Source organism: Girardinichthys multiradiatus, chromosome 13, assembly GCF_021462225.1.
Source record: "Girardinichthys multiradiatus isolate DD_20200921_A chromosome 13, DD_fGirMul_XY1, whole genome shotgun sequence".
NCBI classification, from domain to species: Eukaryota; Metazoa; Chordata; class Actinopteri; order Cyprinodontiformes; family Goodeidae; genus Girardinichthys; species Girardinichthys multiradiatus.
In genome coordinates this window covers 28,164,895-28,434,660 of record NC_061806.1, presented here as the reverse complement: position 1 = coordinate 28,434,660, position 269,766 = coordinate 28,164,895, and the positions used below count along the sequence as shown (strand labels likewise).

Sequence of the window (269,766 nt, the reverse complement as noted above, 5' to 3'; positions counted from 1 at the left end):
TCGAGCTGATAAAAATATTCTGCTCTATCTACTTAAACAAATTAAGGCAACTATTTGCATAATTTATTTATGTTGATCAAGCAAGACTGTTCTTTGTTTAAAGTACTTACATATTTCTCTACATTAAAAATAAAATCCAAGTAAAGTGAACTTAATTTTGTCAAGTAGATTAAGCAAAACTAAACTTTGTATAAATTACTCAACTGTTTTAATGGAGTAAATGAAATTTGCAAGTAAAAGGAACTTCATTTCATTTTGTAGATCAAACAAAAAACCTTTGTATAAATTACTTTTTTTTTTCAATGAAGTAAATGAAATTAACAAGCATAACCAACTTGGTTTTATAATGTAAATCAAAATTAAACTTTGTATGAACTACTTAATTTTTTTAAATGTATTTAATAATGTTTTAAAGAAGAATTAACTTATTTTTTCATGTACATGTAAAAGCACAACTATTTGTATTCATATATATTTTTTAGATATTTACAATTATTTCTGAAAGGGAAATGTATTGAATTTATAACACATTGAGCACAAATACCGATTCGATTCACTATTTTACTATTCCTAACATAAAATGAGAGTTGTTATTTTAAAATAGCATAATATATTGATCACGTATTGAATCTTATCTGAATTGCATGCCTGATAATAACAAAAACTTCATAAGCAAAAGAGTGATATTGGGGAAAAAAAGCATTCCTCATGTCAGAAATGATCACTTCTGTGTACCACTTGTTTTATTTTGAATTTGCAAAAATATACTACAGCAAATCAAAACAGCATGTCTAAGAAAAAGGCTTTTTCACAAACTTTCTCCTATCAAAAGGAGAACGAATCATTTGAATTTGAATTTGAATTGACATTTGACAAGTAAAACAGGCAACAGATCAAAGAACTGTTGACTCATGTGTTCAGTTCTGCTCCCTGGCTTCAACATGATTTCCATGAATCAAATAGCTCGCTCAAGCTATTATACAGAATACAAGCTAAATAAAAGCATTGAGATTAAAGTGGTTTCCACGGATAGAACAAAGGAAACATAAAATACAACCAATCAGGCTCAAAAACAAGTGTGAGCTCACTGAAACTAACTGTCAATTCACCAAAGAGTCAGATTTCTTAAATACACTTAGAACCTAAAAGAAAAACTGGTTCTAATAAAGGAGTGACAAGTTAATCCACTTGAGTTAACCGGAGCCATTTAAAGTGCAAAATAATGATAAATTCTGAAAAAACAAACACATAAATGCAATGTACACTAGCATCACAAAGTCACACTTAACAGTGTAACCTAAAAAAGTGCAGCATAAAAAAAAAAAGAGTTGACTCAAAGTCTCAACTTTTAATGAAGTATGTGTGGATTTTAGGCATGGAGACTGACCATAAGGTCATGAACCTTTGAGGACATTCTTTTGTTCCCATCTTCCTGCTCCAGGAAGATCTTTTGAAAGACTTCGAAGGTGTATTTCAGTTTCTTAGGGTAGCTTAGTTCCAAAGCATAGATGAGGCATAGGCATGCCCATAACATCACTTCGACGTAGTGAGAATGTTTTTGCCATCTTCTCAGTGATTAACTTGTTGTTATCTCTCTTCTTGAGCTCATAAAGAAGCTCCACTCTCTTTTTCAAGGGTTGTGTCAGTTTCATCTTGAGGATGAGGTGGGAGGTAGTTTACATCAGATTTCTTTGCCTTTTTTAGGTTTTTTGCTGGAGTTTTATCTGCGGTTGATTTTCTCTTAAGAAAGTTTACATTTAGTTCTGGTAGTCCAAGGTGTTTTACTTTTGCTCTGTAATTCCCAAGTTTGTACTTCAAGCTGTTATGCCAACTATATAAACCACTGAAGGTCACTGGGTCTCTCAAACATGGGTGCTTCATAACCAAGGCCTCTGCAACCTGCTCCCTTTGTGCCTGAGAAGGATAGGCAGTGTAGGTAAAGATGGTCTCTGCAAGTTTGTCCAGAATGTTGGATTTTACCGCTGGATTGTTGAGAAGGGTTCCATCCTTCTTATGAGCTTCATTAGAAACTTGTAGAATGAGCTCCATGTCAAGGGAGAAGGTAGGTAAGACTCAGAATGAAGGGAAGAGGCACTTTCTGGAGGACGTAGAATAATGGTATCACTGGATGCGACAGAACAAGAACCGGTATCCTCTGTTGAATCAGCACAACTGCTACTAAAGCTATCTTGGACTTTGACATTCAGAGAATCCTCAAGGGTTAAAATGATCTCTGGTTCCACAAAAACCACTTTAATGGTGTCTTTGTCCTGTATTTCGCTAGTTTGAAGGAGGGATTGTTCAAGAAACATTTGATTTTGAGCAAGATTTGAGTTTGCAGTTCCAGGACCAAGATTTTGATGGACAGTTTTTCAATAGTCTTTAATTTGGGGAATTTAAGATGGCAAGGAAAGTTTGCGAATGTTTTCTTTCAGTATGACACGAAGTCTAGCAGACATATTGAGTCTGTATAGGAGAGGAAAAGAGAAGACATCAAGTTACTGTTACATATTACAAAAACAAATAACTATTTCAAGATTTTTAATGTTAATCACAGCAAGATGAACTGACCATTAATGAATTAAGTATTGCAGAATTACTTCTGTTAAGTTTGATTCATTGCCATGTCATTAACTATTACATTTAACAAGATTGCCAAGAACTGAAACTTCACAAGTTTTAAAATAAGAACCACATATAGGTCACTTTTCAGGGAGACATTTAGATTTGGTGTTATTTCCTTTTTTTAGATCTTGGGAATTTTTACAATAATCAGAAAAACTAACCCATGACAGTGAATAGAGAAAAATGAACAGCTGTAGACATCAATATATACTGTACTTATTTAACTACCTATTCTTGAATAGGAATGTGACGCTTCAAGGTGACATATCGCTTTCCCTCGACAGTATATGCTGCAAGAGGGTAAGAGTCTGTTAAGTCTTGTAGCTGGAGGACTGTCGTGTGTCTTGTGGATTCCAGTTCAAAAGAACGAAGATGCTCACTGTACCATGACCCTACACACTTGACCGCAAAAAGAGGCTGGCCATGAACAATGAAGATCAGACTCAGTTCAACAAAACCTGGAAGCCCTCCATCGGATCCATAGGGCAAAATCATTCCCACTGAGTAACTGGTGCCATAGCAGGTCACAGTATTGGCCACCTCAATACATGTCTCCCCTGGAAACTGCCTTTGTAATGCTTACTTTAGGTTTTCCTTTAGGACATCTGCAGGAACTTTGGAAAGATTTGAGACATTCAGTGCAGGTTTCAATATGTCTGTGCAATGCAGGTGGTAAGCAAGCATTAACTGATGCTTAAGAGCAAGACACAGTAAAATGTTGCGAAAACAGCTGTTATGTCGAACGACTCTTGAAAAATTTATGTTTTGCCTTGAAGCGCATTGTCCAAAGAGCTACAAGTGGTCCAAAAGCCTTGATTAGATGTGGCTAATGCTCAAGGAAATGGTGGTTTGGTAGACGTTTTGCTTGAGGGAAAACCTGCATATACCTATGCCTGTGTTCTGAAATCTTGATGTCAAGGTATCTAATTGTGTCATTAGTGTGACGTGGAGAAACTACCACTTCAACAATGTCTTTGAGATCCATCAGAAAATGCCATGCTTGTTCCCTTTCTGGCACTTTAAATTCAATGATGAAAGGAAGAAGACGCAATAAGCTCCAATATTCGTGAGCGTTGCCAGCAAACCCTTTTTTTGCTGGAAATATTCAGTGGGACTGGCTGCGGCCTGTCAGTTTTGTCAGTCCACTTGAAGGGGAACTCTCTGATCCGGTCATTGAGTTGAGACAAAGTAAAGTACTTTTTCTTTATGAAAACATTGATGCACAAAGCTAGCTCAAGAGGAACTATTCCCTCAAACAGGTCATGGAGCAAGTCTGGTGGATACCCAGACAAAACATGAAAATATTTCAGTTTATTAGTTAAGGCACACTGCCTTTTCACACCGAAGCAGTGAGTGCCAGTGGGACCCTCCAATGCTGCTTGTACATGAAGGGAATGTTCCTGCTTTGTTCTTGCTTGGAAGGACCCAGTTCTGACTTCCTTATCCTGACACTCCTCCTAAACAAAACCTACAGACATAAGATCCAGAAAAGCTTTCCAAGAAGCCGCCAACTGAATGGGCACCTAAATTGTCTGCTATTAGGCTAACTATTATACCTCTGATATTCTTTCCAAAACCAGGAACAAAGAGCCCCTCCTCTTCCAACTGAACAAGATCTTTTAGTAGTGGCTGTAACACTGCCTCATAGCCATAGTTTTTTGCATCCACAGCCTTGCACAGCACAGCTAAATAAATTGACTTCAGTGTGGAGCGAAACTGTGTTGGGACATTTGCAAATACCCGGTAAACTGCTGTAATCTTGTGTTTTTTCCAGGATGTTCGTAGCGGGTTGCAAACCTCAAAATCATCAATATAGAGAAGGAGGGGCAGAGTTAGGTCTCCAGTGGACAAAAGTGCATTTTCTTAACAATAAGTTCCATCCTGAAACGACTCATGCTGTCCCTTCTGAGTAGTGAATGACGTGTTGAAAGCTTTCTCCTGCATGTCTTTCGGGCCCAATAACTGTGACAATAGCTGAAGAATAGGAACATACTGTAAAGTTCTACCTTCCTTCTTGTCCAAAATGTATTCAACAGGCTCAATCACGTTGAATATCTTCTTAAAAACTCTCGTCTTTTATAGGATGTGAAAAGAGGGCCGTCAGCTCTCAAAGCTGTGCTAATGGGGCTTGATTCACTCAACTTTGACTAATTCTGAGACGACGTTATCTTGAAGCACACAGTCATGTTTCCTCAAACATGAGTTTACAGTATTTCTTATGCCAGGACCTGACACTGTAGTGGATATAAACAGAAGCTCCAAGACTTCTTCAGTAATGCACTTGCTTGGCACATTATAAATGCTATCCAATTTTAATAAAAGGTGTCCTCGTTTAAATTCAACTTCTTCCTCTTTCAATTCTTCAGCTTCAAACTCACCTGAATATTCATATACCTCAGAACAATGTGCTTCAGCTATATCATCTGTAATGTTTGACTGATTCGCATACTTTTGTATAATATGTGCCCGAAAATCTCTTAAAGTATGTCCTGTGTGTTGTCGAGATCTGTGTGACGCAAAAGTCCCATAAACATTTGTGGAAAAGTCACACTCTCTAAACACACAGGTCACAGTTTGATTGTTTTTAAGATGAACTCCGAGATGCTTAAAATATTCATTTTCAGCAAAAAAAAAAAAAAAAAACAGGAACCGCAAAGTTTACATTTTAACTTGATTACTTCTGTTACTGATTTTTCAGTTGAATGTTTCCTTGATAGATGTGATTTAAGTGCAGTCCAGGTTTTGAAAGAGCAGGGGCAATCAACATGTAAACAGGGAAGAAATTTGCTGTAGTTATGCCTTAACCTGTAGTGCATCAAAAGTTCATTTGCTTCAGCGACAACAAACGTACAGATCCTGCAAATCTATCCCATTAAAAAGATTGTCTGATGCTTGATCAAACTGCACATAGAGGTATCGACTTTGGTGGTACATCTGGCAGACGTTCAGGTGGGACTTGGCTGACAGATATTCCATTTATGTGGCAATGCAGACCGCCGTCATGGGTTGGCTTCTGTTTAGCAGCACTGTCCAACCTCAATAGTGAAAAAATTATAATAAATTCTCAAAATGTGTTGATATAAATCTTTGACCATTTATAATATTAGTTAATGGCATGACAGATAAAGGGATGACCATAGCCAATATCTACTCTCAACATGCTATTTGCAGTGCTCTGTCAAAACTCAAATTGCAACCCAAAACAAACAAACAAAAGAAAAACCTTTTTAACCTTGAAAAGTAAATAAAAATGTGTTATTTCAGTTGTGAACTTCATAGAGCTTGTGTTAACACTGAGAGTAATTGCATCCATTAGGAAGGTATGTTTTGTTATCCATCAACACTGACTCTCTTTTCTGTTATGTGAAAGATATCAAACAAGAATCAAACCGTGTTATTTGACACATTTAAAAATATATGTATAAATGATCTGCAATTCAAAACAAATATACAATGTGATATTTTTGTTATTTGAACAGATGTCTATTTACAACAAAAATAATGAATAATTGAATAATTTTCAGGCACAAACTGTACAAGATAACCAGTTCTAATTGATATTTCTAACGCCCTTTCAACCGCAGCTAAAATATTCCTGTGAGGCATATCATTGTTCTGAAATATACGACTGACCATAAGAAGGGGCGAGTTCTAAGAAAAAAAAAGCTTCACTTTGGGACCATTTTTTAACTAGGGTAATGGTAATCTGGTATAACAGATCATATTGAACTAATTCCTCTCAAATCATCAGGGGATGAAAAGGTTCTGCTTTATGAGCTAAATGAATAAATCATACTTTTGCCCACTATAATTATTTCAGTTTTTGAACATACCTTAATCCAGTGTACTTGTGAAGGTCTCTGAATCACCTGGTAGAAATAAAACACATTAGTTCTCGTCTACAGGAAAAAAAGAGAGTCTAACAACAAATATTTTTTTTCCTTTTTAAATAGCCTATCATTCACAACATTCTCTAAACAAGATTAATTTTTTACTTCTAATTTATTTTTTGTAACTTTTAATGTATGGTGTTATACAAATTTAAACACAAAATGTCCCGTTTAAGAATTTATCTCTACAATGACAAAATAAATAAATATGATTCAGGATTTAATACTTTATTGCCATGTCGACTGGAACATGCACTCATACTACACAAGAATAATTCAAATAATTCAACAAATAAGAGGAGAAGAGGAGAGTAGTATTTGGTGTTTTGAAATACTGAATGAAACGCAGTAAAGATAAGATTATTTTTTGTTGTGTGGATGAACTTAAAAAGATTGGCTCTTTGTACTTAAATAATTTATTTTGTGAAACAAATTACAATGTCTTGTATCTTGAACAAATATTTTTGACCTTAATATTATGTATATTTGTGTAAAGATACTAACTTAAATTTGTATTGTTGATTTCACAGATTCAGTTATGTTAAATGTACTTCTCAGAGTTTCTCAGCTCCTTCCTAGATCTTCACAGAGTTCCTTGGACTTTCGTATTGTTCTGATTGTGGGTCAATCCAGTGATGCTGTGAAATAAATCATTTTTATTCTGCAAAGACAAACGACCAGCTGCCTTCAGTAATGATAAGCAGAAGTTAAAAACACAGTCCAGAACCTTCAGTAGAACATATTAACTTATTTAGCTGAATGTTTGGACATATTTGAGCCCAAATGACTCAGAGAAAATCCACAATAAATTTTAACTTGTTATTTCTGAACACTTTGAAGGATGAGGAGTAAAATAAAGTAAAAGTAACATAAAAAAATAATGTCTAGGTGACACGATGAGCTCAGGTGTTGCAGAGTTCATCCAGCCAGCATTAGGTCTGATGATTAAAAGCTTTCCTTCAGCTAAACCAGAACATCTAAAATGCGACATGAAGATTGTTAAAACATCCAACACAGGAATGTGCCTCTGAACATGCTTATGAGGGAAATGTTTTCATGCAACAGCCTCAGGTTGGGAAATTTGTGTGGATTTCTAATTCATCCGTAATCCGATGACAGATTTCTCATAGTTTGGCTACTGAGGTTCTGAAGAACGTCTGATGCAGCGTCCAGTTTCAAGGGATCCATTTCTGTTGCATCAGGTGATTAAAACTACAGATGATGATGCTAATCATATATAATAAGGCCTGTGTTTCTGGATCTTAGAGAACATTTTCCTGGAAGGTTCTTGCTCTCCGACCTGGAGTCAACCAAGCCGATTTTCACTGTAAATTTAGATCCACAGAGTCTGATTTGCTCCAGTTTGACCTCATAGAGATGGAGTTTTTATTGAATCCAAGGAGGCTTCTGTTGAAAATGCCATAATAATAACAGAGTGGGAATTTTCATCCTGAAATCACACTGCAATGTTTTACTGCAGAATGAATAAACTGGTTTCAGTGGTTTACTCCCAGTTGGCTCCAGTCAGTGTAAACATCCTGGTTGGTTTAATAATGATTAATTCTAATATCCATCTCCTCAAATCAGTCCTACATTTAAAACAGACAGTTTTCAGGCTCAACACTGGACGCTGAATCAGTTTTGTCTTAAGTTTTTGTGATTTCCTGCAGCTGCGTCTATGGCGACCTCTAGTGGTCATACTGCAGGATGACAGCTGGTCAGAACTCTTCTCTATCTGCATCAGGCCGCATGGACCTTCTCCTCCTCATGATGGCGCCACCTTCTCGTTCAGGGGCAGAGTTAACGCCTTCATGACTCATTCGCAGAACACACCAGATGTTAAATACTTGAACAGTTCATTATGAGATTGTTTCCTTTTCAGCAGCAATTAAATTAAAACTTGCTGGAACATGGTTCAGAATAAACACCCAGTGGGTTTGGTTCTTCGATGTCCTAAAACTCATAATGATGTTTATTTACAAAGCATAATTTTCAGGCCTGATTTTGGACAAGAGGCGGAATGGATGGAGATGATCTGTCTTTCTTTAATGGATGTAGTTTCAACCAGAACCTTCAGAGATCCCAGTAAAGTCAGATGGTTGATGATGATGATGATGGAGTTTTAGCTCTGAGCAGTTTCCACCAACAAGCTGAGACTTCAGGATGTTACAGCTCACAGCCCAAACCAGGAGAGCTTTTGCTCATGTCTTAGCACCGGTCCTGACCTCTTAATAGAACCTTCTGTGAGCTGTTTTCGACCTGTTTCAAAGCTTATTTATAGGTGTCTCTGACCCTTTTTTCTCATCTTTTTCTCACATGCGTTAGACATGGTTTTCAACAGGTTCTGACCTCTTTTTAAACCTGCTTTTTGACCTGTTTCTCCCGAGCTTTAAACCTTGTTTTGAACTGTTTCTGACCTTTTATGGATGTAGTTGTAAAACCGTTTGTGTGACTGCTTTGTGTACTTTGAAAACTGCTTTGGACCGGTTTCAGACCTGTTCACTTCTGGGATGTTTCTAACCCCTTTGTGGAACCTGTTATGTACCTAGTTTTGAACAGTTTGTGGCCTGTTTGACTGAATGGGGACTTCAGTGAACTCGTTAGGTTTTTTCCTGCAGATCGTGTTCAGGTGACTGAAACTTCGGCTGTGCTTTCCAATAAATGTGGTTAGAGAGTTTGAACTGTTTGCATCAGAACAAACTTTAATCTTCTGAGTTTTCAGAGGCAGTTTAATCATCTCTTGTTACAGGAACTCTTAAAACTGACATCAGCTGGCGGCTTTATGTTTACAGGGGAACCTTTGGACCCATTTATCTGATGGCTCCAGCCCCACGCCGCTCCACACCCACAGGTGACCGTAAATAACCTGCAGAAGGTGATGTGGACAGAAAGCAGCTGCAGTCAGAACAATCCTGAGCACCTGATGGATGATGGATCAAATGATTGTTGTGCTAACGTTGTCAGTCACAGTGAAGTTAAACTGAAAGAGAACACACACACACACACACACACGCCCAGGTTTATGTTATCTTTCAGATCTTTCTGCTGAAGTCAAACAGAAAGCAGTGTGAAGCTCAGAGCTCAAACAAATACTTGGTGATCTTCCAACAGAGTCCACTTCCAAGTAATCAGGAGGCGGGCCCATTGTTTACCTGTGGACAGGTACATCAAGGAGAATGCCTTGGGTCTGACATATCAAAAGATTTAATCAGACCGTCTGATGAGGAAATATTGTCCCCAAATCAGAGGTTTTTTAAATTTCCTAGTGTGCACACAGTGGAATAGAAGATGGCTGCAGGGTCAACTGTGCTTATCTTTTCATTTTACATTGCTTATACTTTCTCCAAAATTTGATGCATTAAAAAAAAAAAAATCCATCCATCCATTTTCTATTCCCACCTTTTCCATACTGGGTTGCAGGGAAGCTGGTGCCTATCTCCAGCTGTCTACTGGCGAGAGGCAGGGTACACCCTGAACAGGTCACCAGTTCATCACAGAGACATACAGGACAAACATGCACACCTAGGTGCAATGTAGAGAGACCAGTTAACCTAACAGTCATGTTTTTGGACTGTGGAAAGAAGCGGGAGAACCCAGAGAGATCAAACGCTTGCATGGGGAGAACATGCAAACTCCGAGGACCGAGGACCTTCTTGCTGCAAGGCAACAGTGCACGGTGGCACCAACTGTGCCACCGTGCAGGCCTAAGAACAAAAATAGTCATAATTTTAAAAAGATGAATAATACAAGTTTGACTGACTGGAGTAAACCCCATTGCTCCTGATACGTCCTGTGAAACTTGTTTTCTGTAACTGCTAAAAATCAGCTTCTCGCAGTGAATTTCCAAAGTATTAAGGACTTCTAATCTCTATGTTCCTCTTTATTTCATATTTTCCCCTCCCCCCTCTGCATCAGTGAGTCAGTTGGTGCTGTCATCCAGTCTAAGAATATCATGACAAGAAAAAGCAGCTTTAGACTGTGTCCAGCTGCAGGTTTCCTGTAGCTGCGGTGACACACTGAGCCAAACTCCTCTTGATGTCCTCGCTGTGAGCTGACCACTGTCACAAAAACCCCTGTGTGCACAGATCAGGGTTCAGCTCTGACTGCACACTGCAGCTCCAATGTGTTTCATGCTCCAACATCATAGAAGTGCTGCACAGCAGTTTTCCCTGTCGTGACTGCTCAGTTTCCAGAAGGTCTTATTTTCCGACATCCTCTGGAATATTTATGATTAAAATTCATAAAAAAAAAAAAGGAAATAAATCAGTCACTCCTGTCAGAACTCTACTAATTGGCCCTGTTTACATTTTTCGTTTCCAAAATAAAACTGGGTGAAGCAGCTTTTGGATGTAAAGGCTTGAAGCGTGATGCAGGAAAAAAGAAAATTCCCGTGAAGAAAAACAGAAGAAAACTTCCTTGTACAACATGAAGCGCAAAGAGCCATGACTGCAAACATTCCCAGTTCAGGAAGCTGCTGTACAGGTCCGTCTCAAAAAATTAGCATGTTGTGATAAAGTTCATTATTTTCCATAATGTCATGATGAAAATTTAACATTCCTATATTTTAGATTCATTGCACACTAACTGAAATATTTCAGGTCTTTTATTGTCTTCATACGGATGATTTTGGCATACAGCTCATGAAAACCCAAAATTCCTATCTCACAAAATTAGCATATTATTAAAAGGGTCTCTAAACGAGCTATGAACCTAATCATCTGAATCAACGAGTTAACTCTAAACACCTGCAAAAGATTCCTGAGGCCTTTAAAACTCCCAGCCTGGTTCATCACTCAAAACCCCAATCATGGGTAAGACTGCTGACCTGACTGCTGTCCAGAAGGCCACTATTGACACCCTCAAGCAAGAGGGTAAGACACAGAAATAAATTTCTGAACGAATAGGCTGTTCCCAGAGTGCTGTATCAAGGCACCTCAGTGGGAAGTCTGTGGGAAGGAAAAAGTGTGGCAGAAAACGCTGCACAACTGAGAAGAGGTGACCGGACCCTGAGGAAGATTGTAGAGAAGGGCCGATTCCAGACCTTGGGGGACCTGCGGAAGCAGTGGACTGAGTCTGGAGTAGAAACATCCAGAGCCACCGTGCACAGGCGTGTGCAGGAAATGGGCTACAGGTGCCGCATTCCCCAGGTCAAGCCACTTTTGAACCAGAAACAGCGGCAGAAGCGCCTGACCTGGGCTACAGAGAAGCAGCACTGGACTGTTGCTCAGTGGTCCAAAGTACTTTTTTCGAATGAAAGCAAATTCTGCATGTCATTTGGAAATCAAGGTGCCAGAGTCTGGAGGAAGACTGGGGAGAAGGAAATGCCAAAATGCCAGAAGTCCAGTGTCAAGTACCCACAGTCAGTGATGGTCTGGGGTGCCGTGTCAGCTGCTGGTGTTGGTCCACTGTGTTTTATCAAGGGCAGGGTCAATGCAGCTAGCTATCAGGAGATTTTGGAGCACTTCATGCTTCCATCTGCTGAAAAGCTTTATGGAGATGAAGATTTCATTTTTCAGCACGACCTGGCACCTGCTCACAGTGCCAAAACCACTGGTAAATGGTTTACTGACCATGGTATCACTGTGCTCAATTGGCCTGCCAACTCTCCTGACCTGAACCCCATAGAGAATCTGTGGGATATTGTGAAGAGAACGTTGAGAGACTCAAGACCCAACACTCTGGATGAGCTAAAGGCCGCTATCGAAGCATCCTGGGCCTCCATAAGACCTCAGCAGTGCCACAAGCTGATTGCCTCCATGCCACGCCGCATTGAAGCAGTCATTTCTGCAAAAGGATTCCCGACCAAGTATTGAGTGCATAACTGTACATGATTATTTGAAGGTTGACGTATTTGTATTAAAAACACTTTTTTTTTATTGGTCAGATGAAATATGCTAATTTTGTGAGATAGGAATTTTGGGTTTTCATGAGCTGTATGCCAAAATCATCCGTATTAAGACAATAAAAGACCTGAAATATTTCAGTTAGTGTGCAATGAATCTAAAATATATGAATGTTAAATTTTCATCATGACATTATGGAAAATAATGAACTTTATCACAATATGCTAATATTTTGAGAAGGACCTGTATATTATGGAAAGGTGACAAGCCTCATCACATTTCTGCGTGGGATTGGGTTTTAAAGCCCATGATTAATTTCACGGGCTCAGAGTGAAGTTCGAGGTTTTTGGGTTTGATAACTGAACATGTTTACCAGCCTGCAGGGTTTTAATAACCTGGACCAGTTAAACACAGGATTCAATGTTCCCACAGAATGGACCAGAGGCCGATGGAGAGCCGACAATCAAACTGTTCTGTGAGTTTTCGGTGTGCTAGTCTGAGCTCAGTTAGTTCTGATTGGGTCGTTATTTCATAGAACTGCAGTCTTTGTCCACCAGACCTCCCTGTGATATTTCATTGGGCTGCAGGAGCAAGTATGGATCAGAGGCAGCGCGGGGAGCTGTAAGCAAGTCTGAAGCTGATAGTTTCACATGCATGGTCTTGAGATTATTAAATGGACTTTTAAATGAGAGCAGGACCATGTGTGCAGACACGTAGAAATTCACCTCAAGTGTTTTAAAGGCTAAAATTCTAGGCTTACTTGGCAACATGTAAAAGGTTCTTGCCCAAAAAATAACAAAAAGGCTTTATTTCTCATAAAATATGCCCTAAAACAATAAACGTGATGAATGTTCTTCCTTTTAGTGGTCAGAATGATGTCAGTGAATAATAACAGTAGTTCACGCCACCATCTTTTCTTGGATTTAGATTTTTGCATCATTAAAATCAGCCTCAGAGAAAATTGGAAGCAAATATCTTTCAGTTTGTTTTAATTCCCTCATAAAACATTAAATCTGAAATTATTTCCAAGTTTTTGTGGTATCAGGACCTTTGTTGGGCTCATGTCTGAAAATGTCTCGCCAGAATGAAACATGTCAACATTAACAGGATATAACAGCTACTTTGCTGCAGACCCGCCATCTGGTCTCAACACATCTGATTTACTGATAGTTGGTCAGTAGATAAACATGACATCAAGTTTAATCAAACATAATTAATTATCAAGAAATTAATATTTAATTTCTTCACAATCTAATATCACAGAATGACAGGAAAACATGTGGGATTATATCTAGGTGGTTAATTTCCAGCTCTAGTTTCACTGGCTGGTTGGTGTCAAACACAGAGAAAAATAAGCCAGTCATTTTCTATACTGCTTCTTACATAGTGGGTCGCGGGGAAGCTGGTGCCTATCTCCAGCAGTCTATGACCCGGACAGGTCACCAGTCCATCACAGGGCAACAAACACACATTCACACCTAAGGGCAATTTAGCAAGACCAATTAACCTAACAATCATGTTTTTGGACTGTGGGAGGAAGTTGGAGTACCCAGAGAAAACCCACGCATGCACAGAGAGAACAGTCAAACTCCATGCAGTAAGCCGCCAGCCAGGAGTCAAACCCAGGACCTTCTTGCTATAAGGCAACAGTGCTACCAACTGCACTACTGTGCAGCCACAAAAAATATGAAAGTACAAACAATAAAAAGAAAGTAATACAAACATATAAGGCTTCACATGAAATGTGTGCAGCAACTTCTTTTTCATTTAATATTTGTGTTAATCTTGTGAAGGAGGCATTTAAGGAGGCTAGAAACAGCCTGTCACAGTCAAAGACGTTGGCAGTCCAGAAAAAAGTTCCTTCTCTTAGAAGTATATTAACTTACATTTGACATTTCCCTCTCAGTAACATTCTTTCTTGGTAAAATAATTTCTTTGAGAGTCGCTGAGACACTGACTATGAGTGCCATCAATCTGAGTGATGAATAAAGCTCAGAATTCAATTGACTTTAAACATATTCATCCAAACTTATGAGCAGCATGTATGACACCCACTGTCACATCAGCTCCAGTCTATTGAATCAGCTTTTTAACATGAAGTTTCTTCCCCATCGATAATAACATTGAGTCTGAAGAATCTGGAGTTTATAGAGGGACTTATTGGGGAGGCAAAAAAGAAGAGAGTTACAATAGTGGATCAGGGAAGTGATAAGGCTATAGTCAAGGATGGCAGCAGCATGGGGAGTAAGGAGACCGGGTGATATAATTAAAATGAGACTGAAATGAGAGAGTACTATCAAGTATGACACCCAGACTGTCTACCTGAGGGGAAGGATGAATGGGAGAATATCAATATTAATGGTGAAACTGTGAAGTTTGTTTAAATTGGAAGCTGTGGCAATGAGTAAAACTTATGTTTTCTTACTGTTAAGCTTGAGAAAATTAGAGGAGAATTTCCATAAAACAGTCTAAAAGGGAGGTAAGTGGAAGGGAGGAATTTGGTTTGGAGGAAATGTAGAGCTGGGTGTCATCTGTGTAACAATGAAAATGTATACTACTCGTACTCGTCGTCTTCCGCTTATCCGGGACCGGGTCGCGGGGGCAGCAGACTCAACAAAGACGCCCAGACGTCCCTCTCTCCAGACACCTCCTCCAATTCCTCCAGGGGGAGCCCAAGGCGTTCCCAGGCCAGCCGAGAGACATAGTCCCTCCAGCGTGTCCTGGGCCGTCCCCTGGGCCTCCACCCGGTGGGACGTGCCTGGAACACCTCCCGAGGAAGGCGTCCAGGAGGCATCCGGTATAGATGCCCGAGCCACCTCAACTGGCTCCTCTCGATGTGGAGGAGCAGCGGCTCTACTCCGAGCCCCTCCCGGATGGATGAGCTCCTCACCCTATCTCTAAGGGAGTGCCCGGCCACCCTACGGAGGAAGCTCATTTCAGCCGCTTGTATCCGGGATCTCGTTCTTTCGGTCATGACCCAAAGTTCATGGCCATAGGTGAGGGTAGGAACGTAGACCGACCAGTAAATTGAGAGCTTTGCTTTTCGGCTCAGCTCTCTCTTCACCACAACGGACCGGCACAGCGCCCCCATTACTGTGGCAGCCGCACCGATCCGTCTGTCGATCTCCCGCTCCATTCTACCCTCACTCGTGAACAAGACCCCGAGATACTTAAACTCCTCCACTTGAGGCAGGAACTCCCCTCCAACCTGAAGAGGACAAGCCACCCTTTTCCGGTCGAGTACCATGGCCTAGGACTTGGAGGAGCTGATCCTCATCCCAACCGCTTCACACTCGGCTGCAAACCGCCACAGCGCATGCTGTAGGTCTTGGCTAGAGGGGGCCAGCAGGACCACGTCATCTGCAAAAAGAAGAGACGAAATCCACTGGTCCCCAAACCCGACCCCCTCCGGCCCTTGGCTGCGTCTAGAAATCCTGTCCATAAAAGTTATGAACAAGACCGGTGACAAAGGGCAGCCCTGCCGGAGTCCAACATGCACTGGGAACAGGTCCGACTTAGTGCCGGCAATGCGGACCAAACTCCTGCTCCGCTCGTACAGGGACCGGATGGCCCCAAGTAAAGGGCCCCCGATTCCATACTCCTGGAGCACCCCCCACAGGGCATCACGAGGGACACAGTCGAATTCCTTCTCCAGGTCCACAAAACACATGTGAACCGGTTGGGCAAACTCCCATGAACCCTCGAGCACCCTGTAGAGGGTATAGAGCTGGTCCAGTGTTCCACAGCCGGGACGAAAACCACACTGCTCCTCCTGAAGCCGAGGTTCGACTATCGGTCGGACTCTCCTCTCCAATACCCTGGCGTAGGCCTTACCAGGGAGGCTGAGGCGTGTGATCCCCCTGTAGGTGGAACACACCCTCCGGTCACCCTTCTTATGAAGGGGGACCACCACCCCAATCTGCCAATCCAAAGGCACTGTCCCCGTCCGCCACGCAATGTTGAAGAGGCGTGTCAACCATGACAGCCCCACAACATCGAAAGACTTGAGGTACTCAGGGCGGATCTCATCCAACCCCGAAGCCCTGCCACCGCGGAGCTTTTTAACCACCTCGGTGACTTCAGCCTGGGTGATGAAAGAGTCCAACCCCGAGTCCCCAGCCTCTGTTTCCACCAGGGAATGCGTGATGACAGGATTGAGGAGATCCTCGAAGTACTCCTTCCACCGGCCGATAATGTCCCCAGTCGAGGTCAGCAGCTCCCCACCCCCACTGTAAACAGTGTTGGCGAAGCACTGCTTCCCCCTCCTGAGGCGCCGGACGGTTTGCCAGAATCGCTTCGGGGCCAACCGGTAGTCCTTCTCCATGGCCTCACCGAACTCCTCCCAGGCCCGAGTTTTTGCCTCTGCCACAGCCTGGGCCGCAGCACGCTTGGCCTCACAGTACCCGTCAGCCGCCTCAGGAGTCCCACAAGCCAACCACAGCCGATAGGACTCCTTCTGCAGCTTAACAGCATCCCTTACTGCCGGTGTCCACCACCGGGTTCTGGGATTGCCGCCGCGACAGGCACCGCAGACCTTATGGCCGCAGCTACGGGCAGCAGCATCGACAATAGATGCGGAGAACATGGTCCACTCGGACTCTATGTCTCCAACATCCCCCGGGATCTGGTTGAAGCTCTCCCGGAGGTGGGAGTTGAATACATCCCTGGCCGAGGGCTCTGCCAGGCATTCCCAGCAGACCCTCACTATGCGCTTGGGCCTGCCAAGTCTGTCCAGCTTTCTCCTCCTCCAGCGGATCCAACTCACCACCAGGTGATGATCAGTGGACAGCTCAGCCCCTCTCTTCACCCGAGTGTCCAAAACATGCGGCCGAAGGTCTGATGATACGACAACAAAGTCAATCATCGACCTCCTGCCTAGGGTGTCCTGGTGCCAAGTCCACTGATGAACACCCTTATGTTTGAACATGGTGTTCGTTATGGACAATCTGTGACTAGCACAGAAGTCCAATAACAAAACACCATTCGGATTCAGATCGGGGAGGCCATTCCTCCCGATCACGCCTCTCCAGGTGTCACTGTCGTTCCCCACGTGGGCGTTGAAGTCCCCCAGCAGAATAATGGAGTCCCCGGGAGGGGCACTATCCAGCACCCCTGACAGGGATGCCAAGAAGGCCGGGTACTCTGCACTGCCACCCGGCCCGTAGGCTGAAATGATAGTCAGAGACCTCTCCCCAACCTGAAGGCGCAGGGATACGACCCTCTCATCCACTGGGGTAAACCCCAACACGAGACGGCTGAGCTGGGGGGCAACAAGCAAACCCACACCAGCCCGCCGCCTCTCCCCGTGGGCCACTCCAGAGTAGAACAGAGTCCAACCCCTCTCAAGGAGATGGGTTCCAGAGCCCACGCTGTGCGTGGAGGCGAGCCCGACTATTTCTAGTCGATATCTCTCGACCTCCCGCACAAGCTCAGGCTCCTTCCCCCCCAGCGAGGTGACATTCCACATCCCTAGAGCCAGCCTAAGCATCCGGGGATCGGGCCGCTGAGGTCTCCACCTTTGTCCACCACCCAATCCTCTTTGCACCGGTCCCTCACGGTTCCCCCTGCAGGTGGTGGGCCCACTGGGGGAAAATGTATACTATTTGCAGAATATATGGCCAAGAGGGAGCATGTAAATAATGAACAGAGGGGGCCCTAATACGAAACCCGGGGGCACACCTGCAGAAACAGGAAACAAATTTGAAGAGTGGGATTCAAATTGGATGAACTGCTTTAATAACTCTGGATCCAAGGCTGTGAATGAGCTCTTCTGCCTCTCTGCTGGTGACGCACATGTGCAGCTAACCTCACACAGGGCACAGAGCAAGGGCAGCTTATCTGTCTGGTTCCTGGTCTAACCTGGTTGCATACCAAGCAGGTTATGTCTGTGCTGTGCACAACACGGCACATTTAAACCCTAAACGTATCAAGGCACACACACACACACACACACACACACACACACACAGAGAGAAATCAGTTACCTAACAGTCATATTTTTGAACTGTGGGGGGAAGCTGGAGTACCTGGAGAATCCAATATTCCAGTTGCTTCATGATCCTGGGGTGAAAAAGCAGACAGACTGGCTTGTTGACTCTTAAATCAAACATTTTGTTTTAAAATACTGTGTTTTATTTGCTTTGAAAACCAACTTGAAGGCGGATTTTATATATAATATTATACATATACAGTATTATAACATATTTAGGTGTTCTGGCTCTAACATACCATACATAATGTGTATGAAAGCTAAAACATACAGCTGCAATACCACCCTGCAGGGTTGCTGGGCTGTATCATGTCCTGATTTGTTCTTGATTTCATCCATTTCTGTCTGAAGGATCAGCTACTTGTAAGGGATCATTCTGACCTCTAGACTAATGAGAAGCAGATCAATCCCCTTTTCTTTATGATGTTCTGCAGCAGAGAATGAACTCAATGTACAAAGATCTGATTTATTGGTGATCAGATGTTATTAAGTCTTCTTCTCACTGACACATCAGATTATAACCTGAGATGAAATACAGGTACATCATTCTGCTGCTCCCAACAGCAGTGTTTGGTGAACTTGTAGCTGGCAGAGGCAGTGTCGCTGCCAGGAGCCAAAGGTTTCCTGTCACATTAAATCTCTGAAGTGTTTTTGATCTGGTCAGCAGTGCGTAGGTGTTTTCTGTGGGGGTTCTCCCCCGCAGCAGACAACACAAGAGGAAATACTACAGAAAGAGCCATCAGCGCACAGCTCGAAGAAAAAGAAAGTGGTTACGATTGAAAGATCGACTAAGGGCAAGGCAGAGAGGCTGAGAGAGAATTACTGTAAAAAGTGAACCATGATTACTGTAACTTTGCTTCAGATTTTTTTTGACTGAAAGTGTCTCACTGAAAAGGGGATCAAAGTGAAAAAGTTAGTCATTTTTCTGAGTTTCATGTTTGTTCAGGTGCAGAGATGAGAAATACGTCCTTTGGAAACAGAAAACCTTTTTAAAAACATGCACGGACCAATACACAAAGAACAGAAAGTGACACCAGTATGATGGGATGAAGGTTTAAATGCTGCAGACGGATCTGGGCTGTTTTCACTAAATCCGTTAAAAAGGGGTTTATTTAATCATTGGTCAGTGTGGTATATTGTGGCCAAAGTGGCTGAAGAAGGGCAGCAGACTGATGTTCTCCAGTGTAGCAGGTAGTTTATTTACAAAAAGAGCAACCACAAATATGTACAAAAATGACTTAAACTTGAAAGTGACAAAATAAACATAACTATACTCAAACCAACCAAAATTAACGTCACGTGCACACAGCTACACTGACCTGGTCCTCCCTCCTTAACTTCTTTCCTTATCTGCTTAAATACCTTCATGCCCTTCCAAACACAATTAACAGAAATGGAATCTTCCATCTTACAGGTATATTCCAACATGAGAAATAATGTCAAATCACTGAAGCCACTTCTATCTAGCAACAACCCTGTGTTTACGGTTTAACAATTATATCTTAACTCTAACACTTCAAAACTAATAAACAAAACCCCAAAGTTAACTTAACACTTTAACAGTTTCTTCTCCCCTCTTCACCTGGTACCTCCTATGACATCACTTCCCTGAAACCTCCAAATACAACAAGTTAGGCCACACCTCCTCCTTTAGTTCCTTGAACACAGGTAAGTGGTAAAATCACTAGCTGGAACTAGGCAAATGGAGTTCATCCATTTTACCACAGTCAGTTTATCTATTAATCATCAATTTACAACAAATATCATCTCAAGGCACCTTACAGACCTTACAGAAATATGAATGAAGTTTGATTTTAGTTAAGCAACTAAAAAATTAACAGTTTGGTACATTTTTGAATTTGTCGTCTATCTTTTGTCATAAAATAGTTCTACTGTTTTTTGTCCTACGATTGTTGTGTCTTTATTTTTAATAAAGAAGGACACTGTTATGATCGTTGAATGTTGGTGTTTGGGTTTTGGTTTTCATCTGTTTATGTATTTGATTATTTTGTTGTTGTTTATTATGTTCTTTGCCTTTTGTCATTTTAGTTCCCTGTGCTCATTATTGTTAGAAAGGTGTTTTCTAGTACATTTAGAATTATTCCTGTTAGATTTTTCCTCTGGGTTTCTTTGTATCTCAGTTCAGCTCTACTCCTGTTACTTAGTCTCCCTCCCTCAGCTCCCTGCTATTACTCTGCCTCAGCTGTTCCTCATCATCCTCTCATTAGTTTTCTCCACCTGCGAGTTCACAACATTTGTGTTATATGGCGACATATCATCATCATTTCTCAGACAGGCCCAGTACCTCTGCCTTTTTATGTGAGGAAGCACATTTTGCTCCAGAACTTCTCCAGTGCTGCTCCCCCTTGGGATGTGGCTGGACACCAGTACATGAAAGCAGGTCAACCCCAGTGGATTTGATTCATTGAATGTGTAGTGTGGATAGAAGTAAATGTTGGAATGTTAGAAGATTATACATCAGCTTCCCTTGCAAACAAATAAAATAAAAATCAGAGCAGGCCACCTTCTGTGGTTACCCTGTGGTCTTGTTCTGAAGGGCTTTTTATGTTAAAGCTTTGGGTGGTGGACAAGAAGAGACATGGACCTTAGGTCTCTCTGACCCCATTTCCAGTTGTCCACTTTTTCTTTTTGTGCCTCTTTTTGATAGATCCTGATCATTGCAGACCGGGAACAACCCACGGAGCTGCAGTTGTGGACATGTTCTGACCCAGCTATCATTCCATTTGGTTCATGGGAAATCATTGGGCTGCCATGTTTTGTTGGAACATTAAAGAGCTCCGAGATGCTTCACAAATCCGTGCTAAAAAACATGCGGTAAGCGTAGGAGGGGGCTCAGGATGAGTGACATGGAGCCAAATTAACAACTGTTATCCAGTAAATTAACTTAAAATCACTTCATTCAATCATCCTGAGCCCACTTTTCTTGGATCTGTAGTCACAAAGAACAGAGTAATGCTGGAAATATCATTGCGGCTCCAGGTAACTCAACTACTTATGCAACATTAGCATGCGTCATTATAAATGATCAGTGAAAATATTAATAAAGTCTTTAAACATAGACAACAAAGAAAAATTTTATTCTCTGCTAAAACCCTACAAAATTCTCATTTCGAGTTACACTAAACTAATCGCCCGATGATGGCTGCCCAGTCAGCTGCTCAGTCAGCTCAGTCTTCTGATTTGTGGCTGATTTACCCCTTCAGGCTCAGATAACAGCATTACAATCCTCTTAATCACTCTGAGTCTGCCTCTTCATTGCGTACTTTTGATCAGAAAGCTATTATGCTTTCAGCTGAGCTTTCTTCCTTCCACTACGTTGCTCTTTGTTGGAGACCTTAGGCAGGTTTTTGGCCACTAGTGCTGTAAAAAAAAAAGCACAGAACGTCCTTTTGATCACAGGTCTGTTTTATCCACTGGCTTGTGACCACTGTTTCAGAGTTATCGTTAAATAGGTTAAATGAGTAGATCATGTGAGGAGACCCACCAAGGGAGCAGATGCTTTAGCGAAGCAAATCGAAAGCTCTGACAGCAAGAACTGTCCAAGACGTATTGGAAATGTTAAGGTGCATTTGTTCCTGCACACAGAGTCCCAGCAGTTACTGAAATATTTACACGGGAAATGTTGTTACTCTGTGATTCTGTCACCTGAAATAGTCCTTATTCTGAGTTTCAGTGAGTATGTATTGGTTTCATTTCTTATATTTTCTAGGAAATAAAACGTGAAAAAATGAACTGGTTTAAAGAATAATTATGTAGAGTTAAAGGGAGATTTCAGAGGTGTGTTCACATTAACAGCAACAGGTGATTGACTAAACTGTTCACAAACTGACTGAACTTTGGACCCACCCTGCTTTGCTGAATGATTTATTTCAGACACATTGGAGGGTTTTCCAGCATTAAGGACCTGTTTACAGTTATACAACAATCTCGGTCAGATTGAAGACCTGACTTTGACTAGACCACTCCTAGGTCTTTAGTATTTTGAAGCCATTCATTGTCCTGCTGCAGTTTGAGTTTAAGGTCACTGATGGTCAGATATTGTCCTTTAGGATTTTCCTAGAAAGCAGAATCATGGTTCCATAAGTTGTCCAGGTCCTGCAGCAGCAAAGCAGCCCCAGACCATCACACTACCACCAACATGTTTGCCCAGGCTATCTTTCTTATTGTTGAACTCTGACCTTAAATAAAAAAGTGAGACCTGTAGAGCTTTGGATATTGTTCTGGGATCTTCTCCTACATGTGTCTTGTTAAACTTTCAGGGTGGGGGGGCTTTCTGTTTCAGGTCATCCCATGTTTGACGATTGGTCTGAAACACTCAAGTGGGACGACAAAACAAAGACAGAAGAGATCTGTAGGGGTGTAAATACTTATCGACAGAGGTGTAGGTCTATGTTGGGTTCCAGTTCAAATGAAGTAGTACTGAGTACTGGTCTGGTGGTGGTGGAAGCCATCTGAGACATCAGAGATCCCATCAGATCTTAGACCTTGTTTGGATATACTTGTTGTTTGGAGGGGATAGACTTCAGAGGTGTGTTCACTGAGAGCAATGGGAGACTCTGAGGTGAAAGATCTCTGATTCCAGTTATTACAGGATAGAGGTGATGGAACTGGACTGAAATTACTGTGAGACTGTCAGATGTTCACATGTTGTTTGGTTTCTGATTGTTGCCTTAGAGTTTATGTTGCTGTATACAGAGGTCATAAAATACCAGGAAAATACCAGCAGTCAAACGGCTAAAAGGCTCAAGGTTTATGTTGGTGCCTTCCCTATGAGGTCTGGGAATAAACAGCAATTAACATTTTGCACTAATAGGTGAGCCATATTTCCCAAATAGAACTGCAGAAGAAGAGTAGATGTTCCAGTTGTTCATCAAACAGCTCCAGATTTCTCATCGGATCATTTGTCAAGTTAATAAAAACTCAGAGCTGTTAATCATGTGATGTTATGACTTTTGTTAGCTGGTCTGAGGTGGAATATTTAATTGCTTTTTGGTTTTTTCCCAGCGCTCTCTGCCTAATAGTGCTTGTGATATCATGAGACAAAGGAAAGATGGTTAGATGGGTAGAAAATTGGATGGTTAGATCATCAGGACTCAGGGAAACTTAACAACGCTGCACTGAAAATCCTTCCACAGCTGGGATGAAACTGAAACTAGAAGCAATGTTCAACAGCAGGCAGAGTAGGTAAGAGTTTTACTCATGCAGACTTTATCTGCCTACATAACAGACGTAATTTAGGATCTAACGTGAAACAATACTAGAGTAAAAGTTAAACTGCTCTTCAACATTTTCACATGCGTCTACCTGCAGCTCAAAGTCCATACCTCAATCCTGATCAGGCAGCATTAACAAAGGTCTCTTGAAAATATGCAGCAATAATCTCCTTTCATAAAGGATGCTCCAAAGTCTCCTACAGGAAGTGTAGAAGGTCCTTTTCTTAGCAACCCTGATCATCACTCCTATTGAGAGACTTCTATGTGGTATCCCCCTGAAAGGAACCTCCCTGACCTCTCAGAAGAACATTCAACCAGACTAGGTAGAGTCCTGATCATTATCTGAAGACCAGGGAAATGTTACCTGCATTCACATTTCACACCGCTGGATAATAACTGGCTTGTAATAGACCTTCGAAATGCTAAAAGAAAGTATCCTCAGTGGGATCTTCTTGTCATGTCAGTGATGTTGAACACCATCAGGAAAGTCCAGATGAGTTATAAAGCTCTTTATGAAATGAAAATAATATCATTTGTTAAAACTAAAACAGGTTTTCATATAGATATACAGGGAAGCTCTCTGCCAACAAAATGAACTCTGCCCTATATTTTTTTAGCTTTAACACATGATATTCATAGAGTTCATTATGTCTCTTGGTGATACTAACTGTATGGGTTTAAAGTTGACTGTGTTACTGATAAATACTGATGACCACGCACGGGGATTTCACTGTAATCGTGTTTTATTGCTGTTGTTAACAAAACTAATATAAAGAACATGGTCTGGTTAATTTGAGCCACAGCTCCATGATGTTAGCGTCAGGTCCATTTCATTACTATTTTACTCAGCAGATTAAACTACATTGATGTATACATTTTAGCACATTTTTGTGGCAGTCAGTTTGCAGGAACTCAACAAAAAAATTACAGCACAGTGAGAAAACAAAAATCAGGCTTAGTAATGATGACTAATATATTAAGACCTTATTGTCATATAGTCACTTCCTCCATCACTGTTTTACCAATGCCTCTACTCACCAGGTCATCAAATAGTCTGCCTTCGCTCTGTCTCTCTTCTTCTCTACTTTATGTCGATGTTTAGCGCCTGTTGCTGCAGAAGTCAAAGAGACAATGAATATTTGTTTAACCTCTAAAGCCCCAGCCCCAGCCCCCAGTACTGGGGGAAGAATTTAACTCTTGTTTTCTTCTACTTTATTTACTGCAAGTTCCATTAGTTAAACATAAATATATGTGGTATCTACAGAAATAGAAAAATCTTGGCTAAAATCTGATATAAACCATTTCTACAAACACCAAAAACTGTTAAAACTAAAGGCAGTTGAATCAGAAAATAAACAAACTCCACAAAATGCCGAAACCCGGTCTCAGCTGTTCACCTCATGGCTTCTACACACACAAGCGGCATGTCTGCTCTAAGCAGAGAGCTCACAGACTCCAAAAAATAAATTTTGTTGCAGTCCACCCAGGTTTTACTCAACCAACAGCAAACAGGCCAGAATTATCACTCCCATTTAAAAAACATAATTATTAACACAATGATTGTTTAGATAGAGTATGTCAATTCTCAGAAAAATTCAGTTAGATTTGTGCATGTTATTTCGAGCTCAAACTTCACAAAACCCCTCTGGGCTTAAGAGGTTAACTTTTGCGCATTTGGCAGCATCTGACCGCAGATTTTCCTTTTTTGTGCAGTTTTTCTGCACCATCCTTTCTCTTTTGGCTTCCCATTCTGAGTCCTCCTGGAGTATTTTCTCCAGATATGTTCACAAGTCATTTTTTGCAAGTCAAGTCTCAAGTCTCTTACGACTAAAATAAACATTTTCTCATCAAATCCATAACATCTAGGTCACTTTTAACTCGCCCTGTTTGTAGGTCAGAAATCCAAACCTTTAATAATTGTGGTTTAGCCTATTAATTTTTATAAACAATTATGTCTTAATATTTTAAAATTCAATTCAGCATGCAATAACTAAAGGCTGCTTTATATTATTTTGAGAATCAACTAAATGTAACATGTACCCAAATGGAAATATAAACAAATAGAAATAAGAAAAAATAACTGAAAGATATTAAAACATTGCTGTTGAATTTCTGTTATTAGTCTTTGTAATGACTTAGTTAACAGCTATTTATCCCTGTCTTCACATTGTCCTCTCCTTCTCTTCACTCTGAGCTGGAGGAGATTTATTATCAGGAAATCATTTTCTAAATCCACATTAAAACCTTTGTTCTCAATATAAATAATAAAGATCTCCAGATTTAAGGATAAATTCCAACATAATGAAGGAGACAGAGAGTAGTAAGGAAATAAATGAGTTAAACCTCTGAATAAACGGAACAGGAAGTACCTTTATTTTGATAGTTCCAGCCGGATGTGTCCTTGTAATGTGCAGGTAGCTTAGCAACGAGAGAACGTCGGAGGTCAGTTACGTTTATTTTGTTCCTAAATGATCCAAAGTTATTTAACACAGTATTTAGTTTGAGAGACATTAATCTGGTCATTATTATGAAGCTAGAAATAACATTAACTGGTTGTTATGAGCCATGAACATCCCATAATAATCCACTAAAATGGCTAATAATCAAGCTCATCCTTTCATAGTAAAACATGCAGCAACTGCAGTCTTCACTTTGCATTACAGGAGACAAAAACTGGTTCTAAGACTCGAGTCTCAGACCACGAGTCCAAGTCAAGTCTCCAGACGTTAGGGCACAAGTCTAAGTCGAGCCTGAAATCTTAAATTTTTTATTTTAGGTGCGAGTTGAGTTGGAGTCTCAAACTCGAATCGCCATCTCTGATTTATACCGTCAGTTAGCAGTTGACATGAGAGTTTGGCCATGATGAAGGGCATATTGATGTTTAGACCTTCGTTTGAGCTGCAGCTGATGCGCTGTAGTTCCTCTTTTTCAGCAGTTGATGGCGATGCAGATAAAATCTGCCTGTGTTCAACAACTGGTAGGAGAAGAAGAATCTAAAGCGGAGTATATTCATAATACAGCACTAACTACAACGTCATCCCCATACAGTGGGGAGAACAAGTATTTGATACACTGTCAATGTTGCAGGTTTTTCTACTTTCAAAGCATGTAGACGTCTTTAATTTTTATCATAGATACTCTTCAATTTATTTTAAAGTAATTCATTTGCATTTTATTGCATGACATATGTATTTGATCCCCTAACAACCAGTAAGGCTCTCGCAGGCCTGTTAGTTCTTCTTTAAGTAACCCTCCTGTTCTCCGCTCATTATCTGTATTAACTGCACCTGTTTGAACTCATTATCTGTGACACCTGTCCGCACACTCAATCAAACAAACTCCAACCTTTCCACAATGGCCAAGACCAGAGAGCTGTGGAAGGACATCAGGGATAAAATAGAAGACCTGCACAAGGCTGGGATGGGCTAGAAGAAAATAGCTACGCAGCTTGGTGAGAAGGCAACAACTGTTTTGTGCAATTATAAGAAAATGGAAGTTCAAGATGATGCTCAATCTCCCTATGTCTGGGGCTCCATGCAAGATCTCACCTCGTGGGGCATCAATGATCATGAAGAAGGTAAAGGAGAAGCCCACGACAGGACCTAGTCAATGACCTTAGGAGAGCTGGGACCACAGTCTCAAAGACCATTAGTAACACACTTTGCCGCCATGGATTAAAATCCTGCAGCGCATACGAAGTCCCCCTGCTCAAGCCAGCGCATGTCCAGGCCCATCTGACGTTTGCCAATGACCATCTGGATGATCCAGAGGAGGAATGGGAGAAGGTCACGTGGTCTGATGAGACAAAAATAGAGCTTTTTGGTCTGAACTCCACTCGCTGTGTTTGGAGGAAGAAGAAGGATGAGTACAACCCCAAGAACACCATCCCCACCGTGGAGCTGGAAACCTCATTCTTTGGGGATGCTTTTCTTCAAAGGGGACAGGATGACTGCAGCGTATTGAGGGGAGGATGGATGGGGCCATGTATCTTAGCCAACAACCTCCTTCCCTCAGTAAGGGCATTGAAGATAGGTCGTGGATGGGCCGAAGCTCACAGCCAGGGTAACTGAGGAGTAGCTCCGTAAGAAGCCTTTCAAGGTCCTGGAGTGGCCTAGCCAGTCTCTAGACCTGAACCAAATCGAAAATCTTTGGAGGGAGCTGAAAGTCCATATTACCCAGTGACAACCCCCCACCTGAAGGGTCTGGAGAGGATCTGTGTGGAGGAGTGGTCCAGAATTCCTGCTGCAGTGTGAGAAACCTCGTCAAGAAATACAGGAAACATCTGATATCTGTAATTGCAAACAAAGGTTTCTGTACCATGTTTAAGTTTTGTTTTTCTGATGTATCAAATACTTATGTAATGCAATCAAATGGAAATGAATTACTTAAAAATCAAACAATTTGATTTTTCTAGATTTTTATTTCAGATTCCATCACTTACAGTTGAAGTGTACGTATGATAAAAATGAAAGACTTCTACATGCTTTACGAGTGGGAAAACCTGCAAAATCGGCAGAGTATCAAATACTTGTCCTCCCCACTGTAAGTGCAACCATGTAGTCATTTTTACAAGTCAATCAAACATTTAGTAATAATTATTTCCTCTGTGTTTCATATCGAAGCCTGCACCTGCTTGTAGAAATGGGGGTGTGCACAACAGGCCCCCCCTTCAACAAAATAGGTGTGGTCCTAATATTTTGATCAGTATCTATAGGGAGAAGGATACCTTATGGTGAAGCATATCGATGCCTGTTGTCAACACTTTCTGGTCTGAGGTCCTTTCCAGTGTGTGACAGATAAGCCTGGGCATGTTGGGGCCTGAGAACTTGGCTTACTGTTGGATATTTCTAGAACATTAATACAAGAACCAGTTAACCATGACTGGGAATGTTGTTTTCCATCAAAGACAGTTTCCTCAACATTGGGAAGATTCATGTTCTGCAGCAGGAATCAGAACCTGCAGGTTTGTGAACGTTCAAAAAGAGCTTAGGTCTTCCGCAGAAAATGCTTTTATCATGGCTTAAATAAGTGGCCTTTTGATATGAATTATTGCATTAATAACATAACTTCAAGAGTTATTATATTCAATCCAGGTTGCTTTTTCTGCAATAAAAACCAAACAGTAACACTTTGTTTTATAGAAACAATATCTTTAATGTGCTACATCAGGTAAATATATAAAAGTATCATCAAAATAGTCTCTCACATATAAATTCTTAACATCTCAAAACTGTTTAAAAAAAATAAACTACAAACCAGCCTGTACAAAAGTAAAAAACAAACAAACTACAGACTCAGCAGTGTTTTTACAGTAAAGTTCTGGAGGTTTATACCAGAAACCAAAAGCGTACAGAGATTTATTCCAGTGCTACAAGACAAGAATATTTTAAAAGCTAGAAAATGTGCTGCTGTTTGTCTTCTTTTCTTGCTGAATGTGAGGTACTACTGTCTGATGTCAAATTTGGATGAAGCTTCTGTTCCACACCTTTACAGTAAAATTGCAGTTTTACTCAAACATGCGATGATTTTCTCTTGGTCGTGTTCTGTTCAGGTAATTGCTGCGTGGTGAATAATGCTTTGTCTAAATCTCTGTCCTTCTGTGTGAAGCTGGATAGCTGATATGAATGATGATCACAGGGAAACACAGCATCACATATTCATGTTTTGGCAATAACTTTTCCATCTCAACTGAAATAAATAGATGATTGACTTTGTGTTATCAAGTTATCAAATCTCTCAACACTTGGAGGGAAAAAATGAACAAAAACAAACCGTAAGACATCTAAATAAATATCAACGCATCTATTCAACAAAAATAATAAGTTAAAGAAAAATAAAGCAAACAATTTCTACCTGAGTGAAAGTTTTTTAAATACTTCACAGTTTAATATCAGCTCTGGGACGAGGATCATCTCTTGCCCAGTCTTTGGAATGCTCTTATTTTGGTGCTGTGCTCATTGGATCAGAAGAAGTTCCCTTTGAGATTTCTCTTAGCAAATCAGGAACTAATTTTGGCCACTCCTGTCTTTTTTTTTTTTTTTTGGTGAATTTTGATGTCCCCACGCCTGGAACTCAACCTCACTGTACCTCTGTTTTCACTGTTGGTCGTTTGTGGAGATGGACCACGCTGGCCCGCTCCTGAAAGCCCGGAGGAGGGCTGTGGTGTGATACTGGTACCGCAGACAGAGGCATAGGGGTTACTGGTGCGGTGATGGCAGCTGTTAGGGCTTTCAGCAGAACCGTAGCCTCTTTCTGGTCCTCCTTCCCCTCTCCTTCTAGCGTACAGGCCAGCCAGTGCTCAACAGCTTCCGCTACCTGGGAGGGGGTGGCTGTTTCTGTCAGCGTGTCTGCCTCTTGGCTGGCATCAAATCGCTCAACCATCTCCTTCATGTCCACGTTGACAGGAACGGAGGAGTTAGTCAGGCAGCAGCTGCGCTGGTGGATGAAGAGGGAGAATCGGTGGAAGAAGGTCTGTGGGCAGAGCGCGCAGCGGTAGGGCCGGTCGCGGCTGGTGTGAAGGCGCCGGTGCAGCTTCAGGTGGATGTACTGGGTGAACTTGGTGTTGCACAGTTTGCACTGATAAGGTTTTTCTCCTGAGTGCAGCCGGAGGTGTGTTTTTAAGTTGCTGGTGCTGCTGAACCGTTTGTGACACACCTGGAAAACACAACATGAAAGCTTCAGGCTCACATGACAAATTACTGAACATGAAGAAAGATGAAAATTATTGGCAAATACTGCTTGATGCTTTTGATGTTACCACCACTAATACAATCTATTCCCAGTTTATTCCAGGTATTAAACAGAAGGAACTAGTTTTTGTGAATAACTCACACCCACAGAGACTCTTCTGCAAACAAAAGGGTGAGGATGTCATCACATGACAGAGTGGACCGTGGCTCAGTGAAATTCAAACAAACACCGAGTTACCTGACCGGTGTGTGAGTCAGAGTTTTGTATTTCTATTTAACTTACACTATGTGTTGTTCTGGCATCATTGGACTGTAAGCTCTGCTGTAACATACCAGGCATTCATGCGGTTTCTCTCCGGTGTGGACCAGGTGATGTTTCTGGAGGTGGGCCAGCTGAGTGAAGCTCTTCTTACACAAGTGACACTGGAATGGCCTCTCACCGCTGTGCACTCGGAGATGAACCTATGAAGACAGGAATGCAGCTGTGAGTTCAAGTGTTCATTGGTGTGTTTGGTGTCTGTTTTGTGGAGGAAGAGTCATCACCTTTAGGTTTGAGAGCTGTCCAAAGGTCTTGGAGCAGATGTTACATTCATATTTAATCTTTCCGTTCTGTTTCTTCAAGGGGTAAGGCAGGGATTTGTGTCCGGGTCCATTCCGCGGTGCGCTGCTGCTGTTGTTCATGGACAGGCTGAGGTTCATGGCCTCCTCACAGCCACTGGGAGACTGCTCAGAAGTGGAATGATGGCTTTCAGGCTTGGGAGGGGGAGACAGCTCCGGGGTGGCTGGAGCGCCTCTTGGTGGTGAAACGTTTGGAGTTAATTCTTTCAGCCCCCCTTCAGAAGATGGAGCGTAGGGGAGGGACACCGGGAGCTGGTTAGGTGGAGCAACAGGGGGGTACGGGACTCCATCAGTGCCTAGGTAGCTGCTGTATCGGAGGGATCCTCGTGAAGGAATGATGCTAGGAAAGGGGGGGGAGTAGGAAGGGAGGACGAACCGAGGATATTGAGGGCCGTAGGAAGGAAGGAACTGGTAAGGAGGCTGAAGATGTCTGGAGTGGGGATAAAGTGGGTAAGAGGAGACAAGACCCTCCCTGTGGCCGTATAGGCCATGGAGATGAAGGGGGAGGCCTCTGTGTGGAGCATGGAGAGAGGGGTGGTGATCTGACAGGTAATGATGATTCAGGCCCAGCAGGGGTTCCCTGTGGTCAGGTTGAGGGGAGGGAATGATGCTTACGCCTTCTGGATCTTCGTCCTTCTCCATCTTTTTGCTGAAGTCCACTATTTGCTCGTTAGGTGTGTCAGGAGGAGTGTCTCTCTCCAACATCTCCACGTCAATCTTCTCTTCACTGTCTTCTTCATTCTGCTGCTTCATCTCCTCCTTTGTTCTGTCCTGAAGAAATGTCTGTTGAGGTAGATGCTGTTTGGCTTGCTCTTCTTCGCTGTGTTCTACAACAAAAAAATGCAATCTATGCTCAGTTTGAGGAGAAAGAAGACTCATCCCTGAAACATAAAGTAAGGCACAGCCGCCTACACCAGGCACACCCTCTTATGGTAAATGATAGTAGTTTCAGTTTTCACATGACAAAGATTAGAGGTTTCTGTTGTATGAGCGATTTTATGTAGGAGGCAGAGTTGGTGATGAGATGTGTGGGAGTCCGTGTGTCATGTCACATATGTGCTGCAGCACAGAAACCCTCTGAGTTTCATTTGTGAAACGTTTTCTGGGTATATGGTGTCTTACTGTACTGACCACAAGAGAAAAAACACACATCTCCTTATTTTCCTCTTCTTGCCTCTGGTTTGAGAAAAGAAATCACTTGGTTTTTTCGCACTGTTGGGGTTAGGCTGACTCTAACCTTTAAAGGAGCAATAATCTTTCTATACCATCAACAGCTCTCTCTCTGTGTCTCACATCTCCAAAGAAAGGCAGCCATACTTTCTTCCTGTAGAGACCTGAACCTGACATTGATGCTTGAACAGAACAAACTGGGTTTCTGTGTCAAAGAGCAGAAGACCACAACGATGAAATAAACTGTTGACCTTTTGGAGATTACATTCACAGACTATCAGAAGATCACGGCTGCAGGACAAAGCTGGATCCAGTACTTGATAAAGAGAAGCAGTGATACTTTGCCCCAGTTGCTTGGATGAAAGCACACATGATTCATGAGTTTCATCCTCATCACTCCGGATGGGGAGGGCATGACTTCACCTAATGATGTTCTGCAAATAGCTGGAAACAAGTGACTCACACAGGTACTTTGAACGGACGTTATTACCCTCAGATTTCTCTAACTCTTTATCGTCCAACAACACATTTAATGATGTATCATCTACAAATATCTGATTGAATGCTGAATACCAGACAAGAATAAAAGTGCTGGTGCTGAATAAAATAACGTTGAAGAATATTGTGTCTTCTTTCACTTTGACGAGGAAGACGGGTTAATTCACTGCAAAGATACAAATCAGCTTCTTTATCAGCTCTTGTAAGAAAAAGCAAAAGGGATTTTGGTGAGTCATTCTGCCAAACAGCTGAAAATAACCGATAGTCATCAGTCTTTCACTTCTTCTCATTCAGTCATTCTTTAGGGAAATCAGAGGAGTTCAGCAGCACTGACTTATCTCACCCTGTTCTCTGTAATCAGGAGGTAACTGTACACCTTCAGACAGTCATAAACAGGTCACTGCAGTAACTGTACTGTGTTTGGAGGTGGAACTCACTGTGTTGGAGGTCCTCCTGCTGGCTGCAGAGCCTCTGAGCGAACTCCTGGCTGTACCACACCAGCAGCTCCTGCTTGGGCTCCACTGGCCGAAAGGTATAGAAGTAGATGTCCCGGCCGTTCTGGCAGGCCACCAGGTTCTGCTCGGCCAAACAGCGCGCCGGGTTCACGTAACGCATCCAGTTGCTCTTGTGGACATCGTAGCCATCGATGAAGTGTTGAAGCTGGCCGCCGCTGTAAATCTGCAGCAGGAGAAGGAGCATGAGAGGTTGGAAACATGGCCACACATGGGACACAAAGACATCTTAAACAGCTGACCTGTCATCTGACTGCTGGAATAAGAACAAAACCCACAAAAACTGCAAACAACCAAATGTAATGCCTTTTATTTAAAGTGAAATCAAATCTGTCCTGCAGATTGCTGAATTGATTAGAACCTGTTTAAAAGGTTGAGAATAATTACCTCTGCCATGTACAGTTAATATCCTGCTCAGCTGTCAGTGTGCTGTGAATCCTGACTGGTACTGCCTTGTTCTGTCACTTTTTGTCTCAGCGTCTCTGTTTTGTTGTGCCTTAAAGTTTATGGGTGTGGCTTAATTATTACGTAGCACAGTCACCGCCTCCTTTTGATTCCTTTCTCATTTCTCAAATACTCTGATTCATGGACTGCACGCCAGCTGTCATTAATGGTTGAAATGAAACACTAAAAGAGGGATATGTTGATTGTGAAACACAAAGCAGATGAAAGTGAAATGTCAGAGGAGCTGGCCAGGAGCCAGCCTGCTGCAGGGCATGCCTGTGGCAGCACGTCTACCAGTGATACACGCCTGATAACAAAATCTGTCCCGTGGGGTGCTGACTTTCACTATAGAGTCGAGGCAGGAACACCCCTGACAGGTTTACAGGAAGGAAAATGCACAGGATGGTGTCAGAAAGTCCTTTTTGGGAATTGACTCGACCAGAAAAGAAAAATTTCCTAGATGATTCAAGCACCATGGAGGTGAGAGAGAAAACCTTAAAGAGTGAAAGGGGCGGAGAGATGGGCGCTGTCAGAGCAAACAATAAGCCCTTCCTTTGTGAGATGTGAGGCCAGTGCCAGTAAGCGTCTGATGACTCTAAAACTGAATCCATCATTACGTGCCGCTAGAGCACACAACTTCCTCTAAAATTTACACTGAAAGCCCTGAGCACCACAACCATCTGTGAGAAAGCAATTTTGTTTCCTTACTGACGCACAGAACCAGACGTGATGTGAGAAAGAGAGGAAGATGAAAACCTGTGGCTCCTTAACTTTTCCCAGGGTCATCTTCCCTCTGAGACTTTCCCTGATCTGCTGGTATGTGTGAAGGTTGTACAGCTAGCACACATCCTGTCCTGTCTCATGTTCTTACCCTCCAGAAGTACTTCCGGTTGGCCTGTTTGGGTACGCTGTCTTTGGTGTAGAGGTCTCCATGCAGGGGTCCAAAGCGGGTCCCCTGAGGAATGTACTCCTTGCTGAACACACCTGTCACCTGGAAAGAAGAACAGACCATTATAATACTTGTTCTTTGTGTTTGTTGTGTAGTTTAAACCTAAAGGAGTTTTCCGTTACAGCACGGGACGGATGTTAATGTTCACTTTATGCCGCTGAGGTCAGCGACCCGCACTGCTCTTCTGTCAGCTTGGACCACTCCAATTAAAGCCTCAACATGACCCACTTTCCACTCTGACGAGCTAAACCAATAAGGAGACTTAACGCTTTCTCCGACCTACTCCACTGATCTCTGACCTGCTGCCTCTTGAGCACCAGGCAGGACACAGGTGCAGATGTTTCCTATGTTAAGGAAACAACAGAATAAACAGTTTAAGTGACTTAACTGCCTTTCAGGCAGGCTGCTTCAAGCCTGAAACCTGCAGTTTCAAAATGTCCCTGTCTTGTGGGAATGAGTCAGAACCTACAAACAGATTTCCCGGCACTTTGTTGTCAGGTCCTGTTGAGCGCCTACAGGATGCACCTAATTTCTCAGGAAGATACGGTAAGTTTTAGCTCCCTGATTCAAATAGACATCATTGGACCTCTGATGACAGAACATGGTGGTGATGACATTCCTAAAGTTCTGTTTATTTTTGCCATCCTTGTGGGTTTTTTTTTCTAAGAATGTGTGAAGGCGTGCGGTCAGAACCCACCCACCAAACACACCACCCTCCGACCACTAACACACACTGGTCACCTACAATTCAGGAATAAAATATAAAATATATCGTCCTTTCAAAGAAACAGACCAGAATCAACACAGCTGACAGATTTTTGGGCAGTTAGCTACGGACTTTGTGTGTTGGGCGGGGGATGTGCGTCATCATAAGGTGATTCGTTGAAATGATGAACCAGTTTGACAGGGACATTGTGATTTGCTGGTGTTGCGTGACTAATGAGTTGTTGCAGTTGCCGAACTGCCGCTACAGCTCGACCGCTTGCTCCAGCCATGTTTGTGGGTGGGGGTGAATGAATGGAAGAAAGGGGTGGTGGTGGTAGTGGGGGTCCCTACGTGGACCCTACGTTTCCTCTTCTCAGATGGCTTGTGAGCCCGCACGGTTGAAGGCTGCCGCCTGGCTGTCCTCCTTACCCCAACGAAAGTTAATCATCTGATTTTAACCTAAACCCCCCCCCCCCCCCCCCCAGATCCTCCCTCCACCTCCAGCTCCCCCGCTGCCCATCTTACAGCCACCCGTTGCTGATGCCCCATCTGCCACGTGCCTTTTACTTATTTCCTCATGCAAGCCCCTCTGAATCTTACTGGAGGTTTCCTACTGATCCTTTCTGATAACTCTACACACCTTTCCAAAGGAAACCTTCCATCCCACACTAAGGAGCACCTGCAACATATGCTCATCACAGGAATAGAAAGGGAAACTATTCAACTGAAAAAAGACAGTTTAGGCGATGCCACTGCTAGGTATTCAGTCTCCAGTTTAGGTTATAACATATTGCTGCTATATGCTGAAAGAGCAATCTGCAACATTTAGGGTTGCTGCATTAAACACTCATATTAAACATGAATAATTGCACCTCAGTAAAGAACCAAACAGGGCAAGGGACCTTCAGTGAGGCCTAAGTTAGCTTTTATCTGCAGTAGTGGGAGTAGCTGCAGGCGGAGGAGGAACAGATGAGAGTCTGAGAACTGCAGAAGAGGAACAAAGGCAGAAAATGTCGCCTTGGTGAGGATAAAAAAAGGAAGGGGACAGCAACCACAAACTGAGTGTTGACTACAAAACAAGTGAGTGTGACACTACTCCCTCTTCTTTTAGAGATATTGAATCTGTCTTCAGCCACAGCAATATATCCCCACACCCCATACACACACCCATCCAGACAGGCTGGAGGCCACAGTCAGGTTAAAGACATTCAGAAGAAACAAGTCCTCACCTGTAGGGAGAGAAGGCCTTTAGGAAAATTGCTGCTGGTTCTGATCATCTGAATGTTTTTGTGTCCAGTGTTAATGGCTGAGATCATGTGAACAAGGTGCAAACTAAAGGCGAACATCATAGAAACTGAGGAGCATTGGCCTCACGTTGAGAACTGCCTGCCTTCACAGACACACTGGTGCACAGATATGTGAAAACCTTGCTGCTCAGCAGATCTATTGTTCTACACACAGATGGACTAACAGAACTCTAATATTGTTTTACAGCTGAAAGCACGTTACCTCGTTGTCTGCGCTGTAGTCGAAGGTGAGGTTGCGTGGGATGGAGGTCATGGCTTTGGGCAGGCTGAAGCTCGGGTCCGACACCTGGTCTGGAACAATGTAGGTGCAGTTGCGAGCAAAGTCCACCTCTCTCCACGTACTCACGTCTGACTGTGTGCTCTCCAGCTTCATTTTGCAAAGTATTGTTAGACTTAAAGTGATAAAATCAGGCTTTGGCCTTTGAGTTTGGCTCTTGTTGCTTTGGTATGGGATTACTTTGGTTCTGTTGAGGAAGGTCCCTTCTTTCAGGTATGATGGTTAAAGCTCAAGATCTGGAGAAGCAAAACAGAAGGGAAGACAGAGTGAGATTATAGTAAAATCAACCTGAATGTGAAGAGAGGAAACATCTAAATAAACCTTTAAGAGCACAAAAGCATCTGTGTTCACCTTCCACAAAATGACACAGAAACAGATCCAGAACCAGCTGCTTCCACCCATCAGAAGCTCTGCATCCATAAATGCAATAAAACAAAGCATCTTCTGACGTACCGTCACACATTCGTTCAGCTGCTGGACCTGCATGTCTTTGGCTATGGCATCTCCTGACTACCCGGTCCTCTCCGTTCTCTTTTGGTTTCTTCTCCAGCCAATCTTCTCGCTTCCAGGTTTCCCTTCAGTCTGTGGTCACTGCATCACCCTAACCAGAAACTCCTGAGCCGGGTCAACGGCAACTGTTTAAGCTCCGTGTGCCGTCCAATCACCAGCCGCCGCGGTCACATGATTGAGCCATCTGACACGCTACTGCTGCTTTTGGACAACAACATGAGGTGACGTCGTGCGGCTGACCAGCAAGTGGCTGTTGTGATGAATGCTTCCACATGTACGCGCACACGCGCACACACAAAGAAGACGTCTTAATGAATGAATAAAGGAGGAGCAGATGGCTGGCCTGGTGCCACTGAAAAACACACTCAGAGACTTTTGCTTGGTTTGGCACTTAATGAGCAATCTGCTGCCACTGTATCGCCTTGACCTACATCCCTCACACACACACACAGCTCTCTAAGTCTGCTTTAATTCAGTCTGGAAATTGTGTGGGAGCTGGATCAGAACTGGCAGCTTTACCTGTGCAGGTACAGATGTTGGTCCAGTTCACAGAGCAGAGCCTGAAACACCCCCAGGTGAGCGCTAGGCTGGGAGAAGGTAACCTTCTTAGTGTGAACATGTGGATTGGCTATCCTGGTCCTGCTCGTTTCAGGAGAAGTGACTGAGTTCCTGTTGGAACATCATTCATCTCTGCTCCAGTTTATCAAACATTAACATTTAGAAGCAATACTGAAGATATATACAGGAAGCTCTCTGCTTTGACCACAGGATGTGTGAAACTTTACATTAGGTAATGGCTAATAAATTTATGTAATCATGTTTTGCTGATAGACTTAATTCTGACTATGTCTTATTGCAGTGAGCCCTCCTCACTCCCTTCTTTCTAAACCTGGCTGCTGAAATGGTAAATTGGCTGCCATATGGCGCGGCTGCCTTTCCACGGGTGGAGCTTTACTGCACGGTGTGGCGTGGGGGGTTAAACCTTTAGCTGTGTTTGTGTGTGCTAGGGCAAGGCGGGGGGAGATGAGGATTTAGGCTCTTTCACTGACCCGCGCCCGACTGGGCTAATTTCTCTAATTTGCAGACAGTCTGGGCTCAGGCTCAGGGGCTAAAGAGCCGTCGCTCCAGGACAGCAGGTTAGCCGACTCATCGCACTCCTGGACACACATCCAGGACAAGCGAAGGTTTCAGGGAGGGAATCCCCGATGCTGGCAGGCCAGAGCGAAGTGGACCCACAGTGCCGAGATGGAGGGAGGGAAGCAGATGACCCGAGTAGGATCAGAGAAGGAAAGACCTGAGGTCAGCTTACTGAAGCTGTCTGAGACCAAATGATGCCACCTGACACACCTGGTTGTTTTGTAACAGTCTGCTCTAAATCAATACCTGCTGCCATCCAAAAGTTCTGCTCCGATATCCGTTAGAGAGGAGAGAAAGCAGTCAGCTGCTCAACAACATTTCCATTTTGTCTAACAAGTGACAGATTTCACTAAATCATTAAAAAGCAGAACTGTTGCAGATTCAGGTTCTCAGAGACATAATGAATAGACCGATTTTTCTCTTAAGTCTAAAAACCGAATCTGCTCTTTGTTTATCACACACCTTGTTGTCATGATGACTAACAAGCCGAGTTTGCTGTGTTCAAACAAGTCATGATGTCACTGCATATTTAAAAAGTTTTCAAGGGACATCAAGGCCCGATTACCGCCACACCTGTATAATCAAGAAATCCTTTCAATGAAACCTGTCTGACAGCATGAAGTAAGGTAAAAGATCTAAAAAAGGAATTCAAGAATGGATAAGAAACAAAGACACGGTCATCTGTCAGCCTGGACTCCAGAGAACCATTATCCACACATGAAGAAAACATGGAAAAGTAGAAAATCTTCCTAGGAGATGCTAGCCTAACAAAATTACTCAATAACTCATCCTGAAGGTCAAAGAAGGACCTAAAACATCTAAAACTCTGCAGGCCTCACAGCAGTCAAATTGCACAGTTTAACCTGAGCAGGTTTTTCTCTCACCAGACTTTATTTTCAATGAAACTACGAAAACCTGCGGGAAACCATCATGTTCATACGAAAACACTCTGATTGTATTGCAGGTGCTCACCAGCATCTTATCTCCATTAGAATCTGCGCTGAAGGCATGCCTTATATGTGATACACCTTTACTAGAGTAATTAACAAGGCATGCACTTCCTGTTAGCCTGAGGGAGCATCATGTTGAACCAGGAAGAACAGTTCAAGATTGAGTACACTGGCAACAACATGTTCAGATTTGATGTGTATCTTCACGTGTCAGGAAGAGCACATCTTCAAACACCAGGCTGGATTTTCTGATTCAGTGTAAGTGGTCATGACCTGAACTGCGGGAGGCTTTAGAGCAATGGGGGTTTGTCATGGTGATAAAACACAGCAAGCTGACATATGGTGGAGAAATCATCTGAAAGTTTTATATTTGAAGACACTAATCTGACATCACAGTTTTGTAGAGATGGAAGGTGCTGCATTTTAGCTGATATTGTATCTAATTCTGACAGACAGATGCAACAAGTGCGCTCAAACTCCGCTGAAAAGATACCAGTCCACCCTCTCCTACCATGAATCATGCCTCAGACTTGGAGGTGCTGATTCTCATCCTGTGTTTCACTTTTAAAATGCAAAGACCTCTTGTTCCTGCTGCAGGGCCATGGTGGACCAACTCTGCAGGACTGCATCATCTGAAGAACGTATTTTTCCTTCTGACTAGAGGTTAGACATTATATTTACATTAGAAGTTTGGGTCTTCTCCCAGCTATAAACCTGATATTAGAGCAACCAGGCCAAATACAGCATTCTGTGCAGGCAACACATTTCAAGTCGTTTAAAGCAACATCATATCATAATACATCAAGTATTCACACCTCTTAAACTTTCTCAGATTTTGTCTCTTTCTAATCACAAATTGTAATCAATTTAATCGGGATTTTATGTGAAAAGTGGAAGAAAAATGATTAATAGCTTTAAAACTTGTCTTACAAAGAAATGTCTGAAAGGTGTAGAATTGTGTTCAGCCTACTTTACTCTGATACCCATAAATAAAATCCAGTGCAGCCAACTGCCTCCAGACGTCACCTGTGTGTAATTTAATCTGAGTCTAGGTGTTCTGTTTCTGGCCTGAGGTCTTTTAGAGAACGTTAGACAGCAAGCAGCATCATGAAGACCAATGAACACAGCAGACAGGTCAGGGAGAAAGTTCTGGTTCAGTTGAAAGCACGGTTAGATTCTACAACGATATCCCAAGCTTTGTACATCTCCCAGAACTCTGTTCAATCCGCCATCTGAACATGGAGAGAGAATGGACCAACTGTAGACCTACTAAGACATGGACGTCCACCTAGACTGCAGAAGATCTGAGACTGGGGTGGAGGTTCACCTTCCAGCAGAACAACAACAGCCAGAGTTACAAAGGAATGGTTTACAACAAAGGGTCTTCAAGTGTTAGAATGGCCTAGTCAAAGTCCAGACCCAAATCCAACTGACAATCTGTGGAAACACTTGAAAACTGATCTTTATAGATGTTCTCCATCCAATCTGACTGAGCTTGAGATGTTTTACAAAGAAGAATCTAGATATTCAAAGCTAGTAGAGACAAACCTCAAAAGACCTGCAGCTGGACCTGCAACCACAGGTGGTTCTACAGAGTATCAACTCAGGGGGCTGAATATAAATGCATGCCACACTTCTCAGATTTCATTTGTAAAAATTGTAGAAAACTTTGAATCACTGCCCTTTGATTAATTTGTGTTGCTCTGTCACATATAACCCATCAATGTTTGTGGTTGCAAGTTATAAAATGTGAAGGAAGTGTGAAAACTTTTGGCCCTGTAAAGAAAATGTAGCATTTCTAATTAAACTGAAGATGTTTTATAACCACTGCAATGTTGGAAAGTACCTCAGCAGATCCTGTGTGACATAAATGTTACAACCAGCATATAAAATGCTCATTCTGCTGTTGATCATACCCTAAATCCTAGAAGAGACAGTTTCAGTGGGACCAGAAGAACAGAGTCATCACATGGTGTTTTAATCTTTGTACACCTTTTAGTCATCTGAGGCTGTTTAAATGTGCCATATACTTGGACATGACTTGACTTTACTCTGAGTCATCCTGAGGGGATGCGGCCAGTCTGTGTAACGTTTCAGAGGGTCGGCGGCTAAATTCAGCTGAATCCAGATGTTCAGAGGGACGATTCTGTGGAAAGATATAAAGCTAATGAACCTTCCGGAGTTTCAGCAGCAGCAGCTGCCTTTTATGTTCACTTAGCTGCGATCAAACCGGCTCAACTAGTGTGTGACACACGCTAGGAACTATTTCAGTATTTTACTGCTGTTTTAAAAACAAATAGTTAATATATAAGATTTCTCCTCATAAAGAACATTTAACAGTAACCTGTTTTATCTTCTCTATTTTTAAATCTGCATTTAAAACCCACCTCTTATCTTTGGTGTTTGACTCAGTAAAAGTTATTTTATTTTATTTGTTCATGTCGTATTTTCTAGTTGTTGCTTTAACTTGGGTTTCATTTCTATAATTTTATTTGTTTCAAAATCTCATGTTTTTGTTCATTTATTTTATTCATTCTTGTTTAGCACTTTGTTCAGTACCTGCTGTTTTTGAAGTGCTTTATCATTAAAGTTGGCTTGCCTTGGCTTGGCTTAACAGGTGGATAATGTCCTCATAATCTTATTTTTATGTCCAAAATGTGCAGCTTTTTTTACTTTCTACATTGTACTGAACTATGAAGCAAAATATATAAAAAAGTATGTAGCAAACAAAATATTGTAAAATAACTCCAAACATCTATATTTTAGACAGTCTAATAAAGCCCTCCTTTGCTTTGATTACTGCTTTGCACACTTTTGGCCTTCTCTCGACGAGCTTCATGAAGTAGTCACCTGAAGTGGTTCCCAGAGGTAGGAATAAAAATAAAGTATTGAATGAGAGGGTGTCCACATTTTTGACTGTTAGTACATATGAAGAAATGTATTAAATTAGAGCCACGAGGAACTTTGTTTCAATCCAAACTGCAGTTACAGCAGAACTAAGCGAGGATTTGGTTTCCCTTCAGGTCAGATCACATGTGGACCCAACATGGAGATGAGCAACATCCCCCAAACAAACAAAACCTCCAGCTGGATCATTTGTTTCCCTGAGAACAAAAGTGTAAAAATCTAAGCCTGAAACGGGCTCCGCCCAGCAACCTGAAAGCACCGACTGTTTGTACGTCTTCCAAACGTTGAGGTGTCCCCAATCCTCGTCAGACCCGAGGCGCCCCTCCCTCTGTGTTTTCTGCTCCAGCAGCTGCTGCTGCGGTAGTGATGGTAAACAGCAAACAGCTTCAGATCTTTTGCTAAAAAGAGGATTATCTGCATCGTTAGTGACAAACACTCAAATCGTCAGGAAATCAGTGATCAATCAGATCAAGGCTACATGTTGTTTACTGAGTTTGACCGGCTTAATTTCCATTGGATCCATTTAACCCAGAGGATTATCTGTCCAGATGAAGCAGAGATATGTAAAATCACATCACTGATTGTTTTCCTGGAAATATCTGTTTTTTTTTTTTAATGGAGCTACACTGGAAAACTCTTCATTCCTCTCAGAGTTTCCCATATTTCGTCACATTACAGCCACAAATTTCAGCATAGTTTATTGGATTTTATCTTATGGACACACAAAGTAGCGCATTATTTTTCAAAATGATATTTCAACTTTATTTTACCAACAGATCAGAAAATGTGGCATGGATTTGGATTCAGCCGCAAAGTTATACGCTAAGGATGAAGGAAAGCTAACACTGCAGATCTCCCTGAACACATGATAGCCATGGTAAAACACGATGGTGGCAGCATCATGCTGTGGGGATGCTTTCCTTCAGCGGGGACAGGTAAGCTGCACAGAGCTGATGGGAAGATGGGTGGAGCTAAAACCTGTTAGAAGCTTGCTGGGGTGGAGGTTCACCTTCCAGTAGGACAACCACCCCGAACATACAGCCAGAGATACAATGGGATGGTTTACATCAAAGCATATTCAGATGTTCCCCATCCAGTCTGTCTGAGATTGTTCTGCTTTTTAAAGTATTTTTTAGGCACTAGAGGCCTTTATTTTTTTAATGTTTGACAGTAAGCAGACAGGAATTGAAGGAGAGAATGGGGGAAGGGTTCGCAGACAACATCGCTGGGCCCAGGATTCGATCCTGCGACGGCCTGCGTTGAGGATTTAGGCCTCCTCCGTACATGGGTCGCGCGCATAATCCCGAGTGCCAACAGCACTGCACCCCAGTTTGATCTGTTTTACAAAGAAAACTGTCAGCCCGTAGATGTTGATACCTGATTGGAGACAAACCCAGAAGACCTGCAGTGAAAGGTGGTTCTGAAGAGTACTGACAGAGCGCTGAATACAGATGCACACCGCATTTTTCATGTTTCATCTATCATCCTCCTTCCATATATCAATTTGTGGTTGGAACGAGAAAAACAGTAAGTGGGGTATTAATACTTTTTCAAAGTACTGTAAGTCTGTCTTCCTGAAACACGACGAGGTAACCTATAAGAAGAACTTCACCCCCAAGCTGGGGCCTGAAAGGAATAATTTCCACCTAAAACTCGGCCTGACTGTGTCTGAATCCTTCTGGACCCACCCGACCCTCTGGCATCTCAGTGGAGGTGAAGATGGCTTCTGCCCACTATGAGGATTATGAAAGCAATCCTGTTTCCATATGTGGTAAATCACATATAATCTATAAATCAAACATAATCCAGGTTAGATTGGAAAAAAACTGAAGCTAAATGTAATCTCCAACAAGCAGAACATGTGTGAATGTTTGTGAGCTGAGGGTTAAACAACAACAGCAGGCATAAATCCTCATCCTGTCTGCTTCTGCTATAAAATTCTGGTAGAACCAGCTAATGAGTTCTGTGACGCTGCTCGCTGGTCCATGAACACGTTTTGTCTGTGTGCACGAAGAAGGAAGGCCCTCCCAGCATGGTTTTACTCAAAGTTACACATTAATGGAGCTGACTTAATTTCTTAAAAACGTTCAGCACACGATATCTTCATGGTTTATGGACTCTGTGAGGAACTGAAGGTGTGCAGCACTTAACCAGAAAGAAACTATTTTTAAACTGACTACGCATTGCATCATTCAGTTCACATGGAACCTCTTCCACTGAGGATGAAGCTGTTTTACTAACAGGTGTCTCTGATATTTCATGGAAGCTTCATCTGCTCAGACTCCAGCCCTTTTCCGAGCATCTGGAAGCTTTTTGTGGATTTTTTGGCCGACAGAGACATCAAATCTGCAGAATTCATCAGAGCAGAAACAGTTTCCTGTTTCTGTGTCTGCCTTTTTTGCAGATGGGTTTATCAAGATTTCAGAGCTGCAATGAAAACTGGGACCACATTACACCTTTGCACACAAAAATGCTCCCTGCACGCCAAATCAGTACAGCTTTGGATGGCCCTTTCAGCAGGTTTAGAAGATCATCTCAGAACTTAGCCCGTTTCAGCCTCAATGCATGTCTGCTTATCCTGAGAAGGCTAAGATGAAATGAGAGCTCACAAATTCCCACAAGCAACAGTGTCGCAGGTCAGAGTTTCTCAGAGTCTGAGCGTGACAAACCAAAATAACCCGCCATTTTCACACCTCCTCTGAGTTGCATGCCATCATAGAAGAGGAAGGAAGGAGACGGACGAGGCAAAGCCTCAGCAACAACATCCTTATCGGCACCATCACCATCCGAGTACACTGACTCTGAAACATGTGAAGCTGCTGCAGGAGATGTGTTAGTCTTACTTCATCTGACTTCTCTGCTTAATGAGTTTGAATCATGATTGGACCCGCTGGCTGAGATCAGCTCTGTTAAAGTCAAAGGTCCGACAGATGTTCAGTACAGGCGGTTTCTTCATGTGGACTCTGTGAGCCCACAGACATACAGTCCTGACATCTTCACACGGTTACTGGTAGTGTTGGTCAGACGGCTCACTTTGATGCAGCTTCTGCTTCTTCTTCTGCGAACTCTGTCTAATAATTCAGAAGAATAATATCACCATTCGCAGCAGCAGCATATATGTGAAGTGAGACTGAGATTCTCTCAGCTCAGACTTGTGAACCTTCATGGAGCCGCTCAAAGCAGAAGCGGAACCTGCTACAGCATAGCAATAGTTGAACATTTGCATGTTATTTACAGTTTAAACACTTTTACTTACTGCTTGCTTTCACCATATTCAGCCTCTTTAATCAGGTGAGAGCACAGAGCAGTTTACCTCCATATTGCTAAAAAGCAGACAGTTTTATAGCCAAGCAGATAAAGTGCACCTCATGCTCTTCAGCCTCCTGCGGTACAACCAACTCTGGTTCAGTTTGCATCTGCTGTTCTTGGTTTGTGTCGTTCCTTTGGTTTTCTGTTCCCAGGAGCAACACCAGCTTTCAGATTACTGCTACTCTCTTGGCTTAAGTTTTCTATAAAACAGGAAATGTATGTTTTGTTTCTTTAGAAAGTTTCAGATTCATTTTGTGATGCTGGACTTCCATGTCTTGGCAGGTCTGCACGTTGGTCCATCCTCTCTCCATGTTCAGATGATGGATTGAACAGAACTCTGCGAGATGTTCAAAGCTTGGGGGATTGTTGTAGAACCTAACCTTGCTTTAAACTGAACCAGAACTTTCTCCCTGACCTGTCTGCTGTGTTCTTTGGCCTTTATGATGCTGTTTGTTCTCTAAGGTTCTCTAACAGACCTCTGAGGCCAGAAACAGAACATCTGCAGTTAGACTCAGATTAAATTACAAACAGCTGGAGACTCTGGTTACTATGAAAGGACTTCTGAAGGCAGGTGGCCGCAATGGATTTTATTTAGGGGTATCAGGGTAAAGGAGCTAAACACGAAAACAGACCAAACTTTTCAGGTTTATTTGTAAAAATATGTTGAAATCCAAGAGCCACTTCCCTTCCTCTTCTACTTTGTGTTGGCCTGTCACAGAAAATCCATAAACGTTTGATTTTGGACAAAATGTGGAAAATTTTAAAGCATAAGACCAATTTGGTAAGGGTCTGCATCATATCATACATGTCTGATTTTAATTTTCCTGATTGCCGTACTGGAGCTGAGCTGTTTGAAGGAAGAGCCGATGAGTTCTCTCTGCGATCTAAACTGAACAGGTTTTAGCTGCACAGACTGAGGTAAAGCATGAGAAGTGATGTCATTCAGACTAATTTCAAAACAAACCCCAAAGCTAAGCAACACCTCTAAATAAGGGATTTACAGTATGATGTAAGCATAATGAGCTTGTCTGCAACCTGCTGCTGATAGAGATCATATCTGGTATCCACCATCCATCCATCCATCCATCATTCGATCCATCCATCCATCCATCAGATGGGGGGTCCAGGGGCCATGTCTGCACACTATTCTGATGATATTAACAGGTGGGTTCACACCCCCACCCACCCCCAGACCCCCAGCTCAGGATGAGGACTTTACTCCAGATCTGTCTGGTAGACAGAGAAGGGGATTTCGGGACCAAATCCAGCAGATCAATAAAAATATCTGGTAATTAGGCTGTCCAGGACCAGGAGGAAGAGGAGGAGGGAGAGGAGGGTGAGGCGTGTCAGACCAGAAAGAAAATAAAAAACAACCACTCGTGCTGATTCAGGAGTCTAGACAGATCAGCAAAATCCCCAGACTGGAGCTCCTGGAATCAGGTGAGGAAGAGTAGGTGATGACCCAGCTAGCTCCTGCGTGGGTCCAGTTAGGGATCAGACTCTTCTCCTTTCCTCCCTCCTCCCATCACTCTCCTCCTCTACCTCAGTGATCGGTTTCTCTGACCCCAATCCTCCCCCTTCCGCCTCCAACCTTTTCTTTCCCTCCTCCTTTTTTCTGCCCCGCCTCCTTCCTTCCTTGGCACTTCATCACTTTGACCTAAATCTCTTCATTTAATCTTCTTCTGCTTCTACTCGTCTTCTGGATAACAATCAGACCCTAATTGTCTTAATCTCACTGGTCTTTTATTGTCTGCAGGACACCACGCGTGCTGTGGAACAATAACATCACCCTCAGATCAATACTGGGCGTCAGGCCACAGCGATGACTTTGATTGATTATCACTTGTTTCAGCTCAGGCTGCAGTTTAATTAATTTGAAACAGAGCATGGGACAGTTTCTGAGGCAGAGGAACAAAGAAGAGATAATCCACGTTCAGATTAATAGAGATAAATAACAGGTTCATATTCTACACACATAAGTACTGTAAAACAAAGTGATATCTGGAACATTTCTGGATTAAATCCAGCTTGATGTAAACACCTTTTTAAATCAGTTTTCATCTCTGAATCAAACAAATCTGCAGCACTTTCAGTTACAAACATATTAGCTTGGAGGAGGCTGTAAATCCAGGATCAGGCCGAGGTTAGAGGCTGATTTGTGTCTGATTCTGAAATGACAACCAGCAGCATGATGAAAATATTCAGAACAATAAAGGATTATGTGTCAGGCTGCACTCTGCACCATCTGTTGGAGGACAGCCGATACAATAAATAATGCTGCTCACTTCTCTTACACTCGCTCTGGGTGTTTTCCTCTAACAGCTACCAGTCTATGTGCGTGTGTGTGTGTGTGTGTGCGCGCTTGGTTCTGAAACTGAAACCTTTCAATGTAAAATCATTCTCTCTAGTTTCTCTCCTCAGCATGCTGCTTTTGTTTTCAGGTGGAACATCAGGTTTACAGTTTTCGGCCCCTCCTCAGCATCTCAGCGGGTGAGTCTGCAGTCAGATGACTCCGTCTGACTCTGCTCTGCTGTAATCTGACATGGCTAATCTCATATCAGCGCTGCCAAATTACCTGGGTGTCTCCTGCCAATTAGAGCCCATCTGCACGCCGCACCCTGCAGGCGGGGCTCTGTAGGGGCACGCTCGGTCCTGTGGGGCAGAGTTCAGTGGTGGCTCAGGCCGTCTGGGGCCCTGTAACAGTCCATCTGCCTGCAGCTTGGCCTGGTCCATTTTCATCCCCAACAGCTCTAAAGATTATGGACCAGTCACAGCACTTATTCTGTTGTTAGGTAATCATCAGCAGCAGTGAGTACAGAAGAAAGCACTGAATATATAACAGGAAAACATCGGTTTCATGGAAGCTGAGGTACAAGAAGAACCTGAGCAGAACTAATGAAGTAAACAAGAAATCTTCTTCTAACTCTTTAAAATTTACTTTTAATTAAATCCCCTCAGGCTTACAACAACCTCAGACATGTTACTCACAGGAGCAACAAGCTCAGCTCTTGGTGACATTTCTAACATAGAGTCAAGGAAAACAGTTTCCATGAATCAGCCACCAGCTGCTGATCAAATGCATTAACTGACTGATCATCAGCAGAGAGAGTGCCTCCATAAAAGCAGGTATTCAGTCAGTTTGCTGCTCAGTAGCATACAGGAGTGTCTAGCAAAATGCCAAGATTGAAAGACATCAGCAATGACCTCAGAGAAGCAACTGTTGCTGCCGATCAATCTGGGAAGGGTCACAAGGTCATCTACAAACTATCTGAAGTCCATCGTTCTACAGAGAGAAAGATTTTTCCTAAGGGGAAAACATCTCAGACAGCTGCCAATCTTCCCAGGAATGGACGTCCCAGCAGATTCAGCCAAAGGTCAGGTTAAAGGTGTAAATGTCGTGACAGTTAGAAAAACAGTGAACCGGTATGGCTACTTGGAAAGTTCAAGGAGAAAGCCTCTTCTCCTTAAAAACAAGATGCAATATGTTTGACCATGTCAGAACCACCTGAAGCTTAACCTGCTCAACACTGTGGAGATGATGCTGGACCACATAACAACCTCCCATAGTGGCTCCTCTCACCATCCTCAACAACACTGTCTACTATTCCTAGGAACCACCCTTTTTCCAGTCCTGAACTGGTCCTCACACATAGACACTGTTCTGAAAAAGGCCTTCTTCAGCAGAGACTGTACTTCCTGCAGCATCTAAAGAAGTCCAACCTTCCACAGGAGCTGCTGGTCATCTTCTACATTCAGTCTGTCCTGTGCTCATCTATCTCAGTGTAGTTTGGCTCATCCACAAAACAGGACCGGTCTAAAATGCAACGAACAATCAGGTCTGCAGAGAGAATCATCCAGGCTGACCTTGACTCCATGCAGGCCTAGAGTCAGGAGAAGGGCAGTTAACATCTCTGCAGATCCCACACACCCTGGACACAAACTGTTCAGACTTTTACCTTCAGGCGGCATTACAAGACAGTTTCTTCCTCCAGGCGGTCTCTCTGATGAACACTTGATCCACTCCATCCATGTTCCTACCAATTTAACCTTCTCTTCCTCTGTAGTAAAAACACTGCATATATACACATTTACAAGAAAACAAAAAACGTTTATTTTCCTTTTTATATATTTATATTTAAAATGTCTTCATTGAGCGCAAAGTGGAACCGAGGTCAAATTCCTTGTTTATGTCAGAAACTTGCCAACTAAAGCTGGTTCTGATTCTAATCCAATCTGACCGAGATAATGGACTCAGTAGTTTTTATGAGACTGAACTACCCGGCAACAGTTTGAGGATGACATCAATGTGGGCACTCAGAGGTAAATAAACTGGAACCAGGCCAGAGGCCTTCAACAGCTTGTTTTCTCATCAACCTAATCACCTTAGCTAAATTAGTTTGAAATTAGCCCTGCCCCCCCATCTATCCCTAGACCCCCTCCCAGGCGTTTTCACAGCTTTATGGATTAGACAGATTACTCGTCTGAAACTGTGTTTTTATTCTTTCTCTGCTGCACACCAAGAACTTCCTTAATGGAGCACACAGAAGCTGCTTCTCGAGGTGAGAAGAATTCACCTGAGGAACAAGTATGAACTCTGTGTTCTTGCTGAGTCATCCCTGATGAACTACCTGTTGTACAGCAGAGGTGTTCATTATGATATATGAGGTCATAATGTCGAACTGTTGTTTGAAAGTCCTATAGAAAAAAACGGAACAGGATGAAACATCAATAATGATCACAAGGCTGAACAATGATCCCAAACACAGTAGCTGATCTACAACAGAATGAATCAAGGTTCTGCAATGTTCTGGTCGGAGTTGCGGCCTCCACCTGACGGAGATACTGTGGCAAGATCTTTAGAGAGCTGTGCAGAATGGAAGCAACTTTAAAAACGAACAGTGGACCAGATTTCATCTTTAATGGCGTGACAGATTGTTGAAGGAGCTTCTAAAGACTGGTGGAGAAGGTTATACAGGTTGACAAAGGAAGTTCTACAGGCTGCTGAAGATGGTTCACAGCTTTACAACATTTTCCTCAACATTTCTACTTCACTCTGTGATGGAAAAGAAAAGATCCACCAAAACCATTCCTCCCTCCACCTGACCTTCGCACTCCTTCGTATATTTGCTTGTCCTCGTTCTGCGAAACAAAATGCGCCAGATACACTCGACGAACGGAACTGCGCAATATTCTGCACGTCACTTCCTGTGTGTTTTGTTTGGAAGTTTCACTTTCTGTTCAGGCCTCCGGAGGTTTAGAGTCAGCAGATTCAGAGCGATAAAAGCGCTGAAAGAGACTCCGCATCAGCTTTATGGCGTTCAAATACCCCGCAGCCCGGAGAGATACCACCCAGGTGAGTGTGGGTGCCTGCTGGGGTTCGGTGCAGCTCAGGTGTGGAGCGAGACCGGTTAAAGTGGTTCAGGTGGGGCCGTGAGGGAAGCTGTTGTTCAAGTGGAGATCATTCAGAAAGAAGCCGATCAAAGTGATGATTAATATTTCAATAATCAGTGTTTGAGGAGCTGCTGGGATCTTCTCTGAAGCACCTTCACTTCCCGTTCTTCTGGAGAAGTTCATGCTCACCATCTGATCCGTATTCGGTGGAAATCACGTCGGTGTGGGTCAATTAACTCCATGAGATCCAGTTCAGGACAAAGTTCAGACGTGAAGTTTCCTCAGCAGAACATTTCCAGTGAGGCACCCTGCTGCCAGGGCCGGATCCAGGACGCAGAGGGCCCCTGGGCTGGAGCCAGGCTCGGTGCCCTACTCACACAGTTCTAGTTTTAGATTCAGTTCAGTCAGTTACAAAATTAATTAATTCATGTTCATATTTCATCAACTCAGCATTCTGAACTAAGTTCACAGCTTCAACATAACTCATTCATTTATCAGATTAGATCTGAAATAAAGTTTAAAAATATAAATGTCGGCCATGACATCAACTGTTGACTATATTGATGATGTCATTATGCAGTACTTCCAACCTGGCTCTGGTTTAGCTTTTTGACATCTGTTTAATTCTTCTTTGCTCCCAAAAACTGCATGTTATTATGGCTGAACTTTGCTCCTATCCACATGTTTTCATACAAACAAAAAAAAAAAAAAAAACGAGTTACTCCGTTTAAACCAGGGGTGTCTAAAGTGTGGCTTGGGGGCCGTTTGTGGCCCTCAAAGTGACTTTGTGCAGCTCTCAACCGCAAAACAAAAATGGCACAAATTCGGCTTTCCAGCACAAGGTTGGAGGTTAATGCATTAAAAAAGGCTCTTAAAGTGAAATTATCTCTGGTGCAATTCCTTTTTAAATAGACAAATTAAAATCTCCTAAAAATAGTAATACAGTAATCATCTTTTATCAGCCCTGTTTTTTGCTTTTAATTTAGTTTCATAGTAAAAAGGGCTGCAAACATCCACTCAGGAGCGGACCTGGGTGCACCCATTTAGAAAACCTGACTAAATAAAGCAAGAGTTTTTTGGAAGATAAACGACCAATATCTCTTGATTTCGGTCACATTTTGGTCTCATTTGATCAGATATTCTTGAAGTATATTCCTGATTATGATGTCAAAATTCAACATACTTTAATTTCTTTTTCACTAGTGAAATAAAGGGACACATCAACAAATTCATATTCTTCAGATTTATTAACACCCTGCGATTTATTCCCTTAATTTTTATCATTTTGGCTTCCAGTTCACGGAAACCCAAATTTCAGTTTCAATTACAATACTACATAAGACCAATAAAAACAGATTTTTGTTAAGACCTACATAATCACTTCCAAAGGTATCAAGAACTGCTTTAATCACCATCGTAACACCAGCAAACTGGTCAGATCCAAATCTCTGAGAGAATCGCTTGTTTCCAGGATAAAAGTGAGAGACACCGAACCAACACTACAGCTGAAGGTCCTATCAAATCAGCCTGGGCTTGCTGAGCACCTCAGCAGAACCACAGGCTGATGTCCTCCATGCCACGGCGCATTAATGCAGTAATGCAAAAGGAGCCCTGCCTCAGTACTGAGAGCAGATACTGAACAGAACACGCGAATAGTGTTCTGTAGGTCCACATTTCTAGATTAAAATCATTTTAATTGGTCTGATGTAATATTCCAATGTTCTGACAAACTGAGTCCATTGGGCTAACCAACAGCGAATAAAATAAAACAAAACAAAACAGTAAAACATCATTAGGGTAAAAAAAAGACATAAAAATAGAAGAAACAATAGAAAAATACAAAGATGTAAAAAGTGTGACACTACTCTGTTTTAAAAGTACAGTACCAAGTAGGCATTGATAACACTGCTCTGGAGTGGCTTAGGTCCTATTTAACAGACGTTTTTGGTCAAAACTGCAGGGTGTGAATCTTCTGCTCCTCTCTCTTGTGGGGTCCCTCAGGGCTCAATTTTTGGCCTTTTGCTTTTTTCGCTGTATCTCCTGCCCCTAGGGTCTATTTTCAGAAGACATGGCATTCCCTGTTCCGATGATGGTCATATCTATGTGCCTTTTAAGGCGAGGCGATGTGGGGTCCATTACACCTCTTTTATTGTGTCTTCAGGATATTAAAGCTTGGATGGCCCTAAACTTCTTACATATTAGTGAGAATAAGACCGAGGTTCTTGTTTTTGGACCTGGTGGAAGATATCAGAGCCCTCCGGTTGACCTTGACTTTTGGAAGCGTATGTTAGGCCCACGGTAACAAATCTTGGTTTTAAGACAGACAACGATTTTAAACTTGACACTCAAAGAAGGGCCACATTGAAGTCTAGTTTCTAACAATTTAGGGTGTATTCACACCAGTGTTGTGGAATTTTCTTATCAAAGTGGAGAGAAGTTGACTCACAAGAAGAGAAAATCCGGACTTTGTCTTTATAAGTTTTATTCAAAGGCATTCAGCGTTTGAATGACTCTGTCACCGAGCAAGTCAGTTAAGCAGAGCCCCGAACGCCATTTACACACAGTATTTATACCAGAACATGACAGTGTTATCTCAACTTCAAAGAGTCTGTGTTTTATGACCCTAGACCCTCCTTGGGTTCAGAGGTGACAAAGTTATCTAGGAACAACCATCTGCTCTTCCCGAGACATCACCCTAACAAATGGGTTTTAACCATTAAACGTCTGATAATGGCTTTTACAGCTTCCTCCTCTAACACAGATGCTCAGAGGAGTGAGGTAACCTAAAGGTCATACACTTTGGAACACTTAATAAAAGAATTTCCATCACACCAGGAAAGTCCTTTGGTCTGCTTGTTTGGTCCGGACCAAAAGCGAACTTTATTTTTTTCATTAGGTGCAGTTTGTTTTCACATTGTACTTTTTACAAGTGAACTATTACTTGTAAACAAAGCCACGCGGGTGACGATCATTGTTCCCATTGGACAGAAATGACGGGGGCGGGACAGAGCACAGACCCGGACATTTAGGAAAACAGCTGTAGACGTGCTGCGTGCAGCTCCTCTGTTCTGCATAATTATGCCGTTATTACAGCTGCGATATTATTGTGAGAGTGAAGAGCAACTCATTCAACACAGATTTTCAGACGCTCCATTTATAATTCTGTAACCCCGTCGAAGAATACGTGCTGAACGCCGACGTTCTCTACGTTCCTTGTCCCACAACAAGCCAGTAGCGTTGCTAAGCAACACACATCTGATCAGGTATGATTACCTTACAACACACACCTTTGCTACCGGATATGGTGGCTTTTTATGTTCAAAGAGACGTACGCTTTTTGTAGTTGGTTCAGATCGGGGCCGGTTTGTATTCAGACCCTAAGGGTGTATTCACACCTCCGGTCAGAGATCAGTCTTAATTCTGCTGGGAGTTTATTCCAAAGTCAAGGAGCCGCCACAGAAAATCACCCCAGTGCTTACATGTAGACCTGGGCTCCTCCAGCAGGTGCTGATTTGACACCTGCTGGAGACCTAGACTTTTAACCAACAGTTAAAAGATCACACAAATTCAATGAAGCCAAGCCGTCTGGACCTTTAAAAACAAGCATTAAAAGTTTAAAATCAGTAATAATTTTTCGAAAGTAGGTTAACAGGAAACAGGGTGGAGAGAGCGGGGGAAACATCGTCGGGCTGGGATTTGATCCCGCGGCAGCCCGCGTCCAGGACTAAGGCCTCCGTACACGGGTCACGCTCTTAACTCCCCGCGCCCCCTAAACAAAGTTTTTGATGATGATCTGATTTGTTGAGATGCAGCTCTACGCTAGTATATGCATCAAATTTCACTTTTATTCTTATTACCGATTATTAACACGATGCTATTTTGTCTCTTTTGCTTGTTGAAATGGACTTAAAATGATTTCAAACAATTGATGGTCGATGTGGAAAAATATTTAAAATAAAAACAAAATACTTTTGGTATTTTTGTGATTTACAGTGATGGAAAATGTAATACACTAGACCAGTTCAGATTAGACATCATGGTGGTTACTGATCATCCCTCCCAACCCCCAGCCTCAGAAACCACTGTGGCCCCCCCTCCTCCTTAGAAACGGGGTACAGGGTTCGGAGGTGAGCTGGGGTTCAGCCTGGAGACCAGACCAGACCTTCACAGAGCTCAGCACCCCCACTGACAGGGTCAGAAAAACTCCAACTCCCCTGCCTACAGATGACCGCATGGGACAGATGGGTGCGTTTGGTTCCCCGCTCCTCCTGTTGCTGACTGAGTGGACCCAGAGAACAGAACTGTGATTCTGCAGGGATCCAGCAGCTCAGCTGAACTCCTCAGTTGGGTATTTTTCCAGGTGAAGTTTGCGGTCTCCCGCTCGGAATTTGCCTGAGGAATAATATGATTACATAAGTGCACTGTGGAGGAAAATCCACAGAATGTCGTGATAACGTGTTTAGTTTTGACCTCTGGCTACATTTGAGAGCTACAGTGAAATCCCAGAATCTTTCCTCAGTTTTCCTGTCCTAAAGAAGATGGACCGCTCAGTGCATGAGCGTGTGCACGGTGCTTCAAAAGTTCCAACAGTAGATGCGTGCATTCCAGAGATAATTGGCTCAATATTAAAGCTGCTGACAGTTACTACTTGGAGCTACTCAGTTCCACAGAAAACTTAATAAAGAAAATAACCGAGAAACCAGAAATTCCTGTTTGGGTGCCAAACTTTGATTGTTGTTTCTTTGTTGAACAGGTGGATGAGTATCATGGAACCAAGATCTCTGATCCGTATGCCTGGCTGGAGGACCCTGACAGCGCAGAAACCATGGTACCACATGTTTTCCTCCAAAAATGCCACCTCTTATTCCCAGATTTCATCCCGTCTCTTTTCTGTTTGCTGCTCAGGCGTTTGTTGAGGAGCAGAACGATTTGACCATGCCGTACCTGGAGAAGTGTGACATCCGCGCTCGGTTCCAGCAGCGCCTCACTGAGCTCTACGATTATCCCAAATACAGCTGTCCCTACAAACGAGGATCCAGGTATCCGTAAACACGCAGCATCTGCAGGAACACTGCTCCGATCCATCTGCTCAATCACGTCTCTTCTCAGGTACTTCTACTTTCACAACAAAGGCCTCCAGAACCAGGACGTGCTGTACGTTCAGGACTCCCTGGATGCTCCGGCTACTGTGTTCTTTGATCCAAACACGCTTTCTAAAGACGGGACCGTGGCTCTGAAGAGTGAGTCCAACTGCAGAACCTCTCCAGGATGGAGGACCAGATCTGCTGCTCTAACCTCTTTGTGTCTCTGTCTCCCTCAGTGGGTCGGTTGTCTGAGGAGTGTGAATACTTTGCGTACGGTCTGAGCAGCAGCGGGTCAGACTGGGTCACCCTGCGTTTCCTGAAGCCTGACGGCCTCACGGAGCTGCCGGATGTCCTGGAAAGGGTCAAATTCAGCTGCTTGGCCTGGACTCATGATGCCAAGGGCATCTTCTACAACTGCTACCCCCGTCAGGAAGGAAAAACTGATGGTGAGGAGCTCATGGACACCTCACTCATCCAGAAACACGTTTATCCGACCTTGTATCTGGTTCAGATTCTAAGCTAAAGTTGGTTTCATTAATTAAAAGAACATTTATGAAAATTAAGGCCTTTAACACTAGAACTCCCAGAATTCTAACTCTACTAGAACTCCCAAACTCGTCAATTTGACGGCGAGCATTCTGGATGCGAGGCGGTGATGAGTCATCGCATTACCTGGGGTCAGAGTCCTACAGGTTTTCTTGCACGCTATTAAATTATGGTTTTGACAAGAAATAATAATAGTATTTGATCAAAACCTATTATGTTTTATTATTATTTATAAATAGTACTGAAAAATAATACAGAGTAGTGGGTATATTTAAAAAAAAAGCTTTACTAATCTGACCAAAAGCTGGACAGCTACATGTTACGCCCCCCTTTCACTCCGCGGACATAAACTAGTGCTGAAAATGCCTTCAGCTCATCCACACTCATGTTCCAGGAGGAATCATCTCCTAAAACTCTGCGGGCCTCAGCCACCCTGCAGCCCTGAACGTGGATAAGCATTTCCACCAAGCTGTAAAGCGTAGAATAGATTGTTGTCACTGGGCTACTATATCTATGACCTAACTTATTGTTTATTTCTTTTTCCGTTATCAGTACCTTAGTTCTCTCCTGCCAGTGAGCTGGTTTGCTGGGTTTATAGCTGGGCATTGGGGACCTGGATCGTCTCCCTGTCTCTGCTGATTGTGGCACTGTTGCTGTAGTTTATATATTATTAGTTTACTAATCTGTAAACTATAGCCTAAAATGCTAAAATCGTTACATAGGCTAGTATTTTACTACCTTGAAATAATGCGCCACAACCTCCTGGTAACGGGACGACTCGTGTTTTTTAGCCGGGGGAGGCTCACTCTCTGACCCGCTGTCACTGGAACTGAATGCTGACCAAGACCCGTCAGAATACTCACATTTTTGAAGCATTTCCAATGTCTCTTGAGCAGAAAATATCCTTCTGGAAGCCATTTGTAGGATGCCAATAATCTCTTTCTCAGGCTACGTTCTAGAGTAGCGGTTGCCAGGCAACGCTCGCACGTACAGGTCCTTCTCAAAATATTAGCATATTGTGATAAAGTTCATTATTTTCCATAATGTCATGATGAAAATTTAATATTCATATATTTTAGATTCATTGCACACTAACTGAAATATTTCAGGTCTTTTATTGTCTTAATACGGATGATTGTGGCATACAGCTCATGAAAACCCAAAATTCCTATCTCACAAAATTAGCATATTTCATCCGACCAATAAAAGAAAAGTGTTTTTAATACAAAAAACGTCAACCTTCAAATAATCATGTACAGTTATGCACTCAATACTTGGTCGGGAATCCTTTTGCAGAAATGACTGCTTCAATGCGGCGTGGCATGGAGGCAATCAGCCTGTGGCACTGCTGAGGTCTTATGGAGGCCCAGGATGCTTCGATAGCGGCCTTTAGCTCATCCAGAGTGTTGGGTCTTGAGTCTCTCAACGTTCTCTTCACAATTTCCCACAGATTCTCTATGGGGTTCAGGTCAGGAGAGTTGGCAGGCCAATTGAGCACAGTGATACCATGGTCAGTAAACCATTTACCAGTGGTTTTGGCACTGTGAGCAGGTGCCAGGTCGTGCTGAAAAATGAAATCTTCATCTCCATAAAGCTTTTCAGCAGATGGAAGCATGAAGTGCTCCAAAATCTCCTGATAGCTAGCTGCATTGACCCTGCCCTTGATAAAACACAGTGGACCAACACCAGCAGCTGACACGGCACCCAGACCATCACTGACTGTGGGTACTTGACACTGGACTTCTGGCATTTTGGCATTTCCTTCTCCCCAGTCTTCCTCCAGACTCTGGCACCTTGATTTCCGAATGACATGCAGAACTTGCTTTCATCCGAAAAAAGTACTTTGGACCACTGAGCAACAGTCCAGTGCTGCTTCTCTGTAGCCCAGGTCAGGCGCTTTTGCCGCTGTTTCTGGTTCAAAAGTGGCTTGACCTGGGGAATGCGGCACCTGTAGCCCATTTCCTGCACACGCCTGTGCACGGTGGCTCTGGATGTTTCTACTCCAGACTCAGTCCACTGCTTCCGCAGGTCCCCCAAGGTCTGGAATCGGCCCTTCTCCACAATCTTCCTCAGGGTCCGGTCACCTCTTCTCGTTGTGCAGCGTTTTCTGCCACACTTTTTCCTTCCTACAGACTTCCCACTGAGGTGCCTTGATACAGCACTCTGGGAACAGCCTATTCGTTCAGAAATTTCTTTCTGTGTTTTACCCTCTTGCTTGAGGGTGTCAATAGTGGCCTTCTGGACAGCAGTCAGGTCGTCAGTCTTACCCATGATTGGGGTTTTGAGTGATGAACCAGGCTGGGAGTTTTAAAGGCCTCAGGAATCTTTTGCAGGTGTTTAGAGTTAACTCGTTGATTCAGATGATTAGGTTCATAGCTCGTTTAGAGACCCTTTTAATGATATGCTAATTTTGTGAGATAGGAATTTTGGGTTTTCATGAGCTGTATGCCAAAATCATCCGTATTAAGACAATAAAAGACCTGAAATATTTCAGTTAGTGTGCAATGAATCTAAAATATATGAATGTTAAATTTTCATCATGACATTATGGAAAATAATGAACTTTATCACAATATGCTAATATTTTGAGAAGGACCTGTATACTCAGCCACGGGAAAAAAATATCAATGTAAATAACAGGGCCGTCAAAATAACGGCTGTGGTAGTTGGAGGTAGAAATACTTAGATCTTATATTTACTTTGTTATTTTAAAAAAAAGAGACATAGGAACACACAAGACAAGTTTAGAAAAAGTCAGGATGCCAGGAAGATAAAGAGTTTTAATAAACCAGAGTTATGGCATGTCAAACTTTCAAAACCGTCAAACTGACGGCCCTGGTAGTTCTAGTGTTAAACACACAGTTCCCTCTTTGGAAGACCCACACTACAGAAAACCATAATAAAAGTGACTTGGATCAACCTGAGGTTCTTTAACTGGTTCTGGTTTAAATAGCTCGCAAAGCATTGACGTGAATAGTTTTTGGGACATTTTGCCAACAGAACAACGGAATCCAAGATGTCTGTCAGATTAAAAAAAGAACAGACTCTAGATCAGAACCAGAACAGAACTGAATCCTTGAACGAGACTAATGAGATTCTGTTTTCCATGCAGGCACAGAGACCACGTCCAATATCAACCAGAAGCTCTACTACCACGTGATCGGAACCCAGCAGTCCGAGGACATCCTGGTAGCAGAGTTTCCGGATCATCCCAGATGGCACAGTTCAGTTACGGTGAGTCCAATCCCAGGATGTTCAGATTTCATCAAAGTTCTGTCACAGAGCTGCAGCCTTTCAGATACACCCATCAGTCTATTAACAAGACAGGTTCTGTTAATCCAAACCTAATGAATTCACTTTAAGCTGTGATGGGAAGACTGGGCACAACATCATGTAAGGTGGAACACCAGAACCCCGCAGAACTGCTTAGAAAACTAATGATAATGAAGCCTCTGAGATTGTGTTCCTTAGTTAACGAGTATGATTCAATTTCATGTGATATTATTTTCTGAGCAATTTATATTGCACCATAATCCAATGTATTTTGGTTCTGATCCCAGTTTGGGGCGGGTAATTCTGCAGAAATTTCACCCCAGAACCAACCAGACCTTCCTTACTGGAGACCATGAGCAGAATATAGAAAATTGCATTAACCTTTAGCTGAAGGAGCAGGGAGAAACATCCCTCTGGTGGCTACAGATCCATGCCGGGTCGGTACCAAACGTCCAGTGGCAGTCTGGAATGAAGCAATGGTGTGAGTGACCAGCACCAGAGTTTTACTAAACTCAAGACAAACAGCATTCTGTGTTGATGTGTTTGGTTGTGTTTAATGACCTGAAAAAAATCAGATTTGTCTGTGTTTGACCTACTGATCAACCTGCTGACGGATTGGTGCCTCTAAATATTTTATAACCCGCTTGAAGCAAACAAAAAACAGGATTTTATTGTTGAACGTTCTGACCCAAATGAAATTTGGAATATCTTGGAGTCTGGAAAGAGCTTCTTCACTGGTGGGTTTGTTGGGTCATTACTGAATCTTTAAAGGTTGTTTACTAAGAACCAGAATCCCTGTTATTCTCTTGGATCCCAGCAATGACCCGGCTGATGTTAAACCTTCTCCTGCGTGTTGTGCCGTCCTCTCCGCAGATCTCAGATGACGGCAGGTATGCGGTTCTGTCCATCACTGAGGGCTGTGAGCCTGTGAACCAGCTGTGGTACTGCGACCTGCAGGAGCTTCCGGACGGGATCAAAGGTGTGTAAGGGAACCCTGCAATACCGCGCGGGGCCGCCGTTCTGCTTTGGTTCAGAGAAGTGGCTGCAGAGTTTAACCTGCAGCAGATGTACGTCTGAGAACTTCTGGGTCGAAGAACCACAAGAGCAGCAGGCGTTTTCAGCATCTGAATAAACCTCAGGATGTTGTAATGCCACCGATCTTGTGCTGAGAAAATGTGAACATCAGATGTCTTGTTTTAGCTGCTTTTTGCAGATTTTCCCCTCTGCTCTGAGAATCAGTTTTCTGTCAGAACCTCCAAACTGAGCTGAATGCTGGTCCCTGCTGCAGGATAGGAATGTTAAAGTCTGGAGCGTGGCAGAAAATGATAATGAAATGAGTCAGATCAGAAGATATTTCCTCCTGAGAAGTTTTCTAAAGAAATCCAAAGCCAGACTCGTTCTGTCACTTTTTCTGTTGTGTAATGTTGCTGAGGTGGAAACGTTGCTCCTAGCACAGTTAGATTAACTTTAGGAAAATATTCTCTGGGGATTTTTTAATTCACCTCCGCAGAATAATTTATTTCTGGAAAAGTCTGAACTCCAAGTTTCCTGGTTTCTAAAGTAGGTTCTTCTGAGGAACCTTCTGGTTGAAACCTCTGCAGTGGGTCTGCCATGGGTCCTGGGTGGGGTTGCAGTGGGTCAGGTCTGGAGCTGCACAGTATACCGGATCCCAGTGATCATCACAATATCAGTGGTTACCGCATTACAGCTGCAAAGGGCCAGTTGATAGGTTGACACATTTGAGGTATTATGCATTTATGCTCTGCATACCAATAATTTATTTAACCTGATGGGTGGAGGTTCACTTCTCCTTGTGTCAGATCTTCAGGGGCTGAGATGCTACAGCTCAGTGGCTGTCATGATGGAAAATAAAGAGAAAATAGAGGGAAATGTAGGTTAATCTTCATCAATATCTTCACTGTAATGATCAGCAATAGTTCCTTTCCATCACTGTTTATTCCGTACCGGTACCTAGTTTTTTGGTTGAAAGGCTGAAAGAAAAGAAAAAGGACACTTCATCTTTCTGAGCTACATTCAGGTAGGGGGCGCTGTATTTAATAACATCCTAAACCAGCTGATCACACATAACATCAGGTGTTCAGACTCACAAACATTTTCTCCAAAACAAAACCACCATGGACCAGTGTGTTTGGTTCTGGCATTTATTGACGGGCCTTAAGAGATCCAGTGTCTGCAGGAGGGGGGACCAGGCAGAGAGCAGCTGCCCGTAATCAGACTTCCTGCGTCGGATCAAATGGGAGGAAGATCCACTGAATCCGCGGAGCACGAACATCTAATATTTAGCAGTCCAGACGGCAGCGTCTCCTGCCAAATCCCCCTCACATCAGAACCCCTGAGCCTTACTCTGGTTCTGGCTGAGCTGTGGTCCAGATTATTATCCCACTGGATCATTGTATACATGAAAAAACATTTATAAGACATTCTTGCATGTCCAATAATACAAACATTATTAGTATTTAGTTTATGTTTTTATTTTCTATTTATTTTATTTTTTTTTTTTCATGCTGATTACTTTAATGAGGCAATGTCACACAGTAACGTTACTGGCAGCACAGCGACCTGACGGCTGGAGAAGGGGCTTCAAGCCATTACTCCAGCTGTCAGTGGATCAGTGGAAACACAACAGGTTCTGTGCCAAGTAGAGCAGGACCGAGTGGAGCAGGTTAGCAGCGCCTAAATAAAGCCAGTGGAAAAGGGGCGTATGTCCTTAACAGGTCTGCACCAAGTCGTTAATGGATGTGTAGCAGGTCTGCCAGCGGGTCCTCGGTGGGTATGACAGCGGGTCCTCGCTGGGTATGACAGCGGGTCCTCGCTGGGTCTGACAGCGGGTCCTCGGTGGTTCTGCCAGCAGGTCTTCAGTGGGTCTGCAGCAGGGCCTCAGGGGGTCCTCGTGATATGTTGCAGTCCTGGGCTGCATGGGTCAGGTCACACAGATTTGAGAGTTTTCATTAAAAAGAGTCACTGGTTCCATCCAGCTGCTCGGTCAGTGATGCGACACCAGCTTCAGTCTATTCAGTAAGAGTCCAGATTTCATAACTGTGGATTTTTTAGTTGTTGTGAGAACTTTTCAAACCGCGTGTCGACATTTTCAGACGCAGGCTGTTGTGAAAGTGTGTTTTTGGTTTCTCCAGGCTTCCGTAGTCAGCATTAATAAATTTGTTTGAGGAGCCATGTGACCCGTTTCCTTCTTCTTCAGGGCTGCTGCCGTGGGTCAAACTGGTGGACAACTTTGAAGCTCAGTACTCATATGTGACCAATGAAGGGAGCGTGTTCATGTTTCGCTCTAACCTGGACGCCCCTCGGTACCGCCTCATCAACATCGACATCCAGAACCCGGACAGGCAGAACTGGACCACGCTGATCCCCCAGCATGAGAAGGACGTCCTGGGTGAGTAGCGGCCCTCCCCTCCAGCAGGCTCGGTTGCTGGGAATGAATGAATCAGCGTTCTGTTGGGATGATCTCTGCGGCTTCTGCTGGAAAAACTCCAGTCAGCTTCAGAAATGCGTAAAGCGCTCATCCTCAGAACTGCACTTCCACGATTTCACTCCTCTGAGAGTTGCAACAGAGCTTTTCTGTGAATTTCCATCCAAATGTTTCGGTGACGGTCCGACCACAACAACAGGGAAGTTGTGTTTATGTGGCTGAAAGTCTTCCTAAGAGGGAACTCTTTAAAAAGTGAAACCTCATCCTGAAACACATTCACCTTTTAGTTTTTTAACTGCTGAGTCATTTCAGCGACGGGATTAAATGTGGTTAGAAATACAGAGACCAAAAGGGAAACAGAAAACATGCAGAAGTTACACAACATCATTAATTATGTGCCAGATTTTAATTTTTCGGTCTGTTTTGCAGCCGTTTTAGCTCTTCATCAATGATTCTTCGTGACTTTGAACACAGCTTCATGGTTGGCGTTATAAACAGTTACTTTACTGTTTTTATTATTAAACCAAACCAATGAATGGACCTCCTCCACCCTGTGTTCCGCTGCAGGGTTTGTCTCCTGTGTGAACCAGTGCCACCTGCTGGTCAACTACGTCCACGACGTGAAGGACATCCTGCAGTTGTTTGATCTGTCGAGCGGTCAACACGTCAGGGATCTGCCTCTGGATGTGGGGACCATTGCTGGAGTGAGCTGCAAGAAGAAGCACTCGGAGTTCTTCTACAAGTTCACCTCCTTTACCACTCCTGGTAATGCACCTCTGTTCTTATGATCTTCATCTGGTCTCCATCTGACCTTCTGTTAATCTGAGCTGCAGCAGCAATAGCTGATTGTTCTTGTAGGAGTTCACCTCCTTTCACCACTCCTTTGTTGAAACATCAGTGGAAAAGCATTCTGCTACCTTACTGGTTTCCAGTCTGAGTTACCTCAGATCATGTTCATCTGCTGGTTCTTGCTGTGTTGCCAGGTATCATTTATCACTGTGACCTGAGCCACTCCAGCCCAGAACCCCGGGTGTTCAGAGAGGTGGAAGTTAAAGGCATCAACCAGGAGGACTTCCAGACCAGCCAGGTGAGTTTGGACCTAGAGGTCCACCCTCATTCTTGGTCTGAAACATTTGTGTACTAAAGGTTCTACCTGAGCTTCACCTGAACTCCTCTGTTCAGACCTGCTGGGTTCTGTTAGGTCTCAGAAGCAGCTGAGAGGAGTATTACGCAGCTTCCACCTCAGGATGCATTCACCGAACCACAAAAATCAGGACTTCTCCTCTGCGGTGTATATTTCACTTCGGAAGGAAATCCCCTCTCAGCTCTCTGTCTCTATCAGATCCAGAGCGGGAAGTCTGATTTGTTGTAGTTTATGTGTTCCCAGAAGTTCTGTTAGTCACTGCAGCGGAACACAGGGTGGAGGAGGTCCATAAATCAGGGTGTTCTCAGTAGAAGAAATACAGAGTTCCGATTGTTTGTCCGACGGAATGGATCTTGGTTGTTCCTGCTTCTGTTGACTTTGGGCCTGATACATTCGTTGTTCCTTCTGTAAAATCTCCTTATAAACTGGTGGGCAGAGGTTATTTTCTGAAGACCAACAGAGTTTTCAGATGATACCAGGATCTGCTGGTGGTGGGTTAAAAGAAGACTGAACATTTAAACTGAATGAAAGGCTTTTCATTTAGGTGAAAACATGAGTCAGAACCTTGCTGCAGATGTTTCACGGGTTAGGAGGAACAGTTCTGGGTTCTTCTTTATTTTCAATCCATTAAAGATGTTTAACATACAGAACATCATCTGCTGCTGAGGAGTCTTGGACCTGCAGTATGGGATGTTCTGTTTAGTTCTCAGCCTCAGAACAATCCAGTTCCTCCAAACGTTCTGTTGGCTCTGTTGGTGATGTGTGAGGAAACGGCTCCACCTGTTGGAGAAATCACATCTGCAGAGCTCTGTGTGAAAACCAGCAGCTTCATCTCACAGAGCAGGAAATGGACCAGTATGAGGGGTCAAAGTAACAAAAATGTTCTTGACATGAAATAAAGGTGTGAAATACTGAACATGGTAAAACTGAGTGCTGTAAAAACCAACATGTGATTAATTTCGCCTCTATGAAAATTAGAATCAGGCAATTAAAATGAAAACATGGTAAATATTAATGTTATAAATATTAAGGTTATCAAATTTAACGTGTTTTAATTCAGTGCCTTGATTTTAGCCCCTCCATTTTTACCACTTCAGTTTTATCATTCATCGCGTTCACGGTGTAATTTTTGTTACTTCCCGAAGATCGGAATACGGCAGCAGCCCCGGTGCGACAGCGGAGTGCTTGTAGTCCAGAGCCATTCGCATGCATAGTACAGCAGTGATGTCGTTGGCCACGGTGTTGTTCGTGGGGAGCAGTGTTGCCAGGTGTACGATAATTATCGTATTTGTACGATAATTTTGCTCTCTGTACGATGTACAATCAATATTCCTAAAAAAAAGCCAAATGTACGATAATTTGACCATTCCGTGAATGTGTGGTTGTAATCCGTCGTCATCAGCCTATCGCCAAAGTCTGTCGGAGGTTTTTTGTGAACCCTGAAGGCATCTGTGTCCGGATTCGGAAACAAATGCTGGAAATTCCAGCCAATCATGCTTTTCTAAATGTGACCTACGTGTAACGTGATGCGTTGGCCTCAGAACAACGGCCATGATTGGCTGAATAGTCCACTGCGCCCCGCCCATGATTGAGGAATGAAAAAAAGAAAAGAAGAAGAAGCAGAGCCCGGGACTGTGGAGCTGCAGCTGTTGATAAATCCATTCCGTTCTGACGTCACAAAGCTGCGAGTTCCTGTTAGACGCTATTCAACACATCAACAGACTTGTTATTTTGGTTATGACAAATGTACGATAATTTCCCTCAAAATACAATAATTTTATGTCTCTAGTACGATAATCCTACATTTCTCACATGGTAACACTGGTGGTGTCACAAGCGAAGAGCGCCCAGATTGAGTTTCCAGACTCTCTACCTCAGTCTCTCTTTAACAGAATGAGCCGGGAATCAGGCGCCTTCTCTGGAAAAGGAGGTAAAACTGCTCGGTCTAATGACAGCTGCCGAAGCAAGCTGCCGCCGAGACAAACCGAACCTCTTTTTTATAAATTAAGTGGAATGTTAATAAACCAAGTAGATGTTTGAGTCCAAAAAACCTACACTTAGAAGCATCTTAAACGTTTATTGGGGGTCACAGAAAGCGTATTATTTACATTTTTATTCACAATTTTTTTTGCCACCATCCTCCGCCATTGCTGCCCGAGCTCAACCAATCCTATTCGACCCACAATGACTCATGGGAAATTGTGGGTCACGGACTACAAAACTCTGCTGTCGTGCCGGGGCTGCTGCCGTATTCCGATCTACCGGAAGGAACAAAAATGATGCTGTGAACGCGATGAATGAAACCATAAAGTGGTAAAAATGGAGGCGCTAAAATCAAGGCAGTGAATGAAAACAGGCAATTTTAAATTTGATAACCTTAATATTTACCATGTTATCATTTTAATGACCTCCAAATTCACGGATTCTAATTTTCACAGAGGCGAAATTAATCACATGTTGATTTTTACGGCACTCAATTTGACCACGTTCAGCATTTTACACCTTCAATTTATTTCAAGTTAATTTTTGTTACTTTGACCCCTCATAGACCAGAACCGTGAGTTTTTAAAAGCTGAAATTCTGGACTGAAATTCTGTGTCTCTCTGTTTACATGTTGCTATGAAGCTTTTAACAGGAAGGAATTCTGAAATTATTTCCCGGTTCTGATTGAATCTGGACCTAGTGTGGGCTCACAGATAGGATTAGTAGATTATTGGTTTATAGACTCATGAACAGACTGATGGGTCCGTTTAAAATTCACCTTCTCGGCTATGTTCTTACAGGGATGGATAACGGACAATAGGAACCAGGAACTAGACCCGCCTGATGTTTATCCACCAATCAAATGATTGGAGCTCCGACTGACAGTAACAGAACTACTATCAGAACCATGCTGAAAGGCCTCAGTGTGTCAGAACATCACAGGCTCAGAGGTTCAAATAAAAGATAAAGTCAGACACAATTAGACTCTGATGTCTGATGACAGCAGCCAGGCCGGTTCTGGACAGTTCTCTCTTCTGTTACCTTCTTATTACATTGTAGTAGCCGGGCCAGTTCTGAACGGTTTTCTCCAGTAAAGCAGTGTTGGGTCTAAACTGAACCAGATGTGTTCCGGTTCTGCAGGACTCTCTAAGCACTGATTATTATTGTTGTGTTCTTGGTATCTTAGCGGCTTCCCACCTCTCAGACCTTCATGGTTCTCCTCCTTCTTCCAGTTTCCCCCACAGCAGATCTCCTCACCATCCTCCTCTGTCCCATGACCCCTCAGTAGATCCTCCTCCACTGCATCCAGGAACTCTAAGATCTTCCTCTGTGTCCACCATCCTTGCTCTGCTCATATCCAAACCATCTGGCCTCTCTGACTGGATCTCCATGCTGCTGAGAGATGGTCTGAACTCTTTCTCACGTGTGGTTTTCAGGTTTTCTACCCCAGTAAGGATGGAACCAGGATTCCCATGTTCTTGGTTCACACCAAGGGTCTTCAGAGGGACGGGACCCATCCGGTGTTCCTGTACGGATACGGAGGCTTTGAGGCTTCTATCCAGCCTTATTACAAGTGAGTGACTACAGCTGGTTCTGAACGGGTTTTGAACTATTGGTACCTTAGTACCTGCATTATTTTTGTCAGGTCAATGTTGGTTCCTGACTCGGTTCTTGATCAGCTCAGTCCAGATTTTTCCTGCTTCTCAATGATTTAAATTTGAATGGATTGTTAGAGAAACAGATTTCAGTGTTCTGTTCCTGGTTCCCTGACCCAGTGTGGCCTACCTGTTGTTTGTGAGACACCTGGGGGGAATCCTGGCCGTGGCCAACATCAGAGGGGGCGGAGAGTACGGCCTCACCTGGCACAAAGGTAGCTGCGCTGACACTGGAACGGCAGTTTTCCCACGTTTCTCCTCTCTAAAGCTGTTCTCTGTCTGCAGCCGGGACGTTAGGGAAGAAGCAGAACTGCTTTGATGACTTCAAGAGCGCAGCAGAGTATCTGATCCAGGAACAGTACACCACGGCCAGCCGCATCGCCATCAACGGAGCTTCTAATGGAGGCCTGTTAGTCGGTGAGTCTGGCTCAACTTGTTCTGTGGGAAATATGGACAGTCTGCAGAACACCATCCATACCAGGATGTTCAGTATGTTGTTCTGCCAGATGTTCTGCAGAAGCATTTGTAGGATGTTTATCAGGATGTTCTGGAAGACATTTCTTTTGGACGTTCTGCAGGACGTTCCATCAAGAAGCTTTGCACAGGCTCCTGCATTATGGAAGCAAATCGTTACCATATTTCAAATGAAAAAGCATTTTCAGAAATGCTTTTTCATTTTAAGAATGTGGCTGCATTGTTGGACTCATAAATGAAATTAGTAATCAATCATCCTATTTGCATTTTAATTTTCGTCTTCAAGACTGCTCATTCTTTCACTTAATTAAAATGAAAAAGACATTTGAGATTTATTTTTTAAAATGTACCCCAGCATATAGATACCAGAATTCAATTTGAAATGTAAAATTTGAAAATGAAAAAGCATTTTCAGAAATGCTTTTTCATTTTAAGAATGTGGCTGCATTGTTTGACTCATAAATAAAATTAGTAATCAATCATCCTATTTGCATTTTCTTCTTCATGACTACACATTTTATGCCATAATCAAAAAGAAAACAAAGCAGATATTGCTTTTTCGTTTTCGTGGTCTGCCCGCAAAGTACTGCCCAGAACTCGAAAACGAAAAAGCATTCCGAGCTGCGGGCGCAGAAGAGTGACGTCAGCAGCCGCTCTTCCTCAGCTCCCTGCTGACCGAGCTACCCATCTTGTTCGGTAGGGGGCGCTGTGCACGTCTGCATTGCATTACATTGCAAACGTGCCAAGAAATTGATTGAATTGCAGCAGGACCGAGCTCAATTTGTGGCAGTGGCAGAACTGGTAGTTCCGCCACAGCTCCACAGTTCCGGTGGCAGCTTCGGTGGCAGGCTGTGGCAGTTCCGCCACAGCCTGCCACCGAAACCGAAGCTCCCACCGGAACTGCCACAGTCTGCCGCACGGCGGCACGGGATTCCGCGAGGATGCCAGAAGGTGCCAGACCGGCCGTAAAAGCTTGCCAATGCGGTTGCCGCTGTTTTTGTGGAAGTTGATGCTGATTATTGGCAAATGGGTTGTCATTATTGTTATAGCCTGTTACCTTTAAATAATGATTTCATTATTGATTATTATTTAATAAACAGCTTTAGAACCATAACATAAGGTGATTGTATTTACTTGACATGGAAAATAAATAGCACTATGTGTTTGTGTGACGTGTTGAAAGGATGACGATTTATTGCACAAACAGCCGGTTTATTATAGAGCATCAGCGGCTATTCTGAATCGTCACTCACAGAAAAATATAAATAAATGCTTAAAAACACGCTGGATGTCCCAGGCCATGAGGCTGCCACCGGAACTACCAGTTCTGCCACTGCCACAAATTGAGCTCGGTCCTGCTGCAATTCAATCAATTTCTCGGCACGTTTGCAATGTAATGCAATGCAGAAGTGCACAGCGCCCCCTACCGAACAAGATGGGTAGCTCGTTCAGCAGGGTGCTGAGGAAGAGCGGCTGCTGACGTCACTCTTCTGCGCCCGCAGTTCGGAATGCTTTTTCGTTTTCGAGTTCTGGGCAGTACTTTGCGGGCAGACCACGAAAACGAAAAAGCAATGTCTGCTTTGTTTTCTTTTTGATTATGGCATAAAATGTGCAGTCATGAAGAAGAATATGCAAATACAAATAGGATGATTGATTACTAATTTCATTCATGAGTCAAACAATGCAGCCACATTCATAAAATGAAAAAGCATTTCCGGAAATGCTTTTTCATTTTCAAATTTTACATTTCAAATTGAATTTTGGTATCTATTTGCTGGGGTACATTTTGAAAAATAAATCTCAAATGTCTTTTTCTTTTTCATTTTAATTAAGTGAAAGAATGAGCAGTCTTGAAGAAGAAAATTAAAATGCAAATAGGATGATTGATTACTAATTTCATTTATGAGTCAAACAATGCAGCCACATTCTTAAAATGAAAAAGCATTTCTGAAAATGCTTTTTCATTTGAAATATGGTAACGATTTGCTTCCATACCTGCAGGAGGTTCTGCAGGATGATCACTCTGTGTGTGGGTTAAATCTGGTGGACTAATGTTATTTGCGTTTACAGCGGCATGTATGATCCAGCGTCCGGAGCTGTTCGGCTGTGTGGTTGCAGAGGTCGGAGTCATGGACATGCTGAAGTTCCACAAGTTCACCATCGGCCACGCCTGGACCACCGACTACGGCTGCTCTGACGACCCAAAACAGTTCCAGTGGCTCATCAAGTACAGTAAACACTCTGCAGCAGTTTGATCTTTAGAACCAGCTGTACTTGATCAGGAAGGTCTGTATATGCAGAGAAGAACGCACATGTTTCAGCCTCTGAATCACTAGAACATCCGATTGAGAACCCAACTTCTTCACATTTAATCAGCACGTTCCTTCCTAAAAGCACAGAGAATTTATCTTCATCAGAACTAATTAAATCCAAGGGAGGACTTCCACCTTCACTGCTCCAGCAGAATTTAGTTTTATGTGTTAGACCAGAGCTTTTCTCCCAGTCATGTTCCTCTTAATCTCAGCAGTAGAGTTGGAGTTCCTTCATCTGACGTTTCCTCCCTTCTCCTTGTCTTCAGGTATTCTCCTCTCCAAAACCTGCCTGAGCCTCCGTACTCCGGCCCCTCGTACCCAGCCGTGCTGCTCCTGACTGCGGATCATGACGACCGCGTGGTGCCCCTGCACACGCTGAAGTTCTGCGCCACCCTGCAGCACGGCGTGGGCAGCAGCCCGCAGCAGCGGCAGCCCCTGATGGTCCGCGTGGACACCCGCAGTGGGCACGGAGCGGGAAAACCCACGGCCAAGGCCATCCTGGAGGACACACACATCTTCGCCTTCATCGCTGAGACGCTGGGAATCGGCTGGAAAGACTGAAGCAGAAGGAACCATGTGCTGTTTTTTACTTTAATGAAATAAAGATCCTGGTTTCTGAAGGCAAACTTTTCTTTTTGATTCTGTTGGAACCTTTTAATAAAATTTCAACTTGTCTAATTTGAGTCTGCTGCGTTTCTCAAGGTTAAAGTCATAGATAGAGCCAGAAATACATTTCTGAGTAATCCAGTAAAATTAAAAGTTTGAGAAAAGCAGAAGTCCAGGGTGGAATTAAGGAAACTTCTACAGAAGAATAAAAAAGTCAATTTAGACCAGAGAAGGGTTGCATCAGAATAGCACCACCCTGGTTGCCTGGTGAGCAAACTGGTGAATGGTGCTGCGGTGGTTGGTACTATTGCAGACGGTGGCACTGACAGGAGGCAGAGATGGATATGTTGAGGTTCTATTTGGACGTGATGAGGTTACGAGGATGGATAGGATCAGGAATGAGTCCATCAGAGGGACAGCTTATGTTAGATGTGATGAGATAAAGCCAGAAAAGCCAGATGAGATGTTTTGGATATGTAAAGAGGAGGGATGGTGAGGCAGGAACTGCCAGGCAGGAGGCCTACAGGAAGACCAAAGAAGAGATTTATGGATGGCATGAAAAAGGACATGGAGGTAGTAAGTGAGAGAGAAGACGATGGGTTTAGATGGAGAAGGATGACTTGCTGTGGCGACCTCTAAAAAGCAAAGGCTGAAAGAAAAAGAAGAAGAAACAGGGCAGAACACAAGGAGGCACCCTTGTCCCAGTTTTACCTAAGGAGTATTAGGGTAATCGTGCCTGAGATGTAAATCATTCTGTTGTTCTGAACCACGTTTTTGTTGCCATTTTAAGTCCTGACTAAATGTTCTTCTTCAAACTATGATCTGCTCAGAGGTTCCTCTTTGTTCCTCTGCAGAAACGAGTGTTTGATGTCTGACAAATGTTTGATACAAACACTCATGGATCCTGTAGGCCACATTATCACACTCCCACCGCTGAGGTGATCCAGGTCAGTCTCACACCAACTAGCACTTATCTGATTTATTGTGATGTTCTTCAGGGAATTGGAGGCTGCAGGTTTTAGCTGTGGAGGTGATGCCTGATGGTGCTGCTGGTTTTACTCCTGCATCCATCTCTGTCTCTCAGATGTGAACCATTTATTGGCTAATCTCTGAGGTAACACTCAGGTAGCAGAGCCAGTCAACATCTGCAGCATAAATCAGAACATACAAGTAGCTCAGAACATTAAGGTTCTATTGGGCTTGTTTAAAATGTAAGATCCAGAATAATTCAGGAAGATTTATTGTCTTAACATTGTTATCAGTGACACAAACTTTACTTTCTTCTGTTTCTGTTATTTAAGAACAATTAACGGCACTGGATCCGTTTCAGAGGCAGTTCTGATCAGATTTCTGCTCAGCTTGAATTTTCCCACTGTTGGTCCTTCTTCTCCTTAACTCCTGGGATTCTCTCTGACCTGCTGTATGTCAACTTGTGAACCTGATGGTGACCCATTCTTGTCTTAGTTCGTGGAGTTGATCCCAGTTTGTTGGCCTCTGTTTCTCCACCTGGCTCTAGAGAACTGACCAAATGTTCTCAGAGGTTCAGATCAGAGGAATTTCCTGACCACAGGTCCAACATTTAGGTGTTCTGATCATTGAGCCACTTTGTCATCACTTTATCCTTGTGACACAGTGCTCCCTCATCCAGGAAACTCAATTCCAGAGATCCTCTTCATACTGTTCCTGGATGGAGGGAAGAAGCTACTTTTTATCCACGTCAGAGTTCTAGGGCAGAGCTGGGAGGAAGCCCATCCCTCGGAACAGAAGCAACCTCATACATGGATTGGATCAGGATGCTTAACTGTGAACTCACACCCATCTGCTGCTGATGCCGAGCATCACTGAAGCTGAATGTTTATGAAACACATCTGTTAACATGCATGAACCTTTGGCCTGACTGGAAAACAAAGGAATCAAGTTTAAGGATGATCTGTGTTCGCATGGTGGTGCTAGCAGAACCTCACAACTAGAAGAACCTCACAGCTCGAGGAACCTCAGGAACCTTAGTGACTTAGGTTCAGAGAATTTTTGTTCATGCTGCAATTATGTTACGTCGCCACTAGGTGGCAGTGTGGGTCTGTTAAACATGATCCACCAACAGTCTTCTCACTCAGAGGTGAAGGGTCAGTGTGCTGTCATCAGGGAGTGGATCTGCTGGACGTTCCTGATCAGGAACCTAAATCCTAAATCCTGCCATGAAGATGTGAAGGAGTCAGGTGACCTGAAGGTGTGAGGACCTCTGAGATGTTTGCTGAAGCTTGTTCTGCAGCTCTGAGTCTGATAAGGAGCTGGAGGTTCAGTAATTGTCTGATGGGTCACTCATAGTTTAATCCGGGCTCTAAGGAAATTCTGATTTCGTCAGAAGGAAGATGTTCTTTCTCTGCTCCTCTCCATGGAGAGAGATGGTGGGAAAAGGAGGCAGGAGGGGGATTTGCAGGCAGAGCATGTGTGCCGCTGGGGCAGCAGGTTTGAATGAAGCAATGAAAGACAAAGGCAGTAATATTAAGCTGGACATATGAGAGAGAGTGAGCCGGGCTTTAAGATCAGGCTGCAGAAAGGCTCCCAGGAGCCTCCCAGAGGACCCCCAAGCCTTTAGCTTCTTCATTTCCTTCATTCAGCCGCTGTTTTCACCTCTGTGTTCCTCTGGAAGAACAAGCTTTTACCTCCTGAGCACACGTGTCCTCTCACAGGTCCCTTTCCTGTCCTCTGTTTGTTTACCTTCTCTTCATAATGCACGGATTAATTCTTCAAAGCCGATTTGGGCTGTGGTGCAGAGCAAAACTTTTGTGCAGGAGGAAGTTTCTCCTTCACAGTAGCTTAGAGGTGGACCTGCTATCCTTTATGGAGCTTTAATCTGCTCACAGAGCCCAGGGAGAGGGGAGTTACTAATGTCTTTACAGAGGTGTCATGAGCTCTCCCAGGAGCCTCTTCCTCCTCCTTTCATAACGCTCTGATTTCCATTTTCAGAGTCTGCTTTTGTTGCAGCTCTGTGTCGTGTTCCAGATGTAGCTCCAACAGGCTGCTGGGTTCTTCAGATTCACTTCAAATAAAGAATAACTCACACATAGACATGCATGACAATAAGACTAAACTGTAACTATATGCTGCTTCTAGTAGGTCCACAGATGATCCAAACATCACTCCACCATCAGTTTGGTGCTAAAAGATCCAGATTGCATAAATATATAAACTGGAGAAGAGTTGAAATGAGCAGCAGCCAGGTTTAGTCTGCTGCTCACCATAGCTGGTGCCTATCTCCAGTGGTCATTGACGAGTGTGTCTCTATGTTGGCCTGTACATCACAGGCCAACATAGAGACACACAACCATTCACGCACACACTTGTAACGAAGGGCAATTTAGAGAGACCGGAGAGAACCCAAGAATGCACAGGGAGAACATGGAAACTCCATGCAGAAAGGCACAAAACATGCTAAAAGGACACAGATTCCTCTAATTGGTTCAAAAGTCAAATAAAAGACTTGAAAATATCATTTAAATTAGAAATTTACACCAAAACACCCAACCTGGTCTAGTGGAAAGTTTTATTTAACCAAGTAAAAACCTCACTGAGAATAAAATCTCCTTTTTTAGGACTTCTTTTCCAAAAACCTCTGCATTTCGCTTCAAGATTAACCTGATAGTTCAATTCAACTGGTGATTCCTGGAAACAAGTCCAAATCTGAATCTGTTTTCACAAACTGAGTACACCACTTTACCTTTACTTAACATCTGATAGTTTAGCTCAAATCCGCCTCTGTTTGCTGGTGCAGAGACCGCTGGAGGACTCGACCAGGCAGACGCTGGAAATGAAACATAGAGGAAGGACATTTTCCACCAGAGTTAGAGTGTTTCTCTGTTGCTCACAGTTAGTCCAGTGCTTTCATACCAGGGATGGAGAAATCACAGTGAGAACGAGCTCCTGGGCAAGACAAGTTGTGAAGAGAATTGACTTTTTGATTATCTTTTTCCTCAGCCAGAATCTCACCCAGAGCCTGACAGGCATATTAAAATAAAGACATTACATAACCATAAGTTCACAGTCACACGATAATGAAAAGAAAAGTTCAACCCATGAGACTGAATGAGATTTAAGCGAGAAACACTGTTTTCAATCCCAGATGGATTTTTTTTGCCCCATATACTAGTTGTAGTAATTTAGATTATGCATCTGCTGTTACTGAGGCCCGGTCCAATAACTCATGTAAATCAGTGCCATTTATGCGAGTAAAAACTCAGTATTTAGAGGTGCAGTAAAATAAGACCCCGGATGGTCTGCATTAGAGGTCGACCCAGGGTTAGCTGATACCAATATCTGAAGCTCAGATAGCAGATATTTTATGTTAAGTTATTTCTGATCTCTGACCTCTTTCTGACCAAAACTTTGCTTTTTTCTTTCACATGAAACCTGTGAGCCAGCAGGCGTGAGAAGGTTGAAGCTGGAGCTTCTTTCTTTCTGTGATTAAGACATTTAAAGTAGCTGCAGATTATTGTTCTGGTTGTTCCACCTCCCATCCTTACAAGATGTTTCTTTGAGCCCAGAAAAAACCTGCTTTTTTTTCAGTCAAAGTAAATTTATATATAAATGTCACATTTTTCTCTCAGTATTGTTTTTTCTGTTAGAACCATTTTCTGAGACAGATTTAGGTCAGAAGGAGAAAATCACAGAGATGATGATCCAAACAGACAGGAAGCTCCAGCAGACAGGCTCTGTTTTACTGTGAACATCGGCGCAAACAGGAAAAATCACCCGAATTGTTGTGATCAACATAATAACGTCCGTGGCCTTTAATACAAACGAACCTAGGCTGGGATTTTTACACATCCTGTGTGTGGCTGACATAAATCAGGCAGCACAATGACAGGTATCATTTAAAAGCTGCATTTGGATCGGGACATGCCTATGAAATGTTTTGGTAAGGATGGGCAGTTTAGTTTTTTTAGTTTTCAAGTGATTTTTTGCTTGATAATATCGACAATAGTGTGATCCTGCTCTGCTGTACGTCTTTTTATAAATACCAGAAATAGAGTTTTCAGCTTTAATGCATTTAATGTGTGTGTGCCTGCTTCCAGCATTGGTTGGTCTCTGCATTCCTCCTGGGAAGGGGGGGCGCAGTTGGATTATGAAGTTTAAAATTAAACTGTAACTATAAAAGACATTAATTTCTTTGGGGAATGAACAAATGTTGATAGCATTTCTATTCAGAAGGACATTGGAAGGATATTTCCCAAACTGTTGGACAGAAAACTCTGAGGTTTGAGAGGATGGACGACTTTAAATTTTTCTCTTTGATAAGAAGCAGCAGCACAGCAGGTTTAAATGCTGCTGGACCGGACCTGCAGCGCTGCTCTGATGCTGGCAGACAGAACTGTCTTAGTTGTTCAGTTTGAAACCTACTGAGCACCAACCAGACTGACTGTTTTTCAGTGAGTAAACAATGAAAGGCTGATGAAACTTCAGGTAACCTGCTCTCATATACAAAGACATTACCCTGAAAAAGATGGAGGCATCTCTTCCATCTGAAAGGAACAGACAGACAGCGACCTTGCTCACATCTGTATTGCTTATATTTGGTGTTATGTGCAGGACAGCGATTCTCTGAATACTTGGAAGAAGTTACTTGTTTTTGCTTTGGCCTCAGACAGAATCCTGATGAGGAATGAGAGTTAAGTAGGAGTTAGGAATCTGTGCTAAACCTGCAGCAATGAATAAAACAAACAGAGGGTCGCTGAGTCGCTCCTCTGTGCAGTGTGTGGAGGAGCTGATGTTTGGGTGCGTGGGAGGCTCCAAAAGATTCACTACGAGATGAAACTCATTAAGTCTCAAACTCCAATCCTCAGCTCCAATAAGACTGTAATATAGAAAGTATGGATCGGTGCTGCAACTTTATGAGATAAATAAAAAGATCTCATTGTGTATGCATGCCATGAGCTCATTCACACTGACCTCAGTGAGCTGGCAGCCGCTCCAGAAATCCCACACAAACCTCATCTGCATTTCCAATCACTTCCTGCTGCTCTGGGGGCAGCTGCCATGTGATGAGGTGATGTAACCTTCGTCCCTGCAGCACGCAGGTAGCTGAGGAACACGTCCTGCTGAAGGAGCCTCAGGATGTAGGAATCATTGAGCTCTGAAGGCCTGCAGGTCTGATCACCTGAGGCAAAGTTAACAGATAATGGGCACAATTTAGCATTTAGACCCACTCAGTCCATGCAGCATCTGAGTTCCCTCAGGCTTCAGACTGATAACAAGCTCCAAGAAAGATACAAAAAATCACAATTTTTCTGCCGTAAAGTTGAGTCCAATTTTCTTTGGACTTTCCATAGTATTTTCTATGTAAATTTAACATTTTTTGTTGGAAACAAACATATAATAGAAAGAAAATGTGATAAAACAACATTCTGTTTTCATGTCTGTGCATCAGGTCTTTGTTACCACAATGATAGGCCCACCTGTCCAGAAACAAAGGTGAATGACAAGTGATGGAGGAATCACCTGGTGGAGGCTTTCTGGGAAAATGGATCAACCTGGATCAACAGCAGACTATCAACATTGCCTGAATGAAAGACATGAAGTGGAGACCCAGGACAGGTAAGAACAAGAATTGATATTCCTGATGCTTTTCTTATTTATGATTAGCTAAAAACCCATCTGAGGTGTCAAAAGGTGGCCTCTGTGTTTTTCATATGATTGTACTGTGTTACACTTAACACAAGGTTCTTAAGTGGTTCTGTAAAAACCCAGTGAGGAACCAGCGCAGATCTGCAATATTATGTCAGTAGAATCAGATCACAGATCACAGGCTTATTAACCCTGCAGAACATCAGCAGTTTGATTTATAAACCCTGTTTTAAACAACACTGTCTTATCAGGGTTTCTAGCTTGGGCTTCATGGTTTCAGTCAGGGTTTATAAGCTGTTTTAAACATCTGGAGGTGTTTGTGAATGCTCCTTTCTGATCTCCAATCTGTGGAGTTCAGGGTTTTATTCAGGGTTTAGAAACACCAGCTGCTGATCTTATAAGACCTAACAGAGTCTATAGATTCAGCTGAAAACAGTGACTGTGAACGCAGTTCTGTTTATGCATTTAGTGACAGTTATTCCCATCTTCCTGTTGCCTGTTTTAATATCAGTAGGGCTGCAACTAACTATTATTTTGCTAATCAATTAATCTGTCAAGTATTTGTTCGATTAATAATCGAATAGCCAAAGGTTCTTAATTGGAGATATTTTACAGAATTTGAACCAGGTGAAGCTACAAGTATGCCACTTGAGGAGTTGTGGATAGAGCATATTTACAGACAAAGCAGGTTTTTCATCTTAAATGCAAAATGTATATATATTTTGCTCAGTTTTGGCTTAATAACTGCTCTGAGTGGGGTGTTCTTTCAGCAGATGGCATGTTTTAGAGTCTCTACTCCAGTTAACGATTATTTGATTACTAAATTAGTTGGCGATTATTTCAGTGACAGATTAATTACGATTAATGGGATTAGTCATTAATTTGTAGAAGCACCTATGGGGTATGTCTCTAGCAGCTTCACATCTATAGACTGAAGCCCTGGCTTTTTTCCTAGGAAAATAACTCAGTCAGATTGGATGGAGAACATCTTTGATCTAAACCGTTCATTGTAGCTCTGACTGTATTTTTAGGTTGTTCTGCTGGAAGGTGAACCTCCACCCCAGTCTAAAGTCTTCTGCATCCTCCAACAGGTTCTCTTCCAGGATTGCCTTGGATTTACCTCCACACATTTTTCTTGTTCCTGCTGAAGAGAAGCATCTCCACAGCATGATGCTGCCACCACCATGTTTTACTGTGGAGACGGTGGGCTTAGTCTCCTCTGATCAGAACACCTTCTTCCACGCCTGCTGTGTCTCCTACATGGCTTGTAGAAAACTGCGAACAGGAGTTCTTCTGGATCTCTTTCATCAATATCTTTCTTCTTGCCACTCTTTCCTGAAGGTCAGATTTGTGAAGCTCACAATTAATAGTTCTCTTGTGGATCTGTTATTATAAACTAAGGTTTAAGGGTGTGAATACTTTTTGAAGGTGCTGTATGTCTGAACAAACCCCATTTTAGTGGATCAGAGTGGATCAGAGACTGTATGTGGTCTGATCTGAATCCGACTACATGATGATTCTATATAATTGGGATCTGAGCTGGTCCCATAGGAAAATTGGCTTCAGATGTAAAGAAGCAGAAATAAAGAGATGGAAACGTTTGTTAGTGTTGGAGTTTTTTAATAAGACGTTTAAATATTGCAACAGCCATCAGATTTCCTTCTAACGGGTAAAAATCATCAAAAACTAACAAAAAGAAACTTTTAAAATCTGTTTTATATTCCAAATCTGGAAACTATGGCCCTAAATGTAACCAGTAAGACCTTTACACTGTGAGCAGATATTAGATCAATCAACACATTGTTCAAACAAATTATAAAAATAGATTTGGCATTTTCAGATACATATTTACAGTATTAAACATTAGGAGCTTGGCTCAGTGTGGCGACCGGGTCAATCAGAACAAATCCAAACCAACCAGACCTTTAACTCACTGCACAGAGAGAAGAAGTGCAACAACATCATCTGATCGTAACATAAAATACTGGAGTCCATCACACATGCTGTCACAGAACCACCAAGTCCAGTTAAAGCAGAGATGTTCAGGAATACACAGATACTGTGTACCGACAGTTCAACCCCCCCACTGCGAGCTCCGAGTCCAAATCAAACAGAACAAGACATATAAAACCGTCCTCTGTGGACAGAATAAATATGGATAAATAGCTTTAAAACAGACCAACTTCCAGAGTCTGCCTCGCTGCCACGGATACATGTAAAATACTAGAATATCAGGAAAAACTTCAATATTCACGTCAGGAAGTAAAACACATATATAATATAGATTCATCACACATAGAGTGAAATATTTCAAGCCTTTATTTCTTGTAACTTTGAAGATTCTGGCTTACAGAAAATGAAAACTGGAATGTCAGACTTCTGAACATTATATTCATTTCTATAAACTCAATACTCAATGGTTGGGGCTCCTTTTGCATAAATTACTGCATTAATGCGACGTGGCATGGATGAGATCAGCCTGTGGTTCTGCTGAGGTGTTCGGGAAGCCCAGGTTGCTTTGCAGCCTTCAGGTAATCTGCATTGTTGGTTCTGGTGTCTCTCTTCTTCTTGACAGAACCCCACAGATTCTCTATGGGGTTCTGGTCTGACCAGTTTGCTGACCAATCAAGCACAGTACAACCACGGTCATTGGACCAGCTCTTGGTACCTTTAGCAGTGTGGGTTGCTTCCAAGTTCGGCTGCAAAATGAAATCAGCATCTCTATGAAGCTTGTCAGCAGAAGGAAGCATGAAGCACTATAAAATGTCCTGGTAGATGGCTGTGTTGACTGTGGACTTCAGAAAACCCAGTGGACCAGAACCAGCAGATGACATGGCATCCCATATCATCACTGACTGTGGAAACTTCCCTCTGGACTTTAAACAACATTCTGTTCCTCTCCACTCTTCCTCCAGACTCTGGGACCCAAATGAAATGCAAACTTTATTTTCATCTGAAAAGAAAACTTTGGACCACTGAGCAACAGTCCAGTTCTGTTTCTCCTCAGCCCAGGTAAGACGCTTGTAGCGCAGGTGTAGGATCTGTCTGTGCGTAGCGGTTCTTGATATGCTGACTACATCCTAGGTCCGGTGAAGCTCCCCCAAACTCTTCAATGGATTCTGCTTGACAAAGCTCTCAAGGCTGCAGTTATCCCTGTTCCTGGTGCACTTTTTCCTTTCACTCAATTTTCTGTGAATATGCTTGGATACAGAGCTGTGTGGGAATGACAGCTTCTTTGGGAATGACCTTTTGTGGTTTCCCTTCCTTGAAGAGGGTGTCAAGAACTGTCTTCTGGACATCTTTCTAGTCAGCAGCAATCCCCATGATTGTGTCTCCTACTGACCCACTTTGAGAGACCATCTAGAGGCTCAGGTGTTTGTAAGTAATTAGCTGATTAGGGTGAGACCCAATGAGTTTCCAATATTTAACTTTTTCACAGTGTTCTAATTATCTGGGACTTTTGGATTATCTTGAAGCTAGAATAATCAACATATGAAGATATGAAGGCTTGAAATACTTTGCTCTATGTGTTATGAATCTATATAATATGCCAATTTCACTTACTGAAATGAGTGACAACAAATAATGAACTTTTTCTCTGATTTACACATTTTTTGTGATGTACCCTGTGTTTGCAGAAACATGAGGAGGATTCTGTGACTGAGATGACATCCAGCACAAAGAAAACCAGGGAAAAGCACCAAGGAGAAGAGAAAAACCAAACCCACCAATGAAAGCAAAGTTTGAACCTTTTACATTGTTTGTTTCACCACCAGACTCTGATTGGGACAGAAGCAATATAAGAACGTTGTCACTGACTGAAGCTCGGTCTGCTTGGACAGCTCCAGCATCCTCAGCTGCTGCGGTGAGACCAGTTATTCATTCAATCGGATCAGCGCTGTTTGGTAACATGAGCTCCTGTCTCCCAGAAGGTTCGTCTTAAAGGGAAATTTCACCAAAATGAGCTGCAGGGCCAAACCTGTCGAACGCTCTGATCCAGAGTCAGCCAGAAGCAGCCGGTAGAAGTCACAATAAGTCACATGACATCCCTATTCTGCAGTTCTCAGGTCAGACCACTCATCTCCTCTTTGAAAACAGGAAGTAGGGATGAAGGAATGCAAGAGGAGTGAAACATCTGCTCGTCATTCCTTCAGTGTGGAAGAGCTCCTGCGTCCTCTCCACCTACACACCTATAGGTGTGCTGCAGCAACCGGAGCTAGGTGAGTCCACCAGTCAGACCTGCACCCCCCGGCCATGCATCTGGATCACCTGTGCCCGGAGTGTCTGGATGGCTGCCAGGATCAGCTTCTGATGATCCACGGAGGTGATGCCGAGGCTCAGGACGTCTCTGCAGACACAGAAACATTCAGAAGCTGTGTGTCACATGTGTTACTGAAGCACAAAGCTGGAGGAGCCACTCACTGTACGGTCATCCGAGCCACAGATTCCAGATAGCAGTATCCTGCAGCAGTGAAGTTGTCCTTGTATCGGCCCATATCCACAGCATCCAGCCACTCTCCCACAGAGTTAAAGGACGGGAAGGTGGGAAGTGGCCGCTCAGTCAGGGTGATGGATGAACTCAGCGTTCTGGAGGAGCACAAACGTTAGAACTTTGAATGCATGAAGCGTCGTGACATCAGATGACAGAGCCGGTGCTGCGTCAGTACCTGCGGGCCAGTGTGGACGAGCCGATCCCATCCGGAGATCGGATGCTTTTACTGAGCGCTGAGTGGATCTGGCTGAAACTGGGCCTCTCCGTCCTCTCCTTCTGCCAGCAGTCCAGCATCAGCTGGTGCAGATGTTGAGGACAGTTTACCGGAGCAGGCAGCCTGAAGCCGTCCTCGATGGCCTTTATTACCTGCACACACACACGCACACACACACACACACACACACACACACACACACACACACACACACACACACACACAGGAAATCAATAGCGTCAGATGAGATATTCTCCACTACTAACTCTATAATTAGATACATGCTTAAGGGACAGGAGAGCAGGGAGGTGGGTGAGTGTTGTCCTACTTAAACACGTTATTAAATTACCTCCAACCTCTGTTTACAGAGGAGGAGTTGGTTTCCATTAATAATTCCTGTGGAGCCCACGGCTGCATGGGACCGTGCACACAGCATCTCTCAGAACCAGCTGGAAACCAGACCTGACCAGATATCTGCTACCACTGTGCCAAGGATCAACCAGCAGCCTAAAAGCTGTGCTGCAAAGAGGAGCAGCATCCCTGCAGACATCCATCACCATGCTATAAAGACACGGAGGTCTTTCAGCAGGATATTCTGTGTCTTCAGGAACGATTCTCAGGATATTAGATGGAACATCACAATGCTCTGGTGTCTATTATCAGAACTGTTTAATTTCCTCTATCAGACAGTATCCTGTAGGCTGGTTAACAAAAAAAAAAAACCTTATCTTAGAAAATATGATTTGGATTTCTTCATTTATTAGTTTAGGTGGAAATGGAAAAGTTCCCACAGGACTGCTGGGTTTCAGGAGGAAAACAGTAGAGTTCAAACTTCCACCTCAGGTAGGAGAACCAAGAGGAACAGTTTGATCAACAAGGCGAAACCACAAAGTTCTGTTTAATCCTTGCTTTTAAAAATGACTGGATAGAAACATCTGACCAAAGCTGTTCAACCTCCCTCAGAAGATGCTGGAGCTAAATCCTTCAGAAACACCTTAACATTGAACTAAATGAAGTGGAATCATAAAGAATTTGTTTCCTCTTCATTGATAAAATCCTGTTTTCTCTGACAGGCTGTGGAGACTCTGTGATGTTCCTACAGAACCCAGACCTAACTTTGTGTTTAGGAAGCACTCCTGTAATTTCTGGGTTATTATAGCTTCATCAGACTAACGTTAGCTCTGCACCACCTCACAGGAGTCTTCCTCTCACACCAGCCACTTCAGCAAACACAAGTGAGCCAATAAAACCACAGCATATAATCAGCAGAACGACATCCATCAGCAGCATGATTTCATAAAGGCCTCTCCTCGGTGAGCCCTTTAAGCTTCTATCTGACTAAAGAGCATTCATAAAATGCTTCTTGGCATTTGACATTTTCCATTTAATCAGAGGCGTTAGGTAAAGGCCACGTCGGATCACAGGTGGACGGGCTGAGCAGAAATCCTGTTATGATATAATGTCTCAATTTAAAGTGGATTAAAATCCCTGCTGCTCTACAAGCTTCACCTCTGACCTCTCTATTGGAAAGTTTGATAATATAACAGCAGCTGAAAGGAAACTTCATGAAAGGGCATCAAAAAAAAATGAGAGGAGAAGTCTGTTGTTCCTGTTCCTGCTCAGAAACTCATGCATATTAAATCTAAACCTTCAGAAATGGAACAGAGGGATAATCTACACCTGTCTGCAGGAAGTGCAATTATTATTTTACAGTGTCAAAAGGAATTAAAGCTTTTCTGCTTAATGAAGCATAGGATTCCAGCAATATAACCATCTTCCATGATGTGGAGAACCTGCTGTGGTTCACTGTGCAGAATAACCTGCTGTCTGTTAAAGCAGACTGGTTCTGCAGCATGATCGTCTGAAGCAAAGAGGACAAAGAGGTGGGTGCAGCGTGGAAATAACTGGCTCCTGGCTCTGATCCGCTCTTCCAGGGAAAGCTGCAGGATTTTCAGCTCTTTAAAGAAAGAGATGGGGAGAAAGGGGGGGTCCGAGTGTCCTTAAGAGAAAACAGGATTGGTCACGGAGCTGAACTGCCTTATAGAAGGGGGCTTAGAGTCTACAGAAGCTCTGAGGTGCTGTGCTTTCTATAAATAAGGTCCTCGCGGGGCGGTTTGGGTCCACATCTCAGTGGTGGTGGGGTGTTACAGGTTCTAATTAAAAAGTAATAATCAACTCACATCCTGGGTTCCCATGTCCCAGTAGGGTCTCTCTCCGTAGGACATGACCTCCCACATGACGATGCCGAAGCTCCAGACGTCGGAGGCTGAAGAGAAGCGGTGGTACTGGATGGCCTCTGGTGCGGTCCACAGAACCACGCTCTTCCCTCCATGCTGCAGGGAGAAGAGACAGGGTGTTAAAGAGCTCACAAAGTGATGCTTTATTGTTTCCTCAGAACTTCTAAAAGAACAAGGGAAGCAGGAGGCGACTTGGTTCAGTTCAGATCAAACCCACAAGGTTCTATTTCCTTTTGTAAACCCGATCACATGACCTCAAACTAACTAATGTTCCCTCAGAACTCATTAAGGTCCAATAAAACCACTTTAAAACATCTAGTCATTACTGTACTGAACCCCAACTGCTCCAGAATCATCAGCAGTAAAACTCAATATTATAACTGCTTTAGAACCAGCAGAGTTAAAACCAACTTCAGAACTGTTTCAGAACCAGCTGCAGTAAACAGCAAAACATAGTACTCCGGGACATCCGCCGGGCATGTCCACGCAAACCTCAATTTTTACAACCGCGTATGCTGTACCACACATTAAACTGCTCGGCGGGAAAAAGGTCTATTCCTCTTCTTCGCCGTCCCTACTCTGGTTTAATTGCCTTTAACATCACCTTCATTTATTTTTGTTTTTCCGGAACAACGTGGCAAATTAGTTCTGCCTCCCCGTCCGATGACACCATGGCAGAAATCTGGTGAAATGTGAAGTGTTCTGCAGGTTGTTGCATGTTCACGTTGATAAAAAGAAGATGCTCATGAGCAGCTCAGATGTTCTCATCAAGAAGCAGCAGAGCAGAACAATAAATCCAGGAAATATCTGAGGTTGGTCTTACCAGAGTGGTGTAGATGACCTCTATCTTGTCCTCCTGAAGAGGTCTGAAGCCCGACACCTTGCAGGTCAGGTTAGAGTTCACCAGAACCTGAAAAGTGAAGATGACATTTTAAAGCTAATGTCTGTACCCTGAGTGCAGGTGAAACAAAGTCAAAGTCCTTGATTGTGTGCAGAACCTTGGCCATTGAGCTGGTTCGCATTCTCAACTTTCACTAGAGACCAAAGCTGCGTTCATGTTGGAAACATTTGGAGGCACCAAGCAATCAAGGTGTGAAATCCTCATCTCGCCTCACCTTGTGTGCTGCCAGCCGTTTGTGCACAAAGCCCATCTCAGTAAGGTACTTCATCCCTGAAGCCACTCCGGTCAGCATGTCCATCAGCTGCATGACGCTCAGCTGGCCGTCATGTTTCTGAGGAGACCACAGAAGGATGTTAGCTGAACCTTTCCAGCAGCTTTCAGCAGAATCTGTTTTATAATGACCATAATGAGCTGTGCCACCCTCACACTCCTCCATTTCACCAAGTTCAGGTCACCGGGGCACAAATCCTCATTTGTGAAAAACTCTACATGATTGTTAGTTAAACATGAAGGTTTAAGATGAGTGCAGAGAAAGCCCTACCCTGAGGAAGGAGTCTAAGGCTCCGTTGGCCATGCTCTCCACCACGATCATCATTGTGTTTCCTGCAGACACACAAAGAAGAGCGGAGGCAATCAGTCTGTGGGAATCACTGGGGGAGGAGAGCAGGGTCAGAATAATCCAGGTCCAGTCAGTTCTGCAAGATTTATCTGCAGCACGTTTATCTGAAACATCCACATCAGTCATCTTTATCCAATTAAAGCAAAACCTTTTTAGCCAGAATTAATCTGAAACTGGGAATGGTGGCAACAGGGTTGGTCTGCAGTCTGATCCAGCCTCTCGGAGGGAGGTGCTGCTTCTCAGGGGTCTTCTTCCAGGGGCCACAGACCAGCCCTAGACCCTGAACCAGTTGGTACTGGACCAACCCCTCTCCCTACTGGTTGTGTAAGTATAGGCAAGGCAGGTTTATGGTGCTTTATAAGTGCTTTACATGATGAAAAATAAGTGATGATGAAGCAAAGTTAAGAAACGTTGGACTACAGACTGAAATTAAAGCATTTTAATATGTATGTCTGGTGACCTCACTGCACACAGGGAGGTCCGTTTAGCTCAGTTCTAAGGTGGAAAATCCCAAATCACCTTTGTCCCCATTAGAAAATACACTAAACGTCTGAACGCAGCACTGCTCATATTCCGGTGAACATTGTTGGTTCTTTCAGTGGTGGACAGGGTCAGCATGAACCTTGACTGCTCTGCAGCCCCATGACCAGCAAACTGTGATGCACCTTTCTATCAGAACCAGCATTAACTTCTTTAGTAGTTTGTGTTACAGCAGCTCATCTGTTGGACCGGGCTGGACGGGCCAGGGTTCATTCCCCACATGCATCAATGGTCCTGCTGCTGCTGGTCCATCCTCAGCTCTTATTCTGCTCAGATTTCTGAAGCTGTTGTAGAGGGATGAACGGATTTGTCAGCATGAATAAACTGAGCTCGCTGTCATGTGTTAGCGGGTTTTCTCAGACAGAGTGGGCACAATAACATGTTCATCCCACTGTGGGTGCGAGCTGGCAGCTACTTATTTCCACCTTTATGTGCAGCTTTATGTCAGACATGCAGTCTGAGTCTTCCTGCTGGTTTCCCTGCAAATAAATCTGGGAGAAGGTGGAGTTCCTTCATGTATCCGTGTTTCAGTGTCAGCTGTAGTCCAGTCTTATTGGAGGGCTGGGCAGTGAACTGGGCCTGTCCAAACGGCAGAGATCCGAGCATTTATTTTCCATGTGAGGGAATGAGATCAGTAGAGGGATGTGGGGGAGGTGTTGGAGGGGAGGCTGTGGGGGGTAAGTGATGGAAAACAGGTGATTTGTAGTCTGACAGCATGTGGGTGTGGGCGGAGAGGAGAGTGAGCAGGTGTTTGGGTGAAGGCGGGAGGGGGCAGGTGGAGGGGCTCTGTGAATGTCTGTGTGTGTGTGTGTGTGTGTGTGTGTGAGTGTGTGTGTGTGTGTGTGTGTGGAAGAGATGGTGGGAGGTATTGGAGAGTATTTCATCCCCTGCTGGGTCTCAAGCACCAATTACTGTATCATGCGCATCTGTTGCCACGGAGCTGTGAGTGTTGAGGCTCAAACACACAAACCTCCATCAGGCTAGCAGCACCAACTGCTCCAACTATTTAAAGCTTCTCCATCCCCCTGCCAGCTCCATTAACCTCCACCTGTCTGTCCTCCTGCGTATGCTCCATGCACCTCTCCTCTGGACCTCAGTCTAAAGTTATTGAGCTATGACCCCCAACTCACCGGTGGTGATGACACCTTCCAGCCGGATGATGTTTCCATGGTCAAACTGTCCAAGGATGCCGGCCTCGCTCAGGAAGGAGCGTCGCTGTTTGTCGGAGCAGCCAGCCCGCAGCGTCTTGATGGCCACGGGCAGCTCTCTCTTACTGGGCAGCTTCAGGCAGCCACGGCAAACCTCTCCAAAGTCACCTGCAGGGGGAGACAGACAGCAGAGGTCAGGGTCACTGTCAGCAGACAGTGCGTGGATGGAGGTGCTGCAGCCGAGCAAGGTGGACACATTCTGAAGCTGGGATGATGTCGTGGGAGTGCAGGTGAAACAGGGAAGCATGGGGAAGAGACCGTCAGACTGACTCCAGCATCTGTCTGAGAGGAACAAGTCATCTGTGGACAGTTCTTTCCTTGAAACATCTCAGAAAATTTACCCAAATCTATCTGCTGTGAATGATAATCTCATTATTAATGTTTGCTTATGAATAAAGCAGGTTTTAACTCCTTTTTAAATTACAAGTTTTTCATGATTCCATCTTTGTTGGTTATAAATTGAGCATGATGAAAGTTTTATATTTGGAGATGGAGATGTCAGGATATCAGACCAACATTCTGGCCCAACATTTGGCCCAATCCGTTGACCATGAAGCCCTCAGCTTCAGGAATCTGCACCAACAACAGCTGGAACTAGGTACCTGTGTGCATGATCCTCTCTATCTTGATGCTCTGGTTGTCCAGCTCCTTGGCGAATGTGTGCACGGCCTGCAGCAGGTCTTCGCAGGTCTCTGGGTCGATGTAGGTTCTCCGTGTTGGGATTTTAACTGGAATCACAGAAAAATCCTCAGTCTTGGTTAAACACAACATGATCATAAGAACCCAGGTGTCTCTGAATAAAGTAACTGCAGATAAAAGTCGGAGATAGCAGGCAGGGAAACCCACACACCATTAGAGCCTGGCAGGAAGTAAGCACAGGCGGAGCTGTTTTTTAGCAGGAACAAACATCTGCAGCCACACAAAAGATCCCTGATGTCTGCCTTGCTCCATCATCAGAACACAAATTGGTGTCAACAAAGACCGGCTCTGATTGTTCAGCATGAAGCTCTTTGATCCACAGCCTCCAATCAGTCCCAGAGTTATTCTGCTCTGCTCCACCTCTTCCCAACCAGAACCAAACTCTAATTCTTACACTGATGGCTTTCATCTTACATCTCATTTCTCTGAGTTTGTAAACTCTGCAGAGAATCTAATCACCCACACAGAGACCAGTGGTCATTGTGAAGGTTGGATGAAGAGGGATCTTAATGTATGCCGCTGCTCCATGTGGAGCAGGACTAGTTTAAATGTTTTCTCCTCAGCAGTCTGACCTGCACAACCTAAACTGTGTGTTCTTCCAGTGGCGGTTCTCTTTTCCAAGTTCTTCTCACCTGGAACACAATGTTGCAGGTGATGAACATCAGAGAGTGGAGTTAGAAGAATTTATACTGTATAATAACTGATCTGGATGTATATGTATATGTTCTGCTGTAGTCCACGACACGTGTGCGTGTGTGTGTGTGTGATGGAGCAGGAGATCCATCAAACTATGAGCTAAAAGGCATTACTAATTATTTATTAAAATGTTACATTTTAAATTAAAGAAACATGCTTCGACTAAATCTGGTAAAAGTAAAGAACCAGAGCAAATAAACAGGAAGGTAAATCGTGTTGGAGTTGTTTCTGCTCCAGGAGGATCCCAGCAGGCAGAAATTACCTCCTGTCTCTCCATCCATCCAGCTCTTATGAGCTGCTTCCATTAAATATGTGATTAGCTGTGGAAACTAATCACTGATAAGTTTAGGTTCTGCTGCTTCCGCATTGAGCTTCATCTTCATAAGCTGCTGCCACTGACAACCAGCACAAAGCCAATCATCTTCAACCTGGGTCAGCTGACCTCTGTTCCTTGTTAGTGAACTCTACAGGACAATCTTTCAGGAAAGGGTCAGCAGCTTTCCCAAAAATCAGGAATGAGGTGTGAAATGTGATTACAGCTGCAGGATCCTGAGCATCTGTCCAGCAGATTATTGATCCCATGCATGTTATTGGTCACGCTCATGCTAACAGATACAGCGCTGAGGGAAGTTTTTACTTTTTCACCAGACAAATAACCTGAGTAAATACAGGAAGCAGTTTTCAAATGATGATTTCATTCATCAAAGGAGCAAAGTTCCAACCCAACCTGGTCCTATGTGAAAACAGAATTAAATCATCAAGTAACTGATTCATTACATTTATGGTTCAGTGCAACACCCAGGTCTGTGGAGTCAAGAAATCACTTAAACAGAACCTATTTGACAACATGAAGTAGGCTAGATATGTCTTAAACCAACCCATCTTTCAGGCTGGAAAGAGTTACAAAACCCTTTCTGAGGCTTTATGACTGCAGAGAACCACAGCGAGAACCATTATCCACGCATGGAGAAAACATGGAACAGTGGAGAACCTTCTCTGGTGAGGTTGACCTACCAAAATCCCTCCATGCGCTCAATGACTCATCCAGGAGGTCAAAGGTCATGAATCAACAATAGGAAAGAGAGACTGGGCAAAAACAGCCTCTATGGGGGAGTTCCAAGGCCAGAATCACTGCTAACCCTCATACCTACAGTCTTTCACGGTGGTGGTAGTGTGATGGTCTGGAGCTGCTGTGCTCTATGATCCAACGATCATCCTTGAATGGATCAAAAAACAAAATGAAGGTTTTACAATCACCTAGTCAAAGTCTGGTTTTAAATCTGATTGGAAAACCCTCCAATGTCTCTAAATTAAATCAATTCTGCAAAGCAGAGTGGGTCCCAATAACAGGATCAACCTTGGGTTTAGGGGATAAACACTTCTTCACACAGGGTCTGGTTGGTTTGGATGGATTATTTCCCTCATTTGAAACTGCCCACGTTCACACTTGTCAAAGAGGAAAAGTGGCAATTTAATATTGAAGTAAACAGTTATTTATAAAACTGACCTTCGATCAGTTTCATAAATAACTCTGGGAACTCTGGAGTTCATGTTCTGCAGAACAGTGAGAGGAAATAATTAAAGGTGTGAAGAATTAATCAGCAGTCTCTGTGTTCATGTCCACCTTCTTCCTCTCTGTAGCTTCACCTTCAGGTCATCCCTTCTGCTTCAGCTGATTAATAGAAACCAAGTTTCACTTCTTTGCGTCATGGCTGCTTTCAGAGTTTGTTGGAGACCTTTCTAACTGAAGATTTCTGAAGGCTGAAAATATCTACCTGGGACATCAGATGTCAGAATAAAACGCTGCTGATGGGAATATGAGTCATACACAAGCAGGAAGCTGGGATCTAACTTTGATTTCAAGTCAGTTTCTTCAACATCGCCATCTCACAAAACAACTGTGTGAAAGACGGTCCCGATCCAGTCCTCATTTCCGTCCTGTGACCCAGACCTGTAATTACTGAAAGGGATCTTACTGAGCAGTTCTTCTGATTTCCCGAAGGCCTTTCAGAGCTTTTCTTTAGCAGTTTTTCTCTGTGTTTCAGTCCAGTACCTGACCATGACTGCTTGGTCTGCTGTCTGTGAGGAAACTGATCCGGTATCAGAACTGAACCTCGTCCAGTAGATGAAAATCCTGTCTTTCAGAAACAGGAAAACAAATCCAGTAGACACCTCAAAAATTTTGTTTTAAAGACCTTCGGAAAGCCAGGACAACTGTTGATCCAGACCATGATCAGACCAACAGATGGAGCTAGAAGAACTGAAGAACCAGACTAGAGGTTTCTTACACATCCAGCCCTGCGGCACCATGATCAGGCGGCTTTGCTGGTGGACGGTGATGATCTAAATGTCTTCAGGTTGGAAAAAGGCTACTGTGTGCAGGTCAGATGATGGCGGGTCTCTGTGCAGATTTAATTACCAGCAACCAGCTCCGGCTTAAAATTCATCAGACTCCAAACCTCTCTAGAGAGCTAAGCATGCTGGGAGATTAAATAAGCACACTCACTGATTTTAGGAACTGCACAGGAACAAACAGAGTATCAGAAGCAATACTAAAGCAGCAGCAGAAACAGGAAAACCGGTTCCCCACAAGGAACATTTAGCCAGTGTTGAGGTATCAGCCTGCTGTGAGCAGAGCGACCCGACCCAACACTGAAACAGAAACTTCTATAACAGAGTGTAGAACATTAGAAAACCCTCTGCTGGATTCTGCAGCTTCCTCTCCTCCATCTGTGGTTCATTACACCTCTCATCCTGATTTCAAACAGTGGGTTAAAACCAGTCAAACACGCTCTCAAAATCAAGAATTAATGCCTCAGGTGTGCTCCAGTAAACCCATTCCTCCTCCAAATTGGGATGCTGTGGTACTGGAAAGAGTGTTGGGACTTACATTGGAAGTAAAGTTCCTCGTCTCCCTCCTGAGAAGCTTTGCTGTAGCCGCATTGTCTGCAAAGACAAAACACAAATGGCTGATTATCCTGCAGCACCAGAGATCGGATCTGAACTCCAGCAACACTCGGATTATTCACGGATCAAGAGAGGAACTGAGATGTTCAGATGAGCAAAAAAGATCAGTTCAAGTTGCGGTTTAATGACATTGAACCATCTCCCATCCATGCAGAGTGTATGTGCACAGCTCTTATCCTTCACATCACTGCAGAGAAGCATGCTCCCCATGATCCCTCCTCTGTTGGATTTAAAACTGAGAGGAAAACAGATTTCCCATCTGATCCGAGTCAACATGTTGGATTAAGAAAAACTGATGATGGTTCTGAGAGTAAAATCTGCCAAACCTCCAAAACACGTAATTTTAATGCACATATTTATGATGTGAATGGGAAATGAACCTCAGCTTACACACACACACACACACACACACACACACACACACACACACACACACACACACACACACACACACACACACACACACACACACACACACACACACACACACACACACACACACACACACACAGATGTACTCCAGCATGCAGCTCTGTGTTTAATTTCACACTCATGAACAACTGGGATTTTATGTATCCCAGTTGTATCCCAGCAGGATATAAACAGGTTTTATTCCAGTCTGTCCAGCTGATGGATAAACCCATCTGCTTGAGGTCGGCGTTCTGGAGAATCCTGGCCAGGATATATGTGGAAATATCGAGTCAGGACCCAACCAGAGATCCGGATCAGTTTTTCTCTTAATGGGCTCAATGAGTCTTATGCATCAAAACTAAGAACTTCCATCATCTTCAGTCTAAACAGTTTGTGATAATTTACCACAAAACAGATAAAATGTGTGAACAGATGATTTGGGGATAATCTTCAGTTTTTCAGCTGCTACCTTAAACAAAGAATCTTTTATCTGGTAAATCTGAGTCATTAAGTCAGAACTCTAAGGAAATTGCCGTCGCCAGGAAAAGCCCGATCGGTGCATCTCTAGCGAATCTGAAGTGGACCTTTTCTTTATGTTCCAGTTTCTCAAAAACTGTTCAAATTAATCATTAAAGTAAATCTAACATTCATGTCTATGATGGAAACCTCTGATTCAAAAACAGAAAATTAAATGTCATAAGCTCAAAAGTGTGAGATCAAATGAAACAGAACAAGAAACAGAACCTTTAGTTCCCTTTCTTAAATTAATAAAAAAGTATATTTGAATTTTTGCTTAGGATGGATCTGAGCTGCTGGAGGAAAAAACTGAGGAAAAAATTTTATTCAGGCTCCTCTCTACTGGCTCTCTGTCCATAATTCTCCTTTCAGGAGGTTAATGTGCTCCTCTTCTTTAGGAGACTGCTTCCCAACCTCCTCCATACCTTCCACCATCGTCCTCGTCACCTCCTCCTCATCACCTCCTGCTAATGTGATGCACTGCCAGGTCTTTATTCCTCCAAACCTTTGTCTCTCCATCTTTCATTTCCTGCCTCTCGTCTCTTTTTTTTGCCTCCATAACCAAGATAAAAAGAGGATCTCTGGACAACTTCTATTTACAGAACCTTCCACAGGTATTTCACTCTAACCTCTGATAAAAGATGAGTTTTAAAGCCTGGAAATTATTCATCTCTTATTGCAGCAGAATAATTTCACCCTGAAAAATGTAATAAAACCCAACCTTCAACTGGAGAACATTTATTTAAACAAATCAGCCAACACATTTTTCATTTCTCTTAAGTTGAACAGAGTTTGTAGGAACTTTGTTTAGTAACCCATGGCTTCCTGTTTTCCAGGATATGCATATAATGTAGCCACTCTTCTAAATGCCAAAAACAAGAGAACATAGAGGCAGATGGTGCAGACCTTCATGTCAGGAAATGGCTAGAATGAAGCAGCTCCAGGTCTACATCTAGTAAGTTGTGGCATTAATGTTTGTGCAGGTGTAAATAACCTGTTTATGAAGAGATAAAAAACATATTATGAATAGAATTGTGTGTTGCTGTAATATTATAAATAATTTACTATGGTTTGTGTTATTGCTGCTGAAATTAATGCTCTACCTGTTTGAATTCTTTTAATTAGTTTTCCAGATGTTAATTTTGACCGATTCAATACATCTATCAAACTTCTGACCACAGCAGTTCACTTCTGACTGGAAACCTTTACTGGTCTGGTTTCCATCACAGGGCCTCAACTTGAATATCCTGGATCTTTGTTTTTCCTTTAGCTACTCCTATCCAACTTATGCTGTAAACACACACACACACACACACACACACACACACACACACACACACACACACACACACACACACACACACACACCAGCACTCAGATCTGGCCAGTGAACAGAAAAACAATCCTTGCTCTGATCAGTCAAGCCTGAACTTCCTGAAGATGGACTGAGCACTGCTCCAAATCTCCGGGTCGATCCGACTCAGTCAGGCACCGGTGCTCTGTGTGTGTGTGTGTGTGAGTGAGTGAGTGGGAGAGACCTGCTGTGTGTCTCCTTTCTCATGAACTTCATCCAGTTTTCAGGAGTTCTGGATCATGCATAAGGCCTGGTTAACGTCTTTCTGTCAGGTTTCTTTCAGCATGTTGAGCGTTTCATGCAAACAAAGTGAGTAACATGTTTAAAATCCTTATGGCAGCTCTGGCGTTAATCTGGCTTCTGGCCCAGAAGTTGTTACTGAGCATGCATAAAGTAGGCCGGTCCAACATGGATCCTAAAGGGTCTGGTGGTCCGGGCAGCATGGATGCTCCATAAGCAGACCTTAATTGGACTGATGTGACATTCTCATTTTCTGTCAAACTGACTTATGGGTTTTAGCTCTAAACCAGAACCATCAAACTGAGCAGAAATGTTCTGTGAGCTACATTACTGTTTGGAATGGATCTATACCAGCCGTGAAAGATTCTGATTTACTGACATGCAGCTTTGAACTCAATAAGGAAACCGTTGGTGTTGAACTTTGGATCCTTCAGCTGAGTGACCGGACCTAACCGTTGAGCTTCTCTGTGTTTTTATAGTTCATGAGACCAACCAGACTGAATGGACCGCTCACAATCAGCAGAACACTGCCTCCATCATCAGATACTGTCAGGACATAAATGAAGGAATGTTCTTGTTTGTGATTCAGTTCTTCAGTTGGACTTCGTGTTCTGTTGTTTTATGTTTTATTTAACCTGTTCTATCTGGAAACCGTCCCCCTCAGTGTTCTGCCCACAGCATTGCATCATCAGTTGGTCCTCAGTGTGTCCACAGCTGTACTTCATGCTGTCCACCTGCATCAGCTGGGTCAGAACGTGGCCCTGGTTTGGTCACTTCCACCTGCTGTGAGCTCATTTAGATGCAGTTCTCCAACTCACAAAGAGACAAAAAAAGTTCTGATGTGGAAGTAAGAAAAGTTTGGAATGGGTCAAAATCAACAATATTAAGGACCAACTAACCATCCATCCATTAATCCAGTTGTGTTCCGCTTATCTTGGGTTACGTCACAGTTAAGAGATCGAAGATGGAAACCCAAACACACCTCTCTGCACTGAACTCAGGTAAAGTTCTGGTTCCTTCAAGAGGGAGGTTTCTTGGATGATCCTGTTCAGATGAACCTTCCCCAGCTGACTCCTCTTGATATAGAGAAGCAGCAGCTGCATTACAACCTCTTCCATATGATGAAGCTCCTTTCTTCACCTGCAAGGCGGAACCCAACCACCCTACAGAGGAAACCCATGTCAGCTGCTTGTGTCCAGGATCTGGTTCTTTCAGTCCAGATCTATTTCTCAGGACCATAGGTGAGGGTTGGAATGTAGATAGAGCAGTAGATCCATATCTCTATCTTCAGCATCAAAGACTGGAGCAACACATCCATCTGATGCTCCATCAGTGAGGAACACCAGGATCCCAGAACTGTTCTGCTTCTTTTTTTAGTTTCACTGTTTGTTTGGATGTGATGATCGGTTAGATTTCAGGACCTCAACCATCTGGTTAACTCCAGGCATGGGTGTCGCAACCATGGGGGATGTGGATGTTTTAACACCCAGACTTTTCCCACAGCACTTCCAGTCTTTTTCCTCCGTATTGCGCTCGCTGTATTTGCCCCCTCCATCTCGTTCCTCTTCCCCTCCATCTCCTGTTAAAACGCGACACCGGCTGCTGATTGGCTGTCCCGCCTTAAGTCTCACCTGTCTTGTGTTTGTCTTACCTTCAGTCCATGCTGAGGAAACCCCGCTATGTATTGACACAGAAGTCGATTATTGCTAACATATTGTTTTTCTGGACGTGCTAGCATATGTTAGCTAGAAAAAGCAGTCTCTTTGTCATGTCCACCAGATTCACGACACTGTCGAGCTTTTAATGATCTTTTTGTCACTTTGTATAATTAAGATGCAGACAAGTAAAAGGCAAGAGAAGATTGACAACTTTTTCAAGAGAAATCCTGTAAGTGATATTGCTGTAAAAAGCTAAAAGCCAATTTACATGAAAAAATAAATATATTTTTTTGGATTAAACTTTTTTGTGTAAACTGCAGCCATCAAGTATTTAAATTATTTTAAGCCCGATCTTTATTACTGCACCCTTCTGGTTTAGGATAGGCAGTTGCAGGAGGGATCAGATTCAGAGAAAGCACATGAAGGTTCAGAGGTCAGTAATTCAATAAATGTAGTTTTAAACTATACTATGTTTTAGTTACAGTTTGTGAAAGAGGTCAACTGAAGCAGACAGTGTGTGTGTGATGCTTATTTCCATCCCAGGTGCATCTGTGAAGTGTTTATAAAGTCCCCAGTTTAGCTTTAAATGTTTTTAGGATGTATTCGAAGATGGGGCCCGGAGTGATGATGACAGAGAGGCAGAAGTTATGTTAAAATTAAAACGAAACACCCACAGCCAATAAGAATCTCAGTTCATAGCCGATGCCCCCACAGACAAACATCCCCCACACTTTTGAAAGGCTTGCAACACCACTGACTCCAGGAAATATCTGAAGTTTCTACAGGCTGAACTGGCCTCAGATACCTGTACATTTTTATTATTTTACCTTCAGAGAGAAATGAGTCCCTGAGCTGACCATCGGTGTAAACCTGCTCTTAAAGGTCGAATAACCTTCCAGGATAGGCTAATGATGGAGAACACGTACAATGAACACAGAGTTGGGAATAAACAGGACAAAGAGGAGCTGAACTGTCTGAACTGATGTCAGATCTCTGTAGAGATATTCTGGTTTTGGTTTGAAGACCAAGCTGCAGTTCTAAAGCCCAGCTTTAAACCCAGACAGTCTGACTCATCCTCCAGCCTCTACGGTTTCATTTTACACAACACTGATTGGATCAGACTGAGAAGCATCCTGGAAGAATTGGGTTGCTGCAGGAGAAAGTGACTTTTTATTGCCTCTGAGTCACTCGGCTTTAAAGTTTCAATCTTATTATTGTTATGCAGTGATAGATTTTATTATCAGACCATAAAGCAGACAGGTTTATTTAAAGAAATGATTTATGGAAAAATGAAAAGTAAAGCTTTCCAGCCTGCAAGACAAACTCAGGTAAACAGATTTTAGGTCCATTTTACTGTATGAACAGATTCTTCACTGATCAATGATAAAAGCAAGGTTCTGTCCAAATACTGGAGGTCAGTACTGGACAATCCTCCTCGGCCAGTCACAGGAGCTCATTACAGAACTCAGAGCAAATCTATGGTCCTTAAACTGTAAAACCTCATAAGGCTCACTTACAGACACTCATTTAACATTGTGTTGTTCCTAGTTTTGAATCTGGAGGCTTATTTCTACTTTTCTGAAGCACTTTTTAACTCCGACTGTAAAACCATCACTTCGCTCTGAGATTAGTATTCTGATTCTGGATGAACAGATGCGTGATGGGATTCTAATTCCAGGCTTGTTGCTTCTCTCGCTGCGCTGATGGATCAGTAAAATCTGGATCACAATGCGATGGATTTAGATGTGATTGGGTTAATGAGGTCTTTAAAACCTGCTGAGGAGGACAGGAAATTAAGGACTATACCTTCTCCAGATGAGCAGTCCCACTCCCATGGAGAGCAGCATGATGAGGGCAGCCACAGACACGATGATGATGATCACCACTGGGTTCTGTTCGCTGGACACCAGGGCCACTGGAACCAACAGAACCAGTCAGAACCACACAAAACACTGGAATTACACACTGTCTCTTCATCCAGTTTAGCGGTCGTCTTCCATCTATTTGTTTCACAACAGAATAAATATAAATGATCAGGAGATAAACCCACATTTAAAATTTGGATGAGTTTGGAAAAAGATAAGTTTGTCGTTTTTTTAGTCGCAGTTTTAACCCTAACCCTGAACATCTAAGGAAATTGATGCTACAGGAAGACAAACCGTTCTATGCTGATACAGAGAAATGCATGGAGGGGTCTTTTGTGACACAATATGGTGCTGCGAATGGCCACCTCAGTACTACGCTCGCTCTTCGTGTTTTTTTCTGTTTTGCGCTGTGCTTCACTGCTATACTACAGTCACTTTAATCAAAGAGCAACTGCTAAGCAACACCCAGTCCTCTCTGAGCAGTTTTTCTACATCAGCTTTTGTGAGGAAAGTGTGTGCAGACCAAAACCTTTTCACACATACAACAATAAACCATGGTTCACTTTACATCTGAGGAGGCTGCGTTGGACCAAGGAAGAGGCTTACAGTAGTGGGGACCGGGCAGTGCATAAGCAGGTCAGGAACACATAGACCAAAGAGATCAGGGCAGCTAAGAAGCTACAGCGAGAAGCAAAGAAACAGTTTCTAAGCTAATGAGCCAGCAGCAGTTTGGAGGAGCTTAAACATCATCACTAACTTCAGGAGCCCGTCCCCCTAGGCTGTGATGACCCCCTTGGTGGCTGACGAAATCAACAGCTTCTTCTGTAGGTTTGAAAAACAGCCATTTACACCTCCAGCCTATTCACCTACGTCTCACTCCCACACAATAGGGCTACCTGCACCCCACCACCAACTACTCTACACACCCCTCCCCTAAAGCACCAAAGATCACTGAGGAATATGTATATAGTATCTATCAGCATCAGGAGACCAGGAAATCTTCACTCAGATCTACAACAAGTTTCTGGAGTAGCGTGAAATTCTCTCCTACTTTACCATTATCCTGTACGCCTGTCAGCAAATAAATACATTTAGCCATCAAGACATGGTGACAAGACATAGTCGCCATTGGTCATAAAATCCTCTCTGAGCGACTGGTGTTGAAGCATCTGAAGGACATCACAGGCCCCCTGCTGGACCTCCTGTGGTTTGCTTACCAGTTAAAGGATTGGGCAGATTATCCAGTCAATTTGGGACTACACTTCATCCTGCACCATCTCAACCACCCAGGGATGTATGCCAGGATCCTGTTAGTGGACTTCAGCTCATCCTTCAATAACATCAACCCTGGCATCCTCCACCAGAATCTCACCCAGCTCGAAGTGCGGGGCTTCGTCTGTCGATGGATCACCAGATTCGTGACATACTGGCTGCAGCAGGTGAAGCTGTGGAGCATTTATTCCCACACAAGAACCATTAGCACTGGTGGCCCCCACTCCTCCCTCTACACAAATGACTGCACCTCATCGAACCCGTCTGTGAAACTCCTGAAGTTTGCAGATGACACCACTGTTATTGATCTAATCCAAGGCAGTTACAACTCTGCATACAGAGAGGGGGTGAATCAGATGGTCCACTGTTGAAGTCAGAACCACCTGGACCTTAGCCCACTCAAGACGGCGGAGATGACAGTGGACTTCCGGAGAACACCCCTTACACTCACTCCCCTCACCATCCTTAACACTGTGTCTACTGTGGATCACTTCTGAATGTTGTACTTCCTGTACTCAGGAAGTACAACATTCAACAGGAGCAGTTGCCAAATGCATACACATAACAGACCAATCAGCAGCTGCTCAGTCAGCTGTTACTTCAGCAGTTCAATCATGCTAGTTTTGTGGCTCATACACCTGCTCATGTCCAGACAACAGCATTAACATCCTTTTAATGTCTCCCTGCCTGTCTCCTCGTCACTTACTTTTTAGCAGTTATGTTGCCTAAGCACAGCTGAGCTCTCTTCGATGTGTTATGGTGTCCCCTGGTGGTGGCCGTCACAGCTACTTCTGTTCCATTTCCTAATGTTTCATTAATATTAGTGCACTCACTGTTTAACTAATGTCAAAATCTCATTCTTAGGTCAAGAAAACAAAACATATTTTAAGGATCACAGTGCTGAGTCACAAGACAAAACTTTAAAGGTTGTCTTAATTATTGCAAGATCAAAAATTATCTTGCAATCATTAAGTTCAAATATATTTCACAGACAGAAACCCTAAAAATCTTCAAAGAATGGAAGAACAACTGGATGAAGAATTTTAATGTTTACTGTTTTAACACAAAGTCACACCCTCTAAAATAGGAAGGAGCGGCCTTATAAGGATGATGACACTATTGCTGCAAATATTATCAGTGCAGGAGATAAATGAGCTATGTGGAAGTTAAGATGTGAAGATGGTGGATTTCTCCTAATGATCTCTTTTGTAAAGTAGCACACCTTTTTCCTTTTCTACATTTGTTTTGATTTTGGTTAATGAAAGAATAAAATCATCTTGGCTACAGCCTGATGACAGTTGAACAGGTGTAAAAAGTTTATTATACACACTTTAATGTTCTGACCTGACCTGTTAAACATTATTTACATTACCACCTCGTCTCATTTTTGTCAAAACTGCTGAAATGTCTTTTGGAATAGATCCAGCCTGATTCCTCATTTCGGTCTTTTTACAACTTTGACAAGATTATAAAAAAGTTGTTTCAGGGCAGTTTTCCCACTTTCTAATGATTCCTTCTCTCAGGACATAAAGCTGTTCTTGCAGTGAGGCCATGAAGAGTTCAAGGTCTTATTTTGTCCCATTCCTCCTGCAAACCTGTCTTCAGGTGTCCAACACCACAGGTTCATCTTTGATGTCTGGTTCGGCCTTTTCTGTTGGGGACAGGTCAGGACAGCAGCAGTACCCTCCTCTTCCTCAGCCAGGCATCTGGAATGTGTTTGGAATTTGGTTTTTCATCATCTTGGTGGCTTTTCTGCATTATTGCTGCCATCATGAAGAGGAAATGATTCAAGCCCATACCATGATACCACCTCCTACCACCCCAAAGCCTGGCTGCAGGGACTAGTTGCTGACAACAGACTGGATGCTCTAACACCACTGATCCATCTGATCACAATCCAGGTTCTGTTGGTCGTCAGTAAAAAAGCAAGGTTTTATTTCTTTAGGCGGCTATAATTTTACAAATGTTTTATTTTAAAACACTTTTAGTCCCAATGGGGTAGGATTTTTATTAAATGCTACTCTGTTTAAGTTCATTTCTACTAACCTGCTCTGCTTCTTTATTAAATACGTAAAAAATGCTGAAGGAACATCAACTGAACCAAGTCCGAACCACAGATAATGATGACATTTTCATAGACCTTCTGAGACACGGGTAACTTACACTCTCCTAGAGTCTGCAGCTCCAGGGGTGCACTGTACGCTCCATAGTCTATGGGGGGAGGGGATGAGGAGGACGACGATGATGAAGAAGAGGAGGCAGAAGTAGAAGAGGTTGATGAGACAGCAGAAGAAGACAAGGATGAGGAAGGAGCTGGGGTTGAGAAGGGACGGATAAGGAAGACGTAGGTGGTGCCTGGTTTCAGGTTGTTGACGCTGATCCGAGTGGTTGCTGTCTTCACGGTGGAATAACCCTGATCCTTTTGTTCCTGCAGGAATAAAGACAGAGACAGTGAGACAGAAACCGGAGGGGACAAATCAAGACATCCAGACAGAAATCAACATGTGAGTCAGAGCACTGGTCTGCAGGATGATTTAGACCTTCCAGGAAACAAAAACCTGACAAGGATTAAAGGTTTGTTTGTTTGTTTGAATCCCCATTAGCTGCAGTTTTCTGTAGCTACTCTTCCTGGGGTCCTTTCACACAAACTACATAGATACACAACAAAATTAACCAAAAAACAAAAGGTCATAGGTCAAAATTAAATCTCAAAAATAAATATATGTTGTGGTTTGCAATATTACGTTTAGATCAATAAGATGTATACATGACACGTTCACATACAACGAATTAATATTCAAAATGACACATTATAGAATAAGGAAAACAAATTAGAATAGTTGCTTCTGTTGTAAATACCTTTTTAATATTGTTCTTAACTGATCGTTTTGATTCTGCTCAATATTATTTATTGGTAAAATGTTCCATGCAGCCATTGCTCTATATAAGACTGACTTTTTAAATAATCTGTTTTAATTTTTGGGAGTAGGAATCTACCATCAACAGGATGTCTGGTCGAATAACTGTACATCAGTGCTGTGCAGTAACCTGTTGTATTCTGTTTTTAGCTGTTTAGACATTATAACCTGTTTCACGACTGGGACCAGTTTAAAAATGAACCAGAAATCAACCTTCAGCCAAGATAATCTGACATGCATCATATTGACATTTGTTCACAATTGAGTAAAAACCGAGCTGCCTTATGTTGATCAATTTGTAGTTTGTGTATTACTGTACCCGAGGCCCCAGACCACACAGATGAACAATAATCTAAATGCGATAAGACAAGAGATTTGATCAGTTGTGTTCTTCTTCTCTCCTCTCTGAAGAGTCTGTGCTGAAACATGAACTAAAATTATCACCTAAGATTGGATTGTGTCTTTATTTGATGACATCTTCATTTAAATGGAGGTCATGTTTCTCAGTTAAGAACAGCTAGGAGCTCATCAGATGTTTGGGCTCAATCTGGGATCAACCAGAAAAATCAGCTAAAAACAACGAGTTGTAGAAGCTGCAGCAGACATGTTTCGTTTGGTCATATAAACATTAAAACAAACCTACAATCTTCAGGTTCCTTTATTGGTTTGGTTGGCTTGTCTCATCAAATGAAGTTTCATCCTCCAGTGAGTTACATTGTTAGAGTGAACATCCTGCAGTAATATCCTGGGGTCTTCTGATGAGCTTGAAATCTTTTCTGTTTTTAGGTGAATGAACGCTGTGGATCACATCAGCAGCATCAAACAGCCATGTTGGCCTTGTTACAGATACATAATACTGCACATCGCGTAGAAGAACACAGCTGGGGAAAAAAGGTTGTATTTCTACTGCAGAATTTCACTAAAGTATTAAATTTATAAGTACTCGTTAAGAACTAAACACCGGCTGCTGCTTCTTTGTGTGTATTTAGGCTAATTACAACACGGGAGGCGAGAGGATGGAGGTGATTGGTTGGCTTCACTAAACACTGTGGTAGATGAGAAACATTTCACAGATTGTGTCTGATGAAGATCAGTTATAATCCGTTCAACCTTCAAAGCCATGATGGATGACGCTGTCTGCAGTGAACAGAACACCTCAGATCTGACCTTTCACTGTGCTTCTCTGAGGCCTTTCCAAAAGCTGGACCTCCATAGCTTAGCCACAACAACCTTTCATGAGAGCTTGTGTATTTATTCAATAGCCTGGAGATAGTTTTTTATACATTTCTTTTTCTGTCTAGAGCATCATGGCTAACATTTCCCAAAGTCTGTTTCTGATTGGCTGTTAAGGCCCACATGATGGCTCTTTCTCTGGAAGCTGTGGCTCCAGAGGCAGCTTTTGATACAAAATTAAACAAACCTAAAATCACACTGACTAAATAAACTAGAACCAAGCAGGGAACGTGAGGACAAACAAAGATGTAAACAAAAACTAAAGCTGACCTAACATAAATAAACACAGAGAATCCAAGGAAGATACAGAACTATGAAAATCACAATAAATCATGAAACTATTCTAAGTAAAGCAACACTAAAGGAAGAAGGGCGAAAGGAAACCAACAAACTCTAGGAGGCGGTAGAGGAAAAACTATCACCAAAATAACTGAAGGAAAAAACAAACAAAAAACCGACACAAAGTCCAAAATGTCCAAACCCTGACACTTCATCTGAAAAACACAGGCTCGCCTTTCTTCTGTAAGTGTGATGAAATTCCTTCTTTAGGCAGTTTTGACACATTTAAGCTTGTTTTATGAACATTAACAGTTTCATGTAGCGTATTTTTGCTACTGCATCAATTTTTCCACAAGCCAAATAAAATATACAGATTTTTAATATATCATGTGCATATTTACTTATGAATATGTCATAGTGATAATTTTCTTTTTTAAATTAAGACATTTATTTATTTTAGTGTGTTATGTGAACTGACAATAAAGGCCTTAATTAATTACAGTTAAATATGTGTAATAAACTGTATCTAAAAAGTTTATTAATGATATTTTACAGAATGTTCTGGTCAGGACCAGAAAGGTTCTAGCGGCTCTTTTACCTTCTCGTAGTACTTGACTTCATACTCTGTGCGGCTGTTGTTCGGGTACGAGGGCTCTCTCCACACCAAGGTGATGCTCTTCTCCTCAATCTTCTCTACTCGCAGCTCACTGATCAGAGACGGAGCTGCAGAGGAGGAGGGGAGGAAGCTGAGTTTATTAGATAATAAAACCATAACCATAAGGAGCAACAGACTTTGAGAAGAAAAAGTTGAAGCTGAAGCTGCACATTTGTTTTCAGGAAGCATATGATGGACCGGGTGTCTCATGGAGGTTTCACCGGTATGACAGGAGATGGTGGTAAAGGGGAGAGGAACCAACATGAGCCTGGAGGTTTAAGTGAAGATGTTTATCAGTAAAGTCAGTTTACACAGACAGCAGCTCTGATCTCTACCTTCTGACTGATGTTCTTCTGACTGAAACAGTCTCCTTGATCCCATCAGAGAACAACAAGAAGACGAATTGTGTGAACAAAGCGTTCCTAATTAAATGTAGTGTGTAATGACTCCACTCACTGAACAAACAATCTCATTACTGACAGAAAACCAACGCTTTGATTCGGTGTCAACAAATGACACGCTGCACATATTACTATAATCCCCAAGCACCGCCCCCGTGAGCTTAATCTCTAATTAAACCATGTCTAATTAGCGATGAAATGAGTTGTCAGAGAAAAAACAGGAAAATAATGGGCGGAAGTTGGTCTTCTAGTTAGAGGGAGATCTGCTCCCAACACCATCAGAACACATTTTCCTCGTGCTTCATAATGATTTCTGACGCAACTCATTTAAAAAGCTTCTTCGCAAACTTTCAGTTCTTTTACGTGTCTCAGTTCATTCTGCAGTTTTTATTTTCCTCTCTCCTGAACTTTGCTTCCAAACATCTTGATTCTATGTGGAGCAGTGTGGAACATCATGAAACCATAGAGGAATCTGGAAGAATTTTAGGGAGCAGCTTCAGCTGTGCTACCATGATGTCCCTCAGATGGTTCTACATCCAGAACATCACACATCACCAGTTGATAAAACCACATTGAGCAGAGATTACTTTGGAGAACCTTAGTCCAGCTCTGCAATCCAGAGTTGATTCACAGACTTTACTGAGCAGAGAAGAAGCCTTAAGTTAACCTCAGAGGAGGTGTCAGCTGGAATGGACTGTCACACAGTGGGAACATGGATCAGATGGGTCAGTTCTCCAGATCTTTGTTGGAAAAGGAGCATCCAACCTGTTGTCAGCAACCAGTACCTGTGGTGGAAGGAGGCCGTATCATGGTATGGGCTTGGATCATTTCCTCTTCTTTGATGGCAGCATTTATGCAAAAAAGTCCAGCAGAGATCTTCTCCAAGGACGTCCATCATTTTCCACCAGAACAAAAGAAAACCACAGTCCAAAGGTCTGGCTGAGGAAGAGGAAGGTACACAGCTGATGTCCTGACCTGTTCCCAATAGGGAATAATGGAGGATTTAGAATCCAAAAATGGGACAAATACAATCCTGTAGTGTTGGATGCCTGAAGCTATGTTTGCAGAATAAATGGGACAAAATAACACCAGGAATTCTTCATGGTTTGGTGTCCTCAGTGCCAGGGCGTCTTTAGGTGTTACTCTGAGGAACATTTTCTGGAATGTGCTGCAGCCTGAGATGAATGAATTGATGGATACTAACAGATAACATCAAACTCTGGTGTTTATCTGTAATAAAGACAACCGGAATCAGTGCAGTCGGATCTGTGGACTGACTTTTATTATTTTATTGGATCAGTACTCAAGAACCATGTTTTGGTCCCTCAGACAGATTGTGATCAGCCATCCTTCCCAGAAACTTAGTAGTGTTTGTGTCAGTACCAACCCAGTTAACGGAATCAGCTCAATCTCTGATAAAGTTAGTCTCCTGTAGCAAACATCTATTTAACCAACCCCCCTGGCTTTTTCCTTTGATTGGGACCTTATTGTGCAGGGATTCTTGCATGTCCTAAACTCTGCAGAGTTGTGTATGCATGCTCAAAATAACAGGATTTTTACCATTTAAATGCTTGTCTAAACATTGAATCTGGTGGAACAATAAACATGTCAAACATCACCAGTTTGATATGAAGTGCTAACATTACAGAATACAGGATTTATATTACAACAGCAGTCAATGAGGCCACTAAGGCCTTCAGCTGGAGGATCTGGCTCTACATTACACCTACTCATCAAATCAACTCCTCATTCCATTTCTTTAATTGAAAATACGATATTTTTTGTGTCTAAATAATAAAATGAATTGAAATAAATAAACTAGTGTCTGAAATCCTGAAAGTGAGTGAAAGTTAGGAGGTTTTGATCAAGTTTGTCTTGATTTCTCTGAAAGACAGCAAATACAAACATGCAAGTGTTGATTTAACAGCAGTTGTTTTATGGATGGGTGTTTTGTTTAGAATGGGGAAAATCTGAGGAGGGACCAGGGGTCAGACCACCTGACCCCATCAAAGAGCCAGAAGGAGACAGCTGCTAGAATCTGGGACAAACAGAACCAACATCTAGAACTTGGCTGTTCACAGACTATCAGCTGACATCCATCTTCAGGGAACATTTCGAGCCTACAAAGGTCTCCATGAATGTCTGCCGCTTTCTGACAGAAAGAGCTCCTCTGAATGTTGAGTTCAAGTTCCTCAGGGAAAAACAGTTTGACAAGTTCAAAGTTCAAACCACTCATGAATGTGTTCATTTGACTGCTCCTCTGAGGTTGAATGTAATCTACCCTGATTGTTCCAACTAATCTCTAGGTTTTTACTGGTTTAAATTCAGAGGTGTCAGATTGAGCTGCCACCATGACTCGGTGCTCAGGTCTCAGTTTGATCAATGAGGAGACTGTTTGTGTGCAAAGACTCAGGACCGCCTGGCATCTCTACCTCCTTATCAGAGGAGACAGACACAGGAGATAGAAGCAGGAGTCACCTCTCCCCGCCATCTCCTTATCGCTTCTTCTCCTCCACACAGCTGCTCCCTGTAGGCCTGTTGGTGCCTCGCTGCGATCACATCCATCTTGTCAGAAGGACGTTTCATTGTTCCACTTCTCCGCATCTCCATGACATGTGCAACCCTCCCCCTGCCCACGCATTTTACTGACTGCAGGAGAGTGTGAAGAAGAGATTGGAAGGAGTGTAAAAGTTGTAGATATAAGTGATTGAGAGAAGTCTGTCTGTCAGATCTTTTCTTTCTCAGATGGTTAAGAGGAATCAGCGGTGATAATCTCTGGAGGCTCAGCTCCAGCTTCTGCCTGTAGGTAATCCAGAGGTGCAACAAATCATGTGAGTGACATCAGCGAGGTGTGAAGTTTTACCTCTACAGCCTCAGCCTTGCTTTCCAGTCAGGAGCTCAGTTGGTGTTCATAGAGACATGCTTAAACATCTTCCATGAGGAGGGATTTCAGAATTTTTGGCCAGAAGCTGCAGATTTCATGGGATTAAAACAGTTCATCAAACATCTCCATTTGGCTCCAAAACGAAAACAGTTAAAAAAGCGGCATTTTTTAAAGACATTTTTGACACAAAGTGTCTAAATGAAGTCTTCAAGCAGAGGAAGCTGCATGTTTTAATCATGAGCTCCCATAGAAATATTTTATGGCAGGAGTTTGTTCACAGGCAGCATGTTAATACGCTGAGGAAAAAGATCAATGAGGGTTCTCCACAGGTTCTCCACTGAGCATGCCTACCATCCACAAACCTCAGAGCAACTGGCAGGAGGATGTAATGTCCTTAGCCATCCATGAATCAGCAGCAATCAGCAGCAAAGCTGTTCCGTGAATAATCTACCAGATCAGAACAATGGCCCAGCCAAACATCTGACTGTTAAGCTTTAAAGCAATGATATCAAAATGTTTCAGAGATAGAAAACCCACAAATCTCTGATCAGCTGTCCTTGGAAAGTAGCTGCAGGGAGAAAATGTATTTAGAAGGAAAAATCCTGACTTTCATAAACCCCATTGACATCCATTGATTTCCACTCATTTTCAACCCTCTCTATGGCCTAACCCTGACCCTACCCCTAAACCTAACCATTACCAGTACCAGTCTAACCTTCACTCAATTCACACCGTAGTCCTACAGCTAAGCCCTAGCAAAAATACCAAGTGAGGCCCATGAAAATGTCCTCACTTTACAACAAATAGTCCTCACTTTAAAGGTGAAAGGCGGAAAATGGTCCTCACTCAGCCACAAAAATAGGAGCACGCACGCACGCACGCACACACGCACGCACGCACGCACGCACACACACACACACACACACACACACACACACAATTTTAGAGTGTGAATTGGGAGGACTGGGGAAGAAGGACACCTGGATGGGCCACATTTCCATTTAAACTACTAAATTACTGGTTGCAGGGATTCCACCTATCTACATCTCTCTCTGTGTGTGTATGTTTTTGTATCTAATTAAAGGTGTCAGGGTGTAGCTGAAAGGAAGACCTGAACAGTGAGGAGAACACGGAGCTTCTCACTGACGTCTTCATAGAGAACAGATCAACCTTCTTTAGCAGGGGGAAAACCACCAGGTCCAACTGATAACAGAGCAGCACACCCTTTAAAGAAGCATGGACCATCTGTATGTGATCTGAATGAAACAAAGAAAAATACCAGAAGCTACATGTGATAAAACCTCTTTAAAACGTCTGGCTTTACCGTCACACAGCTCACAGATGTGCTAACAGAGCCTCTCAGAGGGCTGCGGGCTGCTGCTGACATCTTCACACTGACTGATCTTGAACAAACCCAGGGTGCTGTAGCCTGCAGGCAGAGACAGTGCCTCATCAGGACCTCAACCCGGTCAGCAGAACCCAATAAATAAACCCAAACCTGCAGCAGGAGCAATGCTTATCTTCAAACATCTCTCAATCAGAGCAACCTGCATGCAGACTCGTGGTGACAGCTCAGACGTGGGCTGGAATCAGGTGGTCAGGTTTAAGGAGGTTTTATAATTCAAGTATAATTTAAGTTCTTCTGGCTGTCAGGAACATAGAGTAGTAAAGTTAAGGCCCTTGCCACCGGTTTTTGTGCACTGCCAGTCAGCTAGCTGAACGATGAAACCTGCATACTTCTCTCATTTACAGAAAGACACGTTAATCATTTGAAAATATTTCTGGTGGTGAAGAATCCTGGCAAGGACAGTGGAATGACTTAAAGTAAGAATGTTTTAAAATGATAGTTGGCAAACCGATAGCAGCGGAAAGTAGCTGACTGCAGGCTTTACCTGAGCAGATAGCTTGACTAACTAACCAGCCACTATCAGTTTGTTATAATCTGGGTTTAACAAGCAGTAGAACAAACGCTTCAATATTATGTGCAAATAACCACATTTACTTGAAAACTGTTAAATTTACCTGATGTGTTTATTTAAGATCTTTGTATAAATCAATTTATTATAATCAATATAAAAACTAAATGTAATAGACACTATTAATTTAACTAAGATCTATAGGTCCAAATATTTTAGCATCAGCAGGAATAAATGTTCAATATCTGTTGTAAATAAAATAAATTACATCATTACATCTTTCTTTCACTTGTGTGCAAATACTGTGACACTAAGGTTCTGATACTATTAGAACCTCACTCCGACCCGAACCGATTTTATGGACAAGTCGATGTGTTGAAGAGGGAATTTTGGGTTCCCAGGATATCATCTGGCTGAAGAAGGACTCGTCCACCTGCTGAGCTAATGTTTAACAAGGTAAATAAGTCAGTCTGCAAGTAGGGAAAGAGCGCCTCCTAGAGGCTGTTTGATCACTTTTATGGGGTTAGGATGTTAAAACTTAAATGTAAAAGTAAAATAAAAGTCCAGTAGTGCAATAGATAACTGCTGTGATAAATCTTATTTTCCAGTGCTTATTATCAAATGGAGACATGCTTCCAGTTAACATCGGCGGCTGCAGGAGCCCAAAAAGATTTAAGAACAAACTGAACAGAAACAGACTGACAAATTCAGAGCAAGAAAAACTGGATTAGTAGGAAACAGATAGGAAAAAGACAAGAAACAGGAAACAAAAGGACAGGAAACAGTCAGGAAACAGACTGTTATCTTTTAAAATCAGCAACTCTTTTAATCTAAACAATAACATACATGGTTTATAATCTAAATGAAAACTGCTAATTGAGTGCATAAATATTTGTGGAAATAGAATGGGAGTTAATTAACATAACATAAACTAAAAGAAAGCAATTACACTAGTGAATCCAAAATAAAAATCATGCCGTGAAACATTTAAGATCATTCCAACTCAATTCCAGGACTATTGGTTAATAAAAGGTTAAATATTTGCATGATTGTTTTACAGCACTATGGAAGATGTCTCTTTGTTCATATGGTATTTTGATGACTGAGCGTCTGCAGAGTGCAGCATTGATTTAAGTTATCACTGAGTCATTGCAGCAACACATGAGACTTGTTGAACTTCTGCAGCAGTGCTGCTTATGTTCGGTATAAATGACGACTCTAAGGAGCAACTCTGCAATTGAATTTTAGGACCAGTCCAAACACCTGTGGAGATGCTGCATCTGTATTCATTTACATGGAAGGCAGAAGTATGGAAGATGATGTTCAGCTCTTCTTTCAGGAGACTGATTTGGTTAGGAACAGTCTTAGTGCTAGAAGATAAAGAGCTCCACCTGACATGTACTACAAAATAGGTAAAAACACAGTCCAGAACTTTCTTAAAGAGCTTTGTTTCTCCCTAAAGTTAACCTTCAGAGCTTTTTCTTTCCCCTGCATGGGTGAGAACCTGCAGCTACTGAAAGAGGTGTGTGGAAACTCAGTCCTGGTCCTCAAACTGAGACAGAGTGAGAGACCTGTCTCATCCTCTTACTGTGGATCACAGTGTGCTGTCATTCAGAGACAACTGCATCTCCACACCTCTTTCTGCCTTCACTCCACATCACAGCTCTGCCACGCTGCATCATCTTGGCCGAGCTCTCCTCAGACCAGGATAAAGACTTCAGGAGGGAACAGAGCACGGAAATAAGAGACGAGAAGCATTCAGAGGCTTGAACTTTTCTTTCATGTCTCTGTGTAAAGATAAGAGTCATCACCTGCAGGTCCCTCCTGACGAGGACAGCGGGAGCCAAAGAGAATCTTAAATGTTGAATAATCCTCTGATTATGAGGATAACGTTCTGACAGAGTGTCATCAGAGGCTCAAAGCTCTTCCCTGAACAACAAGTAACAGAGAGAGCACACATCCTAAAGACCTTCACAGCTCCTCTTCATAGACTCCAATTATAACCAAGAGGTAGGCAATTAAAATTCCCATCACAGGGTGACAAAGCATCTTAAGTGGCTGGGCTGCAGTCCTGAAAAGTAGCTTGATGACTCTATTCATTTGGTGCCTGCTGATGCCTCACCTTCCCATCGCTTCTAATTAAGGAGGCGAAAGGATCCGAATGGCTCGTGCAGAGAGCTGGAGGAGGAAACTTAATGACAGAGAAGAAGAGTTTACTGCTCTGACGAAAGAAATCCTGCAGATTGTTCTCTGTGGAACAGAAACATCTTTCAGATCTTCTGATCTCATCTGCTTTCAGTTTATCAAACATCTAAACCTCAGCTTTGTTCCTTCAGCTGCACATATATTCAGCGGTTTCATTTTAGTACAGAAATTCATAAACACTGATAAAACATGTGGATTTTATATAAAAGTGATTTTATTTTGCTTCCAAGCAGCTTCCTTTTAATGGACAGTTCTGATCACACCTCTGTGGAGCGTTAAGGATCAGATGTTCTCTAACAACAGTCCTTTCCATTAACATGAGCTCTGTGAGAGTTTGATTGGTATAAAATCCTCAGTTTTTGCCAACATGTCAGGATCATCTTTGTTCTGAGCTGGTTCTGATTAAGTTAATAGTGTGACCAGTCAGCTGAATGAATGAAGTGTCTGAAGCAGCTTGGACTTGTATTTAAAGGTAGTCAGGCGTGTTGAATTATTTATAAAAGACGAGTAGCAGGTGATTCAGACCCGATCAGCTGCTGACAGATTAAAAACCAGAACAGGAGCTCTGAGAGGAGCTGAAGAAGCAGCACATGAATTTTGAATAACAACTGTTGGTTCTGTCTGGTGGAAGAAATAGGTCCAGAGCCAATCACTTGAATGTTTGTAACAGTAAAGACTGATTCATTCACTGCTGAGCTGCCATATAATAAATCCATGTTGTTGCTTTGCATTGTGGGAAATATCTTTAGCAGCAGGTAGTTTCAGGTGTTTCTGCTGTGTTCACACAGCTCCATAAACAATCCTCACCGTTACTCTTCACCCAGAAGACATGCCTCTGATGGCGCTGCATCCCTGACCTCTTTCCTCCTCGTTATTCATCCCCTTCTTCTCTCGGCATCCATGTCTGATGCTCCGCAGGGACCGGCCATCTAAACCTCAGCCGGTAATCCTCTCAGGATATTGAAATGCCAATCCTGCCTCCTCCCTGACCCACACCTCCACCTCATCTCAGCAGCACTCCCAGCATCCCCGTCTTCTTCTCCGCCTTTGGTAAAGGGCTTTGGATGCTCTGCCAGGGGCCGACACATTTAGGCCGAGTGCTTCCATCACACATTTAAGGAATATTTCTGTGACAGGATGTCATTACTGCAGGCTTTTTTAAGCACATAAATGGAAGAATGTGAGTGATGAGCCTGTGACCTACAGTATGTGCAGCAGGCACTCATGCATTCCTAATCCACAGCTGCCCCAGGAGCTTTGGGATGAACTGATCCCCTGTTCCTCCTCACACTCTCCTTCCCTTACCGTGGAAAATCTCCCCTCTTCCCAACAGTGGCCTGGAAGCTCCTGATAAAACCTGGTCTGACTGGAGGAATCCCCTCCTCTACTGAGCACGTGCAGCTCAATTAGATGGTTTACAGAATTCAGTTTGCTTTAATTTCACAGTGATGATGTGTGGGATTGAACTGAAATCAACAGATGTAAAGTGACCCCCTGTGAATCTATTCCTTTAGTATAAAACATGACCCTGCAGGCTTTCAGATGCCGCTCCTTAAAAAAAAAGCTAACAAGCTTAAAGTGTGAAGAAAAACAAATTCCTGAAGAAGGAAAGACGGGAATCTGAGAGGAGCAGGGAGAGAAATGATCCTCTAAGAATAGAGTTTATAAGGAGAGAAAGAAAAGATGTGGCAGGGGAAATGAGGAAGGAAATGAAGGGTAAAAAATGAAGAGATCAGAAGAGCAACGAGAGAGCGGAGGTGAAGAAAAAGCACCTGGTAATAAAAAGATGATGAGGTGGAAGGAGAGGAACAAAGGCGACAGAGTGAGGATGGAGGTATGTGCACCTAAATTCCTCCCGCAGTATTTATAAAGGTCAATGAGTTGTCATGGTTTTAGAGCTCCCACAGAACCAGAACCTGATGCCTCACTGGTTGATCTACTTCACTGTGATACGTCTGCAGGTCTGGGAACAAACAAAGTCCTGAGCAAATTATCCTGAAATTTTATTCCTTTTCAAGGTTGGAGCACAACAGACTTCCTGTAGGCAACAGATGTTCAAAAACCTTTGGATCCCAGAATCAGACTCAAACTACAGAAAGGCTGCAAGGAGGTCTGTAAGAACCAACATGAGCCAACCTACAGAGAGGAGGACAGGTCCTAAACAAAGTCCAAGGTATGGTTACAGCTGCAGGGATTTCCTGCATGTTCTACATGGGTTCTACAACTGTCTCCTGTATTCTAGAGGTTGACGATGCGGCTTTTTCTACTGCCGATACCGATATTTAAAGATAGCAGATATTTTGTGCCGATACTATTTATTTTATTTGTTGTATGATTTTTTTTTGTTCTTCTTTCTGACCTCCGATCAGAACTTTATTTTCTTTCACATAAAACCTGTGCACCAGCAGGTGTGAGAAGGTTGAAGCTGAAGCTTCTTTCTGTGATACTATTAGTCCAATGATGGAGACATTTAAAGATGTCCTATCACAGTCAAACAGGTTGAGCCCAGAAGAAATCTGCTTCTTTCAGAGTAAATTTACAGTTAATTTAGTAAATTTTACATGTCCTCTGTGATGGACAGGAGGGGGGCATTGTGCATCACTGTGTCAACACAGCACCAGTGGTTCCCTTGTTTGCAAACCAGAGTGTGCCATAAAGTCTGATCGGTCAGGATTAGGGTTATCGGTCAATTTATTGGCAGGCTTATACTATCGGTCCACCTTTACTGAACTCACTGGTCTAAGGAGTAGGAAATCGGTGATCAGATGGATCCCCTTTGGGCTGCAATTCAAAAAGGTTGGTGGGACAAAAAACAACACAGCACATCACCGTGAATTCACCATCATGGTGAATAATATCACTACAGTGAAACACGGCGGTGGCAGCATCATGGTCTGAGACGGGGGGGCTGAAGATGAAGAGAGATTTTATTTTTCAGCATTGATTCAAATCAACTGAAGGAAAGGAAGGAAAATTGAAGTTCTGCAACAGCAGAGCCAGACATCAGTTGGAAGCAAACACCATCTGAGAGATGTGGAGAACATTGCAGGTAGAGCAGTAGATTTATATGGACAGGAAGCACGTCACTTTAATGGTGTAAAAAAGTGTAGAAATTATTTATTATGGTATCATTTTGTATATAACACAAACTTGGCATTTTAACTGACTTCTAAGCTTATTTAGCTGAGTTTGTTGATTTTGGGATCCACACTAAAATATCCCTGAACAAGTAGAGGTTTCTTGGTTCTGCAAACTGACCCTGGAGGTCCACTCAAAGTTAAATGACTCCATAATCCAAGTCTTCTTTTCTTTGACCTTTTAATACATAGAAATTGTTGTTTTTTTGTGTATTTGTAGGTGAAGTTTGTCCCTCTGAGTCAATAAACCATGTTCTGATCTGAACTCTTCTTTGTTTCTTTAGTTTTATCAGTCTGATGAGCTCTGGGTGAACGTTGGAGAACGTCTCTGTTGTAGCTGAATTCCTGGCTGTGAGCCGTCCACAGAGAAGAGCGTCTCTGACCTAACCCAACATGACACAAGCTGAGGCTGCGGTTCTGAAACCAGACAGAGAAGAAGAATCTCTGAGGTCCATTTTCATGCACCACCTCTCATATCTAGTCTGAGAAGGCACCAAATGTCAGGCTAAATCCTCTGAAAGCCCTGCAAACACACTTTCATAAAGCCTTGTCCAATCCTCCAGGATGACACAGTTAGCAGGACAACTCACACTCTAATACCCCATAATAACCACCCAGCCTCGCCACAGCAACTGCTGACAACACGGTCACACAGAAGAGACGATGAAAGGGAGAAAGGCTGGAGAGGATGGGAACATAATCAGCGTGGGATTGTCCTCTTCTGATATGGAGTCACTTCTCCCGCAGCTCAGGGAGGTTCTGAGGGGAACCTTAAATCCCTTTGAAGGGGCTGAACACGGTTCTGATGGCTGGGTCAGTTCAAGCTGAGTCAGGCTGCTGGTAAATCAGAACACTCGAAGTCTGAGGACTGACTAACAGAGTGTCAGTGAGATAGAACTGAACCTCTGAGAGGCTTTGAAGCTGCTTTTGGATCCATGTTCCTCCTAAATTATGAAGCAAAATCTGAGTCAAAACTGGGCTTCTTGTAATACTCTGGACCTTCGTGAATGAAAGCTGGAACCCTGCTGATTTGGGATGGTCACTGCATTTGTCCCAAAAACACCCTCACAGCCGGTCTGCACCAGAATCATAGACATCCTAAATGTTTCCTCTGTGGATCAGAAGTCCAAATGCAGACCGATAACATAGTTCTGCAGGACTCAACCTTTTAACTCCATCATGAAGCTCTACAGAGAGATGAGCCTGTTCTCATGGACAGAAAGAGAAATCTGCATGGCTCACAAGGCCAGGATATGACTCTGGAACTCAATATGGAGCTCAGTTTCTGGACCCATCTCGAATTAATGACCCGATTTAGCACATTTCTCTCTGGCTCTTTTCAGATCAGTCTCTCTGGTCTCAGATTTTATTTCCTGTTCTTCAGAGTCAGCTGCAAACTGAACCATTACCAACAGAACATCTGAAGTCCATACAGCTGATATCTGCTGCTGTCCCACTTCAAAAACCTTCAAACTGCCAGAGAAGACATCACCTCCAGTCTCTGAACCTTCTCCTTTGCAAAAACCTGTACCAAATTTAGATGATGGAGGTTGGTGCTGCTGTATGAAACTTGGAGCAGACCAGATCCAGTCTAACCAGATAGAATCTGTTCAGAAAAGGAGTGAGGAGAGGTCCATAACCTTTACTGTTAAATGTCCAAGCATTCAGTACCACATATTTAATCAGAACTTTTAGCTGAAGCTAGGATAAGCTGGACTTCTTTGTTTCCTCCAGGTGAGTCTGCCTCTCCTCTTTCCTGGAGAAAACTCATTAATTCCTGAGTACTCTGAAGAGTTGTTAAAGTTTGTTCTGTTTGGGTTTTAGCTTAATGGTGTTACCAGGACTCACCGGGCACACTCGTGGACACGTTGACCTGCGTGTAGAACCTCTTACTGGGCAGCATCTCCGACACTCCGTTCAGGGCCTCCACAGTGAACGTGTAGTTGGTGTTTGGGAGAAGATTAACCACCGTCACCATCCTCTCCGTCAGTCCAACCTGCTGAGACACGAAGCCCACACTGGCCCCACAGGGTTCGTACTGGACCCCGACGCAGCGCCGGCAGCCCACGCTGTAGGTCAGGTCCACGCGGCCCCCGGTGTCTGAGGGTGGGGCCCACTCCAGAACCAGCGAGGACTGCCTCAGGGAGTACACCAGGTTTCTGGGTGGGGATGGGGGCCCTGCAGGAGGACAGAGATCCACTTTAGTTTATTCACATTCTTATAGATTAAACTGTGTCAATAAACTCAGCTTATGATAAAAGATCTGATTAAACAGAACATGGAGCCCAAATAGCAGCACCACTTGGATCATCATGAGGGCTGCACTTTAGCAGGAGAACTTAAGTCCAAAATCTGAAGTGGAGCTTCTGAACAACCCTAATAAATGAATAATGTGAGCTCTCCTGAGAAAGGAGATGATCTGTGGAGGATCATCTCCAACAGGTACAATAAACCCCCAACATGCACTACAGCCATCCTGGCTTCTTGTCTTGAAGAGCTGAGAGGAAGAACATCTGAAGAACGTAAAGTCTTAGAAGGTAGCGTCACTGGAAGACTCTGGTTTACTGATTATTAGGAGTTCATATTTCACTGACTGTTTAGCGTTGAGGTTTCATCAAAATCTGTAGTTGAAAATGAAATAATGGAAAATTCAACGTTTACACAGTTTTTTTTCCTCTTAATTTATTTTAACTGAATAATGTTGTCCTTTTTATTGTTCTACCTGATTTCTGAACAACATCTTAATTAGATTTTCCACTTAGATTTTTATTTTCAAATTATTTCATTTTTATTTGAAATAATGGGTTTAAGAAATATTTACAGCTGAGTAAAATCCCTTCAATGTATTTCTTCTCTAAGTCTGATGTTTTTGTTCAATCTAATTTTATCTGGAATGTTTCAGTTTTTGCTCTGAGGTGAAATTAAAATAAATGACGTTGCTTCAGTGTCTGGAGTCTTTCACTCCATGTTAGGAAGATGCTCAACAAGATGAAGTCTGACTGAAGTACCAGGTTCTGAAATCCATCTTCAGACTCCACGCCATCATTACTTAGAGGAAAAAATATTTACTCCCCGACAGAACGTTGAATATGAACTGTCCCTCATTGCGCTCCACCTTTAAATATTCAATCTCAGACTGAGCATGTGCAGTTAGGATATTCCCATATATGGGATGTTATTATGGTCTGTCAGAGGGAATAACTAACATTTATTGGCCCGACTGGAGGAGAACATTTTATTGAAAGTGTGTCACGACTCTGTCCTCCTCTGGCTTACTGTGTGCATGGATGGATTCTGCATCAGGGACACATTCTCCACATTCCTGTGGGAAATAAAGGGAAGTTGCTGCGGAAAGGAACAGGGATCCAGAGTGTTAGTCCACAACTGTACTGGGACGCTGCCTTCATTTCAGGTGACGGAGAAAAAGAAAACTGCAGGAAAATAATATCCAGTGTTTGAGCTCATGATTCTGATGCAACATTTTTATCATGAGACATGACTGAGTAGAAAACATCTCCAGCAGTCCTCAGTGTCTCTGTTTTTCTGGTGTCCATCTCTTCTCATTCGGCAGCCTGAATCTGGCTGATTCAGTTCTGATGGTCCACTGGGTTCTTTCTTCCTCATTTCTCCTCTTTAACTGTTACCATGTCCACAAACCCATCAGAACCCTTCAGATGATTTATTTACATTTTTATTTGACATAATCCTGGGATTTTCTTCACTTTACAACATTTTTATCTGGATCAGTGGAAAGAAATGATTTTTGGCAGAATGTGCAGTAATGAGGATTTTGCATAGTGGTGAAGAAGGTCCTGAGCTGGAAGATGAAGCTCTGGATCTACTGGTCCAACTGGGTACCTGGGCTCTGCCTTAGGGATAAGGTGAGGAGAAATAATCATCAAAGAGGAGCTCAAAGTAGAGCTGCTGCTCCTCTACATTGAGAGGAGTCAGCTAAGGAGGTTCATCTAATCAGCATTACTGGTCCTTCTCAAAATATTAGCATATTGTAATAAAGTTCATTATTTTCCTTAATGTAATGATGAAAATTTAACATTCATATATTTTAGATTCATTGCACACTAACTGAAATATTTCAGGTCTTTTATTGTCTTAATACGGATGATTTTGGCATACAGCTCATGAAAACCCAAAATTCCTATCTCACAAAATTAGCATATTTCATCCGAAACAATAAAAGAAAAGTGTTTTTAATTAAAAAAATGTCAACCTTCAAATAATCATGTACAGTTATGCACTCAATACTTGGTCGGGAATCCTTTGGCAGAAATGACTGCTTCAATGCGGCGTGGCATGGAGGCAATCAGCCTGTGGCACTGCTGAGGTCTTATGGAGGCCCAGGATGCTTCGATAGCGGCCTTTAGCTCATCCAGAGTGTTGGGTCTTGAGTCTCTCAACGTTCTCTTCACAATATCCCACAGATTCTCTATGGGGTTCAGGTCAGGAGAGTTGGCAGGCCAATTGAGCACAGTGATACCATGGTCAGTAAACCATTTACCAGTGGTTTTGGCACTGTGAGCAGGTGCCAGGTCGTGCTGAAAAATGAAATCTTCATCTCCATAAAGCTTTTCAGCAGATGGAAGCATGAAGTGCTCCAAAATCTCCTGATAGCTAGCTGCATTGACCCTGCCCTTGATAAAACACAGTGGACCAACACCAGCAGCTGACACGGCACCCCAGACCATCACTGACTGTGGGTACTTGACACTGGACCTCTGGCATTTTGGCATTTCCTTCTCCCCAGTCTTCCTCCAGACTCTGGCACCTTGATTTCCAAATGACATGCAGAATTTGCTTTCATCCAAAAAAAGTACTTTGGACCACTGAGCAACAGTCCAGTGCTGCTTCTCTGTAGCCCAGGTCAGGCGCTTCTGCCGCTGTTTCTGGTTCAAAAGTGGCTTGACCTGGGGAATGCGGCACCTGTAGCCCATTTCCTGCACACGCCTGTGCACGGTGGCTCTGGATTTTTCCTCTTGTTCTCATTCTTTGTTTTATTCATCTGGATCGACAGTCTGATCATACTTTGGACCTTAGGTCTGAGGGTTCAGAAGCAGTCAGGGTCTGCTGCAGAGACATTTCAAACCTTCTCTCTTTATTCAGACTCTCTCAGCTCCCTCTGAAGCAGGTTTAGTCAAATCCTAGCCGGATCATAATTACTGGATCAATGCGTTCATTAATGTGCTCATTAGGCTGCTATAAATGTTATCAGGTAGGGATTCGAGAGCTCCGCGATCAATACTGTAATTAAAGCTCTCCAATGAACATGCTCTCTCTAAACTGGCGGGGACACACACAGACCTGCTGACCCACTGGCTTCACAACCCAGAGTCACTCCAACATACACAGATTATTATTCCTCTGCCTAATTACTCAACCAGATCAGTGTTCTCCCACATTGGATCAATAACACCAATCAGAACGGGTCTCAGGAACCATCTGTGGAGAGTGTGGAAATATAAATGCCTTATCATTAGTAGCTAAAGCTAAGATATATTTGGGATTTGCTGCTTATAGATTGATTATTATTAGAAGTTTTTAGTTATGCTTTTGAGAGTTAGAAAGATCCTTAAACAGTAGCTCCTAATGTGGTCACACAATGAGTGTTTATTATTCAAGGTTAAAGCTTGCAGGTGTTTTCTGTCTGTATCGTGAGAAGCTGGCAGTGGATTAGGGAGGCATGGTACTCCTCTTACTGAAGATTCCTGAAGACATGTGGGAAACAATGCTTTAATTAAATGATGAAATGTATCTCTGTTTCTTTGATACTGTTGCTGGGGAGACATCCACAGACAGAATGATTGTGTATGTGTATGTGTAGCAGCGTGGGGTATAAAATGTAATGTGGCGCACACCCAGTGAGACAACACACAGACGTTTCCAGGTACCAGTGTAAGTGTGATGTCTCCCTCTCTGAATTCAGATTGGTTTTAATAAACTTGTGGAAACGTACAACTGATCTCTGACTGAGGATTGTCCTTTGGGTGCCAAATAAAAGAGTCGGGGAGAGGTGAGGAGTAATGTAAGAATTAACTGATGGCCAGTAAAGTTTTCCTACCTCAACAATTGGTGCCGTGACCTGGATTTGGCACTAACTAAGGGATAATTAATTGACTACGAGGCGGACGTCGTTCTACAACACCACTGGGTCGACCCAAAATCCAAAAAGGTAAGGAGATCTATATTTAATCTCCTTTTGCCTGCTAATAGTGTAGGTGGTGGTGTGGAATAGATATCTGTTTTCTCTTAAATTTACAATCTTGATCAGTTTTGGGTAAAATATTTGTTGGTTGAAATAATGGATTACGGTAAAGAAATGATATATTGCGTAAAAATATTTGTTGATTGACACAAGATAAATTTTAGCCGTGATACTTGAATGTTGAGGCTGTAACATACTTTTCATTGAAGATACTTAAATGGTGACGGCGTTGAAGTAAAAAGTTCCGGATTTGGCAATCTAAACCCAGTCCTGACGAGGACTGGGGTGTTTAGGCTGGGGTTAGTAAGAGCCTCCCCGAGGGATTGGGACGCCTCAAAGTGGCCAGGGATAGGACCCCGAGACCCTGTACTGGCAGGTGAGGGAAGACAATTGAGATACTTAAATGGTGAAACTGTAATAATAAGATTAAGTAAAAGGAATTCCAGGGAGTCAACGGAGGGTTGATTCCTAGGTGTCAAACCGGGTTTGGCATCACAGCGGTTGGACCAGGAGAGATTGAAAAAGTCCCGCTGAGTGGAAGGGTTCAAGGCCCTCTGCCCGATTGTGTTAAATATGCTTTAATTTGGGAAGATAAGTTTGGTTTTTCACAGAGTGGAAGTTTTAGAGTAAATAAGTTAAATAGTTTTGATAGTTTCAAGTAAAACAGTTGATGGATGGAGATGAGAAAAATAAGAAACATAAGAAAAAGATTAAAAAGCACAGAGTGCATCAATTAAGGTGTTAAAGAGTTAAAACTTTCCTGCAGGAAGTTTCGTTTGTCTTAAATATTGCGATTAGTTGGAAAAGAAAGGAGTATAGTGCATGTTATGGTGGACAACTGACTGACTGACTGATAATATTTCTGTGTGCAAAATCTGAACCTATCCTAAACTTTTTCATCTGCCTCTCTCACACACACACACACACACACACACACACACACACACACACACACACACACACATGTATGGGATTTGAGTGTAACATCTGCGTTTTTGAGTCTGGACTTTAGAAACCTGCCCTTCTCATGGCTACTCGACCAGAGACGCTTCTCCAGCACGGCCTGAAAGAGAGGGAGCCTGCCTGTCTGCCTGCCTGCTGTAAATCACAGTGTGAGTTTCCACGAGAACGAAACTCAGAAGTAGTTTGGACCCACTGGAGATGGACAACGATCCATGCTGTTTGTCAGAGCCAGAAGAGCGATACACTGGATTTATATTGAAAGCACATCTTATGCGGCCAGAAGAGAAACAGGCCGGGGCAAAGTTCTTTCTCCCTCCTCGAGAAGTTAAAAATGGACAAGAAGGATTGAATGTCTCACCAACAGACCTGAAAGGCCTGGGTTGTTTTTGGACTGATAGAGGACTCTGTGCCATGACAGTCTGACTCTGGGGCGATTTAGAAACTGATGGGGGTAACGTACAAACACACACACATTTGCATAAATCTTTTCCTATTTTCTGCAACGAAGAATGCTTATTAACCGCTGCTCATGTGACGCTTGCTTGACGTTGACAGATATAGCGGGTTAAAATATTATTTTAGGGTTAGAAAAGTATCTTCAAAAGGGTGATAACTTAACTCATTTGATACTTTCCAGTTAATTCTTTTAGAGAAACAAGTTCTCTTTTGTCGTGGAATATTCAGGCTCAATTATTCTAGTTATTAAAAGTTATTAAAAGCAGAGGAAGTTACAACATCTCCAACACTCAGCAGTAACCATGTGTTTCTATGTTATTCTCAGGACAGATCTCATGAAGGAGCATTTTTATAAAACCCAGTGCATGCGTAAAACCTGATGGGTTTCTCCTTCAGGCATTTTTTTCTGTTGTCAGAGTTTGTATCCCATAAATCTAATGGGTAGAGACCTCATTAAAACAGGCTTAGTTTTACTGCAGATGGTCTTCATACAGTCTCTGACACAGGACTTACAGTTTGGTGCAGTTTTGTCCGCAAGTGCTAACTGACGCTTATGGAAAGTACAAATTCATTGTTTTTCACAGCAGCTGCTGGGAAGAGGTTAAATTAATTTCTTTCCTTCCCTCTTCTGATTCATGCAGCGTGTTGATTTACACTGTACCTTATATCAGATCCTGACAAAAACTATGAAAGGCTTGGTTCTGCAGGTTCTTTTTTCTCCCTTTGGAGAAGGAAAGGAAACCTGATCAGTTCTGTGTAGCATAGGAATATTAAAACACTTGTTGTTTTCTAAAATATCACTGGCTAAAACATTTTAAACTTTTGAGAGTAATTGGTTTTGTTAAACACATTTGCCTTGGCAAGACAAAGCTTTAAAATGAGAATGAAAAAATTGGGTTATTTTTGAAGGTAAGAAATATTCTGATTGAACAGTGGTACCACACAAAAATTAAACTAATCTCATGTTTCCTAAAAGACTGCATAGAAAAGGCCTTCAGAACTGTGGAGTTATTTTCCACCACAGTACCAAATTTTTTAAGCATGCTTTTTCTTTATTTTAAAACAGATCTGTATTTTATGTTTTTGGCTTTTTAGCAGAATGTTGTCTGAAGCTTCTTATGAACTGGGTTAGGAGCAAATATGATCTGAGGTAAATTAGGAGCTGTGAACTAGTGATTTTTAAATCTGATAATTGTCCAAGCAGAAATAATACACTAACAGGTCTGGCGATATTTAGCCACTCCTCTCTTCAATCTGCAGAAAGTTAACATCATTGTTCATTTTAGGAAAAGAAAAACAAATAAAGGCTCTCTCAACAATAAAGAGGATGGTTGGCTCAAACTCCAGTCTTCTTGTTTGATTTCTTAAGGTTTAAAGATTAAAAAATACATAGGAGTACAAAGGTACACAGAGTAATTTCAGATTACTAAATCATAAAATATTGGAACATTTATCAGCATTTGGATTATTAAAGAGGGGTTATAGTAATAATTTTCTCCCCAACTCTCAAACTTTTAATAGCCAAATTAAGGAAAATTATGTGCGTCTTCCTTTTAAAACACTATGTGGAAAAAAGTCCAGTTTGGAGTCAAGCTTATTATTTTAATTTCTGATTAAGTCAAACACTGCAGTTTTTGTTTTGTTTGGGTAGACCATAAAAATTCAACGCTGGCTTAAAATACTTATTTGCATTTAACCTGAGCAGAGAAATTCTTGAATACAGCTGGGATCAAATTGAGCCAAATAAAAAGAGAATTATAACAATAACTCTCAGGGTTGTAGTTATTATTATTACAGAGTTACGGTACAAAGAATTGGCAAAAGGTTTCAGCATCAGTGAATTTGGATTCATTTAAGAGAAAACTGTTGCTGTGCTTCTAAACAGTTTGTGCACTCATCTTAAAAAGGATCCTAAAGATTGTCATAACAAAATTTATCAATTACAGCATTAAAAGATATGGCTGAGAAAACATATTTTGAAAAGAGATTGTTAATAATTTCTTTGAGTTCTTGAAGTTTCAAATTTGGCCATTTGTCTGTCTTTGATGTTTTGTCTTTGTTTTGTTAGAATGAATGTTTGTTTATATGTTTCATGAAACAATAATCCATGTTTAGAATAATGTTTCTAAATCCCAGATTGATTAAAACTTTGAGTTTTCAGGAGAGTTAAGAAGCAGCTTGTTTCTGAGGTAGGTGCATGTTAACAGTTTTGTAGTTCAAGGTTCACTAAGATGGGTTGGAATGAAGAAACTGTGGGTCCGCCCATAGGCTGCCAATCAGAGGTTAGTTCTGCCTGACTCCCCCCACCTACCAGGTTGATTCATGCCTTTGTTGTCATGGTAACGCTCAGCACCTTCCTTCCTGAGTTTTAACTCTGTTTAAGAGACGATAGAATCAAAATGCTTGTAGTGATTGTTGCCTTAAAAACGTTGTTTTTTTTTATGTAGCGTGACTTTTAGATTTATGTGTTTTACTATAAAAAGGTTAATGAAATAGTTTAACCTAGTTTGAAGAATTAGTTTTGCATGCAGAATCATTGGTGATTTATTAGATTGAAAGTTTTCCCTGGTACCATTAAGCTAACTGACAGTTCCAGACATGCCAAAACTTTTTTGAGTTTGAAAACCTCTTTGGGTGCGAAAACATTTGAAAGTGTGAATACTTTTGTAAGGTGTAAAAACTCTTTAGGGTGCTAAATGTTATACTACCAACAATACCATGATAAAATGCAAAAGATTCATTTTACAGGGAAATAATTCCATATTTGGCTCAGATTGTATGCATTCTTCATTTTTCCTCTTTGAGAGAAGTTAAATTTCAGCTCTGTGAGGTGACCTTGACGGGGAGATGCAGTTGCCTGAGAACAGAGATAACACTTCTGCACAAAAGGCAGAAGCCTGTCTCTGCTGAGAGATGGGGATTGTAACTCTATCCTGCATGTGTCGGGCTCAAGGTCCGCGGGCCAAAACTGGACCCCAGAAGTTTAGTGATTCTCTAGAAGTAGAGCCTTTAATATGGTGATTGTGTGCTTAAATGTTATCTTGTCAATCAAATAGTTTTGTCTACATTCTGCCACAATCTGCCTTTTGAAAATGTTTTGAATCTTGCTCTTTATGTAAAAAATTGGCTAAAGTCTGCAGACACAAAATGAACCTGGATTGAAGCTCTAACTAAGTTTATTTAATCTGAGATCCTCTCCAAATGCAACACTATATGTCAATCTACATGAGATACTAACAACTTCACCTACTGATATAATATAAAGATCTGATTGAATATGTGAAACAAACAATGATGAAAGTTTTTCAACAGGTGATGCTCATCCAGGAGGAAGACAGTGTTCCTAGGAAATGCAGCTCATTTATTAACAATCAATTTTTCTCCTATAGGTGGAAGTTTTGCTGACTAATCATAGGCCGGATCTATGAAACATTATGTGCACAGACCAAATGACCAAGGTTCTGACTGACTTATGAACCTCACTGACCTGACAATGATAACATGACACCCAACAGATAACACCTTTAAGGTGGACCCACTAAGAACACCTTATTGATTCTTGGTGAATAAAAAGAATTGAAGCGTTCAAAACAGACCTAGTGGAAACAAAAGGGGTTATGAGGAAACAATGTACATTTTAAGAATAATAGAAGTCAAATTATGTTCAAATGTTTGCAAATAAAATGACTCTGACAGAGAAATAAGTAAGTAGTGTGTGAATGTGTGTGAATGGGAATGACTGATTTCATTGTAATGCATCTTTGAGGGACTTTAAAAGCGCTAATAAAGGTCTGATGTTCTGATGATCTTTGCCAAATTTATATCTTAATAAGGTTTCCAGAATCTTTTCCGAAAAATCATATAAAGATAGCAAAGGTTCTACCTGTATTAAAAATACTGATAACCATAAGAAAGTTCATAGACCCGTCTTCAATTTTTCACAATTCTTTTACAAACAAGTTATTTAAACTTTCATGTGGCCAAATGTCTGTATTTGACTTTTTGTTTTTGTGAAATAAATGTCTGGTTCATGTTATGTAAAAGATTTGAGTCCTCAACAGTACCATAATAATATTAGGTCAGTTCTCTATGGTAAAACAAAAAGATTTTAACAGATGTTTAGACTTTTTCCAGTCAGGTTCAAAATGATCGAATTAGACTCGAATTTAACACAAGATGAAATGAACCTTAACATAATTACTGGACTGGACTGAAATAGAGAAAACTTGAGTTAATAGAAACAAACTTTAGTTACTTGAACTAAATACAAAGCTGACTGAAACTGTATGTTGTATCTATAAAACTGGGTAAGATAAACTAAGATTATAAGATATAATATGCCCTTGATTTTTTGTGTTCATCAGTGAGTGAGTTTTTATTTTTATTCTTAATAAGAACTAAACCAAGCATTATTTAAAATAATAGCAACTACCAAAAATAGTGATCTCATTTTTAAATGTAATAAGGACAGCGGCTACAGTGACACATGGGGAAGACCCATGTGTCAAGGGGGGAATATGTCACATCTGTGTTACATCTGGTAAAGCATTAATCCTACACTATAAATGTTTCTGACTATGCAAAGAATTTTTGCAGATCATGCATAATTTGTTGCAAACACGGGGGAAGAAATATTGCCTAGTGGTAATAGATTAACCTAGTTACACATTTCTTCCCCACATATGGTATCCCACAGATTATAAGGTCAGATAATGGAACTCATTTTATAAATAAACTAATAGAACTAAGTTCTAAAGCATTAGGTGTTCAGTTAAAGATTAAGGAATTGAGAGGAGTGGTAAAGCGCTCTCTGGCAGCTGGGGACTGGCAGGACACCTCAGACACCAACTTAATTTTGGTTACAGAGTTCTCAAAACAGGTCCCAGAGAAACCAACCGAGGGACCTCAGCCAACCACGTCCGAAGCTGAGTGGATCCTTCTGAAAGTCATCAAACGGAAGTGGTAAGAGCCCAGGTGGACGGGTCCATTCCAGGTCACAGAGAGAACCTCACATGCGGTGAGGGTCAAGGGCAAAGGAGACATGTGGTATCTTTGGAGCCAGTGTGCAGCAGCAGAGGCACCACAGAGATCGCTGCCAGAGGTTCAGCAGAACCTGAGAGACAACACCAGCACACCAGAAGATCTTTCTCACCCAATTCAAGGGGCAGAATAATCCCCTAGGGTGAGAAAGTGTTCATTTACACCTAAAGGTTAGTCTACACCTTAGGTACACCGTCAGATCAGTGATCCCACCAATAGGGGCAGAATAATCCCCTGGTGAGACCACTTAGCTCCAGGTCAGTCTACACCTGTGAGTGAAGACCAGGACATCACACAGAAGAGGCGGATGTGACTGAATTTTCCTCTCTTTCACTGGTGGTCGTAGCTGCTCTCCCACCGAGAACAGAACTGAACACTCTGAACTTTAAAAAAAAATAATAATAAAAAGGTCTTTTGTGTTTCACCATATTGTTAATCCTCATCTTCCTTTGCAGGTACCTTCGAAAAGAATGGGAGGTGAAAATCTAGGACCCAGGCCCCTTAAGGGTTGGGTCATGGTAGGTATAGGTGTTTTAGCATTCTTCTTCTTCTTTTCGGATTGTTCTGTGAACTGCCTTTCCAAGCATACTCCAGTCATCCAGACAATAAAGTATTAAAACGCAGCGCTCCACCCATTGCCAACAAAACCAGGGCTGGCCCTTTTACCCCTCTACGGAGAAATGGCACATACACTTGTTTTAACTTCACTTCCAAAACCCCGCAGGTGAATGTTGGGGAAATTCCTCGCGATTGGTGCAACTCCACAGTGTCAGGCTCAGTGATAGGTCCTTGGGCAAGATCAGGACTTTATTATTATTGTGGAGGACACCACCTTCTGACTAGGATCCAAAATAATACTATTGGAGTGTGTGCCATGGTTAGGTTGCAGGCACCTCTCCTCTTGTTAGGAAAAGACCTTAAGTATCTTCCTTCAACACACGCCCAAAGCACAGCTTTAACTAGGAGAAGGCGTAGACAGATATCATAAAACGGAGCGCAACAGCTTTGTTCCCTGTTACTCCCAATAAAAACGTAGACCGCATCAACTACATCCATTACGTCTAGCTAACTTAACAAGGGATGCAGTAGAAGGCCTGTCCGAACAATTGGCACCAACCTCCCTCATGGCTGTGCAAAACCGAATGGCATTAGATATGTTGTTAGCAGAAAAAGGGGGCGTCTGTTCGATGTTTGGGGATATATATTGCACTTTTATTCCCAACAACACTGCACCTGATGGTTCCGTCTCAATAGCTTTAGAAGGGTAAAAAACACTTTCAGCAACCATGCATGAGCACTCAGGACTAGACAATCCGTTAGAAGACTGGATGACGGGCATGTTTGGACACTGGAAAGGGTTGATTATGTCATTGTTTATTTCCATTGCTGTTTTTGTAGCTATTATGGTTACCTGTGGATGCTAACGAGGAGGAGGACGAAGATTAACCCATAAGAGTAAATTACAGGGCGTCTGATATGTATTACTGTCTAGGGAGCAGAAGGATGGTAGAATATTATATTGGCATATTTTGACAGACTATGGAATAAAGCACGGATCGACACCCTCCAGTTAGAGGGGTCACGACTCCCTGTCAAGATTTAGAAGGTTGTAAGCATCCTTGGGACTACAAAGGCCCGACAGGCAATAGTCCCTGGGCACATGGCGTGGCATTGGAGGCAGGGTCAAAAAGCATGATGACAAACATTTCCTTCTGCTCCACAGGTTGTAATGATTGTTAAAATCTTTTATTTAGCATCTCCAAGTAGTGGTGAAGTCACATAGGTGACTTCAAAAGGGGGAATTGTGGAAATATAAATGCCTTATCATTAGTAGCTAAAGCTAAGATATATTTGGGATTTGCTGCTTATAGATTGATTATTATTAGAAGTTTTTAGTTATGCTTTTGAGAGTTAGAAAGATCCTTAAACAGTAGCTCCTAATGTGGTCACACAATGAGTGTTTATTATTCAAGGTTAAAGCTTGCAGGTGTTTTCTGTCTGTATCGTGAGAAGCTGGCAGTGGATTAGGGAGGCATGGTACTCCTCTCCCTCAAGCTTCCTGAAGACGTGTGGGAAACAATTCTTTAATTAAATGATGAAATGTATCTCTGTTTCTTTGATACTGTTGCTGGGGAGACATCCACAGACAAAATGATTGTGTATGTGTACTGCATAGCAACGTGGGGTATAAAATGTAATGTGGCGCACCCCCAGTGAGACAACACACAGACGTTTCCAGGTACCAGTGTAAGTGTGATGTCTCCCTCTCTGAATTCAGATTGGTTTTAATAAACTTGTGGAAACGTACAACTGATCTCTGACTGAGGATTGTCCTTTGGGGTGCCAAATAAAAAGAGTCGGGGAGAGGTGAGGAGTAATGTAAGAGTTAACTAACGGCCAGTAAAGTTTTCCTACCTCAACAAGAGGAGGAGGGGTTCCAGAGACGGAGAAGGTGAGGGGTGAGGACAGAAACCATGTTCAGAAAAATAAAAGATGGGCTATGGTTTATGGGTTAAAGGATTTGAAATGGGCTGCATAGTGGTGCCCTTGTTTGCTTTGCAGCAAGAAGGTTCTGGGTTTGAAACCCAGCTGGTCTTGAATGTAGAGTGTGCATGTTCTGCTCATGTATCTCCTGAGAAACATTAATCTACGACCTGTGTAAAGTATCTGAAATCACTCCTTCTGGAGGGTGTTCTGTCAGGTCCTCCCCAGATAAAAGCCAGTGCAGCCAGCTGGAAAAGGACTACTCCAGAATAACTCTAGAGTAAAATCATGAAGACTGTTAAAAAGTTCTTCAAACATCTGGATGTTTTCCTGTGTGTTTAGGTTACAACCACTCAGATTTAGTTTCCAGGAAACTTAGAAGTGAGTAAACCAAGCAGTTTTTGGGATGCAGAAGTTTGACTTCAGTATTGTTCCTGCTTTGCTCCTGGATTTTTTTGCTATAAAAACCCGGTTTTTGTTTCACTTTTTGTTTCTTAACAAGATGGCTGAGAGCAGGTCACATCCTGCAGACGAGAGCTGCAGCTACAGGAAAGTCGACCGTAAGTACAAGATGGTTCACTGGTTTCCTTATTCCTAATTTTTCCTCTTAAGACTGTGGAAATGGTGGTGCACTTTCAGAGAACACCACCCACATACACCCCCCTCATCATCCTCAACAACACTGTATCGGCCGTGGACCACTTCAGGTTCTTAGGAACCACCATCTCTGAGGACCTGAGATGGTCTTCACACATAGACACTGTTCAAAGGAAGGCCCAGCAGAGACTGTACTTCCTGAGGCAACTCAAGAAGTTCAACCTTCCACAGGAGCTGTTGGTCATCTTCTACACTGCCATCATTCAGTCTGTCCCGTCTTCATCCATCTCAGTGTGGTTTGGCTCATCAACAAAACAGGACAGGTCCAGACTGCAACGAATAATCAGGACTGCAGAGAGAATAATCAGAGCTGACCTTCCCTCCATCCAGGACTTATACAGGTCTAGGGTCAGGAAAAGAGCTGCTAAAATCTCTGCAGACCCCACACACCCTGCACATAAACTGTTTAGAGTTTTACCTTCAGGCCGTCGCTACAGAGCACTGTTCACTAAAACCAGTCGCCACAGAGATAGTTTCTTCCCCCAGGCTGTTTCTCTGTTGAACATTCAATAGAGTACAAAACAACAGCATACAGATGTTGCAAATGCACCTTTTTATTTATATATGTGTATATTTGTATATTGTATATATGTATATTCTGTAATGCAAAAACAAAACCAAAGAGCAAAGTGTACCGGAGTCAAATTCCTTGTTTGTATGTACGAACTTGGCAATAAAGCTGATTCTGATTAAGCTGTTATCATGTCCACAAACCCATCAAAGCCCTGCGGAGGAAATACCTTCAGAATATTTTGTTTATATAATTTTTATTTGACAAAATCCTGGGATTTTCTTAACTTTATTACATTTTTTTCTGGATCAGTGGAAAATATGATATAACTTTTGTTTTGTGTCTTCTGTGCTGTATTACTGTGTGTTTCCTGTGTGGATCAGCGATGAGTTAAACCTGGTTTGGTTTGATTTACTCAGATTTACAGATGAGGGGAGGTGAAGGACAGGTAGAGGACAGTGCCGATCAGACAAGGAGATGGGGAAGAGGAGAGAGGAACTGAGGAGGTGAAGAAGGGAGGAGGATGAGAGGACCGGGGTGAAAGACGGGTAAATCATAAATTGATCTTTATGGATAAGGATGGAATCAGCAGAAATGTAAAGAGGCAGCTGAGGTCACAGTTTAAAAGCAACGACATCAGAGTGAAATGATGGCAGCTGACAGAAATATGTATAAATGAGCACATGTGTGTATGAAGTAATTACTTGTGCATGGAGCAGAGTGGCTGTCCAGAGGGGTCCTGAAGTGGTCTTCTTCACACACACACACCACAGATCCTTCCTCCTCTGCCACGCTGTTGGCCGGACACGGGAAACACTCCTGCTGCCGGGACGACATCTTGTAGGATCCGGGTGGGCATGCTGGGAACAAAACGCACTTCATCAGAAACTTCCAGGAAATATATCTCCTTCAGTCCTGCAGTAGATCAGAACCGATCCATGATCAACACAGCAGCATAAACCCACTGATCCTTCAAATGTCCTCTGCCTTCACAGATTCCTCCTCCTGTCCCTGAACACAGCAGCATGCAAAAAGATCACATCTCAAACATTTACATAAATGTTTATAAAATAAGAGAATCTACAGGGAAGAAGATCAGAGATACCAGATTAATATGAAGCCTGTTTGAGGAACACAGAACTGATCTGGGATCTGAGGAAATGAACCAAGCTGCAGGTAGAAAAGCATAAAAAGGCCCAAACGTGATTTCTTTCTTTTTTTATTAGAAATGTTTATTAATATTTTCTCTGAGTCTGAAGTATGGAAGCCCTGAAAGGCAAATGAGAAAATATTCAGCATTCCTGTCGAGGCTTTTTTAGGTTCTCTTCAAATTTCTGGAGTCTAATTTAAAAAATCTGTGTGAATACTCTCTAGAAACTCTCAGCAACAGGTTTCGTTCATCTTGAGCATAATCGCCACATGAACTTGACGCTGGTTTTTCCAGTCTCCTGACACTTGGCAGCTTCTGCATGAATGTTAAAGGAGTAATCTGTTGACTTTTATCTGTTTGGACTTCATCAGGTCAGCTTTCAATGTAAACGTGAAGATACTCTGAAAGAGGCACAAGCTGTGCACCTTCTCACTGTGCAAGCTTGCTTTATAAACTCCAGTGTGTGAGCAGTAACAGATATGTTCTTGGTTTCTGTGTGGTTTATTACTCTGGAGGCAGATTAGTAGAACATTTTCCTGCTCTTACTTTCAGTCTGATGCTTACAGAAGGTCAGGAGGTGGTGGACCTTACAAACAGCAGCTGATCATTATGCATGTGCCCGCGAGCAGTTGCGTCATTTTACTCTCAGCCTGCGTTGCCGTTCCTTTAAAACAGGTGATGGTCGGTGTAAAATCAGGCAGCCAGCCTCCGTTTGATGTTGTGTTGTCTTCTGAGATGGGATCTTGAACAATAACGACTCTCCGCTCCCCACCTTTATTTCCCATACCTGCTGCTCCTCATAGCGTTTCACTCTTTTATTCTCTTATTTTCAACCCAAATCAGTTGTGTTTGTATGCTGACCTCTAGGAGGATGGATCAGGTATACACTTCATTCACCTATATAGATGGATGGATGGATCTTATTTTGCTCTAATAACCTGAGCTGTGTGATAAAAAGCAGGCAGGTCACTTTAGTTTTAATAAAGTTAAATCCAACTAAATGATTAAAATTGTGATTATGCAGCTTTTTCACCAAAAATTAATCAGAAATGTCAGTTCATGATATTTTATTATAGAGGAAATTCTCTTAACCTTTCAGCCTCCAGAGGATTACACTTTGGTGCTTCATCTACAAGCATGCCAATATTTCCAAGGCCAACACATCCTTTTTATGCAGAAGATTAGCTTTCTGAAGAGGACATGAACTTAGTAAACATAATAATAAAGAAAAAGTCATAATTTTGAGAAAAATGTAAGAGGAAAACAGATTTAGTTGCTTGATGCTATGTGGAAGGAAGCGTTTCAGTCACAGCAGTGAAAACCAAAGTTAATTAGAACTTAACTAAAGTGTGAAAACGTCCTTCTTTGTCCAAACCGTGATAAATTCCAGGAAATGAATCTCGGCAGTTTTCTGATCCTGCTCCCAAACAGGCAGATGTGTGGTAATACAGGAATAATAAAGCAGCTCCTGTTTGTAGTCAGACTCGGACTCAGTGACCGAACTCCTGCTGAGACTCTTCGATCAGAAGCTGCTGTAGCCTCTGTGTTTATACCTACCTGTGACTCTGGATTTCAGTCCTACGTTGTGGATCCAGTAAGAAGCTTGTAATTGACTTTCTAATGTCTGTCATTACACAGAAAAGGCTTCTCTCTTTCAGCTCTGAGCTCCCAGTGTGAGGACTTCACAGAAACACACACTTCCTGTCTTTTTGTTCCTGAGCAGCACCATCCTCCTCTTCATGCCAGCAGTGTCAGGCGTGAATAGGCCCAAATCAAGACAAGATTACGCATACATCTCTGAGAACATAAACGCCTCATGTATTTTCTGCCTATTGTATTTAAAAGCAGGCAAGTCATTTTCATGGCTGGCTCCGGTTCTGACTTATCTCCTCCATTCAGCATGGTTGCACATTTGGACCGCCACCCTGGAAGACTGAGTCTAATGATAGGGTCGGACCCAGACAATATGTGCAGCTCTGATAACAATAGGAGCTGGCGATGCTCCACAGCCATCATCCTCCACAGACTGTGAATGTTCAAAGAGCCGCCAACAGCCGGAGCCCGGCAAGGTCATGTCAGTCAGAACCGAGCCACTGCCCACCTGTTACTGGGAGAAGCCAGACTCTACAGAACCGGTCCAACCGCCAGAGAAACGAAGAGCACTCCAGACAGTTCCTACTCATTCCATCGTCGCTGTTTTCCTGCCAGTTTATGTGGAATTTCTGGCAAACCAACTGGTCCATTTATGCCAGGAGCTCAGTGGGAACATTACCCACTCACACATTCAGCGCTGCAACGTCAAAGGAAAATCCATCCTCTTTCTAAGATTTTATCTCATATATCTCATGATATTAAGACATTCATCTTCAGATGAAGGGCAACAGATAACTCACTCAGCTGAAACATTATTTAAATCAAACTAAACCAAAAAGCACTAAAACTAAAGCTGCCACTGAATAACAGAGAAATTATAAGTCTGGAGCTGCTGATTAACCAATCATCATCTTCATAGAGATCGCATTTATAATGGCAGGAGGTCTGAAGGTGTGTGTTAACAACACCAACAAGGAAAGCCATCAGCAATGACCTTAGAGCTGCAACTGTTGCTGTCAGTCAACCTGGGAAGGGTCATAAGGTCATTTCCAAACTATCTGAAGTTCATCAATCTAGAGAGAGAAAGATCATTCCCAAGAGGAAAACATCTCTACACCTGCCAATCTTCGCAGGAGCGTGAAGCTCAGAGATGCCATACTACTGAGTTCCTCTGTGCACCGAACAAGGACAATGATCCAAACACAGCAGCAGATCTGTATCAGAATGGCCATCTGTCCTTTGGCCTTTCATTTGTAGCATGCTCAATCCCTGCGTGCAGATAAGAGATGCAAGAGCTGTAATTGACATGAACAGGAAGATTGTCCTACTCTATAAATATCCCAACAAAAATGCTCGTTAGATGCCAAACCTCTGTGCAAAGCTTTAACCTTGCTGTAGGAAAATACAGCTTGAAAACAACTCTTTGTAAACGGTTGAGCAGGGGCGTTTTTAGGGTCTCAAAACATTGGGGGGTTTAGCCCAAATCAAAAATATTTACATTTCAATAAGACAATTTATATGTAATTTAAGGTTAAAATAATATAGGACATATTGTACCAGTTCTCTGTCTTGGCTGGTTTTAAACTGAATGTAAATTGTTGTGAATCAAACAAAATGGTTTGCAATAATTTTACTTTTTATTTTTGTTAGAAGCTGAATGAAGGACAAGGAGAAAAGGAGTTTAGGCCTGATGAAAAACTATTTTGCTGAAGCAAATAATGACACATTTTGAGGTATTTAGAATAGAACTTAATCTGAATTTTTGCTGACAAAAGTTTTTCTTAAGCTCAGAGATGTTTACTATGAGCCAAATTAATCTGCTTCTTTTCTACATAAATTACATTTTTTAAACGTTACATTTTCATCAAAGTGTTCCATTCCTGAGGCTCCACTGTCTTTATTCTTATATTTCAAAAAAGGAAAGTTGTATAAAGTTGATTTTCCATTTCTTAGTCAAATGGTAAAATCCTAAAACACGTTATTTTATTATGCCAAGAGTTTTTGAAACATTTACTTAAAATTGTTCCTTCTTTTATGAACCTGTTCTCTTTTATCACCATCTTTTCAGCCCTTCTTTCCAATTCTGAAGATATTTGGCTGCCAAAAATAATAAAAGAAAGATTTTTCAACACAGCAGCAGATTTGTATCAGAATGGCTGAAAAAGAAAAGGTTCAAGGGTCCAGTAAAAGTACTAACTGGGCTACGCAGCTAGTCTTGCAGGTGGAGCTGAAACAATGGATCAACCTCAGTGGGAAACCTTCTAATAGGAACATTTTCTGGTTTGGGAGGTCCAAATCAGGAACGGGAAGCCTCATTATCAATCTAATCAGATAAATGAAAATTACAAATTCATGACTTTGCAGTTTTATCATGTAATGAATAAAAAGTATAAGGTCAAAGAATCTGAATTTCATTAACTTTACAAATGACTTTAAAAAAGTTGTGTCTTTGCAGGAGGAATCAATTTACAGTTCGCCCTTCTCTCTGTGCCGTTCTGCACTCCAGCCTTAAACATGCCCATTAATAAACCATGAAGCACTTAATGCCATAGATGTGAGCAATGAATTGTTTCTTTGCCTCTCTGACAGCACACATTAATAAATATTAATAACCTAAAAGAGGTTTGCATTAGACTCCAGCACAGAGACACAGCGGGGGGGTTGAAGTCTCTGCTCGTACATACACTCTGACAGAACTTCCTGGTTCATTCTGGTTGGACTGATTTGAACTGGTTTGTCTTAGGAAGCAGGAGGAAATGAAATGATAGTGAGAGGAGGGATGGTGATGTGATTTCAGCAGCTGGAAATCAATAATTTATAAACATTCAGCTCAGAGATTTTCAGGTTGGTTCTGCAGCTGCACCTTCAATGTCCATCTGAATAATATGGAGAGATTTTTGTTAAAGACACTGAATGGATCATTAATCATATTGGATCAGGAGCACTTAGACTGACTGTATGAGACCTGCTGATTAACATGCTGCATGCAGAACTCTGACAACTGAGTCTTTTCTGGGTTCATTTAACCTATTCAAAGCGCAGGAGGTGGATCTATTTTAGGTTCTGCAGCTACTCTTTTAAATACTTTACATTTTTCTCTACCCACAGTAATTTTAATTTGAAATAATGATATCTGAGCAGTTAGATACACAAAGCAGAGTTTACTGCAGAGGCCAAAGATATTACAGGTCTGATGGATTTGATCTTTGAAACCAGCGTCTCTGACTGGGAGAAACAAACATTTACAGTCTAAACCACATACACTGCCTTTTATCCAGGTTGGGTTCTGGACTTTTCTTTTTTCAGCAGTTCTGTTCAAGATCTGTTGTTGTGTTTGGATCACAGTTCTGTTGATGACCCAATCTGGACAAAGGTTCAGTTCAGAGAAATATGCTAAGATTTAACTCAAGAATACCTTGGTGTTTGTGGTCCACTCAATAACTGCAAGGTTCTGTAGGTCCTGTGGCCGCAGAACAAGTCCACATCACCATCCCTCCACCATCAAGCCTGACTGTTGGTATGAGGTGTTTGTGCTAATCTGGTGCTGAACATTATGGTCAAACATCTCTCCTTAGGTCTCATCTGTCCAGCGGACATTGTTCCAGAGGTCAGTGTTGGGAGAAGAGCAGGAGGGTACGATACATTATGACACCATCACTGTTTGAACTATATTCATTGGATCCACTGGCTATTCGTTTTATCCAGTTTGAACTCGGTGTTGACCTTCAGTCTGACCTCATCAGACTTTAACCATCACAGTTAAACTCTGCCATCAATAAATGGCTGTGATGCACTGGGCTGATGTGACAGCACCTCATTTCTGCCCATGGTTACCATAGTAACACTGAAACACACAACCAGCAACATGTCTGCAGACTTCGCAGTGAGCCGTGAATGTTTCTGTGATCGACAGACTGATCAATATGAACCCTTCTACCCACACTCACATCGGTGTGTGTGTGTGTTACTGCCTTTCACACTTAGCTGAACGTTGAGGTAAAGCAGTAAAGATGACACATAACTGCCCCCCAGTTAATCATCAGTACATTAATGCAGGATGGCATTTACAGGAGTCGCAGTCTGACCCATTTGGTGATTGTTGATCTGACATTTTTATGTGCTTTGACATATGAGTTTACAGTAGTATCATACTTTTGTCTCCTTTTTGTCTGCCATCTGTCCTTTGGCCTTTCATTTGTAGCATGCTCAATCCCTGCGTGCAGATAAGAGATGCAAGAGCAGCAATTGACATGAACAGGAAGATTGTCCTACTCTATAAATATCCCAACAAAAATGCTCGTTAGATGCCAAACCTCTGTGCAAAGCTTTAACCTTGCTGTAGGAAAATACAGCTTGAAAACAACTCTTTGTAAACGGTTGAGCAGGGGCGTTTTTAGGGTCTCAAAACATTGGGGGCTTTAGCCCAAATCAAAAATATTTACATTTCAATAAGACAATTTATATGTAATTTAAGGTTAAAATAATATAGGACATATTGTACCAGTTCTCTGTCTCGGCTGGTTTTAGACTGAATGTAAATTATTGTGAATCAAACAAAAAGGTTTGCAATAATTTTACTTTTTATTTTTGTCAGAAGCTGAATGAAGGACAAGGAGAAAAGGAGTTTAGGCCTGATGAAAAACCATTTTGCTGAAGCAAATAATGACACATTTTGAGGTATTTAGAATAGGACTTAATCTGAATTTTTGCTGACAAACGTTTTTCTTAAGCTCAGAGATGTTTACTATGAGCCAAATTAATCTGCTTCTTTTCTACATAAATTACATTTTTTAAACGTTACATTTTCATCAAAGTGTTCCATTCCTGAGGTTCCACTGTCTTTATTCTTATATTTCAAAAAAGGAAAGTTGTATAAAGTTGATTTTCCATTTCTTAGTCAAATGGTAAAATCCTAAAACACATTATTTTATTATGCCAAGAGCTTTCGAAACATTTTATTAAAATTGTTCCTTCTTTTATGAACCTGTTCTCTTTTATCGCCATCTTTTCAGCCCTTCAATCCACTTCTGAAGATATTTGGCTGCCAAAAATAATAAAAGAAACATTTTTCAACACAGTCTTTTGTTCTGCACTGAACATGTGAGATATTATTGCAGTTCTTACTATTAAACACTTTGAGAGGAAAGGGTGTTAAGTTGTGGTGTTTAAAATATAGCATCCTGGACCTTATCAGTACTAATATTACAGTTATTAATAACTGTATACATATAGTATGTATGTCTCACCTTCAGTAAAATTGTGTCTTTGTTTAATTAGTTTAGTTTATATAATATTACATGTGTAATTCAGGAAAATAAAATAGTTAACTAATCAATGGTCCACCTGTGATTAATTGCTGTGATTTATTTCTTAATTATGCTGCATCTTTAAACCCAGAGCTTTATGTTTAGAATCAGCACAGAAGATATGAAAGTGAAGAGGGAGGCTTACTTTTGAACTTTCTACCACATCTTACTGGAACCAGGAGATATTTTCCTGGTTTATTGAGCAACACTTTTTTCTGTCTACATGTAGAACTAGACTATAAGACTGGATGCAGCCATGAGATCAATGTGTTGATCTGAAGGACCTTTTAATGTGTTCAGCTACGTTAGGATTAAATGCTTTTATTTTGACTGAAGTAAAGGACCAGATATTTTCACATTATGATGCAAATCCGGTTAGAAGCTCACAGAGAAGGTTGCTGCTGTTTTCTATCACATCCACATTTAACTTCACCTGTAGCTCAGGTGAAAGTCCCTCATCATGACCCTGAAGATGCTCATTAGAGTGAACCTCCACCTCATGTCTTGCTGGGTGAATCAGTGATTAGCTGTAACTTACAATTAGCCCATTCCGAGTCAGCATTCAGGTTGTACCGCTATCTTCTCCTGGGTTATACCGCTCTGCTTCCACCTGTTCCTGAACACACCCTCTAGGCTCCCTCTCTCTGGTTGGCTCCATGGTTGCTCTGAAATGATCCCTGTTTGAGCCGCTCAGTGTAACCTTTCAGGTAATGAAGGAGGCAGGTCGACCTGGAGTAAACTGCTGTTCTGGACTTCTCCAGAATCGAGTCCGTCTCTGTCTGTGCGCATAGTTGCGCATTCATGGTGCTGCGAGTGCGCAAATAGCCATTTCTTGTCTTCTCCTTTTAACTCATTGTCAGGTTAGGTGGAGCGGGATGTGATTATATGGAACACAATAAAAAAAAAAAAGATTGCTTTTATATAAAAATGTTAAGTCCAATACAATTTTGTGGCTGCAAATTTTTAATTCTTCTAAATATCTTCTATCAAGAAGTCCGGGGCTATTCAGAAAAGAGCCAGGTCTAACTTCGCGCCTGGGTTGAGTCTGACTGCTCACTGTTTGGTGTTAACACAGTCTGCCTCCACTGCAGTCAATGGTTGTAGTTAGAAACATCTCCTGGTTTGTGTGTTGATTCTCCACAGTCCACAGCTCCTCAGCTTGCATCTCCTCGGCTCTAGCTCCTCATTTCGCAGCTCCTCAGCCTGCAGCTCCTTTACATGCATGTTTGTACTACATAAACAGCAACAAAAAGCAGCTGAATCACAGTAACAAACGCTGCCTTTTAAAATTCCCTTTAATTGAACAGAGAAATGAAAATGGAAGCTGATCATATTTCTGTTTACTCTCAGACCTCTCTGTGCTGAATATGTCTACTTATGGAAATTAAAAACATAATCTGCAGTCTGCTGCGACGCAAATGCTTCATTTGACTCTCTGAATCAACGATTCAAATCTACACCAGGACTTGAATGAGTCTCTCCTTCTAATGACATTTCATTTCCATTTGCCTCATTCCGAATCAGCCATTTTCATTAGGACTGTGACCCAGATACGAACAAATCAGCCAGATAAATCTGATTCCCAAGAGCGAAGATAAATGAGCAGCGCTGAATAATCTTAAGTACAGCAGAGGAGAAGAGAACAGGAAAAAGGAGGATGTTCATTCAGTATAATATCATGTGGAAGGAGGAGGTCAAGGGTAATCAAGCAGCATCTGGACGACTTGCTTATTAGAGTCACTTAGAGTGAGCAAAAGGAGGAAGAGATCTATCTTATTTTTCATCATTCTGTGGAAGCATCGACACGAAGCATCCATCTATTCCAACATTTTCCTGCTTAATGCGACAGAATGAGTGTGTGCATGTCTGCATGTCTTTGTATTCAAACGTTATTCTTCTGAACGAGGATTCCTGAGGATTACATGGAGAAAACATCACTAAATAGCTCTTTGAAACCTTCGGGTCTTTTATGAACTTCATTTAGTTCTCAGTGTGTGTAACATTCTGTCAGAAAGAAAGAAAATAAAATCCTTTAGTAAACCTTTCTGTCAGATACAGACAATAATTAACTTATTTACTGTGGACAAACTCCAATGTTGCAATATGTGTCAGGTTAAGACTCTTTATCTGATGGAAAAATGAATTCATCACATAATTCTACTTTAGAATCAAAAAACGATCATCTGGAAGCATCCTTTATGAAAAGGAAGGATAATTCCTCCCTAGAAAGTTAAAAACACTTGGACTATGATGAACTGTGATTGTCTGCAGGAACAACACCTGGATCAGATGTTCCACACTGCATTTCAGTTCCCTCTACAGTTTCCTCAGCTCCAACCAGGCTCAGAACTGTCCTCTACTGCTGACAGCAGTGAGTTTATTGAAGTGTGATGAATTTCAACGGCCTGGATTCTTCCTTTACTTCAGGTGTATTTAACTCTCTCAGTAACCACAGACAACCTTCAACTCTGCTTTTATAGCAATTCCTTGAGCAATGAAACATTTTAAACCCAAGGACATGAGCAAGGAAATAAAACTAAATATAAAAGGTTAAAAGAATCCAAGCACAAGTAAAAGCCTTTTGCAAAAGATAATAAAATATGAATAAAATGGAAAATGAAATAAAAATGAGAAAAAAACTGACTCATAACCGCAGAGCCCAAAACGTTTGCAGACGTTTATGAGGTAACAATGAGCACAGGCCCAACATCTTCATGTCCCATAAACTCAGTTCAACCTGGAAAGATCAAAATGGTCTCCAGGGAATTCCTGGTAGTGGAGATAAATGTTTAAAGATTACAGCACGTGATCAGAGCTGTAAACACTTTAAGTCCTGATTTTATTCCTGCAGCAGAGCGTCTCTGGCCTGGATGATCTCTGCTCTGCTCGTTGGAGCATCTGCAGCATTCCCACTCCCCCTCATCACTCATTCCCTGCCACATTTCACATCCAGCGTCCCTGATCCAAACTTATTAAAGAGCTTAACGGCTGCAGAGATGCATAGAGGCAGGAGTGGGAGGGAGAAGGGTGGTGGGTGGGGGGTCACCCGGACCATACGGCTGATTAAGTGGTTTTCCTGGCAGGAGGAGTCACGGTCAGAGCACACGGCAGTTTTAATGTTTTCAGAGGTGTTTGTGTGTGTGTGAGTGTGAGTCGGTGTGTGTCAGAGAGACTAAGAGAGAGACAGACACCTCATGTGATGAGGAACAGTTGGTCCATCAAGGAGATGGATGAGGTGATTCTACAGCCCCTCCCACCTGATGCTGGCAGGACTCCATATTGGACATCAAAACAGACCGATGCAAACGTGCAGAAAATACTGAATTATTTTTCAGTTCACCATATTTTTTACTTGGAAGGTTTCCCAAATCCATCCATCCATCCATCCATCCATCCATCCATCCATCCATCCATCCATCCATCCATCCATCCCAGAGGATCCCAAGCTAAGACATTTCCTGACTAGAAGGGATACCTTATCCGTCCAATTGATTCTGGGTCTCCTTCCAGTGGGATCTCCCCACTGGGAGACGTCTTGATCAAATGAACCACCTCACTTTTCAGCACAGTTCCTGGAGCAACACTCTCTTTACTGCAGTGGAAGCTCTGATCTATCTATCCATCTCCTGCTGCATCCTGACCTCAGGAACACCAGAACACCAAGGAAATTTATTTGTGTATCACATCTCAGCAACAAGACAATTCAAAGTGCTTCACATTATGAAAAAGTACATTGTAGTGGCATGATAAAGGAAAGAAAAGTTGGACTACAGGCTGAAATTGATGATGTTTCAGTTAATAGTTTAAATAGAAGAGTCAAAGGCAACTGAACAAATGGATTTTTAACCTTCATTTAAAAGAACTCACCACGATACTGGTACCGTGTGGCAGAGATTCCTCCGTGACATTTTTCCAGTTTTAAACTATCAGACTGAGAGGAGCTGATCCTATCTACAAAGATTTATCACCCATGGCTACTTGAGTATAAATAGTAAGCCTAATCATAATAATTTCTGACAGCACTGAAATCAACTATTCACCATGATTACTTATTGAGGCTGGAAATTGCTGCAGTTGCTGCACTTAAAGAATAAAATAAGAAAATACTTGAGTAGAAAAAGTGCTTGGTGGCAACCTGGTAATAAAAAAAATGTGACTAGCTGCACCCCAGTAACACAGGCTGAAAGGTGATGGAGTTTCCAACTGGGACAAATGGAAACATGATACAAACAATTCCTCCTGCTGCTGCTCGTTGGTTTAAAATGTATCACAATCAGAGGCCATAATTAAGCTGTGAAGGTAAAGCAGCCCTGACCTTCCTGGGTAATTACCAGGCTCCTCTTTTATTAATCCCTCCACACATCCCTTCATTTACTCAGTGCCTTCCTCCATCTAATCAGCCATTTAATTAAGACATCCAACATGGCGTCATGAGGCCTCAAGAAAATACCTGTCAAACAATAAAGGAAAAATAAAAGAAGGCATGAAGAGAAGATTAAACTGGACTAAAATGGGCAAAATATGAGACTTAAATAAAATCTTTGCTTTTAATTTCTGAAGCACTTTATAACTTTACAATTTTTTTATGTTTGTCAAGAGAACATCTGCAAATTCAACTTATTGGCTTATCGGCACAGATTTCTACGCACTTCCTAACAAGAATCTGAGTCCAGATGCTGAAGCATCAACAAACAGTGAGTCGTGTAGCTCATTACTGAGAGCGTTTCACTGCTGCTTCCTGCTCCATGAAGATCTCTGAAGTGTTCAGAGCTGGAGGACGCTAACAATCTGTGCTTAAAGGACGCCTAAACCCAGCTGTTCAGCCCGAGCAGAGAGCAGGTCCTGGTGCCGCTCACAGAGCCTCTTTACTGAGCTGTTCACTGCCTCAGTCAGTGCTGCCAAACAGCCGTCTCCTAACAACGGCACAGAGCTGCGGCGAAGACCATCTCCAAACAGGTGGCTGAGGACTCGTTAGTCACAACAACACACTCTTAAAGCACAGGAGACATGATCTGAAGCAGAGCTTAGAAAGACTGAACTGTCTGAGCGGGTAACATATCTTCTGAATAATGATCCTAAGGTTCTACGCTCCAGATGTTTCCAAAACAGAGCTGAATGCATTCAGACGTTATTCAAAAATTCACTACTAACAGTTGGTTTTATCTGAACGCACAGACCAGAAAACCAACAGTAATGCATCACAGTTAAATAAAATGATTTATGGATGTCAACATTTGTATTGATAAATCTGAAAAGTGTGGTGTGCATTTATATTCAATCCCTCTAAGTCAGAACGTTGTAGAACTACAGGGGTTGGACAATGAAACTGAAACACCTGGTTTTAGACCACAATAATTTATTAGTATGGTGTAGGGCCTCCTTTTGCGGCCAATACAGCATCAATTCATCTTGGGAATGACATACACAAGTCCTGCACAGTGGTCAGAGGGATTTTAAACCATTCTTCTTGCAGGATAGTGGCCAGGTCACTACGTGATACTGGTGGAGGAAAACGCTTCCTGACTCGCTCCTCCAAAACACCCCAAAGTGGCTCAATGATATTTAGATCTGGTGACTGTGCAGGCCATGGGAGATGTTCAACTTCACTTTCATGTCGATCAAACAAATCTTTCACCAGTCTTGCTGTGTGTATTGGTGCATTGTCATCCTGATACACGGCACCGCCTTCAGGATACAATGTTTGAACCATTGGATGCACATGGTCCCCAAGAATGGTTCGGTAGTCCTTGGCAGTGACGCGCCCATCTAGCACAAGTATTGGGCCAAGGGAATGCCATGATATGGCAGCTCAAACCATCACTGATCCACCCCCATGCTTCACTCTGGGCATGCAACAGTCTGGGTGGTACGCTTCTTTGGGGCTTCTCCACACCGTAACTCTCCCGGATGTGGGGAAAACAGTAAAGGTGGACACATCAGAGAACAATACATGTTTCACATTGTCCACAGCCCAAGATTTGTGCTCCTTGCACCACTGAAACTGACGTTCGGCATTGGCATGAGTGACCAAAGGTTTGGCTATAGCAGCCCGGCCGTGTATATTGACCCTGTGGAGCTCCCGACGGACAGTTTTGGTGGAAACAGGAGAGTTGAGGTGCACATTTAATTCTGCCGTGATTTGGGCAGCCGTGGTTTTATGTTTTTTGGATACAATCCGGGTTAGCACCCGAACATCCCTTTCAGACAGCTTCCACTTGCATCCAGAGTTAATCCTGTTGGATGTGGTTCGTCCTTCTTGGTGGTATGCTGACATTACCCTGGATACCGTGGCTCTTGATACATCACAAAGACTTGCTGTCTTGGTCACAGATGCGCCAGCAAGACGTGCTCCAACAATCTGTCCACTTTTGAACTCTGGTATGTCACCCATAATGTTGTGTGCATTTCAATATTTTGAGCAAAACTGTGCTCTTACCCTGCTAATTGAACCTTCACACTCTGCTCTTACTGGTGCAATGTGCAATCAATGAAGACTGGCTACCAGGCTGGTCCAATTTAGCCATGAAACCTCCCACACTAAAATGACAGGTGTTTCAGTTTCATTGTCCAACCCCTGCACCTTTGGCTGCAGGTCTTTTGGGGTTTGTCTCCACCATCTTCTACAGACATTGTTTCTTATTTGCTAAACAGCTCAAGCTCCATAAGATTAAATGGAGAACATCTGGGAACATCAGTTTTTAAATCTTGTCACAGATTCGCCATTTAGGTCTAGACTTTGAATAGGCCATTCTGACAAATGAATATGCTTGGATCCATTGTATCTCTGGCTGTATGTTTAGGGTCTTTGTGCTGCTGGAAGGTGAACCTCCACCCAAGGCTCAAGTCTTCTGCAGCTTCTAAAAGGATTTCTCAAGGATTCATTGTGATGCTTCAAGGAAAACCTCTTCACAGCATGATGCTGCCACCACCATATTGTACTGTGGAGATGGTGTGTTCAGGGTAAGGTGGGGTGTTAGTTTTTCTCCATGTAGGTCAAAAAGCTCACTTTGGCTTCTTCTTTCCTTCTTATTCTTCTGTTTGTGTCACATTACTTAGAATAAAATATTTAATATTTACAAAAACTGAAACAGTCAAAGCAGTGATAAAGCCAGTTCTGGTTGGACCTTCATAGCTCTGCCATCCTTTCCATAGGGACCATCATTCAAAGTTTAAACGGGTCACTGAAAGATGGACTTTATCTGATCCAGTTATCATTTTGATCCTTTTCCAGTTTTCCCACCAATCACAGTTTGAGGACTTATCCAGATTTTGCCACATAATTTTCAGCTTAGAGTGTGATGATGGTTCTGACCCATAGAACTGTTCAGAACCTTTTGGATTTAAACCTCCGTTCATGGCTTCATCTACACATGTCCAGGTTCTCCATTAAGCCAATGTGTCTGCCTTTGCTGTAGGACTCACAGTTTTCTAACCAATCAGAGTTTTAAGCAAATGAAAAAGCTTTTAAAAAGACACGTTGAAAACTTTGATTCTGGAAAACAAGAAGAAACTTTCTCAGAGGTCAGGAAGACAAACCAGCAGCATATTTTAGCGGCTGTGTAGGCGTGTTTTATGTGGGTGAGTATTGATTTGTGCCTCCCCCGGAGCGATGAAGCTTCGTTTGTTTGTTTGCATTTGGTTTTTTACTCCCTCCATCTTTCCTCTTGGCTGATGCCCTCCTCACACGCAGCTTTTTGTTGCTGTGAGGCAAGAGCCGGCCGTGCATGTAAGCGTGCATGTGAGAGTGCGATGAGAGGGGTCAATAGAAACCCACTCTTTGTATTTTTAGCCAAGTCTCACAGTGGGTGTGCCACTAAAGCTGCTGCTGTGATTACTATTCATTTCAAAACAGCGTTCTCCATACAGGCAGCATCGATCCTAATGCACGCTTCCCTGTTCTTTACCTTCGGATATTTCTGTACAAAGAACCGGATCATGGATGCTGTACTCAGAGCGTTTATAGACGCTTTCTGCAGATTCTTAATCCAACAATGTCATTATTCAGGCAGGAAAAAATTTCAGCAGGTCGGTTTGTTTCTTTATGTTGAGCTGCTTTCTAACAGATGTCATCTATTCTCAGTTTAATAATTCTCTTTGGCTTCAGTTTGCAAACAAATGTTTTCAGTTAATCAATGTTGACGAAAGCATTATGATGCAGATTACGGGAGGTGCAATCACAGAAGTCTGGCTAGAACATTTATGAGAAGATAAGCTGATTAAACAGTCCAAGTCTGTAGCAAAACTGAAACAAAACCAAAAGATACAAACTTTAAAAAGGAAAGTAAGGCCAGACAGAAGAAATAGAGAAAACTGAATCCATCTCGTGGTTGCAGGATGAAAATGATATGAAATACATAAATTATTACAGAAATCAGGAAAGAAACTAACTAAATGTTTGTTTAAACGATATCATAGAGTATTTATTTATTGTAACTGAATTTGGACCTCTTTGTAGGACTGTATTTAAAGTTCTGTTGAAGAATGTTTGTTTTCAGTTGGTTTAACATAGGAAAAAGTGAAGAGAAGAAATGTGATCAGATAATTAAAGCTCTGAATGTTTCGGATCATCTGAATGTGTGAGACTTCTCTGCTGGAGCCGCATCTGGATCTGAGCATCTGCCGCCTCCGCCTGTTGCTGACCTCCTCCGCCCACTCTCGTTTTCTCCATCCAGCTCTCTTCCTCTCTCATCCCAACATGTTCTCATTCGGATTCCTCCCACCACTTTCTCCATTAGTAGCTCTTCTCTGTGTCCGTGCCCTGAGGAGGGAGCAGCCAGTGAGCAGGATCGCTCCGATGATGAGCGGGGAAGCGATCCAAGTCGAATATGAAAACAGACACACTGTGAAGCATCCAGAACCCCGGCAGCAGAAACACCCACCACCAGTACTCCCAACTCCCACCTAATAAACTGCCAACTTTCTCCAAATCTGCTTCCAGAGACAGAAAATCCAAAGTTGGTTCTGCTTCAGAACATTTTTCCTTTTCTCCAGCAGAGACACTGGAGGACTGGGGAGAAAGTCCAAACACAATTAACACAATTAGTAAAGTGTGTTCCATGGTGAAGATGGATGGGACAGAACAGGTGTCATGGAGAAACGCTCAAACCTTCCATCTACAGCATCCTTCAAATTGAGTAAGGAGGAACCTGGGATCATCAGAGGTTCAATATGAACAGTTGTTTTGTTCGCAATGGTCTTTGTTATCTGGATTATTTTGGATCTGGATCCTTCAGTCATGATTCATATCTCCTGGTGAGGGTCAGAACCTCAGCTGAGCATCTTTCAGCTCAACCCCATCCATCCATCCATCCATCCATCCATCCTCCATCCATCCATCCATCCATCCATCTATCCATCTATCCATCCATCCATCCATCAACAAGCAAAATAAGATCCAAAACAGAGGAAAATAAATAAATGAATAAATTATTTCAAACAGATGGTATAAAAGTAAATTAATCACAAAAATACAACAAAATAAAAACAGAGCTAATACAATGATTTAAAGTCAAAATGATGTCAGATTAACAGAAAAAAAAAAGGTATAATTAGATTTATAGTTTAATTCAGCATAAATCTTAATTTCGGAGATTCAAATAAAAACTAAACCAAAATGATGTCTTAATGTAACAATAATGGAGCTTTGATTCATCTCCTGCTCCATCCTCCCATCCCTCAGACACCAAGGCATAATCATTAGCTTCCTTCAGGTCCAGTGTTGGTCTGGACTGGATTCGACTCCTATGTCAGGACAACACAGACACTCAGGATTAAATATGTTAATAATCCCTGCAGCTCCATCTCAGACTGGTTAAGGTTAAAGTTCATGACAGGACAGTTTGAAACGTTTTGGATAATATGGTTTTTATGCAGCTGCTAGAATTTACACACATAGCAACATATAAAGCTCGTACAAACTCAGCAGTATTATGCCTGGACTCATGTCAGAGATGCAGTACAGTCCTCTCTTCCTGCAGGAAACAGGTGAGTTTTAGACAGACAGACCTCATGCTGTGAGGCAGAGTGACGACTCGAACAGTGAAGTGAAAGCAGAAACTGGTTAGAGCCTGCAGGAAAGTTACAGAAATTTGACAAACATCAGCTCAGTTCTTTTCAGCTTCCTTGCGTCGTCTCATTTTTCCTGCATCCATCTTTATGAGTCAGTTATTTCCCTCTAAATGAGCCGGAGCGACAGTAAGTAAAACTCAGCAACTCAGAGAATTAAAACTGTGAAGATATTCATTTTCCTGGTGGGTGGAAGACTTTCAGACCTGAGCTGCAGCTCATTTACATAACTTACAACAACCCACACATGCATCCATCAACTCGCCATTCTGGATTTCTGCACAACAATTAATGCTGCAAACTATATTATGTGGCAGTAACCGCAGGCCGCTCACAAAAGCTAAATTAAGTGTGTGTGTGTGGGGTGGGGGGACTTCTGAGCAGCAGAAGAAGAGGAGCTCAGACCCAAAACCACCAACGGACCAACACCATCACAGGGGTCAGTAAATGTTACTCAGACCCAGACCCAACTCTCAGCAGGTTCTCTGACGCTCTGTCACAAGTTGAGTGAAGGTGTGTGGCAGATGCTCTGACACAAAAATGGGAATCATTTTGTAATTTCTATATTTACTAATGGAATCCAAACTCCTCCTCAACCCCACAGCAATGTGTGTCACATTTGGATATTAAATAAAGTTTATACAGATGAGTCAGAAATGTTATAACACCAGAAATCTGTAAGCCAGTGGAAGCCTGATCTCAAAAATCGGAAATCATCATGTTAAAATAATCTCTCTGAATGAATGTTTATGTTAAAATAGCATTTTACATGCGTACAAAAATTACCTGAGGACATTGGTAATAAAAAGTAAAAAATTGAAAAGTAGAAGTTATTGCATTTCTGAAGAGACAGAGCAACGTTTTATGGACTGCTAAAAGCCCCAGTTCATTGTGAAGCATGGTGGCTTAGGTATCATGATATGGGGACATTTCTTATACATGGCATTCCTATTTATCACATAGCAGGGATCATGGATTAATTTCTATATATCAGTATAGTTGAAGACGTTTTGTTGCTGTATGCTGAAGAAGAATGAACTGTGAAGTGTGGTTCAATGGTCCTGATCCAGAACACCTGTTTCACCTGTTCATAAACCAGATCAACCGTCTGTGTGAAGTTTAAAGAGATGGGACAGCTGAATGTGAAGAGATCATGTCATCTGATGGCTGTGATGAAGAGCCTCATTAACATCCTCATTCAGTCTGTTTTAAAGGGATTCATCACCGCTCCTGTTAATAAATCCTTCTCACGCTGATTGGTCAACATTATATCTGAGCACTGAACTGGACATGAAGTGTTTTAACATTTAAAGTGAATAAAAGCAGTTCTGTTTAGAGAAATAAAGGTCAGTTCATCTACAAACATCACATGGATGTTCTTCATCCAGAGACGCTGGGCAGCTCAGACAGGAAACTCCACCAACAGACCGAGAAGTTACTGAAATATTTATCAGGATGAGAGATTCAGCCTTCATGAACCCTCGCAGCAGGAGAAACCAGACAAACTGTTGGCAGTGCTAAATACTGGTAGTTCCTGCAGCTTCACTGTGTTTTCTATGCATGGCAGCCATATTAGATATTGAACTCTGGGATGCTCAGAGAACTCAGACTCTCCAAGACAAAATTTTGACTTCAGAGAAAGTTCTTCTATTTTCAAATGGAAACCCAGAAAATACACATCAAGATGTTCACAAAATGTTCACATACTGACAGCTGATAACATCTCAGAAATGGCTGAGATGGCTTTTAAGGAGAACTAGTTGTTGCTACATGAATGAACTGCAACAGAACCAATATGTAAAATCCTGCTTAAGGCAAACCTTAACCAGCACTTCATACAGTGTTCATCAACAACTTACTCCCATTGAAAGCTGGAACCGAACAGCTTACTGCCAGAGATTGGCCTCTGAGCAACAAGACGTTTTTCAGTCTCCAAAGATAAAAGTAGATATGATTTCCATCTCTGGAGCCATTTTGTCATATTTGGACTCAATACCAAGAACCAAGAGGAGCAGTTTTTCATTGATCAGACAACTCTCTTCAGGAGACAGAGGAAATCAAACCAGAGTGGAAATGACCAGATTTACAAGTTCATGAAATTTTTCTCTCTATTAATCAGCTGCAGAAGTAAAGTGACTCTTCAGGCCAAAATGTATTACTGTAGACACACAAGAATCAGAGATGTGGATCAGAGATCAGCAGCAGGAGCATCTGTTGGTGTCAGAGAGCAGATCAGAGGCTGTGGTCCGGATCAGGACTTCAGGAAGCCGGCAGAGATTCATACTGAGGTGTTTTACTCCAGCTTCAGCATATTTAATTCCCTATGAGACTGTAAATGGAACCGGCAGCCAACACAAACAATTAGCCCAAGCCAAGTAGAAGCAGAACATGTTTAGAGGGTTAGGACTGACGGGAGCTGATTCTGGTCCAAGCCATCAGAAACAGAGGAAACAACGCAGCGTAAAACATGAAAATGATCGGTGCTGATGTGTGATTAAACAGCTTTCAACAGGTCTCCACTGTGCCTTTAATAAATGAGTCATTTCAGAGCTGCTGCTGTTTTCATTTCTTAATTTCATTTAATGCATTAGCTTTGATCAGTTATGCTCTCTGTGCATCACAATGTTTCCACTGCTGGGCTGGAGAACACACTGCCTGGTGTGTGTGTGTGTGTGTGTGTGTGTGTGTGTGTGTGTTTGTGAGCATCCCAGAGCGTTTATGAAGGGTCTTCATTAGTTCATCCTCAAGACACTTGTTGTGTTTCTGATACCCACCACTGAGAGCTGCTGTAATTGGACATGAATGGGATGTGATGACTTTAAATGGGCTCTGCTGGGCTAAACGGCCACAAAGCACTCTGGGTCCTCAAACAAAGAGAGCCAGCTCTGCGTCGATTGGCTGCATGTTGTTCTCAATTAGACGGCTTGTTTTGAAGCACAGCCAAGTCCGGCTCACATGTAAACAGGAACCGTACAGTACAGGCTGGGACTGAGGACAAAAATCATCATGAAGACAATTAAGTATTTAAGATTTAATAATTAAGTCACTGCAGCAGCTGCAGGGACACACAGAGAGGGGGACAACATACAGTGGACACAAATCCATGCAACCCAATCCCCACTCTTTGCTTCCTTCATTTTTGCCTGAGCCACCGTGAGTGGCTCATGGGGAGAGAGGTTTGGGGGCCAATCAGATCGATCTCAGAATGGTGAAGAAAACAAAGGTTACCAAGACAACAGCAGCCAACTGATTTTCCAGGATGTAATTCTGACTTTAGGTTTGAGGCCAGTCTGTGGAGGAGGATGATGGACATCACAATCCCCCCTCCACGCCCCACACCCACAGACACTCACAGGTGAAGTAGTAACGGATCGATTGTTATGAGCGCAGAGAAGAAATAAACTTTTGAACTGATGTAAAGCTGTTGGTCTGCCCACTTCCAGCTCTAACATGTGCTTTAAATCCTCGCTGTGGTTCCAGGAGTTCTGCTGCAGCCAGCCAATACCACTGAAGTGTGTGTGAATGTGTGGTATCGACTCGGCGTGCACACAACACACAACAGGACAGCTGTCAATACAATCTGGGGAATTCACAGCTAATAGTGTTTGATCGCAGGTCGCTACAGATCGATAGCGGCCACAAGTCTACACACACACACACACACACCGGAACTGCAGCATAAGATCTGAAGCTGTTCAGTGCTTTGGTTTAAATAGAGGAGCAGTAAACATTTACATTTCTTCAAATATTTCATCTGAAGTTAAATTTTTATTGAAGAAGTTTAGTTTCCTCTTCTTAAATGGAAACGGATTTAATGTACAACAAACATTTTCTGGCATACAATAGAAATATCTCATCTGATCAACAAATTACAGAAAACAAAAACAACACGAGGGTATGCGGTGTGGGATTGGGTGGGGATTTCTTTTTCTCTGCACCAATAGCCTTTATTTTGTGTTATTTTTTAAAGGCAGGCAGAATGGAAGTGGGGAGGAAAGAGGGGGAAGACATGCAGGACAGGCCTCCACGGGTCAGGACTCGAACCCAGGACAGCTGCGTTGAGGACTGAGACGTCTGTGTATGGGTTGTGCGCTCCACCACTACTCCACACGCCGCAATTCCAACAGTATAAATTTAATCAAAATGTAAACAAAACCTCAAGTTTTAGGATTTACGGTTCAAATTTTAAGGAGATAAGAACCCTCAACAGGTTATTTGCAATGATCTGCAGGAACATTTTAAAGTATGGTTAGAAAAAAAAGAATTTTGTCTATTTCTAATAAAAATAATCAATTCACATATATAATTTTTCCCCATTTTGCTCAATTAAACAGTTATAGACGATGGATGGATGTCTATTACAGTGAAGAAACTGCATGATCATCATCACTGAAAACTTCTTTAACAGCGCATTCAGGCTTGTATTAAAACAATGTCAAATGAAACAACAGAACAATGACCCCACACACAATGACCAAAAAAGAAAAAAATAAACACCCCAAAATGGCCCAGTCAAAGTCCAGACCTCAACTTGATTGAAATTCTGGGGTCTTTGCTGAAACCTCAATTAAGTGAGGTAAAATCAGATAGAAGAATGGACCGACATTCCTCCACAACATTGTGAGAGACTGAGAAACAACTGCTGAGAGATACTGCTGCTGGAGGAGGTTCTATGGTCTGCTGGTGGAGGTTCTACAGTCTGCTGGAGGATGTTCCTACAAGCTGCTGGAGGAGGTTCTACAAGCTGCCGGAGGAGGTTCTATGGTCTGTTGGAGGAGGTTCTACAGGCTGCTGGAGGAGGTTCTACAGTTTGCTGGAGGATGTTCCTACAAGCTGCTGGAGGAGGTTCTAGTCTGCTGGAGGAGGTTCTACAAGCTGCTGGAGGAGGTTCTACAGTTTGCTGGAGGACGTTCCTACAAGCTGCTGGGGGAGGTTCTACAAGCTGCAGGAGGAGGTTCTACAAGCTGCAGGAGGAGGTTCTACAGTTTGCTGGAGGATGTTCCTACAAGCTGCTGGAGGAGGTTCTAGTCTGCTGGAGGAGGTTCTACAAGCTGCTGGAGGAGGTTCTACAGTTTGCTGGAGGATGTTCCTACAAGCTGCTGGAGGAGGTTCTAGTCTGCTGGAGGAGGTTCTACAAGCTGCTGGAGGAGGTTCTACAGTTTGCTGGAGGACGTTCCTACAAGCTGCTGGGGGAGGTTCTACAAGCTGCAGGAGGAGGTTCTACAAGCTGCAGGAGGAGGTTCTACAAGCTGCAGGAGGAGGTTCTACAAGCTGCAGGAGGAGGTTCTACAAGCTGCAGGAGGAGGTTCTACAAGCTGCAGGAGGAGGTTCTACAAGCTGCAGGAGGAGGTTCTACAAGCTGCAGGAGGAGGTTCTACAGGTTAGGGAAGGACTCAACTGCTAACCAAGCTACTGGACTCAGGTTTTCTGTATTGATTAATAAATTCTGTTTTGATGTCATGTTGTAATAATGTTGTAATAATACGTTTTTTTGTTCGGACTGGAATTTTCTCCTTTTTTAAACAGTTCAGATTTTCAAATGAGACATTTCTGTCAGTTTTGATAATTTACAGAATTTCAGCATTGCTGAGAGTTTTGGTTCCTTTCTGACTTTATGTTGTCTGCATGTTTAAACATTTCTGGTATTGTGCTACTGCAGGCGGAGGTTAAGAAGCTATGAAGGTTTTTGTCCTCTCTCATAAACACAGTTCTTCGTCCTCATACCCAGTGTGGAGATGATAACAGGATGTGCTGACAGCAGCAGGGTCACACACAGAGAACTCATGGGAGGAACTGAAGTGGTAAATTAGAGTAAAAGAGGAGAAATAAACAGGCTTCATGAATAATTCAGTGGAGACTGAAGCCCTGGAGACATCTGGGCCGGTCACTTGTAATGGAGGGATTACTGCACTCTAAGGACAAGTCGGATCTGATCCAGATGAACCGCCTGAGGCATGCAGAAATGAAAGAGTTGAAAGAGATGGGGGGGCTCTGAGGGTAACATTCCTCATTATTAACTTCATCAAATGTTTGTCCTCCTCCTTCAGTCACCTACTCTCTGATGTTCACTCAGGTCTCAAGTGGTTTTCTTAACAAGAAGCAGAGGAACAGAGAGGATGTGATTGTTTTGATGCTCAGCAACAAGCTTTGTCTGAACTGAAGGCTAAACATGTAAGGCTCTGAACATCAGTTTGTGTGGACATGAGTGCTTCGTTCCATCACTAACTGCCAGTACATCTGCTATTATGCTAATCTCGGAGGCTCAAATGAAAGAAGGCTCTTTCATCTTATTTCAGCCCACATGACAGTAGGTGACCCTGGCTCGGTCAGAGGCGTTCAGATCCGCTCCTACAGATGTTTCATAGTCTGACAGCTGGTTAAAAGTCTGATGAGACTTCCAAAGCATCCCTCCTCCTGCCTCCTGCCTCCATCCTTCATCTCGGGGCGTTGCATGGGCACTCGTGTTCCTGTCTTTCATCTGCCCTCGCAACTTCCTCACAGCAAACAGATAATAATGGCTCCATTTCAGCTGGGGGACAAACAGGTGCACATGGATGAAGGAGGAGATGGTGATTCAGAGGCGAGCAGCAGGATAAGCGACTGAGCCTCCATCTCACTGATGACACCCGGAAAAATTAACAGCTAGAAATCAGGTCAGAGGCAGAAGGTGAAAAAACTGTTTGTTAAGCAAGCAGCATGATCAATAAGTGGCTGTTAGAATCAGCTTAACACACTGATTACAGCTGAGTTTATTTATAATAAACCTCACAGAAAGAAAATATGCTTTCATGTCAAACATTATGGAAACATGAAGCTACCACTGGTGAGCTGTGAGGGCCTTCAAGTTATTCAGAGGAGTCCATAAATACATATATAATCTCATGAGGTACACTTTTCTATAACATACTGATGTAAAATAAACTTGATTCTGAGAGTCATTCCCAAGTCTCATTGCTATCAAGCCAGATAATTTTAATATATGTTAATATTTGATAAATATTAATGATATAAAATAAAAGGTCGAGCAGAAAGTCCTGTCCGTGTTTGTCTCTGAGGGACATGCTGCATTCTTATATGAACCTCTGGCCTAAATCTTAATGCTTTACGCCAGCTGTAGTTCTAAACGCTTGATTTTCAAATCATGTTTCTACCAGATCAGTTCCACCGCTAAACCAGATCCAGTTCTCAATTCAATTCAATTCAATTCAATTCAATTCAATTCAAAAATACTTTATTAATCCCAAAGGAAAATTAAATGTTGTTATAGCTCTCCCTGTTTACATTGACCCTGGCACCATAACACAGGTTCTTTCTCCGCATCAAGTCTTACCGGGTCCAGAGGAAAGAGCCCGTTTCATCAGGAGCTGGAAGCGGGCTCAGAGACCAACAACCAATAAAATAGCTTAAACCTCCTGAAGTTTGACTTTAAATTGAGAACAAACTCAGACTATCTCTGGAGCAATGCGCTCATCACAGAGAGCCGTGTTCACTGTTTGCAGCTGATACCAGACTGTGGGAAACTGTTGTTTAGAAATGAGCGATCACAAACACCGCCTGTTGTTTAAAACACAGTTCATTAATCTGACTGTTGATATTCAGACAGCCGATATTGGGACAGATCCAAAGATCCTCAACAGAAACATCAAACAGTCACTGGAAGGGATTTACTGTTGGAACAACAGAATATTTTTATAGAACTAGTTAAAATCAGGTTCTTGGTCTGGAGTCCGTTCACCTTTTAGATGTGTCTCGGCTTCAACACACCTAAATCAAATAATTAGGTCAGTAGCAGGACTCTGGAGAACTTGACAGCATACTGAGGAGGTAATTCAGCATTTGATGTGTTGGACCAAGGACACCTGTCCTTGAGGACTGGAGTTTAGACCTTTAGTAGAAAAACCCTGATTGACTAACAACTGTTAGGGAAGACAGCTGGAGTGGACCCAAACGCGGACAGGCAGGCAGAATCCGCACGGTGAGTTGAAAAGGGTTTAATATGATAAAAAGCAAAAACGTACAACTTTGGATGAGGCAACAAACGCAGGCATAGACGTAGATAGACTTGGCATAAGCAGAACAGTACACACCACCAGGGAACAAAGAGAACTGAAGTGAATAAATAATCCAACAAGCAGATGAAACTGGGACATTAATTGGCATAAGACAAGTGAACTAAATGAAGCTATAAGAGTGGGGATCAGTGGCATGAAAACACAGTGTGGACATGAAATATCATCTATTAGAAAACTAAAATTGTACAAAGATGAACATAAAGCTAGAGAAAGATAAAGTGGAAAAAAATATAAAATACACTATTAACAAAAAACCGAGAGATCTAAGGGAAAACTAAAAACCAAACAGCTACAGATCAAGACAACAGGCAGTTATCCGCTCTAACATGAGCTGACTGCTTCCTGTGAGCCAGTTTCAGCGCTCACTGATGGCCGTTAGAACACAAACCCATTGAATGTTAATCCTGACAGCGTCCCCACCAGCTGAACAAGGACACAAAGACATGATGGACACCACCTCCAGTCTGATGACAGGGCATGACGTCAGGACTCAGCTGTCTCATGATTAAATAATCTGAAGAAAGAAAGTAACCTTCAGAAGAGAATAACTCAGGATCGAGCAGAGAACATAATGGCTGACAGGTGAACATTTAAAGGCTGGTCGTGCATCACTCGAACATCTACTCTAACATCCTGGAAGCTTCATGGTGGAGCAGGGCTTACGTGTCTGGTTTGATTCTCAGCTGAGGCCTGAGGCTGTGTGGAGTTTCTCTGGTTAAACTGTAAAAAACTAAACACGCCAAACAGGAAATATTTAGATTAGACGAACTCATTTCATAATTGAATAATAAACAAAAATGTAATGCTTGCAGGATGACGAACCATAGAGAAAATATTTTTATGTTTGTGTTATAAATGTGTACAAATAGGAGGTGTGTCATAATTTATGCAACTGAGTGCAGCTGTTAGTGCTGATTCTACCAAGGATTATTAAACTACTCAAACACAACAAATGTGATTTTATTATGTCCTGCAAAAACGTCCTGCAAAGCAGAAATCTGCTGCATGATGATGCACAAAGAGGAGCACCATCACTGCCATCTTCCTGCTGCATGAGAGATCCTACAAACAGCAGAGATCACATCCCAGGAACATTTGGCCTGGTCCATAAGGCTTCCAGAGGGGCCAGCTTATTCTGAACCATGTCCCAGACATGGTGGAAAACACCTTCTTTAGCCACCCGGTGGTCAAAACTTAGCTATTAAATCATGGTGGCAACTTTTTTTAAATCAACACAGAGAAGATCAGGGCCTTGAGCCCTGCAGCCACCACATTAATACAGTGATGAACACTGACGCCTGCTTCATTCCTCAAATTGAGCGGAATAAGAACTCCAGCTCAAACAAAACGTAAAGCAGCTCATTCTCCCTGCAGAGAGCTCCCTGGAGGAGGAATTAATGGCGCAGTGCTTCTCCTGAGCCCTGATATGGAGGTGGGGCGGGGGGGGGGGGGGGGGGTGTGATGGCAGCTCTGAGGGATGCTGAGATGTGGACAACATGATGACATCCACTCTTCATGATCGGGTAAGTGTTTAGAGAGGATGAAGGCATGCGTGTGCATGTGTGTGTGTTCACATGTTTCTGAACAACTGAAACATCTCCAGGTGATTTTCAGGAGCCGGAGGAGCAGATCAGACATGTTAGAGGTGTTTGTTTTAGAGAGAGGTTCCTCTGGGCCCCTCCTTGCTAGCCTGCAGCAGCTTATTCATACAACATATCCCTGTTTCCAAAAGCAGAGGTTCAGGAGAGGACCAAGAGAAAAGACCAAACAACACAGAAAAGTGGAAATTTAAGATGTAAACTCTGGAAAGCAACCAGAGCTGCCAAAGATCTGACAGCCGATTATGACTCCAGCAGCACATTCAGGATCTTCATCACAGACAGCTGTGGAGATGCAGCAGAGCTGTCTGTGATCAGAGCTTCATCTTCTCATGTTTCACAAAGAAGATGAACATCAGTGGGAGTGAGGCAGGACGGGCATTGTCTTCTATCTGATTACAGTGTCAGAGAGGTTTTCAATCTTAAATCAAACAAAGTAGGACTTGGTGGATCTCTTTGCTCTGTGATGCTTTTCACCCTGGATGCAGAACCTCATGTAAACCGCTTTTATACTGAGATAGAATTTCCAGCCTTATCTTTTTCACGTGTTTATAAAGAAATATATCTAAACTGAGAGGAGAGCAGAAAATATTTCTAGCCACGTTCAGTATTTGACTCGCTCCAATATTTTCAACAAAATTTTTTTTTTCACCAAATAAAAATTCTGCCTTGATCCAACTTTCATTAAAGAAATGTTTTCTTTTCATCTACCAAAAAATTATTCCTAATCTCTAAAAAACAGATGAAATTTCTTCTAAGTTCTTTTTCATAAAAAGAAATGAAGGCTCTTAATCTTTGGAGGAAACATTGCCCATCCATCCAGTTTCAGAGCCTTTTTAATCCTGCTCCTGGGGCAACTGGAAGTTAGTGGGTGAGAGGACGGGGTTCTCCAAAGACAGGTGCCGGTCCATCACCAGACAACACAGAGACACAACAGACAAACAGAGTCCAGTGGACCTAACCTGCATTTCTATGAGCTGTGGGAAACCAGACTCCAACACATAAAAGGCTCCGGCTGAGCAAACATTTTTATAAACCTCTAAAACAGCCAGAGCTGAGGTTTAGACATAAGGTCTTACTGTGGCAGTCTGGACATGGGACACTCGGACCTGAGAGACTTCTCTGAGCATTGTTTCAATTAAATTCAAAGTTAGTTGGTTGTTTCTCACTTCCACAGAACATCCAGAGGGATTTTATTTTACACACACAGGACATTCACAGACCAACTTCCTGGTGTGTTCATTACAGGAGCTGGAGAAGAAGGAGAAGGTGGCGGTGAAGGAAACACTCAGAGACACAGAGATGCAGAAGAGGGCAGCAAGAGGACAGCCTGAGGAAAATCTGATTGTATGAAGTTGAGAAGAGTGAAGTAATGAGGCCAACTGAGGCTGCAGATGGGTCATGTCCAGCAGAGCACACACTGACACACACACTAACTGCAGTCAGTCAACCATGGCCTCCCCAGAATGACACAGTGACAAATGTGTCCTTGGGGAGCAGAGCAGCACGGGCTTGGCTCTGCAGGCAACACAGATCCCAGAGCAGGAGCATACAAACACAGCACACAGCCGAGAGAGACACACTGAGATAAAACATGTTGGATGACCATCCTGAGTAGACAGTTTCACTGTTCTGAAGCATGACTCAAACTGTCACAGATGGAAACAGCATGGGAAGTTGGAATGAGGAGAAGTCCTGGAAGGTACACACCACAGAGAGAGCCCTGACAGACGACAGGATGGAAAGATGCTGCTGAAATCTCAGTGAGGATTTCAGATTAAATCCATTTACTCAGAGTTTGAAAAAGCAGTATAGTTGCACTAAGGTTTAAAGAGAAAACAGGAAAATCCACCATAACTAAAAGATGCATTTATATTCCTGATCCAAACAGCATCCAGTGATTCGCTGAACAAACTGCAGGTCATTTAAACAGATAAATATCCCAATTGCTCTCTGACCCAAGCTACCAGTTTGACGGTACCACAGCTTTTCAAGTACAAACCTGAAAATGTTGCACCTCTCACGTTTAAACTGCTTTACATGGCACACTCAGGGAAGAGATTCGGCTGTTTGGAGTGTCATTTTCTCTTCCTAGACCGTAACTGCATGCTGTCAGTCAGCTCTGTACTGTAACTGAAAGAAGGAAAAGCTTAGAAGATTTTTGCTGATTTAAAAAGACAAAGTTAGATGCTTGGGAATAATTCTGGTTGCAAAAAGCAGATGGAGATGAATTACATGGCTCCACCAACCCCATTGGTCACTGTTGAAGCAAAGTTACCATGTCTGTTGGTAAAATAAACAGCCGCCTGCTAGATGGTACAAAAAAATACAAGAACAGATTCAAATTCACTTAATCAAGACCCATGCCTAAGTTTACTTGTTCTTTTTAAAATGCTGTTGTTCAGGTCTTCCACCACAGGGTACATTATTTAAATAAATATTTTATCTCATTTTAATTTTCAGCCCAGCTTCAATATTTACAGCTAAAGATTGTCAAGAGGAATTAAAACTTAGATGCAACAGATCTAAAAAACTGCGAAGCACCAAACCTACTGATGATTCCCTGGTTTTGCATTCTGCACAAAGGAACTGATTCAGCACTTACAGGTCATTCTCAAAATATTAGCATATTGTGATAAAGTTCATTATTTTCCATAATGTCATGATGAAAATTTAACATTCATATATTTTAGATTCATTGCACACTAACTGAAATATTTCAGGTCTTTTATTGTCTTAATACGGATGATTTTGGCATACAGCTCATGAAAACCCAAAATTCCTATCTCACATAATTAGCATATTTCATCCAACCAATAAAAGAAAAGTGTTTTTAATACTATTCGTTCAGAAATTTCTTTCTGTGTCTTACCCTCTTGCTTGAGGGTGTCAATAGTGGCCTTCTGGACAGCAGTCAGGTCGGCAGTCTTACCCATGATTGGGGTTTTGAGTGATGAACCAGGCTGGGAGTTTTAAAGGCCTCAGGAATCTTTTGCAGGTGTTTAGAGTTAACTTGTTGATTCAGATGATTAGGTTCATAGCTCGTTTAGAGACCCTTTTAATGATATGCTAATTTTGTGAGATAGGAATTTTGGGTTTTCATGAGCTGTATGCCAAAATCATCCGTATTAAGACAATAAAAGACCTGAAATATTTCAGTTAGTGTGCAATGAATCTAAAATATATGAATGTTAAATTTTCATCATGACATTATGGAAAATAATAAACTTTATCACAATATGCTAATATTTTGAGAAGGACCTGTATAGAAATGACTTGCTGTCATGAAAAACCATTAACATCTCACTAAACATTCAAACCTTTGTAGGACTGCTGGAAATCAGACCGTTTTAAACATAAGCATGTCATTTTACCAAATAATATGATCCCCAGAGAAGAACAACTTTCAGAGTCAGAAACCCTAAAGATGTTTTAAAGAAATATCTGCAGAACAACAGTAAAATAACAAGAGATCAGCAACCCATAATCTGTGGGAGCCATTCATGCATTGGTTCATATTTATATTAGTGATATATCTGTATTTAAGTTTTATTTGTTTACATTTGACTTCTTTCACAGATGTAGGGGGAGATGTAATTTGGTGTAAATGGTATTTGAGAAAAGAATCAGAACACTTTATTGATCCCAGAAGGACGGGTTACAGCAGCTGCTGTCATCAATCTCAGCCTTCACCTAGACTTTATTGGTAAAGACATAAATTATATCTTTAATCTAGATGCCTTTGTGTTTTTGCGATGTCCATATGCTGTGTAGTAAAATTTTAAATAAAGACCTTAGAGACTTATCCTTCCTAAAAGGCTGAGAGTCTTACTCTCTGCAACCGTTTTTTTTTTTTTTTCGGTCAATTACCAATAATTTAATGTGGAGAGTTTATTGGAAAGACTGGAAGGTTGAAGGAACAAAGATGAAGGAAAAAAACCTGACAGCATGGCTGATAATGTCACTAAAGACCTGCTTCAGAGGAACCATTGGAATGAATTTCACTAAAAATACTTGAATTAATGCTTTTATCTTTTATTTTTCTCTACAACATTAACAGTCATCTAAACACTTTTAGGAGTTGAAATCAGTTTATTCTAGATTCCCATCACAGATCCTCACTCTGCCAAACTCACATCAACACATTTTCCCTCCTGATGATTCAACCTGCTGGTTGTTCTATTCCTTTTCTTCCTTCTCTTCTCCCTTTTTCTTTTTTTCTACTTTGCTGCTTCTGGTTGGACTGTCTGAGCCGCAGGAGGCAAAGACACATATGGATAAAGTTCAGAAAGACCCAGAAAGATAAAGAGTGGTGGAAGAGAAGAGGAAGATAAGAGGTTTGCCATTAGGGATTATTGCTTTTCTCCCAGAGGGTGTATTGACTCAGCTCGGTAAGAGAGGGGCTGCTTCACACCAAGATCTTTCCTAACTTTAAATGTTTGCTGAGGTTTATGTTGAGGAACTGATCAAACAGAAAGTCACACAGTGCGCACAGAGACAGCAGCTGAAGTATCTGATGTTAGAGCGCTAATTGGCATCTTCCTCTTGTGAGATGTACAGAGGGTCCCTGACAAACCTACACATGGGGGCAGCTGAAGGACGTGAGGGCATGAAAGAAGCCAGACAAGCGGAGAGGAAGCAAAATATTGATTCCAGAGAAGGAAAGGCTTCGATGAAGGACAGGGAGTCAGGTGGGAGAAAAGAGGGATAAGTCAACATGAATACAGAGAGGAGCGAGCCTTAATTCCCCCATGCAGAGTTTAATGGTTGAGCCCAGCAGTCGAGGACATTGGCAGGTGGTTCAGAGAATGGATCGATCCGAACCTTCAGACTGGGTTGGAAAACGTTTGTCTTTGAGAAAGAAAGAACAACTGAGGGATGAAGACAATGAGAATATAACAAGAGAGGGAAGCTGTGAGGAGTTTGGATGGTCAGAGTTTTATAGGAATTATCTCAGTGATGCTGTAGGACCATGGAGAAAGTCTGTAGGTGGTTGGAGCCAGAACATGCTGAGACTCAAAGTGTAATCAGAGCTGCAGAACACAAACAGGAACACCCTACTGATGGCTTAACTGAGCTGTGTGAATCCAGCAAACACATGACATTCCTCTTCACTTCATTCAGTCCCAACTGGGTGTAAGAAACACACTCACTTCCTGTTGTACGTAGTCTGTTTGGTTCATAGGTGAGGTCCATCTAACCAGACCTTCATACGGTTAATAAACACGACTGAAATACAAGAACTCTGAGGACACCAGGGCTTCCTGATTCCAAATGTTTTACCTCCTGAGCTAAAACTCAAAACAGTGTCCAACGAACACAATAAAGCTCTCTGACATGTCAAAGCTGCTCTAAAAGCAACTGAAGGTCACAAGTAATTACCCCAGCTTTATTGACAGATACGTTTTTCCTTATGTGCTTCCATAAAACCCTTCCTTCTACAGAGGCTCCAACCAAAGGAACGACACTAGGCTGATTTAAACCTCATCGTTAAACAGATTCCAGTTTGTTCATATTAATTATGAATTTTCTTGACACTCCAGGGTTATTTGTGGAGTACCACAGGGTTAAGTGCTTGGGCCAATTCTTTTAACTATGTTTCCTATTGGTAAAATTATCAGGCAGCATGGGATAAATTTTCCACTGTTATGCTGATGATCCTCAGCTATATTTATCCAGGTAAGGTAAGGTAAGGTAAGTTTATTGATATAGCGCTTTTCAATAACGGGACACTCAAAGCGCTGTTTTAGGCAGGCCACAGGCATGTCTTGAGGACATAAAACCTGGATGACTTAAAATCTTCTGCTTTTAAATTCAGACAGAAGTCATCTTTGGAGCAGAGCCTCTGACAACAAACTGGTGCCACAGCTTATACAGCATTTGGAATTACTTCTGTCATTAGCATTGCATTCTGTCTTTGATTTGTTGTAGAAAGTACACCTGAACCAGATGGGCTCTCTTCAATGAAGAACCTCTAACAAACAGGCATAGATCAGTTGACTGTGACTGCACTGAACTGAATCTGACTTTGATTAGATTGCAATGGAAAAAAATTAATTGCTTTGAGCCGAACTAGGACCAAGTATGATTACATATACTTAGATATGAATTGGACCTATCATATACTTTGAGGACCTACAGAGAGAAAACATAAACCTTTCCTTTCTATTAAGCAGCTGTACAGCTTTATGAACATCCATGCCCTCTTGTGAGTCAGACCATCAGCTCCTCTTTCAGTCCAGTTGTTACACTTCTGATCATAGCAGCCATTTTTTCCACTCCACCCTCCTCTTCCCCACTTCCACAGCTCGGAGCTACAATGCTAACACAAACATGACCTCAGTGAAAAGCCTCACAAATTCAAAACTGTGTTTTTTTCCTGATCTTAAACTTTTATTTTTTTCCTTTATGACTTTGCAGCTTTTTTTAGAAACCGATAACATTTTGCCACCTCCCATCCATCTCTTATCACTCTCTTTTCGCATCAACCCTTCATACCCACAGCCCTCCCTCTTCCTCAGCCTCCTGGTGTAAATCACATCAGCGAGTGGAACAGTGCAGAAAAATCTCTCCTTTCTGAGGGAAGAGATTAGGAGTAAGCACAGCAACTGGATTTAAATAAAGATCACCTTCCCTGCAGTGCTCATTGCTAAACTGGGAACAGGACACACTCACTGTGTGTGTGTGTGTGTGTGTGTGTGTGTGTGTGTGTGTGTGTGTGTGTGAGTGGGTGGGTGGGTGTGTCTGTGTGTGAGTGATGGCAATGAGATAGTGAGGGCATGTGTATTGTGGTGATACCTGTATTATAAAAGCAATCTGCATAGAACATCTCAACCTGCACATGAAATGAGATTTTTTAAATCCAGCAGAGTTCAGAGTACAACACACACCAACCAGCAGATGAAGAACATGCAAATGCAGACACCTGAATGTTAGCAGCAGCTCCACAGTCCACAGGTTCAACATGTTGAATGAGAAGGTGGAGAATTTGTTACCTTTCACCCCCTGAATGCAACTTTGTTTCTGGCGGGAGAAGAATGATTTGACAAGAATCAAACTGTTCCCACAAAATGAAGAAGAGGAACTAGCAGCTGCAAACTGGAGGTCATTGCTGCTTAACACAACATATCTGCAGCAGCACAGAAATCAGAAAACCAGGATAAAATTACAGGAAAAGTCTTTTCCAGACAAACTTTGTACTCAGCAAATGACTACAAAACAAAGCTGTGCTAAAATCAGAGCACTTTACATGAATTATTAATGGGGAACATTGAGTTTAAGTGAATTACTGTCCAGAGCCCAGAATGAGTCACCGGCCTGTTTCTGGCAGATTGAATTCAAAACAACAAGACTTGTGGCGTGTTTTCTTCTGCACACTTCCAGCAGCGACACTAATACCTCCTCAGCCTGTTTGTTGCTGCTTTATATTATTCACAGTTTGTCCTCCGTCTGTGTGGAATCCCTTCAGTGTGTAATCAGACAGGCAGCTCCTGCATTCATTCAGAGCTCGTTTGCATCCTTTTCTCTGCGACCGGCCATTAATTCTCCTCTGTTTCCAGCTGCTTAAAAAACGACAAGAGGCACTTTCTCCTCCTGCTTTTCTTCATGTGGACTTTTATCTGCTTCTAAACAGCTTAGAGAGGACACGATGTCAGAGCGATTAGTGTATGTCAAAGACCTTCTGAAGGTCCTGGTTTCCCTCAAAACGGGTCTGATTTCATCTGTCAAACAAATTTAAACCAAACTGTACAACAAAGATACGCTCATTTGAAGTGAGAGATCTAGTGCATATACTCTGGTCAGAAGGGGGCGCTATAGGCTATGTTGTGGAAAAACACAGTTGTCAACTAGAAGCAAACGTGCAGGACAAAGAAAACCGAAGAAACACGGAGAGAGTTCTGGTCCAGCTCCTCTGTTATTACTGCTTGGTTATTTAGATGTTTATTCGGTTCTGATTTGAAAAGAGCCTGGATGCTGAATTATAATAAGCTCTCATCACTCTCTGGTAAATGGGAACATGATCTTTTTACTAACGCTGGACTCTGAGTCTTCTAAGGAAGAACATCCTCTGCTGCAGTTTGGAACACAGACAACCAATATGCTTATTCCAAGAAAACATGTAGTCTATGTACACCCCCAGGTGCTTGAAGGAGCCCACCTGACTGATCCCAGTTTGATGAATGATCATTGGAGTCTGGTCACCAACCGCTTTGGGGTCTTTTTCACCTTTATGACGAGGTGGTTGGTGTCCCACCAGTGTACAGGACAGGATGAACTATTGCTATTTTTGTGCACCAGGCTTAGAAAACTAGAAGATGAAGCTGTTGGAAATCGTTGTTAGTGTAAAATGTGAAGAGCACTGAATAACTGACACAGCCATGTGGTACACCTGTCCTGATGGGATTTGGGTCACGGAGAATGTAACCTCTTAAAAATGATATCAGGGTTGGTATCCATGTTGATCATTTTCTGAATCAGCAGATCAGGTTGCAATGCATTAAAGGCTGAACTAAAATCAGCAAACAGTAAACGGGTCTAGGCCCTGGAGTCCAGATGTTTCAGAGCCACGTGAGTCAGCATTATCAGTACCTTTATTCAACCTATTTGCAAACTAGCTCAGGTCTAATACTGGGTTTTACCTTTTTTAGTTTGGATACAATCTGTTTTATTGCCATAGAAGTGGAAGCTATTGGTCTGTAGTCATTATTTTCCAATGGACATGACTTCTTTGGAACAAGGTTAATGATCCAGAGGGAGGGAATGCTGTGCGACTTTTGAAAAATTACATCAACTCTGGCTTTAGCTTGGATGGAGTTAAGAGATGGACAAGACATATGTGGATGTATCTGGGTGGCAACCATTCCAAGTCCAACGTTCTCCAGAGAAATCTCCTCAGTCCCCTTTATACCAGTCCAGAAATGGTACCAAGGTTTTTCCTCATCTGCTCCACTATCCCTAAATCTGCTTAACGTAATTCATAGGATGTGGTTTCCACCACAACAACCACCTATCTCTCCAGTGTCTCAGAATAACACCCAGAATCTGTAACCAGCCCCATCCTAACTACATTCAGAATTTATTCAGGATACGTTCAGTACCTGGGATCTGGTCCCATGTAAGCAGACCAGCTGCTCTGGAAGTCCACAACTTTACCTCAGCTTACAAGTACAATACAACAATGTTTTCAAATTCAGGCACAAATAGTCATTCATCACTTCTGCAGGTTCATTGTGTTTTACTGTCCCCAAGCAGAAACAGCTGATTTAGTGGAAAATTAGTTATATGACAAACACCTTCCACACTGAAAAAAGACCTTTTAGGAAACATGAACGACAAACACACCAAAAAGCCTAAAATGAGAAAACCAAACACTGTAAAGCATAGTAGTGGAGGACTGATGATTTGGGCTTGTTCTACAGCTACAGACCGTGGGCACCAAGGTGTAGCAATGGCATAGTCAAAGTTTAGACTTCAACCTGGTTTAAATGCTGTGGCGGGACCTTCAGAGAGCTCAGCAGAAACCTCACAGAGCTGAAGCAGCTTTACACAGAATAGTGGACCAAAGTTCCTCCCGAATGCTGTGAGAGAGTAATAAAGTCAGAAAGAATCCACTGCTTGGAGGGAATATTTGAAATTGTTCCAGTATGTCCTGATAGAGCTAGGGAGACTATTACTGTGGATTTAAACTGTAATTTGTCTGAAGTGAAGTACAAAGAGTAAGTGAGCAGAGATGAGGTGCTGGCTGAAGAAACATGAGAAGCAGATGGAGAATAAATGCTCTGGTTGAAAGAAAATCAGTTCTTTGTAAACGTCAGACAGAAAACAGGTCTGAGCTTAGAGAAGCAGACAGTTCGAATGGAAGGTGTTGCTGCTTGCTGGTCTGGTCCTTCTCCGGCCCATGATTCATTGCAAATGAAATGTCACCCTGGCAGGCAGTAAGGCTGGCTGGCCCAGTCCCCTACAGCCTAATTGAATTTTACAGCCTTATAAACAACAGTCAGCTCGTGCAGAGACCGGGCACAAGTTATTAATGCTGGTGTTTATAGGTGGGGGCCCTTTATGGGCCATCAGGGACTGTGTAAGGACCTCTGGGGTGCAGTAGAACAAAGCACACAGATGGAAAGTACACCAAGGCAAGCCTGCCAGCACCAGACATACACGTAACTGCAAAACTAACACTGCAGGGGCCACTGTGGCCCCACTGATATCTATGACATCTTTACTGGTCCCATCGTTACATCGGTTCATAGGGAAGAGCAGATAACACAAACCTCCTCAACTGCAGAACCTTTAAATCCCAACACAGCAAGTCAGTTGGACCATTAGAAATGAGTTTCTGTGCAGGAAAACAGATGAAAGGTTCATCTCATCATCAGTCTGCAGGGTTTTATGTCTTATAATATTTCCTCTTTTGTGTTTTATTTAACAGAGTTGCATGAGTCCATCTGGAGGTTTTTAATCTGCTGTCCTAATTCTAAATAACCTGCAGCTTCTCTGACATCTCGCTACAATTTGACCCTGAGTCTGTGCTCCTGCTGGCTGAGTAAGATGTGCAGACCAAGGAATTCCTGTACATGACAGCTGAGGACACAATCAGCAGTGTCCCCTAAGGCCGCCCCAGGGGGCCGGGTCAATTTGTCCCGTCCTGGAGGACATTAACTGCTCAACAGCGGGAAGGTTGGCACACAGACAGAAAGAAGACGGCTGGGGCAGAGACATTTCTTTTTCTCTGAATAACCAAACCGACAGCAGAGCTGAGATGTGCTGGAGAGGTTTTACACTGCACCACGTCTTGCTTAAACAACTGTGCTTGATTGTGAGGAAGGATAATCACAGGAAACACAGAAAGGACTGAGCTCAGCAAGATCAGTAAAACTACTTTAACATCTAACAGCAGGACACATGAATCAGGAAAGGAAGTGTTGAAACTTTGGATCAGTTCTGACAGCGTTCTGATTACAAAGGATTTCCACGTTCAGCCCAGAAATAAATATATCAGCACGTTTTAGTTTTATCTAGAGCCACTTGATCTCACATGGAGCAGCATCTCTGGAGGAAACTGGATCACAGAAACCAACCTTCTCCTGCTGAAGCCAACATTAGAGACAAACCCAGAAAGCAGGCGGAGGTTTTCTGCTTCCTGTCCTGCTGAAAGTGACACATGGATGTTTTTCAAGTCAAAGTCAAAAGACTCTTTATTTGTCTCCTGTGGGAGAAATTTGCTTTGGACAGAGAATTGGCCAGCTCACATCCGCAACTTATCTGCAACTCATCCGTAACTTCAAATAAATAAATACATACATAAATAAATAAAAAATGCAATAAAAAAAAAAAAACGAATCACAAAAACCAATTCATTAAGAACAATTAGTTAAAAAGATGAACTGAAAACAGTAAAACCAGGGCCAAATTTAGCATTCTCCTGGATAAAAGATAACCAAAACAATCCACAGAACCAAACTGGTCAATTTAGAGTCTGTTTGACTTTACTGGTTTCCTTGCTGTCTGTTCATCTCGCACTAAGACTCATTAATGAGCTTAACTAATGATGGGATGAATGAATGTTTGCACCAGTTGTGTTTACAGAGGAAAACTCTGTAACCTTGCATGTTATTAGGTCCAAATTAATTAGGACATAGAAACAAACACACATGAATCCAATCAGGCAGCAAAAAGCAATAACAAATCAGACCCTGAACATTCTTCTTCTGTTCTGTCTTTTCAGGTTATCCTGAATGTTTTTTTTATTATCTTGCAGCCAGAAACCGTCAATCAGACCTTCTGCCCTGATTTTGTCCTCATGTTCTGCGGCTGGTCTGCTCTGGCTCCCAAACACTGTCTCATAAACTGAAATGAGATTTATCTACGTGCCAAATGAGAGGAACAACATGGGATCTATGAGGCAGGCCTGCATGACACAACGCCAGGAAGCACAAATTAAAACCCGACACCTGAGGCTGTGTGTGTGTTTGGAAAATGAAGCAATAAATATCCATCACGCAGTTTCCAAACCAGCCGACTGCTGAACTCTGTTTAATGAATGCAGGTTTCATTGTTTAAAATGCTGCTAAGATGTGGGATAACGGTTGAACTCAATGAAACCTGTGTGTGTCGTGATGTCTTGGCTCAGCAGGACTTAACCCGTCCTGGCTCATGGTGACCTTCCTTCCCTCCTGCTCCTTCATCTCTCCCTCAGTCGTTCCTTTTGTTCCTGCCTTTGTTATCTGGAGATCCACCAGTTCTGGATGATGATTTCAAGCTCCATGAGTCCACCATCCATCAGTAGCAGCCAGGCCAGTTAAAACCACATGACAAAGAGAGCGCTGGTGTCCGCAGCTGACTGATACCATGAGACACTTTCCACCAGTAAATAAAATACACACACACACACACACTGGTATGAGTTTCAGGGAGTAACAACAGAGATGGTGCTCATCACAAAGCGTAAATGAGACAACATTGCTGACACATTTTATCTGCTCATATATGACGTAAGGGTTGTGTGTGTGTGTGCGTGTCTGTGCACAGAGCCCGTTTCCCTCCAATCTGTGCAAACATGTCGATGTTTCACAGCAGCGTTCAGTCGCTCTGCGTGAGTTTCTGTCACCGTTTTCCATGATGGATAACAGCAACATAACATATTCATCAGAACATTTACATTTTTCTGATCTGCCTGCAGAACAAAGAGGAAAACATGTCTGCTGCCTGCACATCTACCAGAAAAATTCAAATTGGTGATGATCTGCTGCTGGATGCAGGTGTTGTCTATGAATGAATTAATAATTGGACAAAAGACAGACAACCACCCACCCACCCTCAATGTAAATACTTCTTCTAGTTGCTGAGCAGATTTTAAAATGTTTTCTCTGGACTTTTAGTTTTGGAGGTGGAAGCCTCCTCACCATCACCCTAATCTTTACAAAACATTAATATGACTTCCAATCAGGAGACACCAGTTAGTAGAACTAAAAGATTGATTTAAACCTAAATCTGCCAGGGGTAGGAACAATGTGGGTTGAGTTCTGGTGCTGTTCCTGGAATCTCCTCCAAAAACAAAACACGTGAAGAAGGAATAAGCTAAAGATGGTTTCAGTTATTAAAGCCCAGCAGGTAAATTAACTGCAGATTTACAGTTTTTCAGGTCAATAACTTTAAAGAACCATTTAAATGGTGCATTTTAGACCTGATTTCACTTAGTTTCCTTTAATCATTTCAGCTTTTGTTTTATGAATGCGAAAAAATAAAGACAGATTGAAACATCAACACATATCTGATTCCCACAGGTCCACTTTAATGAGCTAAAGCTAAAACTTAGCTAGTGACAACATGTAGATAAATTAATTTATTAAATCTGTCAGCAGGGTGTCGAAGCAAATTCATTGGATAAATTACCAATTATTTTCAGTTTCTGGACCAAATGTCGTTTTTTCACCTAATTAACTGAAGTTTCCTGATTTCAGAGCAGAATTTTAAAGTAACATTTGTTTTTGTTTTTTTGGTTTTCACAAACAACTTGACTGCAATATTAATTGAATCTCCAAGTTAGTGAATCCCTTGTAAAGCTGATATTATTCCTCCACTGTCTCATGTCGGAGACAATGTTAAGTCTGATGAAAGTATTCAACTGAAAACATTCTGTGGCTCAGTTTGGAGCGTCCTTTAAAGCTTTGGTTCAGTTCCTGAGGCAGCTGCTACCTGTGGTCAACCCGAAGGTGCAGGTTTTTTTCTGAAGTGTGTGTGTGGGGGAAATCAGCAAGTGTGTGAAAGAGAACCATGAACCTTGAATATCTGTATGGTTCAGCTACAGTCTGTCATCAGATTTCAGGATCTCTGTGATTTCTACCCAGTGAAACCAGCTCCGTTCTTCTGAGAAGATGACGGGCTGTCGATGTGAGTACTACAGGTGTTTGTTGGAAATTCTCCTGACTATACATCCTAACAATCTGTCTGTATGTATGTGTGTGCGTGTGTGTGCTAGAGTGTGTGTGTGGTGGGAGGTAAACAAGCGTAGCTTAGCCGTGACGGCAGATGGACTGTGTTCTGGATAAATAACACACATGAGCCTCCGAGAGAGTGGGAGTGAGTGCATATGTACTGCTTGTTTGTCTCTGGGCGTGCACATGAGGGTGCAAGTGCAGCGTATGAGCATATGCAAACGCACGTGTCCAACAAATCCTGTTGTACACTGACATGCATATGAGAGGACATGTGCAGCTCTGAGTGTGCAGCGATGGGGGAGGATTTGAAGAACAGAGGCACAGGTGTCTCTGGAAATGCCATCTCTTTTATCACTATGAGGGTGTGTGTGTGTGTAAGAGGCTGCCTGATGACAAATGACAACAAAATGAGGGAGGCAGAGGAACGGAGCTCCAAGCTGGCACAGGGTGGCATAGCAGCTCTGTGAAGCCATGGGGAGGATAGGGATTTGGTCCTGATTGTTGATCCACACGTCCACACAACTATCACATGAAGAGGGACCATCAGTCTAGATGATTCATGATGTTACAGAACCAATTTATCCAAAAACTGCCCCATTTAAAGCACAATCATATTTCAGCTAGCTAGGATGGACAAACCAAACACCGGCTGCACACCCTGAGCAACCAGGGTTCAGGACATCATCTCCAGGGTACATCAGCTCCATGCTGCAGATGACATTTGTAACTGACAGAATGACCACATTGGTTTTCAATCAACTTTGTCAGTCGTGTGGAAACGTTAAACATTTGTGTCTATTCAGAGTTACAGTTTAAGATATGATGATGTTATGAAGGATTTGGTGGAGGAGCAACAATCAGGATCAGGAGAAATTAAAGGGGAAGCTCTGCAGGATGAATACATCAAACCAGTCAGAACTCTGCTGGGACCTGAGGAGCATTTGTGTCCTGGCTGATTTTTAAAATTTACAGCATCAGATAAAACAGAACACAGAGAAAAGCTGATGGTTCTCCCAGCGCCATAGAAAGAGAGAGTTACGACACTCTTTGAACTCGCCGATAGGCGGTCACGTGCAGTGTTGCAAGGTGTACGATAATCATTGTGTTTGTACGATAATTTTGCTCTCTGTACGATGTAGGATCAATATTCCTAAAAAAAAAAGGCCAAATGTACGATAATTTGACCATTCCGTGAATGTGTGGTTGTAATCAGTCGTCATCAGCCTATCGCCAAAGTCTGTCGGAGTTTTTTTGTGAACCCTGAAGGCATCTGTGTCCGGATTCGGAAACAAATGCTGGAAATTACAACCAATTGTGCTTTTCTAAATGTGACCTACGTGTGACGTGACGCGTTGGCCTCAGAACAACGGCCATGAAAATATGACTGAAGACCTGGGATGAATTCTTAATTTTTGTAGAAGACATAATTATTCTGCACGGTGGCGCAGTTGGTAGCACTGTTGCCTTGCAGCAAGAAGGTCCTGGGTTCAATTCCCAGCCTGGGGTCTTTCTGCATGGAGTTTGCATGTTCTCCCTGTGCATGCGTGGGTTCTCACCGGGTACTCTGGCTTCCTCCCACAGTCCAAAAACATGCCTGTTAGGTTAATTGGTAACTCTAAATTGCCCTTAGGTGTATGAATGAGTGTGTGTATGGTTGTTTGTGTGTTGCCCTGCGATGGACTGACGACCTGTCCAGGGTGTACCCCACCTCTCGCCCATAGACTGCTGGAGATAGGCACTGGCTCCCCCGTGACCCACTATGGAATAAGCAGTAGAAAATGACTGACATAATTATTCTATTTTTTGCTGTCATGCGAAATGAGTACTTGTATCTATAACAGAGTTGATTGTGCCTGTAGTCTGACAATTGTTGTAAAATTGTAATTCATTGACTAAAATGTTCATTTAATTGAAACTAGTTAAAATTGTATTAGATGACAAAACAACTGTGAATTGTACAAAAATAAATGACCAAACAATGTACTGTAAGATATGTATAATGCAAAACTAGCTCTAATAAAGAAGTACTTGCACTACCATTTATACAGTTTATTAATTACATCTGCACCAATAAACTGTATCTGATCAAATCTGGACAAGGTAGAAAGGTGCCCAAGTCCGAATGAGGGTTCATCCTCCTTGGCATCATTGGCAGCAGCTCCTTTTGAAGTCAGTCACCACATCTGCTGACCTCCCTGAAAACAATACAGGAACAGTTTAGAGGACTCAGAATCAATCACTATCATAGCTGGAAGGTCATACTGAAGGGCAAAAAAAAGTAAATGCCTTCCAGTGAATACGAAGAAAAGTAAATGTGTTTTTTCAAAACACTATCTCACTCTATATATATTTATCTCTGTCTTTCTCTCTATATTATATTTCTCTCTGTCTCTCTCTATATATTATATTTATCTCTCTCTCTCTCTCTCTAATATATTTATCTCTGTCTCTCTATATATATTATATTTATCTCTCTCTCTCTCTCTCTCTCTAATATATTTATCTCTGTCTCTCTCTCTAATATATTTATCTCTGTCTCTCTCTCTATTATATTTATCTCTCTCTATATATATTATATTTATCTCTGTCTCTCTCTATATATTATATTTATATCTGTCTTTCTATATTATATTTATCTCTCTCTCTCTAATATATTTATCTCTGTCTCTCTCTATATATTATATTTATCTCTCTCTCTTTCTAATATATTTATCTCTGTCTCTCTCTATTATATTTATCTCTCTCTATATATATTATATTTATCTCTCTCTATATATATTATATTTATCTCTGTCTCTCTATATTATATTTTCTCTGTCTCTCTCTATATATTATATTTATATCTGTCTTTCTATATTATATTTGTCTCTCTCTATATATTATATTTATCTCTCTCTATAATATATTTATATCTGTCTCTCTCTATATTATATTTATCTCTGTCTCTCTATATATATTATATTTATCTCTCTCTCTCTCTATAATATATTTATCTCTGTCTTTCTCTCTATATTATATTTCTCTCTGTCTCTCTCTATATATTATATTTATCTCTCTCTCTATAATATATTTATCTCTGTCTCTCTCTCTATTATATTTATCTCTGTCTCTCTCTATATATTATATTTATCTATCTCTCTCTCTCTCTAATATATTTATCTCTGTCTCTCTCTCTATTATATTTATCTATGTCTCTCTCTATATATTATATTTATCTCTCTCTCTCTCTCTCTAATATATTTATCTCTGTCTCTCTCTCTATTATATTTATCTCTCTCTATATATATTATATTTATCTCTCTCTATATATATTATATTTATCTCTGTCTCTTTCTATATATTATATTTATATCTGTCTTTCTATATTATATTTATCTCTGTCTCTCTATATTATATTTATCTCTGTCTCTCTATATATTATATTTATCTCTGTCTCTCTATATTACATTTTCTCTCTCTCTCTATATATTATATTTATATCTGTCTTTCTATATTATATTTATCTCTCTCTAATATATTTATATCTGTCTCTCTCTATATATTATATTTATATCTGTCTTTCTATATTATATTTATCTCTCTCTCTATAATATATTTATATCTGTCTCTCTATATATTATATTTATCTCTGTCTCTCTATATTACATTTTCTCTGTCTCTCTCTATATATTATATTTATATCTGTCTTTCTATATTATATTTATCTCTCTCTATAATATATTTATATCTGTCTCTCTATATATTATATTTATCTCTGTCTCTCTCTATATATTATATTTATATCTGTCTTTCTATATTATATTTATCTCTCTCTCTATATTATATTTATCTCTGTCTCTCTCTATATATTATATTTTTATCTGTCTTTCTATATTATATTTATCTCTCTCTCTATATTATATTTATCTCTGTCTCTCTCTATATATTATATTTATATCTGTCTTTCTATATTATATTTATCTCTCTCTAATATATTTATATCTGTCTCTCTCTATATATTATATTTATCTCTCTCTATTATATTTATATCTGTCTCTCTCTATATATTATATTTATCTCTGTCTCTCTATATATATTATATTTATCTCTGTCTCTATATATATTTATATCTCTCTCTCTTCATTATATTTATGTCTGTCTCTCTCTCTATATATTATATTTATCTCTCTCTATAATATATTTATATCTGTCTCTCTATATATTATATTTATCTCTGTCTCTCTATATATATTATATTTATCTCTGTCTCTCTATATATATTATATTTATCTCTCTCTCTCTCTCTCTATCTATATATATATAATTTCTGATCACTTTGATTTGATTTTTTTTGACAGCCTCCCCATCAACCAGTCAGCTTCAGCACTCCAAATCAACAAGAATACAATGACAGCGGTGTTACCTTTGATTGTTTAAAAGTATTTTTTGTTACTGTTCTACTGTGTATTGATGCTGATATGTTCCTGTAATAATTCTTAATTTCTTGTTCTGTCTTGAGATAGATTCTAATATCTACTTCTACTTCACCCATGACTAACAAATGCAAAACTAATAACAAAAAACTATTTTAAGTAACAGTCCAGCTGTAAATACCAACTTTGTGAAGGTCTTAAAATAATTTTGTTCAAACATCTTGATTCAGCTCTTATTATTTTTAAGGACAGAAAAATGAGATCTTGTTACTTTGTGGTGCTTTGTATGCAACAAGGTTCTGCAGTTCATTTAAGCCATTTTCGTGTGGTTTACCTGGAAAAGAATAATAAAAAATCGCTCATCTTCACAATCACGTTTAATGATAATGTCCCCATTTATGGGGCCGTCGTTGACAAACAATCTATAACTTTCACTAAATTAACCATGCCAATATCACAGTACTTCTCAAGATGTGCTAGGTCAGTAGCTGGAATTACAATAAAAATTAGAAAATTATCAACGTTAAGAATGTAAGCTGTAATGGACATTTTAAAATGCTGAATCAGACACAATGAGATAGATCCGTCTAAACCCACCATGTTTGCAATGAGCTAGCTGCGATTAAAATACAACAAGCGAGTTTAATTAACTAAACCTGGCGATATAAAATATAACTGTGAGACAGAACAGTCAACTAAAGCTTCACAATAGCAAAATAATGTAGTATTTTCATCAACTTACCGTAAAAAATCCTTCCGAAACACCAATGAACTACGTCCAATGCTGGAGCTGCTGGTTTTTGGAACTATTAGCAGGTCCATGACCCACGTGTCTTCCTCATTCCATTCTTTCTATAGAAGTCAATGGGAGTGTCGTAACTCTCTCTTTCTATGGCGCTGGGTTCTCCTAAACATGACATCTATTAACATATTAGAGGGCTCCATCTATCCATCCTTCCATCCATCGCTCCTCCAGGAGTTGCCCAAAACCTCTAATAGGAGACATCCAGGGAGGCATCCAGCATATATGAACCTCCTCAGCTGACTCCATTTGAAAGGAGCAGCAGTTCTACTGTGATTTTAAAGCAACATTGAATGTTTGTCAGTCCGAGGAACCTTGGACATTAATACAGTCTGATTCAGAAGTTTCACTGAACTCTAAGGAGATAGAAATAGATTTGGATTAATGACTGAATATTTTTGTCTCTTATGTGAACTGAGGCCCTCCAGCTTTGATAAGTCAAACAGGTTCATCCCTTAAGAGTTCCTAGTCAATGTGAAAAGCTCTTCTGTAGCTGAAGGTTCCTCTGACTCAGGGACGTTGAAAACAGCCCTCCGATCATTTCCCTTGGTGAGAACTCTGAGACCTCCAACACTAAAAATAATGACTGCTTTAATAAGCCAGACTTTGCCTGAGTGCAACCATCCTGCAGCAGAATGAAAGTAAATCAGCCTGTCTCACTGAGGTTAAGTGGGGCCACACAGATCTATACACTGATCCCACATCAATTCTGAAACACATTAAGGTCGGCTGAACTGGAGATGGAAACAGGAGATTGAAGCACAGCAGCATTCTCTCTGATGTGCTGCGTCATTGTTTCATATCATGTTTTAAACCATCTGCTTTTCACAAAGAAATAAATGGGAAGAGTTACTTCAAGCAGTTTCTTGTATTTCAGAATGGACCATGCAAGATTCTTCAGAACCGTCAAATCAGTGACTGTGGCTTAAAATCTAAAAGTTGTCAGTAAATTTCTGGTGATTTCTGGAAATGATGGTGGAGGTTCAGATAAACACTTTGATGTGTAGTCGGTGGGGTTTGTTTTGTGCTTGGAAAGATTACATCATGATATTATATTGTTTAACATAGATGGAGTGTAGCTGATGCTCATCCACATGTCAATCAGCAGTGATGCTTCCCGGCAGACCTATCCTTTAAACTTTGAACGTATCAATTTATTTTCTGTAAACTTTGGATTTCTTTGACCTGAGGAAGTTCTGAGAATATTAAACAGCCGTCTACTGGGAGGGAACAGCTGCAACAATCGAGAGACCAAGTCTAATTTTACTGGTTTCTTTTAAAGAAAAGCTGTGTTGTTTGGTCTGTCGGACAGAACCTGGTTCTGTGTGTACAGTGGGCGGCGCTATTTAACATTAATGATGTAATGAGTGTCTTTCCCCTCAATTAAAACTCAACCACACAAGCAGAAGCCTGAGGACTGAACCCAGACAACCGTTTATGTGGAGTTGGGATTCCAGGTCTGGGTCTTCATGCATGCCTTGGGTACTCCAGATCTCAGACAGGAGGGGGGAGAGTAGAGTTGAGGAAAGAGAAGGCGCTTTAATTTATTTAGTTGTTTTTTACTCTGACCCGTAACTGAGTTAACAGCATAGAGCTAATTCTGAATGTGCATGAAGGGTGCTAAACAAATAAACATTCTTTCCTGAATAAAAGTTGGATTTTTACTTTTTACTTTGAATCTTTAAACCTTATTGACTCTTCAAACCTGATTGACTCTTTAAACCTAATTTTAGAAACAGAAATATGTGAGTGAGAGCAGCTTCACTGAATTAATGCAGATCACACTGACTGATGATGTAATTGTAGTGTAATGACACGAGTTATTAAAGAGTTATTAAAGAAGACTTAATCATGTGAAAATCTGATAAACTTGACGGATCTGTGAATTTAGACATAAAATATTCTGTGTTAACCAGTTTGACCAGAAGACTCGTTCATTGCACATCCCTGTACAATCCTACACGTTACATCATATAACTTCAGCATACACAACTAACTCAAGTGGGCCGATGCTTTTAATTTGTTCTGCACTGTTTGTCCTAAATTATTTATGTTTGAAAGCATTAAAAGCTTGTGATTTCATCTGGAACCTGAAAGGTAAAAATCTGTTGAATCTGATTTTAGTAGGCAGTGTTTTCTGCCTTCATCAGCTGCTAATCCTGTGTTCCTGAACAGTTTGATCTGTTTGCTGCTTCCTTACAGAAACTCAGGGTGTCCAAACAGTTTTATTGGTAATTTCAGCTGAGTGATTTAAATATAATTACCTGCGGTTGGAGCAACTCATCTCCTGTAGTCAGTGTGTCCCACCTTGAAAGCATAAAGGGGAACTAAAACAATGATTGGTATAAAACAGGAGGAAAGTCAATGTCTCTCTAACATGCAGATTACTGCAGGATGTTTCAGAGATTTACTGAATGTTTGACACACTGGGCAGTCATGAATGAGCGGCAGAGAAACAAGGTCGTCACGTAGAGCGAGTTAACCTGATTAAAGAGGACACCAGGCATTTCCACGTTTGATGGATTCATGATGGTTATATTTAATTTATGACTGAGCTAGAAGATGGAAAGCTGTAATATGAGGGAGAAGGATGGATGTGCATCCTGGAGACTAACTTCATGTTCATGTGACACTTTCTTCAGTGACATACCAGTACTGCATTCAGTTCAGCAAATCTGTCCTCCAAGGTTCACTTTATTCGTTTCTGCAACTTAAAAAGTAAAAATTGGCACCTATGAGACTTTTCGTGCTTTTCTAGTCATTATTACCTGAGGTAATTGGTCTGGTTTCTTACTTCTGACTAAAGAGTGGACACTGGCCCACAGAGAGCTGTTAGTCATGCTGCCAGTGCTGCACTAGAACTTAAATTCAAAGGTCTCAGATGTTTTAGTCAGTGAGTTGCTGCTGTTAGTTTCAGAGCCTCTATAATCAACTTTAAAAATTGGACCATAAAGCTGTGAACATTTGCAGCCCTGAGCACAGAATTGTCAGCGAATGCAAGTGATGGCTGAGCTTCCATCATTTTACCTGAACTTATAAATTCTAACTGATGCATCGTTGCTGAATTGGTTTTATTTTTCCTGTCCTGCCAGCTTAGGCTAAGAGCAGAGTGGGTCTGGTTGCCTTGTAGTGTCAGAGGAAGATTTGCTGAGACATTCCTCCTGTTGCACTGTTGACTTAATTAATCGCACAACAGACAATATCGGGTTCTGGCAGCAGACTGGACCGACCACAACAATGAGAGAATCAAAAGGGAAAAGAAAGAAATAATAAATGCAGTTCCTTAATCCTGCTACCAACAATAATAATATTAATAATTAAACGAGACAAATTGTCCTTCTGTACAACCCCAAACAAAACCCATATAAATTACTGATTATTGCTGTGCAGAAAGTTAACAAGCTATTGTCAACTAACTTTCTACTTTATTTAATTTTCAATCATTCTTATTTTATTTGTTTTTCCAGGCATGGGTCTCTGGTGAGGGAGATTTCTTTTTAAATAAAAACTGACTCATTTTTGTTGTTTTCAGGAACATTTATGAGACTGATTGGAGAATGAAAAGCAGAAATAGGCTTTGGCTAATAAAATTTGAAGTGTCTAGAAGATGTGTTTTTATGTCTTTCCATACTTTTTTCTTTCAACCGACTCTCTGAACTTCTTGTTTTCTTTTACTCTCCAGTTAAAGTCTCTTCTTTTTACTTTCAGCCTCTGAATCTTTTTCTTGACTTGTTTTATTTCCTCTTTCAGAGCACATTACCTCCCTTCCTTCTCGTTCTCATTGTGTTTGCTCCTGAAATCAGAGATGCTTTTACAACACATTTTTTATGCCTTCAGTTGTTATGCAGAGTGACTAACAAACAGCGAAACCAGGAGGCAGCTCTCTTTTTTTACTCAGTCATGTATTCCTCCACCTCTCTATCATTTCTTCCTCCCTCATCCTATCATCCTCTCCTTTATTCCTCCTTTCTGTAAAGATGGAGGGAGGCGGAGATGGCTGAATAGTGAGTTCTTGGCGTCCCTCCAGCTCCCATTTTCAACAACTGAGAGACATTTTATTGGTCTCTGCCAGTGAGCGCGCTCAGAGACGAATGTGGGAATGTTTCTACATTTATATTTTTGTCTGCAACTGTTTGCTCATTCCTGTGTATGTGGTTTGTGGCTGGCCAGCAAAATAAATTCATCAGATGCTGAGCACAAAGTACCATGTTTGTCTTCCTCCTGGGAGAAAGTGAATTATTTAAAATGAAATGATGTGCAGAAGGCTTGATGGCGGAGGCTGAAGGGAGGGAAAGGTGCTGGAATAAAGAGCAACATAAAAAGAAGAAGGAACGAATACATACATTAGAGTGGAGGTATATATTACTCTGTTATATGGGCAGGAACAGATTTAAGGCATGCAGTGATGGGAAGTCAGTCAGTCAGTCATTTTCTACCGCTTATTCCATAGTGGGTCGCGGGGAAGCTGGTGCCTATCTCCAGCAGTCTATGGGCGAGAGGCTGGGTACACCCTGGACAGGTCGCCAGTCCATCGCAGGTGATGGGAAGTGAATGAACATAATAAGACGTCGAGAAAAGCCGAGCAGGGCTGATGAGGATATGACAGACAGCCACAACGGATAGAGGGGAGGACAACTGCAACAGAAGAAGCGACTCCAGAAACATATGATCGTCCGCAGGAGCAAAATGTCAACGCACACATAGTTTCTCCAACAGATTTAAGCCTGTTAACTCACCTCACCATGTCACCTGGTCACAACAGTGTGGCTCGGACCCCACCACACACACACCGGAACAAAAAAGGGAAAACGTAAGGAGGAGTTGCAGGTCATAAGGGTAGAATGAGATCAGGGGGAGAGAAATGAATTTTCTGGTAGCGGACAGGGGCACCGGGCGTAAATGGGTGAGGGAAATAAAAGAACAGGAAGGGGAGGAGAGGAAGGCGTGCAATAAATTACAGGGGGAAGGACGGCAGGTTGTGAATGTGCCACACACCACAGAGATAATAAGAGAAAGTGCTGAAGGCATCAGTAATTATGGAGAAAGAGAAGGCTGCCTTAATTAGAACAGGATGGAGCTCATGACAAACACACACATGTGAAAATGAACTATTACATAATTTATTTTCTCCCAGTGTGTTTCTGCTGGTGGCATTTCTTAATGAGACTGGAGAACATGTGTGTGCTCATCAGCAGGAGGTCAGGTCCTCATCACATTTCACTCCTCCTCCTCTGGCTCAGGACAGACACCAGATTATTTGAATCTGCAGCTTTATATTCTTATGGCAAATTCATGGTTGGTGCTAACCTTCTCACATTAAGTCATGACAAAATTAAGGTTTCCATGACAGGAAAAACCAAGTCCATTCTTACCGCTTCCACAGGATGCAAGAAGGAAAGTAGCAGCCGGACACACTTCTAAATGCACTGATTACATTAAAAGCAGGCATACAGGAGTATGTTAACACAATGCCAGCAATAACCTTAGAGAAGAAACTGTTGCTGCTCATTAACTTGGGAAATGATACAATGTCCTCTCCACTCTGAAGTCCATCATTCATTGGAAAACATCTCAGGCAGCTGCCAATTTTCCCAGGAGTGGATGTACCAGCAGATTCAGCCCAAGGTCAGACCGTGAAGCTCAGAAAAATCACCAAAACACCCAAGCGGTCCATCTCAGACTCTATAGACCTGAGTTAGCAGGCTACAGGTAAAAGGTCAAACAGGACAGTCAGAAAAACACCGAACCAGCATGACTACTTGGAAGATAAGATCGTGGTACTTTGGTTAGCACAGCAGCATCTGAATGAAGGACAAGACGTCTGGGACAATGTCCTCTGGAGACATGAGACCAAAGCAGAGATGTATGACCATGATGGACAGAACCATGTTTGGAGAAAACCAAACAGCAGATCAACACAAACACCTCATACCAACTGTCAAGCACAGTGGTGGAGGACTGATATGAGGGCTTCCTTTACAGCCACAGGACCTGAGCACCTTACAGTCATTTAATGGACCATAATCTCCTGTGTATACTAATGCATGACAGATTCACATGTGAGTCCATAGGTCCAACAGCTGCAACTCAGTCCAATCTAGGATCAATGATCCCAAACAGAGCAGCAGATCTACAACAGAATGGCTGAAAAAGAACAACAGAACAGAATCATGGTGTTACAATGGCCTAGTCAAAGCCTAGACCTCAACATGAGAACTGGGAAAAAGACTTAATGAACTGAAACATAGGTAAAAAGCTGCTGAAGCAGGTCCTCTGTGATGCTGAAGGAGGTTTTACGGGCTGCTGGACCATGGAGTGAACTTGTGCATGACAGGAGATGTGCAGCAACATAGTTTTTTTCCACAACTGTAATTATTTCAGATTTTCAAGTATTTCGTGTTTCTGAATATTGACCATTACAAACAGTCCAACATGTTGGAGGTACATAACTAACATTAATCTCCTGGTTCACAAATTTGAGACGTGAAAAGATAGTCTTTTAGAAATAAAAGTGTTAATCTGATGCCCAGTGTTGTGATTATTAATCTGAGAATATTATTTAATATTTAATATTAATATTTTAATATTTTATCAAATAATATTTCGGTCTGTTAAGGGTTGTCCTGTGAATACCAACCCAGTAAGGCGATGGTATTAGGATAAAATAGAAAGGTGTGAGACGAGCTCTGACATTATTGAACAGCATAAACTCTGCACACATGGAATAAATTCACACAATTTCTTAAAATACAAGAATTTAACAAAAATAAGTCAACTCAAAGTCAAACATATTTCAATCAACAAACTCTTTACTATGCTAAAACAATCCAACTAAACTACCAAGCAGAATTAAAGAATAAGGAAGACTAATGGGCTATGTACAATATAAACAAGGTGATTAAAGATGATTGAAAATCATGACCAAAAGAGTGATGCAACATTACCATGCAATGTTTATGTTTGAGAACCAAGGATTATCTTGAAGAATCTGGAAATGAAGTTAAGTTAGTCTTGGAACCAACTTAGGCAATAATTGGTATACTTTTAAACAACCATTCACAATGCAAGATCAGGTAAAATATTATTTTATTAAAATAATGTTTTAAATAATGATCTGCTGAATAAAACCAACCTTCTGGATGACTATTTCTCAACAGTGTCTCATTAGCTTCCTTTATTTATTGAAATAATATTTGAAGAAATATTATTAAGGAAATATTTTGGAAAAGAGCCAAATCTTTCTGGAGAAATAGGGCTTAATAATGTTTACTTAGTTATCAGATTTAGTGAAATAATGTTTAGGGACTATTATTTACTAGCTTGAAACTAACAACCTTTCTGTTAAATATTCTTTAGCACCAGAATCAAACACATACCTTTAAAATACCAGGGTTAATAAAAGGGTTAAAATGCATAAGCGCAGACGGCGCGTTATGATCAATCTTCTGTTTAAAATCACCCTTCAAGTAAAGTTTGTCTTAACTTTAAAAACATAAAAAAAAAATTAAAATAAAACCTGAGCACATGTGCTGCAGATAGCCTGCTAGCACCAAGATAGCTGAGTTCAACACAAACAAAACCAAACTTCATAAAATGAAAAACGTTTAGATAATTTCAATCTAAATATCTCTCTATTACTCTCTGCCCGAAACACTTAACCTCATGAACCGTGGTGAGGAATGTTGTCCAAGCGACGAAGTTTGAAGAAGGTATCCACAGTGAACAATGGTTAGCTACAGCTAACCTCCTTAGCTGTGGGGGGTTGAAGGTGCTCTGGGAACAAAGGGTCAGCTTCCCGCTAACCTCCAGCGGTGGAGGAAAAACGGCTCGTTGTGTCCGCCAACCACACTGCACGTTACCACGGTGATGGAGTCTCTGCTGTCTTCCTTCCAGACTGGGAGACCGCTCCGCTCGGCTTCGTAGAGACCGCTTCTCTGTAGGGAACTTCTCTGGGACAGTTTGCTTTTGCAGGCCTCAGAGAGAAAGTAAGCAACTCTTACACCTCAATTTCCCCTTTCATGAATGAAAATACCGGATACACAGACAGTATTTCAATCGTACTTAACTTTCTATATGATCGATGATTGTATGACATCCTTGGATCCAGTTGAAGAGTTTATGTCTGTTTATCAACAAACAGACATCAACGGGCTTTGTTCCCCTCCTATCCCGATGAAAACTGCCTTGGAAGAGAAAGAGTTGTGGGAGTTTTATGCGGGCAGTGGCATCATGGGAAGTCCGCTGTTACCCCCGATTCCTAAGTTGTGCCGGAAGTAAGTTAATGCAATTTATTTTGAAAGTTCCAGAAAAGTCCGTACCGGTGTTTAATGTTGAAAACCATGGCTGTGGGTCCCAACATCAGACAACATCAGAGGAAGATTCTGTAATTGTTTAGGGCATTGTTTGAAAAATTTTCTTTTATATTTATTATTTTAATTTAGATGTAATTCTTTAACTTTGAACTATTTAGTTTAAAGCGATTTGAATTTGCTTTGAAACTAACTGATCAGTAGGAGATGCAGTTTAAAGCATCGGGTCTCTCAGAAACACTTTCTCTCAGTGAATCTGGGTCCTGGATGTAAAAACAAGCAGCACACCGATTCTCCAGAGAGAAAAATGAACCACTAATAAAGAACTACAGCAGTTTCTAGTTCAGATGAAAGAGCAGAGACTCACTCTGAGCGTTTCTTTACACACAGATTCTCTCTGCATACAGTATGAAAAAATAAGGAAAAAAATCCATGTGATGTAATTATGAAAAGGACGATGAGTTTTGGAGCTCAACATTTCAAAACGGGAGGATGTTAATCACCTCCGCAGAGCAAAGGATCCTATTTAGCTCATAAGTTAGTTTAAAACTTTTCTTTTCAGCTCCAAACTTTCCAGGAAGAATCATCAGAACCGGACTTCTGAGGTTTGACTGACTGAAGAAGGGAAAAAATATGAGAAATAAAAATGTTAAAGCTAAAGTTGAGCTGGGAAAACGCTGCAGGATTCTGTGTAATATTCCAGTAAAGTGTGAAAAGAAATGTGATGACAGTGCCACCTACAGATGGGATTCCTCTATTTGTTTTTAAGTCTAATGGTTTCATGTTAGGCAACAGGGCACAAATAACCCAGCTTATTGCCATTGTGGTGAATTGATTTTCCTTTATTAAACAGCGAACAACATTTCCAACAGAATAAATTCTTCATCAAAACGTCTGCAGCTTCTAATTAAAATCAGTTGATCTAATCTGCTGATTAAAATGATATTGAGAAGGAAAGTTATGATGTGGCTCTAACTTTTGGCATGTCATGCATTCACATGCCAAAAGTATGGGTCTTTATCTCCTCAGGTGTTGGTCCTGGCTTTGGCCCGGTTTTAATTCATTTTGACGGGCTGTTACAGTTCTGTAGCCAGTTTGGTTGTGACTTTGCTTTGTTTTTTCTTTGCAGCAGGTAGTTTTTCTTTGGATGTTCTAATAAATTATGGAAACGTAGAACGATGCGGAACACTGTCGACATCAAGCTTTTGTTTAATCCACCGTTCTCCCTCCATCATCAGTGAGAACAACAGGCTGCTTCTCCACGCTCTTCTATCTGTGTGTGAGCTACATCATGTGTTACCTTTTTAACCAGAGTTCAGCTCTTTGGTTCTGTGTCAAATAAAGCTGCATTTATTTGGTACACCAGCATCACAACCCAAACGACCCGAACCAAAGGTTGATGTGATCCTACACCATTTTTTATATGCAGAGGCATATCTGTGTGTGTGTGTGTTAAGACTGTTACTGAGTGGTTGAGTGTGTGTGTGTGTCTGTCTGTGTTGTGACTGTTAACGAGCGTGTATGTTGTGACTATAACTGTGTGTGTGTTTATGGTCACTGTTACTGAGTGTGTGTGTGTGTGTGGATAATCCTCCACCTGCTTCAGCAGCGGCTCGATGGCTATTCAATATTATTGACGTTCTTTGAGACACTCGGAGCGTTTCACACTTAGTCCGACAAACAATTACATTCAGGAGTAAATAAGAAGCAGCTTCAGCATCATACCTGGCCCCTGATCCACACACACACACACACACACACACACACACACACACACACACACACACACACACACACACACACACACACACACACACACACACACACACACACACACACACACACACACACACACACACACACACACACCATGATTAGTTTGTTCCTCTGTTCTGCACTGATTGGCTGCTTTTGCATTCATTATGTCTCACAGCAGCAGCTCATCTATAGAGGGAGCAAACGGAACATCCAAACAAGCACCTTTCGGTGTGCTCCCTATTCATTTGTACAGGACACACTTCTGCACTGTGTGTGCGCACGCACTCCCGTGTGGAATAGCTGTCCCAGCACAATTGCTCAGTTTAGTGGAGCATTACAGCTGATCAATAGCTGTGCTACAGAAGGAGACGTTGGAGCTCCGGCTGCACATTTGTTGTTGCAGAGTGTGAGGGTGTGTGTGTGTCTGTGTGTGTCAGTGGGCCTCACTGCGAGCAGCTGTAGAAGCAATTGGACTTCATCAGCATCTTCAACAGCATCATTCCAGGCCTGCTTCCCTCTTCTTCCTGTTTACGTGTAATCCTCTAGTTTTCCTGCCACTGCTTCCTGTCTAAATTTCTCTTTGCGCACAGTTACCGTCTTTCTGTGGGAAAAGGTAAGCTGCCAATATCACTCACTGCTTATCTCACACTCTCACTATCAGAGCAGAAATAGTGCAATACAGCCAAACTTCTGCATGACTGAAAATGAGCTTCACTGTTAAATACTTGGTCCATTGTAATTCAGGCGGCTCCGTGTGCTCTTCAGGAGAAAACTAATGCAGAAACGGACTGAAACACATTGCTGTAAAACCTAAGTTGTCAGGTTATAAACATCTTCATATTCTTTATTAAAAATAATCTGTTTGATTGAACCAAAAATGTATTTGGGAGAAGGTGAAGTCACCTTCATGTGACTAAAGTGTTCATTAAGAAAGAATTCATTTTTTTTATTGAGTTTTAGATGTTTTCTCATAAAAGCAGCAGTTTCTCTCTGGCTCCAGTCTTAAATTTATGTCAGTTAATCAGAACGTTTACAGAAACTATGAGCTTATTGGATCTGGGATGCCATGGACTGTATCGTGCTCAGCTCAGTGGCTTTTTCAACAAATCCATCAACTTTCTGGGCAGAGTAAATAGTTCCAGGGTCAATCTTCAGAATTACTTGGTGATCGTCTTCAACATGCTGAAATGTATTAAGCTGATCCTTTTGGACTTAATTGAAAAGGCTGATCATCATTACTCTTTCAATAATCTGAGATCAGTTCACAAGGCCAGGAAAGAAACCAAGACACCCCTCTGTATAACAACACTCTTCATCATAAGGGGTTCCAACATGTTTCTAAACCAGAAGGAATGTAAAGTGCCTCCAGATGTTTGCCTCAGGATCTTCTCCCAGTTGGATGGGTCTCCAAACAGTGCCATCAAGGATAATCCTGATCAGATGAACCATCTCAGTTGATTCCTTTTAATGTGGAGGAGCAGCAGCTCCCTTCAGAGCTCCTCACCTTACCTCTGCTCATGAGGAGAAAAAACACCCTTTGAATCTGACATGACTTTAGAAAGCTATACCGTTAGCGGTCGCATAGGGTGAAAGGAAGTGGGAACAGACTCAGTACATGCGCTACAGCAGACATAAAAACCACACGGAGAGAGCCCAGATGTCAGTCAAAGGGCCGATACGCTCTTAAAAAATAAGCATATCGGCCTAAATTTCAGCATAGCGATGACAATTTTCATGCTGAAATGCACTGGCAAGAACCCTGCACAGAAGCACCAGCTGGTCATACAAATATTAGCAGAACGTTTTCTTTCCTCAGTCTGTAACCCAAAGGAAGTCATTTGTGTCTTGCCATTTAATCCTTCAGTGGCACTTGATAAATATTGACATACATTTTGAATTTTTAATACTTTCTAAAGAATTTCATAAACAGTGGTTCAAATTTAGGGACCAGTTACAGAGCGACCAAGTTTGATGCCACAGTCTTATATGAGCATGTCTACCTCATATCAAACAGGAAGCTCCATCAGTGGAAAGACATTGGTGCCATTTTCTCCTGAACAGCCACAGAAATCATGTTTGACACTGAACAAAGTGACAGAACAAAACTCAGACCCAAATCAGTACAGTTCAGCCGTCCCCTTCATGTGGTCCGAGTCTGCTGTCCAGTGACACCAGTCCCCACATTGCAAACGGTAAAGCTCCCAAACAAAAGCCTGATATATCTTCAGTCTCAGTTTTACATCAGAGTTGCTCCACCTCTCACCAGCTGCACGTTGGAGGTGTTTCTGTGTCAAAGCGACAGAAACGCTGTTGTTCTTAAACACCGTGGGACGCCTGAACAGTTAGTCATTGTGTTGTAGCACATACACACACAGCACAAAGCTGTTCACACTGCTGAGACACACACCATGGCTCACATGGCAATAAGCGTGACACACAATACAAAGCAATATTTACGTCAGCATTCACACCACTGATGTTCGTGACATTAAAAACAACACAGTGAGCTGCTTATTAAAGCAGGGAATTGGCCAAGTTTAAACTTTGACTTGAACTTGTTGCCTGCTTTGAAGTCTGCACTCATTTCCATGACCTTCGGTGACCCACCTGGACCGCCATCTTTAGGTTGAATCATGGTGTGAAGAAAGTAGGCAGCAGGTATGACACAAAAAACTAAATCTGCTGGGAAGATAAATGATTTTTTGGTTTTCTCAGATTTCACGAGAAAATTATTTTAGCCTTCAGGAACCAACTAACAATTAAACCTGAAAACAAAAGATGCTTAAGAAGGAAAAAATGCACCAAATTTCACTGAAATCAGGATTTATTTAGACCAACTTGGCATCACCATTAGAAACTGTTTGTCTAGATGTTATTTTTCAGAAATTACCTTCCCTCTTATTTCATATCTCTAGTTATCAGTTTCACTTTTTCATGTGCATCATCCTACCTTCACAGCTGCTGTGTCCCTCCTCATAGCCCGCGCTGCAGCTGCACTTTCCGATGGGCACCAGCCACTCGCCCTCAGTGCTGCAATGCATTTTGGGAGGGCTATCTGTGTCCACCTCAGAGTTGTTGACGCAGGTGCCGCGGACTTCCACCAGAGTGGCAAAGGCTGCTTCGGCCACAGTGTCAGAGAACACTGCCAGGTTCTGGACGGTTGCGAGGCAGCGTTTGTAGTAAACTCGCACGGCCACCAGAGCGACACAGGCGCCGACATCCTGGAACGCAAGGTGAAAGCCCTTTCTGTTCAGGTGGCCGATCTCTCGCACCTCAGTATTGAGCTTCATTTTCCTCTCTCCTAAGTCGCCCTGCGTAAAGCTCTCATCTGCAGCGATGGTGTCTATCTTGGTGTAGCGGTCCTCCCGAGTTACACTGCCCAGGTCCCGGTCCGATTCAACATACAGTAGGTTGAAAGTCTCCTTGCAGGTCCCGGCCACTCCAGGAATGCTGTTACAGTCGCGAAGCGTGAACTGGAGCTCAACAAAAATGCGCTGTCCGCCTCGACGGGCCACCCAGCCCGTCTGCAGCCAGTTGTTCTGCTGCGTGGGCTCCATCACATTGCACACCTGGTATGTCCGGATGGGTTTATACTTCTCGTCCACGCCGCTGATCTCCTCCCACTGAGACAGAAAGACAAGACAGGAGTGAGTTGGAAAACCAGCATAGGAAGTTATGGGTTAAGTATTGTTTCACACATCAATCACAGAGATGAGCCTGTTAACAGAGTCTTAATCTGATGAGAGAATGTGTGAAAGTCTCTGTAACAGAACAGGTTCTCGGTCATCATCATCCTCATCAGAAGTGTCAGGAAGTGTCACAAAAACAATCAATCACATATCTAAATTTACCCTCAGCTTTGACCCAAGTTTCTTTGTTTCGTGGCTTGATACACCGAGGTTGTGTCTGCTGACGGCAGTTTGATCTGGGAGGTAATCGATCTAAGCTTGTCTCTAAAAAGTCATGTAAATTCATGTATACATGGGAGCAGATTTGATGTTTTCATGACTATTAGCTGACTTAAGCAATTTTCAAGCAAAAATCCATCATGAAAATCCTAAAAATGTAGAAAACATTAAACATGACTAAATTTAGTTTTTGTTTTAAGCTTCTATGTTGCTGTAAACATCAATAAATTCATTAAACAGCTTAGAAAATTTCTGTCAAGATTTTCATTCAATTTCAGTTCAAGAGGGTGCCTCAAAGGTTGAAAACATATAATCTAAATTAATCTCCGAGTGATTAAAGTCATGCAGAAACTTTAGATCTTTTCTCTTATTTTCATTTAAATGAAGGACATCTGAATGAATTGGCTGAAGGTGAGAGAATGGACTCATTCTGCTGAGCTTGATCTATTTTTATTTGGATTCAACAGTAAACCATCATTTCCATTAACCTTCCATGAGATTCCAGCAGTGCAGAACCTTTTCCCAATTTACATTTAGTAAAAATAATGAGTTCGTGTGGATCGTTGACACAAACAGAACCAGCTGCCAGTGAAAACCAATGATGAGAGATGATGAGGTAATAAACTTCAGTCAAATAGGACTGAGTTCGCGCTCCAGCTGGAAGGTGAATCTGTTTCTTCATGTCTGTGGTCCAGAAATGTCCTGCTGCTGACAGTGATTTAACCAGCCCACAACACCTGTGATATATATGTTGGCACAAACAGCTCCCACCACATGCTGTTCATTTATTACACATCCAAGGTGTGTGTGCAACGTAAGGTCAGGTGGGAGGTGTGTGACAAACTGTTATGGCAGCGAGCCATTCTTTAAAAAAGCCCATTTGTCTTGCAGCCATAACTTATCACAAATGATATCGATCGACATGAAGGGGAACATTTATCTGCTGCAGCAGCTGTGTGGCGGTTTGGACCTGCCGTACACTGGCCCGGATTACAACCATTGATAAATGGAGATAAGCTCTGAGGGGAGGTGAGGATCAAATGTGAAATGGAGCCTACAGCGTTTGAGATGGTAAAATGAACAATACAAGCACACTTACTCCGTTGGCGGGATAAGAGTTCCAGCCAAGCTCTGCCTGAGTCTCCTTGGAGTTCAGCAGCACCACTGCAGGAAGAAAAACAGGGATGGAGAAACAAGAATAGGGTCAGAGGTCAGGAAACAGAGAGGGTCAAGTTATCTTTGTTCTGTAGCAGGTTAGAATAAACAGAAAATCCACCTCAGCTGGAAAAAAGCACCAAGGCTAGGTTGAATAGAGGGTTCCACCCTTCTCTAGAATCAGTAAAGACTAAAATGGATCAGAAATGCAGAACCTGGACCGATGGATGTCTGGACAGAGCCAATGAACTAAACACATCCTTCAATACGTTCAGTTCAGAAACAAGCTCAGCATCTCAGCATCCTTCTCTCATGCTCACAGCCACACATCCCAGCCTCCTTTGACCCACAGCTTTCCTGTCACACCTCAAATGTTTTATCTTCCACCACATGTTTGCCTTCAACCAAATCAGAAGGGGCTGATGCTCCCTTTGCCTCCCCCTTCCACCTGTGTGTCTCAAGAAGTCAGGAGAAGAGGCAACTGGAGAGACTGAACCGTAATAAGGCTACAGGTCCAGATCATGTCAGCCATAGGGTCCTGAAGGGCTGTGCAGAGCAGCTCAGGAGAAGGTTCCAGTGTTGTGGAAGACCTCCTGTCTTGTTCCAGCACCAAAAAAAAAAACTCACCCATAAGTCCTCAATGACATTAGACCTGTTTCCCTTCCATTCCACATCATAAAGGTCCTAGAGAGACTCCTGTTGGCCAACCTGAGTAAACAGAGAATAGACCATCAAGACCCCCTTCAGTTTGCTTATCGCTGTGGAGTTGGAGTTGAAGATGACATCATACACCTGCTTCACCAAATCCACTGTCATCTGGACAAAGCCAGCAGCACTGTGAGGATCATGTTCTTTGATTTCTCCAGTGCATTTAACACAATTCAACCTGATTTGCTTTGTCAGAAACTCCAGAAGACTCAGGTGGAGGCCTCAACAATCTCCTGGATCAAACACTATCTGACAAACAGACCACAGTTTGTGAGACTGAAGGGTTGTTTATCTAACCAGGTAGTCAGCAGCACAGGAGAACCACAGGGGACTGTACTCTCACCATTCCTTTTCACTCTGTACACCTCAGACTTCCAGTACAAGACAGACTCCTGTCATCTGCAGAAAAACTCAGATGATTCTGCAGTCATGGTGTGGATCAGAGATGGATAAGAAGCTGAGTACAGGAAGGTGGTGGACTGCCTTGTATCATGGTGTGGAAACAATCATCTCATCTTGAATGTGAAAAAAACAAAGGAGATGATTGTAGAAGTGAAACAGGAATAGGTGAAACACTAATTCCATCATGAGAGAAGAAGTGGAGGTGGTAGAGTGAAGTGTGAAGTGCAATGAGACAACATGTTTTGAATTGGCGCTATATAAATAAACTGAATTGAGCTGAATTGAATAGATGAGTATGAATACCTCGGTGTTTACCTGGACAACACACTAATTTTCCTTTGGGATGAATAAAACATTTTTCACCTCAACATCTGTGACTATATTTGCAGATAAAAAAGGCCAGTGTCAATTGTGCTTCAGCACCAAGGACCTAAGCAACCCCAACCAGCTGTATTTCAGAGAGACAAATTACCATCTAAAACATTGTTTCAGAACCACGGACAGAGCAACAAAACTAGGAGCCCGTGTCACAAAGCTAAGCTAAGGGACTAAACAGTAATTTCCAGGCTTAATGAATCCTTCACTTGGTTTAAGAGCAATTACTCAGAAGTTAACACGCTAACTCATTCTAGGAAGCTGTCCTGGTCAGGAGAAGCTTAGAACCAGGTTTAGTTAATCCCGGAGGATGTCTAGATTCTAAGTCATGCACAACCTTGAATAGAAAATATATCCTCCAGGCTCATGAATAAAGTACTGTGTTCATCATCTAGAATCCAATCGCCCATATACTGTAATACAGCTAATATAGCTATATAAAGATTTGCTATATGTTAATGTTAAACATGTTTATACCTTCATTATTAGTTATTGTGATCAAATTAATATAAAACCCCAATATACATATGTTTAACCTCACTATTGTTTACCTGTTTTCAGCGATCCTGCAAGGAAGTTTTTCTGATGTAAAAAAAAAACGATTTGGACATCAGGGTTTAGTACTGCAGGACTAGTTCCAGTAAACAGAAGAAAGGATGGAGGATCATCTTTACATATTTCTGGGTTTAAAGATCTAACACCACACATGACCGGGCCATTCCACAGACACTGAGGTAGATTTTAATTTTTTTAAGCAGTGGAATGGACCTGGGCCCTGCTCCAATTGTGTTTCAGAACTATGGAGAGAGAAAAACAACCAGTCCCAGGTAGTTCAGCACCAAGGACAGAGACAACAAATACCAGCTCCATTGGTGTTGCAGAACCACAGCGAGATGTAAAGTACACCAAAAACTGTGTTTCAGAACCACGAACAGAGACAAACAACCAGTTCCAGGTAGTTCAGCACCACGGACAGAGACAAACAACCAGTCCCAGGTAGTTCAGCACCACGGACAGAGACAACAAATACCAGCTCCATTGGTGTTGCAGAACCACAGCGAGATGTAAAGTACACCAAAAACTGTGTTTCAGAACCACGAACAGAGACAAACAACCAGTTCCAGGTAGTTCAGAACCACGAACAGAGACAAACAACCAGTCCCAGGTAGTTCAGCACCAAGGACAGAGACAACAAATACCAGCTCCATTGGTGTTGCAGAACCACAGCGAGATGTAAAGTACACCAAAAACTGTGTTTCAGAACCACGAACAGAGACAAACAACTAGTCCCAGGTAGTTCAGCACCAAGGACAGAGACACAAAATACCAGCTCCATTGGTGTTGCAGAACCACAGCGAGATGTAAAGTACACCAAAAACTGTGTTTCAGAACCACGAACAGAGACAAACAACCAGTCCCAGGTAGTTCAGCACCAAGGACAGAGACAACAAATACCAGCTCCATTGGTGTTGCAGAACCACAGCGAGATGTAAAGTACACCAAAAACTGTGTTTCAGAACCATGAACAGAGACAAACAACCAGTCCCAGGTAGTTCAGCACCACGGACAGAGAAACACAACCAGTTCCAACAGTGCTTTGGAACCACAGCGGAAGATGTAAAATACCGTTTGAAATGTTTCAGCACCATGGACAGAAAGCAAAGAAATGGGTCTGGGTTGTTGTTTATTCAGTACTCAGACAACTCCAATGCATGTCAGGGACCGGAACAGAACGTCTCCTAGCAGGTTTCAAAGCAGCAGACTTATTTATCTGAATGCTACATAAATGTGGGATACGTCATGGAAAAGAGCCTTTTTAGCTTTCCACAGCCGTAAAGCTGGTTCAGATAGTCCGTAAAAACATCTATTCTCATAAATGTTTAACCTGTTGTATTTAGAGATGACAGAATTGGACTTTATACTACGAAGCAGGTCAAGTCTGTCCTGTTTTTTTTTTTAAACAGATCTGGTAGAAAAAAACTTGACATTAAAGAACACTATTAAACAGGTGGAGCTGTAATGGATGACCTGTCACAAAGAGGAGACAGGATAAAAGCAGGTAATTAATCATTTTGTTATCACAGCCATATTTTAAAGCGTCTAACATTTTATCATTTGTGATTTTATAGTATCTGTACAACAAAAATTCAGAATGTTTTAAATTATGTTTATGTTTAACATAATGATCTACAAAAAAAAAAATAGATTCAGTCCAACCAGCAGAGATATTATACATGTCCAGGTTAAAACATGTTATGTTTAATTTGTGATGTTTGTTATTAAAAATATATATAAAAGCAACCTGATTCTAAATATAATCATACAGACACAACATGCAGTAGTTTGGAGAGTATGAAGCTCTCAGCACTCATAAATGACCCTGAGATCTTTTCAGAGGCAGATATTTTAATGAAGAAACAATTGTTGTTAGCTTTTAATCTATACCTTCTAAAAAATAACCTTTAGAACAACCGGTCTAAGTTTTAATTGCAGAAGGCGGAAATATGCTGAGAATTTCCAATAAACTAAGATGCAATAGTGTCACTGTGGGAAGGTCCCGAGGGGAAGGAGCAGAGGAGGGTTGTGTTCAAACACCACTGTCCTTTTAAGTTTTCTCATTTTCTAAGGGCTCTGATTGGTTGAGAGGTGGTACATTCTCTGTCTTGGTCTTTAATCTCAAAACCTAACTTACTCAAAAGTTCTGCTCTGGTAAAGTTATTAGCACGAGTTACCTATGGCGAAAGATCCATGAAAGAACTGACCAGAATCAGGGTAGGGTTAGTTACCCTAACCCTAAATCACACACTTTGGGTTAGCTTGAAAGGTCACTAATCCTCCTTTGTAGCTTAACCCCATGGAAAACAGTTTATCTTCACACCTCAGTGCATTTGTCCTTTTATCTCAGCTAGCGTTCACTCTCTAACACTCTTTACAGTCCTGAGGAAATTTTCAGATCTCTGATCAGTGTTTAGAAACGGCAGTTCCACACAGCACCTCAGTCAGACTGAACTAAATCCAGCTGGTGATATTAAAACATCTCAAAGAGTTTATAAATGTTGTTAAAAACATGTTGTTTCTTTAAAAAACGATGATTGTAAAGGCAGCTCTGTGTGGTGCATTGACTTACATTCAAATAGACAGCAGGATGATGAGAAACAGTCTTTATTAAAGATGAAGCTCAAAGCTTTTACTCTATGATCTTAAACTAGATGGAGTCAACTTTGGTAGTTGGTCTATAGTCTGTGTTCAGGACCTAATAAATGTGATTCTTTCCTTTGTACCAGTTAAGACATGTGTGCCAGAGGGGTGGGGGCAAAAACATCGGGTTGCTTTTTGGTCTAAAACCCCTGATAGAACCAGTTCCTAGCCTTTTTCAGGGCCACAATCGGCTTAGACTGGGTTTCTGCCCAATAAGCTAACAAAGTGGGACAGATTCTAGAGAATCAGAAACAGCCAAGTGATCAGAAATATTTACCTTAGTGAAGAAGGATAGGAAGACAAAGATAATTTCTTACTAAAGCACTTGGCCTTTGGTAGGCAGAGAAATTATCTGTCTTTCAATAGAGACAGGCTTCCCTACCCTGCAGGGTAAGCAAGCAGGACCTTCTTTTCTGTCTCTGGAGAAAAAGCAAAGAAGGACAAATGTATTCATATGCCACAACAAACTGATACAACAAGCTCTATAGAAGATCTATAGAGGTGCATCAGATATGCATCAGCTCACCACATGTTAGAGCATCTCTGAAGAGGTTTAAAATGATAAATTATTAATGCATATAAAACAAAAAGTTGTTTAACATAGTAGGAACAAGGAATATGTATGGATTTAAACAAAGACGGTTGCAGCAGACTTAATGTTTTGCACTAGTTTGTTCCATATACATTAATCTGACAAAACATTATGACCAGATACCTTACTGTAAGTGAATCATTAAAGCTCTTACATGTAAGGAAAAGGGACAAAGATCATAAAATGAACACCAAATGTCTGACAGTCCTTCAACCTTAAACTATTTTAGACTTCAGGAATCAGCTGCTACCTGAAATCTATGGTTAGGAAAATACCAGATGCAGTATTTTATTCTACAGTCTGATGTTTAGAGGATTAAGAATATAAATCTAATTTCTGTCAGAGATTCTGGTTAAAGATGAACACGAACAGAGTGGCCCCATCCTGTTGAAACCAAACTGGAGGATTAATGTGAAGAGAACAGAACGTATTAAAGCTGAGCAGCTGTTTGAAATCATCAACACGTTTATCCTGAACTTTAATGTGGAATCAACATCTGCAGAGACATATGGTCAGCTGCTTTATCACTTCACTCTGAAAATATTTCACTGATGTGAACGTTAACCACACAGACACACTAAGTCGCAGACTAAGAGCTCTAGCAATCTGAGCTAAAGCACCCAAAACATCTTTAAAACTTCACTGAGCAATAACCGTTAGTCAGCTGTGAACTTTACCTTTCCTTACTTTAACATTCATGAGAAGTGAATGTTTTACTCCAGGGCTGCAGTAGCATGAAACATATTCTATTTACTGCCATTGTGGCAAGACACATGGACGTCTCTGGGAGCAGTACAAACGTTCACAGTGTGAGTCGCAAGGAACTTCAATCTCACTGAGTCACATTCTAACAATGAGGCTCTGACACAAATCTGTGATGATGCACTGAAAGGGAGGTCTGAGTTCAAAATAAACCTGTCAATGCACCAACTGAACTCGTTTTACTTGTGCCATAACTGAGCAAAAAGAAGAAAGACTCCTCTGACCGAACCCACAGAGGCTGATCCTAGCGACAAGTTCTTGTTCTTCTTTTTGGGTCTGCGTGAAAAGGAGACACCAGATCATTGGCCAGAGTGCAGGGATCAGGAGAGATCCTTTAAACTCTTTACTTTTTAGGGGTTAACAGCAGCAGGTACCCAAAGCTCGGCTCTGTGGCTAGATGATAACAAGGAGGCATTTGGAGAAGAAGGAAGGCAGGGGTGTTGGAGAAGCACAGAGGTCAAAGGGAAACCAAGATGAGGGAAAAGAAACAGTGAAAGAGGCTGAAAGGAGAAACACTGAAAGCAGACATGAAAGGGAGACTATAAAGGAACAAGACAGCAATGGAGAGCAAGAAACGAAATAAAGGAAAATAAACAGATGAATTCACAGAGGGATCAGTCAGTCAGACAGAGACTTAGAGGCCAAAGCTGCTGCTATGATCACACTCTGAATACAGAAGCCCTGTAATCAGGCCCTCTTTAAACACACTAATGGGTCTGCAGGGGCAGGAGGGGAGAGAAACACAGGAGAGGCTCAGAGCAGAGTGGAGAAAAGAAAAAACAGGTGAAGGAGAGAAGGAGAAAAGTTAGAAAAAGAAACTCTCCTCGTGTTCTTTACACAGATCCCATTTAATAAGCCTCATATCAGCTCTCATTTTAAAAGCTTTTCAGACATAATTGCCCTTCATTATGGAGACAATGTGCCTTTGAGAGTTTCTGTGGTTCTTTTAAGGAGGAACAGAGTGATTTTAATGAACACACGATGGAAACTGTGACTCTTTATGTTCGGCTCTGTTTCCGACCACAGTTCAGCTGAACCCAACGGTTGTTTCCTCAGACAGAAAACAGAGTACTGCATGGTCAGCTGGTGGCGCTATAGGTTGCTTTACTGCTGGATCAGACTGGTTTTAGTCCTACTGGGTTATATTTGGACTGGCTACGGCTGGAATCCACATAGCATCCTGTTGTATACAAAATGTAAATGCTTCGCTATGATGTGGGATCAGATGGACAGACAGGGTTCCCAATCAGAATAAAGGCAGTAGGGTCCTTCTGGATCTAGCTAGAACTCTGCCTCAAATGGGGGAGTTTCAGTAACTTGGTGTTTATCTACCTTCCCAACTATCTTCTAACTCTTCACCTAAGGTAACTCATCATTTCTAATACTTAAATTGGCTAGGCTGACTTTCTCAAAGAAAAAAGATCCTTTCATCAGAAGACTTTTAAAGTAGGTAAATAATAAAGACATTTCCTCTGGCAAGAGACAGCAACTTGGCTGAAATAAAATTCAAGGTCACTTTAAGAGAAAACTTTGTACTTTCAGTTGAAAATAAGACCTTCAAGAATGTTTTTATGTAGCAGAACGCATTAAAGGAGAAGGATGTCCTTCAAACAGTGAGTGTGTTCATGTTGCCTTCATGAATGTGTGAGGATGTGAGCAGCTGCAGCAGATTTAAAAGGATTTCACTTGCTTTCTTCTTTGTTTTGATGTGACTGATTTCATTTAGAGTATATTTCCTGTTACTTTCTGGTCTAACCAACACTTTCACGTCCCTCAGATTTGGTCACGTTTGTGTCATTATGATAAGACATCAGCAACGGGTCCGAAAACTAAAATCTGGCCTCAGTTTCTCCTTTTCTTGATCAAAAGCAGCAAAACTTAAAAACATACAGGAAACCTTTGAAAATGATTCACCGTCATAAAGAACAAAATTACCCAGAAAGTTTGGTTTTGGGGTTGCCTTTAATAAAAATTCAGTAATTAAATATTAACTATATATTCCTTTTTTTCCAGAAAATACAAAGAACTGTTTCTGTAAGCTGAAACCTGAAATCTCCTCTGCCAGTCTGTGTCAACCTGAACCTGATGAGGATGAACCTGCTGGAAAAAAGGCACTGAAGGAGTTCTGACACAGAAAAACACCCTCCAGAATAAATCCAATCCACAAATAACTTCTAAAGCATCAATCCTTTTATGGCTAGCAGGGTCTGGTTCTCTGTTGCTGGTCCAGATGTGTGCACCATGCACAGCTGTTGAATAAAACAAGATGTCTGACATCTTTCTTGACTGAGAAAACGTATTTCTGGTTGCTCTGCTCTGAGCAGCAACTATCACTGAACTGAGCATGCTCACTGCTGTATCCTGCAGGTTTGAGAAACCTCATTAGAACTCCAAACAACTCCACCTAAATATAAACCACACCCATGCTGCATCTGTTGATTTATAGAGAGTTCTTCTCACTCCTCCCAGAAATATCAAAGCAGCAACCTTCTTGCAGAAATATATGGTTTTACTCAAGGAAAGAAGAGCTGAGTGGGACTAAGGGACTTAATCACTGTAGTCCACATAAAGAATGACTCGGTACCTTGCTGGCTGAAACACAGCTCTGAGATGATATACAGTCCAACAGAACCAACAGGCATTCTTCTGCAGATAGAAAGGATAAACGGATGTGGAGATGAAGTGTCAAAAAAACACAAACAGGCTCAAAAAAGATGAATGCTGTGTAGAAACACAACCTTCTGACACCAATACTAACAGGAAGCACACACACACAAACGCAAACAACAGAACACATGAACTTCAGAGATCTCCTATTTAACAGTCGTTAAGCTTCTGTAAATAGACTAAAATCCACCAACATGATGAGGAGCCTCACAGTTAAACTGCAGAGTTCTTTTCAATCTAAACATTCAGCTAAACCATGATTTCAGCCATTGATACAATGCATCAGGCAGCATCAATAAAACTATTTGTTACTGGCTGGATGTCAATTAGTGAACATTTGCTTTTATTTATAGACTTATGAGAACAATTTTGGTCCAATTCAAAATTCAGTATTAAAGGTCTAGAACCCATGAGGGTCCAACATGCCTCATCTACTACTGAGAAGGGGTACCACCAGTGCAGAGCTGGCTGCAGAACAAAAGACATGTGGACAAGAATGGCAGCAAAGAAGCCACTTTTTTTCCAAGAAAACAATCAAGGACAGACCGAACCTTGCAGGAAGAACATGGATGAACAGGAAAAGACTGACACAAAGTTATCCTCCTGATGGACAACTGGAGAAGCAAAGCTGAAAACCACCGTTAGGCACATGTGGTGCCAACAGTGAAGCATCCAGGTCAGATCCATGTGGTTGCTTGTCCTCTGAGTGAGTGGGCATTCTCCAAGTTCTGTAACAGTACCAGAAAACTCCCCAGATCTGAACTCTTCTGAGAACCTGAGGTCAGTTCTCAGATAGCAGGCGGAGAGAAAGAAACCAACAAACTGGGATCAACTCTTAGACAAGAATGGGTCATCGTCTGGTCCACCAGTTGATGTCCAGCAAGTCAGAGTGAATCCTAGAAGTTAGGAAGAAGAAGGATCAACAGTGGAACCGATTTTAAATTCTATAGAAACAGACATTATTTGAAAGTATTGTAAATTAAATAGGGAGGACAGTTAAATCAACTGAATGGAGTTAGAGCAAACTGGTTTCTGCCTGTAATATTTAATGGTTTATTGTGATGCCGTTACAGTAGACACACAAATGTTCAGGCTCCAACAACTGAAATAGAACATGAAACAAAACAATCTGACAATGCAGCACCTTCCCACATGGCTGTATGGAGCTGTTTATTCATGTCTTTATGTTTGAAAAATAAGAGTTCATTCTGAGCTTCAGGGAAGATTTGTGGTCGTTTGAATTCACATGAAAAGCCTCTCCTTCAGTGATCTGTTCAGCCCGATTGAGTTCTGTCATGTTTCAGAACCAACCAACAGCTTCTCCATCGTTATTCTTCTCTTCCTGATCAACCTCAGGAAGGACAAACAGGAAGAGAAATAATTTTACTGTTGCTGCTCTAAAATCAAATCCCTTCAGCATTGAAAGTTAAAAATGAAATAGGAAATTGTTTGATTTAATGAATCATCACAGGACTTACTTGATTCAGATGCCCTATATTTATTAACCAATAATCAACATTCTGTCTTAAGCTGTCAACTCACACTGTTGCTATAATCATACATAAACATGTAAAGTCCATATTTGATCGTCTTTCTTTTTCTTCTGTTTGATCTCTTCCTATCATCCTCAATTTCTTGTTTTTTCCTACCTTCCTGTCAGAACCAGAGCTGAATCTGAATGACCACCTGTGAAGACAAACAGCTTCAGCTGGAATAAAGCGAGTGTGTTTGGGAGCTGCTATGAGCTTCAGGAAATGACAGAAAAGAGCCATTCAGTGAACCAGTGAGATGGTGCTTTAGGACAAACCGAGGAAGCAGGGAGATGGAAAATACATCCAAAGAGAGAGGTGACTGTAAAGTCTGGAGCCTTAGAAAAGGAAAAAGATTTTATTCCAGTTAGACCTTCTTCTGAGAGGCGTTTTTATCACAATCTGTTCTCCGCTTGGAGGCAGATCCCACAGAATCCTCTGGTTTATCCTGGACAGACGTCAGGAAGGAAAATCAGAAACAAAGAAGGATGTTTGTTATAGTTGCATCATCTTACATCAAGTGTCAATATTAGATTATTTAATATGCTAAATATCCTGTAGGTATGGGTAGCTGGCAAAGACAGAGGTATCAGTTTAATAATGTCCCTCAAACACAACGTTCTGTCTCTAAATATCCCACATCTCCCAGATCCAACCACTTACCGGGGTGTGTGTGGGGGTGGTACCAACATCTTCACATCAATCAGCTTTCTGTGATAATTTCCAGAAGCATGAGGTTCAGGAGGGAACCATGTCAGCATAAAGCTGCTCCTGCAGAACACCGGCCTGAGAGCAGCTCTGAGCGAGAGTGCCGACAGTGATGGAGCCTAGTGAAGACTGAGCAATTCATTTCTGTCCTCTTTATCTTCAGGCAACATGTGGGACACTTAGAAACAGAGCAGCTGCTGTCTTCTGCCACTGTTGACTCGGGTTTGGACAATCCACTTTATCCACAGTTTTTAGCAATGCTGTGAGTCAAAGGAATGCGTGGACCATGCAAGAATTAAATGAACCAAGCGGGGAGTTTGGTACAAATGTACAAACAACTCCAGAACAGGCACAGCCATAAAAGGCATTCTTCTCCAAAAACAAGATGGCAGCAGAACTTAGGTTGCAAAGCTACATCTAAATTAAGAGCAGAACTTCTGGAACAATGTCCTCTGGACAGACGAGACCAAAGTAGAGATGTTTGGTCATAATGAACAGAACTACATTTGAAAAAAAAAAAAAATAAATACAGCAGATAAACTTAAACACTTCATACCAGCTGTGAAGCAGAGTGGTGCAGGGATGATAATGTGATTTTATTTAGAAGCCACAGAATCTAGGCACCTTGCAGTAGTTGAGTGGTCCAAACTGGGTCATCAACAGAACAATGACTCAAACATAGCAGCAGATCTAAAACAGATTGGCTGAAAAAGAGAATAATCAAGGTGCTGCAATGGTCTAGTCAAAGTCCAGACTTCAGCCTTCCTTAGATGCTTTGATAGGATCTTCAGAGAGCTGAGAAGAAACATTAATTAACTAAGTAAACCTTGAAAAGGACAGAGATCCAGAGTGATTCATCATACATCCTGATGAATAAAGACTATTACAATCCCACATTTTCCTAAGTAAATGAGTCACCTTTTCTGCCTCTTATGCAACCCTAAGCCCATCTGTTATTGTGTGTAACTGACTAGTTAAAGGTAAGAGGACACCATTAAAAACCTTCTGTGATATGAGGGTAATCAGTGGGAAGCTTGCACGTGTGTGCTGCTCACTGAGGCAGCTTTTAAGGTGCTTGCATAACAAAGCTGAGCAGAGTTCACTCTGACTGCTGCCATCATCAGGAATCTTTAGCTGTGCGGCACTCCGAACATTTTCAGCTGATTCTGACTAAAAACAGAAACTTTCTGGCTCTGGTTTCCGTCACAGAGAAACACAAACAGGATCATGTTCCTGCGTAGCTTTAAAACTCTTACAACCTTTAAGGGTTCAAACAACTGTCTGAAATGTCAAAAAGACACAGAGTGGAGATCTGAAGAGAACATGTGCTCATCCATGAATTATTTAAAGTGAATTAGTGCAGCTGCATCAGCATGACTCTGCTGAAAACACTGAAAGCCAGCATCCATGAGCCACGTGCTGGTGTGTTAATATTCCCATGTTAGCTCTCAGCCCTGGTTGGAGTTCTGGGAAAAACTTCCATCAAGCCTTTTTGAGTAGTTTTAAATAATAGAAGTGTGTATCTGTGCAGTGTTCCACTACGTCCTCCTCCTCCAGCTTGTCATCAGTCCGGCCAACAGGCTGCATTATTTAACCAGATGCTCCCTCAGACAGCGGTTTGAATAAAGCCCGACGGGCCTCGGGCCGGACCTTAAAGCAGCAGAGAGACAGAAATAGAAGAATAAGCTTCCTTTCATCATACTCATCCCTCACGTCTCCATCTGTCCCCCCCACACTCGTGCCCTTTAAGCTCATTATCCATCCCTCCTCACCTTGCTCCTCTGTTCCTTCTGCCCTCCTCTCTCTCTTCATGCCCTTAACTCCTAACTCCTCACCATCTCCTATTCACGTGGGAGGGAGAGGGGGGCAGAGCTCTGCAGTTACATAAGTGCAGCAGAGCACCAAGGTTTTCTGCTGACTTTGTTTTTCCTCTGGTAGAATTTGAGAACCACTTTAGATTAAATTAGGTCGTCTTCTCCAACATTCACCTCTCCTTTCACCCCACCAGCCCCACCGGTCTCTTCCTTTCTTTAATTCCGCGGCAGCTGAAAGAACAAGAAGCTCCTGCAGCGCTGCAGGTCTGGCGGCAGGTCAGCATGCTCACACAGACAGACCGAGCTGCTTAAATAATGTGAAGCAGACACAGCACAATCCATGTTCCACCCCAGGGTGTTTTCCTCCATTTGCAATGTACACACAAACACAGATGCGTTGATTTTGGTTCTTACCATGATGCACTGTAAATTAACCTCACAACTTAAACTTACTCAAACATGAATGTCCTCACAGAGAGAGGACCCTCTGTGATGGGTGAGGAGAATGCAGCTCTTCTACAGTCAAGACGTTTCTTTTAAAACTAAATCAAACCCTGAAAGAAGGAACCCAAAAGTAAACAATCATCCAGATTATGTTCTACTTCATAGAGCTTCAGTCTATTTACAGGCAGCAGGGTTCCCTCCCAGCATTCATTGGGTCCTGATCAGAAGACAAAAACTGATATTCAGCAGATAGGAAAAATTATGGGAATATCTGCTGAAAATGCTCATTTCTGTTCTATTTCCAAACAATGACTGTAGGACAGTGAGGTGGATGGTGCCCATCTACAGTGAGAGTTGGGGTACACCTGGGACAGGTTACCAGCCAATCACAGAGAGCAGACAACTACCTTTACTCATGCACATCACTCACACCTAAGGACAATTTAGAGGGACCAAATATGCTATGGGAGATCTGAAACTTAGCGCTAACTGCTGCCTCACTGCTGAAGCTCCTAAAAGCTCCCAGCAGGTGCAGTGGGAAAACCAGAAGAACAACCAGGAAGAATGTTCATCCAGCTGCTCAGCGAAGAACTGACAAAGATTTGGGTTCTTCATATCTACCTGTGGTTGAGGCTGTTCTCTGACATCAGTCCTTAACCTCTGTCCCCAGGATTCATTAAATTAAAGTATCCAGGAAGTGCACTGGACACAAACCTGTATCAAGTTTTATCCTGGTTCAGAGATATCTGGACCAAAAGGAAAAAAAATGTGTCTTAATTTCTGAACTCTTTGATCTTCAGTAGTGATCAGAATCCTGAACATAAATACAGTATAGCAATGCACTGGTGTATTAATGCTCCATTCAGACAGGGGGTCCTGATCTCTCCTGTTTGGACATTAAAAGACGCTGTGGATCTACAGTCTTCGGTCCCAGATCAGCTCGTTTCTCTTTTATTTCCACAGCAAGAAAGAACCCAGAATCATAACCAAGTTAATGACAGCTACATTAGCCAAGAGGCCAGCAGATGATTAACCTGAAGCCTGCTGTGGGTTTGGGAGATTTTTTTACAAATGTTTTACAAATGTTCTTGAACAGGAGCTGCACAGTGGTTTGTTTCAAAGTCTCAGATAAAAACACTGAAACACAACAGGTTGTTCTCTGACAAAAGAAAAAATGGGTGGTGGAGTAATAACCTACCAGAGGTTTAGTAGATTCCCTGTCTTCATGCTTTCTTCTCATAGTAACCATTTCTGAACTGAGCATTTCCTGACCCTCATAAGAAAGTTTGTTGATCTTTTTCCAGTAAAAGGTGGAAAAAAACGAGGTTGTCTGAATGGATTCCTCAGGTTCATCTTGTGAGGAATAACCAGGTTCTGTCTCAGAGCTGTTGAGGAGTCCAACTCAGATATCAGGGTTTTCTTATGTATTCTAGAACCAGAGCAGGTTGATAAAGTCCAATCCTCAAAGGCCAGCGTCCTGCAACTTAGATGTCCTCCTGGTCCAACACTTCTAAACCAAACTACCTCCTCAACATTCAGTGGAGTTCAGTCCTTTGACAACTGACTAGTTTCATTCATTTTCTATATTATAGTTCTAGTTTACTGTAAGAAATGAAAGAGCAGAAGGTGACCCAGAATTATTTTGGTTTGATCAGCGGTTGGATCCACCAGGTTCTGACTAAAACGGGGATAAGCCCAAATAAATGGGAAAGAGAGAAATACACTTTTCAGTAAATAACGGAACTCAATAATGAGAAAATTTCTTTGACCATGTATCTCCATAAATCAGGAAAATACTGATGATGCTCCAAATGCATTTCATGATTTCAAGCTCAGATTTACCAGGTTCTGCTGCACCCTTGATGAACCCCTGAACCCAGGAGAACCCAGAGGTGGGTTTTCGTCTCCCAGGCTGTAACTTTTTGATCGTTTCTCTCATGCAGCTTGTTTAAGCCTGATAATCAGCAGACTGAGCTTTGCATTGGGCTCCACAAGCTCTGGTCCAAGAACCTCTCAGAGGTTCACCAGTCAGAGCGCCCCGGGAGGCCGTCAGAGTCCGCCTATGAATCAATAGGAGGATTCTACCTTCTGTATAGCTGTGGAGAATCTGGAGAGCTTCCAGGAGGTATTCCTCTGTTTCTATGGCAACGCTGAAACTGACCGATGCTGATAAATAAGGAAACTTAAGGAACTTTTGGGAACCAACAGTGTCAAAAATTTTGATGTAAAGTTAAACTTGAGATGAAATAACTCCATACGTTCAGAAAATAATCAGCTTTATATCTCCTGAAATGGATCTGGTTCTGTGGTACTGAAATAGTTTAGAAACAATGGGAACAATCCAACGCTCTGTTTACATATTTCCTTTAACTGAGAAGATTCCTGTTTTGTTCTGATGAACCATTCAGCTAACATCTTTAGCCACCAATCGAATTATCTGCAGATAAAAGCAGAATGCCGGATGTGAGCAGGACAACAAAGCTCAGACTAATCTTTTAAGCTTCGTCAGAGAACCGGATCATCTTAAATCAACATCTGGGAGAAACTCAGCACATGTCATCATGTCTCCATCACAGCCTTGGCTTTGCAACACAGCTCTTTTTCTGCTCGGACCATAGTCCACTTACAAAAACCTGTCCTTCCAGCAGCTGCAGAGATCTCCCAGCTCTCCTCTTTCTTGCCAGTCTGCAATTTATTCCTGTCCCTCCCTCTCCTCTTCCTCCCCTCAGTAACATCACCATCCCGCTTTAATTCATCTTTACGCTCTGCCCGTATCGTCCCAGCTGTGACCTCCTCATGTCTGAGGGATTGTTTAGTCGTCGTTGGCTCCCTGCAGGCCAAGCGGCCGTTATCCTCGGCATCGATCTGCACTATATTGATAAAGAACCACAACATTGGACAAAGAGGAGCTGATGGAAGGTAAGGATGGATAGATGGACGGACAGATGAATGGAGAGAGCAGAGGGAGAACTGGAGATGAAATGAGGTAAGTGATGGATTAGGCAATGAACAGAGAGAGAAGAAGGAAGAGAAGCAGAGTACAGCACAGAGGGTGAAAATGATGGAGGGAGAAGGGGGCGGAGCCATTTGTCAATAGCCAGCAGTGCGACCTTGGGGATCGATAAGGCCGACAGCCAATCAGTCAACAGGCTCCATAACTGGCTGTGCTCTGCAGGAGGAGGGAGGCAAAACAGACAGAATCATCAACAGGCTCCGACTCCCGGCCATCACAACCAACAGGAGAGGAATGAAGGATGAGGGGAGCTGAAAGAACATGGATGAGATCCGAGGAATGAGATGGAGCAAAGAGGAATGGCGAGAATACTTCAGTTCTGTTTTTTCTTTTAGCATAATGGTCCAGCAGCCACAGCCGGGTCACGTATGACCCAGAATACATACGCAGAAGAATGGACATAATCTGATCAGAGAACATTATAAAAATGATTCAGTATCAAGTTTAAATCAGCATTGGATAGGGTCAAAGCATCAGTCAGGCTAAGGTCCACAATGACACAGCAGATCGCTGGACTTCGGTAGTGAAACCGGAACTTTGCAGAAGATATCATATTTAAATACAATATGATAATATTATATTTAAATATTATATATAATATTTAAATGTTTCAGTTATATTAGCCGAAGTCATTGTTTCTAAACTTTAAAATGAGGATTCTGAATGTTGACAATAAGTCCAAATGGCTGAACATCTGCTGAGAGGCTTAAAGTCAGTCTGTTGAATCTGATGGCTGAAGAACTGTAAGATCTGTGTCAGCTGTATCTGAAGTAGCCAAAGAAACAGACGTGAGTTTGGGTCCTGAGATTTAATATTGGTGAAATCAGAAGGGCTACAGATGAGGCCCAGTATGTTAAAAATGTGCTCCTGCAGCAGAGAAAACATGGAGCTGGATCAGGATGACCCTTCATGATCCGCTGAAAGCAGCATCACATCAGATGGAAACATCTGAGCAGAATCCAGCCAGCAGACGTCAAACTGCAGAGAGGAGCAGTGTCTGCTTGAAGAAGGTTTTCAATGATCCAGGCAAGAAGATAATTTACTAATGCAGCAGCAGCAGACAGGGAGTGGTTAGAATGCCAAATGATATAAAATAGCAGCAGGTCGGTCATTAATTAAATTAAAGAGCTACTATAATGAGAGACAAAGAGCTCCTCTCTGACTGATGACTTCAGGTCAAACAGAACCCACCAGAATCGGCCCAGTTCTCTCAACAAACACTCAGGCAGAAACAAACAGCTCAGACACTAAAACACACAGAGCGAGAGCAGAGCTGAGCGAGGCCACAGCTACATTAAACTCCTCATTTGTTCCAATGATTGTTAAACAGCACAGCACCTCTTCCTTCTCCTCATCCTCCTCTTCCTATGTCTCATTATCCAATTTCTGCTTATTTATCATCGGCTGGATAATAGAACAATATTAATCTGTAATTTTATTTTTCTCAGACCATTTTCAGTGTTTATGGAAACAGACGGAGAATGGAGATGGGCTGCGCGGCTCCAGCTCACAGGCTGACGGCTTCACGATTTAATTATCAGGACTAATTAGTTGTTTTGCTCTAGTTGCTAACCACAGGACCACAGGACCACAGCTCCACATCCCTGGATGGGGATGCTGCTTCAGCTGAAAGGATGGAGCTGTGAGACAGCACCACAGGAAACAGCTTTTCATTTTAAATTAGAGTTTGGCGTCTGTCAGAGTACACTTGCATTTTAAAGAGCTCCTTGTCATAAACTGTCGCGAATTTATGCACAAAAAGAATCAATCCATCATCAGAGAAACAACAACAAAAATCCCCAAAAAGAGCTCCCTTTTGGACTTCTGGAACAATCTCCGTTGGATATTGAAAACCAAACATTATAGCACAGGCACCTCTTACCAACTGCCAAGCATGGTGGTGGAGATGTGATGATCTGGGCATATTTTACAGTCACAGGATCTGGGTACATTGCTGTCACTGAGGAGACCAGGAACTCCTCTGTATACCAAAATATTCTAGAGTCCAATGTGAGTAAATCTAAAACAGCTAAAACATGGTCCAAACTGGGTCATCAACAGGACAATGATCCAAAACACAGCAGGAGATCTACAACAGAATGGCTGAAATAGAAAAGGGTGAAGATATTGCAATGGCCTAGTTAAAGCCAAGACCTCAACCTGACTGATGTGCATATCCAATGGGCTACTGAAGGAGGTTCTATAGGTTTCTGAAGGAGGTTCTACAGGCCCCTGAAGGAGGTTCTATAGGCTGCTGAAGGAGGTTCTATGGACTTCTGAAGGAGGTTCTACGGGCTGCTGATAGAGGTTCTATGGGCTTCTGAAGGAGGTTCTACAAACTGCTGAAGGAGGTTCTACAGGCTGCTGAAGGAGGTTCTATAGGCTGCTGAAGGAGGTTCTATAGGCTTCTGAAGGAGGTTCTACAAGCTGCTGAAGAAGGTTCTACAGGCTGCTGAAGGAGGTTCTATGGGCTTCTGAAGGAGGTTCTACAGGCTGCTGAAGGAGGTTCTACAGGCTGCTGAAGGAGGTTCTACAGGCTTCTGAAGGAGGTTCTACAAGCTGCTGAAGGAGGTTCTATAGGCTTCTTAAGGAGGTTCTATAGGCTTCTGAAGGAGGTTCTACAAGCTGCTGAAGGAGGTTCTACAGGCTGCTGAAGGAGGTTCTACAAGCTGCTGAAGGAGGTTCTACAGGCTGCTGAAGGAGGTTCTATAGGCTTCTTAAGGAGGTTCTATAGGCTGCTGAAGGACATCCTCTGGGCTGCTAAAGGAGGTTATACGGGCTGCTGAAGGAGGTTCGACAAGCTAATGGAGAATTGTTTTTTTCTGACTTTTACTTTCCTAATGTTTAAGTCTTCCAGAAAATGCAACATGACATCACCTACATGCCACCATCCTGTCAGCCGCTGAGTCCAGCAGTCCCTGTTTGAGCCTCAGCAGAAACCAGGCACATATATGGCTTCACATGTTCCATACGTGCGTGTACAAAGAGGTGGAACAGCATTTCCAGGTCAGATATGTGTGAAATCTGCAGATGGGGTCACAGGCAATTATAAATCATTAAGATGACGACTCAGCCATCGTTAATCAGCACACGCTGACACACACCGTCACTTTTATCACAAATGAGACATCTCCATTATCAGCTGGGACCAAGAAGCCTGAACACAAGAACAGAAAAACAAGACGCTTAAACAATATGAAGTTTTCTCTTTATTTTGTCAGGAGATAGCTGCATCCTGCTTCCTGGTAACATCCTTTCTAATATAATTCCCAAAGATTTCCTCTCAATAATTTCTCCAGTCCTCCATCATAAATTATCCACCATGGATGCCAAAGATTAGACCTATTACCAAACCTCTGTCAACTCCAAAGGGGAATATGAATATTTAGTTTAAATTCATAGAACATCATCATCTAACATCAGATAAGCCAGTTTCAGAATAATTCAACTAATTCAATGAAAGGTTATTTGATTTCTGGTCTGAAGGTTGCATATCGTGAAAGCCATGCTGCCGTTAACGTCAGAGGAGGTTGATCTGAAGAAAGACTGAGCAAGAAAAACCTAAAATACTCGATAATTATAGGGAACTTTAGCTCTGAAGGAAGACTCCCTATATGATCATCATATTGTTCTGTCGCAAAGTTTTCCACTGAAACTGGGATCTGTGTTTGGAGAACTCTTGCTTCCAACCTTTGGACCTGTAGAGTAAGTGTAGACAGAAGTATTTACTAGAGACAACAAGGCTTCAGAAGCTGCTTAGGTTAGCATTAGCACTGTTGACTCTGTAGCAGATGCAATGAAGAAGATGGTTTTAAATTTCACTGAAGATAAATGTGACAATTTAACATTCATATCAGAGTTCTCTCTCGGCATCATGACAAATCAACTCAGTTCCTGTTTCTTCAGCTATATTAAAAACATTCTTGGCTGACGAAGAAAATAAAGATGGATGAAATATGTCCCTCAGTCATTTTCAGCCTAAACATGAACAGTATGAGCATTCTGGATGTTGTATTTGTGGTCTGAAGGAGTTTTTCCCTAAAACTGATGTCCTTCATAAAGATCAGAGCAAACTGCAGGTTTTCGCTACACCCTCATACTTTATTCTTTCTGATATTTTCTTCACATACACACCCACAGCTGCAGGATATTTATCACCTGCCATTGACTTTCAGCTCGATGGGGGTTAAAACAGAAAGGTCAATTGTCTCGACCTCGTCGACACCTTGTATTGAGGGTCTGCTGTGCCTCATGCAGCGCTCAAAGGTTGAGTCCTTGGGGGGGCCGGCCTATCAAGTTATGGGAAACAATCGAAGCACCTTACTTTTACAAGTCAAGAACTGCTTAATGCTCAGTGGAATGATGGAGGCATCTCACAGAGACTAAAGAGCTGAGCTGAAATCACAGCCTGGTGCTGATGGGGATGCTGGGTCCAGTAGAATTAATAATGAACACCTTTTCTACCAGACTTCTAAAAATGCCAACATTAAAGAAAAATGCAGTGTCTCTGTTTTAGAGTCCAGGCCAGCTGGTTGTGTCAAGAAGCTCCTTCATCTACCTCAGACAGTGTGATATAAGGGTCTGTTTTATCTGGCTGGGGGACGATTGGGGTTAGGCAAGGAGGGGGCAGAGTGGTGGAAGGACAGAAGGCTGAGATGAAAAGTTTAGATTGTGGTCATGACTGCTGGTGCTATCTTCACACAAGGCTGAGAGGGGGTAAGGGGGCAGGGGTGCCAGGAGAGGCAGAGAGGGCTGGTTGGAGCTGGAAGCATTGGGTAGCTCGGAGGGGCAGAGAGGGCTGGGAGATGTTGACAGAAAAGAAAAGAAAACAGGGAAAAGGGATGGGAGAAATGAGAGGTAATGAGGGAAGGACAAACACAGGAAGCCTCATCTCCCCAGCAAGATTTGAATTTTGTGTCATCCTTTGTGGACAATAAACAAGCGTCAAGCAATTTTCCTGCAACACCAAACACAATGCCTGATTAAAGGCAAATTAAAATGCAAATGCAAATCTTCCATTTTTCCAGATTTCACCCAGGAGATAAGGAAGAGGATCTGTGTTTCTTTCATAAAGTGCAGCCATGTGTGCATGGGGGGGTGTTCATCAGGCCTGAAATAGGAGCAGACATCAGGCAGAGACGAGGTGAGCATGTATAAACTGATTAAATTCAGTATTGTCATCTCCGTGGAGGATTTCAATCGGCTTCCTCTCGGCCTTTTGTCGTCTTTCAGTTCCCTCAGACTCCCAACAGGTTCCAATCTAACGAACAAAGTAAAGAAAATGTTAAAAGAACTTCAGCTGAAAACTGTCCCCTCATGTCCGCCTCCTTTACATCAAAACCTCAAATCAATGACAATGTTTACAAGTTTTATGAGCTGGCAGAAAAACGGTTTTATGTGCATAGAGTGTTGAATGGTTGATAAAGCTTTGCTCAGCTGAAACCACATGAATTCAATCATTTCTGAGTCATGGGCTGCACACACATTCAAAATGCTGTAGGCACATGGTTTCTGTGAGCAGAAGGGTTCTGTTCAGGCCAAGTGAAGGGCAAATGTTCAGTGTGAGAAGCTGCCCAGTGACTGACTCTTGGACTCAAGTCATTTTCCATTTAGCAGAGAGGAGCAAGAAAGTGTTATAATCAGACCCAGAGCAGAGCGACAGAGAAAATAAGCCGGGAATGCAAAACTAAAAGGAAATGATGGACAGATCGCTGTGCAGGAAGCAGCAAGCAGCCGCTGCTTTAAGCCACTTTTGGACCATCTGAGATACATTTTTCATCAGCCTCCACATTCTCAGGGGAAGGTGGGCTAAAAGCAAGCATCACTGTGCTTGTACGCATGCATGGACGAACTAAAACAATGAAGGTGGTGAACAGTCAGTCGGTCGTTTGCCTTATTGTTTGTGAGGAAGTTTGTCTGTCTGGAAGATCCTCACAGGGGAACAGAAAAGTGTCCGGTTGCAAAGATATGCTAATGTATTCATCACTAACTGTGTGCTGCTGGGCATTTCCAGAGCTTCCAGCTACATCTTAGTCCCAGAGCAGACAGAGAAATGAAACCGGAACAGAGCAGTGAGGTCCCCGAAATACAAACTCAAGACAAGGCAGAGAAAAGTAAAATCACAGAGGCATGGAGACATGAAGGAAGGTCCTTCTGAGGGGAGATTATTAATTTAATTCCATTTTATTATTATAATGTATTATTATTAATATTGCATTGTGCCTAATAACTGCATTAGTGTACAGCAAAACATCAGAAACAGAAAGTCCAATGTTCCTCCAATATTCCCTGAGGACACGTCTGTCCCAGATCCCACTGACTCATTTCATTCATGTATTTCATTTACTGGCTTATATAGTGCTTTAAAACAACCAACTAAGGTGACCAAAGCACAGGAAGATCATAAAACACACAACCATAAAAGCAGACAACAGGAAAATAAGAATCATAGCTAAAATGCTACCGTGCTACTGGGTATTAAAAACTTGGCTGGAAAAATAAGCTTTAAGCTTAGATTTAAAGATGCCTGGGTCAGTGGTGGAGCAAAGGTCTAAAGGGAGGTGGTTTCAAAGCCGGGATGATGCCAACATTGGAACATAAGGTGGGACCAGGAAGTTAGGAGCTTTGAAAACAAACAATAAAAGTTTAAAATAAATTCTAAAATTGATAGGAAGGCAGTGTAAATAGTATACGACAGGGGTGAAGTGATTATGCCTCGAGGTGCTGGTTAAAAGACGGGCAGCCGCATTCTAGACAAGTTCAAGATGTTTAAGAGAAAACTGATGGAATGGAAACAAATATAGAGTCCATAACAGTAGTGGAGTCTAGTGCTAATAAAAGCATGAATAGCCTTCTCCAAGTCAGGGTGAGTAAAAAACGGTTTAACTTTGACCAGAAGACACAGATAAAAACTAAATTTGACCACAGAGTCAATTTGTTTTCTGAATTTAAACTCTGTGATCATCTGTGGTTCATTGAGGAATAGAAGGTTTTTACTCAGCCGCTGAGAGTAGAGCATTACTGGAAATACATCTGTAGGCTGTCTGCATAAAAGTGGAAGGACAGTTGGACCACTTCAGCGCAGTGCCACAGATACCACCAAAGTGGTTCAAACGAGACAGGAGGACAAAATGGTCCACCATGCCAAAGGCTGCTGTGAGGTCCAACAGAATCAGAACAACAGACATAGCAATGTCATTATGTATCTTTAACAGGGCGGTATTAGTGCTATGCCGTGATCTAAAACCCGATTCACATTTTTCATAAACGCCATTTATTTCTAAAAAAGGTGGCAGTTGTATTAAAATTATTTTTCTAGAACTTTGGAAAGAAAAGGTAAATGAGAGATAAAACAGCATGTTTAAAAGCAACTGGCAGTTCCTGAGCTAAGACAGACGTTCATAAAAATGACAGTCAGTTAGTAGGGTTCATATGTTGAATTAATTAATTCAGATACGAAAAGGAAACTGGTTCAAACTGCTCAAAAAACGGCTGAAACAAGAGCAACTGATAGATCTAGAATATTAGGTGTGTCAGAAAGCTGTCTCACAAAGTGACTGGTGCACTGAGGAGAACAGAGGTTGGAGGGTTAATACCAGAGTTAATGGAGTTAAAGAACACCCTGGGACAATGACTCAGATATCTGGAGATTGAGGTTCAATTCATGCAAAGAAAACATATTTTATGTTTATTCTCAGATGCCTTTTAAGTGTTGCTATGATGAAGACCCCAGCAGAAGACAAAGATCTCCAGTAAAAGTTGGACATCTCTGATCCACATTGGTTCAGAATGAAGAGAACAGCAGAGACTCCAAACCACAGAAAGTGTAATAGCCATCATTATTCAAACTTATTACTCTGGGACTGAAATGGCACCAAGTTTGTCATCACTGCTGGTATTAAATCTAAAACCCGTTATAATTACATCTAATTCCAACCATCCATTATTAGTTCAACATAAAAGGATATTTAGTTAAATCTGGGTGTTAAGTGTGGTGCTGGGGGGTTATTAGGATTAGATAATGTGTGTCTGCAAAGACAAGGAGGTTTTCTGAGGGTGTGTGAAGCTGAAGACACAGGAGGGCTAACATTACCCAACAGGATAATGTCCTGGGTTAAACCCGGACACATCTCAGCAGAACTGATACCAACAGTTAGAAGTTTCCATCTACTCATCATGTTCTGGAGGCAAAACCCTGACGGGTTCATTTTAATATATTTTAACCATTCTTTTCCCTCAGTGTAGCGATTATACATCATACAGCTGAAGTGACTGGACACAGGAATAAAGAGCATCAGCTTGGATTGTTAGTAGATCCACACAAACATATTCACCTAAAAGGTTTTTTATTTTTTACATCACTAAAACATTACCTTTTAACAGGGTGTGTAAACTTTTCAGATCTTAAAGATGCTCTTCAGCACATCTTAGCCTGGTCTCCTCTGAGGACTTTTCATACTGCTTCCTGCTTATGAAACCAAGGTTCTTCTTAGTAATCATGAGTGCAGCTGAAAGCATCGTAGTGGTATATCTAAAGTGGTTCTGGTATGGATGACATGGTAAAATGGTTTTCCCAAAGCTGGAAATCTATGGACTGTGATTAAAAGCCGAGTTGGTCCCAGAAAACAACCAGATGAACTGGTTTTGCCCAGCAGAGGGATCAGATATCAACCAGAACGATGCCAATAGCTTGAGGATGGCGGAATAAGTGTAACATGGTAAACAAAAACCACATATTACTTTAATCTTTATGGCTAATTTTGACTCTGTGTGGATCACAGAAAATCCACATTAAATTCAAGTTTTTGCAGCCAGTTGCTGTTTTTAAACTCATAGTCACAGGATGTTGTAAAATCATTCAACCCTGGAAAAAGAACAGTGCAAATGATTCATAAAAAGACCTAATTTCAAATGACATTTATGCTCATGATGATTGGATGGAAACGTCTCACCAGAGCGGTGTGAGACTGACAACTTTACAGTTTGTTCCTGCCAGCTGACGAGTAATTGACTCATTTGTTTTATGAAATCCTTTGGAACTATAAAAGATTTTTTGGCCATTTATCCAAAGCTAATTAGAGCGTGTGAGTGCAGAGCACATTATATTCTGTCTGTAGGTTTTAAAAATTGTTTTACAGCCTGTGACAGCTTGTAAAGCATAGAACCTGACTGACAGCATCTCTCAATGAACCGTTCTCTTCTCTGATCCATATTGAGAACATTTCTAACAGTCAGACTGGATCTGAGAGGTTGAGAGTCCTGCTTTAATTGTTTGGCTGTGATAATGATAAGCTCAATAAGTTAACGGTTGGGATTGGTCCCCTAATTCCAGCAGCACCAGTTTTACATAGGAATGAAGTCATATGCAGAATCAGAACCTTGCCACCACTGGAACTGAAAGGAGGAGGACTTTTTCTCCAGGACTGTAAGGATTAAATACAGGTGAGAGCTATATCTGACATTCCAGGTGAATCTGAGGCAGATGTTGGTTGTCAAAGGTCACAATTTGGTAATAAAGCCGGAGTTTTTACATAACAAACTAAAGTTGAAAAAAGATTTGTCCTTTACCTCCACATCCTTGTCAAAGCTCTATGGCTGATCTCCCTATCTTCAGAAGGAGGATCGGACTAAAGTTAAACCCAGAGTCTGACACCAGTTTTGGCAGTTTTACTGAAGGACAAGAGCCAGAACTGCAGCAAGTGGGCCAGAGACAAATTCTCAGCACAGAAAACAATTAGGCTCTACAAACTGGTGACCAATTTACACTCTCTCAAAAGCCCAACGATTCTGGTTAGAAAATGGGCTTCGCTTAGAGCTTAAGTGGCAGATTCCTTCAAATGCCCTTCCACCAAGTCAGAACACACACACACACACACACACACACACACACACACCGAGGACAACAGAGGCAGGGAGGTAATTCACTATTAATTCAAGGCACTCAATCACTGAAACACTGCAAAGTTCAATTGTCTCACAGAGGTAGATGGACTGAAAGAAGAGAAGGACAGCAGGAGGCAGTAAAATAAAGTGTCATAGAGAGCTTCCTGTGAAACAGCATCACTTCCTCTGCAGAAAATAACTTCAAGACCACAGCAGTTGACCAGGACTACGGATCTGATGCTGAGCGCGCTGACGACATTAATGTCCACTCAAAACAGACAAGGGAGGGAGAAATCTGTTCTAAAATGTCAGAAACAAGCTTTCAGAGCAAAATCAAATTAAGTAACCAAATCAAATTCAGGATCAACAGGAAACACGGAGCCAAACATCCAGTAAACTAAATCAAGATATCCAAATACATTCTGATAAAGCCATCCGTTTAACAATCAACAATCGTTTATATTTACTGTTTATTTTAATCATGGGCTCTGAAATCAGAACCTTGTCCTCCAGCTGTAGTGATCAACTGTTGTCTCACTGGGTCTTCTGTAAAAAGTAAGTCACCATGGAGGGAGGCTGAAGTTACCTGTTCCTCCTCTGACCTGCTGAGGAAAACCGAGCAGAGTTGGTGAGGGAGGTGAAGTTGGGGGTGGAGCCTGGAATGCTCTATTATAACCAGCTGTCTTCACAGGTGCCAGCTTCAGGTAAGGCCATGTTGAGCAGATCTGTTGGTGACTTGTGAAAGGCAGAGACCACCTTAGGAGGGGCTCAGATCATAGAAACCTGTTATGAAGAGGCTGAAAGAGAGGGAGAACTTTATTTCTCATCTGTTTTTAAATTTCTTTAGATCAGGATATGACTTGTTGCTTCAAGAGATCTTTCAGGCTTCTTCATGCTGTCCGACAGGTTCTATTTAGGTGATTCGCTGATTCTACGGGTCTGGCAATATCCGGGCCTGGGTATGGCTGGTAAAGTGAAACTAAATAAAACTGGTTAATCACAGTTAATCATAATTAACAAGGAGGACATTTACTTTTTCACACAGGCCCAGGTTGACTTGGATAGCTTCATTACAAATAAAATCATCATTTGAAAACTTATTTTTTGTCTTTCTTCCAGTCATCTTTGTCTGATTTAACATTTGTTCGCTGATCTGAAACAAATAGGGGAAATACTTTCCCAAGGCCGTGTACATGCTGTTGGGAGATGCATTTACAGACTGAAAATAGAGTGAATTCTTTGTTTTTATGCATTCAATGAAAAGAAAAAAGTGAGTCCTCTCTGCGGTTCTACATGTTGATGTGCTTATTTTCTGAGTAAATGTGTGGGACCGTAGAGAGGGACTGTACTGCAGCTATTCTTGTTTACAGTGAGAATTAAACTTCAGACAGAACCCTGATGTTTTGACTGGAGTTGTGAGGGAGAGGCATCCATGTTGCTTTGGTGATTGACAACCTCTGACTGCTCTCACCAAATAACTGATTAATCAGAATCCCTGCTTGCTGATTGGCTGGCTGACAGACTGAATGACAGCAGGATAACCTGATTATCAGAGAAACAGTTGTTGCTGAGCTGCCAGATTACCTGGCTGGTTGTCCAGGCTTCTCTGACTGACTGATTGACTGGTAGGCTAATTGACTTGCAAAGAGGAAATCAGCAATTATAACAGAGAAACAACAGGAGCTTGCTCCACCCAGCCGTCCTCCACTGATTGCAATCACAACCAGGCGCATAAAGATATGCACAAAGTCACATGCACTGTAAAAAAATTTCTTTGCATCTGTGACAAGTCAGAGAAAAGACTTTAAACAGACAGAAACCAGAATTTATAGAGGTGGAGCACCAGAGAACTAGCATACATTCATTCAGTCAATGTTCCCACCATGTAATCTCCTATGATCACACCTTTCCTCAGGCCACCCCCTGGGATGATGCGGTCAGACTGGGTCAGCATGCAGCAACATGATAGAACATTACATTGCCAAGATGCCATTATCCCAGGTAATATCTCTGCTCCAGGTTGCTTCCATCATTGTTAGAGTCTGCAGCCTTTATATCAACCTCTTGGAGCAACCCTATTGAATGTAGTGAGAGTGATGGACAAGATATACCCATACCACAACACTGCCGGCACTGTGTGATGTAGTAGCCTAGGAAAAAAGCTGCTTCAAATTCTCCAGGACCAAGCCATACTGGTGCCACCTTGATAACAAGCTCATACCTCTCCAGCAGCTTAGTGTTTGCCTACAAACTTCTGGAACCTATCAGGTTGCAGCATGGATAATAAGTCCATTGCATCCGAGACCACCTGATGTCTGGCATGATTTTTGACTTTGTACCTCCGTCTTAACCCTAAGCAAATGCATCCTTAGAGACATGTGGTATATAGCGTATAGCGCCACCTGCTGATCACACTACTAACAATAGTTTATCCACTCCAAAGACTGATGAGGAACACATAAAATCAGTGATTTGCTTCGGCTTCAACAGTCATTCGTTTTTTTCTACTTTCAGATTCCTCTCCAGATTTTATCTCCATGAGTCATCCATTCATTTTCTCTTCCTCTCTTTCAGTAAAGAAAGCAGTCAGGATTTGTCCCTCTTCCACTCCAGCACTTAGCCTATAACAGCCTCTCCTACAGTGCTGATAATCTGAGTTGACCGGGTCTCCTGCTGCTGCGTTAACCTTCCTTACAACTTCACATCCTCTGCTCAGATAAGCTGAGAGAGGCTGCTCCATGTCAGTATGTTAAACTGTCTCAGCAACTTCATCAGGTCATTACACCCTCTGCCATCAACACCACTGACCTTCATACGTATCATCATTTCATTACCAGGAAGCCTCTCTCCAGGGGGCTATCGCTTCACAGACCCCCTGATTCCCTTTCTGCAGTGAAAAGGTGTGGGGGGCATCGTAAAAGCAACCCTGCCTCTGGATTTATGTATTTATTCATCAGCTGGGAAGCTGGATTTTAAAAGGTCAGGCAATTTTCCAGGTCACTGCCCAAACCCACACCAAAAGAAGGTGTGAGGATCTGGAGGATAACAGACATGACAGATACAGGCTGAACCACAGTGTCCGGAGGAAATATTGGCAGGTAGACACACATCAGTGTACGCACACTTTGCATGTGAACACGTGCATGAACCAATGCTTAAGTATTGTGCATGTGCAAATGGTGCATGAGGGAAAGTGAGTGCTTGTGTAAATGTTGGTAGCTGTCTGCACACCGACTGCTTTGGCTAATGAGTTTGAAAAGTCAAACGCCTCTTGGAAAGATTAATGGGCTTCTCTGGTTTACGAGCCGAAGACGGACACAGCTCCACCACAACAATCATTAGCGCCACAGAGAAGAGGCGAGGCATCACAAGAACGGCATGTAGCTACAGGACCAGCACAGCGGGTTAAACGTTGTTTCTCTCTCAGGTGGACATCACCTTCAAGCAAAACAAGTAGCGTGTTATGGCTTTCAATTTCAGATTTCACAAACCACACACAACAAAAAAGGCCAATATATTTCCAACAAACAGTCTCTAAAGTTTGAGTCTGTAATACAAACATTATTCTTCCATTTAACTTTTAAACTGGCATTAAACAGGCCTCCAGTAATAAAGTACAGAACCTCGGTGTTATCTTTGACTAGAACATGTCACTTAAATCCTACATTTAACAGGTTTCTAGGATTTTTCTTCTTTCAGTATTCACAACGTTGTCAAAACTAGAAATATTCCAAAGTGAAGCAGAAGTAGTCCATGCATTTGTTACTTCAAGGCTGAACAATGTATTTCTTTACCATCAGGAAGCCTAGGAGAAAAAAAAACTGTTGCTCATGAGGGTTCAGTGAGATTTAGCTTCTTCTCATTGGTTGCCTATTAAAGATAAACTCCAGAACCTCTTATTATGCGCCTAAAGTTCTAAAGAACACCACACACAGCAGTTCTTTAGAGATGGATGTATAACTTGTGTGTCCAAATGTGTTTGTTTTGCACACTTACCAGGACCTCCGTCACCCTCTGAACATGATGGGACTACTGGAAACAAGCTCAATTGAGGCTGATGGGCTCTAAACCAGCAGCTGATAAAAAGGGCAACACGTTTAACCTCTCGTTGTTCTCAACAAACCTTAAAGCTGCTGTCTGGCTTAAAGGAAACTGATACCGAAACCAGTCCATGAAAGGTCAACGTGAGGCTTAAATTGGGAAATAAAGATCTGTGATACAGTAACAAATAAGTAAAAGGAAAAGGTCAGGGAACCCAGAAATCTGGACCAGACTTTGTCAACCTGCAGATGTAACCATCGAGTGTCAGTAAATCTCTCATTAAGAGGTAAACGAGTGGGATTCAGTTTTCACAGTGGAAAAGATGTTTAATTCCCAACCTGCCCACCAACATTAATGCATCAGTGTTTACTCTCACAGCAAAACACCCTGAGCACAGCATCCTGCCAAAATCAAAGCTCCAGCTCCACCCAGATGCACACCAGTGACATTCATCACATTTAGTCACCTCAGGATGGAAAAGACTGCCAACAGTATTCCTTCAATCCGATAACAGAAAACAGGAAGGAAGAGGAGTTTGCAATATTTTAATTTCTGTTTTCTTCCTCCTTATTCAAACTTTCTGCATATAACCTTTGCAGAACCTTTCCAGAAACCCTGGAGATGTTTGCATGAGGTTCAGGGATGTATTCATAACTGTGAGCTCAAAGACCAGCTCACTCTGAATATGCAACATCGGATGATGAGTTCAAATGTCTGTCTGTTTTATATAAATTAACCAATTCCACCTTAAAACCTACAAACTTGCTGATGCTGGAATAAGAAATCAGACATGTGAGCTGAAACAGGCGGTGTGGTTCAGGATGAAACCATTTAACTCTGCAGAAACAAAAACATGCACATTTCTGTAACACACAGTATGAAATTAAAGGTAGTGTAACAAAGCACAAACACACCTCAGATATGAACTTTAATGAACAGAACTGTCTTTTAGCACATCAAACACCTTCATAGGCCCATAGATTCAGTCAAAGCAAACTGCTGTTCATGCAGAAACATATGGAGTTTTCCAGGTGACACTGATCATTGAGTTTTATTAAGATTAATAACTTCCTTATGCTAAGGAATCCAAAAAGCTTTAAAATAATGCATGATTAACAGTGAATTTCAAACTCTGAAGATGAGTTTTATTTATATTGAATCTATAAATAGCTAATGAGATACATTGTTGTATTTTCAGAGTCTCTCTGATGCTCCAAGCAAACATCTTTTAAGATGGATGGGTAGTGACAGAAACAGTCATCCTTGACTGTCCATGTGAGTCAGCCCTCAGGGATCTGATCTGATAAGTCCGCATCTGATTGGCCAACCATCTCTAACCTCACTTAAAAAAATACAATCTTCTGCTGCCCTAAAGTCAGAAAATTCCATGAACCACTGAGAAGAAGCTTCTCTCTCTGGATGCAGGAAAGAGTGGATCAAGCATTCACCAAAGTTAAATGTAGAGTTTGTTTGTTTAGTTTGTCTGCATCTAAAAAAAAAATTTATTTTGTGTAAAATTGAGTGAAATTTTCCTTCATATTTGCCACCAGTTCCATCGTGATTCCAAGTTTCGAACCATCCAGCATCCAAGCCAAAAATAAACAGCACTTTCTATCACCGGGATCAGCCCCCAGGCCAACCTGAGAGACGGGTGTCGACACTGCACATCCAGAGACCCAGGCTGGTTCTGTGAGAAATAGAACAGCACCAAACTGGACCTCAGGTAAGGTGTTCTCCTGTTCTACAGAAGCAGTTGTCTGGTCCAGTTGAAGTTGGCTACACCAGAAGATTGTCTCTCTTCCACTTCTGCCTCTTAAAGCCAAGTTATTAATTAGGCCAATAATCCTCACCTCTGTACCTGTGAGACACCCACAAGCACCTGGTATTTTAAGTTTCTCTTCAGTTGAAGGGTTAACGTTTTGATAGTTTGTTTCCTTGTCATTGATCCTTTCTTCAGTTAGTAGTAGTTAGATTAAACATAGAGTTTACCTCACCGGTTTGTCTTCTTCCTTTCATTTGACCTTATCGTACTGACCTCTTAAACTTCATAGACCTCTTAAATCGTACCGACCTCTTAAACCTCAAAGATCTGCTTGAAAATGGCCCAAAATGAATAGAATATATTTGAGAAACTACAAAGTGTACATAAATGGTTCTGGTATCACAATAAAGGTAACACTCCAGGGAAAATTCAGATGTCTAAAAATCAATAGTTAGGTTACTAAGTGAGAGTATAGATGAGGCTCCATGGTGATGGAGACAGCTAAAGAATGATGCTTCTTAGCTCCTCTCTCTGGATCTTCTCCGGTTTTTGTTCATCTGCTTGACAGATTGTTTACGGTGTGACGTCTCATCTGGATCGAAGGGTCACACGTGTACAGGTTAAATGTGTTTTGGTCTTGGTCTTGTTCAGCTGTGTTCACTCTGACCTTACACCTGACTGGATCCAACTAACAGCAGCAGCAGCAGGATCATTATAATTTCCTCCTCACCACCAGTTTGGGCTGCAGGATGGGATTTAAATATTGTTGAATATTGTGATTAAATAAAGATAAATCTGGTGTTTCCTTGCTTCTGTTTCTCACCTGTTAGTACGGTGCTTACAGCTTTCCCTGTGACAGATAACAGGACCATCTGTGTTTGGGGCCCCAGCACCTGTGTTGGGTGAGAGCAGGGAGACTCAATCCTTCAGGCTAAATGAATAAATAATATTCAAGGCATTAATTTCTGAAACTAACAGTCAGTTAATATTGCATTCCGGTCTGTTTTTGGTTTATTAAGCTTGCACTGACTGATATAACAGAATGAGTGGCCCGGCTTCAAATCATCTTTGTGCAGCACATTCTTTTCCTGCTTGTGATGCATGTTTTTCCTGCACATTTTCCTCCCTCCCATCATTTTCTCACACCTGTGTCTTTGACCTTCCACTGCCTTCGTCCTCCTCTTATCGCTGCTGAAAATGACAGTGTCCCCGAGGCCTTGACAGAAGGATGCTGCAGCACTGTCGCCGCCATGTTCACAAATCACTCTGACCGTTCATGTTCTGTAAGGTCACAAACATGTGCTTTAACACAGACAGAAGCACCAGAAACTGCCTCCCACAGCCAGAGATGACTAAAGCATCAGTCCAAGACATTAAACGGTCCTGGGTGACGTCCAGACAACAGACTGACAGTCAACCAGCTACTTAAACTTGTGTCAAATATCAAATTATGGAAGAAAAATCCCTGAACAGTAAGTTATATTTCATTGAAATATAATTTTCCTTTTTAGGAAGAACTGCAGCTAAAGCATAATGGATACTAAACAGTCTGAGGAAAAAATGTCAGAATCAAGCTCAGACTGGACCTAAATTACCCCCTCATCATTCACACCACCATAAGGAGGAGGTGAAAGTCTTCTTCAGTCAGTGTTTGGATTGTCCCTTCTGGGCCCCTGTAAGAATGTGAAGCTGAAAGAGGAGACCCTCCCAGTCTTCAGTAAAACACAGAAGTTCTAAATTTGTGCATGTTTTTGGATATTTGGTCTTATTTTGTGGAAAGATCCACCTGTACACCACACTGGGGAACATTAAACAGTGTATTTGAGGTTGTTAATAAAGAAGAACCTCAAGGCAGATGGCTCATTCTCTTTGTGTTTCTGCTGAATCTATCTGGATTTTACATCATCTTCTTCTCCTCTGCTGTTTAAACCTTTGAAACATCATGTGGTTGAATTCTGAAAACATGTGACCAGCAGAATTAACATGTCTTAAAGATCTTCAACCAGGCTAAAATTTTCATAAGTCAGAATAAATGTTTCATCTTATAAGAAAAGCAGCTGACCAAAGCTGACAGAACACAATATCATGCAGAGTGAGAAATATGGAGATTTCTGGAAAAATCATGCGGCCTGGCTTCTGCGGTAACTGGAGTCTGATAATTTTCCTCCTTTTGCAGCCATGCACACTTCCATCCGCAGACATCTTCTCCTCATCCTGTTTTTAAAGTCTCAATTAACTTATTTCCTAATTATATTTTTTAAAAATACCATACTTTTCCAGAGAGAGCGTGAACCCTGAAAATATCTGTTCATGACATGACTCTGCTGCAGCAGAAACCTGGGGAGTTCTTCATCCATCAGATCTCCCTTTGTACAGGGTGAGATTAGTTACTGTCAGAGTTTTATGACAGGAAGCTCACTGAGTGCAACATCTATGAGTCCTCCAGGAGTTTTAAACCCACTCTGCGCTACAGTTATAATTTAAGAAACACACGATGTTTACCGTTTTCACTCAATTTTGCAAATGCTGTATAAAGGTTCCTTCTTACTGCCACACAGTGGAACCTGTTTGGGTTCTGCACATTTTATTCTTCATTTTAGGTAACGGAGTGTTAGTATCATGAGTCAGCTGGTTCTGTGCTCTTCCTGCTGCTAATGTTCCCAGTATGTATATGTATGTACTCCCACCAGGGAGCAGAACCTTTCCATCTGAAAACATTTCTGTCATCTTCTGACTTCACCGGAGAATAAACAAAGACAAACTCAGAAGAATCTGAGTCAGGGAAAAGAAATCAGGTCCTAAAAATTTAACCTGAGCTGACACACAGATTCAAACAATGAGACAAGATCCAAGCTGCAGCCTTCAGCTAAAAATCTGCAAACTTTGCACATTTTTACATCAGTTCAGAGTCCAAAACATCCTGCTATAGAGGACGGATACGTCAGAGAGAATCAGCTGCTGCATCAGCTTCTGATTTTAAAGCTTAAATACTGTTTAAGATGTTTAAGTTTATTTCAGTGAATCTCTTTGTGCATATCCACATTATGGATCATTTAACCCTTACACCTTTTAACAGAAAACTGGTATTTCTGTGCTTATTCTGTCCATTTTAAAATAAATGATGAAACTTGCTGAGTTGCTCCTCCAAGCTCAGATTATCCTGCACTAAAGCCCTGAATTGAGCCATGGCGAGACAACACTTCCCACCCAGCCGCATGTCAGTGATTCTAAGCCTTAGATTCATCATTCATCCGCTGATAAAAACCTCATAATATTGTTTAGCCGCTCAGAGTTGTGGATGATAATAACAGGTGCAGGTAAAGATCAGGCTAAGGAAGATCCTCAAAAAAACCCAAAGGTTCTGTGAGCCGGCCGTCGCTCAGCCTGCTGCAGGGGGGACGGATGCTGAGGGAGGGGGGGAAAGATGGAGGAAGTAAATGAGATCCCGATGAGATGTCAAGGTGTGTTAGTGCTGAGGTGTGGGGAATGAGAAGAGAGACCTGGAGGAAGGGAGGAGGAGGAAGATTGGTTGAATGCAAGGAGGACACCCTCCATCCACCCCTCAATCAGACAGATGTGTGCTAAGTCAGCTCTGAGGCAGGTGGAGAAGAAAAGATGGTATAGGACCGGAGAAACATAGAAAACAGGAAGGAGAAATCTGAAAGAACAATGAGAAATAATTTTAGAATGGCTGCTTAGGACCCCAATAAACATTCCTTTTTGACTGAAGCTTTAATCCAAACATACATTCCTGTTTAAAAAGCTCCATCACTCTTGAGTTCCTCAGGGACAAAACAACCCTCCAAGAGGGGTGGTAAAAACGGCCTCCGTTAATGTGGTTATAATGGGGATGGGGGGGGGGGGTCCGTAACAGGAAAGGAGCTGCTGCCAACAGAAGCACTATGCTTTCAAAGCAATTAATCGCTGTCACAACATCAATTAAACAAAAGCTAGCATCCAAATCCGAGTCCCCAGCATTCCAGGGAGCTGAATCAATCTGGCAATGAGTCCATGAGCTGCATGCAGGATTCTGGAGCAGGAATACAACTGTGTTCATTGTCTCTGCAAACACAGAGCGGCATGAGAGGATCATGATCAGGAAGCCAAATCTGAGTCTGAGCTGCCGCAATCATCAGGACCGAAGAGAGGAAAGGTGTGTGGACGATGAGCGTGCTCGTGCATCTGCGTAAAATCCACTCAGCTCCACTCAGCTCCTCTTCAGGAGAGAAGCACAAATCTGAGCCCATGATCCTCCTCTTCATCACAGCAGTCTGCCTGAGCAATGATGCACATTCTGCTGGAATCTGTTGGAAATTATTGGCAAATTTTAGAGGATTTCTGTGGTTCAGGAATCTGGTTGTTGCAGAATCTGTGAGTCTTCATGTCCCCCACATCTCAGAGCAGATCAGGAATAATTAAATCAGCAAGGATTCAAGGTTCTAACCCTGATTCTGCTTCAAATCATGATCAATCAATCAGTAAAGCACACACACTGCTCCCCTGCATCAATGCTTCATGTTCTGCTGGAAGACAAAGACTTAATCTGTCCTGTCTGAAAGCTGCTCAGCATCCGGACCTCAGACAGAAACAAGAGAAAAGTCCCTTCCCATCTTCTGAACAGGTCCCAGAAACACTCTCTGATCTTCTGAACCGAACCTTTCAACTTCAGCCTCACATCCTCTGAACTGAATTTGATGAACTATGTTCTAAACAAGGATGAATCAGAACCAGCCAGTCCTGACAGAGCCCATGTTGCTCTGAACCGAGCACATCTTCATCATTCAATAACCAGTTAAACTACCAGTATAAAACCAGTTAGGGTCATCTTCAGTAGCAGCACCGGACCGGAGGCAAACTCCGCTCCGCGCTGCGCACTGAGGAGGCTGAACGTACCTTCCTCTCCTTGGCAGTCTTGGACCCGAATCAGGAATAAAATCCACAGCAGCACAGTCAGGGTTCTACAGAGATCCATGTTTGCTGGGCCCAGTCTGCAGGGTTCTGCTCATTTCCGTCTGCCTCTCGACGCTCCACTGGAAAGATGCGCTGTCTGCGTGTGCGCGGTGCAGCCACCGTCTGGATGACTGATCCGTCAGCGCGCAGGGATATTTGTCTACTCGGGGGCGGGATTCGTGACGGCGACTGACATCACGGTTAGCCAATAAATGGAAGCATGGCGCCGGGAGCGCAGGAGGGTCGACCAATTAGAGAGCTGCGACCTGAAATGTGCACACCTGGCGTTCCAGGAGTCAGATAGAGAGCAGCTTATTCTAAAATGTCTGTCCTCATAGGAGGGGACAGAGCAGGGATTTAACTGTTTATATCACGAAGGCTGCTCCACACAATTCAATCCCCGCATCCCAGTTATGATTGAGGTCTATCAGAAGGTTTTCTTTAAACATTCCAGGCAGTCTGGTTTTCATTCCTCCTTTCTCTCCTCGCTTCTGAAGCTGATCAATCATCATGTCCTTGATTTGTCCTGTACAGGCCCCACTGCTGCATTTTTGCCCCTATCATCTTGGTTGTTTAAGCTGAACCATGTTTAGCTGACTTCTTGTCCCATCCTTCTTCTAAAACACATTCCCATAATTTGTCTCTCTGTGTGTCAATAGCTGCAAATCGAGCAGCATAGGCTAAGTTTGGTCCCGAATTCACTAACAAACCTGCAGAGTTCAGCTCATTTTCTTCAGCAGCTGAAAGGTTTCATTTAAAACTACAGATGAGGAATGTGAGGTATGGATTTCAGGCTGCGTAACTTATTCTGTTTATAATTCACAAATGGACCTAAGATGAATTGTAAGCGAAATCATTTTTTCTTTCTTTAGGGACTGTATTGATCCATCGCTGCTTAAAGAGCAGAGACGTGTTCACAGTTTTCCCTCCTCATCCAACTCCTCTGGAGCTGCTTTTCCATCTCAGCCTGTCAGAGAACAAGATGTATTAGAACAGGAAATGTTGTTTCAGGGGTTTGCATCAGTGCATCGAAACTACAGATCTTTAGAGTCTTTCACAAAGAAAGTGAAGTCCTTCAGACATCCATGCTGGCAGGTTAGATCAGAACACCAACCAGGTTTTTCACTGAGAGGAAAGAAAGGTTTCCACTCAGGTTTCTAGTAACATTAGCTCTTAGTACCATGCACCACGAAGCATTGACTAAACTCCAGAACCACAGCAAATATTTCACCCGTTCAAGAACTTCAGAAATCCTGCTCATTGGACCTGCAGAACCTCATTGGATCTGATCATCTCTCCTCCTGTGTGGTCATTCCTTACCAAGGACACAGACCAGCAGCCCACTCACTCTTCCTCTGTCCATTAACTCACCACATCTCCCCCAACCCTGGGTTGTTATGTCGGCCACGTTGAGAATCTTCAGTCATGGTATAACTGCGTTGGGTGTCTCCAGGAATTTTAGATCTTTTAATTGTTTCTGTAAAATGTTTGTCTTCCAAAGAAGCTGCAGCAATTTCACTCAAACGGGTCTGAAGGAACGAGTCCTCAGGTGGAGTTCTTACACCTTTCAGACAGAGCAGGTTGGAGTTTGGATATTTTCCCAGCAGGAGCTGTGTTGGAATGGGAAGTTCCTGCTTCTTTTCTCATGGTGCAGTATGCAGAAATGCCTCTCTGACTCTGAGTTTGCATTATTGATCGGGAACAGGATGACCTGGAGAGGTTGGAACTGATGTAAATCACTGTGGTGAGCACGCAGCGGGTACTGAAACAGTTAACTGAGGTAAATTTCATATGAGTTGCAGCAAAGGTTTGCAGGTTCGTGAAGCTCCTCCACCTGAGAAACAGTGGAGCCAGGAGGAGCAGAAGGAGCTCAGTCTGATTCTTCATGGTCAGAGGAACCGAGGAGCCGTGAAAACTGTGACACATCAACACGAAGTTGCTACTGGACAATCAATCTGCAGGAAGGGACAAAAAAGGTGAAAAAGATTATTATTAGTAAAGTCCAGATTTGGAAATTATCAAATGAGTTTTAGGACATTTAGTTGCTGTTTTAGTTTACATCCTTTAATCCATAGTTTCCTGGAATCTTTTAAAAATGTTCTGGATCAACAGTTCTCCAGGATTTCTGAAGGTCTGACTTTTGGTTTTTAACTGCTTCAGAAGAACAGTAGCTGAATGTCAGAAGAATTTCTGGTGGTCTTAAGGTTTCCTTAAACAGGTAACACTGTTTATATTAAAATTGTATTTAATTTTATTTACTTATCTTAAACAGGACATCCCTGCAGAAGAGTCATTATATCCCACTGGGGCATCCTTGGTTAAATAAAATTGAGCAAATAAAGTTTCTGAGGTTAATGTGATAAAAACATTTCATGATGAAACGGAGTCAGTTCACTTTGACGGAGATCCTGGATATAATCATTTCTCCATATTGCCGTTTGAGCTTGAGGTTTCCTTCCTGCTGTACTTTATTCCCGGTCTCTCTGAACTGATCTCAACAGAACATCTGAAAGGATTTGAAATAACTGTGGCATGATACTATAGCTGTGTGCTGCAGAAAAGAGGAGACAGAGAAGCATCTGAGACGTTCTTCGGCTGTGATTGCTTCTGTCAGTTTTGGTTTTGTTTTCTAGACCTCTCAGGGTTATGCTCCTTTCGTGCTCCTTTCATTCTCCCTTCTCTTCAAGTTTCCCCTCATATATTTAGTTGTTGGAAAATATTTGGATGCTTTGCTCTGCAGCATCTTCTGCTTTGTAGGAGGTTTTCTTTAAAAGTCCCTGGCCTGAATCCTGCATTAAAAACACAACTAATTCAGGAACCAAACACAGACGAATGAAATGACAGAAGTCAGACGCTGATGTAAATGTGCTGTGTCAGTGAGCAGAATGAGCAATAAGCAGTCATTTTTCCAGTATAATTAGTTTCAGGTTCAGTTTCTCTGCTATCCCCCCTCCTCCTCCGGTTTCTGTGTCAGAGTAACCCTGTGACTCCCTTGGGACAAGTTCTGGAGGATTAGAGGAGGAGGTGAAAGGGCGACCAGCTGTTTTGGGTTCCACATGTGTCGCAGCATCATGGCGTTATTCCCCTGCGGAAACCCTGCAAATGCCTCAGAGTGAGAGGTGTTAATGTGTCTCTTCACACATATACAGTGCATGTACACACACATATACGTATTTACACGCACCTACACGCGCACGATGCATTGTGGAGTCAATAGCAGATTGAGGGAGAGTTTTTGGAGCTTCCCCTTTAAGATGCAATTAGCTGGCAGACATTAATCACATCAACAGCTCATAATTAAATCAGATTACAGATTCAGTCCTACAATGTTTCTGCATTATTTTTATTGCCTTCATTAAAATTTCTATAAGAGGCTGCTGGTAATTTGTTCTAGGATTTATTACAATTATCCTTTTCTGTTATCAATGCAATCTGCAGATCATTTCCTCGTGGCTGGACTGCAGATCAGATCAGACCAGAGCATCAGAGAGTCATACCCTAACAACCAGACCTTCAGTCATGGTGGAAGAAAAGCACAGCTTTCTTCAGTTTTGTGCTTTTAACATGTAAGCAACTTGGGACTGTATTCACAAAGATTCTCAGAGTCCTCTTAAAGAGCTCCTATCTCAGCCCAAAAATTCCTGGCAAGGACTTCTAGCTTAAGAGTGATTCAGTTTGCTGCTGAGAGCGACTCTGAGCGAGGAGACAAAATAAATTCCTATCTTAGTGAGGAGGTGTAGTTGACCCCATTCCTAGGTGTGGCTGACCCCGTTGCTAGGTGCGACGCTACCTTCTGAGAGTTGTGATTGGTTGTTAAAACAAAACAAATGTGCTGCTAGTAATCAATGGAGAAAATTAGCCGATGGTATAGTGTAGACTGGAAATGTGTAAACCATGATGATGACTTAGCAAAATTAAATTCATTGTCACACAGAGTCAACATGTTCGAACCTTTTTTACATGCTCATTATTATTTTGATTTGCTTATTATTATGTTTACTCGCCATGCTGATCGTTTTCATACTGCATCTGTTCCAGATTCATATTAAAATTCAGCCTTTTACTGTGATCTTCTTGTATAATGCCTTTTAGTTTGGTGAAATGGTGAAGTGACCAAAACAACACGGAGAAAAAAAGGTGGAGAAAACCAAACTGAACAGCTGAGCAGAACCTGCTGGTGCAGGAGAAGAGATGAGTGTTGAAAAGTAATTTTGGTCCTGGGATCACAGTGGCAACAAACAGGCATTCCCGAGCAGATCAGTGCGTCGTTCCTTCTGCTTTCAGCACCAGCCTGGAATGTGAGCATCTCTGGTACCTGCTGCATTTAGAAGATAGAGAGGAGATAGCAGCACACCAGAGAACTTCTCCACAGACGGGTGGATGATGATGACCATTTAGGCTCAGGCTACATCATCATGTGCAATACAGCTAATACTTATTCACCCCATTTACATCTTTCTTCTATGTATATAGTGTGATATATACAAGTATACACATAGTTCATGTTATTTATTATTGTTTCTAATATTTATTTATCCTTCCTAATATTATCTTACTAGAGGTGCACCTTTAATCTGTCCTGCTGCTAAAATTGTTTAATTTCCCCCTTGGGGTATAAAAAGGCTGATCTTTTTTCTATATTTATAAGTGTAACGATTGTTATAGAAGTTCATGTTCTCATATATTCGACTGTTTAGAGGGTGGATCTCTGCACAATGTAGCCAGTTTCGTTTTATGTATTCACTGTTGTTCATTGTAGGAGAGTATCTCTCCTTTCTCTCAGTATTTCTGCTACTTCCCTGCGACACTCTTAGGCTCAATAAAAGTCCTCCTCACTACTCTTAACATTTCCTCACGCTCTCTTAAGGCCAACGATGCTTTGTGAATCACTTTTAAATTATAGAGGGAAAATGCTGAGAAAAATCATAGAATTTGAGAAATTATAGGCTTTTTCTTAGAGTGATGTCACTTTTAGTCTTAGGATTCTTTGTGAATATGGGCCCTGGACTTTAGGAGAAGACTGTTCAGGATTCTTATCCATCTGTTGCAGCCAACTCAGCCTCTAAGCACCTCTAAAGTAAATCTGGACCTGGAAGTTTATCCGGAACTTTTCACCTCTGTCTGAGCCTCCCTGCAGACTCTGGCTGCAGGAGCTGCACATCCATAAAAAGCAGAGCGGAGCGGAGCAGCCCATGGGAGGATGTTGTCACCAGAAAATGAGTCCTTGTGTTGTAATTAGTTCCAGGTATGAGACTTCACGGTGTCATTGTTGCTTGGAATGGTGCCGGATCAGGACATAAAGTGGTCTCTGAGGTGGAGGAAATAACCGAATTAAAGTGCAGTGAAAAGAGCAGGAGATGAACTCCTTCATCCTGAAGAAGACTTCAGAGAACTAGGAAGAAGTTCCAGGTTTTATTTAAAGCTCTTCTGCTCTCCTAATCTCATACGTGACCTTTTATGTTCAGGTACATCCAACTCAAATGTTAATTCTGACGATGATGTTGAAACTTTGAAGGAATTCTTGGTCCAAACGTTGTGTCCCAGAAACAGGGATGAGTTTCAGCAGTTTCGTCACTTTGTCCTGATAAGTGATCGGCTTTTCAGTCTGTTGGTGAGAAATGTCTTTTCTTGATTCAGATGTTAGACAGGGAGAGGTATGCATGAAGAGTGAGACATCCAGAAGTAAACAGAGGATTAGAGATGAGGGAAAAGAAGATGTTAAGGTGGAAAGGTGGCCAGGCCAGCTGTCCTGCAGCCATGTGGCAGTTTGCAGATAAGAGCCATGACTAAGTAATCAGGAGAATATGGTGTGATGCCCTGTTCTCCGACATGTTCCTGGATCTGACATGTGGTCCGCTTCCTCGTTTCTCCTCCACAGCGGGCCCATTCCGAGCTGACTTTCTCTGCAGGAAGTCCACCTGATATTCTTCCTCCAAAGGATTGTTGTTGCAGCCGTCGCTGTGCCTGTCAGGAATATCAGCTCAGATAGAAGCAACCAGATTGTGGAGCACAGTTCTCTGTACTGGGACTATCCTTTCATATTCAAATCTGGGAGAGAGTTTTCTCATATTCTGAATACACTCATGAGCTGATGAGAGATTGAGGAACGCCATGTTTCCAATTTTTAGAGCCAACTTCATTCAGCCTGAAAGGAAAACCACTGAGATTATTTTGCATTTCTTCACCTTCATTTTCTTCCTTTAAATGTCTTTCCTCTTCTTCACATCTCCATTAATCTATTTCTCATTTTCTCTTCTTTATACACTAATTTATTCTCATTTGTTTCATTGTTTTATCTGTTTTATTGTTTTAATCCACATTTCATCTCCTACAGTTTACCAATACAATTCATCAGACATCTCTGGGTACCTCCTCAAACATTGTGCAGACTCTGGGATTTTTATTATATTTTAAATGGATGTTAGAGGAGCCAAAAGTTCCTACTTTCTGGAAAACATATACAATTGTTCCTGTACCTAAAAACAGGTCCCCCATGATTTTTGACCTGTGGCTCTAAATTTCAGTTTTTTTAAAACTGATCAAGAAAACGTTACTCAAAATTGTCCAGGATAAATTAGAACCTTTACAGTTTACCTGCAGCAGGAAGGGAGTCCTAAAGTAGAAAGGAGCTGAACTCCATCTCTTGTTTCTTGAAGACATTTTGCCTCTCATTCAAAAGCTTTTTAACAGAAGAAGTCCAGTTGCCTTGAATGTCATGTCCATGATGAAGGAGAATCTCCACCAGGAGAGGGAGGGGGGTTAATTAAAGCAAAGACCAGCAGGTGGAAATAACCATTTAATACTTAGATAAATTAAAAAGTTAAAACTTCGCTATAAAAGCTTTGTTGTTTTAGTCGAGTGTTTTTATTCATATTTGTACTGATGTTTTCCATGACGTTTATTTTTTATTTTTGTGGCTTACTGATGTAGAGTGATTCTACTTTCTATGTTTTCAGCTTGATGGCAGGCAAGGTTCCCTGCAGGGACAATAATAAAATGATGCAGCTCCTTCTTCACCACCACAGACCAGAGCAACACCGTCATTAGAGCACATCAAGCTCTGATTCATCTCCTGCTCCATCCTGCCATCTGCCAGGAGATAGAGATCAGGATGCTCCAGCTCAAGCAAAGACTGATCCCAGACGGAAATTCAAAATTGTTTCTGCAAAAAGCAAAACCAAGACCAGAACAATCCCAAACCGGACACCAGCATCATCACTGACAATTCCTGCTTTGTTGCTACAGGAAAAGGAAGTTGAATCCTTCAGCCATGACTCCCACAGCTCTTTTACTGCTATATGGAAAGAAGTTTGGTAAATTAAAGATAAAAAATTCTCTCCACAAAATGGGAAACCAAAAAACAAAACAAATGATGATATTTAGAATTAAAACAACAGACAATTATCTAACAAAGCCTACTGACATTATTTATAAAATGATGTTTCCATCAGAGAACATAAAGCTGCACTAGTCCCATCAGCAGCATTGAATCCATGTCTTAATAACCGCAGAGATCCCTGCAGCTCCTGACTGCATTCATAGTCCTGCATGGGTTCATTTTTCCACCTGGAGGAGGAAAGGTGAAAAAGAGGAGGGCAAAAAAATAAACTGAGCTGAATTTGAGGGAAATAAAGTGAAGAAATAAGAAGAGAGGAAGCAGCAGACCGAGGGTGAAAAATGTGTTGGTTTGTCTGCAGCGGCTGAACGTCTCAGGAGGCTGCGATAGGAATTCATCATGGGAGACAAATTATATTGCAGTAGTATCCCTCTTTCTTTAGAACGGATCAATGTGTGTGTGTGTGTGTGTGTGTGTGTTTGGAGCAGGTCTCATTCCAGTGATACAGATCATTAAGTGACAGAAATACATATTAAATGTTTTTATTGGCCTGTTTTTATATTTTGAACTGTCATCAGTGATCTTAACATAATAAATAAAACCCGCCCCTGACTGCAGTTGTATTGCTAAAGTCAGAAAGCTTCAGTTCTTCACATCTGAAGCAATGATGGAACAAATGTAGTTCAGGCCAACATTTATCAGGTTGTAGCTCCACAGACTATCTAACTATCTGCCTGCAGCACTCACCAGAACATTCATTCCTGCACTGTTTGTGAGCAGAATGAAGCAGAGAAGCACAGAGTTGCTGATTTATCAGAGAAGCATTTTTAGTTAAACTGTCTCTCTGTGTGTAAAAGCATATAATACAAACTTATGACATCATCTGCCTCAGTTTATTAATTGTGTCTTTTTTCATTTTAAACCTTTCAGATGCTTTAATCCATCATCCTGCACATATCTAAACATGCAACTCTAGTTGTACACTTTGTTTTCCAGAACTTTCATGGAGCATAGCAGATACTTCCTCTGAAACGTTCTAGTTTTCACACAGCAAATGTTTGTTTGAGGCGCCCGTCTGGGTGCTGCTGTGGGCTCCACCTCCCCTTGCTCCTCAGAAGAACCTTCTGAGACATCCAAAACATCCAAAAGTTAAAAACCAAATGATTACAATTAGCTTTAAAATGATCTGATGGCTAAATTGTTGAAGTTTATCATTTAAATTTGTGTCTCACAAACACCTGTCAGTGTTTCTGTTCAGGGTCCCAGCATCCTGTTTGTGTGTTATTTGTGAGCATAAAGTGTGTACATGTTCATGAGAATGCAGCTGTGTTTTATATTTTATTCTGTTACCCTTTGACGTTGCAGAGAATTTTTAATTTCCTTTCAGAGCTGCTAAAGTCACCTCTGAAAGCAAGATGAGGGTGAAAGCAGGAGTTAGTATGCAGATCAGGTGGATGATTCCCTCCTCCTTGGCCCAACAATGATGAGATGAAAGGCCAAAATCGGGCCCCCGAGGCCCCTGAGGAATTACACTGCACCGAGGAGACGATTGGTGGCAAATTATCTGAGACCTGATTTCACCCAGAAGCTTTCACCTGGAGATCGGTTTATGTGCTCAGCTAACCCTTATTTTCATGGCAGGTCTCCTCAGTGGAGTGACGAAGGGACAGTTGAGATGTTTTTGTAGGTTGGGAAGGAGAAAGAGGGATGCAGGACAGGAGCAAGTGATCCTCCTGCAGAGGATGGAGGTCTGCAGCCAGGGTCAAACAATTTTTATCCTCTGTGTTTACTGTCTGCTGCTGCATGATGATGAATTCAAACTGCAGGAAGATTGGCTGCTGAAAGAAGAGAATGTGAATATAGTGGTTAGAGGCTGCAGGTAATGTTGGTCCAAGAGGTTCACTCAAAGAAAAAGTCAATCTCATGTCAATATTCTGCACAGATTGAGCTGGAGTGTTCATGACTGTTTCCCTAACAGCTCTCTGCTCTCAGATAAAGAATCAGCTCAGGTAGATTACAGGTGATAGCCTCCTGCAAAACAAAACCCATCTGTGCATGTGTGAGCAGTGATGGAAATCTAAAATACCTTCTGCCTGAAAGACCTGCTGCTATCTCCCACAAATCTCCTTCAATATGACTTTACGTTCATGTCAAACTTTCATCTGAGATATAGGAGACAAAATATCACCACAGGTCAGGAAAACTGTCACAGGGAAGAAGTTTGTCTTCTTGCTCAAGGTTGCTAAAGACTTTGAACTCCAGATTAAACCGGAACCAAGAGAAAGAGAAATCAGGAGGCGTTCATGGGTGGATGGATGGTTGTTACACTGTTGGAGCTCTGACAGTAAACTAAGTTAATGTACAGAAATCAATCAGCCTCATAATGTGTCCTTAATGAAAGATTATATATTCTCCTTCCCACTGATTGCCATCATCACAACAACAAGAACAAATATTTCTCACCTAAAGAGCATCAATCAAAAATAATTACCTGTCAAACAATGATAATAAGGAAACCACTGAGAACGTTAGAATGTACGACCTTATTATTAATCACATGAAGGTTTAATTCTTGGTGATTTCATCAAATAAACACAAACACAAAAACTAAAAGACAAGATGCTAATCTAATTCTACTTCAGAAACTCTTTCTGCAGCTGAAAGGGGAAAAAGCCACATGTTTGGAAGATTGTTTAGTCAAATTTCTTTAAGTTTTTATAGTTTTTATCAAATTTGTATCACCAGTTTTTTGCTTTCAGGAGTTTAAAGAAAGGGCTCGCCGTCTAACCTCAGAGTTACGATAACTGACGTTGATTTGAGGGGATCGTTTAGAAGAGACACAGAAATGGGAGGAGGAATCCAGTTTTAGAACCATCTTTTCATTTAACACCAGAACCACCACAGTAGAACTGAGCGTCTTACTGTGTGGTTCAAAATCAACTTAATCATTGATCTATTCCCAGAACCGGCTTGGACCTGTGTTTATGTGGCTCCAACAGTTCTGTTTTTACACCGACAGGTAGATCTCAACAGTCTGCCTCTCTGGTGTCAGAACCTCCTTCACCTATTTCCTCCTCTTACTCCGCATGATGACTTACTCTGGGACAACAGAACCATTTGCATAATTGATAAGCAGCAGAGTCTGCAGAATGAGGTGCAAACAGAGGAGAGGAGAAGCCGCATGATGATGACATTTGTTCTGCTGAAAGGGTAGCTGTTGCTTACATCACTAAGGTGTGATGTAAGGTGAGTGGGCCAGAGGAATAGAAACTAAGCAGATTCAGATGCAGAGAAGAATATTCATGCATTCAGATCAGAGCCTTGGTGGAATTCCTCACAGTGTAAGAATGAAAAGCTGCTCCTCAAACTCTGGCTGATCTTTCTGTATCTTCTCTTATGGTTAAATATGCATCACTGAGTTGAGTGAAGGTAAGTCTAACCTTATGCTGTCTTTAAAAAGTCTTGTACCTTTACTGTCCCACACTGGTCCAGGTCATCTGAGCCTGGTCTCTCTTTATGTCCAACCTGAGCAGTCCATCTGATATACAGGGGTTGGACAATGAAACTGAAGCACCTGGTTTTAGACCACAATAATTTATTAGTATGATGTAGGGCCTCCTTTTGCGGCCAATACAGCGTCAATTCGTCTTGGGAATGACATATACAAGTCCTGCACAGTAGTCAGAGGGATTTTAAGCCATTCTTCTTGCAGGATAGTGGCCAGGTCACTACGTGATACTGGTGGAGGAAAACGTTTCCTGACTCGCTCCTCCAAAACACCCCAAACTGGCTCAATAATATTTAGATCTGGTGACTGTGCAGGCCATGGGAGATGTTCAACTTCACTTTCATGTTCATCAAACCAATCTTTCACCAGTCTTGCTGTGTGTATTGGTGCATTGTCATCCTGATTCACGGCACCGCCTTCAGGATACAATGTTTGAACCATTGGATGCACATGGTCCTCAAGAATGGTTCGGTAGTCCTTGGCAGTGACGCGCCCATCTAGCACAAGTATTGGGCCAAGGGAATGCCATGATATGGCAGCTCAAACCATCACTGATCCACCCCCATGCTTCACTCTGGGCATGCAACAGTCTGGGTGGTACGCTTCTTTGGGGCTTCTCCACACCGTAACTCTCCCGGATGTGGGTAAAACAGTAAAGGTGGACTCATCATAGAACAATACATGTTTCACATTGTCCACAGCCCAAGATTTGTGCTCCTTGCACCATTGAAACCAACGTTTGGCATTGGCATGAGTGACCAAAGGTTTGGCTATAGCAGCCTGGCCGTGTATATTGACCCTGTGGAGCTCCCGACGGACAGTTCTGGTGGAAACAGGAGAGTTGAGGTGCACATTTAATTCTGCCGTGATTTGGGCAGCCGTGGTTTTATGTTTTTTGGATACAATCCGGGTTAGCACCCGAACATCCCTTTCAGACAGCTTCCTCTTGCATCCAGAGTTAATCCTGTTGGATGTGATTCATCCTTCTTGGTGATATGCTGACATTACCCTGGATACCGTGGCTCTTGATACATCACAAAGACTTGCTTGTCTTGGTCACAGATTCGCCAGCAAAACGTGCACCAACAATTTGTCCTCTTTTGAACTCTGGTATGTCACCCATAATGTTGTGTGCATTTCAATATTTTGAGCAAAACTGTGGTCTTACCCTGCTAATTGAACCTTCACACTCTGCTCTTACTGGTGCAATGTGCAATCAATGAAGACTGGCTACCAGGCTGGTCCAATTTAGCCATGAAACCTCCCACACTAAAATGACAGATGTACATGTTCTTAATCCTGTCTAGGATAGTCCCTCCTGATGAAAACCTGAACATTATCAGCTGCTTCTGTCTTTTTGTTTGTGCTAAACTTTTGAAACCATCCAACGCACCGGGTTTCTCCACCATCTTGTAAACCTCCTCTTTCATTCTGCGGCTCTCCTTCTGTCCCAGATTAACTCTCCATCCCCCTTTTCACATCTCTGCACTGGATGGCTGAGCCCAGGTTCTTAAACTTGACCACCAGTACTCCATGAGTCCTTCTACTCCTGCAGCTTCAGTGTTCCTCCTGTCTCCCTTTCATTCTCACACATGGATTCTTATGTTTTATTCAATTCAATTCAATTCAAAAATACTTTATTAATCCCAAAGGGAAATTAAATGTTGTTATAGCTCATATTATGTAGGTTTCTTCAAAGAGCCGTTGTAGATGCTGATGGCTGTGGGCAGGAAGGACCTCCTGTAGCACTCCGTCTTACAGCAGATCTGAAGAAGCCTCTGACTGAAGACACTGTTGTTGTTGTAGGACAGTCTCATGAAGAGGATGCTCAGGGTTCTCCATAATGTTCTTCATTTTATGAAGAATCCGTCTTTCCACAATGATCTCCAGAGGTTCCAGAGGAGTCCCCAGAACAGAGCCAGCCTTTTTTATCAGCTTGTTGAGCTTTTTTAAGTCCCTGGCTCTGATGCTGCTTCCCCAGCAGATGATGGTAGAAGAGATCACACTTTCCACAACAGACTTATAGAAGATATGCAGCATCTTGCTGCAAACACCAAAGGACCTAAGCTTCCTCAAGAAGTACAGTCTGCTCTGTCCCTTCTTGTAGATGGCTTCACAGTTGCATCTCCACTCTAGTCTGTTGTCCAGGTGAACACCGAGGTATTTATACTCCTCCACCACCTCCACTTCTTCTCCCATGATAGAAATAGTGTTTGACTTATTCCTGTTTCTCTTAAAATCTACAATTATCTCCTTTGTTTTAGTCACGTTCAACATGAGATGATTGTTTCCACACCATGCCATAAAGCGGTCCACCACCTTCCTGTACTCAGCTTCTTGTCCATCTCTAATCCACCCCACGACTGCAGAATCATCCGAGTATTTCTGCAGATGACAGGAGTCTGTCTTGTACTGGAAGTCTGAGGTGTACAGAGTGAAAAGGAATGGTGAGAGTACCGTCCCCTGTGGTGTTCCTGTGCTGCTGACTACCTGGTTAGACTCATAACCCTTCAGTCTCATAAACTGTGGTCTGTTTGTCAGGTAGTCTTTGATCCAGGAGATTGTTGAGGCCTCCACCTGAGTCTTCTGGAGTTTCTGACAAAGCAAATCAGGTTGGATTGTATTAAATGCACTGGAGAAATCAAACAACATGATCCTCACAGTGCTGCTGGCTTTGTCCAGATGACAGTGGGTTTGTTGAAGCAGGTGTATGATGGCATCTTCAACTCCAACTCCACAGCGATAAGCAAACTGAAGGGGGTCCTGATGGTTTACTGTTTGCTTACTCAGGTGGGCCAACAGGAGTCTCTCTAGGACCTTCATGATGTGAGATGTCAGGGCAACAGGTCTATAGTCATTGAGGACTGATGGGTGAGTTTTCTTTGGTACCGGAACAAGACAGGAGGTCTTCCACAACACCGGAACCCTGCACAGGCCTTCAGGACTCTAGGGCTGACATGATCTGGACCTGCAGCCTTATTCCTATTCAGTCTCTCCAGTTGTCTCTTCACCTGACTTCTTGAGACACACAGGTGGAAGGGGGAAGCAAAGGAAGCATCAGCATCTTCTGATATGGTTGATATATTATTACACTTCTCTACAGAAAATACCTCCACCAGGCTCTCTACTCTCACTGCAGACCACTTGCAAACATCATCCATGGAGACACCTGTCTGGCTTTCTATCACCACTGCAGACTTCCTTGTACATTAGCAAAGATAATTTGAGATGTTCTGCTGAGTTTGCACCTCCCATACAGATATTAACAGAGTTTGGTGATAACACTGACATTAAACATCTCCTACTGGCGTTATTACCACAGCATGTACACTCTGTAGACAAATATCAGTTTAAATATCACTATCATTATAACAATAATCAAAGTGAAATTATTTGGTTCAAATCATCATGCGAGGCATATTTGCAGTTTCTGCCTTCTCTGTCTTCTCATGTAGTTTAAATGTGTAGCAACGTAGAAGAGCAGAAGGAGTCCGTTTACCTTAAAGCAGAACCTTTAGGAGTCTGTGCACATCTGAGAGTACACTGAAGGAACTTCTTATTCAAACAGGATGGTGACAGCACAAACACGTAGAGAAACAGCGTCTGACACCCTGCTGACACTTTATTTACAGCTCTTTGTTTAATTATGGCCCGAGGCTCAGAGGAACACGTTGCATTATGTTTGTTAGCAGCAGAAACAACAAGGACCCGGCAGAAAACACAGACCCCTGTCACACAGCAGCTCACTCTGAATGAAGTTTTGCTGCTGCTGAGTCCGGTATTCGTGGATTTAACCAGGAGCTGTGTGTATGTGTGTATATGCATCTATGCCCTGCTGTTGAACAGAGAGAGGAGAGGCTACAGGAGGTAACCCCCCACTCCCTCTCCATTAGACAGAGTGTAGATGCTCTTCAGACAGTCAGGAATACAACAGAGCTCCAGCCCAGCAGAGCTGCTGCTTTTCCTGCTGGAACTTAAATGTTCAAACACAACAGAATAAGCAGTGACATGGTCCTTATCTCGCCACCCACTGCTACTGCACATCATAATTATGTAAATGAAACAAAACCAGCTCTTTGCTGAGCTGCTGATTGCTTCACGAGGGTGCTGTCCCTCACTTTAGGAATATAAACCCCAGTAATTATGCTCCGGAGGCAGCGTATTCACAGGAATATCTACAAACATGGAGATTTGGAGCTGATTGGTTTCATTCATGGAGCGTTGCTGGTGCAGCTCTAATTATGGCTTCATTGTGCTGCATGAGGCCATCAGAGGCCTAAGAGGTGGAACCCAACAAATCCTACATGACTATTCAGGCTGGTACCAGTTATTAAACACTGTGACCACTGCTAATACTCAGACAGAACAGTTCAACATTTTGAGCATATTATTTCTGAAACACAACAAACCTCATTTTAAGTGATAGTGAATAGTGATAGTGAATATTTTCCTCACTGACTACACTCACAGAAGACCATTAGCTACTTTCATATATTTTCCTGCATGTCCAGATGAATACTGTGGAGTTCAGGCTGTTGAAACATCTTCCACACAGTCAGGTTGAACCTCTCATACAGTTACTGCTGGTGTCAGGTGCTTTTTCAGTAGATTTCTTCTGTTTTCACAGATTGAGTCTGCATTTTGTTTATGGAACTTTAAGTGTGTCTGACATGTTTTGTAACCTATGTGTCTTCGACTATTGCCTCATAAAAAGCTTCATCATGTTACAAAACCAACGTGTCCTTAAAGGATTGTTGTTATCAGCCTAGCAGCATATTGTCCTCATCAGGTCTGTACAGGAGACACAGCAGGTTTTCCAGCTGAAGAAGAGCTGTGACATTTCCATCATCTCAGTGGATCATGTTCTTGCTTCAGTAGTCAGCTCTGCTTATGCCCATTCAGGGTGGGAGTCTCAGGTTATAGGTCGATGTTGAAAACATGAAGAAGACATTAAAAGGAACATAAGATGAGCAACAGGACATTGGATCTTCAAACATATAAACAACCAGGGGATCCGTGATGGCGACCAGGAGGTGACTGAACACAGGAGTATTTACGTGCTGAGGAGGGGATTACTGAGATCAGGAGCAGGTGAGTCCGCATCCATTATTACTTCTGTAAACAGCTGCAGTGTGATGTCTAAATTCTCCTTATGCACATGCAGGTTGATTTGGAGACTGAAGTCTGATGTGGTCACATTTAATTAGTAGTGTGAACTACCATTTAAAAAAAAACTAAAATTTAATCCATCCATCCATCCATCCATCCAGAATCACCAAAACCAAAAACCTTTCTTTAAAATAGTTTAGTATAATAATAAAATACTTCATCACATATTGTGAGTAACCGTGCAGGATCCCAGAAGCAGTGACACAGCCTCCCAGAACAGACTAAAACCACTATCACACACACTCATCCTGCCTCACTCAGCCTCTCTATCACATTATCCCTCCTCTTGTGGGCCGACGCATGCATCTTCATTCAGAGATGCTTGGACAAAGACCCAGAGCATGACGGAGGCTACACCACGTCTGCAGTGAGTCAGGCTTGTAATATGATTTGTCAGTCTCTCTGTTCTGTCTGATGTGATTAGTGGGCGGGTTGTGGTCGCTGTGTCAGGTAAAATGGTGGCCTCTGATTGGATAAGTCCAGCAGAAAGTACAATCAGTCACTAGAGACTTGATCTGAGACCTCAGCTAGGTATCGGGGAACTGTGGGGGGATATTTGCTGCAGAGTGCGAATGAATGAATTAAATGAGATCAATGTCACAACATTTTGTTTCTTATGTGTTCATGTGCTGTTTCCTCCTCTGATAAATCTACTTTACAGTTTGTGGGAAACCGCTCTGAGCTCTGAAACATGCTCAGTCTCCTCTGAAGGTCCATGGCACACCTCGTTTTGCACATTCAAAACTGACCACATACCTGATGTTCTGGAGTTCTGGAGATCCAAGTGAAATAATATGATGAATTCTGGTTTTCTTTTAATTAGAGGGGGTAGACCTTCAGACAAACAGCTTCACGCAGGACTCTTAGACATCACAGGAAGACGAATGGTAGAAAAACGAAAAAGCAAAGGGACTGCTTAACAGAAGATGAAAGAAGACTTGATAAACATTGAAGATGTAGGGGAAGAAGCAACCAAACCAGAAAACCAAGGCTGAAAATAAGATCTGGACACAAGTCTGGACAGATTTAGCAAACATTATCATCAGAGACTTTAAACTACAACTACACCAGTTATGATTGGCTGGTTGTTCTCCTTCAAACCTTTTTTAAACTAAGGACCTTCAGTTTTCTGCCAGAATACCAAACATCTCATTCAGCCTGGATTGAAAAACCTGGACCAAAGGCTTGTAATAAATTGCTGATTCTTTTCCTGCCTGATTAAACAATTGTGTCTTTGATTTTATGGTAAACTGATACAACTAGCAGCTCCAGTAATAGCATAATAACCCACAGTTAGCAAGAGTTTCCTGTAAAGGTGTAGATAGGGATATCTGACTGCTTTTCACTGCTCTGAAGCTTTGTTCCCTTTCCTACAAACTCACTTCTGCAGGTAAGGATCTGAAACTGGTATCCTCACAGAACATCACTTGGAGACTCAGTGAGAATGAGGGTCATTTCTTGTGCACATTGGGAGCACAATGGGCTCTCCGCTGTGTGTGACTGCTTGAGACCCACATGTACCAGTGTGGCTCAGTCAGAATTTGACAGGATTTTGTAACCTGGCCAGACGCCTCAGCCATGAACTCATCACGCCAACACTGCCCTGGCAGAGCTCAGAATTAGACACTGTCAGCAAGGCTGCTATGATGATTGTTTCCTCTTCATGGTCATTTTGCAGCTGAAATGATCCAGCCATGTTCTAACCATGCATCCAGCAGCATGATGATTGCCTTCGCTCTGAATTAGGGTCTACTAATTTGCTGCTACCCAGCCTAGTTCTAGCAAACTGTGAAGCTCATGAAGAGCCCAAGGATGAAGATCTGATGGTGTGTAGCTTCAGATGCATAAACACAAAAATAGGAATGATATGATGACAGTCAGAGGCAACGTAGGACCAGTTTACTTACTGAGCAGAAAGGTTAACACCAACCCATCTCACCAGCAGACACTGGAGCAGCACGTCCACTGAAAGATGATTAATGAGATCCGATCTCACAAAAACTGAGATTCCTCTAAGTTTGTGACGTTCCAGTTTCCCACTGGGAAGAGAAATGGGAAACACAGAGTTTAAATGGGTAACAGCATCAGTACCCAAGGTGATGTCTTACAGCATGTCTTCCTGCATGTTAAAGCAGCAACACGGTTATACTTTAAACCATGAAGAAACCTGCTGATGGTGTGAGAGAGTCAGCATTTCTTCAATCAACAGGTGGTTTCTCTGTTCACTGTAAACGTCTGCAGAACAGAAACTGCTGAAGGTTGGGTTTTACCTTCTGATTCTGGCCTGAGGGAAGCTTAGTTCTTGGTCTCTCTGTTGACTCTGCATTCTGTCTACAGCAGATCTACAACAGTGTAAGATTATCTGTGTTTTTCTCTCTAACCATCACCCCACATGAAGCTGCAGAGTTCTTATTAAGGGAGAGTATTCTGGAAATGTCACATGGTTTCATATGGACTCTCCTTATCTATCCCCTCACTAAAGCACATCCTCATTTATTCTATTTTTAGTGTCAATCATTTATTTTTGTCCCAATCGTCTGTTTCCATTATTGAATCCTCTCAATTTTCTTTGACATTTATTACTCTGCAAATCCTTGTTATATGCAATCTCTCTTTCTGATCCCAGTGCCCCCTCTCCCACTGGCAGCTTAGGGTGCAGTTGGCAGCTGGTGGATTGTATGGGTGGAGGAGGGGCCTGGTTAAGACTGGCATGATTCTTTCGCTTGGCACAGAGAGCTGCTGTTAGATTGGAGCGCAAACCTGCAGGCAGTGCCAGTATTGAAGGTTAGGCTGGCTTTGCACCAGTGCTACCAGTTAACCTCCATCTGTTCGGCAGGGGGATATTTTCCAGCGCTGTGTGCAGAGACCACCACATGTAGAACCCACTGCAGGTAGTCACATACACATGTTACAATCACTCCATGCTGATGAAATCACCCAGTGACACAAATCCACAGGAACTCAAATCATCTTCCTCAGAAAGTTAAACCTCCTCAGCTTTAATACGCTTCATCACCGATTAATGTGTCTCTGCTGGCTGCAGAGCAGCAGCACATCAGCAAACTGTCACTGACCACTCTGTCACGGCAGGCTGCTGTGAATCACTCAAAGTTTCTTCTTTTTATCTGTTCTTTATGCAGAAACACCAAATATCCACAACAACCTTAACTGATGGTCGGGTGACGAGGTCCTCCAACACAGAAGAAGAGTATTTCACTTAAAGTCAAGAGACCAGTGAACAGCCAGCAACCATCCTGATTTAAAGTTAGTGTGATTGAGTTTATAAAATGTTTAATAAGACAAGATATGAAGATGGAGGAGGAGCTGGTTAAGTCAGATCATGAGAACATTACTGTTTTACTACCACAACACTTTGGTATCTGTTATTCTGGATTGATACACTTGTCTATGGTCTAATCTGCTGGATACGTTTCCTGTGGGGAGCTTATCGGAGCTACCACAGTCTTCAGAGAGGAAACGCTGCTCATCCTATAAATAAAGGATTTAGCTGAAGTCATTCATTGGACGAGGACGTCTCTCGTTTGGAGGGTTTCTAGACTCATCCCATTGGGAAAAGCTTATTTTGAGACTCAAAATTCTTCAAATATGTACAGTAGGGAAAATTAATATTAAACACGCCAAAGTTTTTCTCAGTAAATCTATTTCTGATGCCGTTACTGATGTAAAATTCACACCCGAAGTTAGTAATAAACCAGGTTTTTCCACAAAGAAAATTATATTTAATAAAGTGAAACGACACATTGAATAACACAACACACAAAGGAAGAAGCTGCAACAAACCTGAAAATTAAGAAAATTGCTGATGGTCTCAGTAAATAGAAAGCAATGCTTCCTCCTATCTGTGCTAATTAAGGTCAGCTGGTTTAGAACAAATTGATCGGCTCCAAAAAGGTCTCATTACCAAAGTATTACACTATAAGTATCTTATTAGGGATTCTCTCAGTAGCTTTTCAGCCCTACAGCTGCACAACATATAATGGCTTTGGTTATGAACATCGTTATAATATATATATACTTCTGAATTTTTCAGTGAGAAACGTTGGGTCCATTATCTAAAAGAGAAAAAACATCATCTTTATTTTACCAGGTAAAATGTTGGATAACTTGTTCTCGTTGACAAACACGATGTGGCCAAGGGGCCCGTAAAGAAAGGGTTAGGGTCAGAACAAAAACATGTAGAAACACACATAAAAACAAGGGGAAAAAAGCACGGAAATCAGGAGAACAGAATCAAACACCATAGGTAAGAAGAAAATAGGTCAGCCAGAGAGAGGTGCATATATGTTTGGGTGTATGCATACATATGTATGAGAGAAAGACGGATGCATGGTGTAGGTGAGGCTAAATGTATTATGAATAAGCTGTATGTGAGTGAGTGTGATCAGCAGAAGCAGCAGTCAGCTATAATCTGTTGGAGTTTAGGGTTGTCAGTAGTAATGTCAAATGTTTTCAGTTTGAGGGTATTTTGTTAAATGTTTTAGTTGTTGTTGTGAAGTTAAAAGAGTTCGATACACTGCCAACGATCCGATTTATTTTAGATAAACAGATCAGAAAACGATTCACTTCTCTATTACTTATCTTAGGGTAAACAGTGTCAGAATCAGTTTGTATCAGTTTAACTCAATTAACAAGACAAAACAAAGAAATGATACTATTCATTTGAATGTACATAATTATTTACCTTAATAAAACAACCTTTCACAACCAGGTGATCGCTTTCATGAGATCTGGCTTACAATGAACAAAAACGTTCGTTCGTTCGTCGTCTTCCGCTTATGCAGGACCGGGTCGCGGGGGCAGCAGACTCAGCAGAGACGCCCAGACGTCCCTCTCTCCAGACACCTCCTCCAGTTCCTCCTGGGGGAGCCCAAGGCGTTCCCAGGCCAGCCAAGAGACATAGTCCCTCCAGCGTGTCCTGGGCCGTCCCCTGGGCCTCCTCCCGGTGGGACGTGCCTGGAACACCTCCCGAGGAAGGCGTCCAGGAGGCATCCGGTATAGATGCCCGAGCCACCTCAACTGGCTCCTCTCGATGTGGAGGAGCAGCGGCTCTACTCCGAGCCCCTCCCGGATGGCCGAGCTCCTCACCCTATCTCTAAGGGAGTGCCCGGCCACCCTACGGAGGAAGCTCATTTCAGCCGCTTGTATCCGTGATCTCGTTCTTTCGGTCATGACCCAAAGTTCATGGCCATAGGTGAGGGTAGGAACGTAGACCGACCAGTAAATTGAGAGCTTTGCTTTTCGGCTCAGCTCTCTCTTCACCACAATGGACCGGCACAGCGCCCCCATTACTGTGGCAGCTGCACCGATCCGTCTGTCGATCTCCCGCTCCATTCTTCCCTCACTCGTGAACAAGACCCCGAGATACTTAAACTCCTCCACTTGAGGCAGGAACTCCCCTCCAACCTGAAGAGGACAAGCCACCCTTTTCCGGTCGAGTACCATGGCCTCGGACTTGGAGGAGCTGATCCTCATCCCAGCCGCTTCACACTCGGCTGCGAACCGCCACAGCGCATGCTGTAGGTCTTGGCTAGAGGGGGCCAGCAGGACCACGTCATCCGCAAAAAGAAGAGACGAAATCCACTGGTCCCCAAACCAGACCCCCTCCGGCCCTTGGCTGCGTCTAGAAATCCTGTCCATAAAAGTTATGAACAGGACCGGCGACAAAGGGCAGCCCTGCCGGAGTCCAACATGCACTGGGAACAGGTCCGACTTAGTGCCGGCAATGCGGACCAAACTCCTGCTCCGCTCGTACAGGGACCGGATGGCCCCTAATAAAGGGCCCCCGATTCCATACTCCTGGAGCACCCCCCACAGGGCATCACGAGGGACACAGTCGAATGCCTTCTCCAGGTCCACAAAACACATGTGAGCCGGTTGGGCAAACTCCCATGAACCCTCGAGCACCCTGTAGAGGGTATAGAGCTGGTCCAGTGTTCCACGGCTGGGACGAAAACCACACTGTTCCTCCTGAAGCCGAGGTTCGACTATCGGTCGGACTCTCCTCTCCAATACCCTGGCGTAGGCCTTACCAGGGAGGCTGAGGAGTGTGATCCCCCTGTAGTTGGAACACACCCTCCAGTCCCCCTTCTTATAAAGGGGGACCACCACCCCAGTCTGCCAGTCCAGAGGCACTGTCCCCGACCGCCACGCAATGTTGAAGAGGCGTGTCAACCATGACAGCCCTACAACATCCAGAGACTTGAGGTACTCAGGGCGGATCTCATCCACCCTCGAAGCCTTGCCACCGCGGAGCTTTTTAACCACCTCGGTGACTTCAGCCTGGGTGATGAAAGAGTCCAACCCCGAGTCCCCAGCCTCTGTTTCCACCAGGGAATGCGTGATGGCAGGATTGAGGAGATCCTCGAAGTACTCCTTCCACCGCCCGATAATGTCCTCAGTCGAGGTCAGCAGTCTCCCGCCCCCACTATAAACAGTGTTGGCAGAGCACTGCTTCCCCCTCCTGAGGCGTCGGACGGTTTGCCAGAATCGCTTCGAGGCCAACCGGTAGTCCTTCTCCATGGCCTCACCGAACTCTTCCCAGGCCCAAGTTTTTGCCTCTGCCACAGCCCGGGCCGCAGCACGCTTGGCCTCACGGTACCCGTCAGCCGCCTCAGGAGTCCCACAAGCCAACCACAGCCGATAGGACTCCTTCTTCAGCTTAACAGCATCCCTTACTGCCGGTGTCCACCACCGGGTTCTGGGATTGCCGCCGCAACAGGAACCGCAGACCTTACGGCCGCAGCTACGGGCAGCAGCATCGACAATAGATGCGGAGAACATGGTCCACTCGGACTCTATGTCTCCAACATCCCCCGGGATCTGGTCGAAGCTCTCCCGGAGGTGGGAGTTGAATAAATCCCTGGCCGAGGGCTCCGCCAGGCGTTCCCAGCAGACCCTCACTATGCGCTTGGGCCTGAACCGTCACCTTAACGTGGTGGAGGGGTTTGAGTGCTCAAATGATCCTAGAGGCTATGTTGTCTGGGGCCTAAATGCCCCTGGTAGGGTCTCCCATGGCAAACAGGTTCTAGGTGATGGGTCAGACAAAGAATGGTTCAAGAACCCCTCATGAAGAACACAATATCGAGGCACGTGACGTCGCCCGGTACGGCGGAGCCGGGGTCCCACCCTGGAGCCAGGCCTGGGGTCGGGACTCGTCGGAGAGCGCCTGGTGGCCGGGTTGCTCCTCGCGGGACCCGGCCGGGCCAAGCCCGAACGAGAGACGCGAGGCCATCCTCCAGTGGGCCCACCACCTGCAGGGGGAACCGTGAGGGACCGGTGCAAAGAGGATTGGGTGGCGGACGAAGGTGGAGACCTCAACGGCCCGATCCCCGGATGCTTAGGCTGGCTCTAGGGACGTGGAATGTCACCTCGCTGGGGGGGAAGGAGTCTGAGCTTGTGCGGGAGGTCGAGAGATATCGACTAGAAATAGTCGGGCTCGCCTCCACGCACAGCGTGGGCTCTGGAACCCATCTCCTTGAGAGGGGTTGGACTCTCTTCTACTCTGGAGTGGCCCACGGGGAGAGGCGGCGGGCTGGTGTGGGTTTGCTTGTTGCCCCCCAGCTCAGCCGTCTCGTGTTGGGGTTTACCCCAGTGGATGAGAGGGTTGTATCCCTGCGCCTTCGGGTTGGGGAGAGGTCTCTGACTATCATTTCAGCCTACGGGCCGAGTGGTAGTGCAGAGTACCCGGCCTTCTTGGCGTCCCTGTCGGGGGTGCTGGATAGTGCCCCTCCCGGGGACTCCATTATTCTGCTGGGGGACTTCAACGCCCACGTGGGGAACGACAGTGACACCTGGAGAGGCGTGATAGGGAGGAATGGCCTCCCCGATCTGAATCCGAGTGGTGTTTTGTTATTGGACGTCTGCGCTAGTCACGGATTGTCCATAACGAACACCATGTTCAAACATAAGGGTGTCCATCAGTGCACTTGGCACCAGGACACCCTAGGCAGGAGGTCGATGATCGACTTTGTTGTCGTATCATCAGACCTTCGGCCGCATGTTTTGGACACTCGGGTGAAGAGAGGGGCTGAGCTGTCCACTGATCATCACCTGGTGGTGAGTTGGATCCGCTGAACAAAAACGCTGAGTCTTTAATCCAAAATTTAAACCGGTCAGGCTGCAGATGTGATTAATTCATTCAGTAACTCAGCAGTGAGTAGAAAAATGCATTTTATACATTATGAACAATAAAACCATAAACCATGTTTTCAAAATTGTTTAAAACATCTTGCTTTCTAATCTATTTTAAACATTCAGTGCTGCTGTGCAGTATCACCCGTATCAGTAATGGATGTTAAATGTAATGACTGAAAGATATTTTGCCATGTGCATGATAGTGTCAGTAAAACTGTAAGGATGGATATCTGTAGATATATTTAAATAAGCAGAGTTGTTGTAAATAAGAGCAGGAAAACATGTGCTCACTACTTCTGGAGCTCCTCATCCAGACCAGCCTGACCCTGAGGTTACAGCTGAGTTACAAACACACCACCGTTTTCACAGCATGTCGCTGTCTCATGTTTAATAAGGTAAGTTGTGTTAAGTTCCAGTTTACTAGTGTGTGCATTTTTATTGCCTCTGCCATCTTTACGTCATTGTTGTCGTTTGTGGAACACATCTTACCCAGGCTCCACTTCCTTAACAGTACTGGTCATCTGCTTTCTAACAAAGAGAATATGTCACCAGGAGAACAACACCAGAAAATGTAGAGTTTTATCCAGACAAGGAAATGAAATGCATCTTGTGGGAAAATACTGCCTCCTTTCACAGTTGCTCTGCCGATGTGCTTGCATCTTGCACGTGTTTGTCAGCAAATCGCTCCAGACCAGTTCATCGTAACAGCGCCAGTAGAGGTATTGGGAATGATGAACTTGATGGAGTTGGATGACCGTGAGAATTATTTACTGTCAGCAATGTGAAGAAGAGATGGTATTCTTCACCGGGTATGAAGGGAGGACCAGTCCACCAGCTTATACACATCATATTGCTGAGTGTAGAAGGCAACTTACCATCAAATTTTTAAGTTTGGTCAGTCTGGTCCAAATCCCTTTTTCCACCTATTTTCCTCCAGTGAAAGCCTCGTGAAGTTATTGTTGTGTAAATCAATGACCGGATTTTTTTTTGCTGCCACCATTGTCTCCTGTCTTGTCATTGTTGTTGTTGTCTGACTTGTTTGATTGGATCCGTATATTTGAATGATATTTGCGCCTGTGCCTCTAAGCTTCCAGGAGTGTGACTTTGAGTGACAGGTTTCATGAATTAATCAGATTGGATGAAAAATGACACAAAAAGCACTGATTCACCACAGGCCCAGAGAGCTGCACCCAGAGGAGAATAACCCCAAATAAATCCAAAATGGAATAGGACTGCTGAAAAATCAAACGTCAGACACATTTTATGAGTCAACAGAATTACTTTTCATTTCATAATTTCTGTTTGGAGTGCCTATAACCTTTTCCTGCAGTTTTGATGGGGGCGGTGCCCTAGCGCCACCTATTAACAAGGTGAAAGGGTGTGTTAGTGGCAAAGCAGATGGCTGAATGAAGAAGAGTGTCCAGTTTTTTTACAGCAGCGCTTGGTGCCATTTCGTGCTGACATTTTAACAAGGGTGCGTCTGGCAGTGTGAGTGAAGGAAGTGTAGTTTCTGGAGTTTAGACATGCTTTCATTCTCCCCATGCTTCATCATGAGTTCAGCCCGAACTCGGACAGGGAGTGTTTGTCCAAATGGACAAATGGAAAAACAGATGTGGGACTGATCAGAAGAGACGTGATTCTTTGTGACAACACATTCCTAAGTAATATGGAGGGTTACTTAATGTGACAAGGCATGTACCGTCTGGATGTCTGATGGTGTCTAAGGATAATTAATACTGAGTAATGATAAAAACAGGATGATAGAGGCATATGCCTTGTCTGGAACGTTTAGAAAAAACGGTCCGTGTTCATAGTTTGGGGTTAATCTTTTTACATTTGGCTTTTAATGTGGGGCTGGTTAAAATAAAATCCACCTTTGTTCGGCAAAGTCTGTGTCAACTGAGATAGAGATGAATCCATCCAAATGCTGCGGCCTTTGTAGGGTGTGACTAATCCAAACCTGAGGCATCATCACAGCTGATTTTTTGGGGCTTGGTGAAAAATAATGCAGTTGGTCTGACAGGCATTAAGGTGTAGCTGAAGGTTGCCAATAGACTGCAGCACAGAGCTGAAACTGAGTTGAAGAGACGACGTTGCAGAATGGAAAAAATTGCAAACTGAGCAGAGGATGGTGTCATCGGAATACAGATAGATCCAGGGAATCGCCAGTTTTGGCTACATCATTAATGTAGATGGAGTGTAAAGTTGGGTCGAGGATGGAGCCCTGAGACACACCTTTAGAAATGGTAAGTGCTTCTGACCAGAGACTGTATTTTCAGTCTTTTTCATTCTCAAAGTGGCTATCATACAGCCAGGCCAAGCCCAAAAATCCTAGGAGGAGCCAAAATAAAAATCAGAAGAGTTGTCAAAGTACACTCACTAAAGCACTCACTAAAAGCTTCAGAAAGACCTATGGGATACTGTACAAACACTGGTTTGGATTTGTAACTAAAACCTGGTGTTCACTGAAATCAGTAAAACTCTGTATGCACAAAAAGGTGTCCTAGTTATGCCACAGATCAAATTGCTTCCTGTTACCAGAAACATATCTATTCTGTGATGGTGTTTTTACCAATAAATGCAGTTAAAAGCTCTAGTTGCATCAGGAAAAGCCATTATTGTTAAAGGTTTTTCAGCATGGCTGTGCATAAGCTTTAAAATGGGGTTATGTAATCACAAACACATGGATACATTAATTATTCATCATGTGTCTCTGATGGATAAAACTGTTTAATTAAACAACCAATGACTTAAAGGGGACACATTATGCAAAATCCTCTTTTAATAACCTTTAAATACATTTTGTTGTTTACTTGGAGTCTGTAGGAATACAGAAAAGTTGCATTTAGTCTCTCCAGGTGTTGCGGAGATATCTTTATACTCTGTTTGGGTCATATTTTTCAGCCCGCTCAGTTTTCTCTATCATCTGTTATATTTTTTCAACAGTTACGTCACAGTATTCGCTGCAGAACAGGTAAATACGCTCATGGACATCCAGCTGACCAGTTTTACGTATCCTCCATATTTATTTCTCGCTGCGATTTTGTAGTCCAAGTATTCCTACGCTGAAAAAGAATGAGTACGGTGCGGTTGTTGGGTGTATTAACCCACACAATTCGTTACACTGTCCGCCAGCATCAGAACCTCTTCAAAGTGCCTGGTTAAATTTAATTTTTCATGGAAATCTACCCACATCAGTGAGGAAATTCCTCATTTCCGCTTTTCAAGGATGAGTTCTTCAGCAACCTCTTCCAGTATCAAAAAGGATTTGCTGAAAGACTTTATCTGATTAAGGAGTCAGTTCCTTCTGTGGAAACGATGGACACAGCAAAGCGGTAAGCTGCAATTGTGCTAAAATGACAACAAACGTTATTTTAGACATTAATTTATTGTGCTGATATGACATCCTGGTCATTGTTTTGATAGCAACAGCATCGTGCCTTCTGCCTATGTTAGTGCTGTGAGCTGCTTTTAGCTCCTTGAGGACAGAACCGTACTGTATGTTTAGAATATTATTGTTACATAAACAGTTTTGCATTAATTAGGGGCCATCCGGTCCCTGTACGAGCGGAGCAGGAGTTTGGTCCGAATTGCCGGCACTAAGTCGGACCTGTTCACAGTGTATGTTGGACTCCGGCGGGGCTGCCCTTTGTCACCGGTCCTGTTCACAACTTTTATGGGCAGGATTTGTAGATGCAGCCAAGGGCTGGGGGGGGGGGGGTCTGGTTTGGGGACCAGTGGATTTTGTCTCTTCTTTTTGCAGATGACGTGGTCCTGCTGGCCCCCTCTAGCCAAGACTTACAGCATGCGCTGGGCGGTTAGCAGCCGAGTATGAAGCGGCTGGGATGAAGATCAGCTCCTCCAAGTCCGAGGCCATGGTTCTCGAGCGGAAAAAGGTGGCTTGTCCTCTTCAGGTTGGAGGGCAGTTCCTGCCTCAAGTGGAGGAGTTTAAGTATCTCGGGGTTTTGTTCACGAGTGAGGGAAGAATGGAGTGGGAGATCGACAGACGGATGGGTGCGGCTGCCGCAGTGCTGGTCTGTTGTGGTGAAGAGAGAGCTGAGCCGAAAAGCGAAGCTCTTGATTTACCGGTCGGTCTACGTTCCTACCCTCACCTATGGCCATGAACTTTGGGTCATGACCGAAAGAACGAGATCCCGGATAGGGTGAGGAGCTCGGAGTAGAGCCGCTGCTCCTCCACATCGAGAGGAGCCAGTTGAGGTGGCTTGGGCATCTATATCGGATGCCTCCTGGACGCCTTCCTTGGGAGGTGTTCCAGGCACGTCCCACCAAGAGGAGGCCCAGGACACGCTGAAGGGACTATGTCTCTCGGCTGGCCTGGAGGAGGTGTCTGGGGTGAGGAACGTCTGGGTGTCTCTGCTGAGTCTGCTGCCCCCGCAACCCGGTCCCGGATAAGCGGAAGACGACGAGTACAGTTTTGCATTGTTTTTGCCGTTTTTGTCTTTTTACTGCAGTTCTAGATAATTGTTATCAAACTACAAAAATGGCTGAACGGGTTAAAGTGCAGCGTCTTTGCCCTCAAGGGGGTTGGGAGACAGCACTAAAAGGAGTTGCTCTCAGATGCACCTTAGAACAGGGGTGAAAGAGGAGCCTATGGAGCTACAATAACAAGGAGTTCAGACCAAAGCCTTTTAGTTCCACTTTATGTAGACCACAACTGAATGATTTAAGTGTGAAAAGGAAGGATTTTAAAGCATGATATGTCCCCTTTAAACAAACTACAGGTACTTCTCAAAATATTAGCATATTGTGATAAAGTTCATTATTTTCCATAATGTCATGATGAAAATTTAACATTCATATATTTTAGATTCATTGCACACTAACTGAAATATTTCAGGTCTTTTATTGTCTTAATACGGATGATTTTGGCATACAGCTCATGAAAACCCAAAATTCCTATCTCACAAAATTAGCATATTTCATCCGACCAATAAAAGAAAAGTGTTTTTGATACAAAAAACGTCAACCTTCAAATAATCATGTACAGTTATGCACTCAATACTTGGTTGGGAATCCTTTGGCAGAAATGACTGCTTCAATGCGGCGTGGCATGGAGGCAATCAGCCTGTGGCACTGCTGAGGTCTTATGGAGGCCCAGGATGCTTCGATAGCGGCCTTTAGCTCATCCAGAGTGTTGGGTCTTGAGTCTCTCAACATTCTCTTCACAATATCCCACAGATTCTCTATGGGGTTCAGGTCAGGAGAGTTGGCAGGCCAATTGAGCACAGTGATACCATGGTCAGTAAACCATTTACCAGTGGTTTTGGCACTGTGAGCAGGTGCCAGGTCGTGCTGAAAAATGAAATCTTCATCTCCATAAAGCTTTTCAGCAGATGGAAGCATGAAGTGCTCCAAAATCTCCTGATAGCTAGCTGCATTGACCCTGCCCTTGATAAAACACAGTGGACCAACACCAGCAGCTGACACGGCACCCCAGACCATCACTGACTGTGGGTACTTGACACTGGACTTCTGGCATTTTGGCATTTCCTTCTCCCCAGTCTTCCTCCAGACTCTGGCACCTTGATTTCCGAATGACATGCAGAATTTGCTTTCATCCAAAAAAAGTACTTTGGACCACTGAGCAACAGTCCAGTGCTGCTTCTCTGTAGACCAGGTCAGGCGCTTCTGCCGCTGTTTCTGGTTCAAAAGTGGCTTGACCTGGGGAATGCGGCACCTGTAGCCCATTTCCTGCACACGCCTGTGCACGGTGGCTCTGGATGTTTCTACTCCAGACTCAGTCCACTGCTTCCGCAGGTCCCCCAAGGTCTGGAATCGGCCCTTCTTCACAATCTTACTCAGGGTCTGGTCACCTCTTCTCGTTGTGCAGCGTTTTCTGCCACACTTTTTCCTTCCCACAGACTTCCCACTGAAGTGCCTTGATACAGCATTCTGGGAACAGCCTATTCGTTCAGAAATTTCTTTCTGTGTCTTACCCTCTTGCTTGAGGGTGTCAATAGTGGCCTTCTGGACAGCAGTCAGGTCGGCAGTCTTACCCATGATTGGGGTTTTGAGTGATGAACCAGGCGGGGAGTTTTAAAGGCCTCAGGAATCTTTTGCAGGTGTTTAGAGTTAATTCGTTGATTCAGATGATTAGGTTCATAGCTCGTTTAGAGACCCTTTTAATGATATGCTAATTTTGTGAGATAGGAATTTTGGGTTTTCATGAGCTGTTTTTTGAGAAGGACCTGTATGAGAACTATGGAAAGAACTGAAGATCAGGGTGCATGAAAGAGCACCACAGGACCTTAAAGATCTGAAGCAGTTTATGTGGAAAAATGGGTCAAAATTATTCCTGAGCAGCATGAGACCAGTTCCTATGTCAGAGGACACCTTGAAGCTGCTATTACCAACTAAGGCTTTTCTACTGAAGCCTGGACAAATTAAAGGCCGTGTGTTCAAAGCTTCAACAAGCTGACAAACACATTCCTCACATTAGCGTTATCAAGCATTCCAGATGTTTCTCCTTCCTGATGAGCAGATAACATTTCAGCCAAACATTAACAACAATCCTCACATGGGTTCATATCAGCAAAATGATATGAATCTCTCAGGATCGGCCTCCTCCCTCCCATCACCTCTCTGACCTCCATGACTCTGAACAAGAAAATTATTCCAAATCCATCACAAAACGCAGGAACGGGAGAAAAAGTCCAATCTGGTCGCAGAGGAGAGGGAGGAATCCCATTTTCCACCTGCCATTCCCTGTGCTGGCAGGATAATAGCAGGCGCCCCGTTGTTGGGATAAGCTGTGATAACAAATAGCTCAATCTGCTATGGGTCCTCATCTGCTGTTCTATCTCTTTCACACACAAAGTAACAGAATGATGATTAATGGTTGGGGTCGAGGTCTGTATGAAACACCAAGAACCTTCAGATGGAAGATGAGCAGAAGATTAAACTGGTGTTTTCGGAGCATGGAGTTGGATCAGCAGCAGGAGGAGGAGAAAACCCACAACAGTCGGCTTAATTTAAATGTCCCTGAATGTCTTTTTAAATTGGTAACATTAAACAGGAGAGGAATTAAAAAAGCAAAGGTTATTGCAGCTCCATTACCACAGATACACATCCTGGTGGGAAGCTGGCTGTTCTCTGCACTATGAACGGAGCAATAAAATTCTTCTAACAAGGCCCGGTTATTGCCTTCCTACTGTTTTCATCTCATTCCAGACTCTTGCCTCATACTCCTTAATGGCCTCACATTCAAACCGTCTCTAACAAGGCGAGAGGGAGAGGAAGACGGCTGAGCAGAGGCTGTCCAAGCTGCTCTGGGATAAAAGGTCATCTATAAAGGACATCCGGTCACTCACAGACAGACAGTCGACATTTAAACACTTTATGAGTTAATAAACTAGAGGGTAGAGAAGAAGCACGATCCAGGTTCTAATGCTGGAAAACTGGTTTGTTTAATTCAGACCAAACAGAATAAAACTGTCATATCCACAATGCTTCAGTTATTGGTGCTGAAGGAAGTTCTACAAACTGCTGCATCCCGGAGTGGACATCGTTGTCCATGGACGTGTTTACTTTTCAGTGTTTCAGTTAATATGATCTGTTTTATTAACATTCTCTTCAGATAATCTCCTCCTGTATTAAAGGCTTCTCTGACTCACCACTCAGCAGACATTGAACCAAACGTGTGTAAAATACAACAACAACATGTGTGAGTAAAATCAGACCTTTTTCAGCAGCTCCAGAGGAGGACAGGACCCATTATACGATGCTAATAGTTCAGCTGTGTTCTGTGTGGCATCTGGTTCTATCTGTGCATTGAAATGGATTTTGAGGTGAAATCTGGGAGAGTGCAAATGATTGTTCTTGGCAGGAGAAGGCTTGAAGGAACATCTGAGAACCCAAAAACAGAAAAATGAGCTCAGAGAAGGTGAGTTAATTTCTAAAGCACCCTTCATAGACTGGTTCAACTCAAAATGTTATACAGGAAAAGAAAGGGACAGAGATTAGACACATCAAAGATCTTAATTGCAATTTAAGATGACAAACACTCAGAAGTGTTTTTTGTTCTTGTTTGAGTTTTGTTGGATTTGGTTAAAAACATTGAAAAAATACTTTTCGTTTAAAATCTGCAGATTTCCCAGAAACCTTGACCCCAAAGTCTTAAAAACAAGATGATGAAAACAAATCTGCTAGAGTGCCGAAAGCTTTTTCTTCACTTCTCAGGATGTTTATCAGTGTCTGAAAGATTTTATTTGTATGCCATGAATTGTTGACGTGTTCTTGGTCTCTAAGCTTTAAACCTGATCAGGTCAAGGTGAGTTTAAACACTCGTCTTTATTAAGTTAGGGTTAGTGTTATATAGGATGATTATGCAGTAATAAACCTTCTGCTTTTATCTGCTGAAAACCAAAGGCCTCAGTCTCAAATGAATTGTGAAGACTTGATAAATGGCAAAATATGATTCTGTCAGAGTTTTAAAAAGGATCTGATCCCTAAAAATATCCTCTGAGATAGAAAATGTCAGTTCCAAAGTTCATTAGAGTCAGATCTGGACAGAGACGCGCTGCAGCGACACTGACAGACATGAACACTGAGCGTTTGTCATCCATCACACACTACAGCGAGGACAGCCTGCTGTCATCACCTCATGAGGCCCGTCAGCTTCATTATTTCTCTCTGTCTGCTCTCACTTCATCTTCTCATCACAGAGCTGAAGATCGTCTGCAGGCTGCTGATGATTTCACATTACAGGGAACGGAAAAGGTCATCGAGAGGGAAAACCGAGTAATACAAACACACAGAACACAGATGCCCTGCAGAAAACTCACACTCTCATGGCACACATAGGGACATTTTCAGGAGGAGATAATCCCCCATGAATATTCCAGGGCAGCAGCAGAGAGCCACTTTAATTATCAGCCCCTCCCAGACCCACAGTGGGGTCCAGTTCAGGTAAATTAGGTTCAGCAAACAACAGACCTCGGCTCCACTGCTTTCTGTCTCTGAGTGCCCACATAGCGTGCACCATGCTGTGTGCCCTGTTGGGTGGGGCGGTCCTATTCAGTCAGATTAATCTCATCAGAACCAGCCCAAGCCCACATGTACGGTGATGTAATCTGCTGCTGATGAGACAACCATCAATCATTGTTCTAATGAAATGTATTCAGACCAACAGCTGATTTTATTTTGACAATAATAACCTTTTTATCCAACAGCCTCCTGCAGCCCACAAGGTGCTCACTATAAACTTTATTAAAGCCAACGAAATCAGAGCCAACTCAGCCAGAAAAAAAAAAATTTCTTTCTGCAGCTTCTGAAGTCAGATTTTATTAGAAATAATTAAATTTTTAAAGTGCAGCATGAGTTTTCCTTTGTTTTAATAAATACATTTATATGAATATAAATGCATTTGCAGGATGCTCCTGAGAGTTTTACAGAACTGTATTAATTACAGAGTAAACACAATAACACCAAGGCTATACTATCTTTTTTAAATTAATGTTACTTTGCCCATGTAGCTGTGAGTTTCTATTAGAAGTTACAATAAGAAAAGCTCCGTCAGAACATTGAAACTAAGGGAAACATTTACTGTTTTTGCTTCAACGTGACCACATGACTCCTCCAGCCAATCAGAGTCAGCCGTCTTCCTAACAGCTGAAAGAGCTGTTTTACATCATTTGTTTTGAGATGGTCTAATAATGAACATTGATTCTTAAATTATAGATGCATTTTAAAATATATTTATAATTATAAAATGTTGGATTAGCCTGGGAGTATGAGTGCCAAACGTCCCACAGAAATATTTGGTGGATCCAGAGATACCAATAAAGTAAAAACACCATTAGGGTAAGGACTCCTTTTTTCATTAAAAACACATTAGACACCAAGGATGTGTTGAATAATTGACTATGAAAGATATTCCGACATGAAACAATGCATTCATGGATGATGTTTGTGACTAAAACACATCATCCTCGATTCATTACAGTGGCGTACTGAAGTTATGTAGTCAGTGTAGGCAGGCAATGCATGGCCTACACTGGCTCTCTGCAACATCAGTACATATTTATATATTTGATTTCAGACATGTTACAACAATAGATTCACTTTAAAACAGCATGGAAACTAAAGTTAATATACAGTATATATAAGTCATCATTGCTGTGTTCTGGTCAGGTTGACTGCTGGCTGCATCATAGGGCAGAAACAGCTGTGCTCTGCCTTTGTAGTTCATTACATTGTATTGGTTTGTTTCAGGTATGAACAACCGTTTACAGTACAGGTAAAATGTATCCACAGAGGCAGACTGTCTTTAACCTGAATGATGACCTTCATGTGATCAAGTTTAGGTTAAAGCAGGATCACCTTTAGGAGGACACTTAAAGTGGTGCTAAAGTTATTTTCTGGGCTTTCATTTAAAGAAAAGTGGGAGGGCAGACACATGACTTTATTTTCAAAGTGACAAAAATCTCTATTTATTTCCAGACATCGCTCCCTAAAGGCCCTGGATGTTAAAAGTGGTTTAATTATATCTTCATGTTGCTGGAAAGTGATAGAAATGACTGTGGTGAACTGTTGTCTGTATGGCTTCAGATTTCTTTGTGCATTAGTTTAAAAATATTTATTCATTGCTGACATCAAGAGGATAAATAGTTTGTAGATGGAGAAGTTTCTGCATATTTATCTGGAGCTCTGCAGATTATGCTGCTATATGTCTCCTCCATCCTTCTCTGTGTATTTTCTCTTTATCTAACACAGCATTATGGGAGGTGGTTGTTCAATGGTGTTGCAGAATATTATTCTCATATTGTTTGATATCATTAATTTTGACCCGCTAACGAAGTTATGTTTGTGCAACATAGCTGAGTTTGATGTAAGCCTAGATGTTAATATGAGCAAACAATAAGTCTCAGACTCAGGCTTTTTCTTTACTGGAACGACTTCATGTCTGCCACTTTCTACCAGAACCTGAGCCCAGACCTCGGCATGTGTCACTGGAATGATGACACAATCCAGCTAGACAGAGACAGGCTGAGTGCAAACTGAACTATTTTAATGACAAAAGTTGGAACTTATGAGGACCGAGCCCAAATGGCAAAATCCAACAAATGACACAAAAACCACAGCGAGTACTGGATCCACCTGAGGGATGAACAACAGCAGGATTTTGCAATGAAGGTCTGAAGCAGAGCAGAACGTATACTGAGGAGAGTGATAACTGGATAAAACATGGGTGGGAGAAGTTAACCAAAGGGAAAACTGTTGAGGCTGTCATGACCCACAGATGTTTAAGTTTTGGTTTTCTTTTGTGTTTTCATCACTTCCTTGTTGTTTATCTATGTCAGAGGTCACGGATTAGACCAGGGTCTGGATGCAGACCCACATGCCGTTCAATCATGTTGTCCAACAGTGTCTAACTTCACTTCTCGTGTTAATATGATGTAGCCTTGCGGAGCGTCTGGCCCTGGGCTGCACGTGATGCAAGTGAGGCAACGAACTGTTTCAGTTAGGGCTGCTGCTACCCTAACTGCAAAGCATTTTCTGATTTACTATGTAAATATAAACATTTTATTCCTGCCGGCTGCCGTGTCTGACCTTTGAACAGTAATGAAGGTCAGTGACATTCTGGTCCACACTTCAAGCCAATTGGTGGCAGTAATGCACCACATCGTTCTATGCTAACCACCAGAAAATGACAAAGAAGAAGCTATGTGGGTCCTTCAACGCGGGTTGCTAAGTTACTAGCTTGGGAGCTCACGCTTGCTGATAGTACAATGACACGGTGGTGCACAGATGAGTGAGTAAAAGAAGACAGCTTTATCAAAAATACATAAAGTGGACTATAAAAATCACACATTTAAAGATGAAAGGACAGAAGCATATGGTCTCTTACAGCACAACAGTGAGCATGCGAATGTGAGTACAGTGGATTTTGGAAAAACACAAAAAGCCTTTCACTGACTGGGAAATGATCACAGCGTGCATGGAAGCTGTGGCAGAAAGGCTTTAAGTTGGAAAAGAAGGACAACAACATAAGCAAATTACTATGTCTGCCTAAAGCACAACAACGAGAGCAGAACTGTTCTACCAAGATGTACTGACCAAGCTCGACTGTGTCAATTTTTCTCTTGCTCTCGGTGGAAGACACACTCTCTCCCTCCCTGCTGATCACTGCTTCTGCTTTTTGTCTGTATTTTTCTCAGAGCATCGCTTTGCATATCCTCAAAACTTTTAAATAATGGATTTGGTCAGCTAGTCTCTCAACGTAATTGATCAATTTTTTTTTTTCAACAGGAAGACAGGGTAAAGGGGAACCCTCTTGTCCAGACGGGACGTTCTTCTCTGGATACACAATGGATTCTTGGCAGCAGTGGAAGATTGTGTGCCTGACTACGATGTCGGTCGAGGACATAGAAAATGTGTACATATTTGGACTTTTGATAACAGGATTTCTGGTTTTTGGAGTTGGTGGTTACCTGGCTTATTGAGTGATTCGCAAAACGTGGGCGGCTGTTCAAAGCATCCCAAAGCTGTCTGCGATGTTGGATGGAGTCTGTAGAGCGTTCAACACTCAGTATCCAACAGTAAAATAACCGGCAATGTTTCAGTGTTTTATATGTTAACAGAACAAAAGCCGGTTTGAACTGAGGTGTGCATGGGTGTCTGTACCACGGACAGCCTGGAAACATTCTCCAACGAGGAAGCCATCACTATACTGAACTTAGGACCCTGATATAGTGTAAATATAGGGATGCAAGGGATCCAGTATACTGGCACCATGCTCTCACCAGGACCTCAATACATTGTCACCATGCAGCAGCCAAAACCAGCTCAACTTTTCTGTTATAAGGGAATACCTGAGGACTTTTATGGGGATGGAGACAATCATCTCTGAAGGCCAAAACACATTTCTTCCTCTCTGGCTGAGAAGTAAAAAAAATTGGTCTGTTCCTGAAATAGGAAGTCTGATCTAAAATAACATCAGATAAAACTGTAATCCCTCTGTGGCATATATGAATCTGAATTTAGCATTGAGCCAAGGTTAAATCTATCAAATCTATCAAATCTTCCTGATGTTTCATCTGCTCGTCCTGGATCTGTGGGATGGACCTCCACATACACACTGTCCCATCTGTCCTATCTTCCTGCTACTCTCAGGGCGATCTGCTGATGATCTGATTGGCTCCAGCTTCATGTCACATCCTTTACCTATTTGAAAACAACCAAGAAGCAGTTTTTAGTCAGAGCTGTGCTGCTACTTCACACATGATCTCACACTCTGAAAAATGTATCAAGCATAATCTAACAATCTTTTATTTTTAATCGGCAAAGCATCCAGCTGCTGTCTGCATTTTATTTGCTGCTTCCTGCTTCTCTTTATATATTCCTTCTGACCTGGACCTCCGTGAATCTTTCTTGGATAGAAGGAAAAACAATTCCACTACAGTCTTTAGGTAGCAGATACCATGTGCAGAACAGATTTAGATCTGGGTTTGAAAATTCTGTCTGCAAAGGAGAGTGTTGGACTTTCAGCAAAGGTTGGAACACCGTTAATTTCTACCTGCTCAGGATTTAAACTACAAAAAAATCACATTTGATTAAATATGCAGTGAATGACTGAAATAATGCTCGATAAAAATCCTCTCATATTTTACATACATCCCTTAATCCTGAACTCATGTTTGTGCCTTTTATTTGTCCACTGTGACTGTGGAGCAGCTTGGCTTCACTGAATGAATCTGTGTGTGTGTGTGTGTGTGTGTGTATAAGAAGACATTACTGTGTGTTTCAGAGCATATCCAATCCTTTTACAATTCAACATATCATTATGCATTAGTGTGCTGGGTCACTACATCCACCTGAAATATTCATGCAGGATTTCTCTGAGCTGGAAGCCTCATGCTTCACACACCACACACACACAGAGAGAGAGAGACAGAGAGAGAGAGCGTAGATTGATCCTGAAGGAAATGCAGGACGTTTTCTTGGTTTAAACCTAAGCTATGTTGGAAAGAAGAGGACATAAGTCCTCCTCAATGATGCAACAGACCAACAGGAACCACTGCTGGGAGATTTTACTGCTGTCGGGCCAGGGGTGGACCCTTCACTTTAGTTTCTGTAAATTATTTGTGTGTAAGGTAAGGTAAGGTAAGTTTATTTATATAGCGCTTTTCAGTAATGAGACACTCAAAGCGCTGTACATACAATTGCAATACAATCACAAAGAAAATAAACAGATACAGACACAGAAAAACAAATCAAATGATACTACAATCCTTCTAAGAAATCTAAAAATCTATGAATCCTTCTGAGAAATCTAAAAATCTCTGGCCAACATTACAATGATACAGATAACATTAATAATCCTTTGGGTTTTACTGGTAAGAGCTGGTTCTAAACCAATCTTTCTAAAGAGGTAATAATATCATTAAGTCCTCTATGTAGGGGAAAGCATCTTGTGCTAAGAGAGAATGGTCCTTGGGTTGCTGGGGCAGAGCGTCGTGTTTACAGAACATCCAGGAGAAATGTTTTGATAAGAAGCCTGTGAAGGCCATATCGGGGCGCCTGAATTAGACAAACAATAAATGTTTTGGTTCAGGCCGGCTGTGATTTTCCGCCTGCCTTCAAAGTCTTACTGGCATTTTCAATTTCAAATCCAAATAGCCACATTTTTGGTACTTTCAGTAGATCCTGAGCAAACAACTTTCTCCAAGATTAAATCATATCACCTTTGAGTACGGGAAACGCACCCAGCCTCCGATTCTGTTC

At 42.3% G+C, this 269,766-nt stretch overlaps 3 protein-coding genes across 7 annotated transcripts; 1 reads left to right on the top strand and 2 right to left on the bottom strand.

Annotated features, from left to right (window-relative positions):
* Positions 1 to 28,710: 28,710 nt before the first annotated feature.
* Positions 28,711 to 37,484, bottom strand: prdm1b (PR domain containing 1b, with ZNF domain). 3 transcript variants are annotated; one of them, XM_047382822.1, is made up of 7 exons: positions 37,204 to 37,484; positions 36,676 to 36,986; positions 34,384 to 34,503; positions 32,994 to 33,234; positions 30,814 to 31,715; positions 30,604 to 30,732; positions 28,711 to 30,235 (listed from the first exon to the last, which is right to left on the bottom strand). In XM_047382822.1, exons 2-7 carry the CDS (start codon positions 36,844 to 36,846, stop codon positions 29,660 to 29,662), a joined length of 2,139 nt encoding a protein of 712 aa, XP_047238778.1. In that variant the 5' UTR covers positions 36,847 to 36,986; positions 37,204 to 37,484; the 3' UTR covers positions 28,711 to 29,659. The 3 variants fall into 3 exon arrangements, with proteins under 3 accessions (XP_047238778.1, XP_047238779.1, XP_047238780.1); XM_047382823.1 differs by lacking the exon at positions 37,204 to 37,484 and adding an exon at positions 37,102 to 37,199; XM_047382824.1 differs by lacking the exons at positions 34,384 to 34,503; positions 36,676 to 36,986; positions 37,204 to 37,484 and adding an exon at positions 33,456 to 34,269.
* Positions 37,485 to 50,762: 13,278 nt separating this feature from the next.
* On the top strand, positions 50,763 to 71,548 carry LOC124878689 (prolyl endopeptidase-like). The gene is made up of 15 exons (XM_047382761.1): positions 50,763 to 50,916; positions 55,708 to 55,782; positions 55,860 to 55,993; positions 56,064 to 56,194; positions 56,275 to 56,484; positions 59,697 to 59,818; positions 60,731 to 60,836; positions 63,075 to 63,266; positions 63,870 to 64,067; positions 64,286 to 64,389; positions 67,866 to 68,002; positions 68,205 to 68,299; positions 68,370 to 68,501; positions 70,629 to 70,785; positions 71,137 to 71,548. The coding sequence occupies exons 1-15, from the start codon at positions 50,875 to 50,877 to the stop codon at positions 71,429 to 71,431; spliced, it is 2,130 nt and encodes a 709-aa protein (XP_047238717.1). The 5' UTR covers positions 50,763 to 50,874; the 3' UTR covers positions 71,432 to 71,548.
* An 8,148-nt stretch (positions 71,549 to 79,696) lies between these two features.
* On the bottom strand, positions 79,697 to 231,007 carry LOC124879353 (ephrin type-A receptor 7-like). Of its 3 annotated transcripts, XM_047383873.1 has the most exons (19): positions 230,798 to 230,928; positions 226,728 to 226,797; positions 193,952 to 194,016; positions 191,895 to 192,567; positions 132,647 to 132,802; positions 117,463 to 117,792; positions 105,015 to 105,139; positions 102,150 to 102,414; positions 98,656 to 98,764; positions 92,594 to 92,649; positions 88,911 to 89,036; positions 88,231 to 88,416; positions 86,483 to 86,544; positions 86,156 to 86,272; positions 85,864 to 85,950; positions 84,984 to 85,136; positions 82,765 to 82,955; positions 82,520 to 82,684; positions 79,697 to 82,445 (listed from the first exon to the last, which is right to left on the bottom strand). In XM_047383873.1, exons 2-19 carry the CDS (start codon positions 226,774 to 226,776, stop codon positions 82,331 to 82,333), a joined length of 3,030 nt encoding a protein of 1,009 aa, XP_047239829.1. In that variant the 5' UTR covers positions 226,777 to 226,797; positions 230,798 to 230,928; the 3' UTR covers positions 79,697 to 82,330. The 3 variants fall into 3 exon arrangements, with proteins under 3 accessions (XP_047239829.1, XP_047239827.1, XP_047239830.1); XM_047383871.1 differs by lacking the exon at positions 226,728 to 226,797 and having other exon boundaries at positions 230,798 to 231,005; XM_047383874.1 differs by lacking the exons at positions 79,697 to 82,445; positions 82,520 to 82,684; positions 82,765 to 82,955; ... (7 more) ...; positions 98,656 to 98,764; positions 226,728 to 226,797 and adding an exon at positions 100,433 to 100,789 and having other exon boundaries at positions 230,798 to 231,007.
* Between the last annotated feature and the right edge of the window lie 38,759 nt (positions 231,008 to 269,766).

Coding starts and splice junctions, on each gene's coding strand:
- prdm1b (XM_047382822.1), bottom strand. CDS start 36,846: ATGAAGCTGGAGAGCACACAGTCAGACGTGAGTACGTGGAGAGAGGTG. Junction 33,235..34,383: donor ACCGGAAGTACTTCTGGAGG/GTAAGAACATGA, acceptor CTCCTGCTGCAG/ATTTACAGCGGCGGCCAGCT. Junction 30,236..30,603: donor AGAAACCGCATGAATGCCTG/GTATGTTACAGC, acceptor TGTGTTTTCCAG/GTGTGTCACAAACGGTTCAG.
- LOC124878689 (XM_047382761.1), top strand. CDS start 50,875: ATGGCGTTCAAATACCCCGCAGCCCGGAGAGATACCACCCAG. Junction 55,994..56,063: donor CCCTACAAACGAGGATCCAG/GTATCCGTAAAC, acceptor GTCTCTTCTCAG/GTACTTCTACTTTCACAACA. Junction 68,003..68,204: donor TCTATCCAGCCTTATTACAA/GTGAGTGACTAC, acceptor TCCCTGACCCAG/TGTGGCCTACCTGTTGTTTG.
- LOC124879353 (XM_047383871.1), bottom strand. CDS start 230,876: ATGGATCTCTGTAGAACCCTGACTGTGCTGCTGTGGATTTTATTCCTG. Junction 82,685..82,764: donor TCGTCCACACTGGCCCGCAG/GTACTGACGCAG, acceptor GTGCTCCTCCAG/AACGCTGAGTTCATCCATCA. Junction 82,446..82,519: donor GTGGCTCGGATGACCGTACA/GTGAGTGGCTCC, acceptor CTGTGTCTGCAG/AGACGTCCTGAGCCTCGGCA.